Below are 248,510 nucleotides of genomic sequence, written 5' to 3' on the forward strand. Positions count from 1 at the left end.
TTGTAAAGAAACAGAAGGCCTAAAAGATGAATAAAATGTAGAAATGGGAGGCTACAAGAAAATGTAGTCAGGTATCCTAAGCCGAATAAATGATATACACCTAGAAGTAGTAAGTTGTAATGAGGGTAAAATAGACTAGCATGGTGGATTTGGAAACCAGAGTAAGTTTAGACTTTTAATTTTTACTAACTTGTCTGTTGATAGAGTAGACATCATTTTACCAGGTGTGTGGAAGCTCAGGACCAAAAAGTGTTAAATGGCTTCCCCAAAGACAGTCACCAAAGAGCAGGACCTCGTCATTCACACAATTGGTACAGGATATATTGGAATAGCAAAAATTAAAATCTGAAGACTGGCTGAGAATTCATAATTCCATCTTACTGAACTAAAACAGTTTAGAGCATCTGAAGAACAAAAGTCACAAGAAGCTTAAGACAGGCTCCTGTCTGCTAAATCTGGATCAACCCAGCAATTTTCATTTCAGGGAGAAACTGAGAGATGGAGGATACTCCTGTTTTCTCACCTCTCTGTAAAGAACAAACTACCAATTGTACTTTTTTCAGAGTCTTGCTACCTGCCACCAATGCTATGGTGTTATTCTTTGCCTTACAGCATCCCCTTCTACCATTCATTAATCCCTTCCCCTGATTTTTTTTTTCCCTCCACGCTTGAAAATGGACAGCTAACTGTTCTTTTAGTCTTCTTTTTTTTCCTCTAGGATTCACTGGGATTCAATCCTGGGGACCTCTGATGTGGAAAGAGGTTCCCTGTTAGCTGTACCACCTCATTTCCTAGTTTCTGCTGTACTTCACCTTGACTCTCCCCTTCCTCTCTTGTGTCATCTTGCTGCGTGACTCACTTGCACAGGCACTGGCTCACCATGCAGGCACTTTGCCGCGTAGGTGCTCAGCCTGCCACACAGGCCCTGGCTCACTGTGCAGTCACACTTCCTCTTTTTCACCAGAAGGTCCCAAGGATCAAACCCAGGTTCTCCCATATGGTAGGCAGAAGCCCTGTCCCTTCAGCTCTATCTGCTTCCCTTGAACAAGACTTAAAGAGGAACTTAAACTATTGAAAGGCCTATGTTCAAATATTGTAATGTTTAACAATGGCATCTGAAACCTCTCAGATCTCTTGTGAAAATAAAGCATACTTCAAAGACAGAATTTTTAAGATCATTTGCTAAGAATCTGTGAAATTGGTACAGGTTAGTTTATTCACTAAAAGATCCTGATTTCTAAAAAAAAATTCTTGAAGACCAGTTTGGTTAGCTACAGTCTTATTCCTTTCACCATGTTTCTACCATTCACTTAAAAATAGACTTATTTATTGGGAAATACTTTAAGCATACAGAGTTTAAAAAAAAGCATGTATGTACCTATAATTTAAGAAATTATACATTACATTACAGGTACCATTAGAAAACCCTGTGTACCCTTCCTTAATCCTACTTTTCCTGCCTTTTCAGAGGTAACCACTACCATGTACTAGTGATTTATAATTCCAGTGTATGAGTTGATGCTCTCAATACATATTTATATATCCAAGAAGTTTATGTTCTGCAACATTGGAAACTTGAAATTGTTGTACATTACATACCTTGCAATAAATTGCTTTGCAGTTAAACTTTGAGTCTAAGATTTATCTATAGTGATAGATGTTGCTCTATTCATTCCCTTACCAGGCCACTGTAATCTGGCTTCTACCTCTACCTTTCCACTAAAATGGCTCTCACCAGAGTCACCTAGTTATTAGTTCCAATGAATACTCTTCACACAAAACAATTTTTTTCCTCTTTCAAATTAGTTTCCATGATGCTATTTTCTTGGTTTCTTTTAAATCTGGTTAATCTTCACTTTCACAATGTCCAAAATTAGTTCCATTTTCTTCTCTGCCAACATTTTTCCCATCTGTATTTCCTGCTAACACAACTAATGAATGACACAGCTATACACTCAAAAAAGGCAACTGGGCATCATCATAGTCTCGTCTCACAGACTCTGTTATCCTTAGCCATTTCCTACCAGTTTTACTTTCTACATATGTTCAGTCCATCCCACTCTCCTCATTCCTAAAGCCATTGTCATAATTTTTTTAATATAATTTTATATTTTTTCTTCCCCTCCCCCACCCTGCTGTTTTTGCTGTCTGTGTCCACCAGTACCATAATTGAGAGCTCTGCCTGGGTGAAATATTGCTATAGCCTCCTAACTGGACTCCAGCCCCCACTCAGAATCCCTCCAAGCTTGTCCCCATATGTGGGTTGGTTCCAAAACCCTCTCCCACTTAAAGCCCTATTGAATAAAGCAGAAACTTAGATCATTTAGCCATACATAAACTACTTAGTTTGCAAACATTTAGTCAATGCATGAGACTACTTAATTAAAGCGAACTTTTATTTTACAGTCCTTTACCTATGTTATTTCCTGAAATACCAGCATACCTGATACATTCTATACTTTTTGCCCTTATCTATCTACAATAGAGGTGATGAAATGCTGGGCCAAATTCAGCCCAAAAAAATATTTGGCAGTATGGAGATGTATTTGGATGTTACTGCTTTTACACTTGACCTTCCCAATTTACTGTAGTCTGTATTTTCTTGCCTGGCATCTCTACACATGCCTGGCTCCTGAAGATTGGATTTGGTTTCTGGATTAGAAATTTTTATGGAATTAATTTATTTAGTTTAAATTTTTTCTTAATTAGAGAAGTTTTAGGTTTACTGAAAAATCAGGCAGTAAATAGAGTTCCCATATTACCCCACCCCCAACTCTCAGTATTAACACCTTGCATCAGTGTGGTACATTTGTTCCAATTAATGAAAGAATATTATAATTGTACTATTAACTTTAGTCCCTGGGTTACGTTAGGTTTCACTGTGTTGTACAGTCCTTAGTTTTTTTTTATTCTAGTTACATCTACAACCCAAAATTTCCCCTTTTAACCACATTCAAATTTGTACTTCAGTGCTTGAATTCCATTCACAATGTTGTGCTACCATCACCACCATTCATTACCAAAACTTTTCCGTCATCCAAAATAGAAACTGTATAATGTAAGCATTAACTCCTCATTCCCTACCTCCACCCTGACCCCCAGGAACCTGTATTCTAGTTTTTGACTCTATGAATTTGCTTTTACTAATTATTTAACATCAGTAAACTCATACAATATTTGTCCTTTTGTGTCTGGCTCATTTCATTCAACATGATGTCTTCAAGGTTCATCCAAGTCATTGCGTGTATCAGAACTTCATTCGTTTTTACAGCTGAATAATATTCCACTGTATGTATATACCACATTTTCTTTATCCATTCATCATTTGATGAACACTTGGATTGCTTTCATCTTTTAGCTATTGTAAATTATATATATTTTTTTTAAGATTTTTTATTTCTCTCCCCTTCCCCATCCTCCCCCAACCCCCCATTTGTCTGCTGTCAATTCACTGTGTGTTCTTCTGTGTCCACATATATTCTTGTCAATGGCACCAGGAATCTGTGTCTCTTTTTGTTGCGTGTCATCTTGCTGTGTCAGCTCTCCATGTGTATGGCATCACTCCTGGGCAGGCTGCACTTTTTTGCACTGGGTAACTCTCCTTATGGGGTGCACTCCTTGCACATGAGGCTCTCCTACACAGGAGACACCCCCGCGAGGCATGGCACTCCTTGCACGCATCAGCACTGCGCGTGGGCAAGCTCATCATATGGGTCAGGAGGCCCTGGGTTTGAACCCTGGACCTCCCATGTGGTAGGCAGACATTCTCTCCATTGAGCCAAATCCGCTTCCCTGTAAACAGTATTTCTATGAACATTAGTGTGCAGGTATTTGTTTAAATACTGCCTTCAATTCTTTGGGGTACATACCTAGAAGTGGGATTGCCAGTTCATATGACAACTATATGCTTAACTTCCTGAGGAACCACCAAACTGTCTTCCACAGTGGCTGCACCATTTTACATTCCCACCAGCAATACTCAAGCATTCCTATTTCTCTGCATCCTTACCAACACCTGTTATTTTCTATTTGTTTTTTTTAAAGTAACCATTCTAGTGGGTGTGAGGGCGTATCTCATGGTGGTTTTTATTTGCATTTTCCTAACAACATGATGCTGAGAATTTGTTCATGTGCTTATTGGCTATTTGTATATCTTCTCTGGAGAAATGTTTATTCAAGTTTTTTGCCCATTTTTTAATTGCGTCGTGTGTCATTTTGTTGTTGAGTTGTAGAAATTCTTTATATATTCTGGATATTAAATTCTTATCAGATATATAGTTATAAATCAAATTTTTATATATACACTCAGATTTGTTTTCAAAATTGCTCTTCTGCTCCACAGGCTTAATTGCCTATTACTAAATTCTATATTGATTTAATTATTAGAACTTTATATATCCTTTGATATTTGGTTAGGCAAGTCCTTTATTTTTTTTTGTCTTTATTTTTTTAATGTTATATTTTTTAAAATGAGGTCCCCATATACCCCCCACCCCCCTCACCCCACTCCTCCCCCCATAACAACAACCTCCTCCATCATCATGAGACATTCACTGCACTTGAATACATCTCTGAGACTGCTGCCCCTCATGGCCAATGGTCCACACCATAGGGCAAGTCCTTTAAAACTCAATTTTTTCCTTTCTTTTCTACTCCATATAGTTTTTAATCATTTCATCCAATTCTACTCAAAAAATTCTATTGGAATGCTAATCCAAACTTCCTTAATTTATGTATTTTGGGGGCATTGAAATGTAATGATATTAAAGTCTTCTCTCACACAAAATGAAGAATAAAAAGGATTGTTTAAAAGTAAAAAAAATAAAAATAAATAATAAAGTCTTCTCAATCCAAGAATGTGGTATGTTTCTCTCTTCAGATCTTATTTTATGTCCTTCAATAAGATTTTCCAATTTTCTTTATTTGGCTTCTGTAAACTTTTAATTTCTAAATAGTTTATATGTTTGGCACTATTGGTAATGGAATATTTCTATTTGTTTTCCAGGTGTTTATTGCTAAAATACAGAAAAGTCATTGTTTTTTTGTTTTTCTTAAATTTTATTTTGTTTTCCTTTGTAAGATGTTTTATCTCCGAGAAAGGGAAAAGGAATAAGGGGACTGAGAAGTACCTTTTTTTTTTCTTTTAAATAATATAGTTAGCTGACTCTTTAAAACATGGCAGGCGTACTTTTTTTTAAGATTTATTTACTTTATATCTCCCCCCTCCCTCCACTGTCTGCTCTCTTTGTCCATTCGCGGTGTGTTCTTCTGTGTCTGCTTGTATTCTCATTAGGCAGCTCAAGGAACTGATCCTGGGATCTTCCCAAGTGGGAGAGAACCAGTCATTCTCTTGCACCACCTCAGCTACTCGGTCTGCTGTGCCCCCCATTTTCTCTCCTGTTTCTCTTTTTGTTGCGTCATCTTGCTGCACCAGCTCTCTGCGTGGACCAGCACTCTTGCGCAGGGCAGTACTCTGCGCAGGCCAGCACTCCACACAGGCCCACACTCCACACAGGCCACGCTCTGCATGGGCCAGGTCACCACATGGGCCAGCTTGCCTTCACCAGGAGGCCGCGGACATTGAACCCTGGACCTACTATGTGGTGGACAGGAGCCCAAATCTCTTGAGTCACATCCACTTCCCAGGTGTACTTTTTTTTAATTGAAGTTTGCAAATTCTTTGTATTTCCAAGTCTTATCTGTGAGGCAAATATTTCTGAGAGCTGAGGTTACCTCTAGTGGCAAAACCAGAGCCAACTTTTAAGCAGCCATAATTCTAAAGTATTTGAATGATGACTGTTTCACTTTTAGCACATTCTTTGTTTTCCTCTTCTAGAAATTGTATATGTCTATTTAGTTTGACTTTCTGTCATCTTAATGAAGCTGCATCTACAACAGTCATGTCATCTGAAGCTCCTTCAATTGCTGGATTTCTTCACTTTGAGAGGTTGGAGGAGGGCTTTCTAAATCCAGAAAATCCAGTGGTCTTTCCCTTAGCATAAGTAGAGGAAGTAGTCTTTTAGTGTCAGAGGTTTAAAGGGAGTTGACTAAATAAGGTCAAGATCCACTGGCCTTGAAAATGGAATATCTTCATTTTTTCCTGCTACAACAATCCTCTCTGGAATCTGCATTCTTACACTGGCATGTGGAACTCCTTAGAATCCTTGTTCCAAGCCATTATTTGGTGAATCTACCTTTAATTTTCCCTGAACCCTCATTCACTAATACCTTCGTTGTATTCCTTTTCATACTGAATTTGACAAATGTGCCTTCTCAGATGCAAAGGGACAAGGAAATTGTCCTACTCACCAAATGTGTACCAACTACTTGCATTTGGCATCTGCTTCTTTATATTCTATCCTTTAACTTGCTTCAACTTGAACATGATGGATTTAGTGCCAGTTCTGTCTCCTGAGAGCCACTGGAGGGTCCCAGGTAAAGGCAACTACCTGCCTACTGCCTGCTCCTGGGTGCTCTCAAATGCTGTTCCTACATAACACACAAAGGCACCCTGGCAAAGCACTGGAGGCATGTATTTATATTTTAATATATATTTTTAATATACATTTTTAAAAATTATTTTATATATTTTATATGTTATCCATTAGGCCAAGTCCGCTTCCCAAGCGATATAATTTTAACTTAACATACAGTGTTACTGAAAGATTTTTAACTAAATTATAGTATTATAACACCCAGATTCACATACCAATTCTACCATTTAATTGCTGTGTGATATTGGATATAGTTGTAATTTGATCCCTCTAAGACTCAGTTTCCCTTACTGTAAAATGTGAATGATACTCACACAACTGTGAGAATAATGGATATGAAAAGGCTTTTATTTTAGGAAGTACCAGGGAGTGAACCTGGGACCATGTACATGCCGAACAGGCACTCCACCACTGAGCTACACTGCTCTGCTTGAAAAGGCTTTTAAAATCTAAAATAAACACATTTTAACAAATGTTAGGCATTATTATTGGATAATAATACCTCAGAGGCTGGGTTGTGTTGGGATCCTTTGAAGATCTGTCCATGTCGGGATTGAATCATGCCCCTACAAAAAGTCATGTTCAGGTCGCAACCCCTGGTCCTGTGAGCAGAAACCCATTTAAAGATGGGACCTTTGAAGATGTTAAGGTGAGCCCAAACTGAATGAGGGTGGGCCTTAATCCAATACGGCCGAAGTCCTTACAAGCTAAGGGGATTGGACACAGTAGAAACCATGGGAAGCAGCCAGAAGCTGGAGTCAAAGGAGCCTGGAAGAGAAAGGAGAAGACACTGCTATGCGCATTGCCATGTGACGGAAAAGCCAAGGAACCCCCAGGGTTGCTGGCCAGTCGGAAGACACTGACCCCGGAAGGAAGCAAGCCTTCTAGCTTCTGAAACTGTGAGTCACTAAATTCCTGTTGTTAAGGCAAACCAGTGCATGGTATTTGTTTCAGCAGCCCTGTAAGCTAAAACAGTCCATTGCATGGAAGGTTAGGTAACCTCTAACTGTCATTCCTATTCTAAATATTACAGTTTCAATATTGTTTTTGCTTTTCAACAAAGGATAAAAATCAAAATGAGTAAATTATAGGGTCCTTAATTCAGAAGACCAAGATAATTACTTTAAACTTGCACTGGGATCTCCAACCCTCACCTATGCTATTTCAGTGGAAGATTCTCTATCCAATGAGAAGAGGTGGGAAGCAGATGTGGCTCAACTGATAGAGCTTCCTCCTACCATATGGGAGGACCTGGGTTCGATCCCTGGGGACTCCTGGTGAAGAAGAGAAAGCATGCCCCCATGGCAAGCTACTGCCTGCATGAGTGCCCGTGTGGTGAGCCAGTGCCCGCACGAGTGCCCGCATGGTGAGCCAGTGCCCTGCACAAACACACAGCAAGATGATGACTCATCAAAAGAGAGACAAGGAGAGAGTCAAGGTGAAGCACAGCAGAAACCAGGGGCTGAGGTGGCACAATTGACAGGGAACCTCTCTCCCCATCAGAGGTCTCCAGGATCAAATCCTGGTGAATCCTAGAGAAGAGAAACACAGACAGCAAAAACAGCAGGGCGGGAAGAGGGGAAGGGGAAAATAAATAAATAAATCTTTTTTTAAAAATGAGAACAGGTTTAATGGATGTAGTAAGGGAAGCAGATTAGGCTCAACTGATAGAGCATCCGTCTACCACATGGAAGGTCCAGGGTTCAAACCCAGGGCCTCCTTGACCCGTGTGGAGCTGGCCCACATGCAGTGCTGATGCGCGCAAGTAGTGCCCTGCCACGCAGGGGTGTCTCCTGCATAGGGGAGCCCCACGTGCAAGGAGTGCACCCCATAAGGAGAGCCACCCCTCATGAAAAAAGCACAGCCGCCCAGGAGTTGTGCCACACACATGGAAAACTGACACAGCAAAATGACGCAACAAAAAGAGACAAAAATTCCCAGTGTCACTGACAAGAATGCAAGCGGACACAGAAGAACACACAGCCAATGGACACAGAGCAGACAATGTGGATGGGCAGGGAAGAGGAGAGAAATTTTTTTTAAAAAGATGTAATAATAATGACTGACATCCAGTATTCACTCTGCCAAGTAGTGTATTATGTACATTATCCTATTTAATCCCCACAATAACCCTATAAAGTAGATATTGCTTTTAACCCCACTGTAAAATGAGGAAACTGACGCTTAGAGAAAATAGGTAACTGCTAGTGATGGTATTAGGATCTGAACTCAAGCAGTTGTTCTTGAGAGCCTACATTCTAAATACAATAGCATAACTTAATATGTGAATTTGTTCTCACATCCTAGACTTACGGACAAAGAAGCAGACTAAATGCATGATGTCTCCTTCCTTTATTAAGATGAATGCACATACACCTTCAGCTAGTTTTCCTGGGTGAAATTCAAGAAAAGTCCCTCACAAAAGCATTGTGGGAACGTATATATTGTTTTCCTACTTACTCATCTCCTATTTCTCCTCTTTTTTGAACTTCAAATATTTGACTCTCCTTTTAGTTTCCTCTCTCCCCACATATAGATTTTCTACAAAGATAGCTGCCCATAGTTCCTCCCATTCCTGTGTGCATGCACACTGCTCCTGTCATGAAGAGGTGGCCTCTTTTTCCCCAACCCTTGAATCTGGACTGACTTTGATGGTGTGGAGGAAATAAAGAGTGACAGTTCCAGACTTAGGACTCAAGAAACCTTGCACTTTCTGCTTTCACTCCCTTGGAGTCTTACGTAGGGGTCCAGACACGCTGCCAGAGAGATTACGTAGAAAGAGAAGCTCCAGCCAGTAGCATGCACCAGCCACCAGATGTGTGAGGCCACTGGAATCACCAGCTCCAGATGACTATGCCACATGTGAAATGTCCCAAGCTGACGGAGTACAAGAACCAGCCAGCTAAAGCCAGCCAACACACAAAATAGTTAGAACTAATAAATCACTGTAAGCCACTAGATTTTGGGGTGGTTTGTTATGCAGCAAAGACTATTTGAAACACCATGAGCCAGAAACATTTGTTTAGAGTGATCACATGCTTGGGAGGTCTTTTCAGGTAAAGGGATGACTTGTCCTTGACATGTCTGCAAAAGAGCTTGAGGCAATAAAGTAGAATGTAATGGTTAAGCTGCAGAAAACAGTTTGGTGGTATAGCAGTTTGATATTGTTTGTGAATTTCAAAAATAGATATTGGATTATGTTTGTAAATTGGTCTGTCCCTCTGGGCATATTAGATTATATTGGATTCAGAGGTTTCACTTTTTCTTGATTGAATAATGATTAAGGGGAAGCGGATTTGACCCAATGGGTACGGCGTCTGCCTACCACAGGGGAGGTCCAATGTTCAAACCCAGGGCCTCCTGACCCATGTGATGAGTTGGCCCATGCGCAGTGCTGATGCGTGCAAGGAGTGCTGTGCCACTCAGGGGTGTCCCCCACATAGGGGAGCTCCACGTGCAAGGAGTGTGCCCCACAAGGAAAGTTGCCCCACGCAAAAAAAGCACAGCCTGCCCAGGAGTGGTGCTGCACACATGGAGAGCTGACGCAGCAAGATGACGCAACGAAAAAAGACACAGATTCCAGGTGCCACTGACAAGAATACAGGCAGACACAGAAGAACGCACAGCGAATGGATACAGAGAGCAGAAAACTGAGGGAGCAGGGGAGAGAAATAAATAAAAAATAAATCTTAAAAAAAATGGTTAAGGCTTTGATCAGGCTACATCAGTAGGACGTTGCATCTCCACCCCCTTGTTAGGCAGGGACTCACAGAGAAAAGGCATAGCAAAGGACCAAGTTGGGACTTTTGAGCTGGAGCCCAGGAAGTAAACACACAGGAGAAGAACATGGACGAATAGAGACACCTCCACAGACACGGCAGAGGCCCCAGGAAGAGACATGAGCCATTCACCTGATAGTCTACCACTGACCTTGTGAAGAGAAGCAAGCCTGACCCCAGAGAGAATTGAGGCCTGGGGAGAGAGACAAAGCCTAGAGAGCATGATGGCCTACAGCTGATACTGGAAGAAGCTGGGACCATGGAGCCGTAAGAGGAGGAGGAAGGCTGAACATCAGCAGCCATCTTGCTCCAACATGTGGTAATAGACTTTGGTGAGGGAAGTAACTTATGCTTTATGGCCTGGTATCTGCAAGCTCCTACCCCAAATAAATACCCTTTATAAAAGCCAACACATTTCTAATATTTTGCATCAGCACCTCTTTGGCTGACTAATACAGGTGGTTCCCCAGAAAGTTAAACAGAATTACCATATGCTCTGGCAACCCTACTCCTAGATATATGCCCCAAAGAATTGAAAGCAGCTCAGTTATCTGCACACCATGTCCATAGCAACATTATTAACAATTACCAAAAGATGGAAACAACCCAAGTGTCCATCAATGAATGAATGGATAAACAAAATGTGGTATGCAAATATAAAGGAATATTATTCAGCCATTAAAAAGAATGAAGTTTTAATAGATGCTACAATATAGATGAACCTTAAAGACATAGTGCTGAGTGAAATAAGCCAGACTCAAACGGACAAATATTGTATTATTTCATTTACATGAAATAATTAGAACATGCAAATTCAGAAAGTCAGAAACTAGAATACAAGTTGCCAGGAGCTGGGTGGGGGTACATAATGGGGAGTCAATGTTTAATTGGTATAGAGTTTCTGTTTGGGTTAATGGAAAAGTTTTGGTAATAGATGGTGGTGATGGTAGTCCAACATGAACATAACTAACACTAGTGTATTATAGATTTGAATGTGGTTACAAGGGGGAATTTTTCAGTTGTATATACATTACCAGAATTTAAATTTTTTTTAATTAAAAAAAAATGTGACTGATTTGGATTGGTCTTATCCAACTATAGATTTTTCCACCAAGAACCAGCATAAAGAAAAATAAAAGCAGATTAAAAAAAGAAAAAACTCTTTGTAACTACAAATGATACAAGAAAACATTTTATCTCATCTTGTCTAATACCCACATGTTAATCCTGCGCCAAACAGGAGAACAGGTTTTCTGACAAAAACATCTTACTCCTAGAATGTGGTTTCAAGGTCCAAAGAGCCTGCTTTCCACCCTGAGAGTTAAAAATCTACATTTACTGGATGGAGAATAATACAAAAATATATATATATATATCAAACTTCTGTCAACTCCATCTTCCATGTAATGGAAGTTAGAGCCAGTAACTTGGACAGCATGCATGACCAAAAAGAAAAAAGAAGAAAAGTGATATTGAAGCAGGCTAGTTAGGGAATCAATAGATATCTCTGAAACCTGTAGAAAACTGTCACCATTAAGGCATGGACATAGGTTCCCCCAAGATGGCTGCTGAAAGACTCCTGTGAGATTCCCCCATTTGGAATGAGATTTCCTCCAGAAGCCAGGAGAAACCCCGGATATTCTCCAGGGGCCTTATTATTGGGCCCTCCCAGGGGATTGATGGGTGGGGTAATCAATGAAAACAGCAAACAGCTGGGACTCCTCCCTGTCATTAGCAAAGGGGCAGAGTAATTAATGGCTCAAAAAGCAAGTGCAAAGGCCGAACCAGTCCTTCTTGCTTTTTTTTTTAAAGATTTATTTATTTATTTCTCTCCCCTCCCCCCCACCTCGGTTGTCTGTTCTCTGTGTCTATTTGCGGCGTCTTCTTTGTCCACTTCTGTTGTTGTCAGCGGCTCCAGAATCTGTGTTTCTTTTTGTTGCGTCATCTTGTTGTGTCAGCTTTCCATGTGTGCAGCGCCATTCCTGGGCAGGCTGCACTTTCTTTCACGCTGGGCAGCTCTCCTTACGGGGCGCACTCCTTGCACATGGGGCTCCCCTATGCGGGGACACCCCTGCGTGGCACGGCACTCCTTGTGAGCATCAGCACTGCACATGGGCCAGCTCCACACGGGTCAAGGAGGTCCGGGGTCTGAACCGCACATCTCCCATGTGGTAGATGGACGCCCTAACCACTGGGCCAAGTCCACCGCCCTTCTTGCCTTTTGACCCCGTTCTGGCCTTCTTTGTCCCTGCCTGGAATAACACACAAGTAAAACCTGGGTATTTATAATCTATACTGGGGAATTGTAGTCTGTAAATTGACCCTCTTTATCACTTTCAGCCCTTTCCTCTCTACCTGGGACCCATGACCTCTTATTTTCTCCCATTTCTCTTCTCACAATTCCTTAATAAATTACTATCCTAACTAACCAAGCTTGCTCTCGAAATTCATTTCTTGTAGCTTAGCCAAGAACCTAGAGAAAAACCAACAACAATATCCTTCTACAATATCATACCATTATCACAGCTAACATGATTAATAATAATTCATTAATATCATTGAATACTAAATCAATGTTCAAATTTTCCCAGTGGTCCCAGAGATGTGATTTATTGCTGATTTTTTCCAATCCAGCATGAGGAATATGAGTCACAGGATTCCAATTTCTGAATTAACACAAAGATTCCCGAGTATCCAAAGAGCTGCCTCTGCAGTTCCACAGATTTATTCATCCAGTTCTTAGAAATCATTAAGTCAGATCTTTCTCCGCATTTCCACTTTGGTATAATTATGGGTTAGAGAGACAGGCTAAGCTCTAGATAGCAATTGGGAAAGCAGCAGCTTCCAGAGGGCACCAATTAGGGATGAAAGGAGCCAACTACTTTGGCCTACTATAAGATGCAGAGAGTTGTCAAGGAGTGAAGAAATTTCATCTTTTGTTGTTTAAAATAAAGACTAAGAGCCTGTGGTTAGCAGCACAATAGCTTGAGTCTCCAGCAATGAAACAAGCCTTTAAGAGTCCCTGGGGACCTAATAATCTGGACTCCTAACTCCCCCAGTGAGCATTTCTAGTAATTTCTGTGTTGCTCAAATAGTTCAGGAAAGTCACCATGCAACCACAGGGAGAAACCACAATGCTGACAAATGAACAGATCCATTGAAATAGGGATTATTTTAATTGGGCACCACTCCTGTTTCTCTACCCAGGAGATATCTTAACCACATGCTAAGACTAGGCAATCATTTTCACCCCTTTCATCCTATTCAAAATCTTCATTCCCATCCTCATCCCAGGAACTATAAATAGTACCAAATCCCAAAATCCTAGGCACACAGTTTGCCGTTTTTGTCACAGGTATTTGCCAGAGAATGGTAGACCTTAAGAAAGCCCTAACTGGAGGACCTAGAGAAGTGGATGGAGTTCACACAAGCCTCTGTCCCTGGCCATCCCACAGCCCCTCCTGCTACTCTTTCCCTCCCTGCTTGAAGGCAAGAAATATAATCAAGTATGCAATGAGTTTGTAAAGTAGTTCTCCCAAACTATATCTTATAATTACAATATATTCTGCATTAAAATTACCACATAAATGCAGATTATTGATTAAAAACAATGGAAAATAAAATCCTGCCCCCCACCCCCAATATTCTCTTACCTAGACAAGTAGAGAATTGAAGCTGATTCCTCTAGGTTTTTGGCTATGTTACATAAAAGAATTTTTAAAACATTCTGGTTTAGTTAGGCCAGTCGTTTATTAAGAAAAATGGGAGAAGAGAATAGAAATGGAAGAAAATAACAGATTACAGATCACCAGGTGTGGTTGTGGGCTACTCCAGGCAGAGAGCGAGATTTGGCTTGTGTGGTTACTTTTTAAGCTATTAATTATTTCTCCCCTTGCTAATATTTGGAGGAGGGGTCCCAGCTGATTACTCCACCCATCAGTTCCCTAGGGGGCCCAATGATGAGGCCGCTTCAGGATATCGGGGCTAGCGTCCTCCTGGCAGCCTCCTTGGTGGTGGTCTTCCCTCAGGGAGTTTCCAGGTGGGGTTCCAGGGCCACATGTTTTGTGGCCATGTTTTTCTGCCTCATCTTCACCTTCCCTAAACTAGCCTGCCTCAATTATGCCCCCAAAGGGTTTACACCCTTATTCCTAAGGGGGTGCTGAAGGACGATGGCCATTCTTCTGTAGTTACTTCTTGCTGGTTAGGGGCAGTAGGGCCTACCTGACAAGGTATAAAACCCTCTTACCACTCTACTGCAGTTGGGAGAAGATGAGTCTGGCACCGTAGGTGTAGCTGGATGAAATCCCTGCATGGCTAACAAAACATTGATTCTGGAAGAAATAAACTTAGAACTTTGAAGATACATAGTCCCACTAAAAGGGTACTAGACCATGAAAGTAGGAAAGGCCAGGTGCCTCCAAAGGCTACATCCTCCTGAAGTTGGTAAGCTTCATCTTGCAGGTTTCAAATGCTGTTTAGAACTATTTCAGATAAGAGACAACATTTCTCCTTAAGGAACAGACCTGTTCCTCCCTGTGCTGCTGTTAGCATGTTAAGTGCCCTGTGATTTTGCAGCATCAGAGCATTAAGAAAGTCTGTTTACTGTCTTGGAGCTTCTAAGACATGGTTAGTTTCTTCTGTGCTGATAGCTCTAGGGCAGGGGTTCTTAACCTTTTTGGCAGTCAGGTAAACACATGGACCCCTTACTAAGTTCACATGATACTATGGATTATTTAATAAATATATCACACCTGCACCAACACAAACAAGAATAATGTTTATTTGAATTTCAATTCAAGCTCACGGACTCCTTGTTTAAAACCCCTGCTCTAGGGAGAGATTGTAGTAGACCTGCAGAGTTTGGTATAAACTGCTAACCCCTGTTTTCCATGGTGGTGGTTATGCCTAAAACAGCTAAGAGGGGGATGAAAGAGGCATTGCCCTTTTAGTTATTGTATAGGAGAAAATACAGGAAGTGGAAACAGACAAGATTTCTTAATGGATGTCTGGTTTGCCCTCCCCCTAGCAATAGGCATTTGGGCTAGAGTTGGAGGGAACAGCTGGCTTTGACACAGACACTACTTAGCTTTGTCTCTTGAAAAGGTAGTTCAGGCATTTAATGGCTGGCACTCATACATCCCTTCAGGTGCTTCTGGTGAGCTGGCACTTCCTCAGGCAAGCGGCTTCACTCGGGATAAGTGTACCAGCTAGCAATTCCTTTAACAACTATGGGAGTGATTAAAACCACAAAGTAAGGTCCCTTCCATTTTGGCTCTAATTGAGAGCGAAGGCTGTTCTCCTCCCAGGTTTTAATCAGAACCTCATTTCCAGGTCCAGGGTGAGGAAAGTTTGCCCGTAGACCATCCTAAAGGGGCTAAGCTGAAGTGAATCCTTAGCCACCTCGCTTGCTGTTTCCCTTCTGGTGGGAAAATGCTTAGCCTTGGCAAGACGATATGTGGATCTTCCAGTCTTCCCCCAGGTATGAGTTTATGGAATAAAGGCTAGGAGGGAGACGTGTATTTGTGCTGCATCCCATCCTTTAAATCTGGCCGGCTTGAGTAGTTTTGGCTAAGTCTCAAGGCAGGAATGGAGAAGGGGCCTCTCAGAATCTGATCTTGGGCGCTCTGCTGGTAGCAGGGTAGCTGAGTTGAGGGTTTGATATGCCCTTAGCTTCACCTCAGGAGTCTCTAGTAATTGAGCCTGGTGTTTATAATCAGCCGGCTACCTGTAAGCCATTGCTGGCCCCTGGTCCCAGCACATCTTTCACCTGGTAGCGGTTAAAGCCTGTGAGAGGTTGCCTCCAAATTAATTTGGTGGCTTGCTCAATTAAAAGGGCTGTTGCTCCCACTTCTCTCAGGCAAGGTGGCCATCCCTGCACTGTGTTTTCCAGAGGTTTGGAGAAATAAGCTACTGGTTGAGAAAGTTCACCTAGTTTCTGGACTAACACTCCTAGAGCCACTCCCTTCTTCTCAGTTACATTTGGAAAGAAATGCTTGTTTAGGATAGGAATTCTTAAGTCTGGAAGGCTAATTATAGCCTGCTTTAAGGCATGGAAGGCAATTTTCTGGTTCGTTCCCCATTCTAAGGGATAGTTATCAACCTCTGCAATAGCACTGTACAGTGACTGGGCTACTTCACAAAACCTGAGTATCCACGGTCTAAAATAATCAACCATTCCTGGGAAAGACGGCAGTTATTTCTTTGTTTGAGGCTGGGGAACACTAGTGATAGTTTGAACTCTTTCTGGGGAGAGAGCTCTTTCCCCCAGGGGGAAAGACTTTCTGCTGAGAGATTTGTGGCTTGGATGCTAATACTCTGTAGCCTCTATCGGCTAGGAAATTAAGGACTAAAATAGTGTTGGCTATGGAAACTTCCCTTGTTGGACTGCAAATCAACAGATGATCCACATATTGTAGGAGGGAGCTCTGAGGCAAGTGAAGATCAGCTGGGTCCTGAGCTAAGACATCCAGAAATATGGGGGCTGTCCCAGAGCCCTTGCAGCAGCACAGTCCACATAAGCCGGACCAGAGGTTTAAAGTTGGATTCCTGCCATTCAAAGGCAAAAAGGAATTGGGAGTCTGAGTGGACTGGAATGCAGAAAAAGGAATCCTTTAAGTTAAGAACAGTAAACCAAGCTGTGGTTAATAGATCTAAGCTCCAGGTTTACAATTCCATACATGTTATCTCTCCATGTGAGCAGGCCATAATGCCAATTGCATTGGTTTAAGTTCTACTCACAGTACTCTGGTAATTGTTGCTCCACTTGGTATGCCCTTCACACAGCCAGCATGCTGCAGCACAAATGATCCGAGAGAGAAGCTAGGAAGGTAAGGCTGCAGTGTTTCACTGGCCTGGTGCATAATGTCCTTTGGCACTATGAAATAGAAGTAGTCTGGAGGCAATGTTTACTGTGCATCTGGCTATATTGAGCCATCACTGGCTGCTGAAGGAGTCTGAAACTTCAACGTACTCTCCCTCCACTTCAGGAGCATATCCAGAGATATAGTAGATACTTTTATTGTTTTAGGGGTCAGTGACCAACCTAGCCTCTCAAATGGAGAGGCATCATGCAGCATCAGGCAGAGGCCTGGCTTGCATGCATGAGAGTTTTACAATACTGAAGTCTATCTCTTTTAATCTTTATACACTTTCTAAACACTTCCAATGCAATGTATGCATATTAAATGAACTTAACAATTTAATACTTTGCTTTTTACTTCTATACCTTTACCATGATTATGTTGATTAACAAATATTTTACTTTAGCAGCACAGGAAAAAGTATTTTCTTCATTATATTATGAAAATTTAAGATTCCCAATGGAATTAAGGTTATCTTTCTTTACCATCACTTCAATATGTAGATTTATGTTAGCCTCTGACAGGTTTCCATTATGAAGTTACTTTTTGTTATTAATATCAATTCAGGTTTCTAATTAATAATGGCTTCCTGGAATTTGTTTACTTTAAAATAAGCTTATTAAATTACAACTAGCAGGGAAGTGAACATGGCTCAACTGATGGAGCATCTATCTACCATATGGAGGGTCCAGGGTTAGATCCCCAGGGCTTCCTGACCCATGTGGTAAGCTGACCCATGCACAGTGCTGCTGCACATGCAAGGAGTGCCATGCCATGCAAGGACACCTCTGCATAGGGGTGTCCCACACGCAAGGAGTCCACCCCACAAGGAGAGCAGCCCCGCATGAAGAAAGTGCAGCCCACCCAGGAGTGGCACTGCACACATGGAGAGCTGACACAGCAAGATGATGCAACAAAAGAGACGCAGTTTCCCAGTGCCACTGCATAATGCAGGTGGACACAGAAAAACACACAGTGAATGGACACAGAGAGCAGGCAACGGGGGAGAGGGGGAAGGGGAGAGAAATAAATAAAGTAAATCTTAAAAAAAAATTATAATAGCACCAAGAAAAACTAAAATTTTTAAAATTACTATTAGCACCCAGTGAAATTCTTTATCCATTTAAGAGAGGGCAGATTTACATTTCTTTCTTGAACTTAATTTTATTAGGTCTGAACTTATAACTGTCATCATCTGAAAGATTTAAAACATACAATGTTGATTTATTTATTAGTATTCTATAAACCTAGAGATAACACCCAAGCTAAATAAAATGGAAACAATTATACTTTATGCAAGGAATGTTTTTTTTCTTTCCTTTACAGGAGGCTAAAACCTCTTTAATAAAATTCTAAAACTGTGAATAATTTTAAAAGCACACTGACTGCTAGGTTCTGGAATAATTATATTTTTTTAAGAAAAATCTTTCCATAGCTTTCAAGGACTTTTCTTTTACTTATTGAAATTTGGTAATTCCAAAGGTAATTACCAAATTTCAATAAGTAAAATTTATTTTAAGGGCAATAAAAGATTTAAATTGCAGGATTATAGGACAAATTATGACTCTTACTTCCCCAGTCTAGACGATGCAGTTTTAATCTGTTACACCTCATCCTTCCCCCATAGCTCTTGCTAAGAGAAGGCCTTGGGGACTGGGTAGGTCAAAGAGCTAATGAAAAACTTCCCCTTTCCCAGTAGTTTCTATATACAGCATTTCTTAAACTGATATTTCCATCCTGATGTATGAAGATATATGCTGAACAAATAGGCCAACACAAATAGAGAGTTAGACACAGAAACACACAACTAATAATTTTCTTACAAAATAAGTTTAACTGTAAGATATTTAAAAGATCTCTTTGAAGGCTATTTCTTATTAGTCTGAACCGTGGCCATGCAATTTTGCACAAGAATTTTGTTCTTTAATTATTGGTTTATAACCAAAATGTCTCCAATGCTTTAAAATATACTTTCCCCTTACTTCAAAGAACTCTGCTTATTTCCCATTTTGACTTTGGCAGACCTTGGATGAGAAACACTAATTCCAGCATATACTCGCTGAGGTCAACGAAGCCTCAGGGAAACTGGTTCCTCTCATGAATGGATGCTTTTAGGAACCTCAGCAGGTTCCTTGAGGTGGGAGGTGGGAGGCGGGAGGCCTCCCCCACTCCCCAGTCTTCAGAGGTAACAGGTCTCTGGTGGCTGCTGGACTGGAAGAGTGGATGTTCAACCCTGAGGGTTAAGAATTCCACTGGGGGAAACGGACTTTGGCCCAGTGGTTGGGGCGTCCGTCTACCATATGGGAGGTCCGCGGTTCGGGCCCGGGCTTCCTTGACCCGTGTGGAGCTGGCCATGCGCAGCGCTGATGCCCTCGGGGAGTGCTGTGCCATGCAGGGGTGTCCCCCGCGTAGGGGAGCCCCGTGAGGAGAGCCGCCCAGCGTGAGAAGAGGGAGCAGCCTGCCGAGGAATGGCGCCGCCCACACTTCCTGTGCCGCTGACGACAACAGAAGCGGACAAAGAAACAAGACGCAGCAAAGAGACACCAAGAACAGACAACCAGGGGAGGGGAGGAAATTAAATAAATAAATAAATCTTTAAAAAAAAAAAAAAGAATTCCACTGGGAAGCAATTTAGTCCACCCTTGGTGTCATGTGAGAAAGCAAGAGTTATTGGCACCAGTGGGAAGACAGGAGACAGGGCTATCTCAAGTTTGCCTTCTCCTGAGCCATAGAGGTCAGAAGGTGCCAGGCTACAAACTGGAGAATAGAGCAGTTACCATCGCAAAGGCGAAGCCAGCCCTGAAATAACCATAAGCAAAGGCAAACTCGGTTTAGAATTCCTTTCCTAGTAGGTGCTAGGCATAGGTAAATTTAGTTTATAATTACAATTACTATAGCTAAATTTACCTAGTTATAGCAATTTCAGATATTATCCTTCTACTGTTTTATAATATAAAGACATCTATAAAAGATCTTAATTTTTAGTAACAGTAGTAAGTTTTTATTTTAAAGCAAATTGGGCACTTTTATTAACTAAGCAACTAAAACAATTTTATTAGTAACAACTTTACTAAGTTTCTCTGCTTTTGTAGCAGTTGAATCAGTTCCATTTGTTATTTATATGTCAAATCCAACTGCAAGACAGTATTGACATTTAAAGACTCATTTTTATGTTACCTTTCACCATTATCCAATCTGTAATAGGCAACCTCCAAATCTGATTTCCTAGGCATGAGCAGACTGACAAAATTAAGCACAGATTTAAAAGTTACACAGGGAAGTGGATGAGGCTAAAGCAATTGAGCTCCTGCCTACCACATAGGAGGTCCTGGGTTTGACTCCCAGTGCCTCCTAAAGAAGACAAGCAAAACAAGAAGTGAGCTGACAAGATGCTGCAACAAGAGACACAAGGAGGAAAACATATGAGAGACACAACAAAGCAGGGAGTAGAGGTGGCTTAAGTGGTTAGGCACCTTCCTCCTACATCAGAGGTCCCAGGTTTGGTTCCCAGTGCCTCCTAGAAAAACAAGGAAGGCAAACAGATACAGCAAGTGCAAACAATGAGGGGATGGAGAGAAATAAAGAAAATAAATCTTAAAAAAAATAAATAAAGTTAAATACAAAGTTGAGCACAGATTAGAATGGAAGAATTTTATACCTGTAGAGAAAGACCTGACAGAAGCCATTTTCTAGGAAAATTTTTTTTTTTTAGATTTATTTTATTTATTTCTTCCCCCCCCATTGTCTGTTCTCTGTGTCTATTTGCTGTGTGTTCTTCTTTGTCCGCTTCTGTTGTTGTCAGCAGCACAGGAATCTGTGTTTCTTTTTGTTGTATCATTTTGTTGTGTCAGCTCTCTGTGTGTGCCCATTCCTGGGCAGGCTGACCTTTCTTTCACGCTGGGCAGCTCTCCTTACGGGGTGCACACCTTGCATGTGGGGCTCCCCTACACGGGGCCACCCCTGCAGGGTACAGCACTCCTTGCGCGCATCAGCACTGCCCGTGGGCCAGCTCCACACGGGTCAAGGAGGCCCGGGATTTGAACCGGGGACCTCCCACGTGGTAGACGGACGCCCTAACCACGGGGCCAAGTCTGCTTCCCAGAACTTTTTAATCTTAATTGATGGCACATGAGGAGCTTCCTTATTTTACAGGAGAGAGGTTTAGTAAACTGCGTGGATCTTGATCTCCATTCACTCCCCTTATTAGGCACAACCGAGTTTAGAAAGGTCTGGAGTCAGGCTAGGACTGAGGAATTGGCTGCCATGTTAAAAAGTGAGCCTGTTCCTGGGCCCTATGCCTGCTGCTCCTTTCCCTCTCCATCTAGGCAGTGGAGTCTCAATTGCTGAAACCTGAGAAGGCTGTTTCTAAAAGGGAGTTAATGGAAGTTTCAGGGCCCAGGGAAAATTTCTGCATCTTTTTAGGGATATCTGAGGCACACTGGCTGGATTTCCAGGTTCTGTCTCTCAGTAATTTCTCTGAGCTTAAAGTTGGTTTTGGTAGTGCATTTCCTCATCTCTTTAAGGAGATTTGACCACGTGGTCTCTGGCCCTCAAATCTGCCTGCCCTCTCCTTTTCTCTTACACAGCTTTAACCGAAATTCAGGGTTCCATGCAGAGGCCACTCTCGACCATATGTGGCCACATAGACCATCAATAGGCAGGTTGTCCCAGTTCCTGAGAAGACACCCCTATGGGGAGTCTGCTGGAATGCTAGAGACCATGCCCATTTTTCTAGGAAGAATGAGGAAGAGTTTGCTAGCTAATCCAGCATCCCAAGGTCTGAGTCTGACTAAGCTTTTACCCTCCAAACTGAAGCACCCAAAATACGTGATTCTTCATAGGAAAAGGGTCTGGCTTAAGCAGGCTCATTTAATGGCCCTGCCTGGGACTTTTGCAGTTAAACCAGACATGAAAATTCCATTAAGAGATTAGAGATCAATTGTTCCAGCCCAAAGCCTCCGGGCCCTGAGGCAATGCCAGAGCCTGGGGGGTGGGGGAGGAACAACAGTCCTTGTGCCCTGGGTGGGACCAAAACCTCCTAACAAATGCATTTTCAGTTTCTAAAACATTCCAAAGCATTTTACAAACCTAAAATGAATAGGAAGATTAAATGTGAACTGGAGATGAATTATGGGCACAGGCCCCTAGTCCATACCCCCCCAAAGGGAACACGAGCTGCCCCACAGCACCCACCTCGGCCCTGCCCACCACCACTTAACAATTTAAGAACATGCTGGTTTAGTTAGGCCAGTAGTTTATTAAGAAAAATGAGAGAAAATAATAGAAACAGGAGAAAATAACCGATTATGGATCGTCAGGTGTAGCTCTGGGCTACTGCAGGCAGAGAGAGGTTTGGCTTGTGTGGTTACTTTTTAAGCCATTCATTATTTCTCCCCTTGCTAATGTTTGGGGGAGGAGTCCCAGCTGTTTGATTAGCGCCACAGGGAGTCCAATAATGAGGCCCTTTCAGTCATTTTGGGGCTGGGGTCCTTCTGGCAGCCTCCTTGGTGGTGGTCTTTCCCTCAGGGGGTTTCCAGATGGGATTCCAGGGCCTCCAGGGCCTCGTGTTTTGCAGCCACGTTTTTCTGCCAGGTTTTAGACTCATCTTCCCACTCCTTAAACTAGCCTGCCTTAGAATGACAATACCTCTAGAAAACTCTGAGGTGATAAAGCTGCTAGAGAGGAACAGGAACAGAACACTGTAACTTTGGATCTCCAAACTTCTTGGAGACATCTGAGCTACTATAGAAAACCAGAACATGGCCCAGAGTGGATGAAATTAGGGATCTGGCTACATGTGACTTGCTCTAGAATTTAAGATACTGAAATAAGTGTAACTGAATTTTCCGTATAGGCAAGTCAGCTCATTAGGGTAGAAAAGGAAATAAAATTCATTCTTTCAAGAAAATATGCTGCTAAGGATTGTGGGAAGATGGCAACAGACTAACAGGTAGAGCTGAATGCGCTCACAAAAACAACAGGGGGTCAGCAGACCAGGACAGTGCAACACAACTCCCAGGAGGGTAAGGGACAAAGAGACAAAGCAACGAAACAAACGCGAGTTAGTTACTGTTGGAGAAAAACAGTGCTTACTGGGACACGCAGATCAATATGACCACAGACAGCGAATGTATTGAGAAACTCTCCCAATGGAGGGGGTCTAAAAAACAGACTTCAGCCCACTCCTGGAAGGGGGGAATTTGAATTTATACAGTACATTCCTAGGTGGGGAAATGATAGCGGGAGGGGGGTGAGGGTCCAAGTGAGGGGCAGGTTCCAATGGGAAGCCCTAGAGGTGAAAATTTTCCCTGATAATGACTAGAGGATAGTGGGTTAGGGAGTTATGGTTTCTTGGAATGCTGTAGGAACAGATGTTTCTTTGACCTGTAGGGATCAAAAGGTTTCTTTATCTCCCTCTGATACGCAGGTAGGGAAGGTCTCCATTTCCCTTTATTCCCATCTCTACTTGGTTTCTTTGTTTAACCTGTAGGGAAGTGCAGTGCCCTTAGGCACATAGGCTTATGGGGGATGAGGTTAGCCTTTCCTCAAGGCATATCAGAGGAAACTGAGCTACAGTTTGTTAAGTATTGCAAACCTCTAAGAGTTACCAAGCCCTTGCAGCGACTGGGAAGGTCTCCCATTCCCCACCCCCAAGATATCTTCCTCCCTGTCAGCTACTTCAAGGGAAATGTAAGGGGAGGTTGGGGTGCTTTCCTTCAGTGAATTCAACCAACAGAGCCCACTTTGAATCTCTAAATCAGGAGATTCAACACAGGAACACAGCAAAGCAGAGAATGAAACATCTCCATGGAAATGTGCACTGATGAGAGCCATCTGCTGGCAGGTCTGGAAATTGCATGGACAAAAACTGTTCATGCTGTTAGTATCCAACCCCTGAGAGAAAATCTGCACCCCACTAGTAAGTCCCTGGCCTGATTTTGAAAAATTAAGCCGGGCAATTTTAAAGACTGAGAATAAATTGAAACAAATATCAAAGAAGAGCTGTGGGGGGAAAAAAAAACAATAGGTGAAAGAGATTAGCCATCACAGTAAATTCACCAACATCTTAGATGCCTAGACATCAGCAAAAAATTACAAACTGTACTAGGAAACAGGAAGAGATAGCCCAGGCAAAAGAACAAACCAATTATCCAAAAGAGATATAGGATTTAAATACAATTAATCTTCCACAGCATACCGAGGATGAAATAAATAAATACATACATACAGACATACATACATACATACAATTAATCAGTGATAATCATACAACTCTCCTAAATCACTTCAAAGAATTTAGAGAAAATATGACTAAAGAAATAAAGGATATTAAGAAGACACTGGGAGAGTATAAAGAACAATTTGAAAGCCTGCAAAGAAAAGTAACAGACCTTATGGGAATGGAAGACACAATGAATGAGATTAAAAATTAGGGAAGTGATGTGGCTAAAGCAATTGGGCTCCCATCTACCATATAGGAGGTTCAGGGTTCGATTCCTGAGGCCTCCTATTGAAGACGAGCTGGACTGAGCATAGTGCTAGCCCACACACAGGAGTGCTGGCCCACATGGCAGGCAGGCCTAAGCAGAGAGCTGGCGCAGCAAGATGACACAACAAAAAGAGACACAGAGGAGAGACAATAAGAGATGCAGGAGACCAGGGAATTGAGGTGGTGCAAGAGATTGAGTGCCTCTCCCCCTCTTCAGAAGGTCCCAGGATTGGTTCCTGGTGCTGCCTAAAAGATGATAAGAATTCCAGAAGAACACACAGTAAATGCACACAGAGAGCAGACAGCAATGCAAAAAACAAGAGGGGGGTGGAGAAATAAATAAATAAATCTTTTAAAAAAATACATTAGAGGCACATAAGAGCAGATATGAATTGCTTGAAGACGAAATTAGTGATTTTGAGGACAGAACATCTGAACTGGAAAAGACAGGAGAACAGAAAAAGAAGAGAATGGAAAAAAATGGAACGGAGTCTCAGGGAGTTGAATGACAATGCAAAATGCACAAATGTTCACTCTATTGGTGTCTCAGAAGGAGAAGAGAATGAAAAAGGGGCAGAAAGAATATTTGAGGATACAGTGACTAAGAACTTCCCAACCCTTACAAAGGACATAAATATCAATATCCAAGGACAATGCACCCCAAAGAGAAAAAATCTGAATAGACCTATGCCAAGATACCTATTATTAAAAATTACAAACATCAGAGATAAAGAGAGGATTCTGAAAGCAGCAAGGGAAAAGAAAAGCATAACACACAAGGGAAAATTGATAAGATTAAGTGCCAACTTCTCATCAGAAACCATGGAGGGGAGAAGAAAGTGGTATGATATATTTAAAGTACTAAAAGAGAAAAACTGCCAGCCAAGAATTCTGTATCCAGCAAAGCTGTCCTTCAAAAATGAGGGAAAGTTCAAAGTCTTCACAGATAAACAAAAACTGATAGAATGTGTTAACAAAAGACCAGATTACAAGAGATACTAAAGGGGGTGTTGCAGCCTGAAAGGAGAAAACAAGGGTGAGAGATTTGGAGAAGAGTTTAGAAATGAAGATTGTTAAGAAGGGTAAACTAAAGCATAAGAAGACAGACAATAGAATGAATAACAGAGAGACAAAGGACAAAATGGATAAAGTTAGTAATGCCTTTACAATAATAACACTGATTGTTAATGAATTGAACTCCCATATCAAAAGACATGGACTGATAGAATGAATAAAAAAATAGGAGCCATCTACATGTTGTCTACAGACGTGAGGACACAACCAGGTCCTTCACTTTTAGGTGAAAGTTTGGAAAAAGGTATTCCATGCAAAAAGTAACCAAAAAAGAGCTGGAATAGACCAGATAAATGTAACATAACAACATTATAGTATATGAACGATAATTACTCAGTGCAACTGTTCCTGTGATCAGTATTTTGTAATTTTTTTCATACAAAATAAACACTTGCTTTTAATTTAGGAGGACTGGAGAAGAGACATATTTTTGGATACTTCATTTTTCTTTAACCCTTTCTTATTCATTCTATTTAATTAAAATAATATATCTGGATCAATAATGATTTAGCATGACAAACATTGAACAAGATCTTGAGTTATTCTGCCTCCTAAAATTATGAGTTGGCAAATGGTTATCTGCTATAATTCATTATAATAAGATGTGAAAAATTCCCAAATAGGAATTTGATTATCTAGAAAGAATTATGGGTGGCGGACTTGGCCCAGTGGTTAGGGCGTCCGTCTACCACATGGGAGGTCCTCGGTTCAAACCCCGGGCCTCCTTGACCCGTGTGAAGCTGGCCCATGCACAGTGCTAATGTGCACAAGGAGTGCCCTGCCACCCAGGGGTGTCCCCCGCGTAGGGGAGCCCCATGCACAAAGAGTGAGCCCCATAAGGAGAGCCGCCCAGCGCGAAAGGAAGTGCAGCCTGCCCAGGAATGGCTCCACCCACACAGAAAGCTGACACAACAAGATGATGCAACCAAAAGAAACACATATTCCCGTGCTGCTGACAATGACAGAAGCGGACAAAGAAGACGCAGCAAATAGACAAAGAGAACAGACAACTGGGCTGGGGGCGGGGAGGGGAGAGAAATAAATAAATAAATCTTAAAAAAAAAAAATAGGGAAACGGACTTTGGCCCAGTGGTTAGGGCGTCCGTCTACCACATGGGAGGTCCGCGGTTCAAGCCCTGGGCCTCCTTGACCCATGTGGAGCTGGCCCATGCGCAGTGCTGATGCGCGCAAGGAGTGCCGTGCTACACAGGGGTGTCCCCCGCGTAGGGGAGCCCCACGCGCAAGGAGTGCACCCATAAGGAGAGCCGCCCAGCGCGAAGGAGGGAGCAGCCTGCCGAGGAATGGCGCCACCCACACTTCCCGTGCCGCTGACGACAACAGAAGCGGACAAAAGAAAACAAGATGCAGCAAAAAGACACAGAAAACAGACAACCAGGGGAGGGGAGGGGAATTAAATAAATAAAATAAATAATTCTTTAAAAAAAAAAAATAGAAAGAATTATGGCCTAAATGGAAATTAAATAAACCAATAATTTATTTCATTCCTAGAGATTATTTTATCCAATAGTTAGAGCTATAATATAAAAATTAGAATTATGTTATAATTAATTTCTATTATATTTGAATTATTATTTACATTTATAAATTTGTTGCTATGCTATTTTTAAAATAATTGATTGTATTAAATCTAGCCTGGCCTTGTACTCTCTTTGAAAATTTGTAATTTCTTTCTATTTTTCTATTTAGTTTACAATTTTACAATAAAGGACTTTTTAACAGCTAAAAAAAAAGCCATTGATTATACACTTTGGATAGATCATATGGTGTGTGAATATATCTCAATAAAACTACTTAATAGGGAAGCAGATATGGCTCAGGCAACTGAGCTCCCACCTACCACGTGGGAGGTCTGTGGTTTGGTTCTCAGTGCCTCCTAAAGAATACAGTGAGCTGGCATGACAGGCTGGCATGGCAAGCTGACACAACAAGATGACGCAATAAGAAACACAAGAAAAAACGTAATGAGAGATACAACAAAGCAGGCAATGGCGGTGACTCGAGCAATTAGGGGCCTCTCTCCCACATCAGAGGTCTCCAGTACCTCCTAAAGACACAGTGTGGGAAGTGGACTTGGCCCAATGGATAGGGCGTCTGTCTACCACATGGAAGGTCTGCGGTTCAAACCCTGGCCTCCTTGACCCATGTGGAGCTGGCCCATGCATAGTGCTGATGCGCGTAAGGAGTGCCCTGCCACACAGGGGTGTCCCCCAAGTAGGGGAGTCCCACACACAAGGAGTGTTCCCCATAAGGAGAGCCACCCAGCGGAAAAGAAAGTGCAACCTGCCCAGGAATGGCGCTACACACGGAGAGCTGACACAACAAGATGATGCAACAAAAAGAAACACAGATTCCCAGTGCCCTGATAAGGATGGAAGCGGTCACAGAAGAACACGCAGCGAATGGACACAGAGAGCAGACAACTGGGGGAGGGTGGAAGGGAAGAGAAATAAATAAAATTAATCTTTAAAAAAAACAGTGCACAGCAACTGCAAACAACGAGAGGGTAGGGAGAGATAAAAATTAAACAAAAACTGCTTAATAAATAAATAAATAATTGTGCAAGAATAGCCAGAAAGAGGAGCCACATATAGCAGGGGAAACAGAGAGATTGAGAGATGAGGAATATTCTTGTTTGATTGTTTGTTTTTTGTTCATTATTATGATTGAAATAATGAAAATGCTTTTATAATGATTGAAGTAATGAATATACAACTATGTGATTATACCAAATACCATTGATTGTACACTTGGATACATTGTATGCTTTATTAATATGTATCAATAAAATTGATTTGTTGAAAAAAAAAAAAAAAGGTGGCCCACCTCCATCTGGATTGGTCTTAATCCTATCCCAGGAGTCCTTTATAAGCTGAGTGAAATTCAGAAGAATGTCACAGTTTTGGGGGAGAAAGCACTGTCTTGGTGATGCCTTTATTTGGACTTTCTTTAGCTTTATAAACATAAGGAAAAAAAGAATAAAAAAGAAAAAGAAATAAATAAACATAAGCAAATAAATTCCCATTGTTTAACCTGAAAAAAAAATTCTTTCTTTCCATATCAGGAAAGAGATACACCAAACTGTAACACTGGTTATCTGTGAGGATATGATTAGAGAGGGGTTTACACTTTCTATTTTATATTTTACATCTTTCTTTTTTATAAAGTCTTTTTTTACTTTGATTTTTTTAAAAAAATATTCTTTCAGGAATGAATTTATTAAATTTATTAAAACAAAACATGCTCGGAGTGAACTTGGCCCAGTAGATAGGACATCCGTCTACCACATGGAAGGTCCACGGTTCAAACTCTGGGCCTCCTTGACCTGTGTGGAGCTGGCCCACGCACAGTGCTGATGTGCACAGAGTGCCGTGCCACGCAGGGGTGTCCCCGCGTAGGGGAGCCCCACGCGCATGGAGTGCACCCCATAAGGAGAATCGCCCAGCATGAAAGAAAGTCAGCCTACCCAGGAATGGCGCCACACACACGGAGAGCTGACACACAAGATGATGCAACAAAAAAAGAAACACAGATTCCCGTGCCGCTGACAACAACAGAAGTGGACAAAGAAGACGCAGCAAATAGACACAGAGAGCAGACAAGGGAGAGTTGGGGGGGGGGAAGGGGAGAGAAATAAATTTAAAAATTAAATTAAATTAAAAAAACATGCTCAATAAAACATGTCTATAGGTCAGATTCTGCTCTGGGACCACCAGTTTACCACCTCTGCAATGCCTCATAAAACTGAGGCCCAGAGAGGTTATATGGTTTGCCCAAAACCACAGAGCAAGTGAAAGCAAGCCCAGCCTGACTACTTTTCAAGTAAACACAGTCTCCTGAGATGCCTTCCCCATTACGTGAGTTTCTGTTGCTCCCAATACTGTTGCTAGCTGGAGGTGCTGAGCTGGTTGGGTAAAGGGCATATATCCAATTTCCCAGGGCAGTTTGTCCTGCCAGTCTGGCCATGCCTCCCCACTCTTCTGAGCCATAGCCCTAGTGGAAGGCAGGCTGAGGACAAGTGAAGAAGTTGCTAACTAAGTAGTTCAGGCAAATGGCCAATGCATTGCAATCCTCTGGTGTGGTGGCTGGGTGGATAAGGGTGTAGGAGAGGGGCTGGAGGGTTTCCTTCAGAAGGCGTTATTTTTTCTTTTTTTAAATTAGATAAGTTATGGGTTTATAGAACAAACATGCATAAAACCCAAGATTCTCCTATACATCCTTATTATTAACACCTAGTGTTAGTGTGGTACATTACTTACAATTAATGAGAGCATACTTTTATAATTGTATTGTTAACTATAGTCCATTGTTTAGCTTAGGGTTCACTGTGTTGTGCAATTCCATGAATTTTTTTTTTTTAATTTTTGTTCTATCACACTATATACAACCTAACATTTCCCCCTTTAACCACATTCAGATGTATATTATTGTGCAGTAAATTGACATTCACGATGTTGTGCTACCATCACCAATACCATACCAAAACATTTCCATTGTTCCATATAGGAACTCTGCACATTTTAAGCCTTAACTCCCTATTCCATTACCCTACCCCATTTCTTGGTAACCTATATTCTAGATTCTGGCTCTATGAGTTTGCTTAGTCTAGTTATTTCTTATCAGTGGGATCATACAATATTTGTCCTTTTGTGTCTGGCTTATTTCACTCAAAATGATATCTTCAAGGTTCACCATGTTGTCACATGTATCACAACTTCATTCCTCTGTATGGCTGAATACTATTCCATTGTGTATATGTATCGCATTTCGTTTACCCAGTCATCACTTGATGGGCACTTGAGTTGCTTCCATCTTATGGCAATTGTGAATAATACCGCTATAAACATCACCATGCAAATATTTGTTGAAATCCCAGTATAAACCTAGAAGTGGAACTGAAAAGTCATAGGGTAACTCTATACTTAACTTTCTGAGGAACTCCCAGACTGCCTTCTACAGCAGTTGCACCATTTACATTGCCACCAACAATGAATGAGTGTTCCTATTTCTCCAAATCCTCTCCAACACTTGTAATTTTCTGTTTTGTGTTGTTTTTTTCCTAAAGTAGCCATTCTAGTGGGTGTGAAATTGTATCTCATTGCGGTTTTGATTTGCATTTTCCTGATGGCTATTGATGTGGAGCATCTTTCCATGTGCTTTTTGGCCATTTGTTTATTTTCTTTGGAGAGATGACTATTCAAGTCTTTTGCTCTTTTTTGTTGTTGTTCATATTTTAATTGGGTTATTTTTACTTTTATTGTTAAGTTAAAGGGTTTCTTTATGTATTCTGGATATCAAACCTTTATTGGAAACTTGGTTCCCAAATATTTTTTCCCATTGTTTAGGTTATGGTTTTACTTTCATGATAAAATCATATGAGGTACAAAAATTTTTAATTTTGATAAGGTACCATTTATCTATTTTTTTATCTTTTGTTGCTTGTGCTTTGGGTATAAAGTGTAAGAAACCATTGCCTAACACAAGGTACTAAAGGTACTTCCCCATGTTTTCTTCTAGGAGTTTAATAGTTCTGGCTCTTATTCTTAGGTCTTTGATACATTTTGAGTTGATATTTTTTTTTTTTTTAAAGATTTACTTTTTATTTATTTAATTCCCCTCCCCTCCCCCGGTTGTCTGTTTTCTGTATCTCTTTGCTGCATCTCTTGTTTCTTTGTCCGCTTCTGTTGTCGTCAGCGGCACGGCAAGTGTGGGCGGCGCCATTCCTGGGCAGGCTGCTCTCTCCTTCGCGCTGGGCGGCTCTCCTTACGGGGCGCACTCCTTGCGCGTGGGGCTCCCCTACGCAGGGGACACCCCTGTGTGGCACGGCACTCCTTGCGCGCATCAGCACTGCGCATGGGCCAGCTCCACACGGGTCAAGGAGGCCCGGGTCTTGAACCTCAGGCCTTCCATGTGGTAGACGGACGCCCTAACCACTGGGCCAAAGTCCGTTTCCCTTGAGTTGATTTTTATATACGGTGTGAGGTAGGGGTCCACCTTCATTCTTTTGCAAATGGCTATCCAGTTTTCCCAGCACCATTTGTTGAAGAGTCTATGCTTTCTCAATTGAGTGGTCTTTGCCCCCCTGTCAAAAGTTACTTGGGGGAAGTGGACGTGGTTTAACTGATAAGAGTGTCCATCTACCATATGGAGGGTCCAGGGATCGATCCCCAGGGCCTCCTAACTCCTGGCCCACACGCAGTGCTGCTGCTGCACGCAAGGAGTGCTGTTCTACATGGGGGCATTCCTGCAAAGGGGTCCCCCACATGCAAGGAGTGTGTCCCACAAGGAGAGCTGTCCCCTGTGTAAAAAGCACAGCCCACCCAGGAGTGGCGCCACACACATGGAGAGCTGACACAGCAAGATGATACAACAAAAAACAGATGCAGTTTCCCAGTGCTGCAGGATAATGCAAGAGGACACAGAAAAACACACAAGTGAATGGACAGAGCAGACAACAGGTGGAAAGGAGAGAGGAATAAATAAAATAAATCTTCTAAAAAAAGAAAAAAAGAAAAAAAAATTTTTAAGTCAGTTGGCCATAAATGTGAGAGTTGATTTCTGAGTTCTGAATTTTATTTCATTGGTCAATGTGCCAATAACATGCTGACTGTTTTGACTGCTGTGGCTTTGTAGTAAGTTTTAAGATAGGGAAGTGTAAGTCCACCAACTTCATTCTTCTTTTTCAAGATGGCTATTCAGGACAACTTCCATATAAATTTATTTATTTATTTATTTATTTATTTATTTATTTATTTATCAACCCCCCTCATTGTTTGTACTCTCCGTCTGCTGGTCTTTTTAAGAGGCACTGGGGATGGAACCCAGGACCTCCCATGTAGGCGAGAGGTGCCAAAGCACTTGAGCCACCTCCACTTCCTGCTTGTTGTGTCTCTCATTGTTTCCTCATTGTGTCTCTTTGTTGCATCAGTTTGTCCCACCAGCCCATTGTGGCAGATCACTGTCTTACTCATCTTTAGGAGGCACCAGGAACCAAACCTGGAACCTCCCATGTGGTAGGTGGCACCTAACTGCTTGAGCCACATCTGCTTCCCCCATATAAGTATTTTTTAAAAGATTTATTTATTTATTTCTCTCCCCTTCCCCCAGTCCCCTGTTATCTGTTCTCTGTGTCCATTCACTGTGTATTCTTCTGTGTCCGCTTGTATTCTTGTCAGAGGCACAGGGAAACTACATCTCTTTTTTTTTTGTTGTGTCAGCTCTCCGTGTGTGCAGTGCCACTCCTGGGCAGTCTGTATTTTTTTCGTGCAGGGTGGCTCTCCTTACAGGGCGCACTCCTTGAGCATGGGGCTCCCCTACACAGGGGACACCCCTGTGTGGCACAGCATTCCTTGCATGCATCAGCACTGCACGTGGGCCAGCTCACCACATGGGTCGGGAGGCCCTGGGTTTGAACCCTGTACCATTTGGTAGACGGACACTCTATCAGTTGAGCCAAATCTGCTTCCCATCCTCCATATAAATTTGATGATTGGTTTTTCCATTTCTACAAAGAAGGCTGTGGAATTTTGATTGGGATTCCATGGAATCTGTATATCACTTTGAGTAAAATTGACATCTTAATGATATTTAGTCTTCCAATCCACAAATAGGGACTGTACTTCCACTTATTGAGGTCTAAAAGAATCAAATATCTAGGAATAAACCTAGCCAAGGATATAAAAGACATACACAGAAACTATAAAACAGCTAAAAGAAATCCAAGAAGACCTCAATAAGACAATGGGGGGGGGGGGATGGGGAGAAAAATAAAATGAAAACAAAAAAAAACCTTATGGGATACAGCAAAGGCAGTCTTGAGAGTGAAATTTATATCCCTAAATGCCTATATTAAAAAAGAAGAAAGAGCTAAACTCAAAGATTTAACTGAACAATTAGAGAAACTAGAAAAAGAACAGCAATTTACTTCCAAAGCAAGTAATAAAGATTAAAGCATAAATAAATGAAATTGAGAACAGAGTTTCTTTCATATATTTTGGGGCAACCTGATTAGGTGCATAGATATTTATGACTGCTATAACTTCCTGATGGATTGTCCCTTTTAATAATATATAATGGCCTGTGTTTCTTATAAATTTTTGGCATTTAAAGTCTGTTTTGTCTCAGAGATGTATTCACCAAATGCAATGAATGTCTCATGATGATGGAGGAGGTTGTTATTGTGGGGGAAGAGTGGGGGGAGGGGGTGAGGGGTATATGGGGCCTCATTTTTTAAAATGTAACATTAAAAAATAAAGACAAAAAATAATAATTTCAACCACACACACACGAAAATAAAGTCTGTTTTGTCTGATATTAGTATAGCTACCCCTGCTCTTTTCTGGTCACTATTTGCATGGAGTATCTTTTTCCAACCTTTCACTTTCAGCCATTTTGTATCCCTGGGTCTAAGGTGAGTTTCTTGTAAGCAGCATATGGATGGTTCATTTTTTTTTTTTTTTTTATCCATTTTGTGAGCCTGAATCTTCCGATTGGGGAATTTAAAACATTCAAATTCAGTGATATTACTGTAAATGTACTATTTACTTTCACCGTTTTATTCTTTGGTTTTCATATGTCATATCTTATTTTTGTCTGTCTTTTCACTATTCTGGTTATTCTTTCTGCTGTTCGTTGATCTATACTCTCCTCCAAGCCTGTCTCTCCTGACTTTTTCTTTCAGATTCTAAGGCTTCTTTTAATATTTCCTGCAAAGGTGGATGCTTTTTTGCAAACCCTTTTAATTTGTTTGTTTGTGAATATTTTATACTCACCTTCATATTTGAAGGACAATTTCGCTAGGTAAAGAATTCTTGGCTGGTGGTTTTTCTCTTTCAGCATTCTAATTGCATCATACCACTGTTTTCTCACTTCCATGGTTTCTGAAGAGAAATCTGTGCTAAGATTTATTTAGGAGATTTACTGGACATCCTTTGTCCATGATGGTGTACTTCTCCTTTGCTGCTCTGAGAATTTTCTCTTTATCTTTGACATTTGACATTCTGAGTATTATACATCTTGGAGTAGGTCTATTCAGATTTATTCTGCTTGGGGTATGGTGTGCTTCTTGGATATGTAAGTTCATTTCTTTCATGAGATTTGGAAAATTTTCCATTATTATTTGCTCAAATACTCTTTTTTTTTTAAGGTTTTATTATTTATTTATTTCTCTCCCCTTCCCCCCCCCCCCAGTTGTCTGCTCTCTGTGTCCATTCGCTGTGTATTTTTCTGTGACTGCTTCTATCCTTATCAGCAGCACCAGGAATCTGTGTTTCTTTTTGTTGCATCATCTTGTTGTGTCAGCTCTCCGTGTGCACAGTGCCATTCTTGGGCAGGCTGCACTTTCTTTTGCACTGGGTGGCTCTCCTTATGGGGCACACTCCTTGCACATGGGGCTCCCCTACATGGGGAACACTCCTGCATGGTAAGGCACTCTTTGCGTGCATCAGCACTGCGCATGGGCCAGCTCCATACAGGTCAAGGAGGCCCAGGGTTTGAACCACGGACCTACTGTGTGGTAGGCAGATGCCCTATCCATTAGGCCAAGTCCGCTTCCCCTCAAATACTCTTTCCGCCCCTTTCCCTTCTCTTCTCCTTCTGTAACTCCCATGACATGTATATTGCTGCATTTTGTGTTGTCATTCAACTCTGAGTCCTTGCACAATTTTTTCCATTCTTTTCTCTCTGTTCCTTTCTCTCTTTAATTTTAACTGTTCTGTCCTCAGTATTGCTTATTCTTTCTTCTATCATTTCGATTCTGCTGTTGTATGCCTCAAATTTGTTTTTTACCTCACCTATTGTCTTTCATTCCCATGAGCTCTACTACTTTTCTGTTCAAGATTTCAAATTCTTCTTTGCACTCACATGTTTTCTTGATGTCATTTATCTCTTTGACCATATTGTATTTCAACTCATTAATTTGATTTTGGAAATTTGTGCACATCTCACTGATTAGTTCTCTCAAATCCTACATCTCTTCTGGGACTTTGATATATTTCTTTCTTGGGCTATGTCTTCTATTCTCTTAGTATGGGTCCACAGTTTTTGCTGATGTCTAGGCATCTGATTGGGATATAGTTTATTCAGATGCTCAATTTCTTTCTCTTTTGTAGTGATTTAGTGGCAGGAGGCTGTGTGTTACCACTGTTCTTTGATTCTTGGCTCAATCTGGATTGTTAGGATTGTCCTGCTGGTTGTTCAAAACTGGGCACTGGACCCAGTAATTGGTTGTAGAGTCATTTCCTAGGGCCTTGGGGAGGGAGGCTATAGAAGCCAGAAAAAACCTCTCCTACTTATTTTTAATTTTCTTGCATGCACTTCCTTGGTCTGCCAGCTGATGACACTCTTTGGCAGCTCAGTTTAATGCCTGGTCAGGGTGTATTTGTTGCAACACAGACTGAATCAATGTGATAGAGCTTCTTTTTTGGAGGCTAGCTATTTCATATTATGACTGCTTTTTAAAATTGTTTTATGGACCTAATAAAATCTAGATCTCTAATATTTTTAAGTTCAAGCCCCTTGGACACTGCAGCTCTTTTCAGTTTTTGCTTATCCACAATTTCATTCTTTGCAGCTAATTAAGCTGAAGAGGACTGGGAGTAAAGTTTGAAAACAAATATTAATAAAGTTCTTTGCCTAGTAAAAAAAAATTGAAATTAAAAATAAATGGGAGAAACCCACAGGAGCTGAGAAAAAGCCACTGAGCTCAGAAGCTGAAAGCAATGAACCTCAGAAGAGAAGGGAGAGACCAGCAGATGCCACTATGTGCCTCATCATGCAAAGGAGTAGTCCAGGATTGCCAGCAGACAGTCTTTGCTGAGAAAGCATCACCTGATGCTACCTTGGTTTGGACATGTTCATGGCCACAGAACTGCTGGTTTCCCACAGAAAGAGCATGAGACAAAGGATTGTGTGCACAGAGCTTCTCTAGGAATGGGATTCCACAGAACAGGCATACAAAACACAGTGGAGGGAAACGGATGTGGCTCAAACATTTGGGCGTCTGCCTACCATATAGGAGGTAAGGTGGCCCACGCTGTGGAGAGTTGGTGCAGTAAGATAATGCAACAAAGAGAGACGCAGAAGAGAGACAGTGAGAGATGCAGCCGGCCAGGGAGCTGGGAGTGTCTCTCTCCTACACTGGAGATCCCAGGATCAGTTCTTGGTGCCTCTTAAACAGAAAGGTGAGAAGACAAGGCAAGCAGACATGGGAAGAATGCACAACAAATGGACACAGAGCAGACAGCTAGTGCAAACAACAATGGGGGGGATAAAAAATAAAATAAAATTAAAACAAAACAAGACCCACAGTGGAGTGAACCAGGAAGAGCCGAAAGGAGGATGTGTTGTACATGACTGACTGGATCTTTTTTTTTTTTTTTTTAGTATTTAACAAATAAATTTTATTGATACATAGTAATAAGGCATACAATCCATCCAAAGTGTACACTCAATGGTATTTGGTATAATCACATGTTGGGCTGACTGGGCCTTAATCCTTCCAGGATTCTAACAGGGTCTTATGGAATGCAATTTGGAATCCTCTTCCTCAGTTATAAAATGGGGAAGCATTTATCCACTGCATCCTGCCTCTAACTGGTAAAGGGTGACTCCAGGGGCAACAACTCCAAGTTGTGCATAGAGTTCTCGTGAGTATCCCTATCTGTGGAATCAAAGAAGCTTTCAGATTGGAAGCAAGAGTCTGTCTGAGACACTGACAGCACCTGCATTGAAGCCCATCAAAGCTGGCAACTGACCACTTCAGCAGTGCTTGGAATAACTGATGGAACAGAGGGGTTTGTAGTAACACACAAGATGTGTGCATTACATGTTGTTACGGGTTGAATAATATCCCTCACAAAGATATGTTCAAATCCTAACCCCCAGTCCTGTGGATGTGAACCCCTTTGTAAATAGGGTCTTTGAAGGTGCTATTAGTGAAGTTGAGGTCAAACTGAATCAAGGTGGGCCTTAATCCAATATGATTGGAGTTCTTATAGGCAGAGGAAATATGGACAGCTGGCAGGAGACAGAAGGAGACCGATGGCCATGTGACAAAGCCAGGATTGAGTTATGCCAGCAAGCCATCCCTAGAATGCTAGAGTCCTCAGAGAAAGCATGGTCCTGCCAACACCTTGATTTTGGGCTTCTAGCAATAAATTCCTGTTATTTAAGTTTAAAAAAGAGAGAGTTGCCCATGGGCTAGGAATCAAGAAAGCCCCCTTTGGGAAGCACACATGGGTCAACTGATAGAGTATCCATTTACCATATGGAGAGTCCAGGGTTTGATCCCCAGGGTCTCCTGACCTGTGTGGTAAGCTGGTCCGTGCGCAGTGCTGCCACACACAAGGAGTGCCGTGCCATGCAGGGGCATCCCCACGTAGGGGTGCCTACACGCAAGGAGTGTATCTCGTGAGGAGAGCTGCCCCACATGAAAAAAGCGCAGCCCCCTCAGGAGTGGTGCTGCACACACAGCAAGCTGATGCAGCATGATGATGCAACAAAAAAGAGACGCAGTTTCCCAGTGCCACCAGATAATGGAAGTGGATGCAGAATAACGCATAGCAAATGGACAGAGAGTGCAGACAATGGGGAGGAAGAGAAATAAATAAAAAATAAATCTTTAGGGGGCATAGAGGGTATATAGGGACCTCATATTTTTTGAATATAACATTTAAAAAATAGAGGGAAAAAATAAATAAATCTTTTTTTAAAAAAAAAAAAGTCCCTTTTTAGGCTTGAAGATTCCCCCAAAACAAAGAGGGAGTCACATTTGTGTATTTCAATGTATAATTCAATATGAGTTCTTAATACCAACAAAAAAATTTAAAAATTACCCTCTATCAGCAGAGGTGGGAACCCCAGAACCCCACTCATGATGGTAATACTCCCCATTCCTCCCTTTCTTCTCAACATTCACTCCTTTTCTACCACCGTGCCCCTTGAGATACTTTATCCCTGTTCATGTCAGTTACCACTGCAAGCCAGGATTCTCCAACTATGCCTCATATCCTAGACTCTAACGTTCCTACATTCTGTACATCACCATTTCTAACTTCATGTTGCACCCCTCTCCATACCTCAAAACTCTTTCACAACTGAACTCAAGATCAAATACCAACAAAATCCCTTATATCCTCAATCTCTTCTGTGAACATTCTCTTCACCTTCTTGCTCTGATTGCAACTTCTCCTGCAGTCCTCTCAAATGTAGTTATTTCTCCTACACCTATTGGGTCTAGAGATGGGATAGATGTCCTTTTAAAATATGTCATTATTGGAGAAATATTACAAGCAATAAAAAACAAAATATGTTAAAAGGAGTAATAAACAATGTTAAAATGCAAAACAAAAAAAAAACCTCAATTAGTCATAGATGCTTGGGTTTATGTCTAGACTCTCTATTTCATTGGTCTGTATGTCTATACTTAATGCTAGTACCACACTATTTTGATTACGGCAGTTTTGTAAAAAGTTTTGAAGTCAGAGAGTACAAGTCATCCAACTTTGTCTTCTTCAATATTATTTTGACTATTTGGGATTCCTTGACATTTCACATGAATATGAAGATCAGATTTTCTATTTCTGCAAAAAAGGTCATTGGCATTTTGATAGGGATTGTACTGGATCTGTAAATTGCTTTGGAGCATATTGCCATTTTAACAATTTTTTTTTTTTAAAGATTTATTTATTTCTCTCCCCCCCTCTCCCCCCCGGCCCCCGGCCCCCGGCCTCCAGTTGTCTGTTTTCGGTGTCTTGTCTGTTCTTGGTGTCTATTTGCTGCATCTTCTTTGTCCGCTTCTGTTGTCGTCAGCGGCACAGGAATCTTTGTTTCTTTTGGCTGCTCTCCTTATGGATCGCATTCTTTGCGTGTGGGGCTCCCCTACCCAGGGGACGCCCCTGCGTGGCAGGGCACTCCTTGCGTGCATCAGCACTGTGCATGGGTCAGCCGCACACGGGTGGAGGCCCAGGGTTTGAACCGTGACCGCGGACCTCCCATGTGGTAGACGGATGCCCTAATCACTGGGCCAAGTCTGCCGCCCCCATTTTAACAATGTTATCTTCCAATCCATGAACATGGGATGTCTTTCCATTTAATTAGATCTTTAATTTCTTTCAGCAATGTTTTATAGTTTTCATTGTACAAGTTTTGCATCTCCTTGGTTAAATTTATGTGTAAATATTTTATTCTTTTTTAAACTATTGTAAATCGAATTGCCTTTTTTAAACAAAGCAATTCTATTGATAGATATTAATAAAGCATACACTTCATAAAAAGTAAAAATAAAACATGTCATCAGACTAGCCCTCCTTGTAATTTCTTGCTCCCTCTCCCAGATTACTTTTACTACTCATTCCTTTAAGATTTTAGGTCCTGTCTTTCTATCTCTCCAGGAATTCCTATCTGTAATTCTTGGTGATTTCTATATGACTTCAATGCTTTTGGTCTTTTAAATTCTTCACCTCTTCTCCTCCAATGATATTGTTCTCTGTCATACCTGAGCTACTCATTTCCATGGTCATACCTTTGATCTTGTCATTAGCAATAACTGCAATTTATTCATAATCTTATTTTCATGCAACCTTCTTTGGCTACCTATTGGAAAACTTAAAATTTTCATTTCATTTTATTTTAAATTTTAATATATAGTAAGTAATTTGGAGGTAATTGTGACTTACATCTTTTGCATCTCGGCATATATCTCCCTCACTACATAAAATATAAGCTTTATGAGGGCAAGAATTTCTGTTTTGTTTACCATTATATCTTTACGGATCTAGAACAATGCTTGTGCCATAGTAGGTAATCAATAAATATCTGTTAGATGATTGAATGAATGAATGAATGAAACATCTATTATATATCAAACCCAGGGAATCCCAAAGCAAACAAAATCCCTGATTTCAAGGAATCTATAATTTTTGAGAAAATATTCAAATGACAAAACTTTACCAGATTACAAAATATTCTTCAGTCTGTGTCAAGACTTTATCAGGAATACCCTTATCCGTGTTATAACATCATTAATGTTTATACCTAGGTGATTGGATCTATATAAAATCATCACTTTGATATATGCCTGATCAGTTTTGGCAAGCCCAAACTGTAACATTACAGGATTAAAGTACCAAGAGTTCTAGATATATACACTAGAGATCCTCCTTACAAGTCAGTCCTTGAGATTTTCTATGTAAAGGAGTTTAGAAACTGTTTATGTACTAGTTGAAAAACCGTTAGATTTATTTTCATCTCTGTGGTGGATTGAATTGTGTACCCCAGTTTGGACATGTTCTTGGTCTTGGTCTGCATTCTGATGAGTGTGGCCCCATTGTAAATAAGATCTCTTCAAGATGTGACTTCAGTTAAAGCATGGCCCACCTGAATCAGGTTGGGTTTTAACCTGGATTATTGGAATCCTTTAGAAGTAGAGTGATAGTCAGAGGTAGAGAGAAGCCACAGGGAGCAGCTAGAAGATGGAAGTCAGTGGAACCTGGAAGAGAAAAGAGAAGACACAGCCATGTGCATTGCCATGTGATAGAAAAGCCATGGAATCCCAAAGATTGCCAGCCAGCCAGAAGATACCTACCATAGGAGGAAGCAAGTCCTCCAGCCTCTTAAACAATGAGATATTAAATTCCTGTTATTAAGCCAACCCATTGTATGGTATTTTAGCAGCAGAGAAACTACAAAAATATCCTTCTTTCTGCCTAAACCTTCTTTCTTTTCCCTGGGTTTTATCCTCTCCTGCCTCATGCCAGATCTTTTTCTCTCAGATACCTTTCTTTTTCAAACCCTTCTTCTCCAATGGCTTCTTCTTTCACCTTCAAACAAGATTAAACCACCCTATTCTTAAAAAATCCAGAAAAATAAAAACACTTCCCTTAATTACTAAATATACAATACTAAATGTATTATCTTTTCCCACTCCTCCATCTGTCCCTTTCAGTCTCAGCTAATGGTGTCATATTTTATCCAATCTCCCAAACCAGAAGCATCCTTATCCTTTCCCTTTTCTAACTAGTCTTCAAGGTAAAAAATTTAACAAATTTCTGGGTGTGCTTTTCTCTCCATTAATACAGTCACTGTCTTAGTTCTGGGTCTAAAATCTTGCCTAAACTACCCTAACTGGTCTCTGTGGTCTCTCTCTATTCCAAGTGACAAATTATATTTAACAAACCTTTTTTTGAGAACTTACTATGTGCCTGACCCTGGGAATACAAAGAACTATTATTTAGGGAATGGAGGAGGCAGAAGTGATTAGGTGCTTCTTTCTCACATCGGAGGTCCCAGGTTCAGTTCCTGGTGTGTTCTAAAGACACAGCACACAGCAAAGTGCAAACAATGAGGGGATGGGGAGAAATAAATTAATTAAACTAATCTTAAAAAAAAAAAAAAATGGTAAAGGTACCAAACATCAGATTGCACCGAGCTGGCAGCAGCTGCAGTTGCCTTATTCTGTATTCAACTTCATGATGTTTCCCTTGGCCAAAAACACACTGAGTCATCTCAGAGTTTGAAGCATTCAGCAAGCAATGGCAAGGCACAGTCACCAGAAGCGTACACCTGATTTCCATGACAAATATGGCAATGCTGTATTAGGTAGGAGCCACTTTCTGTGTTTCTGTATGGACATATGTAGCAACAAAAATTGGAGTAGAACGGAACCTTTCCCCTGTTGGCAGAGTCACCCCAAAGGAATGGAGAGATCAGTAATCATCCCAGCTGGTGTGATATTATTTCAGAACCAACTCATAACTGATAACAAGTAAAAGCATTGTGTACCCATTAAAATATAACATTATTGAAGAAATAAAGTACATTTGACACCTTTAAAAAAAAGAACTATCCTCCTTAAAAAAATAATAAATCTGGCATTAGTCCCATTAAAAACTTCTGGCTCTTATGCTTTATACAACCTACACTCAAATGTTTGGATAGATAAAGAAAGAAAGAGAGAGAGATAGAGAGATATAGGTAGGTAGATAGATAGATAGATAGATAGATAGATAGATAGATAGATAGATAGATAGATAGATAGAAGTAAGGAGGAAGGAAGGAAAGGAGGAGGAAATAACAAATGTGGTAAAATGTTGAAAGTTGGTTAATTTTGGGATCTGGGCAGAGAGTATATTGGAGTTCTCTGTATTGGTTTTGTATCATTTTTGCAACTGTCCTGTAACTTTGAGATTATTTCAACATAAATAGTAAAAAAAAAAAAAGGCAAAAAACTAACACAAAAAAAAGAAGAAAAAAGAGCTTCTGGCTCTTTGCTGCCTATAGAATGAAGCTCAAACACCTTATGTAAGCATATAGAGCCCTTCACCATCTGGCCTGAACCCACCTCTCCAACCTTACCTGTCCCCCGCACTCTCTTTTACCTACTGTGTCTCTTAAGCTCCAAACACATTGAATTCTCACAGAATCTTGAAAATATGAACATTCTGCTTTACATATGCTATATTCTCTGCCTTTAAAACCCTCTTCTGCTTCTCACCATTGGCTCGGGAAAATTTTATTCAGCCTTTGAAACTCAGCTCTTAAATGTTACCTACTGGGAAGCGGATGTGGCTCAACCACTTGGGCACGCACCTACCACATGGGAGGTCCGGGGTTTGGTCCCAGTGCCTCCTAAAAGAAGATGAACAGACACTGCCTCCCATCCCAATGAGCTAGACTCTGCCCCTGCTGCAACAAGCAGAGGCCACAAGCCAGCAGACACCACAGCCCACAGGGAGTGGATGCAGCTCAAGCCAGGCACTTGCTTCTCATGTGTGGGAGGTCCCAGGTTCAGTTTCCAGTGCCTCCTGGAGAAAGTGCACAAACATGGGAGACAGACAGACAAGTGAAGCATCTAGGGGAAGGGAGAGATAAATAAAGAAAAAAAAAGTAAGAAAATGTTAACTACTCTTTGATGCTTTCCCAGACTTCCCTGGTTAGGTAGTTCTTCAGGTTGCTGTACTTTGTGTATAGCTCTAACATAGTACTCATACTAGAGTACTTATTCACTTTCTCTACCAAATTTCAACTCCTGAAGGTCCGGCACAATATTGCTTTGCAGTACTAGGTGCACAACAGCCCTAAATTTCAAACATTTTTTAATTTGAATCTCTGGCACTTGGTCTCTTATTTTCCCCTAAATAGCTTGACATAGACCTAAATTTCTATAACAGGGGACATTTAAAAATGATTTCAGATGAATAACTAAAAAAAATCAGAAACAAACACCTGCTTAACTTTGAAACTAGTTCTATTTCTCCATTATCCCATCATCCCATCACATCCTCAGTTATCCTGCAAGATATTGAACAAAATGGTATTGTTAACATTCTTTTAAAATCTAAAGTCTAAATGTATATGTAACCTTCTCCTGGCTACTTCCTACCTTACTCTATTGAAATTGCACAATTAAGTATTTACTTATCCATGCAGAGTTACCCAAGAACTGCAATACATTTCACAGAGACCATAAAAGTAAAAGAAAACTTCTCTATTACCTGATTTCTTCTGATGCCAGAGATTCTTGCTAATTTACACTGATATATCACTTTTTATATTGTCTTATTTTCTATGATATAAACTACATGTATATATACTAAAAAGTGATGTTTGGGACAGACCATTTTTAGTTTTCAATTTATTTCATTGTTAAATGTACACTAGCTTTTCAAAACCTCTTCCTTCCCCTAGAGCTGCCCAAGCTGATGCCAGCCCACACAGACAGCCTCATAGCACCAAATCAAAACTCAGGATATGAAAAAGCTTAACACAAGACACAGTGGTTTTTAACCCTTTCCATTAATGCCAAACCAGACCAATAGGGTATGCTTCTAAATTGTGGGCAGATAATGGCATCAGAGAATATAAAGTAATTTAAGTGGCTATCTGTGATGTTTTTATTTAGCCAGGTCATGATGTCTACTTTAAGCTTCATGGCCAATTTCTTAATTTCTATATCTAGAAGAGATTCTTACCACATTGCTCCCTTCCACTTTACATGATATAGTCAAAAACATCCAAGGTCTTATATTTCATTAGAAACTCCCTTCATAAAACTGGACTGTTAGCACCATCTGACATAATTTTTTAAATGTTTAAACGGGAAGTGGACTTGGCCCAGTGGTTAGGGCGTCCGTCTACCACATGGGAGGTCTGCGGTTCAAACCCTGGGCCTCCTTGACCCGTGTGGAGAGCTGGCCCATGTGCAGTGCTGATGCGCGCAAGGAGTGCCCTGCCATGCAAGGAGTGCCCTGCCACGCAGCGGTGTTCCCCGCATAGGGGAGCCCCGCGTGCAAGGAGTGCGCCTCCATAAGGAGAGCCACCCAGCGCGAAAGAAAGTGCAGCCTGCCCAGGAATGGCGCCGCACACACGGAGAGCTGACACAACAAGATGTTGCAACAAAAGAAACACATTCCTGTGCCGCTGACAACAACAGAAGGGGACAAAGACAACACAGCAAATAGACACAGAGAACTGACAACTGGGGAGGGGGAGAGGGGAGAGAAATAATCTTTAAAAAAAAATAAATGTTTAATTGCTCATGTCAATCTACAAAATTCTCTTTTGGGGGCAGATGTGGCTTAAGTGGTTGAGTGCCTGCTTCCCACATATGAGGTCCCAGGTTGAATCCCTGACCTCAGTACCTGGAAAAAAAAATTCTCTTTTGCTACTAGTAACTCTGGGCACATTTTTTTAAACATATTTTTTAAAAAAGATTCTTAGATTACATAAATATTACATAAAAAACAGAGTATTCTCATATGACCCACTCCTGACCCCTCCCACATTTTCCCACATTAACATCCTTCATTAGTGTGGTACATTTGTTACAATTGATGAACACATTTTGGAGCATTGCTACTAAGCATGGATCATAGTTTACATTATAGTTTATACTCTTACCCGCAAAATTTTGTAAGTTATAATATAATATATAATGTATATAATGGCACACATCTGCCATTGCAATGTCATTCAGGACAATTCCCAAATTCCAAAAATACCCCCATAGTACACCTGTTTTTCCCTCTCCCTCCCCTCAGAACCTCTAGTGGCCACTGCCTCAAAACCATGATAAAAGTTCTTCCATTGCTAGAATCACAGTAAGTCTATAGTAGAATACCAGTGGGTCTACTTTAGTCCATAGTTCATTCCCAATCCTAAGGATTCTGGGATGGTGATGCCTTCTCCACCTCAAATTTAGAGGGCGCTTAGATCCCATGGAGCAGATGGATGGGACTATCTTGCTTGCAGTTGCAGACTTTCTCTGTTCCTTGGGATAGTCGTTGTCCATTATCATCTCCTTATTTGTTGTCTTGGGTGAGTCCAATGAACTGGAGAGTAGGTGTTGCACTCTGTTGAGATTCAGGGCCCAGCTGACACATGGGACAGCCCAAATATTTAAGTCTCTTGGATGCACACCTATCAATTCTAGTACTAACTATAGCTTCAAATAGAAGGGAGAGAAGAGCCATGTGTAGGGAAACCACAACTGAGTACAACTCTGTCACAGTGGGGAGCATAAACTCCCAAGGAGGGCCCACTGGCAGGAGTTTGGTCCACAAACCCTGAGTTGTCTGCTCTACCTAATAGTGTCTGGATGCCTCCAGAACCCTCAGGAGCCCTGCTATTTGAGGCAATATTTACTTTCGCAGTCAATGAGATCCTGCTGAGATGTGCCTAAGCATAACCTCTTGAATGAACTCCTGACTCACTTTGAAGTCCCTAGCCATATAAACTCATTTGTCTTTACTCTTTTCCCCTTTTGGTCAAGGTCTTTTTCCAGATGCACTGCTGGTTGGTGCTTGGTAGTAATCCCTCAGTGCCAGGGAGGCTTATCCCCAGGAGTTATGTCCCACACTGGGGGAAAGGTAATGCATACACATGCTGAGTTTGGCTTAGAGAGAGGCCACATTTGAGCAACAAGGAGGCTCTCAGGAGGTATCTCTTAGGCACCCTATAATACTAGACTAAATTTCAGTTTCAAAAGTAAAGGTTCATAAGTACAGTCATCAATATCAATATCCATCCTCCTTCACTAGTCACTGCCCCTGTCCTCTGGTGAATCTTGCCATCCCATTAGAGAATGTAGCAGAACTTCCCAGGATGGGAATTTGATATTCAGGTATCGTGTGAATCTTCACCCACCATGGGCCCATGTTTAAATTCATCCCTCAGAAAAATATCAGGGAGAACTTGAATACTGTGGTTTTTTTTTTTTTTTTTTTTTTTTAGGAGGTACTGGGGATTGAACCCAGGACTTCATACATGGGAAGCAGGTACTCAACCACTGAACTACATCTGCTCTCCACAGACTGTGATAATCGACAAAATGTTTCTGCAATCCTTTTAAAAATTTAATTGACCTGATAATTTCTTTTCTTAGGAAACTGGATTAAATCTGTGAAACAGTATCTACTACTCATCAAGTATTTTCTAGCTTCTACTAATCCAGGTTGCAGACTTCTCTACCAAACACCCTGACATTATACATGTTTGAACCTAGATTTTGCCCCCTACTAGAAACAGAACTGCTAGTGAATTTGAAAAAGAAACCCGGGACAACTTGGGTTCCCACCAACTAACAGTTAAGACAACATCTAAAGGCATGGATAAGCCTGATTACAAAGTATATATGAAATTTCTGGGAGAAAACTCATTTCCAGAGCTACACTAAAATGAAAACATGAAATCATCAAGGATGGATAAGCGGGGGTAGTAAATAAACCATGAATTAGGATGCAATTGGTATTTTTAAAATTTTTCTTGTAGTTTTTCCAATAGCACTTCTTTTGATAAGGGAAATTGTCAGCAGTTTGGGGTTGATGTCTTCTATCTTCAATTCAGTTCCTTCATTTTCAGTTCATCTTATAGTTACCAAATTGACCTTTCTAAATCTTTCTAGGACACAAGAATGTTGTTCTCCTATTAAAACTTCAATAGCTTCCCATTGTCAGAGAGGTAAGTTGAAAACAATTAGCCTGGTATTCAGGGCCACTACTATTTGGTAGTGACTAACCTTCTTAATGTTATCTGGAACTGTTCTCCTACACTCTACCCAGGCCAGGGATTGGCAAACTACAGCCTGTAAACTACATCTAACATACCAACAGATTTTGTATGGCCTGTAAGAATAGCTTTTACATTTTTAATTGGTTAAAATTCTAAGAAGTTGAAATTTCAGTGTCCTTTAATAGTTTTACTGGAACACAGCTGCCCTCATTTGATTGCATATTGTCTATGGTTGCTTTCATGCTTTGATAGCAGGTACAACAGAGACAGCAGGTAGGATTTTATCTGGCCATTTACAGAAAAAGTTTGCCAACCACTAACATGGACAAGCTTTTATTTCTATCTCTTTACTTACCAAGATTTCTGCCTGGAATGAACTAAACCCATTTATTCCTGCTGTCACCTTCATGAGGCTGCTCAAGGCAGAATTTTCAAAATATTAAAAAACACAATTCTCTCACAAACATAAAATAAACATAAGCGAAACATTTAATTCATGGATAGAACAAGTAAAATGTTAAAGCTGGTTCAGGAGCATTCGGGTATTTACAGGCATAAAAATAATTAGAATACGATTGCTGGGTCAAACAAACCTGGTTAGTGCCCTTCAGAGCAATAAAATCATAATTTCAGAGTTAGCTTTTCTGTAAAAAATCTACAATTTAACAAGTAGCTTCACAATGTCTGAGCTTTAGTCCTAAAATAAACAGCAAGGACAAAAACAGGTGTGTTCTAGAGAATCAAATCACTCTTGGGCAGATAAGTTAAATAACGTCTCAGTGTTAACTGAAAGGCTAGTCCTCTGCCCATTGCCTTATTTCCAAGCTCTGGATAATTTTTCTGAACAAGGCCTGTGCTACTCCTTCCAACCCAAATCGACCTCTCTTCCTTTTAGGCTCCCATAAGTTTCATATTTCCATTATAGCACTCAAGAATCTTGATGAGTTTACTTTCTTGAACAAGCAATAGGCATCTTAGAATCAAAGAAAGGGATAAGTTAACCATCCTTTTTAACGGCTTTTTTTTTAAACTATTCTTTTTTTTTTTTTAGATTGATTTATTTATTCCCCCCCCCCCAGTTGTCTGTTCTCTGTGCCTATTCGCTGCGTGTTCTTCTTTGTCCGCTTTTGTTGTTGTCAGCGGCATGGGAATCTGTGTTTCTTTTTATTGTGTCATCCTATTGTGTCAGCTCTCCGTGTGGGCGGCACCATTCCTGGGCAGGCTGCACTTTCTTTCACGCTGGCCAGCTCTCTTTACGGGGTGCTCTCCTTGCGCGTGGGGCTCCCCTACTCGGGGGACACCCCTGCGCAGCAGGGCACTCCTTGCGCGCATCAGTACTGCGCGTGGGCCAGCTCCACACGGGCCAGGGAGGCCTGGGGTTTGAACCGCGGACCTCCCACGTGGTAGACGGATGCCCTAACCACTGGGCAAGTCCACTTCCCTTTAACGGGCTTTGATAGGGATCAGTGTCCATAGTTTATACCTACCTTGAACAATAGACATTAAATACCTTATGATGACTATGAAGTCCCCAAACACTCTTTCTGGACATCTCACAGCACTTTTCTGAAAACTCCTTTATGTTCTATGTAGGGGTACATTGCCTTTTTTTTTTTTTTTTTTTTAAGGAGGTATAGGGGTTTGAACACAGGATCTTGTACATGGGAAGCAGGCACTCAACCAGTGAGCTGCACCTGTTCCCTAAGTATATTGCTTTTATTTCTCCCTCACTCCACAATGTTAGTGGCCTTGCAGTAGCCAGGGACCATTCTGTTTCTCTTGGTTGGTATCACCCATTAGCGTCTAACCCAGGGCCTGGCATAAAGCAGAAGCTCAAGAAGAGTTTCAAACAGAGGGAACCCCTCTCATCCCCAGATATGGATGGAGTCACCGACTGTCCTAGCGTCTCCATTCCCAGACACCTAGACTCTCCCCTCAAATATCCATCCTTTCTCACCTACAGCACTAGTGTCTCACAGAAGGCTCAAATCTTCGCTCCAAATGGCAAATGCTCCTCCTCCCCCAAAGGCTTCGAATTTCCGCTACCCTTGCCCCCCTTCATATAAATGGCGTGGTGGACCCAAGCCCTTGATTCTCAAGTTGGTCATTTTCCACCAAGGCATCACCAGCGCCACCAGCACAGACTTTCCCATCTCTCTTTTAGTGATAGAATGTTCCCTCAGTGGTTTGGTCATTCCCCCAAGAGTAACCAATCGGCCATTTCACTTCACAAGCCTCCATAATCTTTGTGTCCCTCCACCTCAGCCTTCTTTCCACAACCAACGCAGCCCGTTCCTCAGGGAAAGGTGCCCAAGGCGCATGGCCGGGCAGTTGGACGGCCAACGGTTTTCCACCGCGAGGCGCGCAGCGCAGAAGGAGAGGCGGGAGCAAGTCGGCGTGCGTCGGAAGGACGGAGGGCGGGGCCAACCTCGGGAAGGATCGCGAAGGAGCTGAGAGGCTCCGCCCTTTCCGTAGATAGCTCTAGAAAGCCGCGCGGGAGCCCGAAAACAAAGACTGCGCACGCGCAGCGGCAGGGCCCGGGCATTTTGCTGCGTCACCAGCCGCCGCCCGGCCTCACCACCCCTCGCTCGCACGCACGCACGCACGTTCATTCTCCGTCCTCGCGCCCCTTTTCCTACGCTTTCCTCTTCTCCCCGACCGGAGGAGCTGCTCTCTCCGCGCGGTGCATTCTGGGGACCCAGGCCGAGCCCGCCACCGTCGCTTGAGGAAAGCGTGAAGAGGCCACAACCGGGGAGAAAACACCGGAGAGGAGTCGACTCCCCAGCAGCTGCAGCCAGAGAGGCCCGCCCACCCGCTCGCCCGCCCCTTGCCCCGTTCACAATGTGAGTGTGACAGCCCACCGAGGGGCCGTCGGCCCGGAGGGAGGCCGAGGCCGCGCTGGGGCTCCCGGAAAGCCACCCCCTCCCCATCCGTTCCCCTGCCTTCGGCCCTCTCCGCTCAGTGGTGGCGGTGGTTATTGCCTGGGGGTGGGAGGTCCAGTGTCCTTGTTCCGGTTACAGTTGGCGGGTGGAGGACATTTTTCCTCCAGATGCCCGCTTCCCCCACCTCAAAACCGTCCCGCAGTTTCCCGGTACTGGAAATCCCACTTTACCCCCTTGGGCGGTCTGGGCTGCGAATCGCTCTCCGTAACTTAGCCTTAGGCCTTAATCTCCTTTGAGCCTTTTGCCATGCGGGTGCCCTGGAGGCGTTGGAACCTCGTGGATTGCCGCTTCGCTTCTTGGGCAGTCTGGTTCTGCCGCTCTGTGATGTTGGGACCAGGCCATGGGCCAAACGCACCTGTGTGGGTGCCACCAGAAGACCGATGGTGCTCGATCGTAGATCGCTGCGCGGCCCAGGGCCGCGAGCGACAGGTACCTGCTAGGCAACTGGAGGGAGGCCACGCCGTCACCACAACTTATTTTGTCACCTCTCAAGTGCTCTGATTTCTTCAATATCGGTCCTTTCAGGCCTCCTCCTAACTCATGTTTCTTGAAGGGAATGAAAGTTGCTAAAACTCGGTCGTGCCCCTGGGAGCGAAGAGTTAACCGTTGAGCAGGTAGTTTTGCACGTGTCGAATTGAAAGATACTTGTGGACGTTTTTTGTGTTTCACATTAAACTTCAGTTGGGATATCAATCGCCCGTTTTAATTTAGGATGAAATAGGTATGTAATTGTCTTCTAGCGTTCAATTTTTTTTTTTTTTTTTTTTTTTTTTGTAGAGGGAACTACAGATTCTATTACTATTTTAGTTTTCTTTTATTAGTAAATTAAAACCTTGGTGATTTTAACTGAAAAAAGAATTTTGGCGCTGCCATTTTAAATCTACATAAAATAGCTTTTGCTTATCCTTTTGAAACTGTGTTCTAAATAGTCAGTATGGAGTTAGTAGAGTAGGATTAATGCTAAATGTAATGTGGATGTTTCTCCCCCAAATTGGATTCAGAGGAGTATGCCCAAAATGTTATTCATAATTGACAACTATAGGTTTTATATTCTTGTTCAAATCTTACTATTACTCCCCTTAAGTTTCCCATTCAATAGTTGTTAGATAAAGAGATTTTTGCCTATTATATTTTGAAAGTCTGTACTCTTGAGAGTAAAGAAAAAATGAATTGTTAGATAAAGCAGTACCAACTTTTAATCTAGTGTATGCGAGTAACGTAGAGTATTGATAACATAGAAGAAATACCATGTTTGATATGGTTTGAAATATAAACACTTTACTTTAGAGTTCGCATAAAATAAAAAACATTAAGCTGTGTAAGGAGAGAAAAATGGCATGAAAAGTGTAGTAGCAGTCAGTATTCCAAAAAGATACCTGACTATATTTAAATGAATGCTGCCTCAGTATGAGTTTTTTTGGAGAAAAACAAAACAAAGAAAAATCTCATCTTCTTTAAAACATTCAACACGTGCCATCTTGAAATTCTTGAGGGGATCTTAATAACTAATGACACCAGAATTTATAAAACAAACATTGTGAATCAGTTATTTGAGTTGGAAGAGACCTTTAAGGGTTTATCTTGGTGATGTCTGTTGTAAACATTTTTTTAGTGCATTTTTTTTATGCTGGATGTCTTAAGGGTTTGGGGTTGTGTTTTTTAAAGTTTGGAAGCTCTTTATTAGTGGTTTACTGGTTAAATTTCTTTTAAATTATAAATAAAAGTTTTGTCTGGTAGCCTACAAAGAAGTTCTCCATCTCTCACCTACCTTGAAGAAGGCTGGGATCTTAGGATCTCCCTCCCACATGTAAGACCTGCCCATACCTTAACTTGGACTGCCTGGTACTTTGCATTCTCTTCTAAATTAGCTATTATAGTTGGTTCTAATTTTACACTGGACCCTAGCAAGGGAAAAAGTAAAATGTTTTATTTTTTAGTTGAGATATTTGAAGGGTCCTTCTTTCAGTGCTTTATGTCTTCTCTTCTAATAAATTGCCCAGAAGCATATGACTGTTTTGAACATTGGTTAAAATCTTATTTTGCTGTATCTTAGCTTTGTAGGATTGAGCCCCTAAAATAACTATTTCTATTTAAAGTAAGTAATTGATAAGTTAGGGGAGAGTAACTGATGATGGCCTTTGTTCAGTGTTGATTTTCTAACCGCTGTAACCAGGCAACTTAATTTTTTTTTCTATGCTTAGAGTTTAACAAGAAGGCATTAGAAACTGGAAGTAACAAATCACTTCAGTGCAAGGCCAGTGTTATGTTCTAAATTTAGATTCTCCTGTTAAAATTGTATTTTCTCAGTTGAAAAATTCTTAAGATGCTGTTTCATTTTGGGGTCTTACGAGGTTAGAGATTGTTCCCTTTCGGGGGCAGGGGGAACACTTCTGTAATACTGTTTATAAGAGCTCAGCTTTTAAAAACTTCAGATCATATTTTATCTGAGTTCTTAAATTGAGAATTGTTCCATCTAGTGGATTTTGCTATTGAAATACAAAGTGTGTTGTACAAAACCTTTGTTACTGTGTGGATTGACAACGATTTTAATTTGAGACTGATTTCCCTGCTTCCCCACAACACCCTTGAATTTTTGGTTTTCCAGGAATATGCCAATTTTTATTTATTTTTCCAGAAAAGGATATATTTTTAAATTCAAGGAACTTCAGATAGGAAACCAGGAAGGCCCCAGGCTAGGACAAATAATGCCTTCCCCTCCCCTGACAGAACAGGGGTAAAGGTGGCCCTACACCCACGATCACCGTGGGCCTCCTCTCCTCACTGTGCTGCAGCATCCTCAGGGCAGGTCCCCATTTGCGCTGAGGCAGGGGTAGTCAGTAACGCAACCTGTAGTATCCCAGCCCCTCTTCCCCATGAAGTATCCGGGGGTAGCGGCATCTGGGCAGAATAGGGGTAAGGCAATGAGGGTGAATATTTGTATGCCAATTCTTTTTAACCTAACCTCATATATACTCTCCCCCCAGTCATATTTTCTAAAACCAAATAAAGTGTACTATTGTAGATTTTTTTGTACCACAGTTTCTCTCACACGTTAGGCATATCTTATTAATAAAGAGTGTGTTTTTGTGGGGACGTTTTTCCAGCTCAGCGTGTTTAATTTTCTTTGTGTATGGAAATGCTCTAAACTTGATTTCTTGTGGGGTTTTTTGTTGTTGTTTTTAAAATTTTTAATATTAGATTCTGTATCTGGTTCTTAAAATATCAATTCATGCAGGGCTAATTATTAGTATCATAAGGGACTTGCTCAGATAAGATTGGAATCCAGGATTCTGAGAGAAGGCTTTTTTTTTTTTTCTTAACAGAAAAGATTTTCTTCTGGGGTGTTGAAAGGAAGAATGTGGGAAGGTCATAGAGTTGCTTGGAAAAAAGCACTTGGTTTTGGGGGGAGTATCACCTTAGAGAACATCTATTACTTTTACATCTTAGAGTGCAAATTGCCAAATAAAGGAACTAGCACAGAGGTTTCACAAAATTCTTGGTTCATGGTCTTTTGGTGTCAGTAATTTTTTCATGGTGCTGCTAGGCCACAGAAAATAGCCTAGCAGTTCTGTTTATTAGGTAGCATGTTCCAAAAAATCTGATAAGTATTTCATCCTTACAACCTAGTAGCTACTTGAAAAACTAATGCATGTAAATTAAAAGAAATAAAAAGCTCACGTAACTACAGTTACTTACTAATTGGATGTGTAAACCTTTTGGGAACTGAATAACTTCTCGAACCTTGAAATCCCGTTGGATATCTCCATCTCACATCCTGTTCCTTTCTGTATGTTCTGTTGTTTTTTTAAGTCACAGCAATCACCAAAAATCCAGCTTTGACATAGATGAGACTTAATGGAGAGTGATGTAATGCAATCTAACACTGAAACTATGAACTACCTGTTACTAGGAATTTGCTTAGTGTCTTGACAAATCTTGGGTATGGCTCAATTCCCCTCGTTTAAAATATTCCACGGAATGGTGCCCTGATGCACCTTGTCTCATGATTTGGGAACCACAGGACTGGTGTGCTTATTTGGAGCACCTTTCCAAATTGTCTGCAGTAGTACAGTTGATATACAGCAGAACTGAAAATAAAAGACATTTTAGAGTTTCTCTGAGCAAACAATATTATGAGAGAGAGAGAGCGTTTGTTTTCAGACATTTATAGGCAGAGCTTTTTGATAACTACTTAAAAGGAAAAACTGCTCAGTCTATGTCCTGAGACTCTTTTCCTTTCTATAGCAACATTTTCATGTCTCCACATCATTCCTCACTTATTACAAACTGAAATAGATTTACCAGTTTCTTCATTTCCTTTTTCAAATGATAAACTAGTTGACAAACTTTCGGTTTTTAAAAATTAGTAATTCTCAACTTTTTAACGTCCTTTTTTGTTGTACTTTTTTTCTTTGTTTTAACAAGTTTTATTCTGTAATCTTTTATACTGGAATATGTAAAAGATTGGCTAGTTAAGAGTGTGATCAGTACTTGAGAATAATGTGTGAGGCTATGTACTGTTAGAATGTATTATGGTTTCCAGAATCTTACATGTTTAAATGTCTTGATTAACAAGTTACCTTTCAAAGTACAAATAACCAAGGAAGATTATCATTCCATGTACTGCCTATATATGCTTCAAGAAATTTCAAGCAAAACTAGTAATGGATTTGGTTTCTCCCCTGTATTTCTCAGGAGAAAGTTTTTGACTAAATTTCTTCTAACTTGAATGTAAGCTTCTTATGGGCAGGGAATTTTGTTTTGTTGACTGCTGTTCACCAGAACTTTAGAACAATTCCTGGCACAATGTCCAATAAATAAATATATTTTTAAAATAATGTTCAGACTCTTCATGTATGATCTGAGCTCAAAAATACATTTAACTATGTGGCTTGGCTACATGGAATACTTGCCAGTGAGGGTTCAGCCTAACTGGGGTCTCATCCTTTTGGTCCTGTATTCTGCTGCATCACATCTTCAGTCAAATTCAACTGTCTCGGCCCAGTGGTTGGGGCGTCTCCCTACCACATGGGAGGTCTGCGGTTCAAACCCTGGGCCTCCTTGACCCATGTGGAGCTGGCCCATGCGCAGTGCTGATGCGTGCAAGGAGTGCCGTGCCACATAGGGGAGCCCCATGTGCAAGGAGTGCACCCCATAAGGAGAGCCACCCAGCGCAAAAGAAAGCTCAGTCTGCCCAGGAATGGCACAGCACACACGGAGAGCTGACACAACAAGATAACACAGCAAGAAGAAATACAGATTCCCCTACCGCTGACAACAACAGTAGTGGACAAAGAAAAACATGCAGCAAATAGACACAGAGAACAGACAACTGGGGTGGGGGAAGTAAATAAATAAAATTTTTTTTTTTTAATTCAACTGTCTCATATTTTATAAGTTGGAAAGTATGTAGGTGATCAATAGTTTAAAGATAAAGAGAAGTTAAGAGAACCATCTATAAATTGGATCTCTGAGTTTATATTCTGTTGAGTCTTTGCTTTAATTGGAATAGTTGGAAAAGGAAGCACCAGGAAGTAAGTTAGTACTTTAAAGTACATTTGGTTTGTTGGTAAACCGTTTTTTGTTTTTTTGTTTTTTTTTTTTTAATTTATTTTATTTATTTTCTGCCGGTTGTTTATACTCGCTGTTTGCTCTCCATGTCTGCTTATCTTCTCTATAGGAGGCACCAGAAACCAAACCTGGGACCTCCCATGTGGAAGAGGGGTGCTCAATCCTTTGAGCCACCTTATCTCCCTTATGTGTTGTGTGTCTCATTGTCTCTCCTCTTTGTGTCTCTCTTTCTGCATCATTTTGTTGGGTCAGCTCTCCACACCTACCCTACCTGTCGCACCAGCTTGTGTTGTCCAGGAAGCACCAGGACTGAGCCTGGTGATAGACAGGAGCCCCGTTGCTTGGGCCACATCTGCTCCCGCTCTTCACTTTTATTGCTCTAAAGAAGTTAGCTTTTCAGACAAAAGGAATTCATTTAAGTTTTCATCTTTTTCTGTGTTTCTGATCAGTTTCTGTATGGACTCATTAATTAAAGATAGAAACCTAATAGATTCTAAAATATTTTCCCATTTGATTATAAAGATTGTTAATCATCATATATTTGTACCACATTTTGCAGTCCCTTAAATACTTAGAAAAGTAGAATATTTTAATTAAATGGTCACTGTTGCTAATTTCTCCAGTACATTTTTCTGTATGTTAAGATTCTAATACTTTGTGAACAGATTATAATATCTAATTTTTCCCAATGATTTAGAATAGAATTCAAATATCAGCTATTAACAATTATTTGTTACATTTTTATATGGTATAGAAACTTTGGTTTATAAAGAAACCTATCTAATTGGACTGTTATGAGACAAAAGTATTAAAGATTTCTGAGGTAGATGAAACCCAACTGGTGGAACTCTTATGTAATATATGGGAAATTAAGTGCTTGTGTTTTTCCAAATGAGGTTAATCTAATATAGCTTCATTCAGGGAGCCAGATTTAAATTATGATATTAACTAAGATTTGTAGGTCTATAATTTGCTTTCTAAAAAATTTGGTTTTTTTAGCTTTGCGTGGTGGCAGTATTGTAGCCAGGGAAGTTTATCTGAAGTACAATTATTGCTAATTGAAACTTCCCAGTACCCTATTGTGATGACTTGAAATACAGTCAGCATTGGCAATTAAGTCTCAGTGGAGACTGAAAAAAAATAATGATAAAATAATTTTTTCTAAATTCTGGTGTACAGATTTCAAGATTTTTCAGGCTTGCTGTGTGGTGGTCTGGAATATCTGCTTATAAAAACTTGTGGGCATTGGAAGTTCTAAGAAAAAGGAAATAAAGATATTGGAGCTTGCTTTCACTATAGTGAACGTATTACCATTATCTCCAGGGACACCTATGATCCTATGCTGATTTGGCTTTTCAATCTTAAGCTCCATGAGTATCCTCCAAATTATGTATAATATGTCTGTCCTACCAGTTCATAAAAGACTTGAGGTGTTTTAACTACCTTTATAATTCAATATGCCGTGTGCATAGTAATCTATCAAAAGAATTGCAAGAACTGGGAAATTGTCCTCACTAACTTTTTTCCATCTAGTCTTGCTCTAGTACATTTCTCTTTTAATGTGAGGGATGAGGTGTGGTACTTGTAATTTTCCATGAATTAGAATGAAAACCCACCAGATTATATAGATTATTAAAATTTGTGACATTTTAGAACAAATATAATTGGCACTCTGAACTTTTGAGACAACCTTAAGAGTAATTCAGTCAGAACTACAGAGGAGAATTTTAGGTTATACAAAATTTAACGGCTTGAATTGGCATGGAGCCTCATTGTTGAGTTTGAAGTGCTTATCTTAGGGGACGGTATGTTCCACCGTGGGTTTGTTATTTTTTTTAAGTCATGGATTATTTGTATAGTGAATGCAGAAGTGAAAAAAGTTTCATAAGATTCATATCTATAGGTATGTTACTATTGAAATTAATTATCTATATTCAAATGGACCAGTGGGGGTGGGGGATCAATTGTTAAAATTGTACAGTGTTTATGAATTTTGCCAATGTTAGTATAAAAGCTAGAGATAAATTTAAATATAATTAGTATAGGGGCTAAAGTTAAACCTAAATCACCATCTATCTGAATTAATAGAAAAAGAAGGAGATTTCATAAATATTTGGTTACCCTTTCAAATGAATGAATGTATGTTTGTTAATAGTTTAGGGATTAATAGGTTAGTTAACAGAAAAGTCATTAACTTTTTTCTGTTAATGATAAACTAGTAAATATTAGGCTTTGTAGTCCACAAATGTCTCTGTCCCATATTTTCTTTACAACCCTTAGAAATGTAAAAATTCTTGGTGCTGGGCTCAATTCGTTAGGATAATTTAAATTTATTTTATCTGGAAAATTATATAAATAGATTATCTAATGTGAATTTGAAGAAAGGAACAATTCTTCCCTGGTTCCAGTATCTTTAATATGAACAGAAACTGAAGAGCTGATGTTCTGTACTTGGTTTGTGACACAGTTCTTTTAATAACCAGGTAACCATTAGTTGTGTTCATCCTCTATGCAAAATACAGTATTGGTTTAACTGAAATCACAAATTAGGAAGTCTACAGAAAACTGTTACTGGATATGCTCTTAATACCCAATTTGAGATAGAATGTAAACTATAATCCATGCTTAGTGGCCATGCTCCAAATGTGTTCATAAATTGCAATGAATGTACTACACTAATGAAAGTTGTTAGTGTGGGGAGTGAGGTATATGGGAATCCCTTATTTTTTGTGTGTAACATTTTGTGTAAACTAAGTATCTTTTAAAAAAATAAAAAATATATTTTTAAAAACAAACTGAGGCTCATTCAAGGAAAAACAGTTGGACTTTTGCGAGGTAAATCAATAGTACTAAGTATCTTCAGATTATGTTGTGAAGTATGACTACAAAAATGCTTTATTTCCAGTTTATTGAAATACAGCTAATGTGGAGGAAGAGGCTTCTCATTAACCAGATTAATTAGTTTTAACCTTATTGTGTCATTTTTTCAAATAAAAAAAGGTAGAATACTGCAATGAATCCTCAGGTACCTGTTAGTGGTTATTTTAAATAAATCCCAGCCCTAACTTTTAAAAACTAAGGAACACCTAGAATCCGGATTCCTGTAACAAATATGGTGCTGTTAAGCAAAGCAAGAATTTCTGAAAATTAGAATAATTATAGTCATATATTGTGAGCTGTAGTTAACTGCAGTCTTCATTTTCTTCTCTTAACTGAGTGGGGAAAAAAATTTTAATTTAAATAATGAAATTTCTTAATTAGACTGGGTTGCTCAAAAGGAGAAAAAGTATTCCACTCCAAAATAATTGGGTACAGCGGGCGGTTGTAGCTGAAGTGGTTGAGTGCCTGCTTCCTGTATATGAGATCCCGGGTTGGATCCCTGGTACCTCCTTTGGGGAAAAAAAAGACACCTTTATTATGAATATTTTCATCATCCGGATTTGAGGTTTTGCATGCTCTTTGCCATATTGCTTCATCTATCCCTTTTTTCCTTTTAAAACAAACCCCATATACTTCAGATTTCCTCTCAGTGAACATTTTTTCCCGTAAAAACAGCCTTTCACACCTAACAATTCCTTTGTCACTTAATACCCATCCATAACCAGGTGGTTCCATTTGTTTCAGTAATCTCATGTTTAGTTTGTTTGAATCAAGATGAAGACCGGGTTCATAAATTGCACTTCTTTGATAAATCTTTGAGGTCTCTTAATCTAAAGCAGATTTTTTTCTCTTTCTCTTTATGCCATTCATTCATTAAACTGTGTTTTGGACTTTGTCGTTTACTTCCCTATAGTATCATTTAACATACTCTTTTTTCCTCACATTTCCTGTATCCTGGAAGTAAGCTGTTTGATTAATTGAGGTTAAACTTCTTTTTTAAAAAAAAACAAACAATTATATATAGTTTATACCGTGGAATACTTTATCTCACATCAAATCATGAGGTAATCTTTCTGGTTGTTCCACTTTTAATGATGCTGACATTGATCCTAGGTTCCTCATCAACTGTTCAACTCATCCGTGTTAATTTCATTTACTGGTGATCACTGCCATATCAAAGAACTAGTTTAGTTAAGAATTGCAAAATGGTGATTTTTCTAGTTTTCTTCTACATTGGTTAGCTGGAATTCTTCTGTAAAGAAGTTCCCCTCATGAACTGGTACTGTTTGGTATCATGAACAAAGGAAAATCGCTCATTTCTTTTTAATTGCCAATTTATAAAGAATTGTGTATTCTGGTGACCAAGAATTGAGGGTGATTGATACAAACTCAGGGTTTTTATATTTAGTGTGTTTGAACCAATGTGAAGTCATTCTTATAGATGTTAAATTGTTTTGTTTGGGGCCAAAGGGAGACCCTTATTATTGCCCCTAGTTTTGACTGATCTCATTGTCTTTATAGCATCATTTGTACAGAATGTCCCAGACTCATCTGAATTTCCCACTAGTCATGGGGTGGCCCATTACTCCAAAAGAAACATGATTCCTTTAAGTTGGTAATAGTACTATGGCACTGGGGTGCTTATTACTTCTAGATTGTTATTATTAGCACTATTTTAAAAAGAAGACTGTCTTAACAAATGTCTCAACAATGCAGGGTACTGGTGATGGGGTGATGTATGGGACCCCTGTATGATGTTATGCATGTTTTGTAAGTTCACAACTTTTACTATACACTTACTGTTTATGTATGTTCATATATAAGCGATATAAAAAATAATAGGGTGAGTTGGGGGGGAAATAACCAAATGTAAGATACGTAGTAATATTTTGAGAATGTTCTTTAATCATTGGTTAAAAATGTTTTACAACAGTGCCTGGTATCAGTGGAAGGGTGAGGTATGAGAGCCCTGTATGATGTTATATATATTTGTTTTGTAAGTACACAACTATTAAAATATACTCCTATACACTTACTGTTTATGTGTGCTTATGTATGAGTGATGTACTTTAATAAATTTTTTAAAAAACTTCAGTTTGAAAAATCTATGGACCCCAGTCATTTAAAGTTTTAATTATCTGTTCAGTTAGCAAATGCTTTCAGTTAAAGACAGAACATGTTATGTATTGAGAACACTTGTGGCAAGAAAATGAGCTAAAAATTTGTGACTTGTGACCTTGTGTTTATTGGATATAATAATGTACTAACTTGAGAAGTTGAGATTGCTCGGTCCACAGAAAATTGTTGACTTCTTTTTTTTCAGATTTTTTTTATCCCCCCCCCCCCCCCGCCCAGTGTCCATCCATTCGCTGTGTGTTCTTCTGTGACCTCTTCTGTGACCACTTCTATCCTTATCAGCGGCACCGGGAATCTGTGTCTCTTTTTGTTGCATCATCTTGTTGTGTCAGCTCTCCGCGTGGGCCGCGCCATTCTTGGGCAGACTGCACTTTCTTTCGCCCTGGGCTGCTCTCCTTATCGGGCGCACTCCTTGTGCATGGGGCTGCCCTGGGCGGGGGACACCCCTGCGTGGCAGGGCACTCCCTGAGCGCATCAGCATTGCGCATGGGCCAGCTCCACACGGGTCAAGGAGGCCCTGGGTTTGAACCGCGGACCTCCCATGTGGTAGGCAGACACCCTCTCCATTGGGCCAAGCCTGCTCCCCCCCCAATCCATTTTGCCAAGTCCACTCCCCCCTCACTTTTAATCCAACCAATAGTTGTCTAAAGAAATCGTTTTCCTCTTGGTGATTTGTTGGTTGGTATTTAGACACTGAGATCTGTCATCTCTAATTTTTTAACCTCCAGATCAGATGTGATAGGAGTGTTCCCAAGTGGAATATAAAATTATAAAACCTTGTGTTACTAGTTGTGTAAAAATGATGATGAGCATTTTTCAGAGCTGGAAATTTCAGAGATTTCAGAGCTGGAAAACAAGACATTCCCTTTCAGTTGCATTGATTTATGAATGGTTGAATATATAGTAACCAAGTTTTTTTTAACTTTATTTTGAAATAATTTGGTACTTACAGAAAAACCACAAAAAGTACAATTCCTGTATGCTCGGTAACTAATTTTTTTAATTATGAAAGTAACACGTGCTTATTTGAAACAGTTGACAATGATTTAGAGTGGTGTGGTTTTACCTTTATCTGTCTGGCTTATTCTTTAGAGGCAAATATCGTTAATTTTGTGTGTGTGATACTTCTAGAAATTTTAGAAGTTTTTATTTTGACATATATAAAACACAAATTTTCCCATTTTAACCATTTGCATATGTACAATTCAGTGATTAATTACATTCAAATACTGTGTTACCATCACCACCATCCGTTTCCAAAATTTTTTTCATCACTGAAAATAGATTGGGTATGCATTAAGCATTAACTCTCATTCCCTCCTGCCCCCTGGTCATCTGTGTCAGTTTCTGGCTCTATGAAATAGCTGGTTGTATTATTTTGTATCAGTGAGTTCATGCTATATTTGTCCATTTGTGTCTGGTTTATTTCATTCAATATTATCTCTTCAAGGTTCATTGTAGGAGACTAGGGCAGGTGGGTCAGGGCAGTGGCCTTGGGAAGAAGGGGCTGCTCCTGTCCACTTCAGGAGAGAGAGATGGGTATCCCTGGTCACTGGCTCCTGCTGTGTAATGGGGATCCCCTCTCACCTTGGCTTTTTGTGTCTGCTGTGCTGTTTTTATTTTATTCTCCCCACACCCCACTTCACAGAGAAAGGTCTAAGGGGAAAAAAAATCAGAATATTCTTTTTTATGGCTCAGTGATATTACTTTGTTATAGGTTTATCGCATTTTATTTTATTTATCTGTTGATGGAAACTTGGATTGTTTCCTAGCATTGTAAGTACAGGTATTGAATAATATATTATTATTAGTTCTCAGGTTTGTTAATTTTGTAAGTTTGAATTTTAGGAGTAGGGCTCTAAAGGAGTAGCACATGAGTTTTGACTTTGCTAAATGTTTTAACTATTGCATGTTTTTGTTCTTTTAATCCCTTTTATGAAATGGCTATCATTCTAGAACTACACTGAGCTCTGTTCTAATTTGGAATGTAGCTGTTAGTGGAAGACCATGATTTCTTTTGGGAATGGTAATAAACCATCAAAATAATCCATGGTGTAATGAAGTAAGGAGATATACTACTATTAACTTGGTAACTTTGGAGGTTATATCAATGTTCAATTAATTTCAGAAGCTTAATTTTGTAATTTTTTTCTCTTTATAGGCAGCCTGCTTCTGCAAAGTGGTACGATCGAAGGGACTATGTCTTTATTGAATTTTGTGTTGAAGACAGTAAAGATGTTAACGTAAATTTTGAAAAATCCAAACTTACATTCAGGTAAGTTGGTATTTTCCATCACTGGGTAAAAAGCTTTTTAAAAGACCAGATGATTTCGGCTTAAACTTGTTTTGTTACTAATCTTCACCTATTTGAAAAAGCTTATTCCTTTTATACTATACACTTACAGTTTGTGGATGTTCATATATGAATGATAAACTTCAGTAAAAAAAAATTTCTAAAAATACTTTTTTTTTTTTTACAGTTGTCTTGGAGGCAGTGATAATTTTAAGCATTTAAATGAAATTGATCTTTTTCATTGTATTGATCCAAATGTAAGTAGTCTTGATGCTTAATCCCCATTTAAATCATGAGGAAATAGACATACTTCAAGTACTCTGCTTAGCAGTACATAGTAATTCTCTTTTTCTTAACAATTCATAGGCTAAGGGTATATTTATACTTTGTAGTATTTTTTCTCTTCAAACTTCTGCGTATTCTTTCTTGTCACTCTGGACTTTAAGCAGTGCTTTTGAGATTTGTCTTACCTAAGAATACAATCTTTATAAATCAATATTTAGTTGATACTGGCTATGCTCTTTGGTTAATTTCTTTTAGGTTTTATTCTGTTCACCTTGTGCAGAGAAGAAGAAAATACCAGGTTAAAATGGGGATTTTTTGGCCTTGTTTTGCAGTTGGATAGTTTGTGAAACTTACTGGTCTTTCAGACAGAGAAAATGCAGGGAAATAACTTTAAAAAGGAGAGATGGAAATGACAAGCTACTTTCTCCTCTTTACTGATACTGGAGAGAGAAATGGTGTGGTCGTGCTTTTGTTTGTTTTTTAGGATTCCAAGCATAAAAGAACGGACAGATCAATCCTATGTTGTTTACGAAAAGGAGAATCTGGCCAATCATGGCCAAGGTTAACAAAAGAAAGGGCAAAGGTAAGTTTCTTATTTTATTTTTTAGTGTAATATTTTTATTTTAAGTAATGAAAGGTACATTTGTTTGATATAAGGAACATAATATTTTCATGTGAAAACTAAGCCTCCAGTTCTATATAGTTTTCTCTGCTTTGAGATTTATTCGTTTTAACTTTTTTTCTCTCTCCCCTTCCCCCCTCCCCCAATGTCTGCTCTCTGTGAATCTGTGTTTCTTTTTGTTGCGTTATCTTGTGTCAGCTCTTGGTGTGTGCAATGCCATTCTTGGGCAGGCTGCACTTTCGCGCTGGGCGGCTCTCCTTACGGGGGGGCACTTTTTGCGCGTGGGGCTCCCCTATGTGGGGGATACTCCTGCGTGGCAGGGCACTCCTTGTGTGCATTAGCACTGCGCATGGGCCAGCTCCACACAAATCAAGGAGGCCCCGGGGGTTGAACCGCAGACCTCCTATGTGGTAGACAGACGCCCTATCCATTGGGCCAAGTCTGCTTCCCTATTAGTTTTAATTTTAATACCAAATGTGGTCAGAATAAGATCAGAATTACAATAAGGGCAGTTGCTCATTCATGTAGAAACTGTTGCATTCAGGAGGCAGACTTTGCTTAGAAGCCTTTATAGATTATATTCAGATATTACATGAAAGCAAATCTTGGTGCCACTGAAAAAGATAAATTATGGCATAAACCTCCTTTCCTCTGTTTTCTTCATATGTTTGAAAACTAGATCCTACCAGTGATTTTTAAAATTTGTTTAAAAAGGCAGGTTTCTTTGTGAAGGTTCATCAAAACTGTCTTTTATTGGGGAGTGGATGTGGCTCGAGTGGTTGAGCACCTGCTTCCCATGTTTGAGATTGTGGGTTCAATCCCTGGTACCTCCTGAAAAGTCTTTTTATTAAGGAACTGCATAAATAATGCTTCCCAATTCTTATGATGTAAATATTTGTACTTCCTAAGCATGCCTGTCAAACTCTGTCAATAACCCATGATAAGAAATAACTATATGGTAATCCAGTATACACAAATACAAAAAAATGGTAGAAGTTTTCTCATGAAACTAATACTACTGCATTTGAGTTGGCTCTGAAAGTAGTCTTAAGATGGATGTCATTGAGTGCAAATTAGCCTAATCATAAAGTGATGTTTGTATTGGTCTATAGCTGAATTGGCTTAGTGTGGACTTTAATAATTGGAAAGACTGGGAAGATGATTCAGATGAAGACATGTCTAATTTTGACCGTTTCTCTGAGGTAAGCTCTTATAAATGCATTCCTAGCCTTTCCTCTCCCTCCCTCTCCCCAGTACTTTTATATATATATTAGTCAATTTTATTTGGTTTTAATCATCTACTGGTATTTTTTAAATGTATTTTATTTTCAAGGCTATTATGTAGTAACACCAAATAAGACTCTTAATGGTCATTTCATCTTGAAGTTTACCATTCTTTCATGATTGAACAAGAAAATTAGAATTGGGTTCTAAAGTTTGATTTGTAAAGGCAAAAAATAGACAGTATGGTCAGTCAGTCTAACACAGTTGGTTTTGTTCAGGCATTGAAACAGATTTTGCCTTTTTGGAACACAGTTGCAGTAATTGGCTTTTATTTTGGGGATCATGGAATAAGACTATAAACCTTAAAACCCCCAACCAGAATCACAGTATTATGTGCAGCCATATTTTTAGTTGTTAAAACAGTTGGGGCAAGGCTATTTTCTAGAATGTAACCCCAATATATATTGTCATGGCTGAAGAAAAAAGTATGGATCTTCCTTTAGGAGAATAGACCTTATCATATGTACTAGAGTAAAGCTGATTAGAAAACCGTAGTTTTAAGTTGAAAATATATCCATGAAAGCCATTTCTAATTGCAGTTTGAAATTTCCAGTTAACTGTACTTCAGAAGAGTTAAAGAGCTCTGTGAATGCAACTGCTTATTTAACATCTTCCCTCACATGGCTCAGGCACCTTACAGGAGTAGGAGAAGATGCTGTATTCATGTGATTCTCTTCTAATGCTATTCCTTACCTTTAGTGATTGGTGCCACCATTTACACAACTACGAAAGTAAAAATTTAGTACTAGTCCTCTTCACTGTCTCCTAATTCAATATGACATGCTCTTTTTTTTTTTAACAAGTCAATGCATGATCCACCCAAAGTATACACATCAATTTTATTGATACATAATCCTCCTAAAGTGTTGTCAGTGGTATTCAGTGTAATCACATTTATGCATTCATCATTCATTTTTAGAGCACACTTAAAACGTTATTATAGTAATAAAAAACGAGCAAAATTCTCACTCAGTCTCACTGTGCTTCCCCTGCTGTACATAGCTGCTGTTTGCTCTTTCTCTAGTTCATTTGTATTTATATTTTGTAAAAACAGTCTTATATTTGCAATATCACCCATATCCATGTTTTACATGAGGTTTTATTATCTTATACAGTCCTATGTTAGACAGTTTTTAGCTTTCCTTCTAGTAATATACATGACCTTAGACTTTCTCTTTCAACCACTGTCATCCCCATATAATAGCTGTGCTAGTTAACAATGCTTTCACCATTTCTATTCATTCTCAAAGATGTACAAACAGCCTTTTTACTAATTCTGCGCAAATTAACCCTCAGCTTTCCATTCTTTACTCTCCTAGTTTCTGGTGACCTATAGTCAATTATTAACTCCATGAGTTTATGCAATATATTTAATTTATAATAGCGCAGTCATATGGTATTCTTTTGTGTCTGGCTTGTTTCAACATAATGTCCTCCAGGTTCATCCATGATGTCATATGTTTCACAACTTCATTTTTTCTTACTGCTGGACATACTATATTTATTGTTGTGCTTTGTGTTTTTTTGTTTTGTTTTTAGGAGGTACCAGGAATTGTACCTGCAACCTCTTACATGCGAAGCAAGCACTCACCTCCTGAGCTACACTAGCTCCCCTGTGTTTTGTTTTTATCTCCTAAATAGCTTTTAAATATGTTTGATTCTCTCTTTTGCTTCTGTCATTGTATCTTTGGTATGTAGCACATATTTCATGCTCTGAAAAAACCAGAGATGTTCAATAGTGTATTCTGAGGTAGGGGAGCTTTTTACCAGTTAACTCACATTACAATTAGATTGCCCACATTTTTATTCTGAGACATTTAACTTCAGTATCTTTTTTTTTTTTCCCTCACCTTTTTTTCTTCGTTAGAGAAGTTGTGAGTTTACATATGCCTAAAATAATCAATATCCTTTTTAAGGTCCCTTCTGCTTCTGAAATCTGAGTAAACATATGTTTTTGAAATCTTACCATCCTTAAGGTCTTCATTTTAAATCATGCATAGATGTTGGGTGAATTTTAATAACTTCCCTTTTCTTCGGTGACAACTTAGTCTTCATTTTAACTTTTCAGGATTATTATATTATTATTATAATTACCTATCTACTTTTTCCAGAAAGGAAGGTACTTAAGTTTACTGTGCATTTTTCATAGTGTGGAAATTCTATGATAGTCTTAAGGTTCATTTTGGGATGTGCAACCTAATGATTAGGGTTTAATTTAACATTTTTAAACTAATTTTTATACTTCAAATAGATGATGAACAACATGGGTGGTGATGAGGATGTAGATTTACCAGAAGTAGATGGAGCAGATGATGTAAGTATTTGTACAAAATTATTTTCTGTTTACTTTAATAGTAAGAAACTATTTACAGTTTTTTGTATATAGGTTCGATTGTTTTTGTTTTTCTTAAAAAGTTTAATAAGGAAAAGCAGTGTTTGAAATATGCCCATGGGCCATTCCTAAAGGGACCAGATTTCAGAAGAATCATTGCATAGAAACATCACATACCCTATTGATTAACAGTTTAGGAGTTATTTTGACTTTCTCATTTAGACAAAGAATGAAAGTTAAGGCTAGTCAGAGATGAAAATAAACAGGAACATTGTGAATCTATAAGAAGAGGATAGACTAGACCATTTTTCTCAGCATTTGGAAAATACTTGGACTAACCCAACATCTAGGGAATTGGAGTTCAGTGTCTTCTCTTGGTCTAGTGTTCTTCATATTGGGCCATTTTCTTCTTCCATTGAATTCCAAGAGAGAAGAAATGGTACCGTTTTATACTAGACTTCAATATGATTGATAAGGAAGGATTCCTCAAAAGAGTGGGCTGAATTCTTATCAAAAGGCACACCTGGTTTTTACAGAATGATAAGTCCTCAGCTGTGTATCTGTTTGCCTTAAGTAAACTTTACTCTCAAGACCAATAATTATATTTTTAGGCTACCACATGTTTTTGCTACTTTAGTCAAAAGTATAGTGTTTTGACTTTACAGGGTAGATTGTTCACTTAGCAGAGGAATGCTTCAACTTGGTAACTTTTTTTTTCCTCCTTCTGTAGGATTCACAAGACAGCGATGATGAAAGTAAGTGCCTTTATAAAAGTATGTTTCCATAGCACTATTTCACATGAAATATCAAATTCTCAGAATAGAGAAAACAACTTTTTAATTCTTGGAGGGGAAAATGATTATTTCTTCATGACCTCTGAATAGCCAAAATTTAAATGATTGGAGATAGTAAGACAACCAGTTAAATGTGCTAGAAAACTATTTAACTTTAATTTGGGCTGCTTTTCTTAATTTTTAGAAAGTTGATAGATCGTTCTGTTGTACTTTGTACTAATTTTTAAAAATTCTTTCAGAAATGCCAGATCTGGAGTAAGGAATATTGTCATCATTGGGATTTTGAGAAAGAAAAATAACTTCTCTGCAAGATTTCATGATTGAGAAAATTCCTGAGTTGATAGCTCTAAAGGCAAATGCTGTATTTGCCTCCTTTAACCCATTTTTTCAAGCTGTTTGTTTTTTAAAAGGCTTCACTAAGGGTTGATATGTACCATTGTATGGGGCAATTTTAAGTCAGCTAAGGCAATAACCTTATGCATGAACATTTCCCAGACTTCCATGAAGCTGTTGAGATCCTAGGCAATTGATACAGCAGTTGTAATAAATAAAAACATTTCACCTAAGTCTCCTTTATTCATAACATAGATAACTGACATGATAGGAAGCTCTCAGCTTAGAGAAAGGTAACTAAATTTTAGATTTTAGAACATGGACAAAGTGGCTGAAATAAATTGGCTGATACCGTAAACTGTTAACCTGCTATTCCTCTGGTGTATCCTTCAGGGTTGTTCCATTAAAATTTTATTTTTCAAAAAATTTACTTCACATTATTGTATGTAAGTGATCACTTGTCAATGTTCCAGATGTATCTTAGCTAAAACTAGTGAATGCCCTAACCTAGATGGTTTTTGAAGCCTGTACATTTGGTATTGTTTAACCCTTAGGCTTTTACATCTCTTAGTGTGGAGGACGAAAAAAGGCTGTACATGTTGCTTGAGAGTCTGTACATTAGACCAAATTTGTATTTGCACTGGCAGTATGGCAAATGAGTGAAAAAAATGTTAAATACACTATTGGATTTTTTATTTCTTTTTTTTTTTTTTTTTTTTTTGATTCAGCTTATTCCAGGGCTGAGAAACCTCAATTTGTGTTCTTGACAGTGGGATTTTTTTTAATGTCTACATTCTTTCTAATAAACTGTTGGAAGACTTCTTGGCTATCCTTTTAAGTGTCTGGTTTACTGTAATTTCATGTATTATCGCCATTTACTGGAATGGAGGTTTTATTTTTACTTGAGGAAGAATTTGGGGATATTCTGTTTGAAAAGAGGCTTACTGTAATGTTCACAGGAAACCTTTTTAAAGTGGATCTGTAATAGAAAATTGTAGATGCACTTTGCAGCAGTTGGAAAAGAAAGTGTTGTGATTTAATTGAAATAAAAGTAAATGTGTTGTCCTCCTAAATCTTTGAGCTTCTACATTTTGACAGTTTTTAATTCCCTCCAGCTTCTGTATTTGTCATAGCATAGAAATGCCTCCTATTTCAACACTGAATTGCAGATATTTAAGGACCTATATTCCAGACAGTGTTAAATGCTGGGGATACTAAGATTAGTCCTTAAGATGATTGCTGTTGCTCAGAGAACTCATAGGCTAGGGTGGGGCTGGGGGTGGTAAACACATTTAAAAACTAAAAACTTTATATGTGAAGCTCAATAATAAATGTGCATAAACTTTCCTAGTCAGAGACCCTGGACAAATAAAAATCTTCTGTTTTAAATTTTTGAGGTACCAGGCCAGGCATTGCATCTGGAACTTCGTATGTGGGAAGCTGGTGCTCAACCACTAAGCCCCATCAACTCCCTTGAGATGTATTTTTGTTTGTTTCTTTTGGCTTTTTTTTTTGTTTGTTTTGGGGCCTCCCATGTGGGAAGCAGACACTCAACTGTTTGAACCACATCCGCTTCCCAAAATCCGATTATTTTTTTTTAAACTTATTTTTCATCCATCCCCTTGTTTGCATTTGCTCTGTCTGCTTATTGTGTGCTCATCTTTTCAGGGGTCACCAAGAATCTCCAGTGTGGGAGGAAGGTACCAAATCACCTGAGCCACCTCTGCTCCCTTCTAGAATGTTTTTTGTTTTTTTAAGATTTCTTTATCTCTCCCCACCACCTTGTTGTTTGCACTTGCTGGGTCTGGTCTGTTCGTCATCCTTGGTTTAGGAGGCACCAGGAACCAAACCTGGGGCCTCTGATGTAGGAGGGAGTTGCTTAATGATTTAAGCCAACTCCATTCCCTGCTTTGTTGTGTGTCTCCTTATATTTTTTCTCTTGTGTCTCGTTACATCGTTGTGTCAGCTTGGCATGCCTGCTAGTCATGCCAGCTCACCGTCCTGCTTGTCCTCATTAGGAGACACCAGGAACCTCTGGTCCCTGCTTTGTGTGTCTTAAGTATGTTTTTCTTCTTGTGTCTCTTGTGTCATCTTGTCATGTCAGCTTGCTACTCCTGCCGGTTGCACCAGCTTACTGTCTTCTTAGGAGGCACTAGGAACTGAACTGCAAACCTCCCATGTGGTAGGTGGGAGTCCAACTGCTTGAGCCATATCCACTTCCCCTTCTATAATGTTTTAAACCTCAGGCTGCTTTGGAACATGACTGATGTGTAGCATTACCTTCAGGGGAAAAAATGTTGCAAAACCCTTGTTTCATTCTCTTTGGAAAAAGAGTTCTGGAAGGCAAGAGATTGGTTGTGAACTCATGGGCTTACCATAAACCAGTCATTGAGCTTATAGCCTTAAGAAAGTGTAGCTTGGGAGATTACTGATTTGATACTAAGATTCTTGAAAGATACTAAAATATTTGTGTTCAAACGTTTAAGTGGGGTTTATTTCATTAACTCTTACTGCTATCAGTCAAGTACCGTGCATTGTGTGGTATCTTATCCCTGTAACTCAAGCTTCTCTTCAGAACATTTCCTGCCAAAAGTTGAATTCACGGGCTAAAACTTAAGGAAAAATACTTGTCCTTGTATCTCAAATCTGAAGCATAATTTTACTTTATGCTTTAAAAGGACTTATTTGGGGAGATCATCACTGGGTGGTTTTTGTTATTGTTTTGTTTTGAAGATTTATTTCACCCCACCCCCTCACTGTTTGCTTGCATTTGTGTCTGCTTGTCTTTTTTTTCAGGAGGCACCCAGAACAGAACCTGGGACCTCCAAAGTGGGAGGGAGGCACCTAATTGCCTGAGGCACCTCCACTTGCTGCTGTGTTGTTTCATGTTTTTTCCTCATGTCTCTTGTTGCATCAGCTTGCTGCGCTTGCCCATCATGTCAGCTCATCTTTACGAGGAACCAGGGACCAAACCTGGGACCTCCTGTGTGGTAGGCCAGAGCTCAATCACTTGAGCAACATCTGCTTCCCTATTGGGTGGTTTTGAAGTTCAAATTAATGGTGTTAGCATCTGTTACTTCTTCAAGTTTGTCCATTTTGAAATGTGATGTAGGTCCTGTACATTGTTTCCAAAACTCTAAAGCTAACTCCAAGGAGGGGACAGTGCTAGATCCATAGACTGCTCAAGGATTATGTTTACCTTTTAGTTGTGAGCTAGATTTAGTTTTTTCTGTTTAGCAGAAATTCTTTTGACAAGAAACAAGTTATAATGAACTTCACATATATCCTAGGATCACCAAGTAAATTATACCATATTGTTATAGTTGGCTCACCCAGTATTGTACCAAGTTGGGAGATGGAGGCAGGCACCCCATGAACCCTGAGAACATTTAGTTGCTGTGGAGGGAGCTGTGAGATTAAGGGTTGGTTCGGAAGACTTCCCAGTTGACTTTTTTCTTTGTTCTTTGCTTTCAAATGATCCTTTATTGAAATGCTTTCATTTGTAGTTCTTAACTAGCTAGGTATTCCACTGCACCATTGTTGATGTTATCTATGATGTCACAAGGGTGGCAGCTATGAATATTGCAGCCCACAGACTGGGCAATCCCCAGAATCTAATGGTTCCAGAGGGTTCTCTGGCTAAAGATCTGTGCTGCATCTGTTGGGTGATGCTGACAATGTTAACAAAAGTGATGTTTTCCACTGTACTTAATGCTTTTCTGCTGCTTCCTATCTCTGGGTGGTTCCTGAAGGACTTAAATAATCAGGGCAGAGGCGGATGGTACCACCTCAAATCTGGGCCTGTTCTGAATGGTCAGTTTGACCCATAATCCTTAGACCTTTCCAGTCTCCAGTTGCCTTGGCAATGTTATCACCAACCTTTTTTGGAGATAGGCCAAGTGGGCCAATCTTGGCCAGGGCAGACATGGCACCAGTTTCACCACTGAGCCATGAAAGCCCAGTTGCTGCTTTAGGTCAAAATTAGCAAAGCCTTTTCAAACTAGACCTGTTTTCCAGTACAGCTAAAGTGGCTGTAGTTTTAGGGCGTTGGAGGATACAGCCACAGGGAAGAGTTGGTTGAATTTTTAATTTTTAAGATTTGTTCTAAGCTTTACTTTCTAAGGCCTACTTTTTTTTTTTTTTTTTTTGAGGTACCAGGTCCAGGGATTAAACCTGGGATCTCATACAGTAAGATGGCATTCAACCACTGAGCCACTTCAGCTCCTCTGAGTTGGCTTTTTCATTTGTTTGCTTGTCTGTTTTTTGGTTTTTTTTTAGGAGACACTAGGAACCGAACCCAGGACCTCCCATGTGAGAAGCAGGCGCTCAACTGCTTGAGCCATCTCTGCTCCCCTCCATGACCTACCTCTTTTTTTTTTTTTTAATTTATTTCTTTACTCCCCCCACCCCCACCCCCCGCCCCGGTTGTCTGTTCTCTGTGTCTATTTGCTGCGTCTTGTTTCTTTGTCCGCTTCTGTTGTCGTCAGCGGCACGGGAAGTGTGGGCGGCGCCATGCCTGGGCAGGCTGCACTTTCTTTCACGCTGGGCTGCTCTCCTTTCGGGGTGCACTCCTTGCGCGTGGGCCTCCCCTACGCGGGGGACACCCCTGCGTGGCACCGCACTCCTGTGTGGCATGGCACTCCTTGCGCTCATCAGCACTGCGCTCCTTGCACGCATTAGCACTGCACATGGGCCACCTCCACACGGGTCAGGGAGGCCCGGGTTTGAACCGCGGACCTCCCATGTGGTAGACGGACGCCCTAACCACTGGGCCAAGTCTGTTTTCCGCTACCTCTTTTTTTAAAGATTTTATTTCCCCTTCCCCCCTGTTGTCTGCTCTCTCAGTCCCTTCACTGTGTGTTCTGTGTCCACTGGCATTCTTGTCATGCGGCACCAGGAAACTGTCACTTTTTTTGTTGTGTCATCTTGCATCAGCTCTCCACGTGTGCGGCACCACTCCTTCGTGGGCTGCGCTGTTTTTGTGCGGGGTGACTCCTTGCGGGGCGCACTCCTTGCTTGTGGGACACCCTTGCGTGACATGGCACTCCTTGAATGCAGCAGTACTGCGCTTGGGCCAGCTCACCACATGGGTCAGGAGGTCCTGGGTATTGAACCCTGGATCCTCTATATGGTAGGCAGATGCTCTGTCAGTTGAGCCACAACCACTTCCCAGACCTTTATCAGCCTTTGTCTTTTTTCAAGATCTATTTATTCCCACCCCATCACTGCTTGCTGCCGCTGCCTCCTCTCTGATCACTATGCTTGCCCCTTTTTTTTTTTTTTTTGGGGGGCCCAGGGAACTGAACTCATGACCTCCCATGTGGGAGGGAGATGCCCTTTGGCTTGAGCCACCTCTGCTGCTTGCTTGTATCTCTCATTGTATTTCCTCATTGTGTCTATTTGTTGCATCATCTTATTGCATCAGCTCACTCTGCCAGCCTGTTGTGTCAGCTCACAGTCCTGTTTATCTTCTTTAGGAGGCACTGGAAACACCCTGGAACCTCCTGTGTGGTAGGCAGTTACCCAACTGCTTGAGCCACATGTGCTTCTCTAAGGTCTACTCTTAAGTTCTAAATTGTTTATTCATCATATGTATTCTTTTGCCCTGTATACTTCATTTAAACATAACCACACTTGATTATCATATGTTAACTATTACTACTGGAGGAATGCAAAGTCTGTCACCACTATACCTATGGCTCTTAGCACATTACCTGATGTGGTGGGAACTCAGTGAATATTTGTTGATTGAATGCATTTCAGTAATAATGACCATCATATGGTTAATGTTTTGGTGGTGGATTCGGAGGTAAAGAAGCAAGTTTGTGCAACAGTTTAGTCAAACAGTAAAAGATAAAGGACTAAAGCTGGGCACTGGCAGTGGAATCTGGAGAAAGTAATAGACCTGAAATATATAGATGGTCAAATAGCTTAGTGAGGGAAGTGGATTTTGCTCAACGAATAGAGCGTCCACCTACCTACCGCATGGGAGGTCCAGGGTTCAAACCCAAGACCACCTGACCCATGTGGTGAGCTGGCCCATGTGCAGTGCTGATGCGCACAAGGAGTGCCATGGCATGTTAGGGGTGTTCCCCGCGTAGGGGGGCCCCACGCGCAAGGAGTGCGCCCCATAAGGAGAGCTGCCCCACCTCAAAAATGGCACGCAAAGCCTGCCCAGGAGTGGCGACGCACACATGGAGAGCTGATGCAGCAATATGATGCAACAAAAAGAGACACATTCCCAGTGCTGCTGACAGAGAATATAAGGGGACACAAAAGAACACAAGGAATGGACACAGCAAACAACAGGATGAGGGGGGAGAGAAATAAATAAAAAAATAAGTCTTAAAAAAAAAAAAAAGCTTGGTGACAACTAATGGAAGATCACCAGTCCTGACTTAACACTATTACCAGATAGTCTTTTTTTAAACTAAAAAAATCACGTCACTTATAAGTCATACTGTCAGAATTGGTAATTTAATTGATCATGTCGGGAATCTGGAACTATAACCAGTTTTTTTAACCTCAAATCCAATGACCTTGGAAACGCCTGTGGCTCAAGCAGTTGAGCTCTGGTTTACCATCTGGAAGACCCAAGTTCACTCCCTGGGACCTCCTGATAAAAAAAAGAAAAAAGATGTCCCAGACCTGTGCAGTGAGGCGCAGGCCCCCAAGGGGTACAGAAAGGCACACCAAAAAAAAAAAAAAAATCAATAGCCTTCACATTCATACTTCAACTACCCATTCCTATCGCTGTTACCTCATGATCACAAGGATTAATGAACTGTAAAGCTGCGCACTGCGCACAACGAAGAGCTTCATGGAATCCACCTTTCCCTCAACCATTGTCTTTCCTCACAACTAGCCTCCTAACTCTAGTTCCTTTCTTCCCTATTTGTATGGCCCTGAGGTTCATTTTGAACCCAGTAGTTCTCAAACTTATCAAAATCATGGAGCTCTTTGTGATAATTTGGATTTCCAGGCCCCTTGAGATATATCATTAGTTCATACGGGCCCAAGGATTTGCAAAGTGTGACCCCTGGACTAGCAGCTTCATTCTCACCAGAAACAAATTCTGGGCTCCCAAATAGACTTACTGAGTCAGAAACTTGGAGGGGGTCCAGGAATTTATCTTAAGGATGTCCAGGTTTTCTGATGTATACTGAAGTTTGACTTTCAGACCAGAAATGCAGATTTTGATTCAGTTGGTAGTGACATCAGTGCCATCCAATAGAAATTGGCAATAAAGGAAATGTACTGGCTGATTGATTTGAAATGTGGCTGGTACAACTGAGAAACAAACAACCTCATAAGGCTAGTGACTACCATGTTGAAAGATGCAGATCTAGATGATTTCTGATGCAGTTGGTTTCTGTTTAGGAAACAATTCATTAATCAAATACCAGTCTAAAATGATAGGGGGAAATCCAATTATACAAAATTTAGGAGCTACAAAGGAAAAGAAATTTGACCTTATTAAAATGTACACATTAGAAGAAAATATACCATATTTAGAAAAACATTTGAAGAGCACTTAAAATAATAGAAAAAATGGGCAGAAGACAAGTGGCAATTCACTGGAGGAATAAATGGGCAATAATCATGAAAATATTTCATCTTAGTAACAATTAGGGAAGTGCAAATCAATGAAATAATTAGCTGCATTAAAATATTTGGCCAGGGTGCTGAAAAACTGGTTAAAGTAGCCAGGTGTTTTTAGAAGGCAATTAACCAAAATCGCATTTAAATATAAAATTCTGAACAAACATTTCTAAAGTACTAGAAGATGTACACTGTGATGTTGCATATAGGTGATTACTTTTTTCATTCAGCATTACGTGTAATAGCCATGAAACAACCTAAGTTGTTAAGTTGTAACACATTCTTATGGCATAATAGGCAATCATAAAGTAAATATTAGAGTGCTGATGGTTCTCTAAAGCATATTAAATATCAGAAAACTGTTCTCCATAGTGTGTGTCCATTAAGGATTTTTAAAAATGGGAATGTATACATTAAATGTATATGAAATGGATAGAAAACAGGAGGTATTCAAAATAATTTTTTCAGTGATTACTTCTCAGGGAGTGGGACTCTGGGTAGTGGTGAAAGGATTTATAATCCTATACATCTAGAATGTATTCATGTAAGTTAATAAAAGGGGGGAGAAGACAAAAACACCACAAAATTGTCAGAAGAGAATATTAGTTTCTGAGGTAGAACTATTTCAGGATGATAAAATTGGGAATGGCTGTGGGAGTGGGCTGCTTAAGTGGGATATGAATGTGAAACTATTCAGAATTAAAGATGTTAAAGAACTCTGAAATGGGGTTCATGGAATTAAAAATCACCCAAGATGCTTGTCAAGAAATGTGGTAGGGGGAAATGGATGTGACTCAAGCAAGTGAGCTTCCGCCTACCCGGGATGACCTGGGTTCAGTTCGTGGTGCCTGCTAAAGAAGAGTAAGTGAACTGATGCAACACTTTTTTTGTTGTGTCATCTTGCTGCATCAGCTCTCCATGTGTGTGATGCCACCCCTGGGTGGGGCAGCTCTCCTTGCGGGGCACACTCCTTGTGCGTGGGGCACCCCTACGCAGGGGACACTCTTGCTTGGCACAGCACTCCTTGCGCGCAGCAGCACTGCACATGGGCCAGCTCACCACACGGGTCAAAAGGTCCTGGGTATTGAACCCTAGACCCTCCATATGGTAGGCAGACACTCTTATCAGTTGAGCCACAACCACTTCCCTTCATTTTTATTTTAAACGGTATAAATTTAACAAGTTACCTGATTTCAGAAGTAGGGGAGAGAATTTTGCTGAAGGCAAACATTATCAGCAGAGGAAAAAGCTCACAAACTTGAGCATAATCTCATTATGGAGAAGTAGTTCTGTACATCCACCTCAGTGATTTTGAAAACATTATTGTAATGTGATACAAAGATTTGTTTAATGAATAATTGAGGTGTTCAAGAAAGTTAAATTATTTGATAATCTGTTAAGAGGGCAAATGTGGGAAACGGACTTTGGCCCAGTGGTTAGGGCGTCCGTCTACCACGTGGGAGGTCCGCGGTTCAAGCCCTGGGCCTCCCTGACCCGTGTGGAGCTGGCCATGCGCAGTGCTGATGCGCGCAAGGAGTGCTGTGCTACACAGGGGTGTCTCTGCATAGGGAAGCCCCACGCGCAAGGAGTGCACCCATAAGGAGAGGCGCCCAGCGCGAAGGAGGGAGCAGCCTGCCGAGGAATGGCGCCACCCACACTTCCCGTGCCGCTCACGACAACAGAGGCGGACAGAGAAACAAGACGCAGCAAAAAGACACAGAAAACAGACAACTGGGGTAGGGGAGGGGAATTAAATAAATAAAAATAAATCTTTAAAAAAAAAAAAAAAGAGGGCAAATGTGTGATACATTTCAAAAAATGATGAAGCTTCAGTTAACTGGAAACAATGTGAAAATCTTTACATTGCAATCTAGATTAAATGAAATGTCAATTGTAAATGTATTTGACAATTAAACTAATTTGACTAAAACCAAGACTGGTGATACAAAACCGAAGTTGTCAGGTGAGCTTGCAGAGGAGCAAAAAAGGAATTCCCGGAGTTACTTGGTTTCAGTGTAAATTTTCCTTTTTCTTTCAAATCAGAAAAAGTCCTGACCATAGATAAGGAGTGTGTCTGGCTCATAAATGATTACTTTAGGCCAAATGGCTTTTTATTCTTTTACTTTTTTTTTTTCCAAGCAACTGATTGTTTCTAGAATTAAAATAATCCAAAACAGTATTTGCCCTCCAAATACCTTTGAATAAAAACCAATACTACAGAAAAAGAAGCCACCTTTATTCTGTGATTTTCCACACTAAAGGAACACTTCCACATGTGGACCCCTGCCATACCCACCTCTCCACCACAGAGCCCTCTGAAATCTGTCTCCTGCTTCTCACTCTAGACATTTTTTTTAAGATTTATTTTTATTTCTCTCCTCTTCCCTGCCCCATTGTCTGTTCTCTGCGTCCATTCGCTGTGTGTTCTTCTGTGTCCTCTTGCACCACTGTCAGCTTCCCATCACTCTAGATTTTTATTTTTTTTACTCTAGATTCTTTAAATCTTCTCCCTTTCTCCCCTCCAGCCAGACTTACAAAATTCCACCAAAGAATGTGCATTTTCGTGCAAACATGTCCTTGGATTACAAGTTTCTCTTTCTACTTTATCCTAGTAATTTCCACTCATACCTCATAACAATCTTCGTGCCCTCACTTGACCTTGTACTAAGACTCATTACACTCAGTTGCATTGCTTGCTCATGTCTCTCCTTAAAAGGATGGTCCTGAGTTTTATCTTTGACTCCTCAATGCCTAGCACCCCTCTGCTAAATGACTGGGTCCATTAGCTTCCTTCATTTATAGATTTAAGTGACAAAGAGCCTGTCTGGAACCCTGACCTTCTGAGTCGCCTAGAAGTTTCCAATCTCATTACTGCGAAAGGGAATAGAGGGTTTCACTCCAGAGAAGGCTCCGAACTTCGCCAAGGTCACCCTCACCGGCGCTTCAAGACGCTACCACTTCCCTCACTCCCCTCCCTAAGGCTGTCACCAGCTCAAGGTCCTACCTAAGGAGAGAGGCCAAGGTCAGCCAAAGCCAACCCACGTGCTTTCCAGCAGGAACCCCGCCCCTTTACCAAACGTAGTTCCGCCAAGTACTCTCTCCAACTGACAACCCTACGGTCCAATTATCTTTCGAAGCTCCCAGGCTTGCGTCTACCTGAGAATGCCCAATGAAAAAAGGGAATTTCAGATTGGCACCAGTTTAGTCCAATGGGTGAAAACATAAGAGTCAATTAACCTATGGAAGCAGCGCTGAGAGTGATGAACAGCAACCTCATCCAATGGGCGTGCCTATGGCAGAAGCGGCTTCGCCCTTACTGCGCGGGAGTTGGTAGCGGGGGCAGCTGCGGCGCTCAGTCTCCTCCCGGACTGCGCCATGTTGGGGCTGGTAGGTCGTGTGGCCTCAGCCTCGGCCTCCGGGGCCTTGCGGGGACTCAACCCTTCAGCATCTCTGCCCCAAGTCCAGCTTTTAGTGCGGGCCGCCCCGGCAGCGCTCCATCCTGGTAAGTGCCTCCCTCTAGGAGCTGAGCTCATTTCTGCCGCCCCATGACCTTGAGCTGGGGCTCAATTGTCGCTCGGGCCTAAGAGGCCCGTAGTGCTAGAAGGACGCCAGGGGCACCACTCTGCCCTCCTAACAGTCACTCTAGGGAGCCTACTTCCACCTAACTCCGTCCCATTTTGAGAAAGGGACACTGAGTGACGGAGAAGTGCAGGCAGATGCGTTGACCTTCCCAGGGAATGGGGACACCGAGCTCTAGAATAATGGGGTTTTGTGCGTGAAGGATGGGAAGGCAGTGCGGCGCCCTCTCGATTGCTGCACGGCCCTTTCTCTGGACACGCCTTCAGTGCAAGCGGAAGGAGGCCCGGTCTGGGCCGAGTTCACTACTCCTCGTGGCATAAAGTTGGACTTAAGTGACCTTTAACAGTACTGACCTCGACTCTTTCCAATATCTCTTTGACTGTTAGCCAGAGACTATGCGGCACAAACATCTCCTTCGCCGAAGGCAGGCGCCGCCACCGGACGCATCGTCGCGGTCATTGGTGCAGTGGTGGATGTCCAGTTTGATGAGGGCCTTCCACCCATTTTAAATGCCCTGGAAGTGCAGGGCAGGGACACCAGGCTGGTTTTGGAGGTGGCCCAGCATTTGGGTAAGTAGAATTTGTTAGGAATAGTAATGAGCTTTTTTAGCCCCAAACCAGATTGTCTCTTTTCTATGATGATTTCATCAAAATGACTTTCGTTCTTCTGAGTTTGCTGAAGCCACATGTAGGTTCTGAGAAGGAGTCTTGGTTGACTTAGGTCTTTCATGCCAGGCGTACTTCATGAAGCCACTTGTAATCCTCCCTGCCTTCACCTGACAGGTGAAAGCACAGTGAGGACCATTGCTATGGATGGTACTGAAGGCTTGGTTAGAGGTCAGAAAGTTCTGGATTCTGGTGCTCCAATCAAAATTCCTGTTGGTCCTGAGACCTTAGGCAGAATCATGAATGTCATTGGAGAACCTATTGATGAGAGAGGTCCTATCAAAACCAAACAGTAAGTATGCTGCTGCTGCATCTACAAAGGGACTGCTTTTTCTTGCAGTTTTTTACATTGAAGTGACATTTTATAGTATAGCAGAATTTTCCTGCAGAGAATACTGACAAGGCCAAGTTCAGTTATTAAAATCACACAGTGCAGGTTTGTTTGTTTTTTTTCCATGAAATTAAGGATGCCCAAGTTCTAATTTGACAGACACCTACACTGGACACCAGTTATCTCACTTAGATTATCTAAGTGAGCTGCAGTACGGATGGCTTGGGTTGTGGGGTCTCTAAAACTTGCAGGTTTTTGTATTTCCTTTTGATATTTAAAGAAATGCTGGTAGGTTAGAGATCAGTAAAAGGAAAAATAAGAGTTTTTCTCAGCTTATTGGGAATGGGATAAATTTTTCCAGATAACAGGGTCCCCTTATTGCAGAAAGTCTGTTAGCAGGTAGCTGACTACTTGTCTAAAATGTTATATGAAAAGGGAGGTGAGAGTGTGAATAAGAAGGGCTCAGGAGTTGAGAGGGTTTGAGTTTAATATGACTCTTCAGTTGCTTTCAACCAAGTGAAAAGACACAGCTTTCCTACCTTTACAGATTTGCTGCTATTCATGCTGAGGCTCCTGAGTTCATGGAGATGAGCGTGGAACAAGAAATTCTGGTTACTGGCATCAAGGTTGTGGATCTGCTGGCTCCCTATGCCAAGGGGGGAAAAATTGGTAAGTTTAGTGGTGGGTACATAATATTCTAAATCTAATGTGGGAGGGAAAATTATATGTGATGAGTGGGTTTTGAGACCTATCCCTCATTGATGAGTAGCTTCTGACTTTCGTTCTTCTGAGTTTGCTGAAGCCAGATGCCATTCCTGAGATGGGAAAAGATGGGGTGGGGGGAATCGTGTATTTTTTAAGTTTGCTTATTTGGGAATATAGGATTCTTACCTATTCTTTTTTCTCAACCTCTGCCAGGACTCTTTGGTGGTGCTGGAGTTGGTAAGACAGTACTGATCATGGAGTTAATCAACAACGTTGCCAAAGCCCATGGTGGTTACTCTGTGTTTGCTGGTGTTGGTGAGAGGACCCGCGAGGGCAATGATTTGTACCATGAAATGATTGAGTCTGGTGTTATCAACTTAAAAGATGCTACCTCCAAGGTGAGCACTGAGCTTATGCACACTTACAGTTGTGCCAGGAAACTTGCAGTTGGTGGTTATTACCAGTTAGGAAGTGATGTTTTATGTTCTCATTTTAGTGTCCCAGAACATGGAAAGGAAATACCTGTCAATGTCACCTCCCCCAGCTTCTACACTAATGCACTTTTTTTTTGCTCTTTGACCTTCGACTACATGTCTAGACTTTATAGTTGCATCATTTGAAAGCTAATGGGAGGGGAGAGTAGACAAGGTTGGAAGTCATTCATGTGTCTCAGATAACCCTATTTTGTGCCTTTTTTTATTTTATTTACTTCTACCACAGGAATTGTGCTTCAGTAATATAAGAAATTACGTTTTGTGTTGTTTTGAACTGCATCTATAATAGAGAATAGAAATTTGAAGACAAAACAATTGCACTTTCTGAGAAGGAGGGTTTGTGGTGGTTTCTTTTGATTTGGGGGTCTTGGGCATAAAGCTTCCATATTCCTTTGCCAGGTTTTCTGAGTTGTGTCTGACTATCGCAGGTAGCCCTGGTGTACGGTCAAATGAATGAACCACCTGGTGCCCGTGCCCGTGTGGCTCTGACTGGACTGACTGTGGCTGAATACTTCAGAGACCAAGAAGGTCAAGATGTCCTGCTCTTTATCGATAACATCTTTCGCTTCACTCAGGCTGGCTCAGAGGTAAAAGGGAGTGCTTGCAAGGACCTGGCTCATTTGACCTTTCAGTGGAATGAGACAGACGAGGCTAAAGATATAACACATAAAGGTGTTTTTGTTTTTTGTTTTGTTTCGTTTTTTTCAAGGTGTCTGCTTTATTGGGCAGAATCCCTTCTGCTGTGGGCTATCAGCCTACACTGGCCACTGACATGGGTACCATGCAGGAAAGAATTACCACCACAAAGAAGGGATCTATTACCTCTGTACAGGTAAGAAAATTGACATGGATGAAGGATTGATTTGTATAAAGGCATTTATACAATGCCTGATTCTGAAATGGACAAATGGGTTTTTTATACAATGCTTGATTCTCAAATGGGTTTTTTAACATGAGGTTCATGAGCTTCTTGAATTGTATAAAATTCTTTGTATGTATATCAAAGACTGTAAAATTAAAGCATTCTTCTGAAGCAATTAAAATATGGTATACATGTAAATTCAGAACACAAAAGCAATAGTTCCTAGCCTGAAGGGAATCTGTCCAGAGCTGCATGGAAACGGCGTTCAATGTATCCTGGATTAATGTACTGCAAATTTCCAAATGTATATAGACTGTATATATATTAAAATTATCTTTAAAATGAGACTAAAATTTCCTTGGTAAACTATTGTGTGAGAAGTTTTTTTCTTTGTTATTGTTTTTATTTTTTTGATAACTCTTAGAGGGGGGTGCTATTATAATAGTTAAATACAGGGTGAACAGAAGGGAATGGCAGTGATAATTCTTCCTGTTATAGCTTGGAGGGGACAATAATCTGTTCACTCAGGTAGTAGGAGCCTTCTTACGGCTCCTTTGAGGTAAATTGTTGAATGCTAGGAAGATGAACTGAGATAAAAGTCAGAAAGAGGGGGATGACTTTAGTAGAATTATTTTAGTTCCTGCTGCTCTTCATGGGTTCTTGACTCACTTTAGGCTATCTATGTGCCTGCTGATGACCTGACTGACCCTGCCCCTGCCACTACCTTTGCCCATTTGGATGCTACCACTGTACTGTCCCGTGCTATTGCTGAGCTGGGCATCTATCCAGCTGTGGATCCTCTGGATTCCACCTCTCGCATCATGGATCCCAACATTGTTGGCAGTGAGCATTATGATGTTGCCCGTGGGGTGCAAAAAATCCTCCAGGTGAGTATTGCTTTGTGAGAATGTGGCCAGAAAGTCATAAAGGTGTGAATTGGGGTATTATATTAGTACCAGATCTTTGCTGGTGACTTCTGTGATTTGCTTGGGGGCAAGGAAAGATGAAATCAGCAGTTACTAGTGAGTACTCATAAAGTCTATGTAGAATCCAGGTTTTTCTAACAGCACCAGGCATAGGAGTAGAGAGAACAAGACATTAATTTTGACTAAGAGCCCTTCTGATCCCTAAGTATGTAACTTTCCTTCTATTAGCTTGTACCATTTATGGTGTAATGTACTGAAATGCTTTGTACAAAGCTCAGTGCAGATATAAAATGGCATTAACTTCCTAGTTTTTGTGCAAATTAAAAGATTCTGAATATTGTCTCAGGCTTCTTTTATTTGCTTTCCCATAGGATTACAAATCCCTTCAGGACATCATTGCAATCTTGGGTATGGATGAACTTTCTGAGGAAGACAAGTTGACTGTGTCCCGTGCACGGAAAATACAGCGTTTCTTGTCCCAGCCATTCCAGGTTGCCGAGGTCTTCACAGGTCACATGGGGAAGTTGGTACCCCTGAAAGAGACCATTAAAGGATTCCAGCAGATTTTGGCAGGTGAGATTTTGAGTAGAAAGCTGTGCTTTATGGAAGGGACGCTAAACTCTCTTGAATGCTCTCTGCTGTCCTCACATTCTAACAACCATTAAGCAATATATATAACTATACTGTGCCCAGTTAACACAGTTTTTTAATTTAAAAAAAACCAAAAAACTATTTCCAATCACTTTGTTTGAACATACTCTACATTGATTTCTGAGTGTTATATATTATTTGATCCCCTAGGTCCCTTTAATATATCATCTGACACTTAATGAGTGCTTTCAGTGCTAGTTACACTAAGTGAATTGCAACAATCTTCTAGGGAAGGCACTATTCTCTTTTACACATGAGGAACTGAAGCACAGAGAAGTTGTTTTTGTTTTTTTTTTTTAAACATTTCACCCACTGGGGAGGTGAGAGGGGTGGGGATGAAAGGGGATAGTTGACAAAAGCTAGGACTTTACCTCATTACCGTTCAGAAAGTGTCCATCAGTAGACAGTCCTCAACCTCTCACTTTCTAATCAGCAGCTATCAAACTGATCATATGGCTTTTCTCCTTTCATTTGTCACTTGGTTAAATTTTAGGTTTACTTTTTTTTTCATTTTAAAAACAACCTATTAAAGTATATCATTCATAACATGAACAGACATAAATAGTAGGTGTATAGTAAAAGTGGTAAACTTCAAAAATAAACATGCATAACATCATACAGGGCTCCCATATATCATCCCACCACAAATACCTTGCATTATTGTGAAACATTTGTAACAAATTATGAAAGAGCATTGTCAAAGTATTACTAACTGGAGTCCATACCTTATATTTGGTGTATTTTTCCCCCAGCCCACCCTATTTTTTTTTTTGTTCATAAACTGTATAATTTAAAGTATACAGTCATTGACATTTGGTAAAATCACCAAGTTGTGCATTTATCACTTCAGTATTAGAGAATTTTCATTATTCAAAAAAAAATAAAACAAAAAAACTATCATGCCCATATGTTAGTGTTACTGATTACAAATCCTGTGTGAAACACAGAAGTTTAAAATAACCTATTCCATTGTCACCTGGCTAGAGTAGAGAGCAAGAATTTGGATCCAGGTTGTCTGGCTCTAGACCATGTTCTTAATCTCATATTTCTGTAGGAATTTGATGTGTGAAAGAAATTTAAGAAAAGATTTCTTAAGATGACATGAATTCATCTCATTTTGACTGGTGGCCTCTAGGGGTGAGATTTATATGCTACAGAAAGCTGATAACCCTCCACCTCTCACTAGTTGGATTTTCCCCCTTCCATTTAGGTGAATATGACCATCTTCCAGAACAGGCCTTCTATATGGTGGGACCCATCGAAGAAGCTGTGGCAAAAGCTGATAAGCTGGCTGAAGAGCATTCATGAGGCGTCTTTGTGGCAAATTAAAACACTTCATCATGCTGTTCCTGTCCTTGTCCCAAATCCAGAACACTGTGTGTAGGCCACACAAGAGCCTTAATTGAAGATGTGTTCTGTCTGAAGAGTATTTAAGGTTTCCAATAAAAAATACATCCCTCAGAATTTGTCTGCTTTTCTGGGGAGATACATAAACCTAAAAACTTACCTATTACCTTTTCTTTGGTTCTGACAACACAGCCAACACTGAAGGGTTTTTTTTGTTTTTTTGTGTTTTTTTTTTCCGGAGTTACAAGGGATAGAACCCAGGACCTCCTCATACATGGGAAGCAGGTGCTCAGCCACTGAGCTGTATCTACTTCCTGAAGTTTTTGACAATGACATTTTTAGAGTGGCCACAAAAGTTTTTTAGCAGAGTTGGCCATGTATGTTTAACCGGTATCGCTAGAAAATAGCCATTTCCATGGATTATGGACAACTTGAATCTTGTGAGGGGTTTCCTGTGACTGAAGTGATTTGTTGACTTTCACCCTTCAGAGCATTTGTGTTCAAAGCAAATTAACTTTTGCCTCTTAAATATTCCATATGGCATATTACTACTTCCTGGTTAGTAAGCAAAGGTTGATGGAAGCTACTGTTCCAAGACATGTTTGGGGTTAGGGTTAATAAGTGGGTTAAATGAATTAAGTTTTTAGGAAATGGTGATGAGGTACATTTTGAAAAATCAGTACTGATTTGTTTAAAGATGAGTAAAAAGTTTCTATTTTTTCAATCTAAATCTTAAATTCTCCAAAAAGTGTTAGTAGTACCTCTTTTTTTTTTCCTTCAGATTTTATTTCCCCTTCCCCCTTCCCAGGTGTCTGTTCTCTAATTGCTGTGTGTTTTTCTTTGTCCGCTTCTGTTATTGTCAGTGGCATGGGAATCTTGTTTTTGTTGCGTCATCTTGTGTTAGCTCTCCGTGTGTGCGGCGCCATTCTTGGGCAGACTGAACTTTGTTGAGTGCTGGGTGGCTCTCATGGGGTGCACTCCTTGCGTGTGGGGCTCCCCTATGCAGGGACATCCTGGCATGGCACGGCACTCCTTGGGCACATCACTGCGCGTGGGCCAACTGCATACAGGTCAAGGAGGCCCAGGGTTTGAACCGCGGACCTCCCATGTGGTAGACGGACTCCCTAACCACTGGGCCAAGTCTGCTTCCCCGGTACTACCTCTTGATTTATATTTTGAGCTGCTTATACTGGCATGTTTGTGATTCCTTGAGGCCTAGCTTGAGCTCTGTTAGGATCCCTTAATTTCTGGGAAGACAGTAATCTACAGGAGAATAGCAATTTTCAGGGTTGCTGGAATTGGCTTCTGAAATGGGATTAGGTCCATTCCATCTCATTCTAGTCCATTAAAGTGCAGGCTTAGGAGAAACCCCTTTTCCATTTAAAACAAGGGCAAGCTTTCTGTAGTGCAAGGTTGAATTTGGGATCCCTCCAGTGTGCTTAGGAGCACAGGCATCCTACTGCCCTCTGGTGGGAGGACTGGGGACTGCAAGAGCTCTGATATCACCATTTTGAAATCCACTCAGGCCATTTGCTGGGATGTGGTTCTCAGCTAATGACTGTTTACAAACGAGCTGAGGCTTTTGTCCTGAGGAGGAGCCTGCGTTTGTAAGCTCCACCCCCTGAGGCATTCAAGCTCTGGCTGGGTGGAAGCAGGGCGGAGACAAGCTGAGCTCCCAATTCAGAGGCCCCTAGGGGCTGAAGGTTAGGGAGGGGCCTTGGGAGAGGCGCCAGGGGTGGAGTAGGGGCCTCCAAGCTTCCTTCTGTCTGCTGCTGACAGCCTTGGCACCAGTCTCTCCTGTGTCATGATATAGACAGAAGGTGGAGCCCCTGAGCCGCCTGTGCCTGGGTGTTTGCTCATAGAAAAGTATGGATTTTATGAAATGCTGAGTTATGGAGGTGGGGGCACTTCCTTTGATATGGACTCTGGACTCTGGGTATTGTATGGGTCAACCCTTTCTGCTTTGTTTTCCTACATCACCCAGAGGCAGACCTGGGAATTGTGATCCGGTTGCATCCCTCCACCACTTCCTCCCACACACTCACATCCTTCTGCAGTTATCAAGAACCTTCACCGTCTCACTAGCTGCAACTATTTATTTCCTTCCCCCTTTACCGCCCTCTTCTTCAACCACACCACTGGAGTGTCAACACAGATCTAACCTTCCTCCATATTTCTCCTGGTCTGCTCTGTCCTCTCCTCCTCCTCCCTCCTCCACCCAGAGAAAGCCCCGCCTCCCCCTCCCCCCGCCCCCCCCACCAGTCTGTCACACAGGGACATCACCCTACAGCAGTTCAGACTGTGGTTCGCAGGAAGCACACATTGGCTTTTTGATTTTTGCTAGTTCTCAGCTCAGTTTGGGAGGATCTAACGCCAGCCTTCACGTGAAGGGGGAACCAACAACAGCGAGGAGCAGGGTGGTCTCAGTCCTGGAGCCCCGCCGGCCTGACATGGGTGAGTAAGGGGCCTGCCCACCAGGGGAAGGCCTGAGGGATGCCTGGCTCCCTCCCGGGCTGACTCAGCAGGGGTGGGGCCTAACCTTTGCTCTTTTGGGGGGTGAAGGAGGGGAAATGGGGCTATAGGGGACACAGGGTTCAGCTAGTAAGGCTGCCAACCAGGGGATAGTGAGCATAGGCAAGCATGAGCTCAAAGGAAGGGGCATGGGTTGCCCCTGGCACCTTTCTGTTTATGCTGCTGAAATCCTAAATAATATTTTACAGTATTCACTGCTAGCTCCCTCCCCAAAAGTAAAGCCCACTTTTGATCTTGTTCGAAGGTCTTGAAGGTGCCTCTCCTCCCCCCCATTTTCTCCTAGGGCCTTTTAAGTCCCTGACTTCTCTCCTCCCCCACCCGACCGCGGCCAGGTGGGGGCTGCACTGAGCAGCTGCTTCCTGTTGCCCCAGAGGTTGCTGCAAAGGTGGCGGTGGTTGGGGGAAAATCGAACTGGTATAGAGCCGATTCTCACGGTTCCCCATTAGCCTCACTAGGTCTCCTCTCGGCGGCCCCCCACACTACAATCTGTGAAGTCACTGAGTGAGAGGTAGGATCGAGGTTGAGAGGACACGGAGGTCTTAGCTTTCGTGGCTTCCCGATTCCAGAGGCTTTTAAACCTGGGCAGTGTTTGGGGCAGGAAGCCGTGCTTTTCCACAGCCGCAGAGTTGGGACTCTGAGGAGCTGAAACACGGGGAACCTGTTCACCTAGTAAGACACCGTGCCTGGCCCACAGCAGACTTGGCCTCGAGTTCCCTCTCCGGCACCCCATGCCCTCAGTGGCGTCCTTGTGGCCCTCACCGCCTTCTCAGGGCTCCTTTGTGAAGAAGTCTTTGCCGGTGCCCAGGGATCACGGACCCACCTCCACGCCACCGCAGAAGTTTCTGTCCCTTCCTGGGATCGGTTCTCTTCCTCTATCTGGGATCCTTCCTGGTTCTGGCCTCTAGGAGACGCCACCCGCTTCCCCCTCCCCCAGCGGATCCTTCATGATAGTCCTTCCCGAGCGCCCGTCCTCACCCCGGCAGCTCCTGCCCCTTTAAGCGCCACCTCTCCCCCCGCCCTCCTCCGCCGCCGCCGCGGGCCCGGGGCTGGGGGAGGAGGCGCCGCCGCCGCCGCCCGGCTCGGCCACCTGCGCCGTCACCGCCGCCCGCCCGCGGCCCGGCCCTGCTCCAGGTGAGGCCCAGCACCCACCGCCGCCCCCGAGGTCCGCGAGCGGGCCGCCTCCGCGGTCCCCTGCCGGCATTCAGGATCCGACCCTCTCCCCGCCCGGAGCTGCCTTTTCTCGCTCCTCCGCACTCTCTCCTCGCGGGTTTCCCCGCGTCCTCTGTGACCGGAATTCGGGGGCTTCTCACGCCTCTCCGCGATCTCGCCCGGGTACCCCTCCTGTTCTCTGCTCTGGATCCCCCCTCCCCCTCGCCAGAAAAATCTCCCGCGGTCTGGGTTTCGCCTCCTCCCCTCTGGAACCAGCGCTTTCCCACGCCATCCTAACCTCCAATGGGAGGAGGAGTAACCGCCACCCCAACTCCCCTCCTTCCCGGTAGTAAGGGGGGCCCTGCGTAAACTACGATCACTTTCCGGCCGCGTTCCGCCCAGCCCAAGTTCAACTAAGTCCCATCTAAAGGTTTTCCGTAGCCCCAGCTCCACTCCACTTCTCCCGAAATTTGACCTCAGCACCCACCAACCGAGCCCTGCCGGGAAGGGCCTTCTTGGGCCTGGAGTGGGCCGGCCCAGCCAGAGTGGGACGGGGGATGTCTCGACCAGAAGCTTGTGATTCTGGCTTTTAGGGGCCGTTTGGAGGAGATTGTACTGTAGAACTGGGGCTAAGTCTCTAGGGCGCTGGAGGTGGAGGAGGCCACGAAGCCCAGCTTTCTCTATTCAGATGTAAAGGGATCCCCACCCCCAAGGAAATTTGGGCTTTCTCCATCCTCTCCTTGGACCACCCGGGAGAAGCTTATTAGGGGCGTTCAGAAACAGACTTGGATGTGAATCTAAGGGGGCATATACCCTTGGAGGGGAGAGGGAGGGATTAGGGCCCTTTAGATGAAGAACCTAGCCTACCTAAAATGTATTGAAGGAGGAGACTGTTTTGCACTAACCTGAGGAGGGAAGGGTACAGGGACCTTTTGGAATGGTTACAGGGCTGAGGATAATCTCTCTAGTACATTTTATTAATAATATGATCCATTCAGGCTGGGGGAAGGGTGGGGATGGGCGTTAGAGTGGGAGGAGAGGTTCTCCGTCGAGGATTTCCTTTCTCCTTTCTCCAAGTCTAGCTGTGCCCCTAACTCTGCTCCTTCTCTTCTTGTGCTCTCATTTTCCACCATCCACTTTCAGAATTAGGAGACACATGGTCGGGATTTTCTTTATCCCCTTCTGAGTCTTGTTTGATGGGGCTGAGGAGGGAGCTGTGGGGAGGACACGGTGGTCAGCAGTGGTGTTTGGCTTTGGATGCCGGGAGTGTCTGGACGAGGAAAAGGAGAGAGGGAGAGGGATGCAAATGAATCCCCTTTCTCTCTCTCTTTCTCTTCTTCCTCCCAGGCCCTGCCATCTGGCTCCAGAGTGGAGCCAGGCACTGTGGCAGCTGACCCCAGAGTCAGGGTGGTGCAGCAGGAACACAGAGAGGGTGAGAAAGGGGAGCAGGTGCTAATTTCTCCCTCCTTGTTTTCCTCATTACCCACCCACTGGCCTGGCTTGAAAGATTCAGTCTATCCCCTAGGTACCCTTCTCACAAGTTGCTGAAAAATGACCATTTGTCCCTTTCCCTTTCTAGTAGGTTCCTGGGGGTGGGTGGGAAGGAGGCAGAGAGAGAGGTGAGTGGCCACATCTGATGGGACTGAGGAATGTTTGGGGACATGTGGGGTCAGTCTACCCTCTGTTGTCTGGCTAGAGGGAGAAGCACAGCTGCTGCCTGAGGTGGGTTCCGATAAGTAAACACCCAGCTGTTGGGCGGACTGGTACCCCCACTCATCTTTCCTCAAAGAGCAGGGGAGATCCCTGTTTAAATGGCATGAGGAGAGGTCTCATTCAGGGATGAAGATGATTCTGATGCAGATGGGAAGAACAGATCCAGGCCCAATTTCTTTTCTAATCCCAGATGACCCTCTTCTGGCTGGAATAGTCCTAGGGGTTGCCCTGGAGACAAGGCCTGGGGCTCGGAAGGGGTGGGGGTAGTCTATGGGGCACAGGAGTAACCGGCTCTTCCGGAGCAGAGTGGAGTCAGCCGGTGGGTGTGTGCGCGTAGGGGGGTGGGGGTAGGGGCGTGGCTACGCCCGTCTGACTGGCACAAGCTCCTCCCCTGCCTGCCCCGTATCCCACCAGCCCGCCCTGCGATTGGGGACAGGGGTGGGGGTGGGGTAGGAAGATTCTCCTTGCGAGGGGGAAAAGAGAAAAACATTGGGTACCGGCTCTCTCCTCCTGCCCTTCAGGAACCAGTTCTATGCCCTGTTCTCTCTTCCATCTGCCTTTTATTTTTTATTTTGGGGATGGGAGAGGGCCTTCCTTAGCAGAGGTTCACTAGATCCCTCCTTTCTCCAGAAGGAAGATCCTGCTCCCGTGAGCATGACCCCTATTCACCCTGGGAATTGAGATTAGCAGGCTGTTGAAGGTCTTTATTTTTCCTCCAAGGTGACCTATAAATCTTTCATTCTGACAGGGAGGAGAGATGGGTTTTGCTTTCTCTACATGTATGCTTCCCCTGGAAATCTTAGTATAAGAAAAGAAAAGTATAGTATAAGAAAAGGAAATCTTAGTATAAGAAAAGAAAACCTTTCCCTCTTAGTTTTGTCTCTCTGGCCTACACCCTTTGCTCATTTTTGCTGAAGATATTGAGCAATTGTAGCAGGGGAGTGGAGTCTGTCCCCCAAACTTAGGAAGAACCTATCCCTCTGTGGAGTAATCCAATTTAGACTGAAGGCTTCGGCCTTTCTCTGCCCTGTCTCCACCCAGTCTTCAGATCTATTTCCTTCCCACATCTCCAGAGGAAAGGGTGTTTATTGATCACCACCCATCCCACCCCCATCTGCCTGAAATTCTCATCCAGGCTTTGTTGCTCTGCCAGAATATTCAGCTTGAGCTTTGCATAGTTTGGGCAATGTTTTGTCCAACTGCACTGCACTGAATTGAATGGGAATTATATTGAGACCTGTTAAGTTGCAAGGAATGGAAACCTGGTTTCTAGTCACATTTTTATCCACTCTTTGACCTTGAACAGGTCAGTCACTCTCTAGGCCTAATTTCTTTGTATGACAAACAAGAGAAGGTTGAACTAGAAATTTTCTAAGCTCTAACATATGGCACTTATATCCTGGGGATCTGTAGGTAATAGACATTGTAGGTGACAGCCAAACTCTGGCCCCTGCCTGATTTTCCTTTACTGTTTTCAGAAGTTTCAGAGTCGTATAGCCCTATCACATATGACCCTATTAGAAAAAGTACTGCAACTAAAGCCTCCAGAAGCATGGGTGGACATTTGGGGCATCTTATTGGGGCCACTTTCCCCTCTATCTCCTGTCGCTCAGGTCTTGTTTTGGCTAGACTTGAGTCTTTGCTGTTCGGTCCCAGAGCCAAGCTTTCTTTCCCTACTCACAGGAATCTTCCTAACGCCCAGGGCCCTGCAGATGTCCCTTGGAAAGTGGTGATCCAGACAGGACCAGGCTTCCCTCCCCCGGGACAGAGGTGAGTGGGCAGCAGAAATCGCAGGCTCGCTGCCTGGCTCCATCCATTTATCAGGACTGAATCGAGTCCTGACTAATCTTACCGCTTTCCGCTTTCTCACTTCTGCTTTTCCACTTTCCCAGCCTGGGGGATAAACTGTCCCCCACCCCGAAATTATCTCCCAGAGTCCTGTCTGCCGTACCCCTCTCCCTTTGGGGGAATGGCACATGTCTTTGGGCCCAGAAATTTGGCCTGGTCTTTTAGGGTAACCTTGAGGCCATGCATGGCTTTCAGCATGGCCTGTGTGAAGACGGACCACTGCCCACAATGAGAGGCAGGTGCAGAGGGAGCTGCCAGGTGGGCAAGGGGGCCAGAGTGGCAGAGACGCCGTGGCGCTAGGACCCAGATCCGGGTCGAGGAGCCGGAACGCTGGGCGCTAGGACCCGGCCGCCGAGGCAGCAGAGGGCGGCTCTCCGGGCCGCAGCTTCCCCGCCCCCTCCGGCTCCGGCTCCCTCCTCCCTGCCGGCCATGTTGGCTCTGCTTGGTCCCCGCGGTTGAGCCGCGTCCCCCCTCCCCCTTCCCGGACCCTGAGCCCCTTCCCCCGCGGGCGTCCCCTCCTCTCCTGGCTCCCAGAGCGTGGCCATGTGAACTGACCGCCCCCCGGGGAGAGACGAGCCCCGAGCCGGACTGGACGCTGCCGCCTCAGGTCGGTGGAGGTCTGTCCCGGGGACCTGAGGGGAGGGAGCCCCGCTTTCATCGGAGGTTTCCCTCAGGGAACAGGGGCTCCCGAGCCGGCTGGAACACCGCCTGCGGCTTATTTTCAGTTAAGACCCAGCGGCGGGCGGGAGTCTCCCTGTCCCGGGAGCCGGGGGGCGGAGGGTGCTGGTGCTGGTGGGTCTGCTGAGGGCTGGTGACGGGGCGCCGGGGGCGGGAGGAGCTGTGGGGGCTCCCGGTGGCGGCGGCGGCGGCGGCGCGACGACGAGTAGGCGGAGAAGCTGCCTGGCTGGTGGAGATGACTTCTGTGGAGGACGCGGGGTGGAATCCCCGGGAGGGGCTCCACCTCCTCCGGTGGGGGTGGGGATTGCCCGAAAGCGACGGGTTCCCTGGGAGGGTTAAACGCTCGGTTTGTGGGGAGTGGGGCGCCTGAGGGTGTCTCCCTTGCGGGCGCGCTCGTTCCCTTCGAGCGTGGTGAGCGAGAGAGAGGCCTTCCCTGGCCGGTGCTGCGCTTGGCGAGAGCCGGCGCGTCCCGCACTCCGGGACCGGGAGTTGATAAAGCTGATGCTGAGGCGTCCGGATTTGGAACAGGCTTTTGAGGCTGAAGGGAAGAATAAAGAGGGATCCCTTTCCGAGGGGATCCCTCACTGAGGGGATCCCCATTTCCGTGGCAGAAAAGATGCTCTCTCATCATCCCTTTCTTTCCTGGTGTTGCCAGTTTTCAGAGGAGAGCAATGCCGATAGCACTCAGCCTTTGTAGGGTTTATTGGCGTGAGGGATTTGCATCTTTCGGGGGTCGATGGGGGGATAGCTCCCCCCTCCATCTGTACACAAACGGCCCCTCCCCCAGCCTCCCGCAGGAAGTGGCCGGGAAATGGCAGCTGTGCATTCGCTGCTGCGTCTCTTGTTGTTTTGAAATGTCCATTTTAATCAGGTTTAGTTTCATTTTCTGAGGCCTTCTGGGCACGCTTGGATCCTGTCTACCTTTCGTTGGACTTTTTTTTTTTTTCGGTCAACTTCATTCGTCAACTGGAAGTAGTCACTGCGGTTGACTCACTGATTCTGATCCCCCTCCCAGCATCTCTGTCTCCCTGTCTGGATTTTTTTTTTTTTCCCTTGAGCTAGAGGTCATAGAGAAGCAAATTCAGTTTTCACCAGCAGGGCTACAGTCTCTGTACAAAGTGATGAAAATTCCCTCAGCATACACGACTGCCAGGAACGCTCGGGATCTTTTGTGGCATAAGAGTGCCGTCTTGGGGTCCTGCTTAGAATCATCTTAAGCATAGCAGTTTCTGAATTGCAGAGCACCTGAGCATGTGAGCTTTGAGGTTAAAAAAAAAGGGTAAATTCTGAGAGATGGAGGAAGATTAACTATGAGTGGGATTTGTGTGAGGGTAGTGGGATTGTTCCTCAATGATGATCCTAGTCCTAAATCTGGGAAGCCTGTTAATTGACTTAGGTGGAAGGTTCTACCTTCTGAAGAACCAACTAATTAGGAGTGTTTGTTATCATATGACTTACCCTTAAATCTGTAAAAGACATCTTCCCTCTTACTAGTCTTCTTGGAGAGCAGATTAAGCTTTTCCTGTGTTCTGTGTAAAATCGTGTGTCCAGATTTTCTCTTTCTCTCATCTAACTCCAGGAGATTTCTGTTAGAACGTACAGTGATGGTGTACTTACTTTGTCCCAAGGCCTTTTGCTTAGCGACAGCGAGTTGGCCGCAGAATTTTAGATTTTGAGAGATGAGGTAGTGATTCATTTGGACTAGCTTGAAAACTGCGTAAGCCTGGCATTTAAATCATCCTTTCAGTATTTTCCAAGCACAGACCACTCTCTTGGGTGTAGATCCCTAGACTAAAGGTCCAGAATAGGAACAGATAGACAAATATCATTGTGTGATACAGACATTCTCATTGTTAAGATAGCATCATTGCTCATTTCACTGGGGATGTTAGTGTTGTTGATATTCTGAAAATAGTAAAAACAAGTCTTTATGAATCTATGGTCCTTTTCTTGCTCCTCTGGTTGGTTGGGTCCTTTGAGTTGCCTTTTGATACAGGGTTGATTCTCTGCTGATTATAAGTTCCCCTTTCTTTCTCAACCTTTGCTTACCTAAATTGGGACCTGACAGAATAGTAACTTGTTTTTCCCTGTTAGGGATTAAAAGAGTGAGGAAAGGAGAAAGGACCACCCTTTTTTCTTTAAACTCTTTAAAGGAAATAGAAGCTGGTTTTAAGAAAGTAGATATTGACTTCATTTGATATGAAGCCAGTCTTTCATGGCCTTCTTGTAAATGGCTGCATTTTTATACCAGAGAAGTGAATTTCTTAATCTTGACTAGACCTATAAAACAAAACAAAAAACTCCCTGAAGGAAAAAATTTGAGGTGCCTGGAGAACTGTGTGGGCTGACCTCAGAGCTAGTCAGAAATCTAGAACACCCTGAGAGGCTCATCTTGCAGTCTTGTGGTTCTGGAATCAGGTGTTGCCAAGAGAGAAGCAAAGTGTGTTAGGGTTACTGACTGTCTCGGCTGCTTGACCTTTCTTGTCACCTCTGAGGAGGTCAGTTGTCAAGCAACAATATTCTTTTTATGTCAGAACAAGATGTAAGTTAGTCAATAATAGGTGTGAGGTTTGGCATTGTGTGGGATGTGTAAAGTAAGGCAATAATGGCCAGGTTTTTATGTCCTAGAACACAGAGTGAAGTATGAAACTCGAGGTATTTCTAGGACAAATAATCTTCCTGATTTTTTTTTTCCCCGTGAGATATGGTTGTCCTCAGATGAGATGAGAAAGATTAATACTTTCTGACCATTGTTGCACGTGGGTCAGAAGGACATGTTTCACCAGCCTGTCAGTCTGCATAATTTTGAAATGTATAATATGCTACAAAACAGCCTGTCTTCTTTGAAGAACTCTAAAAATTGTTCTTGGACTGGGTCACTGGCTGTAAAAGTAGCATTGACTGAGTGATTTTGTGCTTCCCCTAGTTATAAGGAATAATTACTAATGGGATTTTACAGACTGGAAAGGTATGTGACTTTACCAAAAATTCATCAAAATAAGGTAAAATGAGTCTTCTTAAGAGATAAGGTGATCTCAGTACTTTTGGTTTTCTGGAATTGGACCCTCCATAACCTCCCTCACTAACAGGTCCTTAATCTGTCTACTCAGCTCAGTTTTTAGAGGGTGAGGATAGGGGTGGATATCTTCTTGGAGAAAAGGGTGGTGTCCTTAATGGTTAGGCCTGAAATTCTGAGAAACAAAGCTGAAAGAGGGAAATATAATAACCTTTGTTATAACCCCTGGAGAGTGGCTTTTAGTGTCTTGCAGTTTCAGAAGTATTCCCAGTGATTTGACAGTGAATTGACCAGAGCTGTGGCAGAAAATTTAGCCTATGGTTAGGTTGCTATGTGGTTTCTTTACTCAGTCAACAAATATTTTAAAACCTAATGTGTACCTCAATTGCTCAGTTGAATTAAGCAGAGCATTTTACTAATTTAGAGCTCAAATTTATTGCCGGTTCCATTCTCAGTACTTCTTTGTTTCTAGCCTTTTACTCTCTGCAAGGGAAGGCTGTTTAAAATATGTGAAAATTTGGGGCCTTTCTTCTCTCTAGGAATTTACATGTCCGTGAATGAGGCTAAATTTTAATTCTGAGAATAGTAGGTTGAACTGGTAAGCTGGTAGTGGTAAAAAAAAGGTAGATTTACTCATTTATAAGGCAGTGGGGTCAGCAAATATTTCCTTTGGTTTTGTATTTGCTTGGCACTAAATTCAATACTGGAGATATAATGGTAGAACTTAATATTCTATTGATGCTATGGAACATATGTACTTCAGAAGAAATAAAGACAGAAGAGGAATCATTTTTGCATTCTGCTGTGCAGTCTGGACAAGGCAATTGTCTCCCTTAGTATAATCTTCCTTCTTTCAGAATCTTCATCCTGCCTGGCTTGGAATCCTGACCAGGGAAGGGTAAGGAGAGGACACTTTGAGAGAGAATGAGCTTCAGTCATTCCAGGCTGTAGTTTGTCTGAGTCATACTTTCACAGGAAATTCTGTTACTTGGGACCATTAGAATAAACTATACTGACTGAAGAAGAGGGCATCTCAGTTTTGTGGCTTGACCCTTACAACGCTGTATTGGTACAGGAAGAGAGTTTAGCCAGGGAAGGGGTTTTTGGGGGGTAAAGTCAGTGTCCTTGCTTGCAGCATCAGGAACTGGGGGCAGTGAAAACTTTTGGAAATTTCCCAGGGTGTGGGGCAGGAATGAGGCAGTTTTTGTATTGAATATATTAGCGTATGGTGGGTGATTTCAGAGTTTATATAACATTCACAATTATAAAGCTAAAATGTAGTGGTATGATTTATTTACTAAAGTTGCCTTTGCTATCTAGTGAAGAGAAACACTTGTGAATTTCTTCCCACCCCTTACCAAAAAAAAATACAGCAAACTCCTCATTTGTGGAATCTTGGTGTACTATCTGGCATGAAAACCAAAGAGCTGCAGGGATAACAAGGTGTCCTACTTGAGGGCATTAATGTAATATACCTTGTCTTTTTTGGGGTATTCAAAGGCCTGAGTATTAGGCACCTGCAGCAGTGCTGAAATCTGTAATATTTACTTCAACACTGTGCATTGTCAGCCTTTTTCTGTTAAAACCTTGTTGCAGACCTACAGGGTAGTAACTCTTTGATTGGGACTGAGAGAAAAGTACCCTTTTTATTTGGCCTTGTAGCCCAGGGCTTTGCAGTCTGGAGCTGAAGGGACAGTGTCCCTTACCTCTTACAAATGAAACATAGAGACTTTAAAGAGTTCTGTTTACGTACAGTGGGCCCTGGGCTGGGTGCTTGCCTGTTCCTACTTCTTGGTCTGGAGAACTGTCTTCACTTCTGGGGGTTGGGCACTGACTGATGTCTTCATTTGGCCAAAATCCAATTAGTTAAAAGGGAGATACACTCTTCTACTTTACTCTTCCCCTTACTGGCTCTGAATGGAAGAGCAGAATTTACCTTCGGGCTTGACTGGAAAGAGCAAGTTGGGTAGCAAGGTTATAATGATATTAAACCTAGGTTTATTGCTGAGAGGAGCTGTTCATAGTATCTTTGCATTCCTGTACTATGATCCCATATTTATGTGCATCTGGAATCACGTGTCATGTTGCATATAAAGTCTCACTGGGGATCATCCCTAGTTCTGAGGTATCTTTTATAGATTATCTCATTTGATCCTCACAGGCCCCGGATGTGGATATTAAAATTTTTACAAATGATGAAACTAAGGCTCAGCTGGATTAAGTAACTTGTCCAAGTCACACGTAGTGTGTACTAGAGCCATGATTTGAACCTGGAGGCCACTACTTTGTACCAAGGTCACACTGCACAGCACCAGAAATATTTTATGTGTTTGGGAAGCATCTTATAAATGAAGTGATTGTGGTGCTGATGACCCTTCAGTAAAGGCTGCTGGGGATCAGGCCTCAGTCAGACACCAGATAATTTCCCATTCCTTTTACTTATCTGATTTCTGTGAGCCTTCCACACATTTTTATTAGTTTGTAATGTATAAAACAGGAAATGGTATGCTTTCCCAGACTAGCAGAAAAGAGAAGGTCACTAGTTTCCTCATGGATTCAAATAGAGAATGGAAAAAGAACTGTGGCATATCATCAAATAGGAGGATATAGTAAAGTACTCATAGGAGTGAAAATGTGTGTGTGTGCCAGGGAGATGTGTCTGCATAAAACTGGGAGGTGGGTGGTAAAATGAGGTTGGCTTATCAGACCTAGCTTTTCTAGGACTTCTAAAATGAACGACTGCATGTTCTCTTTGCTCTGTGATGTATACTTTGGAAGGAACCTAACCTAGAGATTAGGGAATGAGTTTTCATCCTTAAGATCAAATCAAATCCTTCATTTCAGAAGGATCACTCGTCTCATAATGCTAATTTTTCATACCCCTTACTGCTGAAGAGTGTTCCTTAACTATAGGGAAGTCCTTGAGGACCCTAAGGTCTTTTTTTTAATAAATACCTGGTTTAATCATCTAAACATAGCAGGTTTAAGTCTGCTGCTTATTTTAGAGTGAAGATAAGAAATCCTCTGTGGAAGATAAGTCAGTTTCCTAAACAAACTTTTCCCCTTAAAATGACAAAATTCAAACTTTTTTTTAAAATTTAATTTTAGTTAAAATTTATTACAATAGAGGCAGTTATAGTATTTAGTTTAGCCTGGAAAATTTTTATAGCTGTCATGCCATGTATTAAGGTTTATATTCCACGTTCAGAATTATGTTAGATTCATATATATATACCTAATCATGTATAATTTGCGATGTGTAGCCTATTAGGAAACATAACTCTGGCAAACCTTGGGCAGTGTTTTATATATATTCTTTATCTTTACATCTGATTCTTTCTTAAAAGAGTTTATTTCCCTAGGTCTGTGTATTGCCTCATCTTGGGAACTTGACAAAGAAACCTTTCTATCTGATGCCTTCTGTTCTTTATAAAGCATAAGGAAACTAAGGAGTTGTTTTTTCTTTATCAAGACAGATGATGTCTCTCTCACATCAAGTTAGTATGCAAGTAGCTGATTGATGCATTGGACTTTACCAGTAATTCTGGCTTCTGCTTCTTATCTTTCTTACCTCTTCTTTCTGCTTTATTAAAGTAAAATTTATTCTAATCAAGGGTTTCATTTCCTAGTAGTTTTTCACCTCATATTCAGAAGAAGGTGAAAAGCTTTTTAACTGTACCATCCTTAGTGAGCCACTACATTTATAAACATAAATATCTCCTTTGTAATGTTATTATCTCTGTGACATTTAAACCACAAAACCAAAACATTAGGAAGTACCATCGTAGATATAACACATGAATATTCTTTGGGACACCCTCATTTATTCATTTTCATTGCTGACGTTTTTCTGAGCTACGTTCTTGAAGAGTGTGGTATTTCCCATGAATGAAGAGTAGAAGTATTGCTGGGTTTTGCTCTTATGGTTACCTTCTCTGAAATCTATTCTCCTTTTCAAATTCCTTTACTAATATAACTGTACTCTCTTCAGTTGTCTAGGGTAATATGGAAATCCTCCTTTTAGCTCAAGTTGGTATAATAACAAAACAAAACATGAAATACATCAGATAATGCTTTTCTTGCCAATACCCATTTCCATAGCTTCCCATCAGAAAAAAAAGTTACTTTGAGAACCTTCTGTGGACCTTGGGATTTTGACTTTACCTTGAAAAAAAAAGGAAGAAAAGAGAATGTTAAATGTTATAGTAGAGCACTAATATCTACATAGAAAGGTAACTTGGGCTGGGTGGGAGGACTGCTCCATACTCTCCTCTTAGTTTTTCTCACTAACTCTATCTCTACAAGGGCCAGGCTGGCTTTAAAAGACTACTTCGTGGGAAGCCTGTGTAGCTCAGGGATTTTAGCACCTGCTTCCCATGTATGAGGTCCCAGGTTCAACAGTCCCTGCTACCTTCTAAAACAGCAACAACAACAACAAGACATAATCCTTGGGAAATGGTTGTAGCTCAAGCTCAATGGTTGAGTGCTTGCTTCCCATATATGAGATCCCGAGTTCAATCCCTAGTACCTCCTTAAAAAAAAAAAAAAAAAGACTTAGAATCATTGCCCAGGTTATGGGTATATTTCTCCCCTTCTCTTCTCTTTTCTCAATCTCTACCCTCCCCTAGTACTAGGTAGGAGAAGGGTAAGTAGATGGATGGGAGGGGGCATTCATTCCCTCTAGAAGATTCCAGGTGACATAACCTTGTTTAACCGCCAGTATTTTCCCCCCCCCCCTCTCTCTTCCCTCCTACAGAAATGGAGGCAAACGACCATTTTAACTTTACTGGCCTTCCCCCTGCACCTGCTGCCTCAGGACTGAAACCCTCTCCTTCCTCAGGGGAGGGCCTCTACACTAACGGGTCTCCCATGAACTTCCCCCAGCAAGGGAAAAGTGAGTGTGAGGGCCACATGGCCTGGGGAGGGAGTGGGCTCATTCCTTTTGAGCAGGTTGATGGGAGATTTATTTCCCCTCTGAGCTAGCTACCCCACAACAGCTCTGTTGCTTGCCAGGTGGAGAGAGAGGAAGTTAATCTGCACAACTACAGCTCCTGGAGAGAAACCAGGCTTCTGAGAACAAGTTTAGGAGTTTATGGAAGCAATACTTTTAGTCTTGACTTAAGGTTTAGGGTTAGAAGGGATTAGAAAAACATACTGGCTCTTTCATCTTAGCCTGCTCTTCTCTCAGCCCCTGTTCCCTGGCTACTGCCAGAGAGTGGTTAGGTGGCTACTGCTGCCGATAACCAGGTTGTACCCATGAGAGGCCAGCCCTCTGAGAAGCTGTATTGTTCCAGGATTGGAGATGGGGGTTGGGTGAAAGTTGGGATGTATCTGCCGGTTAGTTTGCACAGCAGAGGCCAGATGCTAGAAGTGCCTGTGCCACCTCCTGTCCTTGAGCATAGAAGATGGGGACAAGAGGATTTTGATGCTTACCTAGTTGCCCAGAGAAAAACATTTATAATTCCAGAGGGATGTTTTACTGCCTGGATTGTTTTTTTTTCCTGGATTGGTTTATCAATTGCTCTGAACCATGGCTCTGCCAAGTACCTCTCTAATCTTGCTGGGTTTCAGGCCCTTTATGCTTGGAAGCAGAGAGAAGCCCACATGCTTCCCTCCTTCCTTGCAGTAAAAAAAAAAAAAAAAAAAAAAAAACTGCCACAGGTTTATGCTTTCCCCTTCTCCCTGCTATCCACTATAAGGGATTTGTAGATAGATAGATGGGAGCTCCTTTATTTCATTGACATTCCCCCTTTTTCCCCCAGCTTCCTTAGTATCCTGGTTCCTTCTAGTTGATTGTCCTCCAACCCAGTGGTTGCCATTGGTGTTTAGAGCTGAAGTCTGCAGCCCTGGTCATGCAAAGATTCCCCACCACTACCCCCTCCTGTAAATTACCCTCCAGTGCCTATGGGGCGGGGCGAAACCCAGCCTTCCAACTGGGATCTTGTCGCTGTGGTGACTGCAAATTCTATTCTTAGCCTAGCACTAAGTGCTGGATCTGCATGTGCCAGTGAGGTGAGGCTGTCCCTTCTGGTGCCACTGTGGGGCCAAACAGATCCTGAGAAAAAGGGGGACCTGAAGAATGCACGTGACTGTAGGGAATCTGCAAATAGTTTCATTTGCTGGGGGGAGGGGGGGAGTCTTGAGCATACACAGGAGCCAGCTCTAGGCTGGTGGCCCTCATGGTAGGCCAGGAGAGTTCCCAGCCCCCTACTCAGCAACCTCAGCAGCAGTTGCTAAGCTTACATCCAGGAGCATCTGGGTTTGGTGTTCTCTGGAGACCAAAAAGCCAAATATAGCAGAGGGGGAATCCCCTCCCCTTCACCTTCCCTTTTTCTAGTCAGTGTTGTTACCTTGGGGTTCTTTTGGAGTTACTTGCATACATGTCTGTAACTGACTCTTCCCTCCTTCTCTGCCAGGTTTGAATGGGGATGTGAATGTTAATGGCTTATCTACTGTATCTCACACTACTACTTCAGGGATTTTGAACTCTGCTTCTCACTCCTCCAGCACCTCACACCTCCATCACCCCAACGTGGCCTACGACTGTCTCTGGAACTACTCACAGTACCCATCTGCCAATCCTGGCAGCAACCTCAAGGACCCACCCCTTCTCTCCCAGTTTTCAGGGGGACAGTACCCACTCAACGGCATCCTTGGGGGCAGCCGACAACCTTCATCCCCAAGTCACAACACTAACCTTCGGGCTGGGAGCCAAGAGTTCTGGGCCAACGGTACCCAGAGTCCCATGGGGCTTAATTTTGACTCACAGGAACTGTATGATTCCTTTCCTGAACAGAATTTTGACGTGATGCCCAATGGACCCCCTAGTTTTTTCACCTCCCCACAGTCTTCTCCTATGTTGGGATCCAGCATCCAGACCTTTGCACCCTCCCAGGAGGTAGGCAGTGGTATCCATCCTGATGAGGCAGCAGAAAAAGAACTTACTTCGGTTGTGGCAGAGAATGGCACTGGCTTGGTAGGCAGCCTGGAGCTGGAAGAAGAGCAGCCAGGTAAAACTGTGGGCCCATGACCTGGGGCAGGGAGAGGGCAAGTGGGGCTGTGGGGGGCAGTGGCTTTTTGAGGTGAGGAAAACTTGTCTTTCCAGCTCTCTGCAGTGGAGGCTGATTTGCATGTTGGTGATTAGCAGAGCCAAGTGGCTGGTGTTTTTGTGGCAGCAGCACCAGCTCGCGAGTGGGAGTGCAAATTATTTCAAGCTCATGCAGAGCTGCTGGCCTGGAGAGGGCAGGTGGGCGAGCCCAAAACAGCCCCAACAGACACCTTGCATCGACAAGGGCTTCTTCCAAAATATAGGAGGGGGTTGGGGCATTACCTTGTAGGCACTGAGGCAGTTTTGACTGATGATGGCAGGGTCAGACTGGCTGCTGAACTGGGCTGAGCCCTACTAGTGATGGGCACGTGTAGGAGGGAAGAAGATAGGCAGAGTATACCAGTGCTTATCTACTCAGTTTCCTTTGTTGTTGTTAGTATTGATACATGTGGCAATCCCTCTCATTTTTTTCCCTCAAAATATATAAAAGCTTAGCTTACAATTGATTCCAAATACAAGGATGACCACTCTGTAATATCACAGGATGATTTTTCTTTTTGCCACCTGTTTCCACAGGTTGGGGGAGATACCTGAGAGCATGATGGGATTTTTGTCTCAGTCCCTACTCTTCTTTCCCCTCTCTTTGCAATAGGATCCTGCAATAGAATTTTACCAGCACTCACTTCAGAGTCTATTGGGAGAGCTGGTATAGCTCAAGTAGTTGAGTGCCAGCATACCATATATGAGTTTCTGGGTTCAATCCCTGGCCCTGGAACCTTAAAAAAACAAAACAAAACAGTATTGGTATGATTGGTACCCTACCGAGAACTGGCACCCTGGCAGCAATAAATGTTAAATAAGTGAATATCCCTCTAGCAAAGTTTGACTACCTACTGTAGCTGAATAAATGAGTTGAAGGCACTGATTTTGACTTTACCCTCTTCTGGGTTTCTCAGAATTGAAGATGTGTGGCTACAATGGCTCTGTCCCCTCTGTGGAGTCATTGCACCAAGAGGTCTCAGTCCTGGTCCCTGACCCCACAGTGAGCTGCTTGGATGATCCTTCACACCTTCCTGATCAACTGGAAGACACACCAATCCTCAGTGAAGACTCCCTGGAGCCCTTCAACTCTCTGGCAACAGGTGGGCTTGGAGACTGGGTCCCTCCAACTTTATCCATGCAGAGGGTAGCCAGTTGTCTACTACTTGGAAGAGATAGTAAACTAGGGAAATTGGTAGGGAGTCTCGGGTGTTGGGGCCTCCAGATAATCCTGACAAACCATGGTTACATGCCACTGGCCTGGGTGGGCCAGCTGCACTCTGAGCTGAATTGGTTCATTTCCCAGGTTCTCTCCCAGTGGCCCTTTTGGCCAAGAGACTTGGGTTGTAATAATTTACTGGATGGGGACCTCTTACCACATAGTTGGGCTGTTTGGGTTCTCACTAACTAGAGAGAAAACATTTGAACCATTACACTACCTTTACCCCAGCAAAAGTATTAAAAAGACCTTTTACAATAAGTGCTAAAATTTTGCCTTGGTCTATGGGGTCATACAGGGCTACTGCCTTTCCCTTCACTTTCATTTCAAGCTTTAATGACCCCTACAGTCTCGTGACTTTATCCTGTCTAAGAGAAGGCTGCACATTTTCCCTAATTTAATATTAGAAAAATCTTCGCACTAAGGCAACTAGAATTGGATATTTTCAGACCCATATTCCTCAACAGACTCTTGTTTTTTGTTTGTTTGTTTTTCCTCAATATCCTGCTTTCTGATTTTTCCACCCCTGTGAACAGAGCCAGTGAGTGGAGGACTCTATGGTATAGATGACACGGAGCTGATGGGCACAGAGGACAAGCTGCCTCTTGGGGACAGCCCTGTGATCTCTGCCCTTGATTGCCCTTCCCTCAATAACGCCACTGCCTTCAGTCTCCTGGCAGATGATAGTCAGACTTCATCCTCTATCTTTGCCAGCCCCACCTCTCCACCTGTCCTAGGGGAGTCTGTCCTGCAAGGTAAGTGAGGAGAGGTATGACAAAGAATGTGGCACTTGACACAGGTTAGAGAATAGGTCTTGGGTGGGAAATCTGAGAGCACCTTCCTGGGGCCTGAGGGGAATATGGAATAGTATGTAGTGTGCTCAAAGAGACACTATACTCTGACCTCTACCCTGTGCCTAGAAGAATTTGTGAGACTTGGAATTTGTAGGAAAAAAGAGGCGAGAGGCCTTACTGGCTTCAGGTAAAAGACATTTCTTCATACACTGACAGCAGTAGCAGCAGTAGCTTTGCCCTTCAGCCTTCATGAGTTTTTGGGAAGGAAAGCTAGGAGCTACTTTTTCCCCCAAAACATAGAGAAAAGACCTCAAAGTAATTCTCCTTCCCTTAGTTCAGGTTTAACTGACTGGATTTTCTTGTGTGACACCATCTTTCCTTTACCCATCCTGTCCCTTTGGATTCTAGATAACGGCTTTGATCTGAATAATGGTAGTGATGCAGAACAGGAAGAAATGGAGACTCAGGACTCAGACTTCCCACCACCTCTGCCCCAGCCAACCCCTGACGAGGCATCCGCCATTCAGCTACATCCCACAACCTCACCAGCAATCTCGCCAACAGCCTCCCCGGAAATCTCTTCAGAAGTCTCCCCAGAAATCTCCCCAGTTGTTTCCCCAGCAGTCTTCCCAGTGGTCTCTCCAGCCTCCTCAGCAGCCCTCCCAGCAGTTTCAGAAGTTTCTCTGACAGCCTCCCCAGTGACCTCCCTAAAAGTCTCCCCTGCAGCTTCTCCAGCCACTGCCTTCCCAACATCCTCCCCAGTAAATAAGGATGTCAGCAGCTTCCCTGCAACCACTGCTGATCTGGAAGAACTCATTGGAGAAGGAATCACTACTTCTGGTAGTGGTTAGTGTCCAGATTCTCTTCTACCCCTGGAATAGTTTCAGGAAATATTCCTGCCCCATGTTGCCTTTAGCCCTTCCCTACTGGCCTACTTCAATACTTTGCTTGAACTCTTAACTTGGGTATTCCCTCTCTTCCTCCCAAGGTGATGTCCTGAGGAGACGTATTGCTACCCCAGAAGAAGTTCGTCTTCCTCTCCAGCATGGGTAAATGCTCTATAGTTTGCTACATCATTGACCTTGACAAGTTTAATACATGATTGTAGAAAGTAGGGAGCTCTTCTCTCTGTCTGAGGTGGAGGAAGAATGGGCTAGATGAGTGGATAAAAGGACAGTTCAATGAAAACATTTCTTGGCTTTCTTCCTTCCACTCTGGGGGTCTGTTTCCCCTCACCTATTCTTTCCTCATTTTATGATGACTCATTTTTGCTCCAAGGGCTAGTATCTTTTCCAAACCTAGCTGGTGCCCCTAGGTCTCAAATACTCAAACTATATGGCTTACTCTATTTGGGTGGAGAAGGGATAGCACTGAGTGAGGAGTGGCATAGTACGGATGAGTTGGAATTTTTTGTTGTGTTCTGCTTTGTTTTTTTGTGTGTGTGGGGTTTTTTTGTTTGTTTGTTTTTTTGTTAATGCCCTTGGAGGGGTAACCACAGGAACAGTATGTGGACTAGAATGAGCAAACCAGCTGATCGGAAGGGCCTTGTGGGACTAACTGCCTTCTGGATGTTCCCCACCCCCACTCCTCTAGGCTGCTTGTGGTCACCAGGCCTTAGTACTGCATACGGTTTTGAGGGAAAGATAAGGCTTGTTCTTAGAATAATCTATTGTTAGGAACACAACAATAACTGAACCCTGGCCTACTGAGTCATTTCATAGGGTCAGCAGCAAGTTTACCCTTCTGCTTGCCTCCCCACCCTCTTGTCTTTTCTGCTTTCGTTTCCTTAGGTCTTCATCCTCTTTACTAGAGATCCAGGAATTGCCCTGACTGCATCAGGGAGGGATTTCTGGTCACTCATCTTAGTAGCTTTGCAAAAGAGGGAATGGATGTCTTTCTGGGCTTGTGCAGTTTGCTTTCTTATTCTGAGGGCCTGAGAGATTTGCTGGAGCTCAAGCTTGCCTTCTTAGCCAAGCTTGTCCCATGCTGCTTTTGCATCTACATGCAATTCTAATGAGACAGATTATAAGAGGGTCATTTGCTCCTTGGGTTTGGCTTCTGGGTGGCATGGGAATGGGTAGGGGTGTGACCTGGCGGCAGGGCCCGTGTGCTTCTCTGGCAGATGGCGGAGAGAGGTGCGCATCAAGAAGGGCAGCCACCGATGGCAGGGGGAGACGTGGTATTATGGCCCCTGTGGGAAGAGGATGAAACAGTTCCCAGAAGTGATCAAGGTAATGTAGCTTTCGTGGGCTTACTGAGGGAAGCACAGGCTCCTTTCTCAGAACCAGTGGCCACAGGCTAACATTGTTTTCTGTGGCGTCAGTTCTGTTTGTGATGTTACTGTCCAGCGTTTGTGCCATTACTGTCCAGAATGGAATGGCTACAATTTCATTAATGCCACTTTACCACCTCTTCTTAGTACTTGAGCCGCAATGTGGTGCACAGTGTCCGTCGTGAGCACTTCAGCTTCAGTCCCCGTATGCCTGTTGGAGATTTCTTTGAAGAAAGAGAAACACCAGAGGTACAGTACCAAAGGTTAAATATGCTTTTGTTCCTGAGAAAGGGTTGGGGAACAAGCTGCTGTAGGGTTTGGAGGTTCTGGGGCATTCAGTGGTTCAGAGGGCCTTGTAGCCTGCACTGCCTCCATCCCATTGTAACTTAGTCTTTCTCACTACCTTAGGGCTTGCAGTGGGTGCAGCTCTCAGCAGAGGAGATCCCATCTAGGATTCAGGCAATCACTGGTAAACGGGGCCGACCTCGGAACACTGAGAAGGCCAAGACCAAGGAAATCCCCAAAGTGAAACGAGGCCGAGGTCGGCCACCCAAGGTCAAAATCACTGAGCTATTGAATAAGACAGACAGCCGCCTTCTAAAGAAACTGGAGTCTCAAGGTAAAATAGTGTTTGGGATTCTTCTTACCCCATGAGGTATCTAGAATGCTGATGAATTGCTCAGACCTGGGTTTCCCAGGAATATGACTCACATTATCTGCACAGAATGGATCTGAATCAACTTCTCCTCCTGGAATGCAGCAGTGGGGTCCTAGCACTCCTGGGGTGCTTCTTTACAAGGCAGTTTCTTCCTTGAGTTTCTCTTTCTGTTGGAATCTTTGGCTGTCCCAAGATGTGGGCATAGGCGCCAAAGAGAGGGCTTTCATGCCCTTTCTTACCCATCATTCACCCTTTTGCTTAGCACATCACTGGGACACCTCTTACCTTTAGCCATTCCCACCATCACAGAGATTCACAATTCACGTCAGAATTCAAAAGATAATTGGCACTGGGAGTGGATGTGGCTCAAGTGGTTGAGTGCCTGCTTTTCCCCCATAGGAGGTCCCAGGTTCAGTCCCCGGAAAAGAAACAAACAACAAGCAAACAAGTGAGGGAACCAACTCAGGGTAGCCCATGTGGCTCGGTGGTTGAGTGCCAACTTCCCACATAGAAGTTCCCAGGTTCAATCCCTGGTCCTGGTAACTAAAAAGATTATTGGCACTGTTTTAGTGAGATTGTTAGGCTCCATCTACTTTTTCAGTAGCTATTTCAGCATTTACCCTGATATAGTGTGAAGAATGTGAAAAAACTTGCAGTCTTCCTGTTGTTGTTTTTTTTTTTAAGATTATTTATTTATTTCTCTCCCTTTCCGCCCCACCCCCCAGTTGTCTGCTCTCTGTGTCCATTTGCTCTGTGTTCTTCTGTGACTGCTTGTACCCTTATCAGTGGCACCAGGAATCTGTGTTTCTTTTTGTTGCGTCATCTTGCTCTGTCAGCTCTCTGTGTGTGCGGCGCCATTCTTGGGCACGCTGCACTTTCTTTCACGCTTGGCGGCTCTCCTTACGGGGGGCACTCCTTGTGCGTGGGGCTCCCCTAAGCGGGGGACACCCCTGCATGGCAGGGCACTGTGCAGGGGCCAGCTCCACATGGGTCAAGGAGGCCTGGGGTTTGAACTGTGGACATTCCATGTGGTAGGCAGATGCCCTATCCATTGGGCCAAGTCCGCTTCCCTGACTCCACTTTAGAATTTCATCTCTGCCATGTACTGACTGTGTAACCTGGAACAAGTTGCTTGCTTCATTTACAGGTAACATCTCTCTAATTTACAGGTTTGCTGTATTGATGTGGTGTTAGTGTTTCTATACCAGAAACAAACAAACAAAAATAGGTACTCATACTAAAAACATCAATTCAAAAATATTGTTTGCAAAATTATATGTCAAATTCAGTCTTTCAGAAAGGAAGAAATTCAAATCTTATAGCAGGACATGGGAGCTGAGCATAAGCAAAAGCCTTGTCAGTATCACCCAGACCCTCCTGAGGTGTCCATTATCTGGGCCCTTTCTGGTACTCTCTTTGTGCTTTCATTTCTGTCTGTGGGTTGCTGCCCATGTCAGGTAGCTTGGGAGAGAGAAAGGCTACAGGGTTATTCTGCCATTGTAGCCACTTTTCCATCAGCCAGATCCCTTCTAAAGCAGTCTGATTGGCTCCGGGGGCTAGTGCTTCTGGGCAGGAGATTCATAGGCTCCTTTCTCAGATCCAGTGGCCGCAAGCTAACTAGCAGATGCCTCTCTTACACCCCTCACCCTCCCCCCCACACACATTGTATTATGTATATTAAAAAAACAACAATAATGTTTAGGGAGCTCTTTGGGGGACAACTTTGTGGCAGGCATGTGCCACCCTGGATGGCAGGGATCAGTCTTTCGGCCTCACTCTTTCTTTCTCCCCTCATAGAAACACTGAATGAGGAGGATAAAGCAAAGATGAGTAAAATCAAGAAGAAGATGAGGCGGAAGGTACAACGGGGAGAGTGCCAGACTATTGTTCAAGGGCAGGTGAGAGGCATTAGAGATATTAAATAGTGGGTTAACTTTCCCTGTAACCTACTTACATCTTTTCTTCCATCTCTCACAGCTGCCACCCTTGTGTAACAGCACATGTTAATTACCCTGAAACTTCTTGAGCTTGATTTAGAGAATCACCATAGAGAGAATTGATCCACCATCAACCCCTCATCCCATCTCTCACCTCTTCTCCCCAGCACCCTTGTTTATTTTTTAATCCTAGCCCAAGCAGAGATATTTTTATTAAAGTTTGAGGAGAAATGACTTCCCTTATGGTTTACAGGCCAGAAACAAGCGGAAACAAGAGACTAAGAGCCTAAAGCAGAAGGAAGCTAAAAAGAAATCCAAGGTAGGTGCATGTATACACTCAGCAAATATTACTTTGAAGCCCCCATAACTGATTTTATAAGACATGTATGTGTGCTTCAGTTTTGTTTTATAGTGGTATTTCTGGGCTGTGAGGTTGGAAGGGACTGGGACCATTGAAGGATGGTACCTGGTATCTTTATGGGACTCTCGGTGCCTCTCTCCATTGGCTGGGTAGGTTGAGAAGGAGAAGGTAAAAACAAAGCAGGAAAAATTGAAGGAAAAAGTCAAGAGGGAAAAGAAGGAGAAGGTAAAAATGAAGGAAAAGGAGGAGACAGCCAAAGCCAAGCCAGCTTGTAAAGCAGATAAGACTTTGGCCACACAGAGGCGCTTGGAGGAACGGCAGAGGCAGCAGATGATCTTGGAGGAGATGAAGAAGCCCACAGAGGATATGTGTCTGGCTGATCACCAGGTAGTAAGGGGCCATGGAGGGGGGCCAGTTGTGACAACATTGTTATTAAAGGAAGAGCCTCATAGATATCCAAACTGTATTTTTTACTTGACCTCCCACCATTTTTATCCCTACAGCCCCTGCCTGATTTCTCACGCATTCCTGGTCTGATACTGCCCAGTGGGGCCTTCTCAGACTGCTTGACCATTGTGGAGTTCCTGCATAGTTTCGGCAAGGTTCTAGGGTTTGACCCTGCCAAAGATGTGCCTAGTCTGGGGGTCCTACAAGAGGGACTCCTGTGTCAAGGTGACAGTGTTGGCGAGGTGCAAGATCTGCTGGTACGGCTCCTGAAGGCTGCGCTCTATGATCCTGGCTTGCCCTCCTACTGCCAGGTGAGGCCCTTTTCCAGGGAGATTGGGCAGACCTGGGATCCAGTGCTTTGCCTCCATTTTGCTTTTTCTCTTTAAGCTCACATGAAAATCCTTCCCTAAAGTGAATGGGACAAGTAAAGGAAGACACAACATCTTCCTGCTTCTGATTTCCTTATATTATTCCTTCTGTTCCTCTTTCTTCCTGGCTCCCCTCTGCTTATTTTGATCCTTTCCCTCTATTTTAGCCCTTTTCTTTTGCATCTTTCCTTCCTTTTCTTCTCCCATCATTTCCTAGCAACTTTCATTCTTTTCCTCTTGTCCTATCTTAACTCCCTAGATCTGTCTTGCTTTATTTTCACCTTCCAGGTTCACATACCTGGACTTGTTCTTCTTTCCTACCTCATTTCCATTATGTTTTCCTCCACAGTCCCTAAAGATCTTGGGGGAGAAGGTGTCTGAGATCCCACTGACAAGAGAGAACGTGTCTGAGATCCTGCGCTGCTTCCTCATGGCGTATGGAGTGGAGCCAGCCCTGTGTGACAACCTGCGTACCCAGCCTTTTCAAGCCCAGCCACCCCAACAGAAGGCTGCTGTCCTGGCCTTCCTTGTGCATGAGCTCAATGGCTCCAACCTTATCATCAAGTGAGGGGCCAGGGATGAGGATGGTTATTGTATGCCTTGAGTCCTATCTCAAAGTCAGAATGGGAGGGAGGAGGAGTTTGGCCATACAGAAGTCCTGGGGCGGTATATGTCCACTGCCATGCTCTGGAGGTGCTAGAGTGACTTGGTAGTGAGTCTCAGTGCCCTCCTTGAGAGAATGTAAGCCTTCTTCTGCCAGTCATCCAATGTAGGTTATCATCTGAAACTCCCTATTCTGCTGGTGCCCCTTTACCCCTGAGCTTCTCTTACTTTGCTTTGTGCTGCCACTTCTACCTCCAAAATCCCATTCCCTATTCCCCTGCAGTGAGATTGACAAGACTCTGGAGAGTATGTCCAGCTACAGGAAAAACAAGTGGATTGTTGAAGGCCGGCTTCGGAGGTAAGGACAGAACAGAGGGTAGAACCCTTAGAGAGGAGAAAAAGGGGAAAGGGTGAAGCATAGTCAGGACTTTTGCCTGGAACTTGATGCCTTAGCCCCTTCCCTGGGGTTGGGACCTTACGAGGGTTCAGAAAGGTTTAGATGCCAGGTGTTATTTTTGTGGCAGTATCACATACCTCACCGTAGTTTCCCTTAATCTTTCCCTAACTGTTTAAAGATTGAAAACTGCTCTGGCCAAGCGAACTGGGCGGCCTGAGGTAGAGACGCAAGGGCCAGAGGAAGGCCTGGGACGGAGACGCAGTTCTCGGATCATGGAGGAGACCAGTGGCTTGGAAGAGGAAGAAGAGGAGGAGACTGTAGCAGCTGCCCATGGCCGTAGGGGTCGAAGAGATGGAGAGGTACTGACTTAGGACTGAGGAGAGTGGGAGCTACAAAAGAGCCTATTTCTCTTTCTTGAATCTGATAACTGCCTTTCTCTTCGTATCCATTTGTTTCGTCCCCAGGTTGATGCCCCAGTGTCCAGTATCCCGGAACTAGAGCGCCAGATAGAAAAACTTAGCAAGGTATTGTACATAAAACCTCCCAGGAACTAGATATATGGGCTAGGAAAGAATTCATCACCTTCTGAGTTGGGCCAGATGTTACCAGTTTTATAGGGAACCTGAGAGCCATTGCCTTTCTTCCTTATCCTGGATGAATTCACCACCAGCTTTACTCTGGAAATACGTTTTTTATTCATTTTTCTTTTCTACTGCCTATCCAGCGTCAGCTCTTCTTTCGCAAAAAGCTGCTTCACTCATCCCACATGCTTCGGGCAGTCTCCATGGGTCAAGACCGCTATAGACGCCGCTACTGGGTGCTACCATATTTGGCTGGTATCTTTGTGGAAGGAACAGAGGAGAACTTAGGTAGGTGTGTCTATGGGAGCCTGAATTCTGAGTCCTAGCTAACAAAAGGTAAACAATCCCTTTTCCTTTTCCTAGCAGTTTTGGCTTTTTTCATATTAAGGGAATCCGTGTAGCATGGTAGTTAAGAGCATAGGCTCTGGAGTAAGACCACCTGCCTGCCTATTTGCTCTGCCATTTACCAGCTGTGTGCTTCAGTTTCTTTCTTTGAAAGATGAGTTAATGTTCTTAGAAGAGAGTTTAACACACAGTTGGTTCTCAGTAAATATTAGCTGTTGCTGGTGCTACTGCTGTTGAGGAGGATGATGATTACTTGGGGTGGGAGGTAGTGTTTCCTCCTCAGATACTATATTCATTGGCTGATGAGCTTTGGCTGATAGAATCTCAAAAGGGAACCAAGTCCAAGGGAGAAAGCGTATATATCTTATGTTTATACATCTTTCTCTCCCCTTATGTATCAGTGTACATCTTAAGTTCTTTTCTTCTCTTTATAGTTCTTGAGGATATGATAAAGCAGGAAACTGACTCCTTGAAAGTGGCAGCCCATCCTGCACCCAACCCAGCCCTGTTCTCCGTGAAGCGGCAGTTAGTTGTCTCCAGCACCTCTGCCAATTCTGCCCGGACCCGAGGCCGACCTCGAAAAACTAAGCCTAGGTCTCTGCGACCTAGGCACCTTAAGTCCCCTATCAGGGGTCAGGATTCAGAAGAACCCCAGGCCCAGCTGCAGCCTGAGGCCCAGCCCTATCCTCAGCTTCAGACCCTGCCCCATCTCCAGGCCCAGCTTCAACCCCAGGCCCAGCCCCAGCCTCAACTACAGCTTCAGTCCCACTCCCAGTTCCATAATGGGTTCCTGGAGACAGAAGGCTCCCCTTTGTCTCTGGGTCAGAGCCAGCATGACCTCAGCCAGTCAGCCTTCCTTTCTTGGCTGAGCCAGACTCAGAGCCACGGCTCCCTGTTGAGCAGCTCAGTCCTCACGCCTGATAGCAGCCCAGGAAAACTGGACCCCGCCCCATCACAGCCCCCGGAGGAGCCAGAGTCTGATGACGCAGAATCCAGCCCTGATTCTCAGGCTCCCTGGTTTAACTTCTCAACCCAGATGCCCTGCAATGCTGCCCCTACACCACCCCCAGCAGTTTCTGAGGACCAACCTACTTCCTCCCCTCAGCTACCTGCCTCCTCCAAGCCAGTAAGTAGCTAGAATTAGTGGTATATACTTCTGTTTAATTTTGCCACAGGTTGGGGGAAAGGATGGAGCCACTGGGATCCTCTAAACATGGAAACACCCTTACCCCTTATGTCTCATTTCATTCACAGGTGAATAGACCCAGTGCTACCAACCCCTGCTCTCCAGCCCAGCTCTCTTCCTCTTTGCCTGGGGTGGTCCCCAAGAAGCTATCAGGAGACCCTGGAGAAATGCCACAGAGTCCCACAGGGCTGGGACAGCCAAAACGGAGAGGGAGACCCCCCAGTAAGTTCTTCAGACAGATGGAGCAGTGTTACCTAACTCAGCTGACCGCCCAGCCCGTTCCCCCTGGTGAGTGACTTGGGCTGGAACAGGGTAAGAGTGTAGGTAAGAGTGCCATCAGAAGCGGGTAGTGACATTCAGAGCTTGGTTCACATACTCTCTCTACAGAGATGCGCTCAGGCTGGTGGTGGATCCAAGATCCTGAGACATTAGATGCCACGCTTAAGGCCCTGCACCCCCGGGGCATCCGGGAGAAGGCACTTCACAAGCACCTTAGCAAGCACAAGGACTTCTTGCAGGAAGTCTGCCTACGGCCCTTAACTGGTAAGATAAAGATCTCCATCCAGACAGAGCTGGAGAGCCCGGGTCAACTCTAGGCTACTGCTACGAACATTGGCCTGATGGACCTTTTCCTCTTCCCAGATCCTATATTTGAGCCCAGTCAGCTACCTGCCTTTCAAGAAGGGCTTATGAGCTGGTCTCCCAAAGAGAAGACATATGAAACAGACCTGGCTGTGCTTCAGTGGGTAGAGGAGCTGGAGCAACGGGTTATCCTTTCTGATCTACAGATTCGGGTACATTGGGGAAGGCTGAGACTAATTAGGGCTTTTATGGAAAGGGCATTACTTTCTGTTAGGAAAAACCTTGGGTTACCTTAAATGGGTCACATTTTTCTTTGCCTCATTTTCCTCCTATTCAATAAAGAGTTTTATTTCTCTGTCCTATCTGCAGGGCTGGACATGTCCCAACCCAGACTCCACCCGTGAAGACTTGACCTACTGTGAACATCTTCCTGGCTCCCAGGAGGACATCACTTGGAGAGGTCGGGGCAGGGAAGGACTGGCACCCCAGCGTACAACTACCAACCCTCTGGACCTGGCCGTGATGCGATTGGCTGCACTGGAGCAGAATGTGGAGCGGCGGTACCTACGGGAGCCCCTCTGGCCAGCTCATGAGGTTGTGCTGGAGAAGGCCCTGCTCAGTACACCCAACGGTGCCCCGCAGTGCACCACCACAGAGATGTGAGTGCTCCCACTGCCCCCCATTCTTGGTCCTAGAGAGGAGGAATAAGTTCTTAATGGTGGGTCCTGTTCCTCATCCACATTTTGCCATGTTCTCCTTCCAGATCCTATGAGATCACCCCTCGCATTCGGGCCTGGCGCCAGACACTTGAGCGGTGCCGGAGTGCAGCCCAGGTGTGCTTGTGCCTGGGCCAGCTGGAGAGGTCCATTGCCTGGGAGAAGTCTGTGAACAAAGTGGTAAGGGGCTGGGAGAGCCTTGGAAGGCTGGGGAACCAGGCAGCCAGCCAGAGTGGGTGGTGTCATTGGCAGGCAGAGGCTTGAGGGCTCACCCTGCTTCCTCACAACCTTGATCTAGACCTGTCTAGTCTGCCGGAAGGGTGACAACGATGAGTTCCTTCTGCTTTGTGATGGGTGTGACCGTGGCTGCCACATTTACTGCCATCGGCCCAAGATGGAGACTGTCCCAGAAGGAGACTGGTTCTGTGCTGTCTGTTTGGCCCAGGTAAGTCTTATGCCCTCCTGTTACCTCTCTTAAGCAGAAATCAGAGACCTTTCTTCATTCCACTTACTGCTAATGCTGCATGTATCCCTTCTTATCATGCCCTCAGTCTCTCCCTAAGAAGAGCTCCAGGCTGGGTGTTAGAAGACCTGGGTTCTGATCCCTATTTGGACAAGTCACTTAAATGCTATAGCTTCAACTGTTTCCTCTCTAAATGGGAATAATTATACTTATCCTTTTACCTGTCTTATTGGGTTTTGTGAGTAAATTCACCTGCTGGCTTAGAGATGAAAGTTCGTTTAATTTTGGTATGAAATACAAAAAAATAAACCTTACCATTTTAACCATTTTTAAGTATAAATTACAGTGGCATTAATTACATTCACAGTTGTGCAACTGTCCTCACCATCCATTGCCAAAACTTTTTCATCACCCCAAACAGAAACCAGTACCCACTAAGCAATAACTCCCTCTTCCCCCACTGGCTGCTGATAACCTGTCATCTACTTACTCTATGAGTTTGCCTGTTCTAGATATTTCATACAGTATTTGTCCTTTTTTTTTTCTTTCTCCCTTCCCCCCAGTTGTCTGCTTTCTCTGTCCATTTGCTGTGTGTTCTTCTGTGACTGCTTCTATCCTTATCAGTGGCACCGGGGATCTGTGTTTCTTTTTGTTGTTGTTGTTGTTGTGTCATCTTGCTGCGTCAGCTCTCCATATGTGCTGTGCCATTCCTGGGCAGGCTGCACTTTCTTTCGTGCTGGGCCACTCTCCCTACAGGGCGCACTCCTTGCACGTGGGGCTCCCCTACGCGGGGACACCCCTGCATGGCAGGGCACTCCTTGTGTGCATCAGCACTGCGCATGGGCCAGCTCCACACGGGTCAGGGAGGCCCAGAGTTTGAACCGCGGACCTCCCATGTAGTAGGTGGACACCCTAACCACTGGGCCAAGTCCGCTTCCAGTATTTGTCTTCTTGGCTTTACTTCACTTAGCGTTATGTCAGAAAGGTTGGTTTCTCCCTATTGTAGCATGTATCAGAATGTCATTCCAGTCTATGGATGAATAAAATTCCATAATGTGTATTTGCCACATTTTGTCTCCATTCATCTGTTGCTTGACACTTGGGTTGTTATCCCCTTTTGGCTATTGTGAATAATGCTGCTATGAGTACTGACATACAAATATTTGTTCAAGTCCCTACTTTCAGTTCTTTTGGGTATAGACCTAGAAGTGGGATTGTCAGTCATAGGGTAGGTCTATGTGTAGCTTTTTGAGGAACCAGTGTGAAAACTTTGGAAGCCTTACTCTTACTTAGACAGGGATTATAATAAGCTGGAGGTTGAGCAGAATGTGCCTCCAGCTGTTGCTGATCTTGCCTTCTTTCTGTCCTCAGCAGGTAGAGGGAGAATTCACTCAGAAGCCTGGTTTCCCAAAGCGAGGCCAGAAGCGGAAAAGTAGCTGTGCACTGAACTTCCCAGAGGGTGACAGCCGCCGTCGCCGGGTTCTGTTGAGGAGCCGAGAAAGCCCAGCGGTGCCTCGATATTCAGAAGAAGGGCTGTCCCCCTCCAAGCGGCGGCGACTCTCTATGCGGAACCATCACCATGACCTCACATTTTGCGAGTGAGTTGAGTGAAAATTTTGTGACAGCTGGCCCTGCTTTTGCCAGAGAAAAAGGTTGGGTGGGATCACTGTTTGCTTCCGGAAGGCTAGCCATCACTGTCTCTGTATTGATAGGATTATCCTGATGGAGATGGAGTCCCATGATGCAGCCTGGCCTTTTTTAGAGCCTGTAAACCCACGGTTGGTGAGTGGCTACCGGCGTATCATCAAGAACCCCATGGATTTTTCCACCATGCGTGAGCGGCTGCTCCGGGGAGGGTAAGTAGACAGAGCAACTTCCCCAGCTCTTCTCTGTTATTTCTTTTAACTCCTACCCAACTCAGCTTTGCTTTCACCCTTGCCCAGGTATACCAGCTCAGAGGAGTTTGCAGCTGATGCCCTCCTGGTCTTTGACAACTGCCAGACCTTCAATGAGGATGACTCTGAAGTAGGCAAGGCTGGGCACATCATGCGCCGCTTCTTTGAGAGCCGCTGGGAAGAGTTTTATCAGGGAAAACAGGCCAATCTGTGAGGGAAGGGAAGTGGGGTCAGCTTGTGGGATGCCTCCCCCTCCCTCCAAGCAAACAGAAACCTGCCATTCTCACCTGCTGATGCTGCCCTGGGTCCCAAGAGTCAGAGATTATACCCTGATTTTTTGACCCTGCCCTAGGCAGTACCCCACATCCTCTCTTCCTACACCCTTTTCTCCCTTTCCTCTTCTTGCTCCTCAGGTAACTGGGGAGGAGATGAGGTTCTTCTGGACTGAAAGCCAAAAAAAGAAAGAAAAAAATGTTCCTTTCTGTTTTATTTCCTAATTAAAAATGGGGAGGGAGGAAGTCCCTATTTCCTCCTCCTAGCTTCCCCGTCCTTCCCTGTACGTGCCCTGGCATTCTGGGGCTAATTAACAATAGCAATAGTTCTAGTGAATGTGTGAAACCGAGAAACACTCTGTACTGTGTGTGGACCCGCAGTGACGGCCAGTAAAGTGGACTTAACTCCCAAGTGTGTCGAGCCGGACACCGGGCCCTGGACATGCTGCTTCCATGTTCAGTCCCTCCCCTGCTTCTCACTTTTTCTCTTTGGAGGTTTTCCTTTTCTTTTCCCCATCCCTATTTTTCAGATTTTCCCTCATCCAATAATGTAAAACTATTGTGTACGGGTTCTTCCCTCCTTTTCTCTTCCCTAAAATCTTTTATCCCTTCCCTTCAAAGGAAAACAAAATGTTCAGAGGTCTCTGTCTTTCTCCCTAATCCCAGCTTCCTGCCAATAGCTATCCCCTTTCTAATGTTGGATGTTCCTCACATGCTGAGTTTCCAGCCTCTTCTGAAACTCAGCTGGGGAGAGGGCAGGGAGGCATCCTGGGCCTTCCAGCCTCCCTCCCTACCTCTTACCCAAACTTCCCTCTTGGGAACTCCTCAGGGACAACTACTGCTGAGTTTGGGCGCACCCCCAAATGGAGGCCAGCTAGCAGTTGACTGGCCTCGGAGACTGTGTGTACGTGTGTATGTGAGTGTGAGAAGATTGCTGTGATTGTGCCCTTGTATTGTTTTGATGGGTTCCATTCAGTTTCCCCAAATATGTTTTTATTCCCACCTTTCTCGTTGTTTCAAACCATCACTTTTTTTGTCTTTGGGAAACCACAAGGAACAGTTTCTCTGGGGACAAGACTTGTGTCACTCTCCTCTCTCCTGGTCATTTCTGTTCCAGCCTCTTCAAACTGTGCAATCTTTCAGCAGGAACTCTCTCTCCTTGGTAGCTTTGAGTCTTAAGCTTTCACAGGGAGAAGGGTAGAACTGGATATTTTCCTAATCCCATGAGCTTCTGTGGGTTTAGTTGTACTTTCCTTCCCTTATCGACTTCATACCCTAGGACCCCTTCCCCAGCAGCAGAGACCCTGGACCACAGGAAAGTAGGGAGTAGGGGTTCCGGGTCCACCACTGCCCTATATGTGACTTTGCCCAAGTTAAAGCCCCTGACGTGAGAGGAAAGCTGCTAACTCCCAGCTACGGCCACGGGCTCCTGGCCCCCTGCTTTCCTGCTCAGCAGAGCCCTCCCATCAGAGATTACGGGTACTTGCACTGGGGAGGTGGCTGCTGGCTGGCCCAAGCAGAGGTGAGGCATCCAAGAACTGTTCCGCTGGTGGGGGACTGGTAGGGGACGAGGTGCCAGGTGAAGTGGAGCACTGGCTGGCAGCACTGAATTAGCCACTGACGGGGGTGGTGGGGGCGGTGTAGGTCCTGAGACAACTTCCTGACTCCTTTGTGCCCCTTCTCCCCGCTAGTCTATTTCTAAAGTCGCCTTTTCTGTCAGATAAACCTCAAAACTTTTAATTTTATTTGAGATTTTTTTTCTTTTAAATAAGAGGTGGATTGAAGAATATTTGAATTGACTTTATATTATGCATAAATATTTATATTTTATCTAAATAACTGCGCTGTAACAGACTTTGTGTTAGTTGAACATTTGGAACTGTAATAGTTGGGGGCTCCTTTTCCCCATGGCAGTTTTCCCCTGGCATAAAATGTACTAGACTAACTTTATTGTTGGCGGTGAGGTGAGTGGGGAGAGTAAAATCTCAGTTGTTCCTACTTTGGGTACCTCTCCCAGCTCCAGCTCTCCCCAGGGACCAGGCACTCTTAAGGTGGGTTGGGGTCCTCGCCTCAGTTTGTAGTAGTAGAGGCCGAAGGGTGGGTGGGGGTAGGGCTTGATCAAAGGGGCCACTTCTCACTTTTCTTTCCTAATCTTCCCTGCCCCTTGAGCTAGGTGGATTTTCTCTTCTTGACAAATAGGAGTATTTGGGCAGGGAAGGCAGGTTAAAACAAAACAAGACACCCACTCCCTGCCCCCTCATTCCCTGCCCCACTATCAGTCTGGTAACAGGAAGAAACCACACCATTGACACCAACAAGTTTCCATGTTCCTTTTATAACAAAAGGGACTGACTTTTTATATAACCAAATGTGGTGTTTTAGTGACTTTTTGATAATGTACAGTTTTTTGTGAATTTAAATTTATTTCTTTCTATATTTTTAGGACCAATCTCATTTTTAATAAGGTTAAAAAAAAAAAAGAAAAAAGTCTAGAGAAAAAAACGTTTTTTGCCATGTGATGTTCCACAAGTGCAGCTGTAGAAAAGTGCTTGTCAGTTGAATAAAAACCACATTTGATAGAGATTCAAAAGACTCTGTGTATTTATCATCCCTTCATCATAGGCACTCCTAAGGGGAGACTGGGGTTAGGATGTAAAACAGCAGGCAGGGAACAGTGTGCGCCTAGCCCTCCATGGTTTATCCCCTAAGCCTCCACGCTTGGCCGTTCTTGTGTAAGAAGTGCCCAGAAGCAGAATTCCTGCTTCACACCCATTGCTTATATACCCGGAGCAGGTTCTTCGTGCTCCTGTGGGGACGCCTGGCTGAGGCGCTGGGGCAAACAGGGTTCAGTGGGGCCTCTGTCCTGGCATGAAAGACTTGGGCTTGGCGGCCTCAACTGCTACTTGCGGTCCTAGTCGCAAATACGGGCTGTCCCCAGCCACACTCATGGATAAGACACCAGGACGTAGACTTTTGTGTTTCATTTCAAAACAGAAGTTGAAAATAAGACAAAATGGAGCTCTACCTAACTATAAAGAAAAAATTCTGGGAAGACCGAGGGTCAGAAAAGGAAGAGTAAGCTGGAAGGGTGGCACTGACATAGACATGAAGGAGCAGAAGACTAGAAACCCCTGAATAAAGAAATATACAAAATGTGTTTAAGTTTATAAATTAAACTTATTTCCTGCCCAAGGTGATAAATGCATGCAAGCAACCATTCACCCACTCAAAAAAGCCCCCCCCAAAAAGTTAGGGTGTTGGGTGGGGACTTTCCTTCCTTTGGGAAGCCTTAACATCTTCCAGGCTGGAAACCTTGTCTTGCTCGGTAAACAGTCTAAATTACTACCTGCGTGATAAGGTGGAGCTTCCCAACCCTCCTGAAAGGAAGGGTAGAGTGAAGAAGATAGACCAGGCGCTTGTGCCCTTGTTGAACTGTGAGATTGTGAGGTAGACGTGTAACAAGGACCAAGAAGTTTGGGGAATGATGCTTTATTCAAAACCGATGTGGATAGGCCAGGGCATGAGAGCAGTAAGAAACTGGTGCAAAAGAGTGCCAAACGTTACTACAATCAGGTAGGAATCACCAGGGAGGAGGGGCAGCAAACGTCATCAAAGATCAGAAGAGCGATAGAGCGCACAGGCTGGCTTAGGCTGCTGAAGGAAGCCTCTTGTAGGGGAGGGAGGGATAAAAGTTGCAAGTGAATTTCAGGGTTCTGCTAATGCTTGGAGGACCTAAAGTGCAGACAGCAAAGAAATGAAGACTCAGGAAGTCAATGTGACAAGGCACAAAATTTAAATCTCCTTACTGGCTGGCTTTGGTAACACACCCCTCTTTAAAGCCTGCTGATTCAGACAGACCTAGGGAAGCTGGGGGCAAGTTTGGAAGTTTCTAGTCTTTGGTTAAGGCAAAGAAGCCCCTCATGAAGTGCACTGCTGCCATTCTCCCAGAAGGTGGGGCACTTGGACAAGAGAGCAGCAGCGGTGCTTTTTCTAGAAGACTAGTACAGCAGCCACTGGGATGCCCCCCCAACATTTCAGCAAGGCTCCTCATAGCAACTTCACGGTGCAAAGAGCTACCCACATGTAGGCCCCAGCATCCAGGGGGTTGACTGGAGCTGCAGGGAGTGAACACTGGAGACAGGAGTGAGTGAAGTCACTGATAAGCAAGTTGGGCAAGGAAGAGGGACGGAAACGGGCTGAGTGGGCACAGCCCAGGGATGGCCTGGGCTTCACCCTCGATGGAAGCTAATGGCTCCCTCCCACCCCTATCACTGATGGGGGTTACTACTTTTTAGGAGCCACCAGGCTTCCTAGGCTGGTCAGCTCTTCAAATTCTTTGGTTAAAAAGACTCTTAAAAAATAATTTCCCCATCATCATTCCCACATCCTCCCTAACCTCTACGCACACCCCCCGCCACAAAGCCCAATCAGCCTGTGGATCTGAGCATCATCCCAGAGCCTGAGGCGACCAGCAGTAACGCTGGCACGAGAAGGGACTGGCAGTCAGCCTAAGTAGAGGATGGGACTCTGGCATGATCTATTCAACTGAAGACAGAAAAACACAAATTACTCAAAGATTTTAAGACCACTGTATCTGTAATGGGGGTGAGGTGTGACGGGCAGAGAGGAAGACCTGGGCTCATGGAGACAGGCCTCAGAAAACACCAGGAGGAAGACAGGACAACCACGGACTCCTCCAACCCCGATGAGGGCTAGTGTAGAGAGCGCCGAGCCCGAGGCTGTGGAGCTGAAGCTCCTCTACAAAGCTGAGTCCTGAGCCTGTCCCCACCCCGACAACAGGCTATTTCATGGAAGAAAAGGTAGCACTGAACTAAGGAGGGAAAAAACATCATGAGTGTAACCCAAAAGCATCAAAAGTAACTTTGGGCTCCCCATCACTGCCCATGCCCAAACCTGCCCAAACCACACTCACCATCACTGCCCATGCCCAAACCTGCCCAAACCACACTCAATAGAATCCAACAAGTAGGATCACATGAGGAGAGCACACAAACAGTAACTTCAGGATTTAAAACAAAAACAAAAAGCCCAGGGCCATTTAAACATTTTTAAAATACAGAGAAATTACCATCAGGAGTTCTGGGTGGCAGAGGGGGCAGCAATAGCATCAACAGCAGTTTCTGTACATGAAAGGGCCCCATTGCACTAGCCCTCCTCCCACAGCAACTGAGGACCGACAAGAAAGGAGACCCAGGAAAGGAGCTGCCTGTCCAGCCAGCCTTCTAGGTTCCTGGGCTTGGGGCCAGTTTTACATTGGGTAAGCCCATCCTGAGGTTAGAAGCACCCATAAGATACTTAAGAGTGGAAATTCTGTCATTTACTTCATATCCTACCCTGCCGTCTCCCGATCCAGTTCCCTGGAATGTACAAAGGGACAGGCGAGGGGTAGGAGGCACTGGGACTCACAATTCTGGTGTGGGCAGTAAGGGAAGGGAAGCAGTGCCCAAGTTCTAAAAGCAACGACTGCTCCTACAGCTACTTTTTCCTCTACGTATCCTTTCTCTCCATGCAGCCAGCTGACGGACACGTTTCTCCATGAGCCAGCATTTGGCTTTCTGTCCTGATTGTCTGGTGGAAAGGCACCTGACCTCAAAGTACGGGGGAGCAGACTTCCTCCTCCAATGGGTGAGGAAGTTACTGGAAGAAGACAGGTGCAGGATCATATCTCCCAGGAAGCAGAGGCTTTCTACCCACCTGTCTCCATTTGCATAGTCAGGTCTTGCAGAAGGAGACCGAGTTAAGAGCAAGATACAGGCTTTTTCAAAAGGACCTTGCAAATAATCAGATGGGATTCATTGCCCTTTTCTATCCTAGCTCCCTGTTGTCCTTCCACAAGAAGGAAAATTATTTCTGATGCCCTGGATCCCTGGGAAGGGAACTCAAACACACCAGGGCAGGCAGGTCACTCAGGATGGAGAGCTTTGTGCTTTCCCACCCCTGCTCAGCACAGGGACAGAGCCGCCTCGGCCGCTCTGAGCGTGTGGGGCCTGTGGCTTGTACACGCAGCCAACAGCCTTTCGAGGTCAGCTCCTGCTGTTCACAGAGGTGTCAAAAGTCAAAGCCTGGGGGGAATTTAAGGACCCCAGTTTTGTCAAAAGGCACTGCGTGTCCAGGGTGGGGGTGGGGAACCTTCAAGTCTCATGGTTCCGTGGGGGGGAGGACAACATAGTCTACTACAAGGTTTCTTGACATTTTGGGATCAGATAATTCTTTGTTGTGTGGGGAGGGGGAAGGTCCTGTGCACAGAGGGATGTTTAGAAGCATCCCTGGTCTCTACCCACTAGACACCAGTAGCACTCCCCAGGTATGACAATCAAAACCGTCTCTAGATATAGCCAAAGGTCTCCTGGGGGACAAAATTGCCCCCAGCTGAGAAACACTGGTGTCCAGGTGAAGCGTCTGTCTTTTCACAATGGGGAAGGACCCTAAGTGGGCTCAGCAAGGCCACAGCTGCAAAGGCTCTGCGCACGGCCAGGTGCAATAGGGAAGAGACCTGCTGTGGCGCCCGGGCAGAAAAGAAAACCCTCCAGGAGGTAAGAAAGCAGGCGTTCCTGAAGAGCTGTAGCTGCAAAAGACACTTCCTCAGACAGTTGGCCCCAGCAGTTGAGAAGAGTTAGAAGTCATTAAATCCATCCTTCTGGAACTTGCCAAGGAAGACCTAATCTTCATCCAAACTTGACTCAAGGGCAGCTTGCAGAGACTGTGGGGTTGTTTCTTTAATGAGCTAGGTCACATCTTGGCTTCCTGAAGCCCAAGTCTAGTCTTTTCTCTAGGATGTGGCAGGGCAGGAGAAAAAGCCAATTCCACATTGCCTGTTTAATGTTCTACCTCGTTCCTTGCCCAGCCCAACAAAAATTCCATATGAAATTTAATTCAAAAAAGAAATTCACAAAATCAAAATTTTTAAAAAGGCGAAGTAGGCAGGCTTTGCTGTATGGAAGAGAGAAAAAGAATAATCATTTGAGATGAGAGTCACAATAAAACGTGTGAAGAGACGCGGTAAGTTTGCATAATTTTCTTAAACACACACATAGAACAAAAAAGTCCATAACTAAACACCTTTAAGAAGGGTCCACAAACTCAGACCAGCAGAATATCTCAGCCTACATGTTGGATCAAGTGTTAAAAACTGCTCTTTCACCTTGAATAAAAGGGGGAAATGGCAAAGACAAATGAGTTTATATGGCTAAGAGTCTTCCAAAGAGTTGGGAGGTCATCAGAGGGGTCATGCTTACACACACCTCAGCAGGATCCCAGAAAAAGCTGAAGTAGTTACAACCCCAGGTACTGGTTCCCCTGAAGACTACGGAGATCCACAGAGATGTGGTCATGGCAGACGGTTGGAGTTCTGTGCCATGGCAGAGCGCCCTACTTTGGAATTTGTGCTCCTCAGGGTGATGGAGCTGGACTCAGATGTGACTTTTCTACACATGCCTCCTCTGTCACTTTTACTGAACCTGTGGTTGGTGCTAGGGATGGTACATACTCAGGAGACTTTAATCTCTGGACTGTCCATGTGCCAGCTGGGCCCTGAGCCTCAGCAGAGTGGTGACTCCTACTCTCTGGTTCGTTGGTCTTACCCAGGTCAGCTAACAGGGAGGTGAAGATGGTCAACCACCACAACCAGGGAATCAAGAGTGCCAACAGCTGTAAGCAGAGGAATTGCATCCATCATCCATGTGGAATCTAAGCCCCCTCTTGATCTAGAGGTGGAGAGGACATCACCATCCCAGGGTCCACAGAATGGAGGAATAAAATATGGACTTGAGTGGACTTACTGATACTCTATTATAAAACTATTGTGACGAGTAATAGAAGAAATTTTTGCATCGAGGTGGAGAAAGTGGCCACAGTATTTGCTGAGGGCAGGGAGAGGGTAGAAGAGATGTGATGTGGGGGCATTTTTGGGATTTTGAGTTGTTCTAAATGATATTTCAGGGTCAGATGCTGGACTTTATATATCCTACCATATCCCACTGAATGTATTGGGGGAAAGTTTACAGGGTAAACTATTATCTGTGTAGCGCAGCAGTGCCCCAAAACATGTCCACTGAGTGCGATGAGTGTGCCACAATGATGGGGGAGGTTGTTGGTGTGGGAGGAGTGGGGGGGGAGGGTATATGGGAACCTTTTATATTTTTTCATGTAATATTTTTTTGGTGATGTATATATCTTCAAAAAAATACAATTTACAATACAAAAATGATGAGGTGGGGGTGGGGAGTGGGTTATATGGGAACCTCTTTTTAATGTTTTTTAATGTAACGTTCCTTGTGATCTATGAATTTGAATAAAAAAAAATAGAAAAAGAAAAAAAAAAAGGGTCCACAGTAGGACCTCCTTCATCAATGTCCTAGCACCACATCTTTCTGTTTTCTTTTTAAAGAATAAATAGCAGGGGAAGCGGATGTGGCTCAAGCAGTTGAGCACCCACCTCCCACACGGGAGGTTCTGGGTTTGGTTCCGCTGCCTCCTAGAAAGAAAGAAAAACAAACAACAAGCAAAACAAAGGAAGAAACCGACCCAAGGGAGCTACTGGGGCTCAGCTGGTGAGTGCTGGCCTCCCGCATATGAGGTCCCAGGTTCAATCCTTGGTCCCAGTCCCTCAAAAAGAAAATTAAAATATATAAATACATAAAATAAAAATTAAAAAAAAAAAAAAGGATAAATAAATTGTTTAAAAATCCCCCAAATAATTCCAATATTTTCACACACAAAAAAATGTTTTTCATACAGATGAGAAGAGGCTCCAGCTACCCTGTTTCTTTAGGATAGGGAAAGAGTATACTGTAGTTAAGAACAAAACAACTTCCTTTGCAAAACAAAGAGAAAAAGGTTTGCTGTTGTTGTTTTTTAATCTCCTTGAATATCGCACACAAAAATGTAACGGGTCCCCCAGGCTCCAGCAGCCCTGCAGGAGCAGCAGAGGGCAGGCATGGAGAGATGATCTTTCTCCCAGGCCCAGGCCTGCCTGAGACGATGGCCACGTGCCAGCCCTCAGAGGGCCCACGGAGGGCGTGTGTGCCTCCTTAGCCCTCCGGAGTCTGGGAGCGCCAGCCTCTCCAAGGACTCATTTCTATTCAACAAAGATGGGGAGGCAAATTCAGAGGAGGTGGGAAGGAGAATGGCAAACACGAGAACCTGTCGGACTTGAGGCTGCGCTGCCTCATCCCAGTTCAGCACGCCCCGGCCTCAGCAGGGGATTCTTACCCACTGTTACTTGTTGAACTGGAAAGAATAGACCCCATGGTCTGAGGGAGCATCCACCGCCACTTGGTTCTGCTGGCCGCTGCTCTCCTGCACCACAGCCAAGGCAGGACAGTCACCTGGTGCTATCCCTTCCTCACCTCCCGCAAAAGCAGCAGCTACCGGACATCCGCCCAAAGCTGCGTGCCCTCCCGACCTACCCACAGCCCCGTGTGCGCACGTGCCCACACGCGCACGCACACACGGCACTTTCCCAACGTTGACTGCAGACATGGGGGCATTTATTCTCTTCCCCAGACACACTAGTCAATACAAATACAACCCAACATCCTGGAAATTAACTACTGGCTGGCAAAACGCGAGAAAGGATCTCATTCACGAACACTGGCCAGCTAGATCTTTCCTTCCTGTATTCCACACACGCCTATCGGCTATTTGTGAACACGGATTCAGCTCATTGTGACAGGAAGACCTGATCGGGGAAAATCCACTTCTGTTCATTTTCCAATCCTCAATCCAAAGAGATTATAAAGCTCTTACCTCAACTGAAACATTGGAAGAAGGCACAGGGGTGTACTGGGAGATGTAAGCGCCTTGCATAGCTGCGGCTGTTGGCATATACTAGAACGAAAAACATCGAGAGCAGTGATTCTCGGCTTCGTTTAAGGTACACAGGAGTTTCAAAGAATCCTGAGGCCTGTGTTCCACCCCAGAGGTTCTGACTGAATTCATCTGGGAGTTGGCTTTTTAAAAACACTTGAGGTGGTTCTACAGTACAGCCAAGGTTAGGCCCAGTCCGTAGAGAGACTTCTATCTGCACAGCTCGCTTCCCTCCCCTTGCCCACTGCCTCCGACTCTCCCTCCATATACTGCCGTCTTTGTCCCTAAGCTTTCCTGGGCACATGAGAACGCAGCCTGCCAAAACAAAACAAAACACAATCATAATTAACTTCGCTCTTCCTGTACTATTTTGGTAAGGATTTCTAGAAGACATGCATGAACTCCTAGATAAGCTAGTATGTAGATAGGCACGCTAATTGTTTACTTTCATGAGTAGAAAGCAGTTGAAAGGGATGAGTTGGTGAGCAGAACGGCTGCATTCCTCCTCGTCAACATTCATCTTTTTAGTTTTTCTCCTATACTGAGTGTGCCCTCAACCGGTGTGAGCCCCGTCACCACAAGCACTGATGTGGAAGAGAATTCTGTGAGTGGGCCTTGCTCTGTAGAAGTCTATAATCTTAAAGATGTCCTGCTTTACCGTGCCCGTGCTACTGAGGGAGAGGTGGCCCAGCTGCTGGGTAAGGGGTCCCATCACGGAGGCAGGCTGCAGGGAAATGGGGTGATCCAGCCCTGGTGTCAGCACTGAACCCTAGAGGCAGAAGCAAAGGACAGCGTTAGCTGGCAGCATCCTGAGGGGCTGCCTAAAGCGGTGACTGATGGGTTTTAAATTATTTTAAAATCTCAAAAATGACAGGGGAGCAGCAACCTAGCTGTGCAACAGAAATAGGCTCGCTGACCACTGGTCTGGAGGGACCCTTCTTTAAGACAGACAGACTCACAGGGTCTTAGGTCACTTAACTGGGTTGCACAAAGGACCGAGCCAGAACTCACACCCACGTCTCCTGCCATCAAATTCCTTTGCTTTTCTTTATACCAAATTGCCTTGTTTGCTTCTGCCCACTCCTGAACACTCACTGAAGGCTGCATGAGGTATGACTGGTGATGCATCCAAGCTGGGCTAGGGACTTGTAGAGGAGATGTCTGAGTCACTCTCTAATGCAAACAAAAACAAACAAAAATTTTAATTGCCTAGAAACTACTGTTCAGCTCAGTGATCTGAAAACGTTCAGCAAAGCCAAAACAAAGTTTGAGTGCACCCTCAGACAACAGAAACATTAAGAATTGTTTTTAGGGAAACGGACTTTGGCCCAGTGGTTAGGGCGTCCGTCTACCATATGGGAGGTCCGCGGTTCAAACCCCGGGCCTCCTTGACCCGTGTGGAACTGGCCATGTGCAGTGCTGATGCACGCAAGGAGTGCAGTGCCACGCAAGGGTGTCCCCCGCGTGGGGGAGCCCCACGCGCAAGGAGTGCGCCCGTGAGGAAAAGCCGCCCAGCGTGAAATGAAAGAGTAGCCTGCCGAGGAATGGCGCCGCCCACACTTCCCGTGCCGATGACGACAACAGAAGCGGACAAAGAAACAAGACGCAGCAAATGGACACCAAGAACAGACAACCAGGGGAGGGGGGGAAATTAAATAAATAAATAAATCTTTAAAAAAAAAAAAAAAAAAAAAAAGAATTGTTTTTAAAAATATCAGACACTTCAGCAACTCCAACAAATCATCCAAAACAGGCAAAGGATTTGAATAGATACTTCTCCAAAGAAGATACACGAATAGCCATTAAGCACATGAAGAGATGGTTAACACCATTAGTCAGTAGGGAAATACAGGAAGTGGTTGTGGCTCAATCAGTTGGGTTCCTGTCTACCATATGGGAGGCCCTGGGTTCGCGTCCTGGGATCTCCTTGTGAAAGCAGCTCGCCTGCACACTGTGAAGAGCTGCTGGTCTGCAAGCGCCAAGGAGAACTGACTCAGCAAAGGTGACACAACGAAAAGGGAGACAAGTGAAAAAACACAGAAGAGTATGGGCAGCGAATGGACACAGAGCAGACAAGAAGCAAGCCGCGGGGGGGGGGGGTTAAATAAAAAACACAGTGAGGGGAAGCAGATGTGGCTCAAGGGACTTGTCTCCCATCTACCACATGGGAGGTTTAGGGTTCGATTTCTGGGGCCTTCTAGTGAAGGCCTACGCGGGAGTGCTGTCCCAAGCGGAGAGCTGGCACAGCCGGGTGACGTAACAAAAAGAGACCCAGAGGAGAGACAATAAGAGATGCATCAGACCAGGGAGCTGAGATGACATAAGAGATTGAGTGCCTCTCTCCCACTCCAGAAGGTCCCAGGATCAGTTCCCAGTACTGCTCAAAGAGAAGACAAAGCAGACACAGAAGAATGCACAGTGAATAGATACAGAGAGCAGACAACGAGGGGGGTAGGGGGAAATAAATAAATAAATTGGGGAAAAAAGTACACAGCAAGATATGACTTCACACCCACTAGGATGGCTATAATCAGAAAAGATAGATAATAACAAGTGTTGGCAAGTATATGGAGAAATGTGAACCCTCCTATGCCCCTGGTAGGAAGATAAAACAGTACAGGCTGCTTTGGAAAACAGTTTGGCAGTTCCTCAAAAAGTTAACCCAGCAATTCCACTCCTAGCTCTGTATCTGAAAAAAAGGGAAAACGTATGTGTACACAAATCTTGTACACAAATGTTGAGAACTGTATTATTCATCATAGCCAAGAAGTGGAAACAACCCAAATGTCCCAAACAAAATGTGGCATGTTCAGGGAAGCAAATTTGGCTCAACAGATAGAGCATCTGCCTACCACATGGGAGGTCCAGTATTCAAACCCCGGGCCTCCTGCCCCATGTGATGAGCTGGCCCTCGTGCAGTGCTGATGCACGCAAGGAGTGCTGTGCCATGCAGGGGTGTCCCCTGCGTAGGGGAACCCCACATGCAAGGAGTGCACCCTGTAAGGAGAGCCGCCCCATTCGAAAAAAGTGCAGCCTGCCCAGGAATGGCGCCGCAAACATGGAGAACTGATGCAGCAAGATGACGCAACAAAAAAGAGATACAGTTTCCCAGTGCCGCTGACAAGAATACAAGAAGAACATACAGCGAATGGGCACAGAGAGCAAACAACTGGGGGGGGGGGGTAAGAAATAAATAAAAAATAAATCTTAAAAAGAAAAAATGGGGAAGTGGATTTGGCCCAATGGATAGGGCATCCACCTACAGCAGATGGACACTGAGAGCAGACAAGTGGGGGGGGATAAATAAAAAATAAATATATATATTTTTTAAATGTGGTAAGTTCATATGATGGAATATTATTCAAGCCATAAAAATAAACAAATACTCATATATGCATCAACATAAGTAAGCCTTGGAAAGATGCTATATGGAAGAAGACAGTCACAGAACAACACATATTGTATGATTCCATTTACGTGAAATGCCCTGGATAGGCAATCTATAGCGACAGATAGCAGGTTAGCTGTTGCCAGGAGCTGGGGAGAAGAGGGGCTGGACTGTGACTATTAAGGAGTACAGGGTTTCTTTCTGGAATTAGTGATGCAACTGTTCTGGAATTAGTGATGATGTTTGCATAACTTTGTAAATATACTAAAAAACCACGAATTGTACACTTTAAGAAGGTAGATTTTAGGGTCTGTGAATTTTATCTCAATTTTCAAAATGCAAAAAATATAAATATTAGTAATGTAAATCTAGAAATACATCAAAATAACCAAGTGGGATTTATTTTTTAAAATGTAAGGATTGCTCAAATTCAGAAACTCTCTAAACATAAATCAAAATTGAAGGAGAAAAACCAAAGTATAATATTAGATGCTGAAAAGACATATGATCAAATTCAAAAGCCATTTATTAAAAAAAACAAAAAAAAGGACAAGACATAAATGACTTAAATATAGTAAAGGTTATATTACTAAACACTAGCCACTAAAATTAACGTAAACAAAGAAATGTTAAAACCATTACATTTACTTATCAATTAAAGGCATTTATCATTTGGTCAATCAAATAAATACAATAAGACAAGAACATAGTTGGTTTAAAATCAGAGGGGAAAAAAAGAGATAAAAGTATTATTATTTGCTGATGATGCAATTGTATATCTACAAAACCAAAAAAGACTCAAGTAAAAAAATACTGTTAGTAATAAGAGGATTTAAGTTTGCCGCTTACTAAAGAGATACACATAAATCAATAGCTTTTCTTCAGTCTATCAATAAAGTACCAGAAATGCTTATAAAATTATAAAATTATAAACATTTTAAAATACATTAAAATCCAAAAAAAGATTTACGAAATCATGAAACATTTATAAGTGCATAAGACCTACATAAATAAAACAAAAATCTAGGGAAGCAGACGTGGCTCAACTGATAAGAGCATCTACCTACCATATGGACGGTCCAGGGTTCAATACCCAGGGCCTCCTGACCCGTGTGGTGAGCTGGCCCATGGACAGTGCTGCTCCAAGCAAGGAGTGCCGTGCCACACAGGGGTACCCTGTGTAGGGGTGCCCCACACACAAGGAGTGTGACCCATAAGGAGAGTCACCCCGCATGAAAAAAATGCAGCCCGCACAGGAGTGGCACTGCACACACAGAGAGCTGATACAGCAAGATGACACAACAACAAAAAAGAGACAAAAAGAGAAGCAGTTTCCCGGTACCGCCTGACAATGCAAGCAATGCAGAAGAACACACAGAGAATGGACACAGAGAGCAGACACCAGAGGGTAAGGGGAGAAAAATAAATAAAATAAGTCTTAAAAAAAAAATCTTATTGAAGAACATAAAATAGGATTTGAAAACATTAAGGATAGGACTTAGTATTCTTATAAAGTCAATTTTCTTTCAGCTAACAAAGATTTAATGTAATTCCAATTAAAACCTCACAGATTTTTAAAAATTGATAAAGCAATTACAAGCTTTATAAAGAAAAAATGCTCAAGAATAGCAAAAGAAAGTATGAAAAAAAGAGCAGAGGAAGCGGACTTGGCCCAATAGACGGGGCGTCTGCTTACCACATGGGAGGTCCATGGTTCAAACCCCGGGCCTCCTTGACCCGTGTGGAGCTGGCCCATGCGCAGTGCTGATGTGCGCAAGGAGTGCCGTGCCACGCAGGGGTGTCCCCCGCGTAGGGGAGCCCCATGCACAAAGAGTGCACCCCATAATGTGAGCCACCCAGCACGAAAGAAAGTGCAGCCTGCCCAAGAACAGCGCTGCACGCACGGAGAGCTGACACAGCAAGATGACGCAACACAAAGAAACACAGCTTCCCAGTGCCGCTGATAAGAAGCGGTCACAGAAGAACACACAGAGAATGGACACAGAGAGCAGACAACTGGGCGGGGGGGAAGAAATAAATAAAAAATAAATCTTAAAAAAAAAAAAAAAAGAGTACAGAAGAGGGTTTTGTTTTACCATCTGTATTAGTCAGCCAAAGGGGTGCTGATGCAAAATACCAGAAACTGGTTGGTCTTTATATATATTTTTTAAAGATTTATTTTATTATTTATTTCTCTCCCCTTTCCTCACCTTGATGTCTGCTCTCTGTGTCCACTCGCAGTGTGTTGTTCTTCTGTGTCTGCTTGCACTCTCTGCAGCACCAGGAATCTGTGTCACTTTTTGTTGCATCATCTTGCTGCATCAGCTCTCCATGTGTGCAGTGCCACTCCTGGGCAGCTGTGCCTTTTTTCACGCAAGTCGGCTCAATGCAGGGTGCACTCCTTGCATGAGGGGTTCCCCTATGCAGGGGACACCCCTGTATGGCATGGCACTCCTTGCACACGGCAGTGCACATGGCCCAACTCACCACACAGGCCAGGAAGCCCTGGGTTTGAACCCTGGACCTCCTATATGGTAGGCAGACACTATCAGTTGAGCCATGTCTGAGTCCCGTGGTTGGTCTTTATAAAAGGTATTTATTTGGGGTAGGAGCTTACAGATACCAGAACATAAAGCATAAGTTACTTTCCTCACCAAAGTCTATTTTCATGTGTTGGAGCAAGATGGCTGCCAATGTCTACAAGGGTTCAGGCTTCCTGGGTTCCTCTCTTCCTGGGTCTTGTTTCTCTCTGGGTTCAGGGTTCCTCTCTTCCCAGGGCTTGCTTCTTCCTGGGCTCAGGGTTCCTCTGTTCCTGCGGCTTGCTTCTGTTTCCTCTGTGAGCTTACTTGCCGGGGCTCCAGCTTAAGGCTTCAGCATCAAACTCCAACATCAAAAACCCTCAACTCTGGCCTTCGCCATGCCTTTTATCTTTGAGTTCCCACCCACCAAGGAGTAGGGACTCAATGCCCTAATGATGTGGCCCTATCAAAGCCCTAATCATAACTTAATCACGCCCAGGTACAGATCAGATTACAAACATAATCCCATATCTATTTTTGGAATTCATAATCATATCAAACTGCTACACTCCACCCTCTGAATTCCAAAAAAACATTACAATATTTGAAAGAAACCTTGAATCAGTAACAATGCAAGTACTAAATCATGTCACAATCAATTTAAAGAAATTCAGTTTGTCTTAGGGCAAAGTCCTGTCTGCTATAGACCTCTGAAATTTACAAAACAATTAATCTGCTTCCAATACACAAATGGACATAGGATAAACATTTTCATCACAATAAGAAATTGGGAGGGAAACATGAGTGGGGGGGGGGGTCCTCTACCAGTTCAGTAAACCTGCAGGGCATTCTCCATTGATTTCAGTCTGAGAGTCATTCTTAAGATGATGGTTTCTTCTCCTTGGGCCTTTTGTGAACCCACCCTTTCCACAGGCTTGCCCAAGAGCCATTTTCTTGGTTTCACCCTCGTCAACCATCTGGGTATGGACCAGCCTCCATATGTCTTCCCTCCAAGAGTGTTGGGGTGATTGCCACACCTTACCCAATCTTTGGGTTGGAGTCTTAACCCCCCTAGTACAATGATGTTAAGACAACATTCCCCTAACCTTTGGCACAAAGGCTCAACCCACTCAGAGCAATGAGTTGACCACCTGGCCTTCCCTAACCTTTGGGGGACAAGCCCACCCCTCTCAGAACTGTGGGGTGCTGACCTTAACCGCCCTAATCCCTGGGGAATATGCTCCACCCTCTCTGTACCCTGGGGTGGTAAAACTCTCTCAGAACATCAGACAGGAACATCTACCCTCTTTAAGTGCTGGGGCAAACTCAACCTCTCTGTATACATGGGTGGGGTTCCTCTCTTGGCCCAAGGTGATGTCTTAATTCCAGATCTCAGCTTCCATGGTTTTCCTCTTGAAATCATTTCCCCTTCAATCTCTCCTTTCCACATCCCTTTTAGTCCAGGCTGACAGTGGTTCATACAGCTCTCTCAAAAAGTCTGTTGGTTTAGTATGAAAGAAGCAGGGGTTCAAGCCATGAGATAGTAAGAATTTACACAAGTCTTTCTGAGATAACTGCATCTTCAATCCTGATTTAAAAGTTCCAAGTTTAGTTAAGTCCTCCAATGGGGCACTTTTATCTGGGAGTTTGATTTCCAGAGGCTTGGGATTTCCAGAATCAGTTTCTGTTTTCTTTGTGCCCAACAGTTCAGTCCTCAGCTTATCTCTCTTATCTAGCATTTTCCTATAAGCTGCAAGCAGAAGCCAAGCTGCATTCTCCAGATTTACTTTAGAAATTTATTCAGTTAAATGCCCAGGCTCGCCCATCTTCAAACTCTGCCTTCCATAAGTCACCAGGAGTTAATCTTGCTAAGTTATCTGCAACTTTAAGACACTGATTGCCTTTCCTCCAGTTTCCAATAGTCGTTTCATAATTTACTTCTAAGGCATCATAAAAAGTTTCTTCAGCATCCATATCCCTACCAACAGTCCCTGCAGAGCAATCTTGGCCTTTTCTATTAAGCATCTCACAATTCCTCCAAAAAATACCTGTTACCCATTTATAAAACCATTCCAGCATTTTGGTAATTGCAAAAGCATTACCCCACTCCCAGTACCAAATTCAGGATTAGTCAGTCAAAGGGGTGCTGATGCAAATTACCAGAAATTGGTTGGTCTTTATAAAGGGCATTTATTTGGGGTAGGAGCTTACAGATACCAGAACATAAAGCATAAGTTACTTTCCTCACCAAAGTCTATTTTCATGTGTTGGAGCAAGATGGCTGCCAACGTCTACGAGGGTTCAGGCTTCCTGGGTTCCTCTCTTCCTGGGTCTTGTTTCTTTCTGGGTTCAGGGTTCCTCTCTTCCCAGGGCTTGCTTCTTCCTGGGCTCAGGGTTCCTCTGTTCCTGGGGCTTGCTTCTGTTTCCTCTGTGAGCTTACTTGCCGGGGCTCCAGCTTAAGGCTTCAGCATCAAACTCCAACATCAAAACTCCAACATCAAAAACCCTCAACTCGGGAAGCGGATGTGACTGATGGAGTGTCCGTCTACTGTATGGAGGGTCTGGGGTTCGATCCCGAGGGCCTCCTAACCTGTGTGGTAAGCTGGCCTATGCTCAGTGCTGTGGCATGCAAGAAATGCCATGCCACACAGGGGCATCTCTGCATAGGGGAACCCCATGCACAAGGAGCATGCCCTGCAAGGAGAGCCGCCCCAAATGAAAAAAAAGTGCAGCCCACCCAGGGTGGCGCCGCACAGGCGGAGAGCTGATGTATCAAGATGACGCAACAACAAAAAAAGAGATGCAGTTTCCCAGTGCCACCAGATAATGCAAGCAGACCCAGAAAAACACACGGCAGATGGGCACAAAGAGCAGGCAAATGGGGGGCAGGAGTGGGGGGAAGGGGAGAGAAATAAATAAAAAATAAATCTTAAAAAAAATAGAACATACTATGATTCTCTTTTCAAAAAAAAACAACAAACCCTCAACTCTGGCCTTCGCCATGCCTTTTATCTGTGAGTTCCCACCCACTAATGAGTGGGGACTCAACACCCTAATGATGTGGCCCAATCAAAGCCCTAATCATAACTTAATCACACCCAGGTATAGACCAGTTTACAGACATAATCCAATATCTATTCTTAGAATTCATAACCATATCAAACTGCTATACCATTTACTAGAATATATTATGAAAACTGGGAGAATAAATAAATATTTTATTAGAATAGGAACAGACACAAAGATGATTTGAATGGGATAGAGAATACAGAAATAAATCCCAGTATTTATGAGATGAGAAAGGTGGCATTTTGATTGAGTCAGAAAAAGATTATTTAATAATTTGGTGCTAGGAAAACTAGTTAACATTCTGAACGAAACCACAACAGGACCTCAATCTTATGCCATATACAAAAATTCCCAATGATCACATATTTAATCTTTGTTCTTTGCAAAACAAAGAAACAAAATCCTGGAGACCTTATGTACAATCTAGCGACTGGGGAGATCTTTTTAATTAACGTAGGAAATTCAAAAGCTATAAAAATAAAGTAGACATATTTAACTATATGCGAATTTAAAACCTTTGTGTGGCAAAAACCAATGATTCCCAAAAGCATGGTCTCTGATTAGCAGTGGCAGCAGCAGCCACGCCTGGAAACTTGTCAGACGCGTACATTTTTGCCCCGCACACATTTTGCCTGGACTTCCAGAATCAGACATTCTGGGTGAGGTTCAGCAATCGAGGCTTTAACGCGCACTCCCAAGTGATTCTGATGCTTGGCTAAAGTTTAAGGACCACAAAGTCAACAGACAAAAAATAAATACGGCAAAAAAATTTTTTGTAACAAATTTAACATTCAGAGGATTAATACTTATACAAATAATTCCGATAAGTTGATGAAAAAGGAATAACTCAACAGAAAAATGGACAAAGTATATGAAGAAGCAATCAAGGCAGAGCAATCCAAATATGACAAACATAAGGCAGCAGCTGTGGCTCAGTCAGTTGGGCTCCCGTCTACCACATGGGAGGCCCTTGTGAAGGCAGGCTGGCCCGCACGCAGCAGAGAGCCACCGGCCTGCAAGCGTCACGGAGTGCTGCCCGGCCCACAAGCTCCATGGAGAGCCGACTCAGCAAGGTGACACAACAAAAAAGGGAGACAAGTTAAAAAACACAGAAGAGTGCACAGTGAATGGACACAGAGAACAGACAACAAGTAAGCCGCAAGCGGAGGGGGGAAATAAATAAAAATAAATACAGACACACAGAAGAATGCACAGCGAATGGACACAGCGCAAACAGCAAGCAAGTCCAAGGGGAATTAAAAAAATATATGACAAACATAAAAAATGAATGCTAAATTCACCTGCAGTCAGGAAAATGGAAATTAAATGCACTTTATATCCATCAGGCTAGGAAACATTTTACAAGAGCAATGGCATTTCTGGCTGGAGGAAAATGGGTAGCCTCATACATTGCGGGTGGAAATGTGAATTGACAATGCCTTTGTGAAAAGTAATCGGGAAACATATATAAAACTGAAAACTCATAGACTTTTCAACCCACGAATCTCACTTTCTGGACTCTAGGCCTCAGGAATAAAAGCACTTGAATGTAGGGAAATAGTTTAAGGATGTTTACTGGAGCAGTATTTGTAGCAAGAAAAACCTGGAATCTTAGTGAATGCCCTTCACAGGGGTATCAACAAGAATTCTGGTACATCTGCAGCATGAATACAAGGCAGTCATTAAAAGGAAATAATTAGAGCAGAGGTTCTCAACCTGGAGAACCATCTGGAGGACTTGTTATAACCTAGATTGCTAAGTCCCAACCCCAGAGTTTCCAATTCAGGATATCTGAGGTAAGGTCTAAGAATTTGTGTTCCTAACAAATTCTCAGATGCTGATACAGCTAGTCCAGGGACCACACTTTGAGAACTCCTGGTCTAAGTTGCAATTAAATGAGAAGGGGGATGTACAAAAATATAATTAAATATGATCTCATTTTTGTAAAACAAACTCAACACCTGTGTATATGTGTAATGCACATGAATAAAAATATGCAAGAGGTTACATACTAGGTAATTAGCATGGGTTTACTTATGGGGGTGGCGGGAGGAGAGGAAGGGGTTGGCTAAGCAAAGAAGGGTAGCAAGAGAGAGACCACTAACAGTCTCTTTTATATAATGTGATCCCATTTTATGGATTTTTTTCCCCCAACAGATAAATTTTCTTGCATCTTTAAAATATCACAAATATGTATCAGGCATCTTGTTCTCAGAGCTGGACAACTCTGAGATCTTATTCATCGGCCTCCTAAACGGTTCCTTTTTCACAGACATAGATAGAATCCAAGAGTTTTCTCAAATCCTTGTTTTTAACTGTTGTGGCTTGTTGAATCAAAGCACCTGAATTGAACTGATACAAATACAATCTTATTTCCTTCAAGAATTAACTCATCTTTCGGAACTTGAGATTCTGATCAAGCAATGCCTGGCCTCATCTGACCCTGCAGGTTTAGTTGCTTTTTTTTTTTTTTTATTTACTTTTTTTATATTTTTAATTTTTCTTTATTTATTCCCATCCCCCACCCCCCAATGGTTCTCTCATCTGTCTGCTCCTTGTTTGCTTGCCTTCTCCTGGAAGGAACCAAACTCAGGATCTCCCACGAGAGGCGAGTGCCCAATGGCCTGAGCCACATCTGCTCTGGGTGGGCCGCGGTGTCTGCTGCCTTGTGGCAAGGGAGCGGCATCTGCTTGTCTTCTTTTAGGAGGCACCAGGACCTAAACCTAGTACCTCCCAGTGGTAGGTGGGTGCCCAACTGGTTGAGCCATATCCGCTTCCTCAGGTTTAGTTTTCACCCAAGAAATTTCGGATTTCAACAAGAGACCCACTCTTCTGAATAACAACACTGATGGGGACATGAGCCTCCACAGAGCTTGTCTTATAACAGAAGTCACTGTAACACCCCTGACCACACTGTTTGTGATGACAGATAAATAGGAACTGGCTATGGTTCGCGCTATTACCCCACAATTTGTCAACCTGAAGCCTCTTCTTTTTCTTTCCAAGGAGACTGAGTTCTACACGGATGAGACTCAAGTCCCTCCGCAGGTCCACCTGGGGCCCTCCCCGAGAACTGTGCTTCCCACGTCCCTTCAGTGTGATGTCGTTCTCTGAAATGCCAACAGTCTGGCTGCTGAGAATGGTTTTCATTCTCACAGTAGACACAGTAAAAAAAAGAGCACCGTTTTACACTCTTATGTAAAATTGTGACTAAGATGCATAAAGGAAAAACCAAAAAACAAGCTCTTCCAGCTTCATACTCCTTCACCTGAAACACAACGGGGGGAAGCCACCTCCCCCTTTTGGGGGCATTAACATACCTGATACGAAGACACAGGAGACGGAAGGTACGGGGACAGTGCAGACTGAGTGAGCATCCTGTTGGGGGTGATGTTATAGGGGGCTGGGTAAAACCTGCAGGAGGGAACCTCAGTCAGTGCGAGCGACCGGAAGCTACAAGGCAGGCCCCCGCCGACAGGCACAGCCGCTTCCCACCAAAAGCTGCTTGAAAACCAAGGTGACTATTTTAAGTGCCCGGACAGATGCTGCTGTTTTCAGGTGCCCGGTTAGGGCAACACCCTTACCCGTTCTGAAGAGCTGCGGTGGGGTCGTAGGTCAAGGCCATAGCACCCTATAAAGAAAGAACACAGCGTTGAAACCTCCGGCCCTTGGGTGAGAACAGGAGCAAGCCCCGAATGCCAAGCCTGGGGCGGACTTAGTTCAGCTGATTAAGCTGAAGTCTGGTCAAGTACGTAGCTGCTCCAAGCTTTTTCTGACTGTGCAGGCTGCAAAATCCCACTCATGACCCACACTGAAGAGCATGGGAAGCAGCCCTCATCTCCGTACCCAAGCTTGCCCCCTAAGCGCGCAGGAATCAAGCCAGGGTAATCTCCATTCTCCTTTACTATCCTTGGTACTCCTGTCTCCTCAGGGGTCCTCTTACCATGTCTCCATTCCTTGGCCAGGCCCGTCCATTTTGTACAAATTTTCCTTGATTCTGTCGTTTCTTTGGGCCACCATCAGCAAATTTGCAAAGCAAGGGATCGGATGGGGCTGCCAAGAGAAAAGGCAGACAGGCAAGCTGGGTCCCACGTACTTGGCCCACTCACACTCACGCACAGCTCCTCCAGAACCTTCGCGGGACGTAACCACCTGTGGCACTCTCAGCCTGATTCCCGGATGCCTCACCTGGTACTCCAGGGGGTGTCTTAATATATTTTCCATTAAAGTGGGTGATGATGGCTTCACACTTCTCTGTGGACTCCATCCTAAGGAGTACAAGAGGGGTTAGGCTCTAAGTTCCCCAGGATCTGTGTACTTCCTATATTCAAGAGACATCTCTGGGAAGCGGACTTGGCCCAATGGATAGGGCATCTGCCTACCACATGGGAGGTCGGCGGTTCAAACCCCGGGCCTCTTTGACCCGTGTGGAGCTGGCCCATGCGCAGTGCTGATGCGCGCAAGGAGTGCCCTGCCACACAGGGGTGTCCCCCGTGTAGGGGAGCCCCCGCGCAAGGAGTGCACCCCGTAAGGAGAGCTGCCCCATGTGAAAGAAAGTCCAGCCTGCCCAGGAGTGGGGCCGCACACATGTAGAGTTGACACAGTAAGATGACGCAACAAAAAGAGAGAGATTCCCGGTGCCGCTGATAAGGATAGAAGCGGTCACAGAAGAACACACAGCGAATGGACACAGAGAGCAGACAACTGTGGGGGGCGGGAACGGGGAGAGAAATAAAAAAAAAAAGAGACATCTCTATGTTCCCAGCCCCACAAATACAAATTTGAGGTACTCTGAAGAGGTAACCTCAACCTCTAGTGCATTTCTAAGCTGGCTGCTGCGGTAGTCCTCAAGGGAATAGCGGAGGTCAAGCCACGACTACTCCAAAGGAGACATTGATGGATGGGCCTGGTATTACATCTGGTACATAAATAAGAATATAAGAAATAGCAGTCAACATTACTTTTTTTTTTTTAGATTTTTTATTTATTTCTCTCCCCTTCCCCCCCACCCCGTTGTCTGCTCTCTGTGTCCATTCACTGTGTGTCTTCTGTGTCCACTTGTATTCTTGTCAGTGGCACCAGGAATCTGTGTCTCGTTCTGTTGCATCATCTTGCTGTGTCAGCTCTGTGTGTGTGCGGTGCCACCCTGGGCAGGCTGCACTTTTTCACATGGGGCGGCTCTCCTTATGGGACACAGTCCTTGTGCGTGGGGCTCCCCTACGTGGGGGACACCCCCGCACGGCACAGCACTCCTTGCGCGCATCAGCACTGCGCATGGGCCAGCTCACCACACAGGTCAGGAGGCCCTGGGTTTGAACGCTGGACCTCCCATGTGGTAGGCGGATGCTTTAGCCATTGAGCCAAATCTGCTTCCCAACATTACTTTTTATTTAAAATTCCTAAGGGAAAGTGTCCCTTTACTCTGATAAAAACTGCACAAGCTAAGAATTTGCCTATATTTATTCTTTGCTTCTGGATATAATTAATCAAAGTCTGATAACAGCATTGGGATTTCATGCATCATTAGGAGGAAAAATTAATTAAGAAAGGGTCAATGGTGATAGGGAAAAAATGCTGGGAACTAATGAGTTAAAGTATCTTGTGAGAGGAAAGGAAACTGAGTAAGGAATTATAAGGTCTACATCCCAGAGTAAGTTCCAATCCCTCTGAGAGCTGGGACACTCAGCAAAGCCCTCTGGACCCATTCCTCGTTTGTACTTTATAGATAACATCCATCTACTCTACCACACAGGGCTGTAGAGTTCAAATGAGATAATGTCTATAAATGTGTTTGGAGAATTCTAAGGCTCTCTAAGAGACATGGTACAGTATCTTCCCCTTTCCAAGCGAGCCTCAGTATACTTTCTCTATATGCAGTACATCATGGAGAAGATGAACCATTCCTACAAAGGAGGTAGCTTTTAAAAGGCTTCCAATGGAGCCTCTGAGGGAAAACCACACGTTAGGTATCCTGGAACAGTGGTCTTCATTTGGGTTTCTCCTACAGACAGTCTTTCCCGAGGGCGAGCAGGCATGAAACGTCCTAAGTAAACCACCTTCAGAACCTCAGCTTGCTCAGCGAGGCTCACGCGTGCCAGCGCCTGGGCTGAAGGCCCTCGCAGCGCCACCCCTCCCAAATGACTTCTCAGGCGTCCCAGAGCCCCACATGACCCTGACCACGGGGTGACAAATCCTTCTGGAAGTCGGGGCTTTCCAGTTCCTTCCTTCCAACAAAACTGGAGGACTCCAGCAAGTTACCATTCGACATATGAAAGATCAATTTTGATGACAGATCACCTTGCGTCTTGGCATATAATTCAGATGGAATTCAAAGAATTCCCAATTTAATAAAGCTCTTTTCACTTTCATCTGCTTATTTATGTGTACAAGGTGTCTCAGGATGAAAATAAAAAACAGGAAGAGAACTGATATTAAGCCTGTCCTGTTTTAGCAGTAAACAATATTCATTGACGGCTGTATGACCTAATTAGAAAAATCTAAACAAAATAAAACTTATCCATGTCATAGAAGAAACATTCCAATAAAAATGACTCTATGTGAAATCATTTTGTATCAACATTTTCATATATTTATGCTGTTTTGAGCAACTGTGAACTAATAATTGTAAAGATAAATTTGTTATGGATTAAATTAATACTTAGAGCCCTATGGCCACAGGAAAAAAATTTTAATTTATACATATTTTTGTCACAGAGAAGTATGACAGGACGATCCACTTCCAACTATAAATATATTTTACTCTAGAATATAATTCTGTAGGGAAACAGAATGGAAATACAAGATCCAGAAGAAAAATGGAATACTGTAAGCATGATGTAAGATTAATGACTATTAAAAAGGAAATGGCCCGTGTCTGCTTTGGTTTGTTTTTGAGGTAGTGGGGCTAGGGATTGTGTAGGAAGCTGGTGCTCAACCACTGAGCCACATCGGCTCCTGAGTTGGTTTTTATTTATTTCCTCCCCCATTCCCCTCATTGTCTACTTTCTGTGTACATTCACTGTGTGTTCTTCTGTGTCCACTTGTATTCTCATTAGGCAGCTCCAGGAACCCATCCTGGGACCTTCTGGAGTGGGAGAGAGGCAATTACTCTCTTGTGCCACCTCAGCTCCCTGTTCTGCTATGTCTTCTTATTTTCTCTCCTCTTTGTCTCTTGTTGCATCATCTTGCTGTGCCAGTTCTCCACATCAGCTGGCATTCCTGCATGGGCAGGTACTCTGCATGGGCAGGCACTCTGCATGGGCCAGCTTGCCCTCACCAGGAGGCCCTGGGCTGCGAACGCTGGACCCTCCATATGGTAGATGGGAGCCACATCTGTTTCCCTGTTTGTTTGTTTTTAGGAGGCAACAAAGACTGAACCTAGGACTTCCCATGTGGGAAGCAGGCACGAATTGCTTGAGCCACATCCACTTGCGCCACGTATTATTTTTTTAAAGATTTATTTATTTCTTCCCATCCCCACCCCCACTGTTCATGCTTGCTGTCTACTCTCTGTGTCTGTTTTTTGTGTACTCATCTTGTTAGGAGGCGCCAGGAACCAAACCCGGGACCTCCCATGTGGAAGGGAGGTGCCCAATTGCTTGAGCTACCTCCACTCCCTGCTGGTTGTCTCTCTCATTGTGTTTTCTTATTGTATCTTTTTGTTGCATCAGCTCACCACACCAGGCTGTCATATCAGGCCATCGTATCAGCTTGCTGTCTTGCTCGTCTTCTTTAAGAAGCATTGGGAACCAAACCCAGGACCTCCCATACGGCAGGCAGGCACCCAGTTACTTAAGCCACATCTGCTTCCCCGTATGTATTTTTTTTAAAGATTTATTTCTTTATTTTATTTCTCTCCCCATCCCCCCCACCCCAGTTGTCTGTTCTCTGTGTCTATTCACTGTGTGTTCTTCTTTGTCGCTTCTATTGTCAGTAGCACGGGAATCTGTGTTTCTTTTTGTTGTCTCATCTTGTTGTGTTAGCTTTCTGTGTGCGGCGCCATTCCTGGGCAGGCTGTACTTTCTTTCATACTGGGCAGGGTGCGCACTCCTTGTGCGTGGGACTCCCCTACGCGGGGACACCCCCGTGTGGCACAGCACTCCTTGCGCACATCAGCACTGAGAGTGGGCCAGCTGCACACGGGTCAAGGAGGCCCACGGTTTGAACCACGAACCGCCCATGTGGTAGACAGACGCCCTAACCACTCGGTCAAGTCCGCTTCCCCATATATTTTTTATTTTAATTTTTTATCCGCCCCCACTTTTGAGGCTTTTTGCGTACTGTCTGCTCTGTGTCCATTTGCTATACGTTCTTCTGTGTCTATATTTACTTATTTTTATTTCCCCTCCCCCCTTGCGGCTTGCTTGCTGTCTACTCTCTGTGTCCATTTGCTGCAGGCGCTTCTGTGTTCTCACTTGTCTCCCTTCTTTTTGCTGCATCCTTGCTGAGTCGGCTCTCCGCAGTGTCTGCAGGCCGGGTGGCACGCTGCGGTGCTTGCGGGCTGGGCTGCGCTCCACAGTGTGCAGGCAAGCCTGCCTTCACAAGGAGGCCCCAGGATGTGAACCGAGGACCTCCTATATGGTAGAGGGGAGTTTATCTGATTGAGCCAGGGCTGCTTCCCTTAAAATGAATGATTTGTGTATCAAACTGCAAAGATATTTAGATCTCATCTGGATACATTTTAAAATGATGTAACAGTTTTATTTTAAAATGTCAATATTTTGGGGAGCGGATGTAGCTAAAGTGGTTGAGCACCTCCCCCTATGTATGAGGTCCTGGGTTCGAGCCCCAGGACCTCCTTAAAAAAAAAAAGTCAGGGGAGGCGGATGTGACTCAAGTAATTGGGTCCTGTCTACCATATAGAGGTCCAGGGTTTGAAGCCCAGGGCCTCCTAGTAAAGGCAAGCTGGCCCATGTGGCGAGCTGGCCCATGCGGAGTGCTGGCCCACGCAGAGTACTGGCCCGTGTGGAGTGCTGGCCTGCGTGGAGTGCTGGCCTGCATGGAGTACACACAGGAGTGCTGCCCCACGCAGGAGTGCTGGCCCATGCAGAGAGCTGGCACAGCAAGATGATGCAACAAAGAGAGACACAGAGGAAAGACAATAAGAGATGCAGCAGATTAGGAAGCTGAGGTGGCTCAAGAGAACAATCACCTCTCTCCCACTCTGGAAGGTCCCAGGATGGGTTCCCAGAGCCGCCTAATGAGAATACAACAGACACAGAAGAACACACAGTGAATGGACAGAGAGAGCAGACAATGGAGGGAGGGGGAGAAATAAATAAATAAATCTTTATTTAAAAAAAAGCAGGTATTTCTAATTTGCTGGAAACTATACTGCTTAAAATAATCTAAATGTATGAAGAGAAGTTTTAGATGTTCATGAGGAAACATGCAAGACATATCCTAGTTTTCAGATATGCCAAAGTCTTTAGAGTCACAGCTCCTAAAGAGCAAACTCACAGAGGCACAGTAAGGGATATTTTAACTTTTTGAAGAAAATACAGCAACATCTGTGGGACACTGCGTGAACTACTAACTCAAAGCAGTTTACTGTTTCCACATTAGATAGCCCTATGCTTCCTTCCAATCATGGCATCTTTGCAAACCTTGATTTTCAATGGTTGCTGTGACAAAATGAAAATCGAAGTGTAAGAGGAAATGAAGGTGTAGGTATCCAGTCTGATTCCAGGGTTTGAGAGGTTGTGCAGTGTCCAACAGGCACATACATTCCATTTGCAAGTATGGTTATTTATGAATGAAATAAAAATATTTTCCCTTTCTCTGTAATGTGTATTATTTTTCCAAACTGCTACAGAGTTGTTAAGACTAGTATTTGTTAAGTTGTTTAGATCATTTAACTACTTAATAAATTGACCTGTTAAGTATTTCTTTTTGTCTAGGGAGCTGTGACAACTAAGAGGGCAACGACCTGAGAAAGTTTGGAAACCTCTGCTACAAGAGGGTATGGGTGCAAGGAAAGCCTACGAAAGCCCCGTTCGTTATACTTGGGCCTGCCAGCAGGTGGTGCTAGCAGGAGGCCGCCAGGCCTGAAACACTCAGCAAGGAGTAAGGACGTGGTCCTGAACCGGATCAGATACTATAAGAGAACACCCACAACAACCTTCAGATAAGGACTTTTCAAATTTTTCAACAAGAGCAACAAAACCTGCTTTCAAATAAAATTTTAATATAAAAAAAGCAGAACCAGTTCTTAAGTGAGCTAGGGGAGGCTGAACCCTTATAACAAGGACCCCTGAGCCCAGACAGAGGGCACCCTGCAGGGCTCTTTAGCTCAGGGAACACCTTATGAAAATCACTCACCTAAATCAATTTCTTCCACCTCACAGCGTAAATCAAGGCTCATAAAGGTCTAAGATCACACAGCCAGATCACATAGTGGCAGAAGTGCTTCTAGAATCTAGGCCTCCTAACAGATCTGAAAAGGTAGACCAAACCTTCTATTTTAGCCTACGGATTCTGAAGCCAGGCTCTGCTCTGCCACCTACTCCAGTGAGACCTTGGGCAAATCACTTCACATTGGGACCATCAGTCTCCTCATCGGTAAAATGGGGAATATGTAAAGATTAAATGAGATAACAGGACGAGAACCAAACTCAATAAACTATAAGAACATACATGATTATTTGATTCTGGTTGGATCTAGACCAAAGAAATAAAGGTTAGAATAGGACAAAGTACCAGGCAAAGAATAAAGATTTGGAGGCAAGTGGATTTTTTAGTATTGTGACCTAAAATAATAAACTGAACTTTGGGTTTACTATCTAGTACTTTTGCCCAGTAGTTTGTCTGGTCCCTTGGGATGAGGTGGTGCAGATTTTTTAGTGACTTCCTAAGTGACATTCTTAACTAACCTCATCATTTCCCATCCTTGGCACCCCTCACCTCGCAAAGCCAACCCCTCTGCTGGTCCCACTGATGTCTCGAAGGATTCGAGTGGAGATAACCTGGCCAAAGGGCTTCAGCATCCCCTCCAGTTCTTGCTCATCCATTGACAGTGGGAGGTTTGAGATGTATAGGTTTGTGGGGTCCTGCTCCTGTTGCTATGGAAATAAAAGGGAGAAAATGAAGTTCACATCTCTCACCCTTCCCGCACCCTCAGCCCTCATTCACAAAAAACATCTCAGAAAAGAGATAGTAAAAAGAATCTTATCAACTATTTCTAACACCCAGTCCCACTGCTACCTTGGGATATACATTAAGTTCGGGGCGGGGTTGGGGGGGTGGGGGGAAAGCAGCTTTAATATCTCTACTACTGCACAGACTCACAACACAAAGCATCAGCTGGCTGTCTCTTTAAGAACTAGGCGGAGACAGGCCCCAGCCTCCCCCCAAGGCTGGCTTCTCAGGGGCCGCCCAGCTCCTCCTCGCCAGGATTGTTTCGAGTAACTCCCCTCCCCCACTCTGGCCGCAGCAGAAGCCTCGAAGCAGGAATTCCTGCTCTCCCCCTGATGGCGGGAAAGCAGGAAGAGGGGAGAAGGCGACCGGGAAGGCGACGGGCGGGGGCGGCACTCGGGGCCGATGGGCAGCGGCTTACTGGGTCACCGCGGGGCCCTGAGGCCTCCGGTGTCCTCGGCTCCACTGTCAGTGGGCTGCTCTCCAGAAGGGAGGGTGGGAGAGCCTTGCAGAGGGCAGCGCAGTCCCTGCGCCCTGGACACTGCGTCACCAGCAACCTTAGCTGCCTCTTCCGCCTTTCCCTTCGGAGCTGCCTTTTTTTCAGCCAGGACCGAAACGCGGGTGGCAGGCCTGCCTCATCAGCGCCACACAGACCCCTCAGAGCCGCTCCAGAAAGGCGAAGGGAGAGCAAAGCCTCTAGCTGCTGGTGGAAACTAACTCTAGACAGACCTGAGAAAGAGGGCAGTTTCCCTCCCTGTTCTGTGACTGTCCTCCCCCATCTTTACCGCCCCCACCCCAGAGAACAGTACGGGGAGGCGGGGAGCGCTGCTTTGAGTTTCTGAGTTGCACAACTGGCTTCAAAGGGGAATATTACAAAACCACCACAAGCTGCTGGGAGAGAAGTGGGGCCAGAGGGGAGATGGGGAAGCAGCAGGAGGAAGGGAAGAAGCCTCCTTGGCCGCTGGCCTGCTTATACGTACTTGATGAGAGGAACAGTGCTGGCAGAGCTGCCTGTCAGCCCGCCCTCCAGCAGCAAGGGTGCGCAGGCTCTCGTGGACCAGAGAGTCCAAAAGCACTGCGGACCGCCCTTGCCTAGCCACCTGGTGACTCTTAAGCACTCCGGAAGCCTTGGAAGTGGAACTGTGGGGCTAACCACAGGCCACGGAAGAGCGGCTTCCGGGCGGGGCCCATACCTTTGCCATCTGTGCCTGTACACCGCTGGCTTTCAGTGCGGTGACCGCTTTCTGTGCTGCCGACGGGCTGTCGAAGTCCACAAAGCCATAGCCTGGAGCAAGGAAGCAGCATCACTGGGAGGTGGGGGAGGAAGGGAGGTAGAGGCCCAGGCCTTAGAGGAGACAGAGCAGTTATGCTCCATATAATAGGCGTGGCAGGGAGAAGGAGAAATTAAGAGGTTTCACGTGGTCATGTGCGCCTCAAATTCTGCGAGATTTGGTCCATTCTGTGGCTAAGAATGCCAAAGGCAGTAAGGACCTTGTAGGGTCCCTGCCCTTCTCCCTTCCATCTCCATTTTCTTCCCCTGTAGAAATGGAAGATTTCAGGAACTAGGTTCTCCTAACAACCCACAGCCACCTCTCCTCTTTTCCAGTCACACCCCCAAAATGCTGGGCGCTTGGAGAAGGAATGCAACCTGTCCGCGCAGATAACCAGCCACTAGCTGAAAAAAGCTCCTCCCCACCGCAGCCACCAGTCCTTTCCCTTCCTTCCACTCTTCCAGCCCCAAGCAGAATTGCTTAAAACCCTGATAACATTATTCATGCCCAGAAAATAGCATTACCAAGTCACCCTTCCCAAAAAAGGCTTTACTTTGCTTTTCTAACAGAAACGACCTCGCCCCCATCTCTACCACCCAGTCCGGGGAAACATGAGCTCAGAAGAAGCCCACAGACTCAGGCGCTCTGGGCAGTCTTCTGGCCTTCTGTCCCCAAAACAGCATTTTTGACTCTCAGCTGTCTGGCCACCGAGAAGCCAAGAATCACCTACTCTTTTAAGCCTGAAACCTTCAGCACCTCCTCCCCGGCACTGGGTGCTAGGAACACTCAGCAGTAAGAGGAGGAAGTAATGCGCTGCCTCGCTCCTTTGCTCTCCCGGAGGACAGCTCTTCTCTCACCTTTGCATTTGTTTGTGGTCTTGTCCAGTATGGCCTTAGTGGAGACAATCTTGCCATATCTAAGGGGGAGGCAAAAGCAAAGACCAGATCCAACAGCAGTATTCGGAACCATTACCCAAAACTTGGTAACAAGGCAACAGGAGGCCTGTGTATCCTTTCAGTGTCATTCCGGAACACTAACAGGCCAATCCAAGGACTATTACAGGACGATGTTTCTTTGTTTGACTTTCTAGTTATTACTGATTAGGGCCCAGACTTTGAAGACACATGTCAACGTGTAGTTATTTTACAGTAGAAGGGCCAATTATTTCTGTCCAAGAGAAAAGATAACTGCAAAGGTTATTGGTTTCATTGTCCTGAAGGACACGAACCAGTCCTGTGTCTAACCTAGCAATCTTTCTCCAACATTCCTTCTTCAGTTCCTCAAATGTTCTTTGAACCTGTTTTCCAGCCTGCTGGTTCTTTCATTGAGTTAAATAAATCTTTGATATATTCATTCTATATTTGTACAAGTCATGTTTTTCAACTTAAAAAAAAATATACACACACACACACACACACACACACACACACACACACACATACACTTTGGCAGCAGTCATGTGGGAACACCCAAAACCTGAGCAGTGCAGTATCACAGGTCAGAGATTATGTTAGAGGTGTTCCACTAGAAGAAAGCCCCTATGTTCCACTCTAGGAGGATGAATATATTAGAGAGACAGAACAGAAGTCACTACAAAGTCAGAAATATAAGATCTAACAGAGGACAGTTGGCAGGGGCTGAATTTAAGACCAATACCCCAAAAAAGCAAATTTCCACACCTCTCTTCTCATCCAGAAAGAACATATTATTTATTTGTTTTACTTCTTGGAGGACTCTCACTGATTTTTTTGTGACCCAATGGGCAAGAGAGAGTAAGTCAAGCAACAGCCTGGAGGTTGGGAAAGCACACAGTAAGCCAGAGTGGAATGGACATGAGGAAAGGACGCGGTGCGCCCAGCCCTTCAGGGATACACACGCGGACTCTTTCTCAAACAGGCAAGGGGAGGAGTCCCCCAGAAGTCTGACTCCAGGCCCGAGGACACACATGCTGCTATCCCTGTCAAGGCCCCCGGGTGGAGCTTGCCGTGGTGTGAGCAGCCTGAGACTGAGCTCAGAATTTCCACTGCAGCTGGCAACAGCTGGGTCGTGGCTGCTTCCTCCTGGGAAGAAGGAGCCGTTGGAGAGAACCAGGCTCCACAACTTCCCTTCCTGCTCAATAGGGCCTAGGATCCAGCAACATTCACTTCCCCTCCAACTCCAGGAGGGACGCCGAGGACAAAGGCAGGCAGCCCTGCTTCCCTGGGAAGCACCTTCCCTAGAAAGGCGGCACAGGAGGGCTCCGCCCACCAGCTCCCCTCGCCCTCCTCCGTCATCACTCGGGGCGGTCCCTCCTGCCTCGCTCCTCCACCTTCCAGCCTACATGCTGGGCCTGCGTATTGCCATCCTTTAGTGAAAGATGCCGTTGAGCAGGGCAACATAAAGATCTAAGAGTTCAGTAAAGTAGAATCCACTTCCCTCTCTTTGGGATGTGAAAGGATTTTGGCAGCACATTGTGTCTGGTACAAGAAACACAGGGTGCAGGGATGAAGGGCCTAGATGGCTATGACAGGCTTTTCCCTCCTAAATCAACATTTCTGCCAATTCCAATCGCCACACACACGCACACACACCCAATGTCTACTGTTAGACTAAGTCCCTAAAACTACTTAAACACCTTTCAGCAGGGTAAACTGAGGCTAAGGAAGGACCAGTGCTACACATCCACCTCGGCTTTGGAGATTGTGCGTGGGGGGCCTGTTGCCAGCAAAAGCCCATAGGGTGTGCATGGACCAAACCACTACCCTCAGAAGAGTAAGGGATTTACAGAGCGTTTCTGATGCCTCATACATCTTGGGGGCAAATTTTTCTGCCTCTCTGGAATTTGGAGCAACTTATTGTCATGGGATTATTGTAGATTAGTTTAACTACTTCAGAAACTGTTCAGTAGTATTTACAAAAGTTGAAAGGGTATATATATACTCTGACCCAGAAATTTTACTCCTAGGTGTATTCCCAACAGAAATGTGCACATACATGCACCAAAGGACACATAAGTTCATAGCAACACTATTTATACATAATATTCACAAACTAGAAACAACCCAATGTCTAGCAACAGTGGAATGGATAAACAAACTGTGGGGCAGTTCTATGAAAATACAGTCCTACAAAGCAAAGAGAATGAACCAACTTTTCCTTCTTGTAACAAACTAAGTGACTTCACAAACAACCTTTAGCAAAAGAAGCCAGACATAAGAGGAATGTACTTTATGCTTATATTTATATGAAGTTCCAACAAGCTTTATCAATGTATTAAAGAGAAGTCAAAGAGTTGCTACCTTGGTGAGGGGGAGAGGTAAAGATAGTAAAGAAATCCTACCTACTACAGGGAGCTGGGATTCTGAGGAGTTGGTAACACCTTATTTCTTGATCTGGGGACTGGCTACAAAAGTGTGTTCACTTTGTGGAAATTCACTATGATATATATACCTATGACTTGTGCATTTTTCTGTATGATTGTTGTTCTTAAAAAAAAAGTGTTAAAAGATAGAAAATGTACACAATCTAATAATTTACCCAAACTCAATTCTTTCCTCCTCCCTATCAATCTTCCCACCCCACCCTGAGACTCACCTCTAATCATTCTCCCAAACACGTGATTTGAAACACATGGATTTTTGCCAAATGAAATTGAGTTACGCATCTCTGCACTCATGCCGTTTTTCCAGCACTCTTAACTGGGCTAATTCTACAGTAGCTACCATCTGGCTCAAGACTCAGATCCACTCTGAAGAACTCCAAAGGGCCTTCAGGAGAAAGTTGCAGAGTGACAGCCTCTTTCTCTTTTTATTCCCTTTTCTTCCCCTTACTCCACCTTCTTCTTTACCCACTAAACTGAGAACTCTTTGCGTCACCAGGAATATCTCCCGTAGCAGAAACTCTCCAAAATATATAACAATTCACTGGCTAGTCCCACTGTCTTCTACCCCACCGCCAGTTCTCAATGCCTTCTAATCAGTATCTGTGGAGATAACCAAGCATTTCTACTTATGGTGTAAGGACAGGAATCTTTCCACTGAGATCATTAGTTCTGGGGAGATGTCAGAAAGAAACTCAGACACCAGGGCTTCACAAAGATCAGCCCCATCTTGGATTGCTTCAGAGAAACACGAAAAGTTTTATAGATTAGTAGTAGAGAGGTAGTGCTGCTGGGGGCCCTGTGACTAGAAGCAAACTACTACTGCATTTCTGTGCTGTGCCTGGAAGCCCACGCCCAGGGACCCCAACTTACGGCTGACACAGCTTGACGAGGTCCTGGTCGGTCGTGCCGGGCTGCAGTCCCCGGATATACAGGTTGGTTTTGCTCAGCTGGTCGTTTCCACTGCTCCCACTGCCGCTGCTTGGGGTACTGTTGCTTGGACTAGGTGGGGCCATCTGCTGAGCCAATGACACATGTGGCTACAGAGAGACATGACGAACAGAGGATCAGAGGCTAGAGAGTAAGGGATCCTGACCCCTGGGAAGAAAAATTCCAAATTATAACAGGAACAAGCTCAAAAAGGGAAAACATACTAAACTAAAGGAATTCCTCTCTGCTATAGAGTAAGAAAATACATAACTATCCTACCTATCTTTCAGGAATAACGTCAGGTCAAACAAGTTTGTTAAAGGCTTTGCATAAAGGTATTTTATATTATAGCTGAATGTTTTTTATCACAAAATAGGATTTTTATCTGCAAAATAGGATTAATGTCTGCCTCTCTAGTAAACTGTGTATTGAGATGAGACTAATACAATCTAGGTTCCATTCTAGAATGATGAAGAGGAAATAACAAAAATGTATCAAATCATGAGGAGTATAAATAAGTTGAACATAGATTATTCACAAAACCGTAGAATATAAAGACGGCAAAATACCTGCAGGAGCCTTAAAATGATAATAAACAGACAAATAAAGGAAAATATTAATGATTGTGTCAGGTAGAAAAAATGAAATTTATTACCATCCTACTAGGGAGTTAGTCAAAAATTACTGATAAGTTTTTAAAAGTTTAAGTGAATGAATAATAGATACAGCATAGTCAATGAAATCTAAAATTGGCAGCAAAACGTTTGTAACCTCAAAGGGTCTGATACCAGGACGGCAACCAGATTCTGCTACAACATTTTCTCAGTACTTCTGTTAAAGACAAAATACCATATTGGCTGGGACACAGAGCCATCCCTTTATGACATATTTTACATCCACATGCTCTAATCAGGCTTTTAGCATGTACATTTATAGTTGGTTCATAATACTCTATCTAAATTTATGTGATTACATATAACGTAGTACATCTTACTATGTCACACTTATATTACAGCTCTCCCCTTGGCTTAAGGCACTTTAGAGTGTAAGTCTATTTGGTATTGCTTCCTCTAAAGTGCTGGGTCCATCTCCAGCTCTCTCTCTCTGGTGGTGATGGTAAGGAATTGGGGTCGTAAAAGAAGAAGAAAAAGAGAAACATGAATATTAAAGAGGAAATTTCTCCCCCAAACAATCTTTTTTTTTTTTTTGAGGAAAGAAACTAATTTTATATTCCATCATGATGTTATACAAAAATCCAGAAATAAATGGTTTGTAGAGAAGGAACAAATGAGTAGTAAGCAAGAGTGCAATAGAAATCATTTTAACTTGACAATCTTTTTCCATGAAATCAGGATGATAACCATTTCCAAGCACATATACATCTGGCCTTCAGAATAGGTTTTGTCACGGCCAAATGTCTTTGCTCACTGGCTCTTGACAAAACTTCTGAGATTTCCAAGCAAGGTAACATATTCCTGGTGCTCCAGGCTGTGCTGAGCTCCACCACCTCATCTAAAGGGTGTTGTCCACCCCTCGGTCGGCCAGGGAATCCATAAGACAGTCAGTCCAGGCCCAGCGCCGAGAATCTGTGCTGAGTGTGTGCTTAGAGTCTTCCCAGGCAGGCTCGCTGGTGGACTGCAAGCTCACATCCCTGACGGAGAAAACGTCACTGTCCTCCTCTTGTCCAACCTCATCCTCTGGGTGTGGCAGTCCAGCACGGAGGCCTTCTTGCCATCATTCGTTGTAACATGAACCATAAAACTAGGAGCTGACCTCCAGCCGGGCTCCTGCTCTTCAGCCTTCTGCCCTTGAGACGCTCCTCCTGAATGTGACAGTGACCTTCTCCCCAGCAGCCTTCCACACTAATTTAGCTTCTGTCCTCTTCACTTCCAGCTCCCAACCTCCAGGCATCCCAGGGAGGGACTTAAGGCTTCTGGATCTTCTTCTCCACCTTAATCTCATCACTCAGGAATTCAGTAAAAGCTTTGTCCCCCCTTCAGTGTGCAGCTGCAGGAGCGGCTGGGGAGGGCAGCGGCGAAGCCCAGGCCCCAGGAAGCCAGCACGGCAGAGGTAGCATCATTGCAGGCTGGGGGCCGCAGGACCCGTGCTAAGGACAACTGAGGCTGAGGCCCCGAAAGAACCTTTTATTTTTTAAAGATTTATTTATTTCTCCCCCCTCCCATGCTGTCTGCTCTCTGCGTCCATTTGCTATGTGTTCTTCTGTGTCTGCTTGTATTCTAGTTAGGCGGCTCTGGGAACTGATCCTGGGATCTTCTGGAGGAGAGAGGCGATCTTTCTCTTGAGCCACCTCAGCTCCCTGATCTGCTGCATCTTTTCTTTTTTTTCTAATTTTCTTTCTTTCTTTGTTTCTCTCCCCTTCCCCCCTCCTGTTGTCTGCTCTCTGTGTCCATTCGCTGTGTGTTCTTCTGTGTCTGCTTGCATTCGTGTCAGTGGCACCGGGAATCTGTGTCTCTTTTTGTTGTGTCATCTTGCCGCATCAGCTTTCCGTGTGTGCGGCACCACTCCTGGGCAGGCTGCACTTTTTTTTCACGCAGGGTGGCTCTCCTTGCGGGGCACACACCTTGTGCGTGGGGCTCCCCTATGTGGGGGACACCCCTGCTTTGCACAGCACTCCTTGGACGCATCAGCGCTGTGCGTGGACCAGCTCACCACATGGGTCAGGAGGCCCTGGGTATTGAACCCTGGACCTCCTATATCGTAGGTAGACAGACACTCTATCAGTTGAGCCAAATCTGCTTCCCTGCTGCATCTCTTATTCTCTCTCCTCTGTGCCTCTTTTCGTTGTGTCATCTTGCTGTGCCAGCTTCTCCACGCAGGGCAGCACTCCTGCGTGAGGCAGCACTCTGTGCAGGTCAGCACTCCATGCTGGTCAGGTCGCCACACGGGCCAGCGTGCCTTCACCAGGAGGTCCTGGGCATCCAATCATGGACCGCCTATATGGTAGACAGGAGCCCAACTGCTTGAGCTACACCCCTTCCCCCAAAAGAATCTTAAATAACGTGAAAGTCCCATTTCTATTTCATGCCTCTGACCCTTAGCAAACTTGAAAAGAAAAGTCTCTGCTTGGGCAGTTATTTCCCTATCTTTATCACTATACAGTCACAAACCTGCACCCATTTGCACACACACATTGCTCCTTAGCTCTTATTTTAGCAGAGAAGAAACCCATTATCACTTTCTGAAATGCCCCAAGGCCTCTTGATCCTATTGCACCTCTTTTTCCCAGCACTTAGAGTAGGATTATGCAGACAGAACACTCTGTGTGCTAAAAGAATGTTGATTATTTCTCGCAATGATGGTCACGTGATGTAGTCTCCAAGGGCCTGCCGTACATGGGGCACATGTGTGTCTTTAAGCAGCTTTCAGATGACAGGACAATAATAAGGTGAAGAAACCTAATTAGAGTCATACTGCCAGTGCTAGAAGTGGCAGTACTTGCTTTCAGAACTACACTGGAATTTCCACCTTATTACAATATCTGCAATAATGGCCAAACACAGCAGGTCTAGCCCCCTCCACTGTCACTACTAGTATAATTACACCATCTGATTTAAAACCGAAGCAAGAAGATTGTGAACTAAATGCTAATCATGGTTCCTGAGTTCAGAATGAACTATTGGAGTGTATTTAATAAGTTGTACCCTTCCTCATCTCCAGGAATTGCTGTTATTAATGCTTAGCTGAGAAAGCCAAGCTTCTCCTAAATCAGAGATTCTAGGCCTGGGGGTGGGGTTGATGCTAATGAGGCCAAGAGCAAAAATGGCAATAAAGCAACTCTAGCAGCGGGCTCTGTGCCAAGCACTGGTGGAAGAGGAGACCACCTGCCTTAGAGTTTATCTATCACCCTTTCCCAATGTGAGAGGATATTTCTAAAAGGAAAATATCAATAATGCCAGGACTGTCCAAACAAGAGTACAAGGGTTACTGGTAAAGAAAGTAAATGGAAAAGAAGCTACTGTCTCACTATGCTTAAACCTGTTTTTTTTTAAAAGATTTTTTAAAAATTCCCCCCCCCCCCCCAGTTGTCTGCTCTCTGTGTCCATTTGCTGGGCGCTCCTCTGTGACTGCTTCTATCCTTATCAGTGGCACCAGGAATCTGTGTTTCTTTTTATTGTGTCATCTTGCTCTGTCAGCTCTCTGTGTGTGTGCAGCGCCATTCTTGGGCAGGCTGCACTTTCTTTAGTGCTAAGCAGCTCTCCTTATGGGGCACACTCCTTGCGTGTGGGGCTCCCCTATGCGGGCGAGCACCCCTGCATGGCAGGGTACTCCTTGTGCGCATCAGCACTGTGAGTGGGTCAGCTCCACACGGGTCAGGGAGGCCCGGGCTTTGAACCGCGGACTTCCCATGTGGTAGACGGATGCCTTATCCATTGGGCCAAGTCCACTTCCCATAACCTTGGTTTTAATAGTAGGGTCTTAGCTATGATCTAAACTGTTGATGTGGGCAGAGTGGAGGGGTAGGAGTGGGGTATATGGGAACTTCTTATATTTTTTAATGTAACATTTTGTGTAATCTATGTATCTTTAAAAAAAAGATAATAAAAGATTAATAATAAACTTGGTACAAGGTCAGAAAGGTTCATGGAGAAAAGACATGGCTCCGAAAAAAAACTCTTATCTCGTGTTATTCCCACATACCTCCTGAAGTTGCTGCATAGATTTGGCACCAAAGAGAAAAGTTAGAAAAATATTTGCTTTGACGTGTAAGAGAATCCAAGAAACAAAATAAGTTGAGAAAACCCCTAAGTGCAGCCTGTCCAGCTTCCCCCCAAAGAAACTCTTTGGAAAGACAGACCCCTATTTAAACTAATAATCCGTGTTGATCTATGTGAGAGAGAAAAGAAGGTCCAGGCGACTGAGATCTCCTTACCCAGAAGGGAGAGACTAAAGGGGCTGTGGTTTCTCTAGGGCCCTCCATTTGCATCGCCTCTGTTGACTCAGCTGTGGAGGTTCTGTTTAACAAGGCAGCATCCTAAAATGCATTTATATCCAAATCGAGGGAGGGTGAAAGCTTGGGCAGGCCCTGGTGGCCTAGGGAGCAAGAGGCCTAAGGACTTACCTCCCTCTGACCCCAAGGGACCTGTCCCTGAGTGCTTTTGCTGACTGTCAGCCCCATGAAGGCAGGAGATTCTGACTTGCCTGCCTCTATATCGACAAGCACGTAGCAGGCATTCGAGGCTTAACCATTGCCCATGCAGCTCTGGGCATCGCTGACTGTGAACTCCCAAGGGGCAGTTTCACCCGTTTGCTGGCCAGGTCATGGACAAGACTCAGCAGCATCTCCCAGTCCTCGACCCCTACACCCCCACCTCCTCTTCTGTTGTGTGATGATGTTTCATCTGTTTCCATTCCACTACCTGGGGTAGGTGTTAAGTCTAATAAAAAGGCCCGGACTGACCTTAAAGCCTAAACTAGAACAAGTGGCCCCAGATGCTAAGCAAAGCAGGAATTCTCAGTGGCAGGGTCCTCTCCCCACAGAGTGGGTAATACCACACTCTATCAGCACAGATTTGTCTCTCTTCTCAGATGCAAAGGGGGTGTACAGAGCTGCCATCCACGGACCAAGACGCGAGCCCCCTGGGAGACGAGCCGTGATGGGAATCTCTTCCCCTGCTCTTTTGGACCCTCTGTGCTGTGTAAGTAAGAACGGGGTCATTTGCTGAAAGTTTCTGCTGTGCCCTGAGCCTGGGTTTCTGTGGCACACTCTGTAAAAACTACACAGATGTTGGTGCAGTGAGCAGGGAGCATGGGGAAGTTTGGAGCGGGCTGACCTTCTGGCCGCTCTTTTTGCCGCTCTTGCTTTCCTCCTGATACCCGGGAGAAGCTTGGGTATCACAGGACCCCTGGTTTTGTGGGCTAAACTGAAGGGCTGCCCCCACCGCCCTCCTGGAGCCTGGGGGACCCAGTGTGTGCTGTCTCTGTCCTCTGGAGAGGGGCAGGATAAATGGGGCTGTGAAGATACCCCGCGAAAGCCAGGGCGTTGGCTCCACTGAGATCCATGAGGTCGGGGCTTCCAGGGCACGTGCATACACTTCCTGGCTCATTCTGGAAACAGGCACACCCACACCAAGGCCTCCAGACTGGTCCTGGGGTTGGTGTGAAGCGAGTGTTTTCAGAGTAGGAGGTACAGGATATGAGAGGTGTGGGCAGCAGTCGGAGAAGATCTCCTCATGTGGCTGTCCCGACTCTATGAGGGCATGATTCCCTGATGACACAAGCCGGTGGCAGTCTCAGCCCCTCACACAGCGCCTAACCCCAGCCTCCAACAGACAGCCACTCAGAGCTACGAGAGGGGAAGTAAGGCGGGGAGGGAGCCCTGTCAGGGCCGCAGCTTGACCACAACTTGGCTGGACTGGCTCCCACCGGGAGTCAGATGAACATATCCCATGCTGGGTGACCTCCCCCAAGTTCCAACTAAGGCTTGGAGTACCGAGGAGGAAGCCATGGTCACACTGTGACAGCTAGGTGCTGGCATGTGGACATTCCACCCCCAGGACCCCCCCCAGATTCCCATTTCACAGCAGGACACTGATGATTTTATTGGAAAGCTTGTCCCCCTCGAGTGGGGGACAGGCTGATTTCATTCCTCACCCGATGGCTTCTGCTGGGAGACACAATTGTGCGTGTGTATGGTTCCCTCCCCACTTGGGGAGGGGCTCCCATGGTGACAGGCTGGTGGGTGGTGAGCAACCACCCTTTAATCGGAAGGGCCTAACACCCGCGGGTTGGGTCAGCAGCTGCCCGCTCCTCTTGAGGCTCCCACTGCCAAGCTATGTTCTTTAGGTCATTGGAGCGAGGGGTCCCAAAGGACACCAAAGCGGGGATCTTCATGGGAGAACTTTGGGGAAAATGTAGAGAGAAAGAAGGTCACAGGCTGCAGAGGCACCAGTGGCCCTTTCCGACTCCTGTCCACAATCCGAGTCAGGCAGGAGAGGAGGAGCAAGAGCCTGCAGATCTCCTTCCTTCCCTTCAGTCCTGACTGAGGAGCCCGGGGGCCTCTCTCCCCAGCCCTGACTGAATTTAAAAAGGCCTAGGGGTCCCAGAGGCCGTATGCACCAGTGCGGGCAGATTTGGGGGCAGTGAACCTTTACGGTCCTTTTGGATGCAGGCTCCCAGGTCACTATTATTCTGGGAGCTGCACGGTGGAGCGGATGGGGAATCGCACTGGGAGGCTCGGGGCATTCCACAAAGGTATGGGAACAGGAGGTTACGGGGCATTCCACAAAGGTATGGGAACAGGAGGTTACGTTACCCTGCGGGTCGGTTCCCACGGCTCTTTGCCGCCAGGGCTTCCCACTGGGAAATGCCGTGTATGAGCTGACGTCCTGCACTGCTGCGCCTCCCAGCAGCGATGCGAGGACGTGCGCCCCTATCCCAGCAAATTCTGGCCATCACGTTTGGCGTGGGCCTGGCTGTGCACCCCCTCCCCATCTCCTCGCTGCACCATCCAGCAGCGGCAGCATCTCCTCCCTAGTAGGGAAAGGATATTATGAATGTGAAAAGGCTCTTCTGTCTACCTGCTCCACTATCTCCACCTATAACAGCCCCAGGTAGCCAGTGAAAAAGGCGAGCGGCACAGGGCAGCGGACTCCAGACTACCCGTGCATTAAAGCACAAGTGCCACCCTTGGCACCCTCGGCCCACCCAGCTAATTCCTCATCTCAGCATCCTCCCGGCACCCCCAAATTGGGTGACGTGGAAAGCAGGTATTTTCCACTAGGGAACAGAGGAGGAGCAGGCCCTGCAGGAGGTAAACGTGGCTGGTTCAGCTGCCCTGCCTCTCGGACCGTCAGAGCCTGGATCTCTGTGTGAGAAATGGGGTTGTGCTGCCCGGACCCACACCTACTGGCAGAAGGAGACAGAGAGCAACACGAATCTGCAGACCCCTGGGTTCCAGACCAAGAGATTCCCAGACAGACACGCTGTAGCGCTGCTCCTATCTGAGGCAGCTTCTGGGGCACTGCTGGGCCTTGGTGGAAGCAAAGGGGATTGCCCAGAGCTCTCAGGTCTTCCTGAGACCACAAATCCCCATCATGTCCTGGGTCCCAAGTACTCAGAACACTCCCCCAGGTGGTGCCCAACAACAGAGCTTCATCGAATGGAAGTGGTATATTCAGGACCACACCACCGGGGGCCCCAGGAGCGACATGCTCACAGAAGCAGGTAGTGGAGCATCCCTCAAAGGTGATCTTGCACAACCAGATGAGATCCTTTTCTGCCCTGCATGGCATCCTGGGGAACCTAACTCAAGAAAGTCACACCAGGGAAGCAGATGTGGCTCAAGCTACCCTATGGGAGGTCCAGGGTTTGATTCCTAGCTTCTCCTGGTGAAGGCAAGCTGGCCCGAGCAAAGAGCTGCCCATGTGTAGTGCTGGCCTGAGAGGAGTGCTGGCCCGCGCAGGAGAGCTGGCACAGCAAGATGACACAACAAAAAAAGACACAGAGGAGAGACAATAAGAGACGCAGGGAGCTGTGGTGGTGCAAGAGATTGAGCACCTCTCTCCCACTCCGGAAGGTCCCAGGATCCATTCCTGGAGCCGCAGAAAGAGAAGACAAGCAGACACAGAAGAACGCATAGTGAATAGACGCAAAGAGCAGACATGGGGGGTGGGGGAGGGGGATAAATAAATCTTTTGGAAAAAAAAGAAAGCCACACCAGATGGGTCAGCCAAGCTGAAGCCACCTGGCAATCCACTGGGCAGCAGCTGCTGTTTTCCTTGCCCAATCTTCCTCTGGCACCAGAAGATGTGCCCCATGGGCCAAACTGTGAGCAGTCCTCTTAGCCTTGGAACGCTAGGACCCAAGCACCTTCACATACCTGTTTACTGACTTGCAGGCTGTCCCAACTGCCTGGCGGTCAGGTCAGGTTAATGGAGGTAGTGCGATTAAAAAATTAAAGGTTCCCGTGTGGGGAAGGGACCTTTGGAGACAACCGGCGGCATGGAAAGGCACCTTCTGTTACTGTTACCACGTTGATACACACGGCAATGGCCTGCACCACGATGGACATCACTGGAATGACCTGGGGGATAGAGGATGCCCTGAACCACTGATCACACCCAAGGCTGGAGATCCTCCTGGGAGAGAGACAGAGGGTGAGCCCTGCCCAAAGGATGAGAACAATGAACTCACCCTCAGTGACATCCATGAAATAGCTGAGTTTCCTAGGATGCTTCCGCTGCTGGGTGGATTCACCACTGAAATTCCTGCCTTGCTTAGCATCTGGGGCTACCTGTTCCATTTTGGCTTTAAGGTCAGACCGGGCCTTTTTATTAGACTTAACACCTACCCCAGGTAGTGGAATGGAAACAGATGAAACATCATCACACAACAGAAGAGGAGGTGGGGGTGTAGGGGTCGAGGACTGGGAGATGCTGCTGAGTCTTGTCCATGACCTGGCCAGCAAACGGGTGAAACTGCCCCTTGGGAGTTCACAGTCAGCGATGCCCAGAGCTGCATGGGCAATGGTTAAGCCTCGAATGCCTGCTACGTGCTTGTCGATATAGAGGCAGGCAAGTCAGAATCTCCTGCCTTCATGGGGCTGACAGTCAGCAAAAGCACTCAGGGACAGGTCCCTTGGGGTCAGAGGGAGGTAAGTCCTTAGGCCTCTTGCTCCCTAGGCCACCAGGGCCTGCCCAAGCTTTCACCCTCCCTCGATTTGGATATAAATGCATTTTAGGATGCTGCCTTGTTAAACAGAACCTCCACAGCTGAGTCAACAGAGGCGATGCAAATGGAGGGCCCTAGAGAAACCACAGCCCCTTTAGTCTCTCCCTTCTGGGTAAGGAGATCTCAGTCGCCTGGACCTTCTTTTCTCTCTCACATAGATCAACACGGATTATTAGTTTAAATAGGGGTCTGTCTTTCCAAAGAGTTTCTTTGGGGGGAAGCTGGACAGGCTGCACTTAGGGGTTTTCTCAACTTATTTTGTTTCTTGGATTCTCTTACACGTCAAAGCAAATATTTTTCTAACTTTTCTCTTTGGTGCCAAATCTATGCAGCAACTTCAGGAGGTATGTGGGAATAACACGAGATAAGAGTTTTTTTTCGGAGCCATGTCTTTTCTCCATGAACTTGTACCAAGTTTATTATTAATTAAATCTCACTTTTAGATCATAGCTAAGACCCTACTATTAAAACCAAGGTAATAAACATAGTAGTGGGCCAGCTCCTTTTCCATTTACTTTCTTCTCCAATAACCCTTGTACTCTTGTTTGGATAGTCCTGGCATTATTGATATTTTCCTTTTAGAAATATCCTCTCACATTGGGAAAGGGTGATAGATAAACTCTAAGGCAGGTGGTCTCCTCTTCTGCCAGTGCTTGGCACAGAGCCCGCTGCTAGAGTTGCTTTATTGCCATTTTTGCTCTTGGCCTCATTAGCATCAACCCCACCCCAGGTGTAGACTCTCCAGTTTAGGAGAAGAAGCTTGGTTTTCTCCGCTAAGCATTAATAACAGCAATTATTAGGAAGGGCACATTTTATTGAATGAACTACAGTAGTGTATTCTGAACTCTGGAGCCACCTCTGACGAGTCCTGACAACTCCCGTCTATCAAGAAGTGCTGCAAGTAGGCCAGACGATATGGGTAAGGTGCTCAGATCAATGGGAAAAGGGTGCGGATACAGTTTAGGGAAACGGCAGACTGGGTAGCCTTAGGAAGAAAAAATAAGTTACTGCAAGTAGGCCAAGTGTTTCCTCTGGGAAGTGGTTGCATGACCACCCTGTCAGGACTAGTTGCTGCTCCCTTGTTTTTCTACAGATTTGACCTGGAAGGAAGACACCTTCGTCCAGCTGATCTGGGCCATCAAGGTGGCAGGGAATCTGACTAACGGCTGGATCTGCCATCGATCCTTGCTCTTTCTCTCCTCAGCTGATCCTCCTTGCCTCATATTTGAACTCCACGAGGGGGTCCTTCATTTATACCCTGTGACAACAAATGTGACAAAGAAAACAGCACAGTTGTTGGCTGTGCACTTTTTCTCTACACCCCTGGACAACCTGTTGGGATACAAGTCCTGATGTAATGAAACTGACCACTGGCTCAGTCGTCTTTCCAATTCACTCACCAATGAACACATGATGCAAATCTGGCAGTCACCTTGGCTGACATGGCTGGGTTCACAGCAAGAGCCCTTCAGGCTCAGCAGAACTCATCAGACTCTCCAGCCAAAGTAATGCCTGATAACCACATTGCCTTTGACTCCCCCCAGCCCAACAAGGAGCCCATAGCGGGAGGCTATGCTGGCACCTCCCGCTACATGTGGATTAACACCTCAGGGGAGGTGTGAGAGGAGGTAACTAAACTCCATCCGCAAGCCCACTGGCTGCAAAGTGTACAAACTGCTTCCATGTGGGACCTCTTCAGCTGTCTCCGGAGGTTCAGGGAGGCCAGATGCCACCATTACTCCAGACAGGCCCGATCACCCTGCCTAGCGTAACGGTGCGCACAGGCGAGCCCTCTAATGTGCTGCAGCCACCCATGTTCCCAAACCTGCACTGCCACACGTCAGTAGCCCTGGCCCGTCTCTGCCTTCGTGTCCAAGGTGGGAAGTGGGCTTAGGATGTGGAAGCTAAGTGGAGGAGTAGGCTAGGCCTGGTGGAGAGGCAGTGGGGGACTGCTGGAGAAGTCAGCAGCCATCTCCCAGCCCTCACCTACCGCCTACCTCCCTTCTATTGTGCAGTGATGTTTCAGTCTGTTTCCATTTCACAAGCTGGGGGAGTGCTTAAGTCTAATGAAAAGGCCCGACCAGACCTTAAACCTGAAAACCAGGGCCAAGTGGCCCCAGATGCTCATCAAGGCAGGACTTCTCAGTGGCAGGGCTCCCAACCCCCAAGGTAGAGAAATACCATGCTTAAACAGCACAGCCTTGTCTCTTTTCTGGCGCCAAGTGGGGCATGCAGAGCTGCCCTTACTACCCCAAACTGAGCAGCTGCTGGTCACCCTGGGAACTGGCCACGATGGCATCTCTTCCCTGCTCTTCTGAACCCTTTGTGGTGTGTCAGTAGTAAAGTGGTCGTTTGCTGAATGTTTCTGTTGTGCCCTGAGCCTGTGTTCCCAGGGAACACTATGTAGCAACTCTTTCCATGCTCTTCTTCCTTCATTTTATTTTTGCCCTTACATATAGCTCAGAGATACTTAAACTTGACCTTAAGCCTGATCCCTTAATGTGGTATTAGCACTCAGCAGCTGCCTAAAAGCTGGAAGGCAAAGCAATGTTTAATACGAGATGTGACTACAGTGACACACCTTTGCACTAAATAGCTTCAATACATAATCTCCAGGGCTTCTTATGGGATATCATACAATATAATTCTCTGTTCATTCTTTAAATTCCAGACTTTAGGGTTTAAAGTCTCTTTAATGTTATACACTTTGAAGATCTCAGTCCTGGACAATAAAAGAAGAACAAAACAGACGAAATGTCTATAAATCCAGACCTAAGTAACTTTGTAAGTGGGTTCCAGAGGGAGACAGGAGTAGCCCTGGAGATGCTGAGTAGGTATCTAGGTATTTTGCTGCCTGCCTCACAGCCTCAAATCTCTTCATGTGAGTTCCATAAGAGCATCTCTCCAAAGTTCTCCTGGATCCTTAAGAGCTGCTAGGGGAAACATCAAGCCGCTGCAGAAAAATGACAGCTCAATATGGGTGAATTCTCCGTACCGTGCAAAAGAAAGAGAATTCTGTCCTTCACTCAGTAGGACTCCTAATTTCAAAAGAGTAATCACAACTGACATTTGGTACTTGCTGTGAGCCAAACACCATGCTAAGTACTTTACAGCCATTATCTCATTTATCCCACCTCTTTGCCTTCTTCCTGCTTTTACTGTGTGGCTGGACTCTAGGAGGGTTGTGGCACCTCTAGTAAACAGCAAAGTCCTCCCCCCACACTGGAGTCCTCACAGAGCCCACAGGCTGGATTCTAATCCTCCAACCTAACTCTGCTGTTTCCTAGCACCTTGCTTTGAATGATCAGTCAGTGCTTCCTGCTCAGCCTGGTAACCAAGTATCCATAGGCATCTGGGCTCACCTGCAGATCTAAAGCCAAAAAACCATCACATTTCCCAAAGAATGAGTAAAGTACTAGAACTTTCTAAAAACATTAATACCTCCTGTACAAGGCTACATCTCTCAGGAGTTTCCACATTTCTAAGGAGTTCAATATATCAAAGTTCAAGGCTCTTCACCGTGCTATCATGCTTTTCATGTCTTTCCTGCATAGATTTTTTTTTTTTAACTAAAAAATTTTTACTAAATGAATGAATGTTCAAATGTTTACTAAATGAGTGAATTCATATTTATTCTGAAAGCATTCAACATATATCCATCAAGGAGGTAACTTCAAAATCTGCGAGAACAAAATTAACTTCTGTACCTTTTTCTGAGCTACCTTCACATCTAGCCTCCTACCCATCCAAATCACCCTGATAATGCAGCTAGTATCAGCTTTCTCAAATATATGTGACTGTGTTATTTCTCTGTTTATTAACTCATTAATCACTTCCAGGATTAATCGCCCTCATAAGAAGACTGATCCTTATATTCCTCTACCGCATAACCCTGCATATCCCTTTCTACATGATCATTTGCTACTAACCGGATATCATCCCAGGCAGCTGAGATTTAGGCCAAATGTGAGGGCCCTTGTTTTAAAGAGTTCAAATCCTGGAGTCCTAAAGGGCATAGTACAATTCTGTGTCCTTTTCTAAATGGCCACTAAAGCCACTAATCCAAACGACTTCAGGAGTTTCACCTACATGATCACAAGCCAAGGTTATAAGTAAAAACCTACAAGGCTTCCTTTTCTTCCAGGAGCCAAACAAAATTGTATGCCACTCAGAGGAGTAAAGCAAACTAATGGAAGCTAGAGTAGAAGTCTATCCCTTCTTTGAGAGACCTAGAATGCAGAAAATTCAGCCAGTTCAGCTCCTCTAACAGTTCAGAATTTGATCCTCACGTGCAAATGACATGGGTTTTTTTTAAGGACACAGCAATAAGCAGAAAATTAGCTTTAACATTTAAAGTCCAGAGCAGTTTGTGATACATACCATAGTGCAGCAGGATTATGGAAAGCATCTTGCTCTTCAGTTTCTAGCTTAGGTATCTGGCCCATGGCTCAGAGAACCCTTCAGACCAGCAGGAGCCAAGAGAGAAAATACAGCCCTAGGGTTCCCTCCCCCAGAATATCCATTAACTGGGGGGAGGATCTGGTAGGATGCGGACATAGGGACACAGAAATATATACTTTCATCTTTCACCCAGAGAAAAAAACTCAACTTCCCTCTTCCTGTAGCAGGAACTTCATATTTCCTGTCTTGCTGAGTTACAGGAAACTAGGAGATAAGAGAGTGTCCTTCCCATTGCTCTGGTTTCAAGAGATCATAATGGTACAGCTACTACAATGCCTACTCTCCAATCACGAAGTTTCCGTCAGATCTTTAAGAGAATGATTCAGTCAGATGAGCATTTTTAATTAATTAAAATCTAAAGTAGATGAAATACTGTCTTTGAAGAATGCATAGTTCTGCAAATTAGCTTCTCTGCTTAAATGTTATTTTTTTTTCACGGTTTAATAAAATTCACAAATCCCATTCATTTGTCATCACAGGTATCCCCACCCTGGGCCCTTAGATCTACTAACCACGAGAGCCAGAGAAAAGTTCATCCCACAGCTGGTTCTGAGCACAACTTCTTGGCACACAGAAAGCATGGATATTTGTTTAAAGAGTGAAACAAACTGAGGGATTTACTAACTGTGCATCACCTAAACAAACACCTAAAAGTCTCAAAGATACAAAATCCAGTGGCCTGACATCAAAATTCCAATTGCAAACTGGACAGGGGTGATCCACATGTTCCAGGAGCCAGTGGTCTCTAGGACATATAACATATCTGAACATCATTTCTAGAATATTAATACATTATCTCCCAGATTCCACGTTACAATATCTCCTAATAAGAGGATGTCCACATTCCTGGACTATTATATTTCAAAAAAAATTTTAAACACATAGCCACAAGACCCACCAAAGAATTTACAACTTAGAGCTTACAATCTAGAAAGCTGGCAGAATGAAAAATATGCACTAATAAGGCTCCTAGCAAAATGGCAATGAAGAAGGAACAATTAATTCCCAAGGGGAATGTTTCTTGAATAAGACATTTGAATTGTATCTTGAAGGATGAGTAGGATAGTAATATTTTAATTAGGAGCCATCAAGGAAATGCATATAAAAATCGTAATGAGCTACCACTTCACACCTTCTAGATTCGCAATCATAAAAAAAGACAGATAAGTTGCTGGTGTGGATATAGAGAAATTGGAACCTTCATTCACTATTGGTTATACTGTAAAATAGTGCAGCCACTTTAGAAAATACTCTGGTAGTTCCTCAAACAGCTAAACGTAATTACCATATGATCCACCAATTCCACTGCTAGGTCTATACCTAAGATAAATAAAAACATATGGGAAGCGGACTTGGCCCAGTGGTTAGGGCGTCCGTCTACCACATGGGAGGTCCGCAGTTCAAACCCTGGGCCTCCTTGACCGGTTTGGAGCTGGCCCACGCTCAGCGCTGATGCGCACAAGGAGTACCCTGCCAAGAAGGGGTGTCCCCACATAGGGGAGCCCCACAGGCAAGGAGTGTGCTCCGTAAGGGGAGCCGCCCAGCGCAAAAGAAAGTGCAGCCTGCCTGGGAATGGCACCGCACACACGAAGAGCTGACACAACAAGATGACGCAACAAAAAGAAACACAGATTCCCGTGCCCCGCTGACAACAACAGAAGCAGACAAAGAAGACGATGCAGCAAACAGACACAGAGAACAGACAACGGGGGCGGGGTGGGGGGAAGGGAGAGAAATAAATAAATCTTTAAAAAATATATATGCCCACATAAAAACCTGTACATGAAATGTTCACAGCAGCATTATTCATAATAGCTCAAAAGTAGAAACAACCCAAAAGTGAAGAGATAAATAAAATGTGATAGTTCTACCTAATGGACTACTACTCAGCCACAAAAAGGAATGGAATACTGATATATGCAGCAAGATGGGTGAACAGTGAAAACATTATGCTCAGTAAAAGAAGCCATCACAAAGGACCACATATTTTAGGATTCCATTTATATGAAATGTCCAGAATAGGTAGACCTATAAAGACAGAAAGTTAAGATTAGTGGTTGCCACATGGGGAGGGTCCGCGGTTCAAACCCCGGACCTCCTTGACCCGTGTGGAGCTGGCCCACGTGCAGTGCAGTGCTGATGCGCGCAAGGAGTGCTGTGCCACACAGGGGTGTCCCCCGCATAGGGGAGCCCCACGCACAAGGGGTGCGCCCCGTAAGGAGAGCTGCCCAGCGCGAAAGAAAGTGCAGCCTGCCCAGGAATGGCGCCGCCCACACTTCCTGTGCGGCTGAGGACAGCAGAAAGCGGACAAAGAAACAAGACGCATCAAATAGACACAGAGAACAGACCACCGCAGGAGGGGGGAATTAAATAAATAAATAAATAAAAAAGATTAGTGGTTGCCTAGGGCTAGGGAGTAGGGAGTCATAAAAGGATCAAGGGAGTGGTGGCTAAGTAGGTGGGGTTTCTTTTTGGGATAATGAAAATGTTCGAAAATTGATTTTGATAATGGATGCACAGCTTTGTGAATGTACTAAAAGCCACTGAATTGTAAACTTTAAATGGATGAATTACATGTTATGTGAATTATATCTCAATAGAGCTGTTAAAAATTTAATGGGGATGGGTTTGAGAAAAGAGAAGATCCCAATCATTGAAACCATCTCGAGATGTTTGGCTACCACAAGTTAGTGTGAACTACAAGAGCACAGGACTCATACTAGGATATTACTTTTCTTCATTTTCAGGTAGAAAAGACACAAGATTATTTTATTGGAACTCAAATGGAATATGAATTGACATTAAATCATTTCCAAGCAAGAAAGGGATATTTCCTGCAGACAACCCTCTTCTTCACCCTCCCAACCACCAAAACAACATGAATAAGAAAGGCATCTCTGGAAAAGCAGAGCAGGAGGCATAGAACCGTCTCATTTCTCTGCCCACCACAGCTGGTTTTAAAAGCTGACGCTCAGTACTTTCTACTATTTCCTGTTGGCACGAGTCAGCCTGACACAGAGCCAGCTCCTCATCTCTTCTCCCCTTGCCTTTCATGGCTCCTACAACTCAAGAGCAATTTGTCTCTCTCATCTCTTGACTATCAAGGGAACAGTAAGGTGGGCCAACCCCACCACACCACCTCCAGAAAGATGTTTATGTCCTTACCAGGCGGTGCTCAAACCGATGTCCAGTAGAGACTGACACCTTAAAATCCTAAGCCAAACAACCGCAGGCTGCTCAGTTAAGCATTTAGCCACATGTTGCCAGCAATCCTTTTGTGCCAGCTATCTTCCATTTGCCCTTCCAGATCCACTAGTCACCCTCGTCCATCCTGCTTTGTGCTGCAGGATGCTGACCATACGGAGTGCATGAGAGCCTCCTTTGCCCTCTGCCTTCAATTGGCTTTGACCAACCAGATGGATACCAGTGGAGGAGGAGGAGGAGATCAGAGAACTTACTTCCCCAGCTCCCTCGCCTGCCAAAATACTGTGGTTTGGCTGCACACCTCTACTGAAGCCCAAGCCCTCTCCATACAGCTATTCTCAGACTCTGGGAATCTCTCTCAGTCTTCTTGCCCCTTTGGCCATAGAGCTAATTTAGGCTCTGCAGTTGCTGGCCTTAAGGTCCTCTACTATCTCTTGCTAGTTTCCTTAAATCCCTTTGTAAATATTCCCTTTATTAAACTTTTCTCAAATTACTTAGTTTGGGTGTGCCATCTGTTTCCTTTTGGGACCCGGACTGAGGAAAAAACCTTTCCACCTTACAGACTCAGGTCCATCCACCTGAGGATTTGTGCCAGAAGCTCTCAGTGAAACACTGATTTTCTTCAAGGTTAGATAAAAAACCTTCTTGCTGTACAAAAATCCTTAAGGCACAGCTTGATGCAAAATCCTATTCTATATTTATTTAACATTTTAGTAGTGTCTTAAGTCCTATCACATAATGATTTCATTTTATTTACAAATCAATTTCATTGATAACATATTAATAAAACATAAATTCATCCAAAGTGTACAATCAATGGTATTCAGTATTAAAGATTTCATTTGATCTTCCCTACAACTCTGTGAAGTGGAGTAGGGAATTATCATTATTGCCTCCCTTTTTTAAAAAGATATTTTGGGTTTTTTTTGTTTAAGATTTATTTCATTTATTTCATTTATTTCTCTCCTCTTTACCCCAGTTGTCTGCTTGCTGTGTGTTCTCTGTCTCCTTGCATTATCTGGTGGCACTGGGAAACTGCATCTCTCTTTTGTTGCAGCATCTTGCTGCATCAGCTCTGTGTGTGTGGTGCCACTCCTGGTCGGCCTGCACTTTTTTCACACGGGGCGCATTCCTTGCGCGTGGAGCACCCCTACACAGCAGCACCCCTTTGTGGCACAGCACTCCTTGCATGCGGCAGTACTGCGTGTGGGCCAGCTCACCACATGGGTCAGGAGGCCCTGGGAATCAAACCCTGGACCCTCCCATATGGTAGACGGACACTCTATCAGTTGAGCCACGTCCACTTTCCATTATTCCCCTTTTATTAAAGTGTTATTCCCCTTTTAAACTTGGAAACAGAGGCTCAGACTCATTTCAGCATTCTATTATTATCACTCTGACTTTTGGTAAGCAGAATCAAGTAAGAGTCAAATTCTGACAGCATCCAAACTAGGGCAAAAAGCTGAGTAAACACATAAAGCAGCCCCTTACACAACCCTACATCCTTTGTTTCTCTCCCTTCTGGAAAGAGAACAGCTCTGATTTCCTGGCAATAGGTAACATAGTAGGTTATATATTTAAGGAACAAAAGCATCTAAACTATGAATCAAGTGAAAAGTTAGAGAAAAATCTCTTTCGTGAGACTGATGCTTCCCTTAACCGACTAGAGCAAGAGCCTTGGTCCGTAGTATATGGGCAATTCTCTGGTGGGCATAGCCCTTTAGGCATGGTGGTTTTAGGCAGCATAAGCCCACGCCTGCAACCAACCCAAGGATTAACCAACTGCCACTGTTTTGTGGGTACATGTCCGTGTGGTAGCACATTATATGTACCAGGAAGCATATACACTCAGCAAAAAGTTTAATAACATCTTAGGGCAGAAGGAAGTGTTTATTTTGTTTTGTTTTAGTGAGATACTGGGACCAGGGATTGAATCCAGGACCTCCCATGTGGGAAGCAGGCGTTGCTGCATAGGGGTGCCCCACGCGCAAGGAGTGCACCCCATAAAGAGAGCTGCCCATGTGAAAAAAGCGCAGCCCGCCCAGGAGTGGCACCACACACACAGAGAGCTGACGCAGCAAGATGACGCAACAAAAAAGAGATGCAGTTTCCCAGTGCCACCAGATAATGCAAGCAGACACAGAAATAAAGGAAAGGAGTAAGGCAGAGGAGGGGGACCTCCTGCTATTTGTCTTACTTTGCAATGCCTTCCCAGAACACAGATGTTCCTCCACCAGCCAGGCTGAATAACACTAAATGCAAAGTAACATCCAGTAGTCACTTACTCCCCCAAGCAGAGGGCTGTCTTGTTCACACTTCAGCTGCTTAATTTTCAAAGATCAAAGATCCTCCTTCTGGGATCTGATGTGGCTCAAGCAGTTGAGCACCTGCTTCCCAAATGGTATTGCATTGAATCTATACTTCAGTTTGGGTAGAACTATCATCTTCACAATATTTAGTCTTCCAATCCATGAACACAGAATGTCTTTCCATTTGTTTAGGTCTTCATTGATGTCTTCTAGCATTGTTTTGTAGTCTTCTGCATTTAGGTCCTGTTCTTCTTTGATTATATTAATTCTTAGGTACTTGAGTCTTTTTATTGCAATTTGTAAATTGAATTTTTCCCCTGATTTCTTCCTGACTGTTCAGTACTAGTGTACAAAAACATTACTGATTTTTGAGTGTTAATCTTGTATGCTGCCACTTTGCTGAACTTATTTTATTAGCTGGAGTAGCTTTGTCGTGGATACTTCAGAATTTTCTAAATACAGGATCATGTCATCTGCAAAGAGTGAGAGTTTTACTTCTTCTTTTCCTATTTGGATGCCTTTAATTTTTTTTCTTGTCTAATTGCCCTAGCTAGAACTTCTAGTACAATATTGAATAACAATGGTGACAGTGGGCATCCTCGTCTTGTTCCTCTTCTTAGCGGGAAAGCCTTCAACCTCCATTGAGTATGATGTTGGCTGTGGGTTTTTCATATATGCCTTTTATATTGAGGAATTTTCCTTCTATTCCTATCTTCTGAAATGTTTTTATCAAAAAATCGATGCTGGGTTTTGTCAAATGCCTTTTCTGCATTGATTGAGATGATCATGTGGGTTTTTCCCTTCAATTTGTTAATGGGGTATATTACATTGATTGATTTTATGTTGAACCAGCTTTGCATACCAGAAATAAATCCCACTTGGTCGTGATGTATAAGTCTTTTGATATGCTGTTGGATTCAATTTGTAAGTACTTTGTTGAAAATTTTTGCATCTATGTTCATTAGAGAGACTGATCTGTAGTATCTTTATCAGGCTTTATTAGGCTTTATCAGGCTTTATTAGGGTGATGTTGGCTTCATAAAATGTGTTGGGTAATTTTCCCTCCTCTTCAAGTTTTTGGAAGAGTTTAAACAGGATTGGTGTTAATTCTGTTTGAAATGCTTGATAGGATTCACCTGTGAAGCCATCTGGTTCTGGACTTTTCTTTGCTGGAAGATTTTTGATGATGGATTCAATCTCTCTAAATGTGATTGGTTTGTTAAGTTCTTGTATTTCTTGTAGCGTCAGTGTAGGTTGTTCGTGTATTTCTAGGAATTTGTCCATTTCCTCTAGGTTGTCTAGTTTGTTGGCATACAGTTTCTCAAAATATCCTTTTATGATCCTTTTTATTTCTGTGGGGTCAGTTGTAACTCCCCCCCTTTCGTTTCTGATTGTATTTATTTGTATCTTCTTTTTTTTTTTTTGTTAGTCTAGCTAGGGGTTTGTCAATTTCATTGATCTTCTCAAAGAACCAGCTTTTCTTTTTGTTGATTTTCTCTATTTTTTAAAAAACTTTAAAAATTTATTTATTTCTCCTCACCACCTTGTTTATGCTTGCTGTGTCTGTTCATTGTGTGCCCATCTTCCCTTTTTTTTTTTTTAGGAGGCACTGGGAACTGAACCTGAGACCTCCCACTTGGGAGGGAGGTACCTAATTGCTTGAGCCACCTCCATACCCTGCTTTGTTGTGTCTCTCATTTTTTCTTTCTTTCCTTCTTTCTTTCTCTCGCCTTCCCCCCCTCCGCCCCTGGTTGTCTGTTCTCTGTGTCTATTTGCTGCGTGTTCTTTGTCCGCTTCTGTAGCTGTCAGCGGCACAGGAATCTGTGTTTCTTTTCATTGCGTCATCTTGTTGCTCTCCGTGTGTGCAGCGCCATTCCTGGGCAGGCTGCACCTCGTGGGCCAGCTCAAAACGGGTCAAGGAGGCCCGGGGTTTGAACCGTGGACCTCCCATGTAGTAGACAGGCGCCCTAACCACTGGGCCAAGTCCGCCGCCTCTCATTTTTCTTCTTGTGTCTCTTGTTAGCGTCATCTTGTTGCATCAGCTCACTGTCTTGCTCACCTTTTAGGAGGCAATGGGAACTGAACCTGGGACCTCCCTGTGGTAGGCAGGGGCTCAATCACTTGAGCCACATCTGCTTCCCTATTGGGTTTTTTTGCTCTCAATTTCATTTATTTCTGCTCTAATCTCTAATTATTTCTTTCCTCCTGCTTGCCTTGGGGTTGGTTTGCTGTTCTTTTTATAGTTTCTCTAGTTGTTCCATTAAATCTTTGAGTTTAGCTCTTTCTTCTTTTTTAATATAGGCATTTAGGGCTATAATCTTCCCTCTCAAGACTGCCTTCACTGTATCCCACATGTTTTGATAAGTTGTGTTCTTGTTTTCATTTGTCTCAATATATTTACTGGTTTCACTTGCAATTTCTTCTTTGATGCATTGATTATTTAGGAGTATACAGTTTAGCCTCCACACATTTGTAAATTTACTTTTTTTCTTTCTATTATTGATTTCCAATTTCATTCCATTATGATCTGAGAAGCTGCTTTGTATAATTATAATTTCTATCTTTTTATATTTACTGAGAGCTGCATTGTGCCCTAACCATGTGGTCTATCTTGCAGAAAGATCCTTGGGTACCTGAGAAGAATCTGCTGAGTTTGAATGTAGTGTTTGGTATATGTCTGTTAGGTCTAACTCATTTATCATATTGTTCAAATTCTCTGTTTCCTTGTTGATCTTGTCTAATTGTTCTATCTACTGATGTGAGTGGTATGTTGAAATATCTAATGATTACTGAAGAGATGTCTATTTCTCCCTTCAGTTTTGTCAGAGTTTGTCTCATGTATTTTGGGGCACCCTGGTTAGGTATATAGATATGACTGTTAAATCTTCCTGGTGGATTGTCCCTTTTAAAAACTTTTTTTTGTCTTTATTTATTTTTTAATGTTACATTAAAAAATATATGAGGTCCCCATATACCCCCCCACCCCTCCCATAACAACAACCTCCTCCAACATCATGGGACATTCACTGCACTTGGTGAATACATCTCTGAGCTCTGCTGCACCACATGATCAATGGTCCACATTGTAGTTTACACTCTCCCCCAGTCCACCCAGTGGGCCATGGGAGGACAAACAATGTCCAGTAACTGTCCCTGCAGCACCACCCAGGACAACTCCAAGTCCTGAAAATGCCCCCACATCACATCTCTTCTTACCACTCCCCACCCTCAGCAGCTACCATTGCCACTTTCTCCATCTCAATGCGATATTTACTTCCATTACTAATCACAATAGTTCCAGAATAGAATATCAGTAAATCCACTCTAACTCCATACTCTATTCCTCCATTCTGTGGGCCCTGGGATGGTTATATCCACTCCACCTCTGCATTGAGAGGGTGCTTAGATCCCTCTTAGATGATGGATGCAATTCTCCTGCTTGCAGTTGTAGGCACTCTTGGCTCCCTGGTGTGGAGGTTGACCTTCTTCACCTCCATGTTAGCTGGCTGGGATAAGTCCAATAAACCAGAGGGCAGGAGTTGCAAGTCTGTTGAGGCTCAGGATTGTCCCTTTTATTAATATATAATGGCCATCTGTATCTCTTATAACTTTTTTCCATTTAAAGTCTGTTCTGTCAGCTATTAGTGTGATGGCTAGGCTAATGTGTCAACTCGGCCAGGTAATTGTGCCCAATTGTTTGATTAGGCAAGCACTGGTTTAACTGTAATACAAGGACATTTATGGACTTCAGTCACCAGAAAGTTTACAGCATAGATAACTGATTACATCTACATCAATTAGGGAGATTGCAGTCTGCAGTGAGTGAGGCTTTATCCAATCAGTTGAATGCCTTAAAAGGGGAAGTGCTTTCAGCAGAGAGAATTTCCCAGCTCTTAAACAGCCAACATCTTCTGGAAACTCATCAAGGATCTTCACTGGACTTTCATCAGAGCCCCTGGCTTGCAGCCTGCCTGTGGAACCTGGACTTGTGCATCCCCATAGTCACGTGAAAGACTCATAAACTCTCACACTATTGACAGATATCTCCTGTTGATTCTGTTTCCCTAGAGAAACCTGACTAATACAATTAGTATAGATACCCCTGCTCTTTTCTGATTACTATTTGCGTAAAGTATCTTTTCCCAACCTTTCCTTTCAGCCATTTTGTATCCCTGGATCTAAGGTGAGTTTCTTGTAAGCAGCACATGGATGGATCAATTTTTTTTAATCCATACTGTCAGCCAATATCTTTTGATTGGGGAGTTTAATCCATTCACATTCAATGATTAGTATAAATGCATTATTTACTTCCACCATTTTTTCTTTGGTTTTCACATGTCATATATTTTCATCTCTCTTTTTACTCTTTTGGTTATCCTTTCTGCATTTCTTTCTTCTATACTCTCCTCAGGCCTCTTTCTCTTTTTTCTTTAATATTTTCTGCAAAAGTGGATCTTTTTCATGAACTCTCTTAGTTTTGTTTATTTGTGAATATTTTATACTCATCTTGATACCTGAAGGACAATTTTGCTGGATAAAGAATTCTTGGCTGGCAGTTTATCTCTTTCAGTACCTAATTGTATCATACCACTGTCTTCTTGCCTGCATGGTTTCTGATGAGAAATCTGCGCTAAGTCTTACTAGATGTCCCTTGTATGTGATGGTTTGTTTCTCCTTTGTTGCTGAGAATTTTCTCTTTATCTTTGACATTTGACAGTCTGAGTACTATGTGTCTTGGAGTATGTCTATTCAGATTTATTCTGATTGGGCTACAATGCAGTTCTTGGACATCTAAGTTCATTTCTTTTGTGAAAGTTGGGAAATTTTCTGCTACTATTTCCTCACTTTTTTTTTTTTTTTTGAGATTTATTCCCTCCCCCCCTTTTTTTTTTTTTTTTGCATTCACTGTCTGCTTTCTGTGTTCATTCACTGTGAGTTCTTCTGTGTCTGCTTGTCTTTTCTTTAGGTGGCACCAGGAACTGATCCTGGGACCTTCCAGAATGGGTGAGAGGCACTCAATCTCTTGTGCCACCTCAGCTCCCTGGTCTGCTGCATCTCTTATTGTCTCTCCTCTATGTTTCTTTTCGTTGCATCATCTTGCTGCGCCAGCTCTCTGAATAGGTCAGCACACCACGCAGGCCAGCACTCCACATGGGCCAGCACCCTGTGTGGGTCAGCTCTCCACTCAGGCCAGCTTGCCTTTACCAGGAGGTTCTAGGAATCGAATCCCGGACCTTCCATTTGGTAGACAGGAGTCCAATCGCTTGAGCCACATCTGCTTCTCCCTCAGATACTCTTTCTGCCCCTTTGCCCTTCTCTTCTTCCTGAACTTCTATGACATGTATGTTGTTGCATTTCATGTTGTCATTCAATTCTTGGAGCCCCTGCTCAATTTTTTCCCTTCTTTTCTCTCTTTAATTTCAACTGTTCTGTCTTCAGTATCACTTATTCCTTCTTCTATCATTTTGAGTCTGCTGTTGTATGCTTCTAATGTGTTCTATTTCTTTTTTTTTAAAAGATTTATTTATCCCCTGCCTCCTTGTCTGATCTCTGTGTCCATTCACTGTGTGTTCTTCTGTGACTGCTTCTATCCTTATCAGGCAGCACCGGGAATCTGCATTTCTTTTTGTTGCATCATCTTGTTGTGTCAGCTCTCCATGTGTGTGGTGCCACTCCTGGGCAGACTGAACTTTTTTTTGTGCTGGGTGGCCCTCCTTATGGGGCGCACTCCTTGCGCGTGGGGCTCCCCTACACGGGGGGCACCCCTGCATGGCATGGCACTCCTTGTGCAAATCAGCACTGTGCGTGGGCCAGTTCCACATGGGTCAAGGAGGCCTGAGGTTTGAACCGTGGCCCTCCCATGTGGTAGGCAGATGCCCTATCCATTGGGCCAAGTCCTCATCCCAATGTGTTCTATTTCTGATCTCGCCTGTTGTGTCTTTCACTCCCATGAGCTGTTACTTTCTGTTTAGGATTTCAAATTTTTTTTTTTTTAATTTTACGTAGGCCAGTAACTTATTAAGGTAGGGAAGGAAGAGAAATGGGAGAAAATAACATATTAGGCTGAAAAGTGATAAAAGGGTCAATTTACAGGCTACAATTCCCCATTATAGATTATAAATGCCAATGTTTTACTTGCATGCTCACCTCAATGTCTTCTTGATGTCATTATCTCTTTAGCCATACAGTCTTTAGACTCATTAATTTGATTTTGGAAATTTGTGCACATCTCACTAATTAATTCTCTCAAATCCTGTGTCTCTTCTGGGTCTTTGATATATTCCTTTCCTAGGGCCATGTCTTCCATTTTCTTAGTATGACTCATAATCTTTTGCTGATGTCTGATTAGGATGTAGTTTAGTCAGATGTTCAATTTCTTTTTCTTTTGTAGGGATTTAGTGGTGGGAAGCTGGTATTACCACGGCTTTTTGATTCTTGGCTCGACCAAGATGATTAGGATTTCACCCTAATTGCTCAAAACTCGGCTCTGGACTCAGTAACTGGTTGCAGACCCTTCTCCTGGGGCCTTGGAGAGGGAGGCTATAAAAGCCGGAAAAAATCTCTCTTACTTACTTTTAATTTTCTCTCAGGCACTTTCTTGGTCTGCCAGCAGATGGTGCTCTTTAGCAGCCCTCTCAGTTCACTGCCTGGTGGGCCTTTTCCAAGGTAGAAAATATTTTACTCCCCTCTGTGTCCTCAACAAGCAGTTTCCGTTAGTAGAGGAGACTGGGAGTCCTATATCCTTAGCCCCTTGCAGGCTCCCAAGACAAACAATGGTGCAGCCCCACCCAGCCTGGAAGGGCTCCTGGGACACAGCAGACCAAATCTGTGGGTCAGAAGCTGCGTCAGCTCTGTCCTTCTCTCTCCTCTTTCCTGGGGCATCCTCAATAATCAGTCCCGGCCAGAAGAGAGAGAGATTTTGAGGGTCGGATTTTTCCAGTCCTTTGCTGGCTCCCAGGACAAACCACCGTGTGTCTCACCTGGCCTGTCAGGGCTGGTGGAACACAGCAGACCAAATGTGTGGGTCAGAAGCTGAGTCAGCCTTAGGCTGTGTCCCTCTCTCTCCCTTTTTCTGGGGTTGTGGCTCCCTGGAGCCCCTTTTTTCTTAGCCACAGACCCAGAGGCCTGAGAATTCTAAAGTATTTTTAGTGTGGGGGAGGATGCCAGCAGCAGCAGCCGCTGGTTTTGACTCAACAGTTCTGTCGTGATTCCCTCCACTGTCCCTCTCTCCTCTGGGCGGTGTCCAGCCTTCGCCTGGTGTCCTAAACCCTAGAAGATCTTTTCCTAGGCAGCTTCAGCCTGTCCTCTAGCTTTTTTTCTGGAGAAGAGAGTCCCGTGTCTTTCCAGTTCGCCATCTTCCCAGAAGTCCTCTTTTTTTTCCTTCATTTCTTGAAGAAATTGGGTTAACTGACTTGAAGCAGTATAAATATTAACCTGTTCAGCAAACATTATATTAAATGCCTAATATAAGGAAAAAAGAATCTATGAAATTATTTGTTATATCTTATGTACAGCATATAGAAATGTTATGAAGAAATATAAAAAGGGACAAAAGTTTGGCCTTCAATAGATATAAAATTAAATGTAAAAATAGAACCTAATGATATAAAAAATGTACTCCCAAATTAAAACAAAACCTCCCAGTGGGAAGCAGTTGGTTTTGCTTAGAGTGTCTGCCTACCATATAGGAGGTCCAGGGTTCAAACCCAGGGTCTCCTGACCCATGTGGTGAGCTGGCCCACATGCAATGCTGCTGTGCGCAAGGAGTGCCGTGCCACGCAGGGGTGTCCCCTGCATAGGGGTGCCCCACACGCAGGGAGTGTGCTCTGCAAGGAGAGCCACCCAGCACAAAAAAAGATCAGTCTGCCCAGGAGTGGCGCCACACATATGGAGAGCTGATGGAGCAACAACGCTCGACCAAAAAAAGCAACACGGTTTCCTGGTGCCACATGACAAGAATGCAAGCTGACACAGAAGAATACACAGTGAATGGCCAGAGAGCGCAGACAACGGCGGGGGGAGGAAGGAGAAATAAATAAAATAAATCTTAAAAAAAAAAAACAACCTTATAGCAATGAAATAAATGTACCCCTGGCCTAGCCTCTCCAATGTGACTATTGACACAAGTCTCAAGGAAACAAAACTGGAAAGGTCAATGCAAGAAAGTGGCAACGGACCCATTATTTCATTATTAACATTTATTGAATATCTACCATAGGCTAGCCACTGATGGATTTTATCCAACACAATCCTCACAAGAAGATAATGAGACAGGTACCATTTCCTTTTTGGCTTTTATAGAAGAAACTGAGGTTCAGTTGAGTAAATTACTTTTCCAAGTCTACATAATTAGTAACAATCTTATTTTTAACCCAGAATTGTCTGGTTCCCAGTCCACATCCTTTCCATTGCTATTTGTCTAAACATAAGAAACAACTGGGCTTTCACTAACTGTAAGCAATGTGAACAAGTAGCCCTAATTACTTTTAAAAATTCCATTTCTATAATATATTCAAATCAGCAGTCTAAAATGATGACACACACATACAAAAATAGGTAAAGAGATTTAGTTTCTCATTTTACCTCAATCAGTGAAAAATCTAATAGATTTAAGCATTGGTCTGACACATAAAAATGAAACTAAATCAAAAGGACCTTGTTATTTTTTAAATGAAAGCTATGGGCCATAGTTAGGTGGGAGAGAGGAACTCAATTTCTTGAATCACCTCAGCTCCCTGGTTGTTGTGTCTCTCACTGTCTTTCCTCTTTGTCTCCTTTTTGTTGTGTCATCTTGCTGTGTCAGCTCTCCACACAGGCCAGCTTGCCTTCACCAGGAGGCTCCTGGAATCAAACCCAGGACCTCCCATATGGCAGACGGGAGCCCAAGCACTTGAGCCACATCTGCTTCCCAGTACTAGTATTTTGATGATGTTCTTTCAAAATCTGTAATAAATGTTCCACAACAACACAAGGTGTTGGTGGAGGGTTAATGTATGGGAATTCTGCATGTTATGCAAGAAGATTGTTTTATAAGCTCACAACTTTCCTAATTAAAAAATCTATATTTTTAAAGAATCTTATAATTTTTGTAGAGGAAAACACATAACCCAATTCAGATGTTTCTTTCAATGTGGAGGGACAGACGGTAGCGTATCACCTTCCCTGACTGGCCACTTTGGCAGAAACAGCACAGAAGACCCAGCTCCTCCCTCTTTCCATCTGGGATCCAGGTGTCTGCAGGGAGTCAACACTCAACTCTGCTCCTCAGCACTAGTCCCCAAATGGGTAAGAGTTCATAGATTTTTGTTTTGTTTTGATTATTGCTTGAATCTAGGTGGATAAATCTCTTTAATTCTAGGTTCAGTATTAGAAAGTCCACTGGCCCAGATATAAGCTTCCTCCTTGAATATTATTAGTAAAAGTGATATTTTGGTTTCCATCCATCATACTTTTTTCTTATTTCTCAAGTAGAGTGAGGAAGACAAGTAATTAGAACTAAAACTTCAAACCCCAACAATATTTAAAGGTTTGGCAAGTATTATCTCTGGTAGATCAAATGGTAGGGTAAAGGTTAGGATACTGCCTGGCCCCACAAATTTGCAAATTTTATAATTGTAAAGTAATGATTTAATAATAATTCAATTTGAGTTAACAAAGTAACTCATTTAAATTTGCAATGTAAGGTCCTTATTTTTACAAGTGACAATCCGAGATCAGATTTACTTTTTATATAATCGCACATTTATTCTCTTATTCATTCAACAATTTAGTAGGCAATGAATCAATGTTTACTAATTTTTTTTCTTTAATTTAGATCCCATTAACTAACAAAGTGGCTAAAATACAGGGTCAGAAATCACCAATGTTTAGGTTTAATTCCACTGTTGCTATTTACTAGCTGTGTGACTTTCGATATGTTGCTTAACTTCACCTATAAAATGGGGACAGTAACAGCATTTAACAGGACTGTTGGAAGGATTAAAGCAAACATTATGCATAAAGCTCTTAGCAGAGTACCCAAAATATCAAAAGCTAACTTTTATTCATTCAACAAATTTTGAATGCCCACCTTACAGTACCAGACCTTATGTTAAATATCAAAGACAAACCAGACATGATCTTGACCCTAACGGAATTTAGGGTTTAGCAGAGAGAGAGACATTACTTAAATTATCACAAAGTAATTGTCTAATTATCACTGGGATAAATGGCCTCAAAAGAAAAGGAAGGCTGAGACCTGCTTTAGTTGGGCTGGTCAGAAGGGTGACATTTAAGTGAGACTTGAAGAATGAGAAGAAATCAGTTACATGGAATGGAAGCAAATATCATTCCAGAAAGAGGGAACAGCATGGGCAAACGTCATAAGGGAGGACCTTCAACCAAAATTGAAAGAAATAGAAAGCCAGTGAAGAAAGAGTATGAAGAATGCAGAGGGAGGCGGCGTGTTCCAGGCTGTGGGGAAGTGCTTAGCTCTCATTCTCAATTCAACAGACAGTCATAATTTTTAAGTAGGAGAGAAGTTATAAGGTCTGATCTATGTTTTGAAAATATTATTCTGGCTTCTATGGGAAGAACAAATTAGAGTAAGAAGGGAGTTGAAACAGGCAGATCAATTAGGAGGCTATTGTAAACACGAAACAATGATAGACTAAAGGTAAAGGGGAAAGGCGGCAGTAAAGATGAAGAGAAGTAGAGCAATCTGTGATTTAATCTCTCAGTACAATCAACAGGACGTACTTATAGACTGGATATAGGAAAGGATGGTGTCTGGCTTGGGCAGTGGGTTCAATGGTGGGATCATTCACTGATATTGTGGAGGTTGGGGAGAGCAGTTGAAAACTGGGAAGTAGATGAAACATTTTGAATGTGTTAAATTTGAATAGCCTGTGAGATTTCCAGGAGAAACCATCAAGCAAACAATTGGAGACACAGAAAATAAGTCAGGTCTAGCAATTATAATCTGTTAATCTGTTAGCGTAGTAAAAAGTGAAATCTACAAAGAACATATATTTAGAGAAAGGCAAGAAGAACTCTACATATTCAGACACTAAGTAAGTGACTGACAAGGAGACCAAAAGAGAAGGGCCAAAAGAGCTGGTGTTACCAAAGTCAAGGAAAGAGAAATGGGGAACAGACAAATCTAGCAAATGCCACCAAGAGATTAAGTAAGATGAAAACTGAAAAAGTCAGTTGAATTTGGCAACATATAAGTGCCTGATGATTGTGATCACCTATTTTAGTGGAAGAGTGAGGCAAAATCAGATTGGTGGAGGAAGTAGATTTGGCCCAACAGATAGGGCGTCCACCTACCACATAGGAGGTCCAAGGTTCAAACCCAGGGCCTCCTCACCTGTGTGATGAGCTGGCTCATGTGCGGTGCTGATGTGCGCAAGGAGTGCCATGCCACACAGGGGTGACCCCACGTAGGGGAGCCCCACGCACAAGGAGTGTGCCCCGAAAGTAGAGCCACCCTGTGCGAAAAAATGCGCAGCCTGCCCGGGAGTGGCGCTGCACACAGGGAGAGCTGACGCAGCAAGATAATGCAACAAAAAGAGACACAAATTCCCATTGCCGGGAAACGGACTTTGGCCCAGTGGTTAGGGCGTCGGTCTACCACATGGGAGGTCCGCGGTTCAAGCCCGGGGACCGGGCCTCCTTGACCCGTGTGGAGCTGGCCCAAGCGCAGTGCTGATGCGCGCAAGGAGTGCCCTGCTACACAGGGGTGTCCCCCGTGTAGGGGAGCCCCACGCGCAAGGAGTGCACCCATAAGGAAAGCCGCCCAGCGCGAAGGAGGGAGCAGCCTGCCGAGGAATGGCGCTGCCCACACTTCCCGTGCCACTGACGACAACAGAAGCGGACAAAGAAACAAGACGCAGCAAAAAGACATAGAAAACAGACAACCGGGGGAAGGGAGGGGAATTAAATAAATACAAATAAATCTTTAAAAAAAAAAAAAATTCCCATTGCCACTGACAAGAATGCAAGCGGACACAGAAAGAACATACAGAGAATGGACACAGAGAGCAGACAACGGGGGAGGGAAATGAAATAAATTAAAAATAAATCTTGAAAAAAAGAAGAATAGAGGGCTTGGAGAATGGATGTAGCTCAGTGGTTGAGATCCTGTTTACCATCTTCAATGAAGGAGGTCCTGGGTTCAATCCCTGGTACCTCCTTTAAAAAAAAAAAGAAAAGCAGTCTCAACTGTGTCAGGCGTTGCTGATCAGTTAAATAAGATGAGAGCTAAGAAATGGCAATTTGGTAACCTGAAGGTCATTGCAGACCTTGATGAGAGCAGTGTTGGTGGAGTATGGGAGAAGAAAGCTAATGAGACTGGCTTTAAGGGAGAAGTTTGATGTCACCAACAATTGGGGAGGATGTCAATCTACAGGAAATTTTATATATTGTTGAAAGGAACAAAGGTTCTACAACAGTGTGGAAAACAATTTAGCATTATCTCTTGAAGCTGTACATTCACATACTTTATGACTCAGCAATCCCACTCCCCCAAGAATTTCCCTCGAGACACTCTTGTACAAGTGTACCACATTTATGAAAATGTTCAGAGCAGTAAATCTAGGAATAGCAAAAACAAAAACAAATAACCAAACAACTGCAAAGAATCCAAAAGTCCACTGGCAGGAAAATTAAAGAAACTATGGTTTATTCCCCAAATCAAACATTATACAGCAATGAAAAATGAACCACAGCTACACGTAACATGAATTAATTGTGAAAATGTAAGATTGAATGAAAAAAACAAAAATCCCAGAAGACTATGTAGTATAATAAGGTAATATGGTTGTGACTAAGAACACAGGCTAGGAGTAGAACTACCTGGGTTCTGCTCTCAGAACCCAGTTAGGCTAACCCAGTTAGGCTCCCACCTAGGCTGTTCAGTAGTGGTGTGACCCTGAGCAAGTTATTAAACTCTGTAAACCTCATTTCCTCATCTGTAAAATGGGGATAATAATAATGAACTGTTGCAAGTATTAAATGAGCTTTTAGAGAGAAAGAAAGCGAGCACTTACAACAAAAGCAAGTAAATTAAATGTATTATTTAAACATACATATATTTATGATTAAAAAGCCAAAAGAAAAAATAAAAATCATAAACATAAAATTTAGGATAGTGGTTACCTGTTAGGAGAGAAAGATAGGGGATAGGATGATGAGAAATTTATAAATATTATATATGCAAGTCATAGATAATGATTCTAGTTTTTGTGTCGGAAGCTGGATTCAAGTTTTTTGTTTTTGTGTTTTTAAAGGCAGTAGAGGGAAGAAGATGTAGCTCAAGCATTTGGGTGCCTGCCTACCACATGGGAGGTCCCAGGTTTGGTTCCCAGTGCCTCCTAGAGAAGACGAGCAGATACAAAGTGCACAACAAATAGACACAGAAAGCAGACAGAGAGAACAAACAATGAGGGCTGGGGCGGGAGAGAAATAAATAAATAAATAATAAAGGAGGTATAGAGGATTGAACCCACAACTTTGTACATGGGAAGCAGGTTCTGAACCATTTGAGCTAAGTCTACTCCCCTTGAATTCAGAGGTGCTCCTTTATTACTGTTTTATAACTACAATCAATTGTATTATCAAAATAACAAAGATAAAAGAAAAAGAGAATGAGAAGAAAGAAAGTATACACAACTCTTGAATAAACAACTCTGTATTTTACTATAAAGGGAAGAAGACAAATGGGACTTCAGCTGCAGGAAAAAGTAGCATCAAAAGAAAGGTTTTGGTTTTTTTTTTATAAGAGAAATGACAGTCTATTTATATGCTGTTATGTGATTATAAATATTAAAATAATCTAATAAATTTTATCACTACTTTAAGGTAAAGAACTCAAGGTCAGAAAGCCTAAGAAACCTGGCACTTGGCAGCGGACTTGGCCCAGTGGTTAGGGCGTCCATCTACCACATGGGAGGTCCGCGGTTCAAACCCCGGGCCTCCTTGACCCGTGTGGAGCGCTGGCCACGCACAGTGCTGATGCGCGCAAGGAGTGCCCTGCCATGCAGGGGTGTCCCCTGCATAGGGAAGCCCCAAGCGCAAGGAGTGCACGCGGTAAAGAGAGCCACCCAGCGCGAAAGAAAGTGCAGCCTGCCCAGGAATGGTGCCTCACACACAGAGAGCTGACACAGCAAGATGATGCAACAAAAAGAAACACAGATTCCCGTGCAGCTGACAACAACAGAAGCAGACAAAGAAGACGCAGCAAAATAGACAGAGAACAGACAACCGGGGTGGGGGGGGAGAAGGGAAGAGAAATAAATAAATAAATCTTTAAAAAAAAAAAAAGAAACCTGGCACTAGGTCACAGAGCTAAAAAGTGACAAAAAAACACATTTCAATTCATTGTATATGACACAATGCTGCTCTCCTTTGCTTAACTTTGACTTAGGGCCTAACATTAGCCCTAACATTTAGGATGTATTTTTTGAGAATCTACTAGATAGGCTTAAGATGCTGTACTAGGTGTTTTTAAAGATACTACACTAAATAACACTGCCTCTCCCCTTACAGAGTTTACACTCCAGCAATGAAAATAAGTCAGTTACCCAAATGATTCCAATACAATGCAAAATCACCTAAACACCATATATGAAGTACAAAATATCATGGGGGTTCAAGAAATGTCCCCTATGGGACTGGGAAGTGAAGGGAAGAGAATAAGCTTTATAGAAGAGGAAACATTTCCTCTGAATTTGACGGGATAGGTAGGATTTTGAAAGACAAAGTTTGGACTGAAAACTCTTCAAGGTCACAGTCTCCTGTCTTAGCCCCAGAGCCTGGAATGCTGCAAGCTGTTTAACGAATGAGGGTAGAGTAAACGAATGAATAGGAGGGGCATTCTAGAAAGAAGCAACAGAGAGGCACAACAGTGAAACAGATCAGAGAACCGGAGAAGTATGAAGACAAATGTACGTGTATGTGTGTATAATTTTTTCTTTTAGAGCAGGGGTTCTTAACATTTTCTGTTCCACGGACCCCTTTATCAGTCAGGTGAAAACAACAGACCCCTTACTAAGTCCACACTACTACTGTGTATTATTTAATAAATATATCACACCCACACCAACACAGACCCACAAGAATTTTTTTTTTTATTTCAATTCAAGCTCACGGGCGCCTCGTTAAGAACCTGTTTTAGGGAAGCAGATTTGGCTCAACAGATAGTGTGTCCACCTACCATATGGGAAGTCCAGGGTTCAAACCCAGGGCCTCCTGACCCACGTGATGAGCTGGCCCACATGCAGTCCTGATGCACACAAGGAGTGCCCTGCCATGCAGGGGTGTCCCCGGCATAGGGGAGCCCCACGCTCAAGGAGTGCACCCTGTAAGGGGAGCCGCCCAGCGCGAAAAAAGTGCAGCCTACCCGGGAATGGTGCCGCACACACAGAGAGCTGACGCAGCAAGATGACACAGCAAAAAAAGACATGGATTCCAGGTGCCGCTGGACACAGAGAGCAGACAGTTGGGGAGGGCAGGGAAGGGGAGAGAAATAAATAAATTAAATAAATAAGATAAATCTTAAAAAAAAAAAAAAGAACCCCTGTTTTAGAGTATCAAGTAATTGCTCATGTTTCTCTTTACACTCTGGCTGCCGTATCGCCCATCTTTAAGATAATTCTCTGGACACAACCCTCATCCTCTTCCAGCCTTTATCTCACTCCTCTGCTCCTCATCTTTTTTATTTAAATAACAATTCCATCACCACAATCAATTTTAGAACATTTTCATCATCAATCACTTCAGCCCTAGGCAACCACTAATCTACTTTCTGTCTAAAGATTTGCCCATTCTGGACATTTCATATAAGTAGAATTATACACAACGTGGCCTTCTGTGACTGGCTTCTTTCATTAACAAAATGTTTTCAAGGTTCATCCATTTTGCAGTATTAGGACTTCAGCTTTTTTACTGCCTAATAACATTCCATTGCATGAGTATACCACAATTTATTTGTTGATAGACTTTGGGTTATTATGGATCATGCCACTGTGAACATTCATGCATGAGTTTTTGTATGGATGTGTTTTCATTTCTGTTGGGTACAGATCTAGGAGTGGAGTTGCTGGGTCATATGGTAAATCTGTATTTAACCTTTTGAGGAACTGCCAAACTGTTTCAGAAAGCAGCTATACCACTTTACGTTCCATCAGAAGTGTAGGGAAGCGGTTGTGGCTCAACTGATAGAGCATCCACCTACCACATGGAGAGTCCAGGCTTCTATACCCAGGGCCTCCTGACCTATGTGGTGAGCTAGCCCACACACAGTACTGCCACGTGCAACGAGTGCCATGCCACACAGGGCTGTCCCCCGCGTAGGGAGTCCCCCACGTACAAGGAGTGAGCCCTGCAAGGAGAGCCGCCCCACGTGAAAAAAGCACAGCCTGGCCAGGAGTGGCCCCCCCCCACACAGAGAGCTGACACAGCAAGATGACGCAACAAAAAGAAACACAGATTCCCAGTGCCACATGACAAGAATGCGAGTGGACACAGAAGAACACACAGCAAACAGAGAGAGAGAGCAGACAATGGGGGGGAAGGGTAGAGAAAAAAATAAAATGAATTTTAAAAAAGAGAACTGTATGAGGCTTCCAATTACTCCACACTATTATCCATCTTTTTTAGTATAGCCATTTTAGTGGGCATGAGTGGTACCTCATTGCAGTTTTGACTTGTATTTCCTTGATGACTAATGATGATCGTCTTTTCATTGCCATTTGTATATCTTCTTTTTTTCCCTTCATTTTCCCCCCAAGATAGCTCCCTTGTCTGTTTGCTCATTGTCTGTTTTTGTTTTTTCTTTTGGAGGCATTGGGAACCAAACCTAGGCCCTCTCATGTGGGAGGCGAGAGCTTAACTGCTTGAGACACATCAGTTCCCTGTTCATTTGTTTTTGCTTGTTGTTTTGGTTTTTTTTTTTTTTTTTTTTTTTGCTTGCTGTTTGTCTTCTTTTGTTAGCACTGGGAAAAGAACCTGGGACCTCCGAAGTAAGAAACAGGCACTCAACTGCTTGAACTACATCCACTCCCCTTTCTGCCAATTTTTTTTTAGTTAGAGAAATTTTTTATTGAAAAATCATACTGCATATCTTCTTTGAAGAAATATCTATTCAGATCTTTCGCCCATTTTTTAATTGGATTCTGTTCCCCACCTTAATCAAAGTTCTTAAAAGATTAGTCTATACCACCATCTATATTTCCTAACCTTCTACTCTGTTCATTTCTTTAAAAGATTTATTTTTCATTTATTTCTCTCCCCTTCCCCCCCGCCCCAGTTGTCTGCTCTCTGTGTCCATTCATTGCGTGTTCTTCTGTGACCGCTTCTATCCTTATCAGCAGCACCGGGAATCTGTGTTTCTTTTTTTGCATCATGTTATGTCAGCTCTCCGTGTGTGCAGCACCATTCCTGGGCAGGCTGCACTTTCTTTCGCGCTGAGCAGCTCTCCTTACAGGGCACACTCCCTGTGCGTGGGGCTCCCCTACGCGGGGCTCCCCTATGCGGGGGACACCTCTGTGTGGCAGGGCACTCCTTGCGCCCATCAGCACTGCGCATGGGCCAGCTCCACACAGGTCAAGGAGGCCCTTGTTTTGAACATTGAACCTCCCATGTGGTAGGCAGACGACCTATCCATTGGGCCAAGTCTGCTTCCCCTACTCTTTTCTCTATTCTCCTTTTTACTCTTCAACTCACTCCAACCATGCATTTGCTCCCCAGTCCTCTGAGATTGCTTGTCAAATTCACCAATCACCTCTATACTGCCAAAATCAATAGTTATTCTTCAGTCCTCACCTTCCAACATATAACTCTATGGTTTGTACACCTGCATTTCAATTACTACCAACCTCTTATTCTGACCTATATTTTCCCTTGTCCTGGTTTTTGTCTATATTTTTGTTTTCCTATGGCATAAAAAATGTCAACAAATAATCAAAGGGTATATTCAAGGACCTGCAGATAACACAGCTCAGCTAGAACAAAATGAAGGTAATAGAGTCATAAGGGGGTAAGATAGATATTATGTGAAAAGGATGGATAGATCATGGCTATTGGGCTAGGAATTTGGTAAGGTAAGATAGAGACATTAAAGGTTTTAATATAGGAAATGCTCAGTGCTAGACTGCTGGATTATTGGAAGATTGTTGTGACAGCAGATATAAAATTAAGTGACTGAGCTGCCTACCACATGGGAGGTCCCTGTTTCAGTTCCCAGTATCTCCTAAAGACAAGCAAGACAGCAAGCTGATGTGAAAGGGCAGGCATGGCAAGCTGACACAACAAGGTGACGTGACAAGAGACATGAGGAAAACATAATGAGAGACACAACAAAGCAGGGAGCAGAATGATTCAACCTGGAGATACCAGGTTCAGTTTCTCGTGCCTCCTAAAAAGAAGACCAGAACACAACAGACACAGCAAATGCAAACAAGGGGTGGGGAGAAATAAATAAATAAAATAAATCTTTTTTTTAAAAATTACTCATAGGTCTGGGGAGCAAATGCATGGTTGAAATGAGTTGAAGAGTAAAAGGGAGGATAGAGAAAAGAGGGAGGCTAGGAAATCATGCAGGTAAGTTTATTGTAGAAATAAAGGTAGGCGTAATGAAGGCATAAATTAGAGTAGTGGTGCTAAACAGATGGAAAGGAGGGATGACTGGAAAAAAGATTACCACTCAACTTTAACCAACTGAGTTAACTTTATTACTGATAAGAAAATTAACAGCTGCCACAAGTCAAGAGTTGTTAGATGTAAGAGTCTTAGTTCTCAGTTCCATCAAATTTAATTTGATAGAAAGTAGATAGAAATGTAGTAAAAACACATACATGTAAAATTATCTCTAGGGAAGTGGATGTGGCTCAAGCAATTGGGCTCCCATCCACGATATGGGAGGTCCCAGGTTCGGTTCCAAGGGGCCCCCTGGAGAAGACAAGCTGGCCCAAACAGAGAGCTGACACAAGATGACGGACGTAACAAAAGTGACACCGGAAAACAATAAGAGACAACAAACCAGGGAGCTGAGGTGGCTCAAGTGATTGAGCGTCTTTCTCCCACATTGGAAGGTCCCAAAATCAGTTCCTGGTACCTCTTAAAGAGAAGACAAAAAGAGAAGACAAGCAGACACAGAAGAACATGCAGCGAATGCACAAAGAGAACAGAGAGCGAGCACAAGTAGCAAGGGAAGTGGGAATAAAAAAAAATCTCTTCCTGTAAAAATTACAGTAATGCTTCCCATATTCTTCTCTCTCCTGTGTAAACACTTTTAGAAATTTTGGATAACTCAGGCTTCTCAAAATGTGAGGCTCTGGCAATAGGCACCAGTCAGCCCTCCTCTCATAATTGTTTCCCACCCCCCAATGGTATTCAATATGTTAACAGAAAGAAGAAATAGAATTTATACAAAATATGTTGGAGAAGGCAAAGTATCCCAAGTTAAACTGAGCCCCTATTTTTTTTTTTCTTCAAAGAAATGGTTGTTGATGCTGTGAGGAGTTAAATCATAACACTAGCCAGGGAGATGACGTCAGTGAGGGTGTGGCTAGGCCCTTTACAAGTCTGAAATTCCTTTAGTCCCAAACATTTCCTCTTTCTGTCTCACCTATACTCAAATCTCTCAACTGAAGCAGGCTGTCTAAACATTGAAGAAACAGTGTTGAGACCCTGGAACTCTGATCTCCTTACTTCTGCCTTTTTTTGTTTTGTTCTGTTTTTGTTTTTTAAAACAAACCAAGAATAATTTGAAATCCATTAAAACAGATGTTTTTTAAAAAAATGCACCACATTAAGGTATTTTGCAGAATCCCTGTTTGAAATCCACATTTTTCCCTTTCATGATTATTTTAATTCCAAAGGAGTGGAAATTAAGTATTACACCTGGAGAAAGAATCTGCCTTTATTAGGCATTTTACATTTGTTGACTGCATTCCTATATTCACCAAGAGCCAAAAGAGAATAAGGAAACTATGACTGGTCATGGGCTCCTTAGGAAACATGTCTGACAAGTGAAGTACATAAAATTTTTTCAAAATTAAATAACCCTACACTTTAAAGCCAACGAAATAAAATGAAAATGAATACTGTATGCTTTCAAATAAGCAAATCACAAACTCCAGTAGTATACAAATAGCAGCTTTTCTGAGATCACTGACAATATTTTTTTGAAGTACTGGGCCAGGGACTGAACTCAGGACCTCATATGCAGGAAGCCAGCGCTCAACCACTGAGGCACATCAGCTCCCCTGAGTTGGTTTTTCCATTTGTTTGCTTGTTTGTTTTTAGGAGGCATGGGGAACGGAACCCAAGACCTCCCATAAGGGAAGCAGGTGCTCAACCTCTTGAGCCATATTGGCTCCCCTGACAATTATTTTTATTCCACAAACTAGAGGTGATGACTACAACTGAGGCAGGTTAGTATAGGACAAAGCAGGAAGACTGAGTCACAGCTAGGACCTGGCAGAGGACATGGCCCTGAGACCCGCCGGGAAAGCCCAAGGGAAGGCTGCTGCTAAGAACAAAGCTGCAAAGACCCCTCTGAGATGCTGGCCTCCACCTCCCACTTGGAACTCTTTCCAGGTAGCTCCAGATAACTCCACACAAGTCTCCCCATTGGTCCCGGATAACCCCAAACAAAAGGCCTCCTCATAGTCCCCTGAGAGCTAACAGGTGGGGCCCAAAAGGCAACCAATCAGAACAGCAAGCAGTGGGGGGTCCCTCCCCAACATGAGGAAAGGCGACGAGTGAAGAAGGGTCTTAATAAGGGCAGTCCTGGGAAACGGACTTTGGCCCAGTGGTTAGGGCGTCCGTCTACCATATGGGAGGTCCGCGGTTCAAACCCCGGGCCTCCTTGACCCGTGTGGAGCTGGCCATGCGCAGTGCTGATGCGCGCAAGGAGTGCCGTGCCACGCAAAGGTGTCCCCCGCGTGGGGGAGCCCCACGCGCAAGGAGTGCGCCCGTGAGGAAAGCCGCCCAGCGTGAAAAGAAAGAGCAGCCTGCCCAGGAATGGCGCCGCCCACACTTCCCGTGCCGCTGACGACAACAGAAGCGGACAAAGAAACAAGACGCAGCAAACAAACACCAAGAACAGACAACCAGGGGAGGGGGGGAAATTAAATAAATAAATAAATCTTTAAAAAAAAAAAAAAAAAAAAAAAAATAAGGGCAGTCCTGAGAAGCGGACTTGGCCCAATGGATAGGGCGACCGCCTACCACATGGGAGGTCTGTGGTTCAAACCCCGGCCTCCTTGACCCGCGTGGAGCTGGCCCATGAGCAGTGCTGATGCACGCAAGGAGTGCCATGCCATGCTGGGATGTCCCCCATGTAGGGGAGCCCCACACGCAAGGAGTGCACCCTGTCAGGAGAGTCGCCCAGCGCAAAAGAAAGTGCAGCCTGCCCAAGAATGGTGCCGCCCACACAGAGAGCTGACACAACAAGGTGACGCAACAAAAAGAAACAGATTCCTGGTGCCGCTGATAAGTATAGAAGTGGTCACAGAAGAACACACAGCGAAAGGACACAGAGAGCAGACAACTGAGAGAAATAAATTTTAAAAATAAATAAATGAATCTTTTAAAAAAAAAATATATATATAAGGGCAGCCCCCACCCATCCACCCAGGTGCTTTCTCTTTGCCTGGAGGAGGGACATCCACATCTTGGTTGTGTACTTCTTTCCTTTTCTCTTAATTCTCAATAAACTCTTTTTACTGGCCTAACTAAACTGGCATGTTCTTAAAATTTTTAATGTAACATAGCCAAGAACCTAGAGGAATCCAGCATCTCTGACTTCACAACCAACAGTAAATTATAATGTAACAATTCCCCTTGTTTAAGAGTGGATGTAGCACAAGTGGTAAGAGGTCCTGGGTTCAATTCCTGGTACCTCCTAGAAACAAACAAATGGAAAAACCAACTCTCATTGGGGAGCGGCTGTACCTCAGTGGCTGAGTGCCTGCTTCCCATGTAAGAGTCCTGGGTTCAATCTTGGTACCTCCTAAAAACAAATAAAGCAGCAGATATTTATAATCTGTACTTTTTCATAAGTTTAGAATTTGTTCTTTATATCAGTTTTTCAGACATTTTTGAGAGGTTCAGGAACTATATTACATAGACTTTTTCTACTTGAGAAATTGAGTTCTTAATATAAACGACAAATAAACCAATGTCGAAAGGAAAACTTTTCTTGGCATAGAAAAAAGTCTTGGAAGGGTATATACACCAAACTGCTCCGTATATACACCAAACTGCTCCCAGTTATTTTCCTTGAAGGAGTGGAATTTTGGGTGAGGATCTACAGGACGTGAAGGAAAGACCTCACTTTCTATTTTAAATACTTCCTTACACTTAATATTTTTAAATGGGCATGGCTTACTATTATTATTAACAACTAATAAAGTTACTTTAAAATTTTAACCTCAGGCATAAAAATGCACAAATTACATGACCAAATGCATATGAAACACTCCTCCCATTAATGTGTTAATGGAACACATTAAGCCCTACAAGTCACTACCGTCAATACAAGAGCTTTAGTAATAATGCTTTCCTTTAAATATATGGATGTTGACATTCACAAGCCCATATACACACACAAGGAGTCAGAGTCATAGCCACAGAGTGATGCCCTTACACAGCATCCTTAGATGCCATCAGGACACTGACCTGAAGAAACCCAAAGAATTCTTGATAAAGACGTTAGGCATTATGCTTCTGCTCACCCCCTCCCTCCTTGGTCCAAACGTCTCCTGAATTGTCTCCCAAACCTTACAAGTTATTGGAAATAGATATTTGAATCCAAATCCACAACCATGCCTCTTGTTCTATCCTATATTTAGAGGCAGCTTTTATATGTTTCCTTTACTCCAACGTGGGGAAGTGGATGGAAAGCTGAGAAAAAGGAAGATTTTAGATAGCCTGAAATACTATAGGAAAAAAAATCAAGTTTTGGAATTTATTTTCATTTATTTCAATGGGTTCTGGGTAGCCTGAGAATCTTGGGGGGGGGGGAGGTCAGGAAGGAAACTTTTATATAATACTATATATAAGATTAGAAGAGAAAAAAAAGATGAAATCAATCAATCTCCCCTTAATAAACTATGTATCTTTATATTTATCTATATCTCAAAACTACTAACAACCAGCAAATACGGATGGACCCCACATTTCTTAAAGATGTAAACAGAATGAATACCCCCTAAACTAAATGCTGGGGTCTGAACATTTGCCTGCTACCTTGATTCAGGTCTGACAAAGCAGCAGGAATCCTTCCTCACCCCACCCCCAACACTTTAGATGAGCAAAAGAGATCCCGACCTGTCTAGGACACCTTTTTCTTCCTTCACAGAATGGCTACAGCGCCCTAGAGAGGATCCAGGGTCCCCCTGCCACAGCAAAAGGTTCTTCGCAGCCAGCACTGGGTGCCTGGACAATGCTCCCCCTTCCCAGACCGCCGCGGTGCCCGAGCAGAGCCCAGCGCCCCGGCAGCGGCGGGCAGATCCCGGCGACTCGGCGGGTCCCCGCGGAGCCCGACCGTGGGCAGAGCCCGAGAAGCTCCAGCGCAGCCGCGGGACCCGCGGAGTCGCAGGGCTTTCCGCTCTGCTCGCGAGGTCTGTCTTCGCTCCAGACTCCTGGGTCGCTGTCTAGCGTTCCTGAGGGAACTGCTGGGATTTCACCGGCTGTTTCCAGCTATTTGATCTTACCGGCAGTCTGCGAGGAAGGAGGGGGTGGGGAAGAATGGAAACAGCCGATCGAAAGGATAAAACAACCTGGGGCAGGGGAGCTGGGGGCCGGGGTCTGACATGACACTATTTCCGTGGAGACGGGTTCTGTCAGCAGGAAGTCAAACTGACTTCATTCCACAGAGATACCGAACTTGCAAGCCTGAGCGAATTGTCGTCCCTCCGCCTTCTGAGGCTTCGTGTACAGGGACTGGGAATCCCTGGACCTCCAGAGCCAGGTGCGAAAAGATGCCGAAGAGCAGTGGTAGGAAAGGGAGAGGCGCTGAGAGCAGGGAGGAATTCCGCTCGCCTCCGAGAGGAGAATGTTAAAGCCAAGGGCACTCCCGGGTCCCCAGGAAAGGAAGTAGCTGGATTCCAAAAAAGTGCTTTTCCCTACCTTCTTGTTGTTCTTGTTATAGCCAAAAGTCGGAATCCCAGGCCTGGAAGTCACTGATAGCAGCATTTTCTCTTTACTGTTAGGGAGCTGAGAGAAAGAGGAGGGAGAGGGAAAGGGAGGGGGAAGAGAGAGAGAGAGAGAGAGGGAGAGGGGAGAGGGAGAAGGGAGGGGGAGGCGAGAGAGGGAGACAGAGCTGGAGGGAGAGAGATGAGGGGGCGGGTGGGGAAGAGCTGGGGCTGCTCGTTGACGTCACTGCGCGAAGTGAACCCGGAGTCTGAAAGAGGCACTTCCACTGGGTCCTAATGCCCAAAATGTTTTTTTGTTGTTGTTTTTCACCAGCTTAGGAGCTTACCCTAGAAAGACGCTGGTAGGTCTTCGGTTTAACCTAAGACCTGGCTTTTCAAATCTATCCCCTTTCTTCCACGAACACATTCTGGTTCTTGTGGAAAGAGAATGAGAATTGTTTTCCTTAGATCTCAGAAGAGGATTTCAAGCTTGGTTTTCAAGGGGCTTCTGGGACATAGCCTTGGAAAACACGTGAAGAAAACTAGACTGAGGGAGCAGATGTAGCTCAGTGGATGAGCGCCTGCTTCCCCTGTACGAGGTACAAGGTTCAATCCTGGTGCCTCCTTAAAAAAAAAAAAAAAACTGAGCTAGAGCAGTGTGTGATGAGCTCAGCATTTCCCCCACTTCACATTTATAGTGATATTAATAAGCAAAGAAAGAGCAGACAAATGAGCATACCAAAGAGCAGAAACACGCGAAAGAGAATGGAAAATAACCTAGTTTCAAATCCTTTAGGATGATTCTATCCCTCTTGGGTCACAGGGAGGGGCTGGTGCCCCTCACTCCTATTTCAGATACCCCCCAGTATGACTTCATACTTCAGAAGAAATTATCAGATTAGATCATATCAGGAAAGGAAGTGCCTAATAATTTCATTAACTATGTGTGACTGATATCTTTTTTCTATTTTCTAGCCTTCAAGGTCCTTGAAGCCGAAACAATTACAGTGACTTGCCAAACCCAGAATTTATGCCCAAACTGAAGTTCACAAAGTTGGGATATTTGTTCCAAATTATCTCTCAGCTGTAGAGAAAAATAACTACTTAGAAAGCATATGAGTCACAGAGAAGAAAAATACTGTTCTTAAGAAAGAAGAACAGAAGAGTCAATAAACTAACACAGTTGCAACAACACTCACCTCTGTTTCAAAGGAATGTCCTTGTAGGAGGACCCTCACCAAGAAAAAGAGTTCTTGGAAACCAATAATTTAAGAATGATACCCAGTAACTGCCACCAATCCAAGTGGAACAGGGATGCAAAACAGAATCCGGGACCACCTTTCTGCCATCACAGCTTCTCTCTTGAGACACAAATTAACCCTGTCAGCTCTGCCACGACAAACATTAAGCTCAGACTCACCCTAAAATGAACTCCTAGTCTCTCTTCTAGTTTTCCTGTTACCTTTTTGCCATGATAATGGAACAGACAGTACTAATATTCTGCAGAGTAAACACACACTCCCCACCCCCAATCTCAGCTTTCATTTCCAATAGGACAGGACGTGCCTGCTCAGCTCAGGGGATACAGGAAGGGTGGGATCAGCCTTGCTGTGGGAATTGCAATCGCGATTGGAAACACAACAGCCAGATATAATAAAATTAAGAAATAAATAAAGGCATCTTTCAATGATACCCAATTCTTTAAAAAGTCACTTTTCTGCCCTCGGAGAGCCTCATTTATTATATGCCAAGTTATCCTTGGTTGATGTCTTCTCCCTTAGCCTAAAAATGGAGCACAGAAACCATATTCTTGAAGGCCTGATTCACAAGGACAATCAACCTAATTTAATTTTTTTTAATGCTAATATTCCTAATGTATTGTGTTCTCCTCTTGCATTTCTTAATGCTAAATGATAACTAAGAATCTGAAGTATTTAAAACCAGGGGCTTTAGCAAGAGATAGGGCTAAATTCAAATCCTGATACTACTCTTAGCTACTATTTATATAACCTTAGGCCAGAGTTACTTAACCATCTCTAATTTGCTCATTTGCAAAATGGAGATAATGACTACTCCATTAGCCTTTGGAACCAGAATTCAGTTCTGGTATCTTTTTCTATAACTCATAAGGTGAGTGACACTGGGAAAATTACATCATGTCTCTGAACTGTACTTTTCTCATTTACCAAATGGAGAAAATAAATAACATTTACTTCCTAAAAGTATAAAGAAATGAAACAATGCAATGCATATAAAACCCTTAGGAAGGTGCCTGATGCTTGGTAAGCACTCAATAGATGTTATTTCCACTATGATTAATTACTGCCTCCAGGGTTTATCCATCTGTGTGTCTCATAATCCAGATTTGATGATCTGAAGTGACCATTTCCAAAGACTGGTATCTCTATTACGTTTAAAAGATTACACTAGGACTAGGCAGGCTAACCTACTGTTAGGAGTCTGCAATAATTAACAAGCTGTAGCTCGGTTTCCCCGATATGCATTGGGAAAAGGCTAACCCCATCCCCCATAAGCCTACACGTCCAAGGGCATGGCACTTCCCCACAGCTTAAAAAAAAGAAACCAAATAGAGACCGGAGTAAAGGGAAATGGAAACCTTCCCTACCTACATATTGGAGGGAGATAAAATTCCTACAGAACAAAGATTATTGCAAACCTCTAATACGGGCATACCTGGAAAACACTGAACAAGAAGTGTCAGGGATCACCCAATCCAATTTCTTCTCTCTCTGCCAGCCATAAGCAATCAACCTGATTCTTCAGAAATTTTTTCCGTAACTCTCAATCACCTGGGAAGTTGGTGGAATATCTCTTATCTCTAAGGAAAAAAGAAACAAAATAATACAGAAACAAAGAGCACTAGATACAGAACACCCTGGCTCCCATTTCTCTTCAAATCCTGCTACTCCAGGAAATGGAAATCTAGGGGGAAAAGTAGGACTTTCAAGCAACGTAAGATTTAACCCTACTTCTTTACTCTAAGAGTAAAGAGTACCAGATAGAAGGACAATAAAGAAATATCCAAACTATATTATGTGAACTAATATAAATACCTAGGTTTTATAGTCTAATAAGTTTAGGGCCAGAGAAATAAAGTGACCCGATTTGTTCAAGGTGAACTATGTCAAGGAGCACCAATAAGAAGAATGAAACCACATCCTTCATTCTGGTGAGTATATTTGTAAAAGGGGTTATGTACTTTTGTGACACGGACACAGAAGCTAATGGGGTTCTATGCTGAGGTTCAGGAGGTATGAGGCAAGGAAAAATCCTGTTTCCTGTATATTTCGTTTGACCACCCCCTCTGCTTTGTCCACATTTTTCTTAGATTTAGTCAATGTTTCTCAAATTCTTGGTCCTCATCGGCCAAGCATTCAAGAGTTGTTTTGAGGAAGAGAAGTAAAATAAGAGGTATTTAGAACTTCTCTTGGGAAAAGATTCATTATAAACTGGTTTATGATTTCTCCAGAAAACACTTTAAAACAAGTGTCCCAGGTGAAGAAATTGGAGTCTAGGTTAAGCCTGGTCTATATGCTGAGAGATGGTTACTGGCTGCTCCCCTGGGGTGGAGAACCCAGAAGAGTGTACTACCTGCTGTGCTGGGCCCCAGGCAGGCATTCAACTGAGCCAGGCTGAGGTGGCACACGTGGCTGAAGGCAGCGAGGTAGGGCGGTTTGCTAGAGAAAGCTCCAAAAGTGGTTCAAAGGTCTTTTCTTTTTTAAGATTTATTTATTTATTTATTTATTTCTCCCCTCCTCCCCCCTCACCCCGGCCCCGGTTGTCTGTTCTCTATGTCTATTTGCTGCATCGTCTTCTTTGTCCACTTCTGTTGTTGTCAGTGGCACGGGAATCTCTGTCTCTTTTTGTTGCATCATCTTGTTGTGTCAGCTCTCCGTGTGTGCGGCACAATTCCTGGACAGGCTGCACTTTCTTTCGCGCTGGGCGGCTCTCCTTATGGGGCACATTCCTTGCACGTGGGGCTCCCCTATGCGGGGGCACCCCTGTGTGGCAGGGCACTCCTTGGGCACATCAGCACTGGGCATGGGCCAGCTCCACACAGGTCGAGGAGGCCCGGGGTTTGAACCGCGGACTTCCCATATGGTAGACAGACGCCCTAACCACTGGGCCAAGTCTGCTTCCCAAAAAGTGGTTCAGAGATCTTGACAACAAATATGAGGGGCAACGAGACTTTCTCTTCCTCTATAAACAGTCCCTGTGAATTATCTTTCCTCTCACTGATTAACTTTTTTTTTTTTTAACATTTATTCATCTATTTAATTCCCCCACTTCCCCCAGTTGTCTGTTCTCTGTGTCTATCCACCGCGTCTTGTTTCTTTGTCCGCTTCTGTTGTCGTCAGCGGCATGGGAAGTGTGGGCGGCGCCATTCCTGGGCAGGCTGTACTTTCTCTCGTGCTGGGCGGCTCTCCTTACCAGGTGCACTCCTTGCACGTGGGGCTCCCCTACGCGGGGGATACCCCTACGCGGGGGACACCCCTGCGTGGCAGGGCACTCCCCGCACGCATCAGCACTGCGCATGGGCCAGCTGCACATGGGTCAAGGAGGCCCGGGGTTTGAACCGCGGACCTCCCATGTGGTAGACGGACGCCCTATCCACTGGGCCAAGTCCGTTTCCCTGATTAACTTTTGTGCCCAAAAGGCTAGGAACGGAAATAGTCCAAAAAGGTGAATTTATTTCTTTGTGAAGGGATGAGATTATTCCTTAGGGAGAAGGTAGAAAGAGTTTATTTAACACATCTGCTTCCTTCACTTACCTCACTGGAGAACAGGGAAAGAAAAGAGAGACAACTCTGTAGAATTATTTGTCTCTACTTTGTAAAATTTCTTATTATACTGCTCAGTTTTACACAATGGACAACTACACAAACTTGAAAATAGTCATATCCAAAATATTGATGACTGTGGACTATGAAAGTAATAAGACATATATATGAACATTATTTTAGAACTTGTTTTTCATAGATGTTGACCTATTGCTACAAGGGCAAAACCTGCATTAGATTAGTGGCCATGAGCTTCTCCATAAGTTGGTGTTCCCTCCCCTCCACCCATGGCTCCCTTGTCGGTTTGCTCATTGTTGTCGGGTTGTTTTCTCATTGTTTTTGCTTGTTGTTTGCACTTGTTGTCTGCTTTTTCTTTAGGAGGCACCAGGAACTGAACCCAGGACCTCCCATGTGGGAGGCAGATGTTTAACTGCTTGAGCTACATCTGCTCCCTCCATACTAATGTTTTTAAGGCCATTGGAGACTTCTACAAGATACACAGTCATCCACCACAAATGGCTCCACATCTGGATTGTCTGATTATAGACAGATCACTTGAATTAGGTCTGGATATGCCACATATATAGCCTTATCAAATTTCTTTCCCCAAATGTAGATGTTAGTGAGTGTGGGATTTGTTTTCATTGATTGTGAAAGTGCAACAAGTCCTTCTCCCTCTACATTCTTGCTAACTACTTTAGACCCCTGTTATGTAAAGCAAGACTTTAACTGAGATAGTTTGCTCCTGCGTTTTCTATTCTGTTAAAAGAAAGATCTGTACTGGTTTTCAGTACAGTGGCAAAATACACCATTCAAGCACGAGTTATTTTATTGCAGCCAATGTCGAGGTAGCGTAGACTAATATTCAGGCCCAGTGGATTAATATCTGTTTTATAATATAATTTTTATATCGTATTTACACTATGTAGTTCAACATGGCAGTGATTTTCTTTTAACATGTGGTCTTTATGGACTGTGTACTCTTCCTGTTCACCATACAGTATAGAATAATTTATGTTTATTTCCCTAATTACTTGGTTTTGAGTTATTATGGTACTGTAGCAAATGCTATCAGTCTCTCAGATCTAATTCTTTAAGGATGAATTAATTTGCAGTATTGCAGCATAAACCATTCCACCTTTATTTTCAATCTATTTCCAATCATTCTTAGGTACTACAGAATTGTAGTCTAATGTAGGGTTTTAGCAATTCCTTCTCCACCATTGGGCCCAGTATCATTAAACTTAAGGTTAAATAAATGAGATTAACTTGTTTCTAAAGCAGTTACATACCACATCACTTAGGAAGTTAAACCTTACATCCAAACCAATAATATATGGGTTTTTCTTTAAAATTCTGGAAGGAATAAAAAAAAATTTCACCTGTTATTTTTTCTACTACCATTAGGCAATAGGTACCAGCAAAGTTTCATGTGAATCCATTTTCTAAACCCTTTGTACTTTCTTCGTTCTACTGGAGTATATTAAATATAAAAGGCTTAATTTTCTGGAACTTTTTCCATACATAGATTCTAATAATCTGTAATCAATCTAGAAACTGGCAATAGATGCTGGAACCTGTGCAATGGCAAAAGTCTGGGACAGAGTGGGTGCCCAAGCTGTGGAGGGAGGGGTCTTGTCTAGAATGTGCCACAAGTTTCTCTATCCAGCTGGCTCACAGCTGAAGCATCCCATACCGACAGTGACTTCTTATAAATACATAATAAATGTTTTATAAAATATTATAAATAAATTAATATAATGAATATAATATATATTACAAGAATTAATAAAGGTATAATTCTAGGATTCCTGAGGTGAAAGTTCAACTATTTCCGTCAAACCAGCTCTTTATTTCAAGTAGCAGGAATACCCAGTATTTTGCCTGTTCTTAAATTTTGCACTGTGTGATATTTCTAGGGATAAACTTATAATGCAAACAGCAAAGGGATTTGTAGAAAACTACAGTTGCTGGGAAGGGCTGCTAATTAAGTGTTCAAGATTCTACTGAAGTTTTGAGTGACTATATATTTAGAAGGCAATTTGCTTGAATTCTGATTCATCTCTGGGGATAATTTTTATCATGTCCCGAAACTCTCAGATAAAACATAAGATTTGGGGAAGCGGACTTAGCCCAGAGGTTAGGGCATCTGCCTACCACATGGGAGGTCCGTGGTTCAAACCCCGGGCCTCCTTGACCCGTGTGCAGCTGGCCCATGCGCAGTGCTGATGCGTGCAAGGAGTGCCCTGCCACTCAGGGGTGTCCCTCGCGTAGGGGAGCCCCACACGCAAAGAGTGCGCCCTGTAAGGAGAGTCGCCTAGCGCAAAAGAAAGTGCGGCCTGCCCAGGAATGGTGCCACACACATGGAGAGTTGACACAAGATGATGCAACAAAAAAAGAAACACAGATTCCCATGCCTGCTGACAACAGAAGCGGAAATAGACAAAGAAAACAGACAACTGCGGGGTGGGGAGGAAGGGGAAAAAAATAAATGAATTAATTAAATAAATAAATTAATGAAATCAATAAATAAATCATTTTTTAAAAAAACATAAGATTTGAATATAAGAAACAACATCTGAAATATCAATATACATTTTTTATAAGGTCAGTAGTCACTAATAGGCCTCACTAGAAAGATAAGCCTGATGAGGAAAGGGACCATGAGTATTTTTTATATCATTATATCCCTAATATCTAGCAGTACCTCACTAATTTATTTAATCTTTAATCTGAAATTGGTTTAATACACTCAACAGTTTTCTTCTTCTTCTTTTTTTAAATATTTATTTATTTATTTATCTCCCTTTCCTCCCCCTGTTGTCTGCTTTCTGTGTCCATTCGCTGGGTGTTTTTCTGTGTCGGCTTGCATTCTCAGGGGCACCAGGACTCTGTGCCTCTTTTGGTTGCGTCATCTTGCTGCATCAGCTCTCCATTTGTGCAGCACCACTCCTAGACAGGCTGCACTTTTTTTTGCATGGGGCAGCTCCTTGCAGGGCACATTCCTTGCATGTGGGGCTTACTTATGTGGGGGATACCCCTGCATGGCATGGCACTCCATCCATGCACCAGCACTGCATGTGGGCCAGCTCACCACATGGGTCAGGAGGCCCTGGATTTGAACCCTGGACCTCCCATATGGTAGGCAGACACTCTATCAGTTGAGCCAAATCAGCTTCCCAGTTTTCCTCTTCTTAAGGTGAACAGGACAGTAACAGTTTCTCCACTTTTCTCAACAATTATGATGATTTCCTACTCTCTTGAGTACCTGACTAATTTAAAATTTAAAAATATTTGTTGGTGGGAAGTGGATTTGGCTCAGTGGATAGAGCATCCACCTACCACACGGGAGGTCCAGGGTTCAAACCCAGGGCCTCCTGACCCATGTGGTGAAGCTGGCCCCCGCGCAGTGCTGATGCGCGCAAGGAGTACCTTGGCATGCAGGTGTGGCCACCGCTGGGGGGGGCCCATGCTCAAGGACTGCACCCTGTAAGGAGAGCCACTCTGCGCAAAAAAAGTGCAGCCTGCCCAGGAGTGGCCCTCACACGGAGAGCTGATGCAGCAAAATGACGCAACAACAACAACAAAAAAAGAGACACAGATTCTTGGTGCCGCTGACAAGAATAAAAGTGGACACAGAAGAACACACAGTGAATGGACATAAGGGGCAGACAACTTGGGGGGGAGGAAGGGGAGAAAATTTTTTAAAAAAATAAGTAAATCTAAAATAAAAAAATAAAAATAAAAATAAAAATATTTGTTGGGGAATCGGATGTGACTCAAGCAGTTGAGAATCCGCCTACCACATGAGAGGCCCAGGGTTTGGTTTCCAGTGCCTCCTAAAAAGAAGATGAGCAAGACAGTGAGCTGAAGTAATGGGCTGGTGCAGTGAGATGACACAATGAGGAGACAACCAGGAGACACAACAAGCAGGAAGTGGGCGGCAGACTTGGCCCAGTGGTTAGGGCGTCCACCTACCACATGGGAGGTCCGCGATTCAAACCTCGGGCCTCCTTGACCCGTGTGCAGCTGGCCCATGTGCAGTGATGATGCACGCAAGGAATGCCGTGCCACACAAGGGTGTCCCCCACGTAGGGGAGCCCCACGCGCAAGGAGTGAGCCCCGTAAGGAGAGCCGTCCAGTGCGAAACAAAGTGCAGCCTGCCCAGGAATGGTGCTGCACACACGGAGAGCTGACACAAGATGACGCAACAAAAAGAAACACAGATTCCCGTGCCGCTGACAACAGAAGCAGACAAAGATGACGCAGCAAATAGACACAGAGAACAGACAACCAGGGTGGGGGGGTGAGGGGAGAGAAATAAATAAATAAATAAAATGTTTAAAAAAAAAAATTCTAACAAAGGTACCATACTTAAAAAACAAACAAACAAAAAAAAACAAGCAGGAAGTGGAGGTAGCTCAAGTGATTGGGCCCTGCTGTCCTACCTGGGAGGTCCCAGGTCTGGTTCCTGGTGCCTCCTAAAAAGAGGACAAGCAGACTGTGAGTGCAAACAATGTGGGGGGGTGGGGTGAGAAAAAGAAATAAATAAATCTTTAAAAAATATTTATTTGTTGAATGAATGAATGGAATATCTCAGAACACTAAATTTACACCTTAAAACATGCTACTCATTAAATACACTGAAAGTAGCGATGACAGAGATAGAATGGAATATCTGGGCTTTAGGGGCTTTACCCTTTATATTTAAAATATGTATTATTTATTTTTTATTGCTTTTTTTTTTGTCATAAGAAAATGAGAGAGCTTGAATTTGCCTGTCTCCTAAGTGTAGAGTAAACCCACTCTCACCTGTGTGCCAGATAAAGCTATAGGGCTACCATCACATTAGAGAAACATCACCTCAAAAGCTCCAAGACATACTTATTAACATAGCACTTTTTTTATGAATTCCTCTTTTGTTTTTTTTAACACATCAATTTTATTGATACATATTAGTAACGCATACAATTCATCCAAAGTGTACAATCGATGGTATTTGGTATAATCACATAGTTGTGCATTCATCATTTCATTCATTATTAGAGTTTTCATTATTACAATAATACAAATAAATGAAAAATAGACAAACAGGAAAATTCTTCACCTCCAAATCTCTCTATACCATAGCACTTTGCTCATAATTGGGGGGGCTTTTTATCTCACTTTTCATATGGTTATTTATATCTCTAACTTTGCTTGATCTCCCCTCTCTTACTCCCAGATTGTGAACCCCTAGGTGGTAGGCACCCACCTTCCTCACTTACTACTTTAACACCTAAACATAATTTACATTCAAGAATGTTTGCTGAAAAAGTAAAATTTTCATCTCTTTGTATCTCCAATCTTAAAGTGAATTCCCAATGGCTATTCAGAGAAACACTGCCACCTCCTGAGCAAAATAAGTTCTTGCCTCCTTTAGCAAATACTGGGAAAACAGCATTAACATTTCCTACATTGGTAGATCAGAAGTCTGAAATCTAAACCCAGCTCTACCTCTTAATTGCTGTATTAAAGGGGGCAAATATCAATATTTTAAAACATCAGTGTCCTCTTCTACAAAATGAGATAGCATCTGTCCTCTCAGGGATTATATGAGAGTCAAATTATATGAGAGTCAAATCAGATAATGACTTATTTAAAAATTGTCAATTGTAAAGCATTTTACAAGTGAGGGGCATATTTTTTCACCCACAAATGATATTTACTACACCATTTTTGGTATAAACCCATTTTATTCCTTACTATAAATCTAGGTAAAGAATCTGCAGCTATAGGGTCAAAGCTGGTTCGTTAAATTTTAGATGATTAACGCAGGCTAACCATACTAACTTTTTTTTTTTGAGATTTATTTTTATTTATTTCTCTCCCCTTCCATCCCTCCCCCATTGTCTGCTCTCTGTGTCCATTTGTTGTGTGTTCTTCCGTGTCTGCTTGCATTCTTGTCAGTGGCACCAGGAATCTGTGCCTCCTTTTGTAGCGTCATCTTGTTGCGTTAGCTCTCATGTGTATGGTGCCACTCCAGGGCAGGCTACACTTTTTTTGTGCACGGCGGCTCTCCTTGAGGGGCGCACTCTTTGCACATGGGGCTCCCCTACACAGGAGACACCCCTGTGTGGCACAGCACTCCTTGGGTGCATCAGCACTGTGCGTGGGCCAACTTACCACACAGGTCAGGAGGCCCTGGGTTTGAACTCTGGACCTCCCATATGGTAGGCAGATACTCTATCAGTTGAGCCAAATTCACTTCCCACCATCATTAACTTATTAAAATATTCAGTGTTGTTGAACGTAAGACTATGCTCAAATTAAAACTACATGGAGATATAATTTCTCACTTATCAGACTGCCAAAAATCCAGTGTTTGACAATAAATGGTTGGTGAGACTATTGTTTTAAAAGGCACTTTCTGGGAAGTGGAGGTGGCTCAACAGATAGCACACACAGTGCTGCCATGTGCAAGGAGTGCTGTGCCACATGGGGTGTCACCGTGTAGGGGTACCCCACATGCAAGGTGTGTGCCCAGCAAGGAGAGCAGTCCTGCATGAAAAAAGCACAGTCTGCCCAGGAATGGCACCACACACACAGAGAACTGATGCAGCAAGATGACACAACAAATAAAAGAGACGCAGTTTCCCGGTGCCGCCTGATAATGCAAGTGGATGCAGAACACACAGCAAATGGACACAGAGAGCAGGCAATGGGGGGTAAGGGGAGAGAAATAAGTAAATAAAATAAATCTTTAAAAAATAAATAAAAAATATTACTTATGGAAATGCAAAATAGCACAACTCCCTTTGTACTTTCTAGCAAAATTACATATACATTTACCATTTAACCCAATAGTTGCACTTCTAGGAATCTATTCTAAAGATACCCTGGCAAAAACAAGAAAAGACAATATGCCCAAGGTATATTCATACCAGAAAGCAAGGAAGTTATCAAAAACTACTGGGGTTGTATCAAAATAATTCGAGTCAACTTGAGAAACCATGAAATACCGTTTCATACTCACTAGAATGGCTGTTAAAAAAAAAACAGAAAATAACAAGTGTTGGCAAAGATGCAGAGAAATAGGAACCCTTGTATATTGTTGTTGAGAATGTAAAATGGTACCACTGCTGTGGAAAATAGTTTGGTGGTTCTTCAGAAAGTTAAGTACAGAATTACCACATGACCCAGCAATCCCACTTCTAAGTATATACTCCAAAGAATTGAAAGTAGGAACTCAAACAGATATTTGTATACTGATATTTATAGCAGCATTATTCACATTTACCTAAAAGTGGAAGCAACCCAAGTATCCATCAGCAGATGACTGGATAAACAAAATGTGGTATGTACATACAATGGAATATTATTCAGTTGTAAAAATAAATGAAATTCTTATATAACAACATCATGTTGAGTGAAACATGCCAGACAAAAAAGGAAAAATATTTCATTTATGTGAAATATTAAAATATGCAAGTAAATAATCAGAAATTAGAATGCAAGTTACCAAGAAGTGGAGTGGGAGTAGGAGATGGGAAGCTACCATTTAATTAGTGGAGTTTTTGTCTGGTGTAATAGAAAAGTTTTGGTAATGGATGGTGGTGATGGCAGCACAACATCATAAAAGTGATTAATGACACTAAATTGTGTAGTTGAAAGTGGTTAAAATGGGAAATTTTACATTTATGTTACCATACTGTACAACACAGGGAGTGAACCCTAATGAAAACTATTGATTATAGCTAATAATATAATTATAGTAATATTGGTTCATCAATTGTAACACTAAGGCAAAATGTTAACAATAGAAAAAATTGTGTGTGTGTGTGGGGGGTGGTTTATGGGAACTTTGTACTTCCTGCATGGTTTTCTGTAAACCTACAACTGCTCTAATATAAACAAACAAACAAACAAACATCCCTGGGTGGAAAACACTGTAAAAAAAGAAAATAAAGTCAACTTGAGGAACACCCACAGTCCAAAAGTTGAACAATTTGAGCATTAAAAAGAATAATACTAGCTAAGAATGTAAACACATAAAATTTATTAAAATCCATGTTAATAAGAATTTTTAAAACCCTAATTGACCTTTAGAGAATATTAGGAACCAATTCATTATTCTGAAAAATAGCAAATAAAGGAAAACAAATTGAATATATAGCCTACCTTTTCTGTGTGAACTGTATCTCAGAATAACCAAATAAATTGGAGCAAAGTCCTTTTTATAGAAGGAATTTTAAAAAATAAAGAAATAAGGAATAACAGAATAGCACCACTTTGCAACCCCTAATGAAGCAATTGATCAAGTCATGATTATCAAAAGCTGCTAAAACAATTAGGCTAAAAACTGATTAGGAATGATAAGAAAATAAGAGTGAGGGGGTGAGGTATATGGGAATTCCTTATATTTTCAATGTAACATTTATGTAATTTAAAACTTCTTTAAAATAAAGAAGAAGAAAAAAGAAAAGGAAAAACTACATACCAAAATTCCCAGTGAATGCAGGCATATAAACCATGAACAAAATATTAGCAAATTGAATTCAGCAACATATGAAAAAGGTTTATATACCATGACCATGTGGGATTTATTGCAGGAATGCAAGGCTGGTTAAACATCCAAAACTCAGGAAATTTAAAATTAAATAATATTTATAGTCTTTAATAGACTAAAAGACAAAGTCCAAAAGATCCCTCACCATAGATGCAGAGCAAGCATTTGACAAATTTCATCTCTTCATTATAAAAGCTCTCAATTAACTAACGATTGAAGTAACTTTCTCAATTTGATAAAAAGTATCTAGGAAAAATCTCTAGTTATCATATAGTTAATGGTGGAGGATTGAATGCTTTTCCCTCTAAGATCAGTAACAAGGCAAGGCTGTCCATTCTTACCACTTCTATTCAACATTAAACTAGAAGTTCTAGATAGTGCACTAAGGGGGAAAATAATAATAATAATAAACCCAAAAAGTTTAAAGGCAATTAGATTGGAAAGGAGGAGAAAAAACTGTCTATATTCACAAACAACAAAACTACCTATATAGAAAGTCCTAAGGAACCCACTCTAAAAGTACTAGAACTAATAAATGAGTTCAGATGGTTGATGGATACAAAAGCAAAATACTCAACAGTATTTCTATATACTAGCAATGAATATCTGAAAAGAAATTTTTAAAAAATCTCCATTCACACTAACATTAAAAAGAATTAAACAAACAAAGAATTAAATACTTAGGAATAAATTTTAACAAAATATCAGATTTACACTGAACACTATAAACATTGCTGAGAGAAATTAAAGAAGTAATTGCAGGTAATTGTTAAGCTGGACATTCTCCCTAAATTGATCTACAGTTTCAATGCAATTGCAGTAAAAATTGTAGCAGGCTGAGGAAGTGGATGTGGCTCAAGCAGTGAGGCACCCCCACTTCCCACATGGGAGGTTCCAGTTAGGTTCCTGGTGTCTCCTAAAGAAGATGAGTGGACACAACGGGTAGACACAAAGAGTGGGCACAATGAGTAGACAGACGAGGGTGTCATGGCCGGGGAAGAGGGGTTGGTTAGTAGCACTAAAAAAAAAAACCTAGCAAGCTGGGGAGTAGATGCAGCTCAAGTGGTTGAGTGCCTGCTTCCTATGTACAGATGTCCCGGGTTTGATCCCCAGTACCTCCTAAAAACAAATAAATGAGAAAACCAACCCTCATTGGGGAGCAGATGTAACTCAATGGTTCAGCACCTGCTTCTGATGTTAAAATAAAAAAATTCTAGCAGGCTTCTTTGAATAAGCCTAAAATTTGTATGGAAATGCAAAGGACCTAGAATAACAAAAACAATTTGAAAAAGAACTAAAAAGCAATTGACTAAGGTGCCAAGACAATTCAATGAGAAGAGTCTTTTCAACTAATTATGCTAGGATAATTGGATATCTACATACACAAAAAAAATGAATTTAGACTTTTACCTCATACCATACACAAAAATTAACTCAAAATGGATCACAAAACTAAATATAAAATCTAAGACAATAAATCTTCTAGAAGAAAACATAGGAGAAAATCTTCATGACTTAGGATTAGGGAGAGTTCTTATAGACACAAAATCAAAAGGATAGACTACATAATTTTAAAAATTGATAAATTGGATTTCATGAAACTTAAAACTTTTGAGCTTTTTTTTTAAAGAAACAAGAAAATAAAAGACAAACCACAGACAAAAAATTTTACAAATCACATATCTGGCAAAAGGTTTTTATTCATTATTATATAATGAATTCTTATAACTCAATAATAACATAAACCAATTAAAAAGTGGACAAAAGATTTGAATAGATACTTCACCAAAGAAGACATCTGAATGTCTAATAAACTTATGAAGTAGTGTTCAATATCATTAGGCATTTGGGAAATGCAAATTAAAACCACAATAAGATACCAGGACACATCTACTAGAATGGCTATGATAAAAAAGACAACTACGACCCAAATATGTTGTGTAACGTATTGTATGATTTTTAAAAATGTGTATGTTTCCAGTACATTTAATTGAGAAATGTATGTTTTCATTTAAAAAAAGACAATAAGTATTGGGGAGGGTGTAAGCAGGGGTTCTTAACAAAGGGTCTGTGAGCTTGAATTTAAATTAAAAAAAAACATTCTTGTGGGGATATGTTGGTGTGGGTGTGATAATATTTATTAAATAATATGCAATATAGTGTGGACTTAGTAAGGGGTCCGTGGTTTTCACCTGACTGGCAAAGGGGTCTGTGAAACAAAAATGGTTAAGAACTCCTGGGGTAGAGCAACAGGAATCCTCCTACATTGCTGGTGTGAATTGAAATGGTACATAGGTAGCGGACTTGGCCCAGTGGTTAGGGCGTCCATCTACCACATGGGGGCCTGCGGTTCAAACCCCGGGCCTCCTTGACCCGTGTGGAGCTGGCCCATGTGCAGTGCTGATGCGCAAGGAGTGCCCTGCCACTCAGGGGTGTCCCCCGCGTAGGGGAGCCCCACGCGCAAGGAGTGCGCCCCGTAAGGAGAGCCGCCCAGCGGGAAAGAAAGTGCAGCCTGCCCAGGAATGGCGCCACCCACACAGAGAGCTGACACAACAAGATGACGCAAACAAAAGGAAACAGATTCCCGTGATGCTGACAACAGAAGCGGACAAAGAACAAGCAGCAAATAGACACAGAGAACAGACAACCGGGGTGGGGGGAGAAGGGGAGAGAAATAAATAAATAAATAAACAAATCTTTAAAAAAAAAAAGGTATATAACCAGCCACTATGGAAAACAGTTTGGCTGTTTCTTAAAAAAAAAAAAATGTATATTTATTATATAGCTTTACCAAAAGTTTTTTTTTTTAAGATTTATTTATTTATTTATTTCTCTTCCCCCACATCCCCCACCCCGGCTGTCTGTTCTCTGTGTCTTTTTGCTGCTTGTTCTTTGTCCACTTCTGTTGTTGTCAACGGCACGGGAATCTGTGTTTCTTTTTGTTGCGTCATCTTGTGTCAATTCTCCGTGTGTGCAGTGCCGCTCCTGGGCAGGCTGCACCTTCTTTTGCGCTGGGCAGCACTCCTTACGGGGCGCACTCCTTGCACGTGGGGCTCCCCTACATGGGGGACACCCCTGCGTGGCAGGGCACTCCTTGTGTGCATCAGCACTGCGCATGGGCCAGCTCCACACAGGTCAAAGAGACCCTGGGTTTGAACCGCGGACTTCCCATGTGGTAGACAGATGCCCCAACCACTGGGTCAAGTCCGCCGCCCAAAAGTTTTGATATTCAGTAGGGGGAAGTCCAGACCCCTTATTTTTTTTCAGAATTATCTTGGCTTCTCTTTGCCCTTTAGTCTTCAACAAATTTGGGGGGATTTGTCTGTCGAATTCTGTGCAAAATCCTTTGGAGATTTTGATTGGAACTAGGTTGAATTTATAAATTACTTTGGGGAGAGCGGCCATCATTTTGACAGAGTTTCGCTGTCCATTGCACACAAGTGCATCTGTTTTCTATTGTTCATAACAATATTACCACAAACGAATTGGTGTCTCTATTATCTCATGGTTTCTAAGGCTTAGCTGGGTTCATCTTGGACTCAGGGATGGAATCATTTTCAAGCTAACATGATTTTTGGCAGGATTCAGTTCCTTGCAGGATGCTGTACTGATGGCCTCAGGTTCTTGCTGGCTCTTCCTTAGAAGAACTTACACATGGCAGCTTGCTTCTTCAAAACCAGCAAGGGAGAATCCTTTGTCATATTGTATCTGTTAGAAGCAAGTCACGGTCCTACCTGCGTTCAAAGGGAGGGAATTACACAAGGGAGTGAATACCAACAGGTGGGGATCCTGGGGCCACCTGAGAGTTTGCCATAACTGGTATATACCTTCTACTTAGTTTCCCCATAAAGTTCTTATGCATCTTATATTAAGTTTATTCATATATTCTGCAATTTTTAATACAATCATAAATGGTAGTTTTTTAAAAGTAGGTATATATTCTAATTTTAATTGCAGTAAAGGAACACAATTGAATTTTGGATACTGGTTTTTTATCTAACAACTTTGTTGAATTCTCTTATTAGCCCTAACAAGTTACCGATAGATTCACCTGAATTTTCCTCATAAATATAATTTGTGAATAATGACAATTTTGTGTCTTTTACTGATCTGTATGTCATTTATTTTCTTGTCTTTATGGATGCTAAGAACTCAAATAAAATATTTAACAGAAGCTGTAATACCAGGCCTGTTCCCTGATAAATACTTAATCAGATTTCAGATGTTCCTTCTTTAGTTTGCTAACAGTTTTTAAGATTAATAGGTATTTATTTTATCAACTACTTTTCTGCATGGTTGGGAGGCCCATGTATTCTTTCTCTTTTAATCTATCGATATGGTAAACTATGCATATTTTCTTTTTTTTAAATCTATCTGATTCCAATTTTTTTTAAAGATTTATTATTATTTCTCTCGCCTTCCCCACCTCCAGTTGTCTGCTCTGTGTCCATTCGCTGTGTGTTCTTTTTTTATTAATTTCTCTCCCCTTCCCCCCCCACCCAGTTGTCTGCTCTCTGTGTCCCTCTCTGTGTGTTCTTCTGTGTCTGCTTCTATTCTTGTCAGTGGCCCAGGAATCTGTGTTTCTTTTTGTTGCATCATCTTGCTGCATCAGCTCTCCGTGTGTGCAGCACCACTCCTGGGCAGACTGGACTTTCTTTTGCACTGGGCAGCTCTCCTTATGGAGTGTACTACTTGTGCGTGGGGCTCCCCTACACAGGGGACACCCCTGCATGGCAGGGCACTCCTTGTGCGCATCAACTCTGCGCATGGACCAGCTCCACATGGGTCAAGGAGGTCCTGGGTTTGAACGGTGGACTTCCCATGTGGTAGGCAGACACTCTGTCCATTGAGCCAATTCTGCTTCCCCGCTGTGTGTTCTTCTTTGTCCACTTGCATTCTTGTCACTGGCACCAGGAATCTGTGACTCTTTTTTTGTTGCATCATCTTGCTGTATCAGCTCTACATGTGTGCTGCGCCACTCCTGAGTGGGCTGTGTTTTTTTTTTGCACAGGGCGGCTGTCCTTGCAGGATGCACTCCTTGCATAGCAGGGCACTCCTTGTGCACATCAGCGCTGCGCGTGGGCCAGCTCACCACATGGGTCAGGAGGCCCTGGGTTTGAACCCTGGACCTCCCATGTGCTAAGTAGACACTCTATCAGTTAAGCCAAATCCGCTTCCCCATATTTTCTAACGTTATACCATTCTAGCTTCCCTAGGTAAAACATTACTTGGTCGTGGATACTTAAATACTTTGCTAGATTCAGTTTTCTAATATTTTATGTCTTTATATAAAATTGGCCTATACGTTACTTTCCTTATACTATCCCTGTCTAGTTTTGTTTTTGAAGTTTACACTAGCTTCGCAAAACAAGTTGTGGAGTTTTCCTTTTTCTATTCTTTAGAACAAAGTATATAAATTATAGATTATCTGTTCTTTGAAGTTTTTGTAGAACTCTCACATAAAACTATTTGGGTCCAGCGGATTCCCACCCCCCCATGTAGAGATGTTTAAACTGCAAAACTTCTCTTCTCAGCTGGCTCTTGGTTTTCCCAGCATTCCTACATGCCTCTAGTTAGCACCCTCTTCTATACTCGACTAATAGCTTTCCAAATATTTACCACCCTCAAGCTTTCTACCTCACTATTCCCCGCTACATTCTTAACACAGAATATTCTTATCTTTGTTATCTTCAACCTTTTCATTTCTACTGGTTTTCCTCCTTAGGATATTAATCTTTAAAAACGACAAAAAAAAAAAAAGCAAATACACATATACACATAAAACAAATAAATAAAGGCATCCTTCCTGAATCCTGGTTCTTCTCTAGCTACTCTTGTTTTAATTTTGCCAATAGTCAAGAATAATCTACATTTGCTGACTATGTCTTCATCTCTGTTGTCTTCCTTTTTATTTTGGGGGGCAATGGAACTGAACCAGGGACCTCCCATGTGGTAGGTGGGAGCCCAATCGCTTGAGCCACATCCACCTCCCATTCATTTTTCAATTGTATTTTAAGTTAAGTTAGATTTGGGAAGTCATTGGTGAGTTAAATAAAAAAACAGCATGACCAGATTTACATTTCTGATGATCACTTGTGGCTATACTATAAAGAAAAGATTGGAAGTGAGTGAAACTGATGGGAGAGAGCTCTAAATTAGAAACTTAACTAGGATAGTAGCAATGGGAATGGGGAGAAGTGGATGAATTTGAGACCTATTATAGGACGTGAAGGATGAAGGAGCAGGAAAAAGCAAAGATTACACATGGGTTTCCAGCTGAGCAATGGATTCGATGCCATTAACTGAAATAGAAAATACAAATTGAGACATCTGACTATATAAAGATTAAAAATGGCAAAAAAAACACAAAAAGGAAAATAAAAAATCAAATGCTAAACCAGGTGTGGTGGGTGAGTGTATGCAACTCGGTTAATAAAGGGCTAATTTCCAATATATATATAAAGAATTCCTACAAATCAGTATTAAAAGTCTAATACTATAGATAAATGAAAGGACATTCTGTGTCCATGGTCTGGAAGACTAAATATCATTAAAATTCTAAACAAACTGATTTACAGATTCAATGCAATCCTGATAAAAATCCCAACAGCCTTTTATGAGGAAATGAAAAGTCATTTATCAAATTTATTTGGAAGGGTAAAGGGCCCCCGATAGCCAAAACTGTCTTTAACAAAGAACAAAGTTGGAGGACTCTCACTTCCTACTTTAAAGCCTATTACTTAGCTACATTGGTAAAAACAGCATGGTACTGGCATAAAGACAGACAGACTACCAATAGAACCAAATCAAGAACTCAGAAATAGACCCTCAAATCTATGATTCAGTGATTTTTTAAAAAAATGGCCTCTTAAGGTCCTTATACTTCTTTTTTTAAAAAAAAGATTTATTTCTCACCCACCCCTTCGTTGTTTTTACATTCACTATCTGCTTTCTATTCGTCTTCCTTTTTTAAAATTTTTTAGGAGGCACCAGAAACCAAACCCAGGACCTCCCATGTGAGAGGGAGGCACCCAATCACTTGAGCCACGTCCACTCCCTTCTTGTTGTATCTCTCATTGTGTTTCCAAGCAGCGTCTCTTTGTTGAGTCATCTCACTGCATCATCTTTTTGCATCAGCTTGCTATGCCAGTTCACTGTCTTGCTCATCTTCTTTAGGAGGCACCGGGAACTGCCCCAGGACCTCTGTGTGGTAGGCTGGTGCTCAACTGCTTGAGCCACATCTGCTTCCCTCAAGTGATTTTTTATAATGTTGCCAAGCCCTCCAAGCTGGACCAGAACAGTCTATTCAACAAATGGTGCTGAGAGAACTGGATAGCCATAGTTGAGAGAAGGAAAGAGGACCCCTATCTCACACCTTATCCAAAAATTAACTCAAAATGTATCAAAAACCTAAAAATAAAAGCAAGAACCATAAAACTTCTAGAAGAAACTGTAGGAAAGTATCTTCAAGACCTAGTGATAGGTGGTGGATTCTTAAAGGAGGTAAGTGGAGGACTGAGATGGACTATTGATGATTAATGTATGTAGAAGTTATAATTAGCTTTACTGTAAAAGTGTGGAAATGTATAGTGTGGAAATGTATAGTGAGTAACAGCTAGTTTATAAATGGGGATGTGACTGAAAAGGTATGTAAATGCCAACTGACAAAATGCTAGAGAATAATCTAGGAAGTGAATAGCACAGTAAACCAAGAGGTGGATGAGAATGTGGTTGATGGTACAGATGAAAGAGTGTCCTTTGTGAGCTAGAGTGAATGTACATCACTAGTGCAGGGTGTTGGGAATGTGGAGAAGCATGGGGAAAAATATAGCTGGAGTGACCTGTGGACTGTGGTTAGTAGTAATAATATAATATTCTTGCATCTATGTGGAAGATGTACTGTGTTGATACTGAGGCAGTATGGAAAATGTGAGCCAAATGTACACTATGGACATGGGAACAATCAGATGATATTATTTTCTCTGGAGCAAATGACACATCACCTTGTGGTGTGCTGATGAAGGGGTGTTGTTTGGGAATTCTGCACATGTGCATGATTGTTTTATAAGTTCACAACTTCTGTCATAAAAAATATATTTAAAAAATAATAATAGGGTGAGTTGGGGGAAAAACACACCAAATGTAAGATAAGGGTTATGATTAGTAGTAAGATTTTGACACTATTCTTTCATAATTTTTAACAAACGTCTCAGGACAATGCAAGGTATTGGTGGAGGGTTGATGTATGGGACCCCTGTATGATGTTACGCATGACTGCTTTGTAAGTTCACAACTTTGTAAAGATTTCACTTTGTAAGTTCACAACTTTTACTCTACACTTAATTGTTTATGTATGTTCATATATAAATGATATAAAGATAATAATAATACGGTCGGTTTGGGGGAAAAATACTTTGGTTCTTAGTAATATTTTTACAATGCTCTTTAATCATTAGTTAAAAAGGTTTAACAATAATGTAGAGAGTCCTGTGTGATGTTATATATGTTTGTTTTGTAAGTTCACAACTATTATTAAACACTTATTATTTATATATGTTTATGTATGAATGATATACTTCAATAAGTTAATTTTTAAAATTAAAAAAAAAAAGTTTAGTGAATTGGGCTATGAAGTTTTGCCTCATTAACTATATTCACCTGACCTCTCACCAACCGACTACCACTCCTTCAAGCATCTTGACCACTTTTTGCAGGGAAAATGCTTCCACAACCAGCAGGATGCAGAAAATGCTTTCTAAGAGTTCATCGAATCCTGAAGCACAGATTTTTACGCTACAGGAATAAACAAACTTATTTCTCATTGGCAAAAATGTGTTGATTGTAATGGTTCCTATTTTGATTAATAAAGATGTGTTTGAGCCTAGTAATAATGATTTAAAATTCACGGTCTGAAACCGCAATTCCTTTTGCACCAACCTAATAAAAAGTTGGAAAACTACAAGTGTTGGAGATGACGTGGAGAGACAGGAACACTTACTCACTGTTACTGGGAATGTAGAATGGTACAGACACTGTGGAGGACTGTTTAGCAGTCACCTCACAATTCTTCTATCCTTCCTCAGAAAATCATTTTAATTCTACTAGAGATACATGAATAAGAATTGTCCAAAACAAAACTGGATAATACTTCCGAAAAACTTGAAATCAAGTATCAGTATTTTCAGTTAACTCTCATAGTAATGTTATATGTAGTATTATTTTTTTTCCAATTTCTCTATTTAGTAATTTTCACAAAGCAGCAATTACATTAGCTTATATTCTCAGAGATCAGAAATTTATTTGGCACCTTCTGAACTTTCTTAGTGTGGTTTTTTATCTAATTATCAACTGCATTGGAATAAGAAAGGCACATAAGCAAGTAAACATACTTAGCAATGAAAATCTCTGATCTAGGTGATAGTTACCATATAGGTAACCTGATGATCTAAAATTATTTTATCTAAAAATTTCCCAACGATCAGAGAGCTAAAACAACAGTAATTGACATGTTAAAGCAGATTATGTAAAAATATTTGAAATTACATAAGATCTTGAGAAATTATGGCTTATGGAGTGATTCAATTAGGTAACTCTGGTTAAAAATTAATTTCACCTAGTCTTTAAGAGAATGATTTTGTCCATTATATAGTAATACAAGATTCGACATATTCCATATTCTTTGGGACAAAACCATAATCTGAAGATGTTTTCCTTTTCACTGTTTCAGCAAAGACTTGAAAATGCTTTCAAGAACTTAAAAATATCTTTTTTAGGGACCCGGGCAAAATCTACATTCTCTTAGCATATTTTCATGATTCAGACATGCTATAATCTATTCTAATGTTCATTTAAAAAACTAGATTCCAGGAGACATTATTTAGTAAAATAGAGAAAATATGTAATGTTAGGCATTGTAAATCTGACTTTTGTGATGCTATATTGTGATTTTTAAAGCACGTTTAGGGGCGGACGACTTGGCCCAGTGGTTAGGGCATCCGTCTACCACATGGGAAGTCCGCAGTTCAAACCCCGGGTCTCCTTGACCGGTGTGGAGCTGGCTGATACACACAAGGAGTGTGGTGCCGCGTAGGGGAGCCCCACGCGCAAGGAGTGCACCCCGTAAGGAGAGCCGCCCAGCGTGAAAGAAAGTGCAGCCTGCCCAGGAATGGTGCCGCACATGACGCAACCAAAAAGAAACACAGATTCCCGTACCGCTCACAACGACAGAAGCGGACAAAGAAGACGGCAGCAAATAGACACAGAGAACAGACAACCGGGGTTGGGGGGTGGAAAGGAGAGTGAAATAAATAAATAAAGCATGTTTATATATTTTTTTCAGTCCTCTATAATTTGGTTTTGTAACTGCTAAACAGAGGAATTAGGAGAGTACATTGGAATAGATCTTAGAGATATATGAACTTACACAAAATTTCATTTACTTCATGAAAGTCTACTAGCATCAAGTTAAAACATGTATACAGCACCATTGTATTCTGGCCAGGATCTAAATCCTATTCAAATATGTAACTTTACTAATAACATCTTAGTGATTTTTATTTTTATTTTCTTAAAGATTTATTTATTTATTTATTTATTTATTTATTTAACTCCCCCGCCCAGTTGTCTGTTCTCTGTGTCCATTTGCTGCGTCTTGCTTCTTTTTTCCGCTTCTGTTGTCGCAGTGGCAAGGGAAGTGTGGGCGGCGCCATTCCTGGGCAGGCTGCACTTTCTTTCATGCTGGACGGTTCTCCTTACGGGACACACTCCTTGCGCGTGGGGCTCCCCTACACGGGGGGCACCCCTGCATGGCAGGGCACTCCTTGCGCGCATCAGCACTGCGCATGGGCCAGCTGCACACGGGTCAAGGAGGCCCGGGGTTTGAACCGCAGACCTCCCATGTGGTAGACTGGACGCCCTAACCACTGGGCCAAGTCCCTTTCCCTCTTAGTGATTTTTAAATATAGCAATCTACTCAGTTGATTAATATTAATCACACTTCAACTCTGTCTGGAACACCTTTCTCCTCATCTCCCTGCAAATACTTCTCATCCTTTACGAGCAGGCTCCTGTCATCCAACATTTCCTGAGAACCCTTCCCCTCTATTTTGGCTGTCTTTCACCCCCAAACCAGTTAGGTGTCCCTTCTTTATACCTCCTTCTACATATCCCTATCTTCACAGCACTTATCACTAGGAATTTTGAACACTGGTTTTCTTATTTCTTCCAATAGTCAGAAATCTTTTCCCTCCTCCTATTCCCCAGCACTGGGCCTGTAGGGTCAACAAATAAATAATGAATAAGTGGAAGCCAATTATGAATGGAAGCTTATGGTATTTTAACCAGTAAAACACAAGATTATCTTTCACTAGTGGAGAAATTAAGCAGGGAGGAGATTGCACTAATAGTAACATTAACAGAGCAAAGATTAATGGAAAAAAAGAAACTTATTATGCAAAATTATATCTTCCACTTGGGCTCATTAACATCCCAGCTACAGTTAAAAGTGTAGAACCAAAGAGAGTCTCTAAATCTTAACAAATAAACATGATCCAAACACAAACATCAAGTTTCCAATTTTGTGCCACAGAAGATTTAATTTTCTTATTTCAGGATTAAAAACCATTAAAACCAACCTTCTCCCTGCTCACAAAACTCTGGCACAACCAGGAATTGACTTACATACCCACTATTAGAAATATAGAGAAGGGTTTTCTTTCACTTATGAAAGCCCTCATTACTTACTACCTGACCAAGCACAGATTTAACTAGATGGGTCCTCTTCAAATCAGAAACAAAAGAAGGACCTGACTGCCAAACTTTAATCACCTGGGATGACAAGCTTGCCCTTGGGTATCTTATACTTTGCACACTGACATGGGCCTCCCAAATCGCTAGTTCATGCTCCATTCTCATGCAAAGGCAGCGGTCTTGTGGTGGAGGCAGAATCAGTCCAAAGGTGAAAGTGCAGTTGGAGCTAGTTCTCAAAGCAAAGAACTTCAGTTTACATGGGTAGATTTTCTTTACTGCCCAATCAGTTCGTAGTAGTAGTGGAAGAGTACAAGGACAAAGAGTGTGAGAAACTCATTACTGATTGTAATTTAAAGCTAACTCAAAGAAGCAGGGGTGAGAAGTAAGGAAAGTAAATAATTTCTGGGTAATGTTTAGGAATTACCTTCAGAGAGATGGTAGCTTTCCTATGAAACAAGGATAAAATTAGCCCCTTACATATGGAAAAACTAATGCTGGAAGGACTTTATACTAAATAGTAAGAACCAGAACTTTCTTATAGAAGTCATGGGCAAAGCCAAGCATAAGGCAGCTCAGGGCAAACTGAAATCTGAATTAGAGGGAGTCCTGTGGCTTTGAGAACAGGACAGAGGGAATGAATACAGAAGGGGAAAACAAACCAATAAAAACAAAAGAAAGGCCACTCCACCTGGTTTCAAGCCAAGTTAACCTTCCAACCCTGAACAAGGCAAAAGAGAACTGCTTTCCACAGAACACCCAACAGTAAGGTTTTAATATTTATTTCCCCACAGTTTTTATTTCCAGGTACCAGGGCCAGTGATTGTATCCAGGACCTCGTATGTAGGATGTAGAAGCCAGCACTCATCGAATGAGGCACATTCACTTGCCTGAGTTCGTTTTTTCGTTTGTTTTGTTCATTGTTCGTTTTTGTCTTTAGGAGGCACAGGAGACAGAACCCAGAACCCTCCATGTGAGAAGCAGGTACTCACCTGCTTGAGTTACATCCCCTCCCCATCAATCACAGTTTTCCTTGATGCTCATTTTAATAAAAAAATGAAAAGGAAACTAAGTGGTATTTTGTGATATAGCCAGAGCTGCCTCATGAGACAACTCCCAGTACTATATAAAACATCCACATAAAATGCCTCCTTTCGGGATGAGGTCATTTCTTGGGATAATTCATTTCAATGGTTAAGCCTTGGGAAAGGGCTGCATGAGGGAGAGCCAGCCTTGGGTCTGGTACTTAGTAGCTTGGTGATCTTATTCAAGAAGTCCTTAATTTTTTTTTTTTTTTTTTTTTTTTTACTTTCAGAAATTATTTATTTCAAACATTTACAATTTTCACGTTGAATGCAAAAAAATATGGAACGCTTCACGAATTTGCGTATCATCCTTGCGCAGGGGCCATGCTAATCTCTGTATCGTTCCAGTTTTAGCATATGTGCTGCCGAAGCGAGCACAAGAAGTCCTTAATTTTTGAGTCTTAGCTTCCTCATCTTCAAAATGGGACTAATTACTGTTTTGCAGGACTCCAGTAAAAGGGAAGAGATATATGATGTAAGTTGTTGGCACACTGTAGGCACCAAATATTTATTACTTACATAATGAATTCCTACTAAATAGAGACGCTGTGTAAGGTGCTGTGGAAATACAAGGTGAATGTTCACCTAGCTGCAAATAATAAAGATTTATGAATATCTTAGTTTAAAAAAAAATTTTTTTTTTTTTTGTTCATCACCTCTCTTTTGCCCTGGGCAATGCGGAGCAAGCTATTAAAATAACTAAAATTTGGTGAGCACTTAGGTGTTTAAAAAACATTTTCGTGAGCGCTGCCTTATTTTAATGCCTGCACTTTATGGACAAGAAAAAGGGACTCAGAGTTGAGAACCCCAAGTCATACAGCCACCAAATAACGAGTAAGAAATCAAACTAGAACTAGGCCGCCTGACAGCAAGCACCATGCTCCTTCCGCCTCGCTAAAGCGTGCGGGACTCTTTCTGGTCTGGGCATTTCCTGGCCTTGGAATGCCTAAGGGTTCACTCTTTTGCCTCGCCCCCAAGGTACCCTCTCCCCTCTACCCAGGGATCCATCGCTCCCAAGCCCCGCCGCATCCCGGCGGCGCCTCACAGGATACAGAGCCGCGCAGCCTCGAGTTTCCCGCCCTCTGCGCCTGCACTTTTCGCTCTCGGCAGGACCCGACGCACCAGAACCCCAAGCCTTTAGCGGACGGCCCGCCGCCTTGTTCTCATTGGGTATATCACCTTTTCCCCGCCCCCCAGGTTTTTTGTTCCTCTTTGATTGGACTGTGGCACTGTCCATTCCAACTTCTCAAGACACCGCCCTGCTCTCTCCATCTCTCGCGATCCCCCCCCCCTCCCGCCCCCCGGCTTTTCCCCAAATGCCCTGCACATCTCCCCCATCCCTGCCCCTCTGAGGGAATGGGTGCACCTACCAGAGGTCCTAGCTTAAAGGGAGCGGTCCCTCCTCTTGCTCCAACTCCACCCCCGGGCCCCTCCTCTCCACCTCCCAGGCGCAGCTCTCCATCGCGGAGCTCCCGCTGCCTGGACTCGTCCCCGCCTTCGCCACCCCTAAGCAACGCTCCACTGCCCGGGCGCTTGGGCAGAGCCGGCGGCGCGCTGGGGGGATGCGCTCCATGAGGGCTCTGCAGAATGCCCTGAGCAGGGCCGGCAGTCACTGCCGCCGGGGAGGCTGGGGTCACCTGAGTCGGAGCCCCCTCCTTGGCGGGGGCGTTCGACACCACCTCAGTGAGGCCGTGGCGCAGGGCAGGGAGACGCCGCACAGCCACCAGCCGCAGCACCAGGATCAGTAAGGCTCGGAGGGCAGGGGCAGTTCACTCCACTCCCACTGTCGTGCTCGCTAGCTCCTGAGTCCCCCTTCCACCCGCAGCGCACCTCTTGCCCCCTCTCCTCTCTTAGCTCACTAGCCCGCGATGTCCTTTCCTTTAGATTTTGGGGCTTTGGGTCTGTCACGCTCGGGTGGTAACGTGTCGTGCGCCCGGAAGGGCGTTTGGGCGGGTGGGTCCTCCGGATGGTACTTGTCCAAGTGCGTACTTGACGCGGATCGCAGATGGGCGCGCAGTGTTGCTTGGTGCACGTGTGAGTTGCTGGGCCGTGTGCGCGCCCGCACGTCCTCGCCCTCCCTCTCCTTCTCGTTCCTCCAATGTATTTCAGGGGATGCCTGGGTATGGATCAGCCTTCTGCCTCGGGTCCAGGTGTACTTGGCTCTTTCTGTTTCTGCGTGTCCTCGGCATGTAATGTGTGTTGCGTGTGTATGCGTGCGCAGGTACGTGCGTGTGTCGCCTGCGTATGTGTTGGGTGTGTGCGTAGTGCGTAGGGCTCGGTGATCTGTAGATGAACGGTGGTTTCCCAATTGGTTGTTCAATGAGGAGAATATTTGTAATGGGGGAAAGAAAATTAAGACATCCCCAAACCAGAGCCCGTCAGACCCGTTATTTGTGCAGCGCAGACTCCCTGATTTAAAAGGTTCCCTTCCCTTGGGTGTTTCTTCCGTCCGAGAGCCCAAACCTGTCTCTCCCCCAGGCTCGGAACCCATGGTGGCTGAGCCTCTTTTCTATGAGACGCAGGCAGAACTGAACAGGACATCTTGTCTTCCTCAGTACATCAACAGAGCCACTATCCAAGGATCCCCTGCCCTAGTATAGCGGGAACAGGAAATGGACCGTCTACCTGATGGCCCTGAGAAAGGCATGCATATCATAGTTAAAGTAGCCACTCAGACCCAACTGCCACGTCGCCACCACTGGACTCTGTCCTGAGGGATAACAGACCAGTAAGGTATTATTTGTTGTTAATAATTATGCTGCCCTTTTCCATCCATCAAGGAGACATCAAACACTAAAAATTTTGAAAATAAGCCCTCTCCTTCCTGTTCTACTCTCCACTCCAAGTTTCTCCCAAATAATCAACATGGGAGAGAGAAATGGTGGATTCGAGCAAAGGTTTAATGCCCTTCCCCCTGGTGGGGTAAAGGTGTCTTGAACCCTCCCCTCCAAGCTCCTCATCCAGGGGGGCGAGGTGGTGGAGGTGTTCTGAGGGAACCTTGTTCCATCTTCCTGTCTGTACTCCAGGGAACCGTGGTAATGGCCTTGGACTGGTGCTTTCAGAGCAGAAGGGGTTGAGAGCCCTGGAGGGGGTTGGGCTCAGAGCCAACACCGTGGAGGAGGTGGGGGGTGAAAGGGATGAGGGTCCTATGTTTGGAGGGAAGGAGGGCAAAAACAGAAAACACCTTGTTATTCAAGTTAATGTTCGTCTGTTTTTTAATATTTAGCATTATCATTTTTTCCAATTATGAAAGAAGAAAATATGTAAGAGTATCAAGAAAATATGGAATTTTCCTTTTGGAATAATGAAAACATTCCAAAATTGAGGTGACGACAATGAGAGCCAATGAGTGTACACGTTGGATTGCACAAAACGTGGGTGTTATAACAGGGAATACAGTGGTGGAAGATGGACTGTAGTTAACAAGACAAATATGAACTATAACAAACGTGTAATCCTAATACAGGGTGTTAATAATCAGGTGGGTTTGGGGAAAAATACACTAAATGTCAGATATAGGCTATAGCTGTAATATTTTGACAATGCTCTTTCATAGTTTGTGACAAATGTTTCACAGCAATGCAAAGTGTTGGTGGTGGGGTGAGGTATGGGAGCCCTGTATGATAATATGCACGTTTGTTTTGTAAGTTCACAACTTTTATTATACATTCATTATTTATGTATGTTCATGGATGAATGGTATACTTTAATTAAGTTTTATTTAAAAAAACAAAAAAACAATAAAGGAAATCCCGATATTAGAGATAACCTATTAATATTGTGATATATATCCATATTATATTTGGATATATATATATTTTAACAAGAATGGGATCATAGTATTCATATTTTTGGTAACCTCTCTTTTCCATTTATGAATAACTTTTAATATAATTGAATATGCATGTGCATTTGTGTGTATGTGTGACATTGTCATTTTTATTTTTATTTATTTTTTAAAAAGATTTATTTATTTATTTATTTTTCTTCCCTTCTCCCACCCACCCCAGTTGTCTGTTCTCTGTGTCCATTCGCTGAGTCCTGTTTGTCTGCTTCTGATGTTGTCAGCGGCGCGGGAATCCTTGTTTCTTTTTGTTGCGTCATCTTGCTGTGTCAGCTCTCCGTGTGTGCTGCACCATTCCTGGACAGGCTGTACTCTCTTTCGAGCTGGGCAGCTCTCCCCAAGGGGCGCACTCTCTGCGCAGGGGACACTCCTGTGCAGGGGCACCCCTGCGAGGCTTGGCACTCCCTGCGTGCCAGGGCACTCCTTGCACGCATCAGCACTGCGCGTGGGCCAGCTCCACACGGGTCCAGGAGGCCCGGGGTTTGAACCGCAGACCTCCCATGTGGTAGACGGTCGCCCTAGCCACTGGGCCAAGTCCGCCGCCCTGTCATTTTTGATAGGTACTGCTTTGGCATTCTAAAATATTTTTTTTATGAGGTATCATTATTTATTTATTTTTAAAGATTTATTTTTTATTTATTTCTCTCCCCTCCCCCTGTTGTCTGCTCTCTGTGTCCTTCGCTGTATGTTCTTCTGCATCCACTAGCATTATCCAGCGGCTCTTTTTTGTTGTGTCATCTTGCTGTGTTAGCTCTCTGTGTGTGCGGCGCCACTCCTGGGCAGGCTGCGCTTTTTTTCACGGGGCAGCTCTCCTTGCAGGGCACACTACTTGCACATGGGGCACCCCTACATGGGGATGCTCCTGCATGTCACGGTAGCACTGCACATGGGCCATCTCACCACACGGGTCAGGAGGCCCTGGCGATAGAACCCTGGACCCTCCATATGGTAGACGGATGCTCTATCATTTGAGCCACGTCTCTTCCCTCATAATTCATTTAATCAATCTTCAATTTGATTCCTCCTTACTCTTTTGTGTATTTGTTCAATTTTTTCATAGGATAAATTCCTAGGAAATGTTTTTCTCCAAAGACATATGATGTTATTGGTATATTTTTTTAAGATTTTTAAATTTATTTATTTATTCCTCCCTGTGATGTCTTGCATAACCCTCTGTATTTTATGCATATATCAGCAAATATATGCTGACATTTTCTCTTTTCTAATACAAATGTTATCATACTGTACACATTGTTATACACCTTGCTTTTTTCCCCTTCATACTATATTGTGGATCCATCCATATCTGGGTCAGACTTTTAGGGGGGTGGATGATACATTCAGTGGTGTAGCATTATAGCTTATCTTCTTTCAGCTTCCAGGCCCTCCACATATCCCTACATACCTTCTTTCTTGAGTTTTCCCTCAGAATGGGTATTACATAGCTTTTTCCCTGCCCTCCTCTGTCACCACATAGCTCCTCTTCTCCCTATAGGTTTCTGGATTTCCCCAGAAACGGGGAGACTCTCCCCTCTCCTGGGTGTTCCTCCTGGCCCAAAAGACAAATGTGCCTAGTCTAGGCCAAAGTTCTTGAGAGTCTTTTTATTTTTTAATGTATTGTTTCAATAAATAGCATATTCATATGGTTCAAAACTCAAAATATCCAAAAAAGATACCTAGTTAAAGTATCCCTCCCACCCCTTTTGTCCAGCACCTACTTCCTCTCCCTAGAGATAATCTTATCAGTTTCTTATATATCCTTCCAGAAATATTGTGTGCCTGAATAAGCAAACACGTATTTTTTCCTTTTTAAACGTAAATAGTACTATACACACTGTTCTACAGTTCACTTTTTAAAAAAGATTTATTTCTCCCCACCTCCTTCCTTGTTGTTTGCATTTGCTGTGTCCATTCGTTGTGTGTTCATCTTCCTTTTAGGAGGCACCAGGAACTGAACCCAGGACCTCCCATGTAAGTGGGAGGTGCCTAATCACTTGAGCCACCTCTTCTCTCTGCTTTGTTTTTCTCTCATTATGTTTTCCTCCTTGTGTCTCTTGTTTCATCATCCTATTGAGTCAGCTCACTGCACCAGCCCACTGTCTTGCTTGTCTTCTTTAGGAGGCACCAGAAACCAAACCTGGGACCTCCTGTGTGGTAGGTAGGAGCTCAATCATTTGAGCACATCTACTTCCCTACAATTCACTTCTTTTAGTTAATATTACATCTGCAAGATAATTCTATGTCGATACTTAAAGCATTTCCTCATTATTTTTTTTTTAGGTATTGGGGCCAGGGATTGAATCCAGGACCTTGTATGTGGGAAGCCAGCGCTCAACCACTGAGCCACATTGGCTCCCCTGAGTTGGTTTTTTTGTTTGTTTTTTGCTTCTTGTTTGTTTTTAGGAGGCGCCAGGGACAGAACCCAGGATCTCTCGTGTGGAAAGCAGGCACTCTACCGCTTGAGCCACATTTGCTCCCTTGTTCTTTTTTTTTTACACTTCATAACATTCTATATATGAATATACCATAATTTACATAACAAGTTCCCTACTGATGCACATTTAGGCTGTTTCCAATCTTTTGCTATTACTGACAAATCAAAGAATAACTGAATGTTACTTTGTAGGTGTGAGTAGCCTGTAGGATGAATTCCTGGAAGTCAAATCTTTGAGTCAAAGGGATTTGAGGTTTCTTAACCTCAACTGGCTGTCATATTTGGAAATGATCTGATAAAATAATTCCTCTGAATCTTTTAACATATTAATAGGAGAACTCTTGAAGACCAAGAAGTTTTTGGTATCTGGAATTTTAGGTGCTATGACAAGCTGGTGAGGGAGATGATTTGGGGCACAAGAACCTTCCTAGCAATGCAACTTATTAATTCTTCATTGAAGAGCCACTACATGGCAGGGATTCTGCTCAGTGCTGGGGAGACAATGGTGTATAAAACCTAACAGTGGTGCAAGGTGCATACCTCTTAAGATGTATTGGCATTGTAACACGACATTAAGATGGCGTGTTTTGTCTTACAGCACCATAAGCAAAATCTGGAGGTTGAGAGATGCCTTCACAGAGTTGGTGGCATTTGATCTGCACCTTGAAGGATGAGCAGGATTGTGCCAGGTGAAGGAGGAAAAGGTCATTCCACAGAGAAGTCGCAGCAGAAGCAACAGCCAGGAAGTCTGAGAATGCCTGGTCCATTTGAGGAAATATTAGGTGGCATAACTAGAGGGTTGGGACGTGGCAGGGACTAGGAAAGGAAAGTTGGAGCCACATTTTTAAAGCGTTTTAAAGAAGAATGCCATACTTAAAAATAAGAAATTTATTCTCTAGGCACTGGGGAGCCACCAAAGTTTTTGGGTAGAGAAGTGATGTTTGAGTTTGAGAAAGATAACCAGTAAGTACATTGTGGAAGATGGACTGGAAGGCAAAAGAGTTAGTGTCAATTAGAGATACAGATGATAAGGACCTGACAAGAAAGAAGCATGATTTCCTGAGCACCTATACTATGTATCAGCCAGTTTTTCACAGAATGTTATCTTTTTTTTTAGAGATTGATTTATTTATTCCCTCCCCGCCCCTGCCTGCGCCCCCATTGTCTGCTCTCTTTGCTGTCTTTGTTAGGCACTGGGAACCGATCTTGGGGCCTTCTAGAATGGGAGAGAGGTGTTTAATCTCTTGCGCCACCTCAGCTCCCTGGTCTGCTGTGTCTCTTATTGTCTCTCCTAAGTGTCTCTTTTTGTTGTGTCATCTTACTGTGCCAGCTTTCCACTCAGGCCACCTTGCTGCGTGGGCCAGCACTCCTGTATGGGCCAGAACTCTGTTCTGGCCAGCTCGCCTCATGGGCCAGCACTCCACTTGAGCCAGCTCTCCACTCAGGGCAGCTTGCCTTCACCAGGAGGCCCCAGGAATGAAACCCTGGATCTCCCATATGGTAGATGGGAACCCAACTGCTTGAGCCACATCCACTTCACAGAATGCTATCTTTTTTTTTTTTTAATTAATTAATTTCTGTCCCCTTCCCACCACCCCTTCCAGTTGTCTGCTCTCTGTGTCCATTCGCTGTGTGTTCTGTGTCCTCTTGGATTCTTGTCAGCGGCACTGGAAATCTGTGTCTCTTTGTTATTGCATCATCTTGCTGCATCAGCTCTCTGTGTGTGCAGCGCCACTCCTGGGCAGGCTGCACTTTTTCATGCTGAGCGCTCTCCTTACGGGGCACATTCCTTGCATGTATGGCTCCCCAAGCAGGGGACATCCCTGCGTGACACAGCACTCCTTGCGTGCATCAGCACTGCGTGTGGACAAGCTCATCACACAGGTTAGGAGGCCCTGGGTTTGAACCCTGGACCTCCCATTTGGTAGGCGGATGCTCTATCTATTGAGCCAAATCTGCTTCCTGTGAAGCAGAAGTTACAACACTTATTTTACAGATGAGGAGCAGGTTCTGCAATATTAAATGACCTGCCAGAGATCATCTACCTCTTAGCAAACTCTGGTTCTTTCCATAACACCATGCTGGGCAGGGAGAAAGGAGAAGGGAGGGTGGATTTGAGAGACCTTATGGAGGTAGATTCATCTCATCTTGGTGACCAACTGAACATGGGCTTGTGTGGGAGCTGTCAAAGTGAGTCCACATTTCCAGCTTGGTGCCCAGGTGGGCGCTAACACTATTAATCCAGATGGGAAGCAAAAGAGGAGCAGCAAAGGGAGATGAGATGACCTCCGGTTTGGACGTACGGAGTTGGCAGTGCCTGTGGGACATCTAGAAGTGGGGGTGTCTAAAAGGCGGCTAGAAATAAGTTCTGAAAGTTAGAGCAAAAGAAGCCTAGAGAGTAAGATTTAAGACTTCTTAGGACAGATGTAGAGAGTTAAATTATAAGGAGGGGCCAGATGGTTCAGTAGAGTGAGGACTTAGAAGCCCGTGTCCCAGGAGGAGATTCTTGGGCTCCTGCCCTCCTGACCTATCTCTGCCCCCAAACAGTGATTCATCCGAGAGTGGCATGCTGTCCCGCTTGGGGGATCTGCTCTTCTACACTATTGCCGAAGGACAGGAACGAATCCCTCTTCACAAGTTCACTACTGTAAGTTGTTCTCTACCTGCTCAGAAACCTAGTCCCTTGGGATCTCTGGAAAACGGGAATAAGAGAGTAGGACAAGTACAGGGCAGCCAGTGGGTTGCTACGTGAGAATGGAGAATAGCAGATGGCAGCAGATAAGACAGTCCCATCCCTGCCCCAGACTGGGAAGACTGAACTGTCTGATTCAACCCATTTTCTTGGTTTGGGACTTTGACGCAAGGGGTTCAGAACTCGGCTGCCTTTATGAGAAAGGGCAGGAAACCCTTGTTAGCCTTCAGTGCTACTTCGTCCGTTTCCTCCTTCCTTCCCACCTTCCAGTTGGGGATCCACTGAGCAAGATTATTAGGACAAGGTTACTGTCCTCATGGCCGGCCTCAGCAGGCCTCTTCTTTCCCCCAAAGGCTCTGAAGGCCACCGGACTGCAAACTTCAGACCCGCGGCTCCGGGACTGCATGAGCCTGATGCGCCGCATGGTGCGAGAGTCCAGCAGTGGCGGCCTCTTGGACCGAGACCTCTTCCAAAAGTGAGGGCCCGGAAGCAAGGGTACCGCTCTCAAAACCGTGGGAAGACAGAACATAAGAGCAGGGGGATCTTGGGAATGCCGTCATCCAGGCCCTCATTTCATTTACTGCTCAGCTATTATACAAATTATATAGGAATATGCATATGACCTTTATTAAAGTCCAAATAATACAGAAATACATGTCTCCTTTTCCCTCTCTCCCCAGTCCTAGCCTGCTTTCCCTGAAGTAACCATTGATAACAGATTGGGTTATCTTCTAAGTAATACCTTTTATTTTATGTACACATATGAATATATGTAAATATACATATGTGATTTAGAATTTTTCAAATATAAAGGTGACATAATATAAGTATCATTCTGATAATTTTTTTTCGTTCTTAACACTATGTCTTGGGATATCTTTCCATGTTATTACAATCCCTCATTTTATTTTATTTTATTTATTTTTTATTTTTTAGGAGGTACTGGGGATGGAACCTAGGACATTGTATATGGGAAGCAGGCGCTCAACCACTGGGCTCTCTCTGCTCCCCAATGAAAGTTGAATTTTTCGTTTGTTTGTTTTTAGAAGGTACCAGGGATCAAACCTGGGACCTCGTATGTGGGAAGCAGGTACTCAACCACTTAGCTACATTCACTCCCCCAAACCCCTCACTTTAGAGGTGAGGAAACCACGACCCAGAAAGAGCAAGGGACTTGCTGAAGGTCACACCGCTGTTGGTCCCAAACCTGATGACCACTCACAGCCTTCTTTATTTCCAACCTCTATGGCTCCAGAATGAGTCACAGCCACGTCTCTCCAGCTTCTTAACCCAATCATGTCTGGGATCCAGGTGTGTGAGCAGCAACATTGTACTCCTGACCCAGGCATTCCGAAAGAAGTTTGTCATTCCTGATTTTGAGGAATTCACGGGCCACGTGGATCGCATCTTTGAGGATGCCAAACAGCTCACTGGAGGCAAAGTGAGGGCCAGGGGATTAGGGGAGGGGTGAGTGCTCTGGGTCAGGCATACCTTACTCCTCAGAGATTTCCTGGGACTGGGATTCCAATGAACGAGAGATGAGAAGCAGTGTCTGAAAATTAGGGCAAGGGCTTTATGTGTTTCTGGGGCCCTGTGCGTGTGATTCCTAGAGCAAGTGGGGGGATCTGAGGTTTTTATAGGGACAATTGGCATAGGGATTCAATAGAGCCTTGAAAGAGTCCTATAGGAATCAAAAACAGAAGCTAACCCCAAAATTCTCCTTTTTCACATCCCATGGGCTTCACTACCATCCCTGCAGAATTGGTGCCACAGAAGGTCCTCTAAGACATAAGGCTTGGGCATTTCTGGGAGCACTGGGCTAGAGGGGTTCTTTATGCTCTGCAGAAGCCAGAATTTTAGCTTCTGTCTAAAAGATTCTGCTGACCCTGAACCTCAGCTTTGTGCTCTCACATCCGCATCTCCATTCTCAATCTCTTCTCTTCCCACTCATGCCCAGGTGACAGCCTACATCCCTCATCTGGCCAAGTCCAACCCAGAGCTGTGGGGCGTCTCCCTGTGCACTGTGGATGGTCAGCGGTAAGACGCCGGGTGAGGAAGGGGCGGCAGGGCACGGCGCAGAGCGAAGGCCGGCCCCTTCCATGGCACCTGTCTGCCTCCAGGCATTCCGTGGGCCACACAAAGATCCCCTTCTGCCTGCAGTCCTGCGTGAAGCCCCTCACCTATGCCATCTCCATAAGCACCCTGGGCACTGACTACGTGCACAAGTTTGTGGGCAAGGAGCCCAGCGGTCTGCGCTACAACAAGCTCTCCCTCAACGAGGAAGGTGAGCGCCACTGGGGCTCGGACCACTCTCATGGCTGCCCCCTTCTCCTTACCCCCACTCCACCCCATCCCAGCCTGCCCTTTGGGTTTCTCTGTCTTTCCTGTTGAGCCCTGTCATTCCTTCCTCCAGCAAAGACATTTTTTTTTTCTAACCTGCAGAATGGGCAGGCTGGAAAAGAGACCCTGCTCAGTAACTGATAAGACTCTGGGTGGTTTGTATTTCCCCAGGAATCCCCCATAACCCCATGGTTAACGCGGGTGCCATTGTCGTGAGCTCCCTGATCAAGGTTAGTGCCACTGTAGCCTGGAAGGTACTGTGCTTGAAGTCCCCTTGTTCCTATATCCCTCATATCTGCCCGGCTCTCCTGGTTCCTTTGAGGGTCCCCAGGAGGCATGTGAGAACACAGCAGGGACCCACATGTCATGCTGAGAATGTTAGTAAAAGGAACAGCACACTCCCCCGCTCCTCCCCACACCATCCCTGCCCTACTGATGAGTCTGGAGCCCAGAGCTTCCTGGCCCTCAGAGAAGTGAGCAGGTCCTGACCCTTGCCTAGGACCAAGGGCCAGATGCCAGAGGCAAGGGGAGGACAGCATCAATAGGTGCTGATTGGCCACTTTTCTGGGTGAGGGACAAACGGAAAGAAGGGTGAATGGCCATGCCAGGGCAGCTATTCACGTCACCTGCAACTGTGAGTTGGCCTTGAGCGAGGGTGTCAGGCTGGCCCATCAGCTGCAGGTCTCCCAGGGCTTGAGCAAGAACCTGGGAACAGTGTGGGCAGCAACACTCTGGAGCCAATCACAGCCCCTCCTGGGGAAGGTGGTGTCAGGAGCCTCCCCCCAGGGACTCAGGAGGCATTCTGGTGTTGACTCTGTAGTTGGCATGTGCAGGAAGCAATGAGCCTGGGGGAGAAGACCAGGCAGGCTCTCCTTACTCTAGGATGGCTTTATCTATAGCCCTGTATCTGGGATCTGCCTCATTCCATCTCTAAGCAAGTCCTTTTGGACTTGACTCTCAGCTAAAATCTTCAGCTTTATTTCAGTTATTAATATACCTGAATATTATAATATATTCAACAGACACCCCTATCTCATTCCTCTTACCCTAGTTTTGTTGATGGGTGTGGGAGTCAGGGATGGGAGAGAGTAAGTCTCTAGGATGGGGTCATAGAACAGGGCTAGGGATCAGAGATGGGGTGAGGCTCAGGGATAGAGGCGGAGCTTAGGGACAGGATTAGAGGTCAGGAAAATGAAAGCGAGGATCAGTGATGAAGGTTGGAACTGAGAATGGAAGTGAAAGTGAGACTCCGGATGGGTGAGGCTCATTGATGGGGCGAGGTTACCTGCACACTCATTACTTGATAATAAAATCTAAATGAAAAAAAAAATCTAAATGATTTGGGATTTAAGATCACCAGATACGTATAAGGTCTAGGGTTTTTTGTTTTTATTTTTGTTGCTTGTTTGTTTTAAGTCTTTGTGAAATGTAACACAGTCCCAGTAGAAAGACGAGTCCATGAGGCCCTTCTTCTGCCCTTCTGCCCCTCCCCTCCGGCCATCCTCTGAGGCTTGAAGTGCTGACATTTCTCTCTCTCTCTGCAGATGGACTGTAATAAAGCAGAGAAGTTTGATTTTGTAAGTTTCCTTGCTCTCCTCAGCCTCTGGCAGCTTTTCTCCCTGGTAGGCTGTCTTCTCCAGCTGCCCAGTGTGCCAGTCTTACGTCCAAAGGTGTGGCAATCTGCTGGCCTCTTAGACCAAAGTCGCCTGAAGTCCCTGTCCTCTCAGGAAAAAATGGGATAGGGTCTGAGGGGCTCAGAAGGCTAGCCTGGCACGTGTGGAACAGGGGTCCTCAGCCATGTGGTTCTCTCATGCCCCTTCTTCTCTTCTAGGTGTTGCAGTATCTAAACAAAATGGCTGGGAATGAATACATGGGTTTCAGCAATGCCACGTAAGGCCCTGTTCAGAGGATTGGCTGGGTATATTGTAGTGTTTGTGGGGGTAGGGGAAGGTGAGAGAGAGAGAGAGCCTAGAGAAAGAAATCCCAGGGGAATTTTGGCCTTCCCCCTTTCCTCTAAGTCCTTTCATTGACATGTGTTTACTTTGTGAAATAACTTGTTTCATTTCTATTTAGTAGGTAATGAGAGAACAATGTAATGGCTTGTGCCTAGGTCCTTTTGCTAAGACTCTCACCGCCAAAAACCTCATGGGTTTTTCCACACTAGATGAATAGGTGGTTTTTGGTTTTTGTCTCTTTTATACTTTACAGTAAACCTATGTCCTTTATTCATACTCAAGTTCAGACATTTCCCCCAGTATTACTGAGAGAACTCATAAAAGGGGCTGATTTAGTTTATGTAGTTCTTAGTCCCTCAAGAAAGGTATTTTTACCCTTCTTCCCATACCCATCCCTCAAACCTCATGTACTAAATTGGGTGTTTGCTTCAGATTCCAGTCAGAGAAGGAAACAGGGGATCGGAATTATGCCATTGGCTATTATCTCAAGGAAAAGAAGGTAACTAGGAGAGGCTGGGAATTCCGCTGCTGGTGGAGGGACAATAATGATTGGGGGGCTTTGGCTGAGATCCTACCAGTGTGAAAGGGGCTGCTAATGACCTGAAGAGAAATGCTCTCCCCTCTTTTCCCTTCCAGTGCTTTCCCAAGGGGGTGGACATGATGGCTGCCCTGGATCTCTACTTCCAGGTAAGCAAACACTGCCGTTCAGCTCATGGCCAAGAGAACAGGACAGCCTTCCCTCCTTGCTCCAACCCACAAGAGGGGTGACAAGAGGGGTGCTCCTCTCCAGAAACACCAGGGGAATGTGTTACAAGATCAGGGTGCCAAGAATGCTGTTCTACATGCAAGAGCCTAGTGTCCAGGCCACGCCACACCCTCACCTCTCCTTTGTCTCCACAGCTGTGCTCCGTGGAGGTCACCTGTGAATCAGGCAGTGTCATGGCAGCCACCCTTGCCAATGGCGGCATCTGCCCCATCACAGGCGAGAGTGTGCTGAGCGCGGAGGCAGTGCGCAACACCCTCAGCCTCATGCATTCCTGTGGCATGTACGACTTCTCAGGCCAGTTTGCCTTCCATGTGAGTGTTTCTGGCCCTGCCAACCACTTTTCCATGAGTCAGTTCCACCTCTCTATCTCTGTAGGTAGAGAGGTGGAAGCCCGTTCCTGCCTGTCTTGCGTGAACTTCCAGCCAGGAGATTAGGTGGAGAATCTTTAGGGGAGGTTGTCAAACACACCAAGTTTCTCAGCATTAATGTAGGATGTCCTAGCTTCTGAGCTGCTCTTCTGCTACCTTTCACATGGATGGCTCTTCTTGTTCAGGTCTCTGCGTAGATGTCACTTCCTCAGAGCAGCTTTTCTGACCACCCTATTTAAAGTGGGCTCCTCCATCCTATTCTGTATCACAGCACCCTACCTCTTTTCTTCTCGGTGTTTATCGTTTTTTCTTTTTTAAGATTTCTTTCTTTCTTTCCCCCTCCTGCACCCCTCCCCCCTGGGTCTGCTCTCTGTGTCCATTCACTGTGTGTTCTTCTGTATCCGCTTGTACCCTCGGTGGGACCGGGAAACTGTGTCTCTTTTTTGTTGAATCATCTTGCTGATGTCAGCTCTCTGTGTGTTCAGCACCACTCCTGGGCGGGCTGTGCGTTCTTCACGTGGGGCAGCTCTCCTTTCAGTGCGCACTCCTTGCACATGGAGCACCGCCCCCATGTGGCACAGCAATCCTTGCTTGCAGCACAGGTCAGGAGGCCCTGGGGATTGAACCCTGGACCCTCCCATATGGTAGGCGGACACTCTACCAGTTGAGCCACGTCCGCTTCCCTCTCAGTGTTTATCGTGGGCTGTAATTATTTTTGTCTATTTGTTTACCTGTTTATTGCCTGTCTTCTATCTTCAGAATGTAAGTTAAATGAGGGACTTTGTCTTAGTTTCAGCACAGCATCTGAAACGGAGTAGATAATAAATATTTCCTGACTGAATCAATGTACTTAAAGGAGGGGTGGGAGGGCAGGAATAGGAGTAAGAAAAGATACTAATGAACCAGCTAAAAGGTCGAGGTGGATTGTAGCCCTGTCCATGCAGTCATCTGGGATGCCCTAACTTATTTATCCAGATTTTGGGCACCCCCAGCTCATCCTCAATTTTGTCCCCCAGGTGGGCCTGCCAGCCAAGTCAGCTGTGTCAGGAGCCATTCTCCTGGTGGTACCCAATGTCATGGGAATGATGTGTCTGTCACCTCCACTGGACAAGGTGGGGAATAGTCACAGAGGCATCAGCTTCTGCCAGGTGAGTTGCTTTGCATATAATACTAATATTTTTCTAAACAAATCAATTGTATTGATACATAATAATAGTTATTAATATTTTTGGACAAATAAATAAAGCAATTCTGAGCTTCTACTAGGTGCAAGGAGTAAATTAACAGTATCTGGATTAAATTCTAGAAATTGGTGTCTCTCTTCAATTTCCACAACTACGACAACCTCCGGCACTGTGCTCGGAAGTTAGACCCACGGCGTGAAGGGGGAGAAATTCGGGTAAGGAAAATCCCAGGTGACGTACAAGAATATTTCAGAATAGAACATTGCATAACCTTCAACAATACACTTGGCTAAGCATCCATGGAGGATCATAGGGCATAGCTGGGCATGGGAGGGTTCACAGCCACAGTGAACCTCAGGTGGGTGTGGTTTGTATTCCAGAACAAGACTGTGGTGAACCTGCTATTTGCTGCCTATAGTGGAGATGTCTCAGCTCTTCGAAGGTACTTCTACTGACCAAATAAACACCATAAAATAGTCTTGGTCAAAGATCTCATTAGGAGGCAACATAGCAGAGTAGTGCTTCAGTTCTGGAGTCAGAATGGACAGATTGCACTTTGGTGAATTTTTTTTAAAAGTACAGGGTCTGCCATGTGGTAAGAACTTAATGGTATCCACTGTTATTATTCACCTAGTTGTTAAAAGCAGAGTCCTAGAGGGAAGGGACCCTGCTTCAAATCAATTATCAACCTCAACAAATATGACCAGGCACATACTATAGGTAGGCAATGATGTTTCTGGAAGTGTATCACACTCCCATCTTTCTGATGTGGGAGTAATGCTCTTATCTGGGTATATAGGACATGGATTATGCAGGGCCTACAGCTCTTGACATAAGCTAGCTTGTTTTACTTTTTCTGGAACCCATCCAGAATGACCCTACTTTAGAAAAGACACTAATGATTCTAGGCTGTTCTGGGTAACTCCAGTTGCTTTCTGCTACCCTCAGGTTTGCCTTGTCAGCCATGGACATGGAACAGAAAGACTATGACTCCCGCACAGCACTGCATGTTGCTGCAGCTGAAGGTATCTAAAGGGTTAAGTAAGAAGGGAAGCAGATGTCTGTTAAGACCCTTATTTATTTCATATGCCCTAAGCTGGCCTGGCCTTTCTTTTCTACCAAGGGTTCCCCCATTGTATGTGCCTTCAAGATTACAGGGGCAGGGAAGCAGACTTGGCCCAATAGATAGGGCATCCACCTACCACATGGGAGGTCCACGGTTCAAACCCTGGGCCTCCTGACCCGTGTGGAGCTGGCCCATGCGCAGTGCTGATGTGCACAAGGAGTTCCCTGCCACGCAGGGATGTCCCCCGCGTAGGGGAGCCCCATGCACAAGGAGTGCGCCCCATAAGGAGAGCCGCCCAGCACAAAATAAAGTGTAGCCTGCCCAAGAATGTCGCTGCACACACACGGAGAGCTGACACAACCAGATGACATAATGAAAAGAAACACAGATTCCCGGTGCTGCTGATAAGGATAGAAACAGTCACAGAAGAACACACAGTAAATGGACACAGAGAGCTGACAACTGTGGGGGGGAAGGGGAAAGGAAAAAAATCTTAAAAAAAAAATAGATTACAGGGGTAGCAACTAGCTTTATCCAGATGCCCTTCAATTTGCAGCCAGAATATATTGTTGGGTACTGCAGGAAGCAAAATGGGAGGAAGCTTTTCCCCTCCCTCTTGGTATGGATCCCAGCTGCCAACAGTCTGCACCAATGTTAACACTGAAGGGTTTCAGGACCCGTATCCACTCATTTTCTTTCTGCTCATGTTCCTAGGACACACTGAAGTTGTTAAATTCCTGATTGAGGCTTGCAAAGTGAATCCTTTTGTCAAGGACAGGTGAGTAGATTAAACTAAAAGGGGAAGGTTGGAGCATCGCTGACCCTGCCCTCCAGCTAAGCACACTCTCAATGTCTTCTCTGATCATGATGGTCTCTGTTCCTCTCAGGTGGGGCAACATCCCCCTGGATGATGCTGTGCAATTCAACCATCTGGAGGTGGTCAAACTGCTTCAAGATTACCAGGACTCATACACACTATCTGAGAACCAGGCTGAGGCCTTGTCCAAAGAGAACCTAGAGAGCATGGTGTAAGCACAGGACATGGACACCGTCCCTGCTCAGGAAAAAGTACAAGTTGGCCATACACTTATCTTAAAACCACCATAAATGCTATGGAGAGTCATACCGCTTCAATGAGGACCAACCAAGTCATTTGGTGACTTAGGCCAGGGTTTTCTGTGAGAGTCAAAATACCTAGTACCCTTGGCAGACAGATTACAGAGGAGGGCCTCAGTGTACACCTGCAGAGAGCTACCCATAGAGACTGTGGGCTTCTTCAAGGTATAGCCTAATGGCGTGGTCCACTCAAAACCATCCCAGGTCTTCACCCAGGTCCCCTCTTCCTTTCCCTGAAGAAACCATTACGAGACAGAGCTATTCTGGTAGACAGGCTTCAGCCACCACACGTGTACCCATCTCTAGGGAGAAGGGGCACTATGTTCCTGGCATTAGTAGTCTGGAGAGATCTGCTTTCCCAGGCCAGAATGTGCTGCTGCTATTGCACACAGTAATTTTATAGACAGACAAAGTATTTTGTGCTCAAATAAACTTTTAATTACACAAATCATTATTTTTGGTAAACCCAGCCCTTCTGTTTCTCCCTTAGGGGTATCCAGCTATATCACCATCACAGAAGGTAGAATAAAATGGAACCACAGGGTCAGACAGGGCCCAGACAATACATATTTCACAGACATACTCACCCCACCAGGTTTTCCTTAACCCCCAATACTGCGTTAGGTTAAATAGGTATTCAGCTGCCAAAGGGGATGAGAGTTGGGTCTAAGCAAGACCTTAGGCCTCCCTCCTGTCTCCAAAAGTTCCAACTGTGGCAGAAATGAAGATGGAACTTCTCAAGAATAAGCAGCTTTTAGCACTAATCCCCGAGATATCCCCCAAGTGTCTCTTCCCCTTTGGTCATGATTGTAACTGGCACAATGATTGTAACAGACGGCCAGGGGTCAGAGGTGTGCAGATTAAGGCGAATGGACTCAAGGTGAGGATAGCTGCAGCTGTGAGGGGCTGAGGGGCGGTGGCATTGAGGTACTAGGGAAGGAGGGCTCTGTTCTCATTCTGAAACACTGAGTCAATAAAGCACTTACTGAGAAGCCAGAGCCCAGACTCTGTGTGTTGTAGAGAAAGGGCTAAATCACTGTACCACTCCTCCAGCTAGAGGTAGAAAGGATTTACTCTAGAGATTCAGTAGAGCCCCCAAAATAGACAGAAGTTCTATGTGGGCAAAGGGAGGGGAAGGCTTCATAGTGATGAATAAATTCAAACAAAGCTGAAAGCCAAGACCCCAGAACTGAATAGTATGAGAAAGGCCAAAGAAGTAGAGGGACTGAAGGAAGCAAGTAAGAGAAAGTACACCCATGGTAGCCTAGGGACTTGACAGTATGTCAAGGAGGGTATGGCTGTATGCCTGTATGCCTAGCTTTCACAGAGTAGAGAAAAAATTGGCTTAAGGTATTGCACAGATGACTCTATAATGAATTGTGGGAAATAGAGGTTGATTGGGGCAAAGTAAAAAGGCTTCAGACACTCTCAGCAGGAGGGTGACCAAGAGCATGATTTGGAACTCCAGTGATGGGCATACTAGAGGCCCTTGGGCACCTCAAGCCCTGAGTGGGTCAGCAGCTCTCCATCCCAAAGGGCAAAGGCAGGTACCACTGGGCCCCGGAAATTTGTCTGTAGCGTGTGGACCACAGCGACCTGGCTCACATCCACCAGGCTCAGCTTCTGGGCCTCGTACTCCAGCAGCAGCCCCACCTTCTCTGGCTGACCGATGCCCTCAATTGGGGCTTTCTCATTGGCCAACATGGTGTGCCACTTGCGCTGGGCATAGGTGAACACCCAGGAATGATCATCAACACCGATGCAGCTATCCCGGGACATATCCATATCTGCTACTCCTATCCGGAACTGCTGGGAGCGCTTCACAGTCACCTCCCAGTAGTGCCTGCCACTGGTAACCGCTGTGTCTGCCAGCACCACTGCCCACTCGCGGAAACGCTCCACACTCAGGGCCACCTTGGTGGGTTCCAATCCCACCATGCCATATTTGACACCTGTGTCACCTTTGAAGAGTGCCAAGCTGCTGTGGGCGGTTTTTTCTTCCAGTTTGAAACTGATGCCTGCGGGCAGAGAAAAGACACTTGATGTTGACAGGAGCCAGAACTCTAAGGCTGGCGATATAATTCCGTCAGAAGCAGCCAGTGGCGAGACGGCACTTTCTGTAAGGGCGACGCAGAATGCCAAGCTAAACCCCCAGGACGCTTTAGTAAAGGAAGTTTCCAGGGCCACAAAAAGTCAGACTAGGAAAGCCCCAGCATTTAAAGGAACCAGAAGGTGTCCCAGGTTTGGAATCTCGAGACCAACGAAGATGGCGGAGGGATACTACTGTCCTGGAGCTGGTGTAGTGGAGTGTCAAGTTGCTCGGGAACAACATACGGGACCCATTCTCGGGGCAAAAGAGGGTAAAGGGAGATAACCTACGATAACCTACCTCTCCGGGCTTCCGCCGCGGCAATACCCAATCCTTTGGTTCTCCAGTGGTACAAAAGCAGCGAACGTGTAAAGGGCAGCACCATCTTGCGCCACGTATAAACAGGGCACGCCCCTCCAGGCGGAGACCCTAATCTGTCAGGCCTGCTCCCCTCTCACGTGGTCCGCGAGCAGCGACCGCGCAGTAAGATGACGTAACCTCCACCTCCCCTTCCCAGCTGGGAACAGCCATTTTAGTGACTTCGGCTTTCGCCGGGGTTTTTTGCGTATTGTTCCAGTATGCTCGCATTTGAACAAAATAGGGCTTCTGGAGAGTTGTAGCCAGATGCTTCAAAGTATAGATTTTAGAATCAAACAGTAATTGGACTTTAATCCGGTTCCACTGCGTGACTTCTGGCAAATCACGTAAATCCTCTGAACCTTAGTCTTCTCATGCGTAAAATAGAAATAATATCCAACCCCTAGACCTTAGTAAAAATTTTGAATGAGAGCATACTCTAGTATACAGCTTGACAATCCGTGGGTAAGTGGCAATTTATAATAAATATTAAATAGGCAAATACTGTAAATACTGGTTTTGTATTTTCAGGGCTGGGAATGGAGGGTTTAATATTCGGTTTTCTTCGATTAACCAAAAATATCACCATTTTGGTTAAGAGTGGGGACAGGTGTGGCCTAGGCGAGTAAGAAGGATCCCTTCATCTAACATTTGAATTAGCATGAGATCTTATATCCCTGCTTTAAGTTTTTCAGTCTGTTCACTTCCCAAGGCTCTCCTTGTCACTCCAGTATCAATATCTCACCATCCATCCCCCAAATCCCCTCCCAAAAAAGCAATTTCAGGTCTTTAAGAGCATAGAAATTAACTATAAATGCTAACCCCTCCCAGGGTTTTAACCACCATTCCAGTCATCTGTGGTCTCAGTTGGGGCGTTTTCATTGTAATGTGTAATTGGCACATTACAATGAAAAAGCTGGTCTCACAGCTTCCATCTGTCTGTTTCTAACCCAATGACCATGCTAAGAGGGATACTTCTAAGTCACATAGCTGATCATGCCACTCCCTTACTTAAACCCTTAATGTGCCTGCATTTCTTCCAGGATGAATACCAAATCCTCTTGCTCGGCGGTAGGCCTTATGTGATATGGTTACTGTTGTCTTCATTCTTTCTCACAAAACATATTGCCTGCTTCCATGGGCACACATTCTAGCTGGAGACATGGATAAGAACATTGGCAGTTACAATACCATGTGTTAAGTGCCATGATTGGCATGATTACAGGATGTTCAGAAAACAAAGGAGAAGCTTCTGATATAGTATATGGAGGGGTATTGGGAAGAGAGTTTCCAGAAGCCTGACCTACGTAGGGCTCAAAAGCAGAAATGGTTAAGCAAGTAAGGGGACTGCAGGTACTGAAGCCTGCAGGTGAGAGGAAACAAGGCCTCATCTCCTATCTCCCGAATCTTGCATCCCGACTTTTAGTTACTTATGAGGTCATGTTCTATCTTAACTATGAAAAATAGTATTCTGAAATATTCCTCCTTTCTCCCCATTCTCTTCTTGGGGCAAAGCCATTGTCTTCTCCCGTATACACACACACACACACACACACACACACACACACACATTCTCTGAACCATCTCATCTACTCTGGTGGAGTCCACTATCACTTATTAGAGAAAGGCTCTCAAACTCGACTCTGTATTTCTCTCCTGGCTTCTAGATCTATATATGCAATAACCTACTGGGCATTTCTCCCCGAATATCCCCCCAGTCACCTCAAGCTCCATATGTCCAAAAGTAACCTGCATCTTCCTACACAAACTTCCTTTCTCCCTTAGAACCCCTCACTGTGAACTGCAACTCATATACAACCAGTTGCAGAGACCAGACACCTGGAAGTCCTTGACTTCTTTGTCTATTTCATCTCTCAGTCTGATTGTCTTTGAATCCTATCACATTATTTCTTCCCTGGTGATGGAGAAAATATGGCTCTTACAGGACACGGAGACTGATTGACCATAAGTAAAGAATTTATTTATTGAGAAGCTCTCCCAACGGAGGCATCTGAAGAACAGACTTCAGTCCGTTGGGTCTGAAGAGCGACTTCAGCCCACTCCTGGAAGGGAGGGACTTGAATTTATACAGAACTTTCCTAGGTGGGGAAATGATAGTCAGTGGGAGGGGGTTGAGGGAGTCTGTGGCTTCTAGGAATGCTGCAGGAGCAAACGTTTCTTTTGATCTGTAAGATTTTAAAGGGTTTGTAAATAGTGAAGGTTTCTGTCTCTGTGTCCCTCTGATATGCAGGTAGAGGTACTAAAGATTTTCATCTCCCTCTGATACGCAGATGGTGAAGCTCTCTATCTCCCTTTACTCCTGTTCCTGTGGGGTTCCTTTGTTTAACCTGTGGGAAAGTGCCACATGGGGGAGGGGGTTTACCTTTTTCCCAATGCATATCAAGGGAAACTGAGGTATGGCTTCTTAATTATTGCAAACCTCTAACACCTGGATTACTGAATCAGTCTTCTGACTAGTCTCTCAATCTCCCTAGTGAGGCAGGTTAGTATAGGGAAAGAGGGAAGACAGCTGCGACCCAGCAGAGAAGTGGCTGTGAGATCACGCCTGGAAATCCCCTGAGGGAAGGCTGCTACTAAGAACAAAGCTGGAAAGACAAGACCCTGGCCTTGAGGTCCCATTTGGAACTCTTTCCTGGGTCAGAGAGAAACCTGGGATGACTCCAAACAGGTCTGCTCATTGTTCCCCCGCACCCGCCCCAACTAACAGGCAGGGATCGCACCCAACATTAGGAAAGGGGAGGAGGAAAAGTGTTAAAAAGGCCTACCCTGGGGCCGCACATGCTCCTCTCCCCTCTAGCACAGCCTAGGCCTTGGGTATGTGCTTATCTCTTTTCTTGCTTCTTAATATACTCTTTTTTTTTAAATTTTACATCAGTTATTTAATTTATTTTTTAATTGCCTTTTTAAAAAAGATACATAGATAACAAAAAATGTTACAATAAAAATTTAACATACTCTTTACTCCCTTGCCTAACCCCTGGCATGTCCTTAAATTCCTTTATGCGACAGAGACAAGAACCTAGAAGCCCAGAACCCAGAGCTTTCTGCTAACACTGGTGCTGTGAAGGGAACATTTAAAAAGGCAGCACGTGTGACTACCTATCTCACCCATTATAGAGTAAAATCTTAAAAATAGAGATTAAATCCTTTGTTCTTTGTGCCCCAGGGCCCTAGCGGTCCCCTTAGCAAAGAGCAGGGATTCTTAACTTTTTTTGTGTCACGGACCCTTTCGCTAGTCGGGTGAAAACCATAGCCCCCTTCTCAAAATGTAGTGGCAGATAGTTTTATGATACTCAACTAGGCGTCGGGTCTAACAACTACCATAATTTTAAAGAATGAAT

At 43.6% G+C, this 248,510-nt stretch overlaps 6 protein-coding genes, 3 non-coding genes and 4 pseudogenes across 32 annotated transcripts; 7 read left to right on the forward strand and 6 right to left on the reverse strand.

Annotated features, from left to right (window-relative positions):
• Positions 1-5,735: 5,735 nt before the first annotated feature.
• On the reverse strand, positions 5,736-7,040 carry LOC111765982 (mitochondrial fission factor pseudogene; annotated as a pseudogene).
• Positions 7,041-50,220: 43,180 nt separating this feature from the next.
• Positions 50,221-70,264, forward strand: PTGES3 (prostaglandin E synthase 3). Of its 2 annotated transcripts, none has more exons than XM_004466147.5 (8): positions 50,221-50,562; positions 63,410-63,523; positions 63,729-63,798; positions 64,311-64,409; positions 65,561-65,650; positions 67,984-68,046; positions 68,795-68,819; positions 69,098-70,264. In XM_004466147.5, coding segments are annotated over exons 1-8 (483 nt in total). In that variant the 5' UTR covers positions 50,221-50,560; the 3' UTR covers positions 69,118-70,264. The 2 variants fall into 2 exon arrangements, with proteins under 2 accessions (XP_004466204.1, XP_058163927.1); XM_058307944.2 differs by lacking the exon at positions 50,221-50,562 and adding an exon at positions 63,234-63,310.
• LOC111765991 (U4 spliceosomal RNA) lies at positions 57,230-57,362 on the forward strand (annotated as a pseudogene).
• A 9,849-nt stretch (positions 70,265-80,113) lies between the features above and the next one.
• ATP5F1B (ATP synthase F1 subunit beta) lies at positions 80,114-86,470 on the forward strand. Its single transcript, XM_004466145.4, has 10 exons — positions 80,114-80,295; positions 80,759-80,941; positions 81,155-81,329; positions 81,916-82,037; positions 82,287-82,471; positions 82,996-83,154; positions 83,277-83,399; positions 84,104-84,316; positions 84,727-84,928; positions 86,217-86,470. The coding sequence occupies exons 1-10, from the start codon at positions 80,169-80,171 to the stop codon at positions 86,312-86,314; spliced, it is 1,587 nt and encodes a 528-aa protein (XP_004466202.1). The 5' UTR covers positions 80,114-80,168; the 3' UTR covers positions 86,315-86,470.
• LOC111765989 (small nucleolar RNA SNORD59) lies at positions 81,001-81,075 on the forward strand. Its single transcript, XR_002798167.1, has one exon. It is a non-coding gene; the product is annotated as a small nucleolar RNA SNORD59 (small nucleolar RNA).
• LOC111765988 (small nucleolar RNA SNORD59) lies at positions 82,121-82,192 on the forward strand. The gene has a single exon (XR_002798166.1). It is a non-coding gene; the product is annotated as a small nucleolar RNA SNORD59 (small nucleolar RNA).
• A 1,499-nt stretch (positions 86,471-87,969) lies between the features above and the next one.
• BAZ2A (bromodomain adjacent to zinc finger domain 2A) lies at positions 87,970-122,062 on the forward strand. 8 transcript variants are annotated; one of them, XM_071218817.1, is made up of 30 exons: positions 87,970-88,056; positions 88,698-88,807; positions 102,046-102,183; positions 103,706-104,299; positions 105,294-105,479; positions 106,132-106,350; positions 106,798-107,235; positions 107,378-107,438; positions 108,512-108,620; positions 108,809-108,910; positions 109,070-109,280; positions 111,117-111,217; positions 111,510-111,575; positions 111,771-112,004; positions 112,121-112,375; positions 112,782-112,996; positions 113,319-113,393; positions 113,611-113,791; positions 113,897-113,956; positions 114,157-114,301; positions 114,793-115,484; positions 115,613-115,832; positions 115,932-116,087; positions 116,187-116,338; positions 116,496-116,785; positions 116,890-117,022; positions 117,141-117,287; positions 118,677-118,903; positions 119,018-119,161; positions 119,249-122,062. In XM_071218817.1, exons 2-30 carry the CDS (start codon positions 88,804-88,806, stop codon positions 119,412-119,414), a joined length of 5,721 nt encoding a protein of 1,906 aa, XP_071074918.1. In that variant the 5' UTR covers positions 87,970-88,056; positions 88,698-88,803; the 3' UTR covers positions 119,415-122,062. The 8 variants fall into 8 exon arrangements, with proteins under 8 accessions (XP_071074918.1, XP_004466196.2, XP_058163929.1 ...); XM_004466139.5 differs by lacking the exon at positions 87,970-88,056 and adding an exon at positions 93,431-93,517 and having other exon boundaries at positions 88,614-88,807; XM_004466140.5 differs by lacking the exons at positions 87,970-88,056; positions 88,698-88,807 and adding exons at positions 89,821-90,016; positions 93,431-93,517.
• RBMS2 (RNA binding motif single stranded interacting protein 2) lies at positions 119,324-200,281 on the reverse strand. Of its 16 annotated transcripts, none has more exons than XM_058307949.2 (14): positions 198,753-198,978; positions 154,912-155,078; positions 151,538-151,596; positions 150,603-150,694; positions 149,179-149,336; positions 142,465-142,544; positions 142,220-142,329; positions 141,861-141,907; positions 141,597-141,690; positions 130,396-130,473; positions 129,959-130,069; positions 129,241-129,321; positions 128,704-128,790; positions 119,324-119,408 (listed from the first exon to the last, which is right to left on the reverse strand). In XM_058307949.2, exons 1-13 carry the CDS (start codon positions 198,816-198,818, stop codon positions 128,710-128,712), a joined length of 1,224 nt encoding a protein of 407 aa, XP_058163932.1. In that variant the 5' UTR covers positions 198,819-198,978; the 3' UTR covers positions 119,324-119,408; positions 128,704-128,709. The 16 variants fall into 16 exon arrangements, with proteins under 16 accessions (XP_058163932.1, XP_071074924.1, XP_071074927.1 ...); XM_071218823.1 differs by lacking the exons at positions 119,324-119,408; positions 198,753-198,978 and adding exons at positions 121,789-126,423; positions 200,178-200,266 and having other exon boundaries at positions 130,312-130,473; XM_071218826.1 differs by lacking the exons at positions 119,324-119,408; positions 198,753-198,978 and adding exons at positions 121,789-126,423; positions 200,178-200,256.
• Positions 155,992-164,230, reverse strand: LOC139440191 (complement component 1 Q subcomponent-binding protein, mitochondrial-like; annotated as a pseudogene).
• Positions 200,282-203,933: 3,652 nt separating the features above from the next.
• Positions 203,934-207,030, reverse strand: LOC101424821 (leucine-rich repeat-containing protein 34-like; annotated as a pseudogene).
• An 18,181-nt stretch (positions 207,031-225,211) lies between these two features.
• On the reverse strand, positions 225,212-225,315 carry LOC111765993 (U6 spliceosomal RNA). The gene has a single exon (XR_002798170.1). It is a non-coding gene; the product is annotated as a U6 spliceosomal RNA (small nuclear RNA).
• Positions 225,316-226,177: 862 nt separating this feature from the next.
• On the forward strand, positions 226,178-243,156 carry GLS2 (glutaminase 2). Its single transcript, XM_004466135.5, has 18 exons — positions 226,178-226,681; positions 233,763-233,862; positions 234,261-234,382; positions 235,219-235,348; positions 235,865-235,944; positions 236,028-236,191; positions 236,419-236,477; positions 237,792-237,824; positions 238,079-238,137; positions 238,635-238,701; positions 238,839-238,889; positions 239,103-239,279; positions 240,353-240,484; positions 240,643-240,735; positions 240,901-240,962; positions 241,469-241,545; positions 242,301-242,364; positions 242,474-243,156. The coding sequence occupies exons 1-18, from the start codon at positions 226,500-226,502 to the stop codon at positions 242,616-242,618; spliced, it is 1,797 nt and encodes a 598-aa protein (XP_004466192.1). The 5' UTR covers positions 226,178-226,499; the 3' UTR covers positions 242,619-243,156.
• On the reverse strand, positions 243,118-245,267 carry SPRYD4 (SPRY domain containing 4). Its single transcript, XM_004466136.4, has 2 exons — positions 245,092-245,267; positions 243,118-244,720 (listed from the first exon to the last, which is right to left on the reverse strand). The coding sequence occupies exons 1-2, from the start codon at positions 245,174-245,176 to the stop codon at positions 244,182-244,184; spliced, it is 624 nt and encodes a 207-aa protein (XP_004466193.1). The 5' UTR covers positions 245,177-245,267; the 3' UTR covers positions 243,118-244,181.
• Positions 245,268-248,510: the final 3,243 nt, after the last annotated feature.

This window comes from Dasypus novemcinctus, chromosome 12 (genome assembly GCF_030445035.2).
Source record: "Dasypus novemcinctus isolate mDasNov1 chromosome 12, mDasNov1.1.hap2, whole genome shotgun sequence".
NCBI lineage: Eukaryota > Metazoa > Chordata > Mammalia > Cingulata > Dasypodidae > Dasypus > Dasypus novemcinctus.

Coding starts and splice junctions, on each gene's coding strand:
- RBMS2 (XM_071218829.1), bottom strand. CDS start 198,818: ATGCTGCTATCAGTGACTTCCAGGCCTGGGATTCCGACTTTTGGCTAT. Junction 142,330..142,464: donor GACACCCCCTGGAGTACCAG/GTGAGGCATCCG, acceptor TTCTCTTGGCAG/CCCCATCCGATCCCTTGCTT. Junction 129,322..129,958: donor CCCTCAGTAGCACGGGCACG/GTAAAGCAGGAC, acceptor TTTTCGTTCTAG/TATATGCCAACAGCCGCAGC.
- PTGES3 (XM_058307944.2), top strand. Junction 64,410..65,560: donor TAACAAAAGAAAGGGCAAAG/GTAAGTTTCTTA, acceptor ATTGGTCTATAG/CTGAATTGGCTTAGTGTGGA. Junction 68,047..68,794: donor AAGTAGATGGAGCAGATGAT/GTAAGTATTTGT, acceptor CTCCTTCTGTAG/GATTCACAAGACAGCGATGA.
- GLS2 (XM_004466135.5), top strand. CDS start 226,500: ATGCGCTCCATGAGGGCTCTGCAGAATGCCCTGAGCAGGGCCGGCAGT. Junction 234,383..235,218: donor GACCGAGACCTCTTCCAAAA/GTGAGGGCCCGG, acceptor TCTGGGATCCAG/GTGTGTGAGCAGCAACATTG. Junction 238,890..239,102: donor CCCTGGATCTCTACTTCCAG/GTAAGCAAACAC, acceptor TTGTCTCCACAG/CTGTGCTCCGTGGAGGTCAC.
- BAZ2A (XM_071218817.1), top strand. Junction 112,376..112,781: donor GCTTGCCCTCCTACTGCCAG/GTGAGGCCCTTT, acceptor TTTCCTCCACAG/TCCCTAAAGATCTTGGGGGA. Junction 116,786..116,889: donor CAGTGCACCACCACAGAGAT/GTGAGTGCTCCC, acceptor TTCTCCTTCCAG/ATCCTATGAGATCACCCCTC.
- ATP5F1B (XM_004466145.4), top strand. CDS start 80,169: ATGTTGGGGCTGGTAGGTCGTGTGGCCTCAGCCTCGGCCTCCGGGGCC. Junction 82,038..82,286: donor TGCCAAGGGGGGAAAAATTG/GTAAGTTTAGTG, acceptor AACCTCTGCCAG/GACTCTTTGGTGGTGCTGGA. Junction 84,317..84,726: donor GGGTGCAAAAAATCCTCCAG/GTGAGTATTGCT, acceptor GCTTTCCCATAG/GATTACAAATCCCTTCAGGA.
- SPRYD4 (XM_004466136.4), bottom strand. CDS start 245,176: ATGGTGCTGCCCTTTACACGTTCGCTGCTTTTGTACCACTGGAGAACC. Junction 244,721..245,091: donor CGCGGCGGAAGCCCGGAGAG/GTAGGTTATCGT, acceptor CTCTGCCCGCAG/GCATCAGTTTCAAACTGGAA.